At 38.2% G+C, this 288358-nt stretch overlaps 1 protein-coding gene across 1 annotated transcript; it reads right to left on the bottom strand.

Annotated features, from left to right (window-relative positions):
• Window positions 1-68460: 68460 nt before the first annotated feature.
• On the bottom strand, window positions 68461-240769 carry ZNF804A (zinc finger protein 804A). The gene is made up of 4 exons (XM_062002927.1): window positions 240656-240769; window positions 105624-105767; window positions 74140-74270; window positions 68461-71719 (listed from the first exon to the last, which is right to left on the bottom strand). The coding sequence occupies exons 1-4, from the start codon at window positions 240764-240766 to the stop codon at window positions 68461-68463; spliced, it is 3645 nt and encodes a 1214-aa protein (XP_061858911.1). The 5' UTR covers window positions 240767-240769.
• Between the last annotated feature and the right edge of the window lie 47589 nt (window positions 240770-288358).

Here is a 288358-nt window from a genome sequence, read left to right as displayed (position 1 = left end):
CCACAATGTGGACCTCAAAGCAAGACTGAGCATTTTAATGTCAGTCTATTAAGATACACATTGATTTTAGATTTTGTTATCCCCCTTACATAGCAGAGAGAATGAATAACTGCAACTGCTCTGGAAGGCAAATTCCCAGACTGATAAACATTAACTACTGCTAAAGCAGCACAGAAGCATGTACAGGATGACCAATTTAAGGCCCACTTGAATTCATTGTCATTTACCTGCCTTTCTCACGTATCACCTTCACTTTAGTTTATGTATCATAGATCTGCCTTCCAAAATGTTTGGTCTGCCTTACCAGACAATTTATGAAAGTTAGTTTGAAGAAAAAAAAATTAAAACATTATTAGCATACTGAAATATTAGTTTCCAATTCTATTTCAAGTCACGCTTACCAGCTAGGCTATTAACATTTTCAAACCTGACAAGGTACTCCTGCTTTTACAGAATACTAGGGTTGAACTAAAATTCTGCTAAGCATTCACCACTCACTCAGATATATGACTGATGTGTTTGATTTAGTATCTTCAGATAAAAACAGAGAGCAAAGTATTTTATTGTTGGTATAAGCATCACATCACTGACATTTTTTTATTACAGCCTTACATATTAAACCACGTAGAGGAGTTGACAGAGGAAGAGAATAATTGAAGTCTCGCTTATGACTGCGTAGACTTCTCTTTAAATTGTTACTCTACCTCTACCAGTAAAAAAAAACAAACAAAAACCCCCTAAAATACAAGTGTCCTCAGGTTTTCTATCTAAAAAGACTCCAAAGAACTAGGGTTAGAAGTTTAGAATCATTTGGGTTCGGAAGCCACTACTGGAGGGTCAGCACAGCAGTAGCAAGTGCCCTTCACATCCCCTTTCTGAACTGCGAGGCAAGCCCTTTCTTGCTATAAATTGTCACTAGGTATTTACCAGCCATTAACTTAAAAGTGGCTATAATTTCTCAGTGTGTAATTAGGTACGGTGACTAAACCTGATCAGGCATCAGCCTGTCAGCTGTCTCAGATTATGGATGCAAGGCACCTCTGCATCTCTCCCAGTCATGACAATTCATTAGTTCTGCTGTTGGAGAGCAGCTGTACTATTTGAGACATAATTTATTCAGATTCTCTCAAAATTATTGCTGAAATGTGGGAACATAAGTGATTTGATGATGCTATGTATTTACTGTCAGATAACACTATAGCTTGGATATGGGGTCAGAAATGATGGGAGATTGTTTCATGAGAATTATTGCCCTTTTTAAGGCAAAGCACAAAATGCTTTAACATCTCAGTTGTGTCTCATACTGTAATAAAACACCCCTAAACCCCATCTTACGAAGATTATTAAATTCTTACCTTTCCATATTAGTTTATTGAAATGTGTTTGACAGAAAGCACCTAATTTGGTCAAACTTCTAAGGGTCAGAAAGTATAAAATGAACTGCTTGATGACTAGAGTGAGACAAGTAAAATTCAAACAGAATTAAATGCTAAGCCAAAACTGATTAATCATGGATTTAGCAGTTTAACTCCTGCTCTGAGAAATAACATCAATGTACGTCTGAAGAGACTCAGAACAAATCCACAATATTCGGAAGACTCAGTGTAATTTGTATCTGTTTTTAACTCCAGTGACACTCACCCCTGTACCTGCCCATGCAAAACCAACTTGGAGTGAAAGAGGAGACTGCAGGCTTCTAACCAACTCACTCTGAATTTATTTCCTTATTTCACATCAATAATACACCGGAAGAGAATCCATACTCATCTGAACCCAAAGTTCAGGTTTTAAATTTAGTACATTGCATGTCACAGCCATGGTTCATCAGAAGGTTGCTTTGATTTCTATCATAGCACATACTTTGGGACCTGGTTCGGGCCCGGTAACTGAAGATGTTCAGTTACTTTGGATGACAGCTTCACCTATGGATTTCACTTAGATTTTCCCCCAGCTTTAAAATTCAAATACATCCACACCTTGAGTACACTGATGTTTTTCCAGCAGTGAAATGTCATAAACACTGACAACCTCTTCATGGTCTTAAATCCAATATCCTGTGGCCTCGCTGAGTTCCAGATTTTAATTTGCTATCCCAGTGCACAGTAATTTGTGGTTATCTATTTCATAGTCTTAAGCACATCTCAAGATGAAATTTTGGCAGGTTGTCATGTTTGTTAAGAACAGGTGCTCTGACTTTTTGCGGTTGGTTTTCTTCTATCTGCTCTTTGAAATTGGGCACTCTGTGATTGAATGTATAATCTCACACCATCTGACTATGTAGACCTTCTTATTCTCATTTTTATATATACATGCACAGACATTAATTTTAATCAGAGAAAGCTAAGCTGAAATACCAATAAAAGCAGAGTTGTGAGGCATGACACTTCATTTATGGATCTAGCTGAGAAGAATAATTCCTGAGCCAGCAGCCTGTCCATTACTACCTTCAGCTACTAGAGAATAAAACATCATATATGACAACCCACTCCTCACCAGTCCTGAGAAATTCTTACTGTCATTTCATTCTCTCATCCCTCATTTATCTATATAACAATACTAATTAAACCATGAAATCCAGGTAATTTTCAAGAAGAAACTCTGCAAGATCTCTTTTCAGCACACATGGGTATGTATGCATTTGTGTATTTTCTTTTGATTAATATTTTCAATGTCTAATGTGTAGCATTGTCATGGTTTGTCATGACAGCCTTTTCTAAGAAGGCGGAAGGGGCTGTAAAGATGGCTCCTGTAAGTAGTTGCTCAAAACTCTCCCCAGCACTAAGCCAGACCCACTTCTGGGGCTGAGCCAATTAGATGCCTCCACGATCACTTTTTAAGAAGTAGCCGGAAAAGGAGGCTTCTTCCTTCTTCTGTCCCTTCCTCTTCTGGCTGGTGGTGGTGCAAGGAGTAGGAAGAGTGAGAGAAACAACCATGCAGACTCCAAGGTCAGTGATGAAAGAGAGCAGGAGGTGTGCTGGAGCAGAGACTCCCCTGCATTCTACGGAGAGGACTGGTAAAGCTGAGATTTATTCTCATTTCTTTAAAGAGCCCACATCAGTGGTAGAGACTCATTTGATAATGATCCCATATTAGGGGCAGAGACTCATGTTGCTAAAGCTGGCCCTGGACCAGTGGCAGCGATTCACGTCATTAAAGGCCCTGAGCCAGGGACAGTGACTATGGCCATGTCCTGTGGGAGGGACTCAATCATGACACTACAGACCCCAAGCCAGGGCAGGGATTTTCTTCTTTAAATCTATGGCTGGAAGAGGTTGTGTCCCTAGGGAGAGACCCTTTATCACTATGGCCAGAGCAGGCCATGGCCTGAGTAAGAGACCCGATATCCACAGCTGTAACTGTGGGGAGGAACCCACGACAAAGCAGCTCATTAAACTTATGCCCAGAAGAGGCCTTGTCCAGAGAGAGGGACCCTACAACTGCAGGAACTGCAACCGTGGCAAAGAATCCACACCAGAGATATTAACTAAGGGCTACGTCCCATGTGAGAGACCCTGTATCTGCAGAAGCCACAGCTGCTGGGAACAACCCATACCAGAGATGTTTCTTAAGGACTGTGTCCTCATATCAGAGCAGGGGAAGAATGCCAGGAGTCATTCTCCTCTGAGAAGAGAGAAGCAGCAGATACCATCTGTGAGAGTCTGACCACATCCCCCATTCCCTGCCCCCGAGTCGTTGAGGGGGGAGAAGGTAGAGATACTGGGAGCAGTGAGCTGGGCCCGGGAAGAAAGGAGGGATGGGGGAGGGAGATCTTAAAGTGCTGGTTGTAATTTTCTCATCATCCTACTCCCTTTTTGCTTTTATTCCGTTCTGTTTCTTGTAGAATAAACTTTCCTACTTTCCTCTCTGAGTACTGGAGTCTATTTTGCCCAGAACCGTAATTGGCAGTGAGCCCTCCCTGCCCTTGTCTTAATCCTCAACAACGTTGCTCATCTTTTTACTCCCATTTTGCTGGGGCCTCTGCCATCCTAACGATGGTGGGAGTGAATGGGGGCTCCGAGCGAGAAGCTGTCGTGGTGCTGCTGTGCTAGTTGGGCCAAACTACGACAAGCATACGTGAAGTAAGGTTAGCTCCTCAGAACTCTGCTTATTGAAAAGCTTCCAAGCAAACGAATGCACCTATAACCTCAATTCAACTAAAAGACTGAACTAATTAATTCCATTTGACTACTTTATGTGGCAAAGGGCATTCTTATGGTTTGCCCACAAGCAGCTGGTCACACTTAATAACAGTTTCCTTTTCACAATACCGGAAGCTACTGTAGTATACCAAGTTTATTGACAGAAACAGGAAGCTAGTGCCTATCAGTAATTTACTTGGCCTGGTAACAAGAACAGAAGAAACAAATATTGATAGAGTCACAACAAAGTGAAGATTAATTAATTGAAAATACTAAATGGGTGGCTTTGGTAATATATACTATTAAAAATAAAGCAAAGAATGTATGCATCATGTAGAAAGAGGATAGAAACACATAGTAATGGCTTTGACAGGAACTGGTCACAGTTAAAATCCTTTCTTTCATGGCCACTCCTCTTTTGAAGCCCGTTCTGTACATTGCATATGGATGGGTGTAACCCACTAGCTCCCACGAAAAACAAGCACACAATAACACAGAAGGTGTTATCCCAGTAACCTGCATTTCTTGCCATTTCACATGGATGTCATATACAAAACATTATTGGCAGGACAGAACCAAACAAGTCTTTATTAACTCAAATCATGATTTGCATCATTTATGAAACATCTGAAATTCTATGCTGTATGTGTTTCAAGTCCTTGTCCAGGACTGTATTCATTATTTGTGTTTATTGTCTAAAAGACAGGGAGAACATCCAGCTTGTTCAAAATACACACATGCATTTGCACAACATAGCAAGTAGTGAAAAGACTCTCCCTACCTTTATCACATGTTACTTGTAAGAATATTTTGTATATTTCACCTAAATATTTCACTATTGTCTAGCTTGCAGTAAGACAACTTGCCATCTTTTACATTTATCAGAAAGGGCTGTTGTAACACCAGTTACATGCTGGAAAGTATTATTACAGAAAAGCACTGGAGAATAAATTGTTTATAGTGACAATGGATTTCTTGAGCTTTCCTCTTTGAGGAGTTGCATTGGCTGCTACCACCAGGTATTTTAGCACAGAGCTTTTTTCCACTCAAGCACTTTATTTCTGCAATGTTTAAATGTCAGACACTTGGCAGACACTTTATATTTGCCTCATTTCTTGTTGCTAGAATTGTCTTTGGTAATAAAAGAGAAACAAAAAGCCATTTTTTCCACTAGGATTATTTGTCATCTCTTTGGACTTTATGGACAACTTGTGAAAAATTCAGGCTCACGTGCCTGACTGACGTAGAGGTTGCTTCGCCGTAAAAATATAATTTCTTTGCACTGTCCATCAGGCTGAACAGATAATGAGGAGCTTGTGGTGAAACACTATGTGTTCATATGTGTACTGTAGTCAACATGTTAAGCATCTCTCTGGAGAATTACAGAGAGAAGTGATAATTCTAGGGAAAAGCTACTAACAGAACAAAGTCATAAAATGACACTTTAAAGAAACTTACTGGTTAATATTGTTTATAAATTGATGCTTGATCTTTTCCATTCAAGTGGTGCAATCTCAGCTTCCCACCTCATCTCTGCACATAAGAATAAGCCTTTTCAGGTGTAGGATGACCATGCCAGGGCTATGCCGGCAGCTGCCTGATGGCAAACATCAGCAAGCCTGCCCCCATGAAGTTTTCTACTACTCAATTAATGTGGCAAAAGCACATAATGCAGTGACTCTATCTAATATTAAGTTTTCATATATAGGGAATATTCCTTAATTTGAACTAGACATGGTGTAGACAGACCAACACATTTACAAAAATAAGTCAGCTAATATTAGGTGTTGTTGGTTATCTATTGGAAATTATTTTTCCCCCTTTTTAAAGAAATATCTGGAAGTTAAATGAAAAAAGCCATCTAAGTAGGGTAAACAAAAATGTTCCCTTTTTAAAAATCATTCTTTCTGTTAGAGCTACCATTGAAAGTTCCTTCCTGTCCTTGTCTCGCTACAGCAGTACTTGTAGCTTTTTCTACTCGTACCTAAATACCAAGGCTAAAAGAGTGCATGCAAGTCTCTAGATACATGTTAGTGAAGCAGCTCTGCTCCTCCTGAACAGTTCTGAAAAAGGCATCAAGACAGGTCTTTGCAGGATTGCAGAGTGTCGTGGTTTTGTCCAGCCAGTAATGAAGCTCCATGACAGTCTCTTGCTTACTGCTCTCCACTCACACCCACTCTCATTAGGATGATGGAGACACCAGTGAGATGGGAGGAAAAAAAAAGATAACCAAGGTTGTTTTAGATTGAGAGAAGGGCAGGGAGGGCTCGTTGCCCATTATGGTTTTGGGCAAAACAGACTCGAGGACTCGACTTAGAGAGGAAAGTAGGAAAGTTTATTCTACTACCTACAAGAATCAGAATGGAACAAAAAGCAAAAAGGGAGTAGGATGATGAGAAAATTACAACCAGCACTTTAAGATCTCCCTCTCCCATCTTTCCTTTCTTCCCAGGCCCAGCTCACTGTTCCCAATATCTCTACCTCCGCCCCTCTAAATGGCTTGGCAGGTGGCAGGGAATGGGGGATGTGGTCAGACTCTCACAGATGGTATCTGCTGCTTCTCTCTTCTCAGAGGAGAATGACTCCTGGCATTCTTCCCCTACTCTGATACTGGGTCCCTCCCACGGGGCACAGTCCTTAAGAAACATCTCTGATGTGGGTTTTTCCTCACAGTTGCAGCTTCTGCAGATACAGGGTCCCTCCCTCAGGACATAATTAACTTCTTTGGCTTAAGTTCTTCCCCACAGTTCCAGCTTCTGTGAATCTGGGGTCTCTCACATGGGACATGGCCTCCTCCGGCCACAGTCACTCCTCCTGATGTGGGGTCTTTAGCAAAATTCATTCAAAATTTTTCATTCTCTGCTCCAGCACACCTTCTCCTCTCTTCTCTCACTGACCTTGGAGTCTGCATGGTTACTTCTCTCTCTCTTTTCACTCCTTGCACCAACACCAGCCAGAAAAGAAGAAAGAGGAAAAGAAGGAAGAACCCTCCTGTTTTGGTTTCTTCTTAAAAAGTGATCTTGGAGGTGTATAATTGTCTCAGCCCCAGAAGTGGGTCTGGCTCAGATCTAAGGAGAGTTTCGAGTAACTTGCTAGGGGAGTCATCTTTACAGCCCCTTCTCCCTTACCAGAAACTGCTGTCATGTCAAACCACGACATAAAGTTAACACAATTCTTCTCCCTCTGCCTTGCCTCAACTATCTTTTTCTAACAACACATTATCTATCATTTCATAATAAATGTTTATGTTCATAGTATGATCACTGTAAAAACTCATCTCCAGATTTGTGTTCTTTGTCGTTTAATTCTCTATGCATTAAACTGAGATAACAGTACTTTCTTTCTCTGACCTTTTGTAAGTTTTCTCTGAAATCTATTCTAAATTTTACTAAGTGTGTACCGCCTGTTATTGTGTGTAAATTCAGTATCTATTAAAATAAAACTTTGATTTCAGCTGGGATCTTGAACAACTACAGAAGAAATAAAATATGCACATTTATTCCAACTGAAACGTCTGCAAGTTGTTACTTTTGAAGTATAACATTCTTCAGCTGTGAAGTTTTAAGATGAATAACAATATAAAAGATATTTTAATTCAGTGTTTTGTGATGCCACATCATCTTGAAGGCATCCAACATTAAATGTTGAAATCTCTCCCAGAATATAAGATATTACTTCTAGCAATCAAAGTAGTATTGATTAACTCATGCATTCTTTTTAAGCCCTTAAAAATTTTATAGGCTATGCAAGTTACTTTGAAAGACATCATCTTGAAGAGACTTGCTACATGATTAGCACCACTCCTCTAAAACAAAGCCTGTAGACCATGAATATTTAACATGTGACCTACTACTATACCAAGATTGATTTGCTAAAAAAAGTTATAAAAATAAACCACTATGAGTAGAAGCACCCTTCATGTAATTCACTGGCATTAAAAAAAAAAAAAAAGTAAATCAAAGGGCACATTAGAAATGAAAGCAAAGACTCCTGTCTATGCTTCAGGATACATAGCACCATTTCAGAGAATAGATGATCTTCAGGGATATACTGTTAAAGCTAATTTCCAGATGCCTTCCCTCCCTGACTATTTGAATGCAAATGTTAAGTATTAGTTTGTCCTGGGATCAGTTGGGGTATTGTCTTAACAGAAAAATCTTGACAATGGAACATCAAGGAAAGTGCAAGGATGATTGTAAACCTTGGATTAACCCATTGTCTTTAAGCACTTAGTTTTCGGAAGTAGTGTCATACAGACAGCCACCAGAATATGATCCACTATGATGAACTCTAATGAATTAAATGTTCTTTAGTATTGCCTTGTACTACTGACAAAACAAAGATAGCCTCAATAAAAGTGATGTAGTCCTAACTTCACCAGTAAGCAGGACTGGAAAAGTTACTATTTCTGAAAGTAGTCCTGCCCTATGCTGCTAAGCTAACTAAGAAAACCAATTTTTTGCCTCTTCTCTCGTGAAATAGTCATAATTTCTTTTTTCCTTTATTGGTCTTTTTTTTCACTTCGCCTGGATTCAATCTCTTCATGTATGAAAGACTTTTCAGATACGTCCACAGTGGTCAGAAGCACTGCACTAGTATAGTAGAGAAACATCTGCAGTGAAGCGAATTTATCTTTTTTTTAAAATTGTTTAATAAAAATAAATATTTTCCATAATTTTAAGGATTTAAAAAAAGATTAAAAGCAAGGGGGTGGATTTGCTGCAATATTTGCTATGACAATGCTAGCTTGTACCACATCATCTCCAAGTACAGAGTTTCATGATTCACGATTATTTACAACAGAACTTGAAAGTTACTTATCCTAAAAGGTGAAGCTTCACTGAAAAAGTTACCATTTTTGTTGCCAGGTAAGAAAAGTTTTGAGAAGAGATTAAAAGGATTTGAATTTCAAAAGACATTCTACTTCTTTTTGAGGCAGTACTTTTTGCCTTTGTATTATTTTTGGGAAACTGACTGAGTTTTGTTACAGGTCTATTTCAAATCAAAATTTATCTGCAATCCCCATTAGTTCAGAAATACATTAGAAAAGTTTCCTAAGATTACTTTTTTATATTTTAGTACAATATAGTTCATTGATGTAACAGTGGTGAATTTAATCTGGCTTTATACACTGCTTAGAGTCTTCAATGTAGATCTCCAAGAGGGTACTGAAATTCATAAATTGGGAAGAGTTGCACATAATCAAAACAGAAAAATACTTGGTACAGGTTCTATGGACATAGGAAAAAGTATTTCTGGAAAATACAAGCTAATGACATATAGAGGAAAAGGCATTATTCAACAAGACACATCTACACATTCTTGTTATTACTTAGTTAGAAAAATAATTGCAATCTCTATTATCTCTAGGTCCCTTATATAGCCAGACAAAACATAAAGATCAAACAACAATTAGGAAAAAAAAAACCTAGCACTACTACTACTAAAACCACTCTCTTTGTCACCAAAGGAAAGTAACTGAAAACATTTGTAGCTCCACATATCCCATCCTGCCTGGCCCTCCTGTCCGCTACCTGAGAAAACCCTTTGAGAAAGCCCACCAAGTTACTTGTGAATAATTTGTTTTATTCTCATAAAGAGAAGTGACCTTCTAACAATAATCACAAACTAGCCAGTAGATATCTGGAGTAAACAGTTCATTTTGTTTAACTGTGGCAGTCATCTTAAACAGATGTGGAACAATTAGAGGCAGAAAAAAAAAAAACAAAGAAGAAAGAAAATCACTCAAAGGATATGAAAGTGCCTTAGGTTTTAGATACTAATTCTTAGAAGTATTAGGAAAAGTAAACAACTCAACACAACAGATGAGAAATTAGTTAAAGTAATAAGGAAATTAGGGTAAAAAACCCCAGCTAGTACATTGGGAACACTGTGGACAGAGAGAGGTGGTCTATCTACTGAAAATGATAGAAGGAAGATGTTGTCAAAGTGCGCCAGAAAGTACCTATGGCTGACAGCTAATTAGATATTAGATATGACAGCAAAGAATGCTACTGAGATTTTACACTCTATTAATAAAGATTTAATTCTCTGGACAACCAGCTAATTAAAAGTCTTCCATTGACAACTCTTGAGCCCAAATTTACCATATTGCATAAATCCAATGCAAGCCAGACACAGACAAACTGGAAGCTTTCGGCAGGGAAAAAGTGTTGCCAACTATATGTGAAGAAATATTTCAGTAACATTAATTACGGGGTTGGATAAGATGACCTCCAGATGTCCCTTCAGTCTCAACCACTCTGTTATTCTGCAATTCTACAATAGTTCAGATGGTTGAAAAGACACAAATAATAGGCAGAAAATTAACAGTACAGGTGAGAGTGTACATTTCATGTGCTAGATAAACTATATTTTGTAATAGTGAGATGAATTGGAAAGAGAGGTAATATTTGTATAAGTGATTGCAATGCACAGAGAGGATGCTGTATCGGTTAGGGCAGTCTGGTACCAATGTGAGAGTTAACTGAGGCTTAATTGGCTGAAAAGTGTTGAACTGCAATTTTAAGATCCATTGTTCTTAGAAGATTTGAGGGAAAATTCAGAAAATTTTGACTTAGCATCACTTAGCAGATATCAATATGGTTTTACCAGGACCAAAGGACAGAAAATACACATTTTCTTCACGTCTAACCTCAGTTCGTAACTGACTCCCCTCTAATCACAGTGGTCTGTTCACAATGCAAATCACTTTAAATCAGAAACATCTCTTTCAAGAATTGACATAAGCACACAGTTGGGATCACACAAAATTCTCCTGGCAAGCTTAATAATTACTTTGTCTTCTTTCCATATCCTGTCCTTGTCTCTCTAGGTCAGGTGAGTAAAGGAATTAATCTGTTCAGGCAGCACTGAACACACTAAAGGAAAAGCAAAGCATTCCAATACTAAAATCTCAGTTTATTCCTAGTTTGCCTAGAGAGGGAACATCACCAATTTCTTGCATTTTAGGGAAAAGATAGAAAAGCAGAAGGTAACTTCATTAGCTCTTTTGTTATTTGACATACTAATAAGTATTTATCCTTCAAGGGATATCACTGTAAGAATTGTCTTGCCAATAGTTTGGGACATAAGTGGACTAGTTTCTAATCAGTTCTCAGAGATTTCTGTCTCACTTTGTACTGCATTTTAACTTTAATTTCTTCCCTATTAAATAATGTATATTTCTAAAACAAAAAAAATCACTGTAAGGAATAATATATGATGTATACTTTTATTCATATATGCATGTGTGTACAGACACACACCAAGAAAATTGACAGTCAAACAACAGAATTTAACATATTTCCATTAGCTTATAGATATGAACTAGAGCCCTGACAAATTACAAAAGCTAGTAACAATTCCAACTTCAAATTTAGGATTTGCTGTTGGAACATCCACGGGAAAGCATAGGAAGTTTTAATGAATTCCCATGCAAGGCATACAGCCAGTTTACGCGGTTAACAAGTGAGTTATCTGTAGAAAGAGGGTCTTCAGGCAATGTGGGCAGCAGCTGTGCATACATCTACATTCCTTGAAGAAGCCCTTCTTAATGACTACTAAATTCTTTCAAATAGATCCACTTAGATTTTGCTGGACTGTGAGGAAAAATTTGTGATCCATTGTGAGACATAAGAAATCTATATGTAAAACTAAAATGACAACCTTATTTATAATTATGGCTGCAGTATCATGTCAATATTAAGAAACTAATTTCTCACTCTGTTTCCCTCCTGCAATTTTTTGAGATTTAACTGATCATTCCTCAGCTGTAATTTTGAGCTCCAATGAACTGTTGTGGATGTTCCATTTAATGAAAAAAAAAAAAAAGGAAAAAAAAAGAACATGTGTGAGCTGAAGTCTCTCTTCTGTAGCTGAACAGTGCAACTGACTGAGGAGTGCTTGTAAAGTTAGAACACAAATGAGGACTTACTATTCTTGTTGGATAAAGCAAAGATATCAACACTAACTCTGCTTTTGTCCCAACTGAAAAGGCAGCATCATGAGCAGAAAGACAGAATCCGTGTATCTGTAGATGAGCACATTTTTGTATATATTTATATTTTATACATACACCTGCATGCATGCAAAATGCATATTTCAGCTATTCATCTTTCAAATTAGATTCTGCATCAGATGCAAACTTGGGAGGAGAAATAACATCTAGTCATATCTGCTATAACTGCTTTGCTACAAAAAAGCCGCATCATAAATGATCGTTGATTACTGGCTTTTGTATCTCAACCTGTGAAAAGAGTTTAGTTATTAGTGATCCAGATACTGTTACAATCAACTCGCACCAAATTACTACTGTAAAAAAATCCATTACATCCGTTGCTAATAGATAAGGCTTTGGTTAGAAGCACTGAAGTTGTTCTGTAGTGCCAGGTTACTTGGTTTCGTCCTAAAATCAAAATTGTTATATACCTATATTAATGCTATTTGATGATATAAGACTGAATCTTGCCTTAGAAAGACACTTACAATTATTCTGGTTATCACAGAAATAGTTTAAAAGCTATACTTTTATGTACTTGTAACAGAGCTTTACTAATTCCATTAACTGTTTGCCATACTTCTGCCATGTCAGCTATTTGTGTGTCTGTGTTAATGAAATGAATGCACTAGCTGGTTCCAAGGCCCTCTTCATTATACAGGATCAAGAAAACTTTCATAAAAGAGTGAAACAGCTGCAGGGAAATATAGATTTCCCTTCCTTCCTGTTTGTGATGTTCTGTAGAGATGCAGATATTGTGAAGACATCCAAAGCTCCAGCTAATTTTATTTTTCTGAGCAGGAAGCCTCCAGGTACTAATACACTGATTCCATCTACCACTATTTAAAATAATTTCTGTTGGTTTTTATCCCAAGAAAAGCATCAAATTCAACAAAACTAGTGTAATAGTATAGGATATAGTAGAATCACTGTTCTACTATAGTTTGAAAGTTTGAAAAAATGCAGGAAATATTTCATCAAGATGAAGCAAAAAATATGTTGGAATGGCATATACATTAATTCCCCTGTGGAGATGTAACAATTTCCAATCTGTAGTTTTGTCTTTTTTTCCCCCCCACAAAAAAGATTATATTTTGCTTTCCAAGGTCAGGTACTTGTATTCCTTGAAGTACAATAAAAAATGCCTACATTGCTTATAGTTCCTTAGTTATGGAAGGCTTGCAGCATTTTAAACATAGAGGATGTGTTCCACTTGCTCTCAGCAGAAAGCCTATTACCTTTCAAATTCCCTCAACATTGTAATTTAATTGCTGTGGAAACTCCACATGTGCCAGCTGCTTTTATTAATAAACACAAATCAAGATATCTAGTGTAAGTTATTGATATGCTATATTATCTCAGCTTTTCTGCAGAGGCCCTCATGAAAATAAGTTCAGTTTTGACAGTCTGACTTCCAGGCTTTTCCATTATAGCTCTCAGCAGGACGTAAGCACGTGTATATATGTTAAACTTAAAGTACATTTTCTTTAAGCAAATATAATTTCCCCAACACCAATCCATGCATGTCCATATTTTGAATTTTTAAATTGCAATAAATTTTGCCCCTTTTTCTGCAGTGAAAAGGCTACACATTTTCCAGAAGGCCGATAAAGATACTGATAAAGTATCTTAATTTACAAACAATATTATTCGTTTAGTGAATCTATTTCTACACCTATCAGAATTAACCTACTTCTGTTGCACATCTTCTACCACTGGCCACATGCTTGTTTGAAAACTATATTCATTTTGTAGGTAGGATACACAGCAGTTAATTCACAGTATGATGCACAGCAGCTGGCATGCATATCACAGCATGGCAATATGCTTACATTCATACATGCACACCACAACAATGGTGCATGAACAGGAGCTTAGAGACACTCTACACATTCCTGTCAGTTGGCTATATGAAGGGTTTCATACTCCTAATGACATCAGATCCTTCATCCTGAAAATTAGTGTCTTAGATGTCCAGAATAAACATTCCTGCAATTTTGAGTTTTTTAAAAACATTTCTAAGTACTTATAGCATCTATCTAAACAGTCCACATGCAGGATTAAGGCGTTAACCATATCTGTCAATGATATTTATGTGTCGTCAGCAGTACCTAGTCATTATGGTACCTAGCCATTATAGGTAAATGATTACTGGAAAAAACCTAAATCACTGTTAGAGCCAAAAATGTGCAATGTTGTAATTACGATTTGAATTTCAAATACAGAGTACAGAGAGCAATAAGTCTCTTTGGGACAACTTTTGTTAGTCTTATTGCCTTCAATTTTTGTGGGTTTTATTAGAAAATTGTATCTTCCATTATTTTTTATGACACCTTGACACACAGCAAATGGATGTCTACAGGCATAATATACAATGCTATGAATATATTTACATTTACTCTAAATATTTTAAGAGGAAAGGCCTGGATATAATTGCACGAGAGCTATTTCTGAGCTGGTGTATTTTTGCATTTTATTTGTGCATTCCACTGATGCTGAATTGCAGTGGAGAAATAAATCATCAGCACTTTTTTGACTGTATCTTTGGGCTCTTCCAGCTTGCTTGAAACATTTCAGATGATAAGAAAAATGATGTACCTGGTCTAACAAAAGACCTCTTAACCCTCCCGTCAGCATCTGAAGTACCATGGTGGTCCCCTGAGGAAGGAAGCGTTTTCCACAGGCAGCAGAAACTGTTGCTGGGGGAACAGCAGGCAGACCCAGTCAACAGCATCCCCACAACACCCAATCCCAGCACTCCTTGTCTTCCTCACATGATCCTCTTCCCACCAGTTGGCGGCACTTTTCCATTAACCCCCACATATAAACTTCATTCACATATAAACTTCATATAAACTTAATTCACCAAAGGCTACTCAGAACTGTGGATCATCATTTTGATATGTCAAAATAAACATTAGGCATGACAATTTTTGTCATCTTCTGGAAAGTAACTTCTGTGTAATATAATTTAAATGTCATCAACTCAAATGAGACATTAACAACTGGTATTAATTGGAGGACAAAAAATAAGGGTTTGGTGAAATACAGAGCAACAGCTTCTTTATCCCTATTCTCCAGACTGCAGTTTTTAAGTCACTGAAGGTAAAACAGATCCTTCTCTAGCTGGACACTCAAGAAGCTCTGTGGAAGCATTCTTTACACCAGTGCAGGCTGAAGAGGGTGGATGGGTAATTTATTCTCCAGAAACTGAACAACTAGGTACTTCTAGCATCTGAAGAGTAATAGAAGAAAGGGTTTGGGGGTTTGCCTGTTCTACTATCAACCTTTGGTTTTGGTGGGTTTAATAAAGGAGAGTTTTGTACCTAGGCTCTTAGACAAGATGATTTTTAACCATACCTCTTAATAGACACTGGTGGTGTTACCTCTTAAACTAAAATCTGATTGAAATAAAAAGTATTTGTGGCCAGGAATAGTTAATGTCCAGTTATAACAAAGAATGTTTTTTAAAAGAAGAATGTGTTTCTTCAAGACACTATTGCCCATCTGGGATTTCCCAACTGTTACACAGAAGAATCAGATGCACTGGCTACTGTGATAATCAAAGCATTCCACCAGAATATCCCCTTTGAACAGGAATCTTTACCTAGGAGAAATGACTGGCAATCTTCATGGCAGGTTTATTATTCACATTTCAGTTTTCTCATAGCAATATACCAGCCTTCTAATTAACAAACAAGCAAGCAATTCAGTTTCTCCAGCTTAAAACACAGATGTTAGTTACTACGGTCTGTTGGGAGACTTCCAGATATGCTTTGTTCTGCCAGTTTCCCCAATTTTTTTTCACAGATTTTAAAGGCTTTCTGTTCTTATTGTTTGATATTTTGGTGTAGGTTTTGTTGGAGGTAGTTTTACTTGTCATTTGTTTTTTTGGTGAGTTTTGTTGGTTTGTTTTTACATGTTGTAACTTAACTGTGCTCTGACTGGCTGTATTTACATTTATTTCTCTCATCTCCTCAGAGAAATATCAGATTTTTTTTTTTTGCCCCCATCCATGAATGAACAGATACTCTAATTTCTGATATGTCTGATTTCTTATTAGTACAACTCAGGGGATGCTCCATGATGCTATCCTCTCATCCCTCTGCCTTACCAAAGAGTAGAGTTAATATGGAAGGATATGCTTGCCATAGTTACATAGTAACTGTTAATGTTTCTTATTATTCCAGCTGTCCTTTTTGGATCAAGCGCCACAAATGTGTTGAAGGAAACACAATAATTTAGCTTCCACTAAGATCCAGGGCAGCACATGCATTCCCACACATAGTTAGCAACCCAGTCAGAACTTCAACATGGAATCTTGAACTGGATAACAAATAGATGTCTAACTCTACATCTCTTCAATCTTTTAGAAGTGTTTTGTGCCCAAAGCATACCTGCAGCATGTCTAAGATTTGATACAGCCTTCTCACACTTTGCATAGTCAAAATATGTGCATGTTAAGTCTAGAATATCCAACATACAGTGCAATGTGTGTCCTCTACATCAGATTTCTTTGACCTTCACTATCTATTACACATTAAGGTTTCTTTCTGGCATTCCCCTATAACATACATAATACACAATATCAGGTAATGGTTTATTTCAAAGTGTTTGGATCAGAAAACACACATGGATACATCAGGCAAGAGTCATCCAAATCACAGACTTACAAGTTACATAAGGAAGCAAATGTTGCATAGCTTAGATGCTAATGAGGTAACCCACTCCTCAGACACTCTGAAATACACACTTGAAGTAGATAAAGAATTATTATCCATGACTTTAATCAGGAAGTGCTTTTGATCATTAATGACTCAATACTTGCAGCAGTTAGTCACTTAGAGTCAGCATTCTCCAGGACTGTATTATTTCTATTATAAAGCACTTTATGGAGCAACAGTGGAAAATACTACATCATTCATATCTATGGATTTATCTCAAAAAAAACTTGCTATACAATAAGATTACCTCTTTTACAAACAACTAGCTACCGATACATTTTCAGTCTAATTTGCAAGGAAGATTCATGTTTGTTCTAATATTTCAGTTGTTACAAGGTGCAAGCAGGGAAGAAGTAACAAGAGAAATTTTGCAGCAAAGTTAAGCATATGAGTAATGAACATTTTGACAGCTACAAAAGTTGGTTTGACCACTTCCTTTCATTTAGACAGGTGAAAAATATGTCACCTAATTGGAAAATTGTATGATACATGACATTTTTACTTGCATTGGAATGAATGCAAGTTAGGCTGGGCTTATTGGATGGAGAATTAAAAAGGTTGCACACATAACTAATTAATACACCATGATCACAAAAAAAAAGGCATGGTGTAAACCATTCATTTTATCTGTACTAGCAGAGGTCACTTCACATGGATTTGGAAGGACAGTTGGATAGTGCATGTCTGATAGAAACTGCACTGTAAAATTAAAGCATTAATACACTTGGATATTTGTCACTGTCTTATTCTTAAGGACAAAAGATGGATCAATGTTGTAAGTCTGCCAAGCTGCCAGCTGGGCACAATTAGGTTTCCGATTTTATTATAAACTTATTTAACATGTATCATAGCCTATTACCACTGGGCAATTCAAGAATGACCTAGCCCAGAAAATCTTAGACAGTACATTAAAGCAGAACAGGCTTTGAATTATGTTTCCTTATATGAAATAGTGTTTCTCAACTCCAAATTTTATTTTATCCTCAGTGATTTAATAGCATATTACTTCAAAGGTATCCAAGTGTTTATCCAATTTTTGCACTGAAACTCTGGAAATGCCAGTTTTTCCATGGATATAGTGAAAGTGTAATATATCCAAAGTCTTGTGAGCACTTAATGTGGCTTGAGAAATTATGTCAAGGAAAAAAAGTATCCTAGAAAAAAATATATATTTTTACATCACTTAAGGGTTATTCAGTGCATGCTTTGTATTTCTGGCATTGAAGTTAAAGTTCCCCTCAAAAATTGTACTTTTCTCTGAAAGTGTTTAATATTGTTCCTAACATTTGCTGTGAGAATAAAGACATCTGAAAGCTGTTAAAGTTCATATTTAAATGTCCAGTTTAAGATATTTGGACTTCACAAAAAAATGGAATTATGTAATTATTTTAGTTGGAAAAGACCTTTAAGATCAAGTCCAACCACTAACCTCACACTACAAAGCCCATCACTTAACCATGTCCCTCAGCACTTTATCTGTGCATCTTTTAAATGTCTCCAAGGATGGTGACTCCACCACCTCCCTAGGCAGCCTGTGCCAGTGTATAACAAAGCTCTCAGGAAAAAAAATTCTTCCTGGTATCTAAGCTTGCCCTGGTGCAACTTGAGGCCATTTCCTCTTATCCTATCATTCATAACTGCAGAAAAGACTCCAACTCTCACGTAACTACAACCTCCTTTCAGGTAGTTATAGAGAGTGATCATGTCTCCCCTTTCAGCCTCCTCCAGGCTAAACAACCCCAGCTCCCTCAGTTGCTTCTCATCAGACTTGTTCTTCAGACCCTTCACCAGCTTCATTGCCCATCTCTGGACACCCTCCAGCACCTCAATGTCTTCCTAGTAGTGAGGGGGCCAAAACCGAACACAGTATTTGATATGCAGCCTCACCAGTGCCAAGTATAGGAGACCATTAACTTCCTTGGTCCAGTTAGTCACACTATGTCTGATACAAGCCAGGATGCCATTGGCCTTCTTGTCCACCTGGGCATACTGCTGGCTCATGTTCAGCCAGCTGTCTATTAACACCCCCCAGGTCCTTTTCCCCCAGACAGCTTTCCAGCCACATATCCCCAGGCCTGTAACATTGCCTGGGGTTGCTGTGGCCCAAGTGCAAGACCTGCCACTTGGCCTTGTTGAACCTCATGCCTCTGCCCATCAATCCAGCCTGTACAAGTCCCTCTGAAGGGCCTTCCTGTCCTCAAGCAGGTCTATACACTCACCCAGCTTGGTGTCATCAGCAAACTTACTGAGGGTGCACTCAATCCCCTCATATAGATCACTGATAAAGATATTAAGCAGAACAGACTGCAACACTGAGCTCTGCAAAATAATACTGGTGACCAGTTGCCAACTGGATTTAACTCCATTCCCTGCTACTCTCTGGGCTCGGCCATACAGCCAGCTTTCCAACTAACAACAATTATGTTCATCAAGCCCCAGGCAGACAGTTTCTCCAGGAAGATGCTGTGCAATACATCTAGATCTCCCCTCAGTTCCCAGAAGCCGTGCAAAGAGAACTATAGGTTAATGAAGGAAGCTTCACCACTTAGAGTCGTGAAACCTCTGAAGTAACTGTTTCTTAATCTTCAAGGAGATACAAGACTCTCCACATGGGTGCAACTGATCCTGGGATTCAGCCATTATGACCTTAACTTACACATTTCTGGTGCACATATATAAATAGCTGTTCCTCTGGACAGAACACTCCCATATGGATCTCACATTTACTGTTACTTTCTCTTCCTATAAATATCTTATTAACATCAAACAATTTTCCTTCAAGATTAAGTTGAAACAGTCATTTCCTTCACTTGCCCACTAAATAACAGAAACTAAGAAATATTGTCCATTTTACCTCAAAAAAATTCTCATAATATTCCAGTTTCATCTCCTACAATCTTCAGTATATTTTCATCCATTTATTACACAATGTGCATAATTTTCATAGTACTGTAGACTTTCAGGAGAGGAGGGAAAAAACCCAGAAACCAAACAATCTTAAAAAGAGCATTCTTAAAGCTCTTCTAACATGAGCTGAATTTTTCTATTGTATGTAACAAACTTTACCAGTGATTAAGAAGTTAAATGACATATTAAAACCAAACGGAAAGTAATACCTTAAAACTCAAAAGTAGCCAATTTTAATGGTTCCAGCTTCAAGTAAGTTGTTTGCACTTCTTAACCTCCATAGCTCTTGGTCTTTCATATACCTCAATGCTTTGTTTGGTTTATCATTTCTGCATCCAAATCTCTGATTTCATTCCCAGCTGTCAGACATAAAACAGCAGTCCCCTCCCCCCATTCCCTCCAAATATTTTATCAGTTGTCAAACTTTGCTACTGGGGAGCACGTGCACTGAACAGATGACAAGTTATTAGTCACATTACCAAACACAGTTCCCACCTTATTTAGCAATAAGCCTTTACAATTTCAGCTTGATACTAACTTGCTTGGTACTAGTGCTGTTTGCACGTGTTTCTACTACCATGAGTTTGGGAGGTATATGTGCAATATGCTTAACCACTAAGTAACTCCTTCAGAAGTCAATGCTTCAATCCTTCCTGCCAGAAGCTTGATTTAACAAGTCTAGCTGTATCCTGCACTATTTTATAAACAGGAACCATTCAGTGCCAGAACATTACCCTTGGGACAGAAAAATGACAATTTGCTCACAGTTGAAGAGCCCTGAGTTGAATCAATTTCATTTATTCATATCACTATAATTCATGCATTACTCAAGATTATGTGATTTTTACGAACTGGCAATCAAAAGGAACCCATAGATGCAGCATATATTCAATAGTTGGCCTTCCTTGTCTTCTGTGTCGCACAAAAGCAATCCTATCCAGACTACATAAGGGCATGTGTCAGTGTTTGTGAGTAGGTGGTTAAGAAAGGACGAGTGTGTAGACACAACAAGCATAGAAGGTAAATCAAAGGCATCTTCCATGCAGTTTCTAGAAAAATTTTGTTGTGTTAATCATGGCCTATGGAACAGACCTCTAGGGAATAACATGCCACTCTTACCTTCCCCAGACCCTATCATCTTACAACTCTTCCCTTATGGTTTTGTTCCCCTCTTTCATGGCTACCAACAGAGTGGATTCTGGTGAACATGCACCTACCTAAACACATATCACAGGGGCAATAAATATGGACTGTAGGTCCTGAACTACATTCAAGGTCTCCAAGATCTGGTATAATTAGACAAGTGTCAAGTCCAGACAATACAGGTTATTATCAAAATACACCAAACACTTTGTAGCTCTCATTATCCTCAAGACATCAAGACTGCACATATCTCCTTAACTGCTTTTAGCTAAAAATCCGTATAAGGAGATCACCTCAGGAACTACAGACATCAGCTATTCAATCCTTCATTGTGACAAAAGTCAAAGTGAACATTAGTCTTCTATAGAAGTAATGTGTTAAAACTTCCCTGCAGATTTAAACAGTTTCATTGCATTTCTGGACAGAACTGTTTTGCAGTAATAGCAAGTTTGATGAATAAGCCTGTGTCTAAGTTTAAGTTTCATCTGGTTCTATTTACTAGTCATAGAGTTGTCTTTATAAAATCATTTCAGTTGGAAGAGACCTTTACGATCACCAAGTCCAGCCTTTGTCTCAAGCCTATTAACCACTAGACCATTTCCCTAAATACAACATCCATCTCCTAAACACCTCCAGGGATAGTGACTCCACCACCTCCCTGGGCAGCCTGTTCCAATGTCTGACAACCCCTTCACTAAAGAAATTCCTCCTTATATCCATCCTGAACCTCCCCTGGCACAACTTGAGGTCATTTCCTTTCTCCCTAGTAACAAGCAATAGAAGCAGAGACTGACCCCCGCCTCGCTACAACTTCCTGTCAGGTAGTTGTAGAGAGCAGTAAGGTCTCCCCTTACCCTTCTTTTCTCCAGGTTAAACAGCTCCAGCTCCCTCAGCTGTTCTCATCTGAGACATGCTCCAAATCCTTTACTAGCTTGGTAGTCGACCTCTGTATCCTCTCCAGCACCTCCATGTCCTTCTTGTAGAGAGAGACCCAAAACTGGACACAGTGCTCGAGTTGGAGCCTCACCAAAGCTAAGTACAGGGGCACACACTAGCAACTCATGTTTTTGGGACTGATTCTGATGCACAGGCAGGCAAATGTGACCCACAGGACTGATGGAGAATGTGTACTTGAAATCCACGCTGGCTTCTCAGCACAGCAGTTACGGCACAGGAACCTGCGTGTCATCCTGCAGCTCACTCACTGGATACAGGGAACTCAAGAGGTTTTGTGACAGACACAAGTGAGTGTAAAAGGCAGCTTTACAATTCAAATGGATATGCTGCCAGAGAGAGCAACTTTTATGAGGAATTCAATTTCCTATCTTACCTTTCCCAACAGCTCGTTCTTCTCATAGCCGAAGTGCATTAAAGCAAAATTATCCTTGATGCCGCAGATGGTTCCATCTGATTGGACAGTAATAAGACTACTGATGGTGGAGAACACCAGGACTGCAGCAGAGTACAGACAGCCTGGGAAAGAACCTTCTCTTTCTGCCTGCTGCACACTGCTTTCCTGCACCACCACTTGGTCCTCCTCCAGAAGGTTTATTTGCAGCTTTCAACTGAGAGGAAAGCTGTCACTCTCTCTGCATCAACCTACAGCTCACTGCACCCTGAGGTTCTTTGGGATCTTTTTGTTTTAGCTAAAACAAACTTCAAAAACATCACAGAGAAAACAAAAGATAATCAATACAACTCATGGCAAGGGGATTTTCCCCCCACATGTGGTTTTTGTGCCAACTTTTTTTTTTTCAGTAAAAAAATTTGAAGACACTGATGTAAGCCCAAGGGCTGGGAAGGACCGTGGTTCTTTTACCTGAGGGAAAGCCAGTCTGGTTAGGAAGGAACTTGCTTCAAATCACAGGAAACTGTTGTGCCCTGTGAAGCACTGTGGTGGTTTAACCCTAGCTGGGTGCCAAGTGCCCACCAAATTGCAATATCGCTCCCCCTTGTAAACTGGACAAGGGAGAGAGAAATATAACAGAAGGTTTGTGAGCCGAGATAAGGACAGGGAGATCACTCAGCAATTAGCGTCACGGGCAAAACAGACTCAACTTGGTTTGATTTATTAATGAACTATCAGAATAGGGAGATGAGAAATAAAATTGAATCTTAAAACATCTTCCCCCACTCCTCCCTTTTCCCAGAATTCTCCTTCCCTCCCCACAGTGGTAACGGGGATGGGGATTACAGTCAGTTCATCACAGATTGACTTTGCTGCTGCTGCTGCTTCTCAGGGGGAGGCCTCCTCACACTTCCCACAGCTACAGTGCAGGGTTCCTCCCATGCGCAACAGTCCCTTACGAACTTCTCCAGCATGGGTCCTTCCCATGGGTTATAGTTCTTTATGAACTGCTCCAGCACGGGCCTCCCACGGGGGCAGCTCCTCAAACCCTGCCCCAATGTGGGTCATCCACAGGGAGAACAGTCCATCAGGTACTGACTGCTTCAGCCTGAGTCCCTCACAGGATCATAGCTCCTAACAGCAAACCTACTCTCGTGTGGGCTCCTCTCTCCTCACAGGCTCCCAGGTCCTGCCAGGAACATGCTCAAGGGTACTTCCCACAGTCTCACAGTCACAGCCTCCTTCAGGCATCCACCGGCTCTGGGTTCTTGACAAGGTGCAAGTAGATCTCTGCTTCCCAGTGGCCTCCATGGACTGCAGGGGCACAGCTGCCTCTCCATGGGCTGCACCACAGGTCATAGGGGAGTCTTTCTTTCAGGGCCTAAGCACCCTCCTCCCCTTCCTTCTCCACTGACCTTGGTGTCTGCAGAGATGTTTTCATATTCTCACTCCCTGTTGCTGCTGCACTTTAGCAACTGTGCAACAACTTCTTCCCCTTCTCCAATACATTATTCACAGAGGTTTTACCTCAGTCACTGATTGGCCAGGCCTGGGTCAGGTGCAGAGTCCATCTTAGAATTTACTGGCATTAGCTTTGTCAGCTACAGGGGAAGCTTCTAGTAGATCTTTGTTTAAAGAAGCCATCCCTGTAGCCCTTCCTGCTACCAAAAACCTGGCCCAGGCAAAACCACTGCAAGCATGGACAGTTGTCAGCAGAACAAAGTAAACATTTACAGACTCCTCTTTATCAGTTAGGATGAAATCATATGCCTGATGAAATAAGCTAGAAGCTGATATGCAAGGATTGTCTCTAGAAGAGTAATGTACTTTATGAACCCATATTTTCATATTTATTTGCATGTGTATATCTTCCCAGAATCCTATTGCTAGCACTCTTTCTGGGCACTCTGTTGCCTTTACATAATGAGGTGTATCTGTAAGGACTGAAATGTTAATTCTTTTGTATTAATGGCTTTTAGGGCATTGCTGCTGTCCTGCCACATCCTAGACCAGGCAGAGCTAACAAGAAGCATCTAACACCATCCCAACAGTGTTTCACAACAGTTGTAAGTTAGCACCTGGAAATAACAACAGTTTAGTTTCCAAGCAAAAAGCCCCACAGTATGCAAAAGCACAGCCTGTGCATTTAAAAGCTTTCTCTGAGGACTCTGTCCCTCCCTAAGAAAAACACTACATGCCTTGCTCATTTAGAAATGAGGGGACTGCAACCTGCTGACATTTTGTACTCAGCCCTCTGAAGATAAAGCTTATACACTTTCCTACTGAATCAGATTCAATGAAGTGGATGGAAAATTGAACTTGCACCTGGTAAGTTTAAAGTGCTTCAGGAGGGAAAACATTGTTTAAGATATCAGGTCTTTTGATTTTTTCCCCATATATAGACAAGTTGTTTTGTACTACTAAGGCATTAAACCCATTCCCTAGTAATTACTTAACTACACCTCCTTTGAATTTACTGCAAAATTCCAGATAAATCATATTTCACCAAAGAAAGAGAACTGTGTGACAGCACTTGCTGAATTGTCCCCAAATAACTGTTACCAGGTACATGTGCTGAATTCCAAGCAGAGACTTAAAAGTCTACGCACTTCAAGAGAGACAAGACACACTTGCCTTGGTTAGCACTTAGCAAAGCCACAGTACATTAGGTCAGCCCATTACTGTTCTTAAAAATAGAAACACTGGCCTCACAAATGGGACTCCTCATCCAGGTGAGCAAAGGAGGAATGACGACAAGAAGATCTAGCCATAATCTAGCAATCCTCAGCAAAGGGAGGGTTACAAATCAGGCCCAAAGTAAGTCTAAGAAATCCAAAGAATAAATCAAGAAGAGGACTACAAATGAAAAAAACTAAAACAGCTCAATATAAGGCCAGACCTTTAGGCTAGAGCTTAAATAAGATTGTGGGCTGCAGTTATGAGTAGAGGGCCAGGTAAATCTGGTCAGGGCAATTACAGCCTAGTGCTGCACTGAGGGCTGGCAACCAATTACCCTGGATTTTGTCCAACTCCCTTGTGAATCTGCTGATTCCTTCCCTCTTAAGAACCTGTTTTTGGCCAGTATCAGAGGCCTGTTAAAGGTTGGATAGGCTATTGGTGTTACTATGTGTGACTCTTCTCAAGCTAAGTGCTTTTCTTGTTATAGCTCTGTGTATTTGCATTCACTCTATTCCAATTCAGACAGAGAAGAAAGTACACCAGTGCATACTGGAGGCATAATCCATTTGCAGTTATGCATAGCATCTTCTTAAATAGCCACAAATGTATAATCTCAGCCTGCTACTGCACACCCGGCTATCACAATAATGCACAGGCAGGACTTTTGCCTCATGTTTAAGACTAGAGCTCTTCTATTAATGCCTTTGGAAGCAAAACTTCACCAAAAATACTACAGCAAGTGACAAATCCAGAGGCTGGAATTTCACAGCCACACTGTAGAAAGTAACTTGTATCTCTGGGCAATCTGTTGTCCCAAAACAGCTTGGAAGTTCACTTTTTGAAGCTCTATACAACTGTACTGTAGGATCTTCAAGTGTAGTAAACTATTCAGCTGTAGAAAGCAGAGGGATAAAATGCAATAATATTTCATGGAATGAAACAAATAACTTTGATACTTTGACTGACACAGAAAATAATATTTCTGCCACGCATCTTGGAATTATTAGTGAAAGGTTTTCATATATGCATTTACATTTCCCTACAGAAAACCAAACATTACCATGCAATGAATTAAGCCATTATATTCCTTCTTCTTCACCTCAAATGAGTCTAAACAGGAAAACAGTGAATTTGTTTAAAAAAAAAAAAAGAGAGATGAAGCAACTTTCTTCTTCATCAAAAGAAGGTTTTTACAAGGGTTCCTTTTCAGTGTTCATTTTAATAGTTTCGTTTTAAGAAGACAGTATTTCAGAAGAGAGAAGAAGATGTACCATTTCCTTTTGTTGTTATACATTAATGTATTCTCTAGCCTGTCAAACATCTAAAGTGTAAGCTGAGATTCCTAAAACCCTACAAGGCTTACTTATTTTTAAAAGTCTTATAGATTTTTTTTCTGAAGATATGAAGACTATGAAAATAGACATCAGAGAAAAGGGATCAGCCAATATTTCAGTCTAAAGAGTCACAAACCGTGTAAGCAAAAGGATGAAATAATATCAGTCTTCACCGTGGCAATGTTGAAATTACCATGTTGTCTAAATGCGGCAAAATTGGAGACACCTTCCAGATCACATGCTTTGGCCTACTGCGTCAGAAGAAAGGAAAATACTTCTAGCAAAAATAGAAAAATGACAATAGTTGTGCTATTGGGTTTTAAATTTGTGATGCATGTTTTTCAGCATATATTTAGTTTCAGAACTGCTTCATTTTCAGCTTTAATAACGTTTGCACCTGCTGTAGTGAACTGCAAATCATGTTCTCTGCTCACCAGGGAAGATCAACACAAATCGAATGGAAGTGCTCTGTTCATCTAAGAGAGGGTTTCTTTGAGGTACCTACATGACAGTGTGAGGGAGACACTAAAATAAATCATATATTGAAAAAGATATGATTATTGCCAAGCATTGATATAGGTTAACTACAAAACTGACTTGAATGCAATTAACATACTATATTACTGCAGGAGGAACAACCCCATTCAGCAGTACAGGCTGGGGGTGACCTGCAGGAGAGCAGCTCTGTGGAGAGGGACCTGGAAGTCCTAGTTGGTAATAAACTAAACATGAGCCACTAATGTGTTCTTGTGGCCAAGAAAGCCAGTGGCATTCTGGGGTGGAAATGTAGCCAGCATGTTCTCCTCCCCCTCTACTCTGTCCTGGTGAGGCCTCATCTGGAGTCCTGTGTCCAGTTCTGGGCTCCCCAGCTCAAGAGGGACAGAGAACTTCTGGAGAGAGTCCAGTGGAGGTCTACTGACATGATGAGGGGACTGGAACTAAACATATGTTTAGTTCCAATTAAACATAAGAAAAAAACACTTTACTGTAAAGGTGAAGGTGCTCTGGCACAGGCTGCCCAGGAAGGTTGTAGAGTCTCCTTCTCTGGACGTTTTCAAAACCTGCCTGAACATGTTCTGTGTGACCTGATTTAGGTGGACCTGCTTTAGCAGAGGGTTGGACTGGACGATCTCTAGAGGTCCCTTCCAACCCCTACCATTCTGTGATTTTCTGATAAAAGATTCAATCCAATCATTTCAGTGAATTATTTTTATCTCCCATGAACAAAACATTTAATTATTGAATATGTTATGCATTTGTATGATGATTTGATACTTTTTTAGAATGGACTCTATCAGTATCATCCACCTTCTGAGGGTTATGCTCTACTGCATGTACTGTAAGTACTGCAAACATTTCTAAAAGCTTGCACTGTAGACTACAACCATGACTACTTAGATTCTGTTTTACAAAGCACAACACATAGATTAAAATTTAAACTGTCGCTTATATAGGTATGTATTTGTGTGTGCACGCTTTGCACATTTGTGTATTGAAAGTGTTTGTCTGGAAACACTTTCCATGATAGTTTTGGCACGCTGGGAACTGGTATGGTTTGATGTAGGCTTAAAAAGTAACACTCAGTTATAGATGATGTGTTTGCATTTTCCAAAGGGAAGTGTTACAGCAAAGATTCCTATAACTAATCAGTGTTACCAAGACAGCCTCAGAGGCAACAACACAGCCCTTGCATCCTACCTTGCTGTACACTGTCTTTAAGCCATTTAACTAAACCATTTAACTGGTGTTGGTTACAAAGCAGCTATACAGATTGGGATGGTATTTCCCTCATCTGTTCATCAGCTAAGACAAACTATGTGATTTTATGAGTGCTCCTTCTCTATTTCTGTAGAAACAGAAAACTACATTTGATTCATTGCTGATTTTTTCAATGGGGGTAAATAATTTTATGTGGGTAAATCATGACTTTGGAAGAATGAATAGGTTTTAGGAAGCTACTCCAAAAGCTTTTTGGACTATGCTTGATGTGTTAGCACTAAAGCTGTGTAAGGAAGGCTTTTTATTTGCTTCAACTCTTGAATTAAAAAATGGAAAGCTTTAGAGGAGTGTTGAACTGCTGTGGCTTTCTTTGATGAAATAATAACAATTTTTCTCAGTTCAATCAGTGGGATCTATAGCAAAGCTCTTGGAAGAAAAGCAGTGAAGGGCAGGCAGTGGATTTTAACCTTGCCTTGAGCTATGTTTGCCTGACAGATTGTACAGGATATCCCTACAAGTGGATATTCCACTTTGTCCATGTCACATAAAAAGTTACAGAGGAGTGAGACTAATTCTCCAGTATGATATCTAGTACAATTCAAATGTATTCCTTCATGATTTGTTCCATAACTTTCAGAGGGACTGAGGCGAGTCTGACTGGCTAAGTAGTGTTCCAGATTCTCCTTCCTTCTCTTTTTGAAGATGAGTGTAACATTTGTTTAGTCACTGGGGAACATCTGCAATTGCCATGACCTTTCCGATGCTGAAGATCAGCTTCACAACAACGTCTCTGACCTACATCACCTTCAGACACATTCCATCTTTTATCCTGGGCTTATATAAATGCAGCTCACAGTAAGAGTAACGGTAATATAAAATGTTGCCAATTCAAGTATTTTATAATGGGAACCACATACAGTGATTCTCACTGTCTGAAAATAGGTTGTCATCTCTACCACAACCAGCTTCTCAAACATTTTCAACAGAAAGTACAGAAATGGAATATAATATTTCCTTTTTACTATTTGTTAAATTGTAACACTCTAAAAAAAATTTGTGATTTTCAGGAAGTTTTTAAAGATGAAACAACAACTAAAAAAGAAAACGAACATGAGCTTTACTTTCTCTCTCCAGTGTTACATTACAGATGACAAAATTAGGAAATGGGAATGCTTTCTCAGAACCTGATGTAAGATGTTGGGTTTTATAGATTTCCAAGATTTGGCCTATCCCACACAGAAATTAACACCCACTGTGGTCATTTCTGATTATGGAATCTTGTTTCTGAGGTTCTAAGTCATCAGGTAAATACAAGTGAGAATAATATTACTGCTTTAATAGATAGAATTAACAAGGAGGGGGCAGAGGAGGAAAGCTCTTACTGTTACAAGTAGAACCATCTTCATAACTACTGAGATATAATTGGGGGAAAAAATGTTTACTGAGTGAAATTATCAGCAATTTATGTGTAGCTATGGCAACTTTCACAAAGTATGAAAAGGAAAGATGAATAAAGTGGAAAAAGAAATTTCCAGGGAGATTTAGAACAAATAAAACAGAAATTTTCAAAAAACAAGTGCATTTCCTTTTGACAATGATCCTCTCAAAAGGAAATTAAAACTCTCCCAATGACTTGGGATTTTAGCCTACAATCAGTTTTTATAGCTGGAAACCTGTCAAGAAAAAATGAGTCCATTTTCTGTAGCAAAAGAGACAGAAGAGCTTCAACAAGAGATTTTTAACTGCTTACAAAACCAGGCTTTTGCCTCAGATTTAATCCTATAATCACACACAGTATGCAGACAGAAAATGTTACAGTATTTACTTGTAGTTGAATTGACTGAGAAAAGTGTTACTGTTAGATACTTGCCATATCTTAAGAAGCATTAAATCTGCTGGATGTGATGAAATCTGTTCCAAAGTGTTTATCAAACACTGTGAAAATCGGCCAGATTAGTAACACAGCGGTGTCATCATTTGTCTAGTCAAGGGTAAAAGGTTATTGGAAATAGAAGTAGAGAATATTTACTTCATCAAGTAATTTTAGAAAACTTTGACATATGATTCTGGAAACACCTAGAACATAGATGTTGTTCCTATACACTAATTCTTTTGAATACACTGTCAAAATTTTTGCATGGCTTTCAGCATGGTTTGGCCAAAGTCCCAAATGGTGCAGTCATTCCCATGACTTATGCTTTGAAACTATGGCCCTAAACATGAGCTCAGTCACACACCACAGTGAATGAATGGAGGAGAATGACCTGAACCCCCTGTTAGCACAGAGAGGGGGGATGGAGGGTGGTCCTCCAGCACAGGTAGCTGATAGGCATGGGAGGAGATGAAAGTCACTTTGTCACCAGCAAAGACGTGCAAATGGCACTTAGTCACTATGGAGGACTGGGAACAGTTCTTATAGTGCATTAGTATGTGTTGTAGCTGAGTCAGAGATACTTGGTCCAACATTCACACTACTTCAACTCAGTGTTCTCCAGTAAAACGTTGTGTCTTCTGACATCACTCAATATGCTGCATAGAGGCTGCTATTTTCTGCAGCTTATTATCTCCCATTTCCATGCTATAGCAGCATGTTGCTTCCAGGTATAGGCAGATTGTTTGGGAGTCTGTGCTACTTTGTATTTTAAGCAATTTAGTCAAAAAGATCATCTTTTTTTTCAACTTGTTTTGAAGTCGGTGGTGGCATTATTCAGTCATTGACATGTTAATGTTAAAATCAGGGATCTAGCAAAAGGAGAAAATTATGAAAGCATATGAGAAAGGTACATCTATTGTTTATTCTTTTTCTTTTTCTTTTTTTTTTTTTTTAAAGACTACATGAAGTACAAGTAAAAAACACGTAAGAAATAACTGGGCTTGTCAGGGGAAGAGGCCAGATAACTGCAGACCTTTGACAGGGAGACTGAATTTTTATTACTTATTTTAAAATAACGAAGGATTGAGCAGAAACGGTGTGTAAAATATAGAGATCTCATTTGTCTTTAATTTTAAAAAGGCACTTTAAAACATTGCTTTTTGACAACAGGAATATTTTTGTCCAGTGTTATCTACTATGTCGTAGATTGGGGGCCTTTTAAAAAGGTGTTGCATCTGTCTTGCAAAAGCAACAAGCATACATCTTTGGAAATCTGTGTTGTTAGTAACCTTAAAAGCCCATGCTTTATAGTAGATGCTTCATACTTGCATTCCTTCCAAACATCATGTGCTTGTGGAAAATGAGTAGGAAGAATTAAATAAATGTTCCTTCCTAATAGCAGCTCGAGAGGTAATTGTTTCATTAAATAGAGACCTCCGGGGCTGTTCAAAGCACAGTGTCTGTTTCACTTGGAAAACACATCACTGCTCCTCATCCTGCCAGCTCCACTGAAGAGGGACATCTCCCGCTCCCCGTTAATGCTCCTTATGGATTGCTCCTGAAAGCAATGTGCCACGTTGTGTTCATGGTACTGATGGTGAGTAGGCAGCGCAGCCCCCCATGAATGAGCTGGCATCACAGCTCATTGCCACATGGGCTGACAACAGAGAGCCCAGCTCTACAATTCCCAATAGGGCACAATGCAGTAGTGTTCATTAGATCTGCAATAGATTGGGCTTTGGAGAAATAGACCTGAGAAGCAGATTGGTAAACTGGTTTTAATCTAATCACATAGCCTGGCTGGAATCTAATGTAATGGCACCCGTGAATAACCTCTCTGGATAATATTCTATGATATGGAATGCAAATGGAGTTGGTAGCAAATAGGAAGGCCAGATCTGGAGAATTAGCAATGTCTTTGAAGACACAGAGATACTGGCTGTATTAAAAATGCATAATTTGGAGCATAAAATCTTCAGAAAAGATGGAGGAAACACATGCTGTTTTGAATTTGTGGGGATTTAATGCTATATAAAGTGTTTCCCCAACCAACACAAATGATAGCAGCAGTGATGCAATGACTATACTTCTGGCAAAAAGTGCTACCCGTGCTGTTGCTTCATTTAGGTATAACAGTATTTGATATATATTTGTGTATGTGTGGGAAAAGCTGAAAAAGAAAAACTAGTTAATCAATATAAAAATTAGTATGCTGAAAATCTAATTAAATAATCATCACCAGTTATTTTTTTGTAAAGGGAAATAATTTTCTTGTAGAACAAAAACAAAAAATCCACAGCACATGAATAGAATGCCTTACAGCTACATTGCCTTCTGGCTATGCAGAGTTCTTCCATTCTGTGGCACAGTTAATATTTCTTTTTAGAGACTGCAGTGTCTATATTCAATATTCATGTAATTAGGTCTTTTGATTGACTTCTCCCATCCTGGAACTGAAAGAGCAATTTTATGTCATAAATTCCAGTTGATTCGGTGGGTGGTGAAAAGGCAGCAATTTTTTCCTGTTCAGCTAGAAAGCTCAGGAGATGGCTCTCCTAAAAACATTTGGATTGTTCCACATTGTATTTTATGTTTGAGGTGCCCACTGCACTGCATCTTGGCAGGTACAAGGTCTTGGCTCCCAAAAGCTCTTTTATTCATCGCTGTTCCTTTACTTTGACATGTGAATATCAACAAATGTCAGCAAATCAAGGATGTTTGTGATGCTACCGCAGTCATGTAGAATGAGGGCTCCTAGTAAAAAAAAAAAAAAAACTACAAAAAACAGTTATATATGTTGAGACATACACTATGCTCTTTTCAAGCTGTGTCAGCTTGGCACCCATGAAGTCCTAGTGAACTACTCCAACCAACCCATGAGCAGGAATGTGCCATCCAAACAGATGGCTGCAACTGCAGGCAGCCAAAAGACCACAGGTTTTTTCATGATGTGGGCGTTGACAGCATTTCCAGACATAAATCCAAATGGCTGTCAGTTCTGAGCTTCTCATCTAAAGGGGCTATGTTAGCACTAATCTACCTCTGAAATAGATTACCCTTCAAAATAGAAAAATCTTCCCCTTAATTATAATTGGTTTACTCTTTCCACTTGCAGATCTTGCCTTTCCTGAGCAGTTATGTAGTGACTTTTGGATGCCTTTAGCTACAGTTCACCTCTGAGGTGAATTGTGAGGACCTCAATAATGAAAGATAGATTTGCACATGATTTGGAGGTTCGATGTTTAGTCCAATGCACAGGGCTAATTACAATCTAGCAACTGAGGCAACGGTATCAAAAAAAGCTTTGTGGCTTTATGTATGTTTATACACAAAATAAAATACTGGCACATACTTGTTCTGTGATTACAAACAAATGAGTTTATATTTGGTGTACTGCTGTTAAATACCGTCAATGTTGTGTAAGGTGTTTATGATCAGGAAGGTTCCTCATTGCCAACCAGGTCACAGTAGAATTACTACTCTGTTTTTTAAAGGATGATGCTGATATATGTAGTAAGAGCACATGACCTGTCAGTATTTAGTGAGAAACTGTCAAAACCATCTAAGCACAGCTTCAGGCACAGCTAGCCTACACAGAATATGTGAAAGCTTCCCGTCAACTCTTAATTAAATAGAGTGGTGAACGAAGTTTAAATAAGCTGATTTCACCTAAATCCACATACCAATAGCTGCTCTGGCATTGCTCAAAACAAATAAAAGTATTAAGAAAATTTAAAAATGCACGGAGGAAAAAGAGGACAATCCCTAGTATACCCCAAATACACAACTACAGTTGGATAGTATTTGCAATAAATCAGCAATAGAATGTTTCCATCAGCTTTAATTTGCACTTACTTTCTCTATTAGCTCACATTCAGCCTTAAATAGCCTTTGTTTATGCATTGCATCCTGTGGTACAGTAAACTGCCACAGCCTTCTGCATCGCAGACCTGATATGAGCTCTTGACAAAGCATGGTTGTTCCAGAGAAACAGTATCAGTTCAATGTGCATTAGAGAAATGTGCATGACAGCTCAGGATAGCTAGTTCCATCAGGTGAAATGAGTTTTCTTTGGATCATGATCCAATGGCAGCCCACAATAAAGTGTGTTATAAAGCCCTCTTAAGATCGATTAAATAAAGATGAAGACAAAAAAAACATATATTGCATTCTAATTTTCTTTTCAACAAAAGGACAAATTTGAGAAGGCCTAAAAATGCTTTATCCTTGTTGCACACATGGCTTCCGTCATCCACATGCCATAGCAATACTTGGCATTTAATTAGAAGATGGGAAGAGGCAAAGCCTTCTAAAAATTCATGTTGCTTTCCTTCCTTGGCTCCATCCCCTGTTAGTGAAGCCTCTCATACCTCTTGAGGATTACTAAATGTTTATCTTGAGGCACTGTTGAAGCATGGTGATGGTGCTTTGGTGTATTCCTTTGTTCCCAGATGAGTTCCAGGAAACACAAATGATTCCTGTACCTTGTCTACTCAAGACTAGAGTTATCCTTGTTTATTTGTCATGTTAACACAGTACTTTAAAAGCTTTATCAGTATATTTACAGATAAGACAGTCATTAACAACTGGCCTCCTGGGCTTTACCATGGAAAACAAGTCACTCAAGAACCCAGATGTTTCTGCCTGTCAGAAGGACAAGGACTTCATGAACTCCTTTCCTCATCTCTAGGAGCCCACCCAAGAGTCAGGCTTCTGCAGACAAAGCTTTAAACTGTCCAGAGGCACCACAGTTTTAAGAGCTATAGGGCTCTCATAAGCTTACTGAGGAAAAATACATTTTCTCCTGTGGATCTCAGAAACAATGTGTATGGGCTGCAATTTCAACATCAAAAAAGGAGGATCTTACTTAGATTATCATCAGCTGCGCATCAGGTATTCATTTGAAATTCTCCCATAATTGTAAAGGGCCCCTTGAGAAGAACAAATAAGCCCTGCCATGTTTCCTAATCTTGCTACACTACTTACACAGAGAAATGTTCACTCCTAATGATGACACAAAAGCTGCTGTAAGCTTTTCTTCTGCAGCGCCGCTGCTTATATCAGCTATTATTCAGATATTCCATCCTAATAGCAGAGAATCATTTTTGTGCTTTTCATTCTTTCTCCCAGAGGGCAGCAGATGTAATAACTTATTCCCTGTCTGGCACATTAAGGCTTGAAAAATTAATGCAGTGCTGCTGAGATTGCCACTTTACACTTTACTTAGAGTGCCAAAGCTTTGAATTTCAGTGAAAAAATATTAAGTAATAAAAAGCTTATTTTAAGTTTGTTAATGTACTTGTCTGTTTTAATGCCTTTTTGAGGTTTCCTCAAAATAAAAATTCCAGTGACACTAATCTTCCTGAATTTCTTTTTCTTCTAAGCTATTACTCTACTAATTGAGACCTCTCCTGTTTCACAATTATGATTTACCAACTAAAATTTTAACAATAATATCGACTGTATCATGTTTTAAAAACAATCAATTAAGAATATCAAATTAATGTGGATACTCTTACTTGCAATGTTTCATTGGACTGCTTACAATAACTTCCTGGTCACATCAACCCACAGCTTAGTCACATATTATTCTGTATGTGTAGCTTGTACTTTATACCCAGGCCTATCCATTCCTTCAAAAATATTGTCCACTTACATGAATTTTGTAAAAAAGAGCAGTATTTCAAACCAAATTTCATTTGTGTTTTATTGCTATGGCTCAAACTGTCCCCTTGGAAGCTGCTTGACAAGCAAATATTGCAGTTCCTACATGAAGCTTGCCTGGGGTTTTGATAACCACGCCACCAGGCTTGCAGCGTGAAATCAGAGCCTATCTAGTTGAAGATTTCATCACAGAGGGTCCAGAGGATGTTGCAGAGATAAATGTAATCCTTTGGAAAAGTACAGGGGATAGATTTATGTATGTAAGTATGTTTCCCTCTAAATTAGCACCATCTAGTCATTGACATCATACACCTTCAACAAGCATATCTCCAAACTGGCTACCTTGCAAATAATAAACAGACCTATATTAGGTGATTATAGTGAAAGAAAAAGGCAGAGAGTACTAGGGTGTGAGTTGAAGAAGGCTGAGAATGAAATCGGAGCTGGCAACTACTTCTCAAAGAATAATGCAGGACTTTTTCTGCCTTCTCCTAGATCTTCATAGTAAAAGAGATGAAATAAACCCTTTACCTATGAAGAAGTTAGTTCTTCATGTTAGAATTCTTATCCAAAGACTGGGTGGAAAGGCTTAAATTAAATATACTAGTTCAAAATATATTGGCAGTTATAGGGAAGGGAAGCACCAGACAAATTTCCTTTGCACTATAGAGCATTTGCTTATGCTACTGCTTTGCATATTCTATGTCTGCAAGCATGGGAGCCAGCATTAACCCCACATCATGTCAGGCTGCCCTTTCATGCCTACAGACAGCCATGTAGCTCTTTTTCTCCTCCTTAGAAATCCTCAAGTAATTTCAACATTGTCCTCCAATCTACTGTCTGGGCCCTAGAGAGGGCTGAGTGTTAAAGAACACAGACTACATATTTTCAGTCTCTACAAAAACTTATTCCTTTATTCCACAGAGAATGATCTCTTTTTCCTTAAAAGTTGACTTTGCTGATTCAGGCATCCTCATCTCAGCAGATTTCAGTTCAGAATTTGATCTATCAGCATCAAAGATATTCCTCTGTTCAGAGCATGCCTCAGTAATCAGACAATAAGCAGCAGAAAAGTTTCAAATGAGGCTAATGGTTCCCCAGGAGACCAAAGGCAATTAATAACATATTTTTCTGCACGGAGCAAAGCTAATGAAGCCTGATTTCCTACTTCAAGGCATTCATCTTCTACTGTGTCTGTAAACTGTCAACCTAGTTACCACTGTGAACCAAGCTCCTCTGCCTCAGGCCTCCCGTCTTACCTGTTGATCCCCCCTGACCTAACTCCTCTTGCAGCTTATGAGAACAACATATCTTCTTGTCAACAAGCTTCTCAGACAAACATCCACTTTCTTCTTGTTTCTGGCAGGAGCTCCATAAGGTCTGTGCTGCGTCTGTGCACTTTTATTCCATCTATCAATTGCAAGACAACACATGCTGTGGTTAGCCCAGAGCCACAGCATCAGGGGCCAGCAAACTTCTGCCAGGCAGAATGAGTAATGTTTGCACCTTCAGCAAAAGGTGCATGCCAAACTAGCAATTTTAATGAAAACCATAGGCATGTCACAGCTATGAGACCTCAGTTCAGGCAGAGTTGCCAAGTTTGGCTGAAACAAGCCAATAAATACGGAAGTTATCAGGAAATGTTGGACAAGTAAGACAGAAAGGGAAAGAAGAAATAGTCCAAGTGTAAAATTTTTTCTTTGAAAACCAGGTAACCAAAAGAACACAGAAGTCTTTCAACAATTGAACTGTGATCCTGACTCATTCATATAAATCAATCAGGGTCTGATAGGAACTACTGCAGTTGTCACACTGATCACCTATTTTTTCAAATAAAGATGTGGAAACTGTAATTTTATTAATACCTGGATCACAATGGCTGAGTCTCATTTTTAAAAACTGAATAATATTAAGCTAGAAGATGAACAGAAGATGATCAGATTTACAATAAACAGACTGATTAAAGTAATTTTTTCTCTCAAGTGTGCAATTCAACTGGATTATTCTCTACCACTTAGAGGAAACCTCTGACCATATCTATCCAGCTGCTCAAGGGGATTATCCTGCAGACTCTGATGTAACTTTGAACATACCATCTAGTCTATTGTCAGGAATATGAACATATAAGTACTTCCATTTAGAGTTGCTCATCAAACTTCTTAAGCCAAATTCTGACCCAACCTACAAAACAACATGCCTGCTGTTAGCTGAGATTTAGAACAAGACATACAAGACTGAATTGTCTAATATTTATATAACTACATAATGACACATCTTACATAAGCCTACCTCAGAAAGTTAACTCGTCTGAATCTTGCCTTCAGTCACATAATATTGTCAACAGTTTCAAGGGGGAACTGAGCAGACCTTGCAAAACACTCTTCAAGAAAAGAGTTTTCATATCCCCCAGCAGTGCTACCGGCTTGGGGAGAAGTGGTTGGAAAGCTGCCAGGCAGAGAGGGACCTGGGAGTGTTGGTTGACAGCAGCTGAACATGAGCCAGCAGTGTGCCCAGGAGGCCAAGAAGGTCAATGGCATCCTGGCCTGGATCAGGAACAGTGTTGTCAGCAAGAGGAGGGAGGTGATCATTCCCCTGTACTTGGCTTTGGTGAGGCTGCACTCAAATACTGTGTCCAGTTTTGGGCCCTTCTACAAGAAAGACGTGGAGGTGCTGGAGAGGATACAGAGGTGGGCTAGCAAGCTAGTAAAGCATTTGGAGCACGTCTCAGTTGAGGAATGGCTGAGGGATCTGGGGCTGTTTAGCCTGGAGAAAAAAAAGGCTCAAAGGAGACCTACAACTACCTGAAAGGAACTTGTAGTGAGGAGGGGTCTGTCTGTTCTCCCTAGTAACAAGCAATAGAAGCAGAGGAAATGGCCTCAAGTTGTGCCAGGGGAGGTTCAGGATGGATATGAGGAGGAATTTCTTTAGTGAAGGGGTTGTCAGGCATTGGAACAGGCTGCTCAGGGAGGTGGTGGAATCACTGCCCCAGAGGTGTTTAAGAGACGGGTGAATGTTATACTTAGGGAAATGGTCTAGTGGTTAATAGGGTTGGGACAAAGGCTGGACTTGGTGATATTAAAGGTCTCTTCCAGCCCAAACAATTGTATGATTCTACATTGCAGGGGGCAATTCAAGGAAACTGAACACTCTTTGTGAGATGCTGCCTACCTTCCAGCCAGTGTCTTTCTTTTAGCTCATGATATACTGTGATTGCTGCTGCTTGTAATAATGTCTGCATGACTTGTTTGCAGTTTTGTCTTCTTATTATGAACTCAAACTCTACAGCTGAAAAAAAAAGATCAAAGGAGTATAACATCACGAAGAGCATGGTAGCATTGAATTCATACTCCAGATTAAAAGAATTTTGACACCAGGGTTTTTATTTGTTTTTTGTGGTTTTTTTAGTTGTTTGGTCGAGGTTTTTTGTCATGTTTTTTTCCCCAGATACAAACTATCAGAAGAATATATATCAACTGTACTAATTCTGTTCTGGAAAGGGATAGAATAAATGTTCTTACTTTCTGTAATCCCTCCAGATATCCAGCATTTATTAAAAAAGACAAAGATTATTTTGTTAATTGGTGATCAGTTAAAACTGAGTAAACAGATTTTAGCATTCTGATCACTTCCACTTTTGCATTTACCTCTGTAAGTAGAGGGTGCTATGGAATTTGGCATAACTCATTCACAACATGAGATCTATCATTTGTACCACCTCTTTTTAAAAGGTGTACATGGAATCTAGTTATTTAACTTCTGTTATTTTAACTTACTACTAAAAGGAAGATGATGATGCCTTGGATTTAAACTATCTGATCACAGGAGCCACAAATCAATATGTTTCTTGAAGACGAATGGAAATACAAAGGGAGGGCAATTTGTCTGTCTATTCTAACTGTGAACTAGTTTTAAACTGAGGGGCAGAAAAAAACAGATGTAGTAAATGGCTTCACTGAAAAGCAACTTAATAGCACAGCAAAAACATGGACAAAGATTTAAAAGAAAAATGAGGTGACAGGAGAAAAAAAGAGAGATCACAAATTAACTCATTATTTAGTTTACCTCAGTCATGCCCTAGCTTCACCTCTATCTAGTGCAAAATTGTGCTCCATTATTGTCATTGACTAGTACCTCTTGTATTTGTAGAAAAGAAATGTTTATGAGAAGAGATTATTTCATTTTCAAGACAGAAAATTGCTGCAAAGGAATGTTACACATCTACAAAGCCAAGGAGAACTATTTCACAGCAGCACTGATGGAAAAGCTCTGAGTGAAGATTTACAAACCATGCATGAAACTATTTCAGACAGTTCTTAATCACTAGCTTAAAAATCAGCAGGCTCTCTGAATGTCACTGGTATCAAGGTGAATGTCACACATACTGCAATGGATTTTTTTTAATTGGCAATGCTTGAGATGAATATGAGAGATTTTGTAGGCTCTCAGAAAGGTTTAGAAAATATAGAAGTGATAGAGTGCTAATGCTGCCCTCATTGCAGATGTAACCTTTCACAACACAGTTACTGAAACATTGGAAAATTTGCAGAACGTTTTGCTTTAACAGGGGCAGGGTTGAGGGAGCTAAAAATTTCAGACAACCTTCTCCAAACTTTATTAAAAGAAGTCTCCAAAGATGGAGGCTGAGAAAATGCAAAGACAATTCAGTAAAAGGAGACTAAAGCAATTTGCAGTGTTCTAAGACCATATACTGGAGCTGTTTGTGACAGATTCCAAACAATCTCTATTTCATAGAATAGTTTAAGTCGGAAGGGACCTTTAAAGGTCACCTAGTCCAACTACTCTGCCATGGGCAGCAACATTTTCAGCTTGATCAGGTTGCCCCATCCAACCTGATCTTGAATGTTTCCAGAGATGGAACAACCATCACCTCTCCAGGCCACATCTTTCAGGCAGCAGGCTTCCCTAAGAAGAGAGCCTGTCCAGCATATTTGACCCTCTCTTCCTCTCGGGAGGAAGTCATCTACAACTATAATTTGTTTTTCCTTCCTTGTGGAGGTGTTTGTGATATGGAGGCTAGGCCTTCTGACACCTCTGGTTTAGGCAGACCATCATCCACTGATCGGCTTCCACATCCAAGCCTCGTACCTATTGTAGAGAGTTATCTGAGAAAGCAAGGTGGGCAAGGAGGGGGTTTGCCTGCCCAAACATGGACTTGCCTCAATTTACTTCTTTACCTCAAGCCTCTGCCTTCTGAGAGGGACGATACAGAATCCCCTTGATCTTCTGGTTTTTCTAGTGGCTATTACAGCTTCTGTCCAAGTGAGGGCAGTCTGTCCTTGTTCCACCAGTCTATCTCTGCCTGACTCCCTCATGCTCCTTAACCTTTCTACTTCTCAGACCTCTGTCACAAGGCTGAGCAAATCTTCTGCTTGGTCACACCTCACACAGCTGTTCCTGCTACTGCTGCCCACCTGACATGCATTTGCCAATAATCACACACTCAGAAAAGACATTGCTTATTTATTTTAGGTTTGCACAATCCTGGGTTCTCAGTGGTAATTCCACAAATCAAGCATACCCAACATGAGTTTCTACAATTGTCGGGTTTTGCCTAGCCAGGAAAAGTATAAAAAAAAAACCCCAACTCCTCCCCCTCCTGGCAGAACAGGGAGGGGATGGGAGAAAAGGGAAATGAGCCTGCATAGGTTGAAATAATAACAGTTTAATAGAACAAAACAATTTAAGAAGTAACAGTTATAACAATAAGTGGGGGAATTATACAAAGAGGACTGGTGAGCGACAGTCGCGCACCACCTGGGACCTGACCCGAGCGACCGCTCTGGACGAGCAGCCGAAAACTGTGAGCCCAGAAGAGAGCTCCTTCCAGCCAGTTCCCCACCTATATACTGGGCATGGTATTGAATATCCGGATGGTATGGAATATGGATGGTATGGAGGTCTGAGCGGCTGCATTTTTTCATAAGAGCTCTGTATGGGTTGCCACATCCATTTTGGGTGAGTGCATAGGACATGGCTTTCAGCTGGGTGGATACTATAGCTAAGATCCATCCAGGAGAGTGAGGACCACCAACCACAGTGACCTTTCGAGCCGACAAAGTGAGAGCACTCTTCCTGCACATCCTGCCCTCTCACTCTGCTGCCATGAATGGGTGTGAGGTGGCTGGAACTGCTCTGGCAATGCCCAGGCCTCGTCAGTGTCTCTTGGAAGAGCTGCCAGATCCTAGCAGCCTGGTGCTTTCCCATCTCAGGGAGAATCCTTGCCTTGTCAACACACAGCATACAGTACTGGTATTTTACACCAGCTAAGAACCTCAGCACTTCAGCCTTTCAAAACAAATCTTAAAATATTCCTGGCCCAGGCCCAGCTGGAATATCAGATTGTTTGCTCCAGTTACACCCCACAAAGCACAGTGAGTTGCACATGATCGGCTCCTACAGCAAACGGCTACCACAAGCTTAGTGTGGCCATTAGAATACCTGTTCAAAACAGATTGGCTTCAAAATGAAACAACCGCTTTTGTAATTACACCAGCTTTCCTTCAAGGACTTCTTAAATCATCTCTGTTTTTACAATTCTAAATGTGAAAACATTACCTCAAATACCAAAATGTGCACAATTCCTACTTAACATGTTTCAGAAGAGACTTAAACAGTTTTTGGAAAGAGTAACTAGTTGTATGCATACTCATTTGCAATGTGCAGAGCATTAGGATATAATTTATGTTTATTAGACTTTGTGGGGTGCAATAAATCATTGTTTTCATTTGTAGAGCATTATTACAGGAGTGATTTAACGGAACAAATCCCTCCTCATGGCCTATAGGAGTGAGAGGTTAATGGCATAATGAATTCCTATAAAACAAATAGTAGACTTTTGCCATCCTTCAGACAGCAGGTGGTAAATTAGCAGGTTATAAAGTGTGTATGCAATCTGCATTTGCAGGCCAATAAATAATATTCAGGGGCTAGTTTTACCTGCTCTAGCTGACAGTGCATTACTGAGGCTATATAGCTCCATAGTATCTAGAAAAGGTAGAGAGCACAAAAGGGAGCTGATTTTGCAGTAGCCTGACTTTTACCACTGATATATGTCAGATATTACCAGAGAAGCCCATCAAGAATATTATAGCAGTGCTCATAAATTCCACATTGCACTGTAATAAAGTCCTGCTTCTACATGTGGCTAGTACACATTCCTGTGGCCCCTTCAGCTTGTGACATTTACTCTGCCATCCTATTAATACTAGTGGCATTTCATTCTAGTAATGGAATAGCCGAGGGAAGAAACCCTTTAATATGCAGCACCACTCTGAAGGCCAAAAACACCCAAAACCTCTTCCTAAAATAATATACTAGCTCTCACTGTGAAAGTTAAACATATTATCAGTGTATTTCTGTGAATGGGCATTAATTATCCATTCAGTCTACAAGATTTGTATAATCTGTTGATGCTCTCCAACTACAAGAAATACTGATACATTGTAATGCAATTAAATCAAAGTTCTATTGAAAAGAAAGTACCTTTTTTTTAAGCTATGATTGTACTCTTTGCCCTAATCAGGCTCAGCTTTCCCTTTCCTTTCCACTATTGGCGAACAGCCTCTCAGTTAATTCCTTGTTGTTGTTATTAATGATTCTGTACTACAGAAGCCAAAACACAAGATTTGTGTAAGGAGTACTGTAGCGAATCCCAACACTGAAAGTAAATTCAGTAGGTTTGTTAAAGTTTGGTTTTGTTCTATATTTCCTGAGTCAAGAAGTAGTTCCTGACAGGTAGCTGGAGATTTGGGATAACATTTGAAATCCTTTCACCCTGAAGAGAATAGATCAGGTGTCTGAGGGTATAGGATGTGGCTCTCTTCAGCCTGAAAAGATTCCATGGTGACTTTTGAAAACCTCTGAGTCCCACGTACCTTGTAATGTAATCAGCCTCAGAGGCTTGTCTATATTGTGAAATAAAACTGCTAAACTAAGCCAAGTGGCACCAACCAAACAAGACTTTGGGTCTCCTCAGGGCCCTAGTGGTCCTAAAATTGCATTTTATACTTTTTTTCCTGAAAACTACCTGTAGCACAGTGCCTGAACAGCTGGCAGAGCAGTGCTTTTCTGGCACATGGAGATGGCAGAGAGAACCAAGGCTGTTGAGACAGTGCTGGGGACCAGCGGGAAGAACTGACACCACTGCCAGGCTTCCTGGGGACATTGCCTTCAACAGGTACCCCAAATTGCTCCCTAGAGTTATTGCAGACAGTGATACCAGCCAAGAGTCAAAACTACATTGTAACTAATTGCAAAGCCTCCTCTTAAACCCCTGTATTTTTACTTAATTTTACTAATTTTAGTAACTGATTTTATTACATTCAGGACATTCACTCAGATGCAAGAGGAAAAATTCGTATTAGCATTTTCCCTAATAACATTCTCATTTGTGAACTGATTAAAAGAAATAAAGCAAAACTTCAAGAAATAAAACCTCAAACAAACCAGATTAAAATTATCATATCAATCAGGCCCCAAATATGTTATTTCTTGGTTTCAGGAAAACTTATTAATAAAACTTTAAAAAAAGACCCAACAGTTATCCTACTTATTACAGCACTTGACTAAGGGTACGAAAAAACCCATTTCTTGAAGTTTCAGAACCCAACAAAAGTAAATAACACCAGCACAGCACTATCAATGTCATTAATTGATGTTCTAGTGGGAATAACAACTGCCCTGTGTAACAACTATATACAGATCAAGAAATACCTCTGTACCTCGTTTCTTTTCTTTTGATTTTGGTTAGATTTTTCCATCACTCCAGCCTCAGTTTAATGTTATGTTTAATGTTTATGCTTACAGAAGTTTAAGTAACCAAAATGGCTGTTTCCAGAATATGTAATGCTTATAAGATGATCGTGCTTTTAATGATGTGATATCTATCCAAGGAATTCAGAGGAACTGTTACCTTTCACTCTTTGGTCTTACGGTCAATTGATGCCTCATTGTTTCCATACCCACATCAGTGCAGATGCTGGAGTTAATAGTGTCTTTTTAAAGAGAACTTATCGTTTTTAATTAGACAACAGATGACTCAGCATATCAGGCCAGGGCTTTTATCAGGTGATAAAAAGGGACATTCAGGAGCCACAGATATGGCAGCCAGCATCACAAAATGCTTTACTTCTGGTTCTGTTTAAAAAACACACAGTTGTTGTGATTACTATAAAAAATAGAGTGGTATTTGTAGGTTGCAATGTTGCTTTTATCTTCAGCATTGCCTTTTCTACCAGTTCCATGCAACATATTTGCATATGTATCTTCTTTGAAATGGTTAGACTAACCTATCCTCTTGCATTTAGTTTATGCTTTTTAACACCTGTTTGAGATGTTTCTTTTTCTTTTTTTTTTTTCCCTTTTGTGGTTGAGTAGTCTTCACTTCTGTACAATGCTGAAAAAAAGTTTTACAGGAAAAAAACCCCTGAACAAAGACATATACCTCCTCACGATTTTTTAGATGTTGCCTACTTGTTGTAGATAATATGCTCCAAAACACTAAACAGAGCATACTGTTGACTGTTTATGGTATCACATAGATGTTAATATCATACTTCTGTTAGTCTGCTGATTGCAATTCTAAGCTCCTCCTGCATACCCATCATCCAGGCTGGAAATAATTTTGTGAAGAGCAGTGTAACTATACCAAATTTTGTAACTAAGGCTGCCATCTTAAAAATCTATCACAGAGCCTTTTAAACTAGAGCTGGGAGCTGAGGACAGGGAGCCATTTTGATGCTTCTGGCTGGAAACAGTGCCCTCACACACGTGCACTCAGTGGATAGACAAGGTTTCCCAAATCCCTCCCTTCACTCAGCCCCATCTGCTGTGATGGCAGGGTGCCCGCTCGCCTGAGGCAGTGCCAGTTTTACAGGGTGCCAAACAAAATGAGTTTAGATGGGCAGTTTGTGAGCAGTAGCTCTTCTATAGAAAGTCCCTCCTCTGTGAGATTATTAGCACGCAGGTGCCAAATGCCACTTTATACTTGATCACATCTGCTGGTACTTACATGCCAAGAGCAGAGCACCTAAATGGAGACTGTAACAAAGACAGGAATCTACAGTGATGCTTGCCAAAAGACTTCCTATGTGCAAACATAAAGCTGTGAGAACAACATAAGGTATCAAACTCCATGTTAAACTAGGCCACAACCTCAGAAGAGCCTGTTAAGGCTAATTCACAACTGATGATGACATCAGGAAAGAGAAAATCCACAAAGGAGAAGTCAAAAGCACAGTTTTGCACCTACCTGAAGGACTATAAAGCATCCTCCAACTCTGTTACTCCCATGTGTTTTCTGATATATTTGCAGTAGAAAAAATAAAGATGTTCTGTTAAAACCAATAAAAACACAAAAGTGCATAGAAAAAAATCAACTAAAGCCACCCTAGAAATTCCTTAGCCCACCTTCCATCAGCCTGTATAGATATGTATGCTTTATTAATCCTCTTAATGTGCCAACATGTTAAATATTTGGCTTCTCCAGGTCTCAAAAGCAGAAAAACATCACTTTCTTTTACTTATGAGACAGATTGCAAACGTTTAGACCATAAACCATAAGTATTTACTGATTTTTTTTCTTTTTCCCCTGCAGCTTCCTCGTTTTCTCACCTCACTTACTGATAAGCTTCTGACATTCTTCCCCACCCTCCCTTGATGACTATAGATCATAATGGATTATAATTAAACCTTTATTTCATTTATTGTTTGTACATCAAGAAAATGTTTCTGTTGCATTAGGAATCATATGCACACACACAGACTGAGAAACAGGCTCTTCCATAAAGGGCAAACATTCTCATCTAGCCCAGGCTCCGAAAGGTGTCCCAGGTGTTGCCCATCAGCTCATTATTCCCTCCTCTTGAGAGGGGAAAAAAGACTAAAACAGTAAAAGATTTCGCCTCTAATTTGCCATTTAATTAAAAGCTTGCAAGTCCAGGAAATTCTTCTCATGTTTGCATTAAGAACAATACACAAACATTTAATTATTATACTCCAGAACACCTAATCTCCTTTGGATACTTTGATTACAATAATCAATAAACTACTCCCAGTTCTTAGTCCCTCCCTCTCCCCTTTTTTTTCCTCTGTCTCTGTTCTATGACTCAGACCATGAGAATGGCCATGCTGAGTCATGGCACAGCTCACCCAGTCCCTGTCTACTCCAGTAGATGCCCAAGGGGGCTGTTTGAGTAAACGCAGATCAAGATGTTTCCTGCAGTGCCCCATTAGTAATTGGTGATTACATATATAAATCTTTCAGAGAGCTTAAATACTTATGCTTTTGACAGAAATTTTTGGTTTTTATTCAAATAGAGGAAGTATATTATTTTGTTAACACTTTATATTTCAAGAAGCAGCTGCCATGATAAAATTTCTTATTTTATGCTAGCTATCTGTAATACATTTACAACATTTACATCTTGTCTGAAAGACACATTACTCTACTTACAGTTTAGGTAGCAAGAACACACAGAGGCAGATAGAGCACATTATTCACTATTTTCTCACCTGTTATGAAATTTGCATCTCATGGAAAAAGAATCCTTCTCATGATGTTACTGCCAGAACACAGCAGGAGCTCCTCAAGCCGAACTTGAGAGCCTAGCAGGGGTGAATGTGGGTCCCAGGTGAGACTAGTTAGGAACAGACAGATGTGTCAGTGCCTCTCCTGGTCTTTTGACTACGCTTTCTGCTCTGCTGATATCAAATGCTGATATAATTTGTTCTGGGGAAATGTTTCTGTCATTTGCTGAGACTCCTGTAGCTTCACTGTCCTTTTCAGGAAATTGTCCTCAATGTTTTCCTGTGCTGATCCTGCGAATCCTTAAATATGTACACAATTTTTGCATATCCAAGTCATTCCTCTGATTCCCCGTATAGTTGTCTTTCTTTTTCACTCTGTAATTAGGTAATTTTTGCCCCCCAACCTCAGATACACCCATTCTGTCTCCAAAACAGCTTTACTCAGGCTCAGTTTTAAAACCCTTTTCCACAATCACATCTCATCCAAGTCAAGTGCTATTGAACTCAATGACAACATTAAAAAATATCTTTCTGGTTTTACCAGAAATTGAATAAAGCATACGTTCTTGGAACTGCTGAAACTCCTATTGCAACTAGCAAATGCATTGGTTCCTGGCATCCCAGCTGTAGTTAAGGAATGCTTAAATATAATTTACTTTTAAGCAAGTGTTGCAGTCCTATTGCTCTCAGAAAGACTTTAGCACATACTTAAATTTAAGGATAAGATTAAATATTTTCCCAAGTCAGTAACATATATTGCAACTGCTTTTAATTACAATAATTTGTAAATATGTCTTTTACACTGTACTATATATCACATATCTTGGATTGCCAACAGCTACTAATATTTTTCCACTTTCAGTATGCTGCTTATTTCATCAACCCAGGCTGTGCTGCTGCTGTTTTTATTCTCCAGAACAGCATGACTTTATGATTCTGTTCATTTCACACCTGGCAACACAGAAAATGCAGAGCTAATAGAGAGGAAATCCTTTAGCAATCAGTAAAGGACTAGAACTGCAGTGATGTGTGTTATTTTCTCAAGCAGCAATAAAACTCACATGAATTTTCAAGGGAGCTACAAGTCATTGTTTGCTACAGTGACATACCAGCATATGTTTGTGTTATCATTTAATAATATGGAAGATAGCACTCATCATAGCCATCATAGAGCAAAATCCCAGGAAGGCAGGTGCTGCAATACGAAGTAATTCCATGTGAAATACATGTAACGCATGCTGTTGATGTTAAAAATAGGTTTTACACAGACATATAGAAACACAAACATACATAGGCATACAAACACATGCTCTTCTGTGACTTAGGACAGTAAAAAAGTGCAGAGTATGCTTTTACCTAGAACAGGAATGAAAGTTTGAACTCTGAAAAATAACTGAAGTAATGATTTTGTAGAATGTTCTCTTTGGGATGTTTACTTGGTCACAATCTTCTACCTTAGTATTATCCAGTTATGACACATTTCTTCCTGAGAGTGGAAAAATAATCAGTATGCTTTCCAGTAAGTAATAATAGTAAAGAGACTATTCAAAATCCTACATCTGAACTAGCATGAAGCTTTCAATGTCTTCATCTAAACAGTGATTCACATTGTCATTTTTATTCGTCAACTATAAAAAAAATCTACAGTACGGACCACTTCTTGTTATCATGAATCCTCATCTGTGGATGGCAGAGGAAATAAGGAACCAGAGCATGAGCCACGCTTGAGTTCCTCAGTTGAATTTCTTCAAGATATTCAGAAGGAAATACCAGTAAATACATTCGAAACGTGCAGTGGGACAGAGGTCAGGTCTGGATTAATTCATAAGTTATTATCTGAAAACTGAAGACATGCAAGGAAGAAAAAATTCCCCAAGACAGAGGACATGAGGTAAGCGCATCACCACGATAGGGACTGTGGTGATCCAGATCTCATAAAAGACAAGGCAAAGGCAACCAAGACTTGAAAACTCTCCTTCAGTATTATTCTATGCACTCCTGACCTTATTTCAAAATAATTTTCTGAACCTTTTTTCCAAATAAATTCCTCTGCACATCGCACCATAAAAATATACTTCTAAAAATCTCTGGTGATTTTATACAGTTTATAGAAAATTATGTCATTTTACCAATGCAAGTCAACTTTCTTTCCCAATTTTTCATTTAATACTTTAATAAATTTTGAGACTGTAATGAAATAGGAGCTCTTACAATAAAATCTATGCTGAGAAATAGCTTCACAGTACATAAAACGTCACAGTAAAATAATATACAAAGAAGGGATTCAAATGCAGATTAATTATTTAATAAAGCATAGCTGATTAATAAACATTAAATAAAATTAAACATTAAACTAATTATGTTCCCAGGGATGTTTAATACATATTTATTAAGTTTTAATAAATAATTTGTGTTTAAAATTAATATCGACAAATAAATTCCCCAAAGCACCAAAATGGTCACACAAAAGGCATATGCAAGAATGTAAAACTTTTGGAAGAAAACCTTGCTATTTTAGTGGTATTTTGTAAGTAATCATTATCTCACTCCTTTGAGAAAGAGTCTTGCTTTAAAAACACTTTCCAAAAATGTCATGTGTAAAGAAAAAAGCATATACTCTAATGACTATATGCCTTATTTTTTTCAGGGAAGAGGAGGTCTGAGGGGCCTTATGGAAGGCAGGAAACAAATGTCATCTTTCTTTTTGTATAATTGTATACCCATGTGCTTTATCTAATCAAAATGAATACTTCAATTTGCTACGTATTTAGCTGGAGGAACAGAAGGCATATGGAAAAAAAAGCCCCAGGGGCAAATGATCTCACTCACCTGGAAAACAATGCGTGTGTTAATAGAGTAATTTGTTAATTAAATAATCTAAGATGTCCACCAAAGCCATTTATTTCTGAATTACCACTTCCTAGAGTTAAAAAAGATCCCAGGTAAAATGTAATTACAAACTATTTTTCCTCTATCTCAGTTGTTCCCGAGTGCAATCAATTTGACAAGTATCCCAAGAGTTACCTCAGCAGCAGATGGTCTCGAGCCCAATCAGCACAGCGTACCAAAAACAAAAAAGATAAAACAATTTCACGCCTGTCGCTAGAGCTCTGAGATACAGTGTTGTATTGAATTATCTTCAAATTAAGCTCCTTACTGGCAGTGGAATACAAAGCAGTGATGATTGCAGAAGACAAATAAATACTCATTTCTGAGACTCCAAATACAGTGATTTTTTGGGGGAGGAAGGGAGTAATGCTTAAAACGTGTTGTTTTTTCAGCTCGTGGTAGCAAACGTGAGCACATGGCCATAACAATTTATCCAGTGGCAGGTTCCCCTGATACCTGGGAATACTTTCCACTTCAACTATGTGGCAGCCCATTACAAAACTGATAGCTGATTAAAAAAAAAAAAACAGCAAAAACAAAATCTGAAAAGAAGAAAGAATTACCATGTTTCATATTGAGAATCCTAATAATTCTGTTCTGTTTAGTTTTTGTATTTTTAAAGGAACAAACACAAATGTCTACCTTGTACTTTGAGCAGTATTACTCCCAGGTTTATCCCCATGTGTAGAACTTTGTTCTCCAGCCTTCTTGAGGCAGGACCCCAAAACAATGAGAGCAACTGCTATTGTAGGGTGGTAGGGAATTGGGAGTTATTACAAGCCCAGTTCAATGTGCAAAATATAATGGGAAGATGGAGCTAATAGGTTACTAAGACAGTGGGGAACCGCATACTGCATGGTATGGTTGCTCTTACTCCTAATAAGAGAACTGGGGAAGCTGCAGGAACTGGCGCTGTTTAGTCTTGAGGAGACTGAGGGGAGATCTTACTAACATTTACAAATATCTAAAGGGTGGGTGTCAGGAGGCTGGGACATCCCTTTTTTCTATAGTAGATAGTAACAGGACAAGGGGTAATGGGATGAAGCTGGAACACAAAAAGTTCCACTTAAACATAAGAAAAAACTATTTCACTGTGAGGGTGAGGGAGCAGTGGCACAGGCTGCCCAGAGGGGTTGTGGAGTCTCCTTTCTTGGAGGTCTTCAAGACCTGCCTGGACATGTTCCTAGGTGACCTGATCTAGGTGAACCTGCTTCTGCAGGGAGGTTGGACTAGATAATTTCTAAAGGTCCCTTCCAACCCTACCATTCTATGATTCTATGATTCTAATAGATGAATGTGACCAAAACCATTGGCAGACAATCTTTGAACCATAAATAATTACAACAGAGTTTCCTTTTGGCGAGTTGCTAAGACACATTCTTAAGATTTCAAAAGCTCCATTGTCTAGTCCCCAGGAAATCAAGAAAAATCTATCCCAAAGAAAACTCACAGGGTTAATTAGTCTTAGGGATGTCTCAGACAAATGCATCAATGAAGACAGATTCTTACTGACAGGCTCACTTTGGTGCAAGCATTGCTTGTCAGATGTGAACTCTCTTAGAACAGGTGTTGGGCAGTGTTTTTTTACCAGTTTGTTTATAAAGGATTGTTCCTTTAATTAATTAAAGGTTGTTCATTTAATTAAACATATAAAATTCATGTTATAAACTTTTACAGTTGATTAAGAACAAGTTGTTCTTGTTGCATTAATACTCAATTTTCCCTACTTCAAGTTATATTTCTAAAAACATAGCTGTTTTCAGTGATTGAGTAATATAAATACATAGCTCCAGACATAAAAACCTAAATCTGTCTTTTTAAATTTCTGAATCGAATGAATGTTATGCATCAGTCAGAGAATATACTATGAACATGGATGCTCCTAAACACTAATCCACTGAAAAATCATTTTGCTGGAGTAAGCATTTAAAAGCAGAGTAATTAAAGCTGACATGCAAATAACACAGCAGGAAGGCTAGTACTCTAAACACAGCATGTAAGACATAATAGTCCAGGAAGACACATGCCAAATAATGCTATTTGGTATGCCAGATAATCAGTATTTCTACAAAAATGTGACAGAAGTCTCGGCACTGCAGTAACAAAATGCTTAACATCTAGGATTGAGAGTTCATGTTCTGGCTAGTACTGATACAGAGGTTTTACCTTTCCGTATTGGCCATTGTATCCTCAAATCTCAGTGATTCTAATATCTGTCCTCTCTTTCTATACCACTGTTGCATTTATTTTTGGCATTTGTCTTGCTTACAGCCACTGGAAAATTTTAATATTGGTTCACTGTGTAAGTCTGAAAATGTATTTCTTTACACAGGGGAGCTTTCTTTTTCCTAAACTTCCTGGATACTTTGTCCTATCTTTCTTGATTTTAAAGAAATAAAAGCTCAATACTTTGTGAACACAACCAAGCCTCATTGATCTACTGCAACATTCAGATATGGAAGTGACTCAAGAATCCCACTAACTCACCGCCTTCTCTTTATCAAAACTGCTGAAATTGGTTTCCTCTTTTCCTGCATCCTGCCTAAAGGATGATGACTTTGCTTCAGACTATGCCCTACAGTAACTAAAGACAAATTCTTCACCACTCCATGTCACAACCTCTGTCAACTTGGACATTTTTTTTTAAGTTTCTTCTGACCAGAGAGAATTACTTTGTGCATAACTGTCATATCAAAATAACATGCTGAAGGTTTCCCAGTGCATTTCCCTAAGGCAGACTGATATGCAAGGAGGAAATATTTTTACATCTTTCTCTGAATTTTTATAAAACATTGTCTGCTCATTAAATACTACAAAATAATTAACTAAGAAGCATGTTTCCGTGAGGGTCTGTGAGTCTGGCTGCATGCACCTCCCTGCCCCATGCAAGGCCACATCTGTCTAATACAGTCTGTATAAGCTGATGAAATGTATTTACCAATTGATTAAATATATTTAGTCCATATCTAGGGTTATTAGAGAAGACTAAAGGTATTAGAATCATATAATGGTAGGGGTTGGAAGGGAGCTTTAGAGATTATCTAGTCCAACCCCCCTGCAGAAGCAGGTTCACCTAGATCAGGTCGCATAGGAACATGTCCAGGTGGGTCTTGAAGACCTCCAAGGAAGGAGACTCCACAACCCCTCTGGGCAGCCTGTGCCAGGGCTCCCTCACCCTCACGGTAAAATAGTTTTTTTCTATGTTTAAGTGGAACTTTTTGTGTTCCAGCTTCATCCCATTACCCCTTGTCCTGTTGCTAGCTACTACAGAAAAAAGGGATGTCCCAACCTCTTGACACCCACCATTTAGATATTTTAAAATGTTAATAAGATCTCCCCTCAGTCTCCTCTTCTCCAGACTAAACAGCCCCAGTTCCCGCTGCTTTTCCTTGTATGAAAGATGTTCCACTCACCTGATCATCTTGGTGGCCCTGTGCTGGACTCTCTCCAGACGTTCTCTGTCCTTCTTTAGCTGAGGAGCCCAGAACTGGACACAGGACTCCAGATGAGGCCTCACCAGGGCAGAGTAGAGGGGGAGCAGAACCTCCTTTGACCTGCTGGCCACACTCTTCTTGATGCATCCCAGGATGCCATTGGCCTTCTTAGCCACAAGGGTACATTGCTGGTTCATATTTAGTTTATTATCAATCAGGACTCCCAGGTCTTCCTCTGCAGAGCTGCTCTTTAACAGTTCGACCCCCAGCCTGTACTGGTGCATGGGTTTGTTCCTTCCCAGATGTAGGACTCTGCACTTGCCCTTGTTGAACCTCTCTTGAGGTTCCTCTCTGCCTAACTCTCAAGCCAGTCGAGATTCCACTGGGGTATTGATGAGATGAGAATGCTAATTCGGTGCTTTTCCTCAGTGAGGACATTATGGGAATCTTTGCAATTCAGTTTTGGTTTTGGGAATAAACCCACCATCTGCTATATTACTCCTACCTACTACTGCCTGCTTATGCCAAGGTTAATCAATTTTAAATGATGATCCATTGATTGAAATTGATGTAAAAAATGGGTTTCCAAATTTAAACCCATGAACATATTTTATCTCATTTAGCATTCCATTATTTCCACACAAGTCAAAAAGTAGATGAAGCCTTGTCATATAGGTCACCATGTATCTAGAAAGAAGACTTAGCAATTTACTTTACAGTCCTGACTGATATGTAAACTATAAGCCGTTTACTATAGGTGCCCACTATAGGTGGATGTATTTCCAGTTAATGGCACCAAGATCCCAAAGCAGCCTCATTAAGTTTATGAGACGATTTTTTAAGGAAAATGCTATCTAGCAGAGGACTGAATTATTACACTGTAACTCCAAATAGCTTGGAGGAAACACAAGAAATATTACATAAAATGTTTGTTACTAATTTGCTTGTACAGAGCTTTGTTAGACTTCATCCATGCACAGGTCTTTGGCACCAAGTGAATGAAATTTCTGGGCATTATTTCAACAGGAAGGTTTTCATCTTTATTCTTTTACTAGTATCGTCTCTGCACTATGAAATTCACAATGGAAAGCTGATTTTAAGTGAAATAATTCAAATGAAGTTATGCTCCTGGCTACATATTCTTTAATGGGATGGGATTTTATCTCATAAGCTGCCATGATCAACTGCTGCTTTCCTGGTGGTTCCTCCATTGCATCACTAGGATGAAGACATAAAATATTTGCAGACTATTGTAAGTGGAGGGAGGGAAGAACAAAAATAAACTTCCAAAAGTTCAAAAAAGCAGGATGTGAACAGCATGTTACTGTAGGAATAATCCTCTGTAGTACATGAAATCTAAATTCAGGCAAGTGTCATCAAAGATCTGGAAAACAGAAGTGCAACTGAGAAAGGACAAGAAAAATGAGACTATCCTCTCATTCATAGATTGACTGCCATCTCACAGCAAGGTATTCAAGAGTAAGTGGCCACCTATCCTGCTTTTTTATCAGTATCCATTTGTTAGAGATCATACACTTAAAATGTTTTTGTAGATATCATATCCTTGATTTCTGGAGCTCACAATTTCACCTGCAAACAACTGAATAACAGGCAATGAAGATAAACTAATACTGGTAGGATATACCCTCTGGTAGTGAGTTGTCTATTTGTAATTGAAAACCATTGATTAAAGTATTCTAAATGAAAACATTAGCTTATAGTGCAGTCTCTTTGCAGATGAGAATTAACAGTTGTGACAATGATCACTCTTCTGACTCTCAAAAAACAATTAAGGTTGCTGCGAGGGAAAACGTAAGCTATGACAGAGCAGAACTGATGAAGGGTAGAAGGCAATGGGCATGAAAAGCCTGTTCAGAACTCATCAACTCTACAGCTTGCACAAGCTGACAAGAAGCTGTCTATATCCTATATCTGCAGGTTGTCGCAGAAATATAATGACACGTATCACCTCTGAGCTAGGCATCTACATACAGCTAGAACATATTTGTCTGTTCTCAAGGTAAATATTTAATCGTTTTATAACTTTTCTGGATAAAGCTTGTTTCCAGCTATCTGTATTTTAAATCTTCGACTTTAAACTAATTAGGTACTGACAGAAAAAAATATTTAGTTAAACTCAAATTTACTACTTGCTATTCAGAAGCTTCCTGGTATGTACCATTCCTCTGGCAACCAAGTGTACTCCCATCCATCCCATCACACAGCATCAACCTGGGACAGTAAGATAAAGTGAAGTTATGTATCTCATAATTCAACATACTTTCACATTCTTACAATATGACCTGATAGAAATGCATTTACAGTTTCAGTTGTCATTTTTCAATCTGAAAGAAATTTCTACACAACGGTGACCTATTGCATATATTTACAAAAACACTGGTCATCGTGCTCACTCTAAAAAGAAATATGTCTTCAAAAATGTGCAATTGCTTTCTTATTTTGTACTCAACAATTTGAGACAAAAAAATAAAGTTGTTTGAGCTACTAAAAATGAGTAACTGATTTTAGATATATGTCTACATTGCCTGTTCAGGAGCAAAATCCAACATAGGATCTCTGAAAATCGGGTCAACCTGTCCTTTCCTGCACCACACCTACAAAAACACAGACTGAAAATGACCTATGGGTTACGGACTTCTGTCCCCTACACCAATATCCTTACACATAAATAAATCAAGCTTCGTTTAAAAAAACCCAAAACCAATGATTGCATTTTTAGAACTACTGACTTAGCACGATACTGGTTTTATTGCAGCTTTTGTTTGGTTTCTGGTTTTGTGTATTTTTTGTGGTGTGAGGTTTTGTGGTGGTTTTTTTTGGTGGTTTGGTGTGGGGGTTATTTTGGTTTTTTTTGTTGTTGTTGTTGTTTGGGGTTGTGGTTTTTTTTGAAAGTAGATCACATATTTAAATACCTATTTCTGCACATTATAAAGTCTTTGACATTTTGATCGCCTCTCACCAATAAAGGTCCAGGGGTGTCTTGAGGAGTTACACAATACTGGATTGTAGCCAATTGCAGATGTAATACTACCTTGCACAGACCCAGTTTACACCAACACACATTTCCCAAGCACTAACCAGGCACACTTTTGCATTTGGAACAATCTGAGGAATATTCCTTCCCTATTTGCTCACACCCGCCCTCCCTGGGCCAGTACAGCCCAGCCTTGCTGCTGGGTCAGCTGGTTTCAGCATCTAGAAACCTTTGCAAGCTCCTTTTGTATCTCAGTGAAAGGAAACGCTCTGCTTGTGAATTCTGCCAGTAAATTAGCTGTAAGGTAGTCTCTCTTGTTTTGTTTTGGTGGGTTTTTTTGCACCCAAAACAGAATTTGGGGTCAATCTGGGACAACTCGTTGTATTTTCTAATTTCTACTGAACAAGCCCAGACATAACTTAAGAACTGGATTTTTGCATGCTCATTTTCTCATGAGTATATCCATACCTCTCATATATACAGAGTGATCTGTTGTTTGATTTTTATTATTCTTCTAGGTTGTTTTCCCACTTTAATTTATCTTGCTTCACTTAGAAAAAAAAATTGCCTGACTGTAAGATAGGATGAGATATCTGTATACAGAACAGACATCTATTGATGATTAGTAAGACTGGAACAGGCTCTTACTTTCAAAAACTGTAAAAAATGCTTTTAAATGTCTTCAGAATACATATTAGATCAAAGTCAAGCACTTTCTATAATAAGTGTATAGCCAAAATGATGGCTAAATCATTTAAACACTAACTGAAACACTAGAGAAATACATGGTCCTGGATCACTCTTCAAGTCCCATTAAATGAGAAGCGCTTTCTCATGTGCATCATTTCCCTCTATGCACTTTATTACTAGGACCCAGATTCTCAAAATTTGATTTAAAGTTGGATTAGTGGCACTAGTGAACATTGTTGCTCCAAACCTCTGCAATGTTTATGGCCCTTGGCCAGCATTTATGGTGTCATTAGAATCTAGGACCAAACTGTGCTGCTGCAGAATGCCTCCCTGTTGCTTCAATTACAAGTGTTATTGTCTGTACTTGTTTCAGAAATTATTTCAATTTGTGTAAAAATATACACTAATGATCTACATCATAAATTTTTGGTGAAATAATTTAATAAGTGTGATTTTTTTAGTATTAAAAGTACTGTATCTTTCCCTCTTTCTAGCTGAAAACCTCACTAAGCTTAGAAGTTAATAAACCATATTTCAACTCCTGATCAATTGTATTAGAATATAAATGTAGCTACCATATCAGAAGGCAATTGCAATTGTTCTAGTCTCCTAAAGGAAGCTGAGAGAAATTATTTCTGTCCTAAGTCATACACCATGTTTGTAACAGAGACAAAATCAAATCTATGATAAATTCTGCCTTCAAGTATATTCTGCCCCACACAATATCATAGCCATTTTAGGGTCCTGTGTATGTTATAATGTGAATATCTAGGGCTTTCAGAGAGAAACATATATTCCTTTCTAACCCCAAAACGTAACTAGAATGCCACATAGAGCAAGCCTCAGACATATGCCAAGAGTAAGTAGGAAAGGTTTTCTATCTCTTCCTCTGTGTTTTGCAATGCAAAATAAATCCCCAGAAGGAAAGGTGTATTTTTAATCTTCCTTTTTGACAGCTCAGGTAGCAACTGACAGCTTTAAAACACACTAATCTGACAAGGAGCATCACAAGACACAAAGCTGAGAGGAAACAAGAATTGTGTTTAAACTCTCAAAGAAGAAAAAATTTCTGGATTTTTTTTTTTCCTGAAAAAAAATGTCTCTTGGGATTAATAGTCCTTCTCTTATTGCACAGCAGGGCAAATATATTCAAAATTCTGGATGACTTGAAAGGCAAAGAGTTATTACTGACTCTAAAATCAGTTCTTCATGACAAACACCAAAAGACAGCTCTCGAAATCTTCCCTGCATGCAAGAGAATAACTGTGCAAGTTACTGCAGAAGACTTGCAATTCAAACAATAGAGCCAGCATTTTTAAAATCATCAAATTCAGTTACTCTAAGAAAATCTACTGTGGGAAGATTTTCCAGGAAAATATTAGATGAGATCCCATTTAGGGTTATTAGTACACAAATATGGTATACTTCATATGATAATACTCTAAGGAAGGAGCTGAGTCCATGAGGCTGACAATCAGTGTGATATATTTGTGGAAAGATAAAACTTGGAATTGTGCTTATATAGACTCGAAAGGAGTATCCACAAACATTTAATGGCTTCAGAAATTCCCACTAGGAAGCTGTCAAAGGTAGGCCTAGTTCCAAGGATTGCTCTGAATATCCTAAATTCAAAATTTGGCTTGAGATTTCTGAGCTAAATCTTCATAGAACCAAAAACTTACTGACACGGCCTAGTTCAGGCTACAAATATATTTTCAAATATATACACAGACATATAGATCTACCAGGTACAAATGTTGTAGGAATGGATATGCAGATTTCAAGTTAAACTAGTACCTACTTATTACTACTTTAATAGAATGCTGAAAAGCAAGAGGTTCCCATCCTAATATTGTGTACTTGCCATCACATAGTAAGAGAGTTGCACATCACATACGCAAATCATTAATTCAGTTCTTGGGTAAGATGTATATAATAATTCTGTGAAGGTAAAAGAGGAATAATTTAATGGGACAAGCAAAAATTATTTTAAGATGAATTATCCCAGAATGAACACAAATGTTTCTAACTAAATCACAATGTAAAATAATTAGTCTAACACAATGTTAACCTGAAACGGTCTGCATCTATTGTAGGTACATGGAACTATAGGAAAAATGGAACATACACAAAACATGAGTACCTCGAGTCATCTGGTACCTTGGTATGTTCATTTCTGATGACCAGAAGCAATCCACTGCAGAATACTCCTCACTGGGAGAACACCAGCAGGACATGGCACTACCCAGCTGAGTGAGCACTCACTGACACAAAGATTTCAATGGCACCAGTTTGAAAAACAAAATTTCAGTCAGCATTGAGTCTTCCATTATTATCTGTTTCTAAGAAGGAAATAAATTCCATCTTATATTTTATTTAAAAACATATGAAATTAAGCTGCTTAAATTAGCTGACACACAGAGGCTACAGGCAATTTGCAATGTTTCTGTGCAAGTCTATTGAAGTTTGAGTCTATAATGGCTCATTTCCTTTCCTCACTATTTTTGCCACCTCTGCAACACACCACTGACATCTCCATGCACTGTTCTTCCTCTATGGTTGTGACACTGCATATTCTTTCTTCTGCTCTCAAATCTCAGAAGCCAATCTCTATCCCATCATGTCACCTAAACCTACTGAGTGAAACAGCACCTAACTAAGCAATCTCAAACTCTTTTCTGTCTTAACGTTCAGGCTCAGATAATTACCACTACAAAGATGAATTTTGCCTCCCTATAAATTTAGGCCAGGATGGTAACTCTGAAGTGCAACCTTACTGCTTATCCGCACTAGGGCCATCCTTGAAGAGTATTGAGAAATCCCAATAATCTGAGCACTTGGCATTATGGCTTTAGGACTCAATATGGATCTATTTTAAAGATTATTTAAAATACCTTACCTTTTTTATTTCCGCTGTTATTAAACTTAGTGGATTTGTTTACAGAAGTGTGTACCACATGTGTAGTACTGTTCCATAATAGTTGGCTTTAGAGACAGCCTCTTTCTATCCTAGACAACATTAAACAATTTATTTCCTGTGGTAGGGGAATGTGCTCTTGGGCAAGAGCTCTCCATTAATATGAATTATTAACAGTATGTATATACATGCATTATGGATTTAAAAGATTAAAGGAAAGCTTGCATGTTATTCTATGGGGCTTTCTCCATCTACAAGGTCACTGAATTTCAGACAGCTGAACGGTTACAGACAAGGAATCCCAGATGACCATTAGGATTTTGCTTTCCTGTTGCTAAAATAATATATAAAAAAAAATCTGTCTGGTTAGCAATATCTGCTTAATCCTCCACTGCCTCTTTCCATTGTAGGGTTTTGTCATAAACCAGCTGACAGCTCCCCAAACGTCAGTGCTCCCTGGAAAGGGGTCTACAGCGTTGTCATCAAAATGCATTCAGTTTTACTTAAAAATATCTTACAAAGAAGGATATTTTTGTAACTGCAGCACTTGAGAAAATTGTGTCATATTTAGATGTTCCTGCTGACGCATCTGCTTGCGATGTGTCAAATCACATCTATCTGCTATGTTAAGCTTTGTAACCCTGTGTGATAATGAAAAACGATGGGAAGAAGCAGCTTTGATACCGTATACCACACTGTGACATAGCAGCAGAACGTGTCCAAAACATTTAAGGCTCAAATACAACTCTTAGACATGTAGTTGCATGTGGTTTCCATTCATGTTTCTGTAGTTTTGCTCTCTGTGAAAATCACTCTCATAGGTGTTTGTTCCTCTAACCTTTCCAGATAATTTGTCTCCGAGCTACTGCAAGATTCATACATCCCACTGCTCATGCTAATGCCACACAATGCTGTGTCAGGAAATCTCATTGCTTGGTATCCAGGGGTTCAAAAGTAAAAGTACTCCCAAGGAGAACTGAATAAAAGGAGGTAGGGGAGTTCTAGAGATTAATTATCACTCCTCTCTGCAGGCTCGGATAGAAGTTTATTAAAGCTCTCTTTAAAAATCCTGGCAGCAGTGCCCTCTTCCACCTGGCCACCCTTCCATCTCTGTGTTGCCATTCATCTTAATGAATATTGTGAGGTTCAGTCTCCTCCTCTCCCCCTTTTTTTCCTCCAAAAGTACCTGCATGTTTTCCTCTAAACACACTATTTTCCTTCAAGACATTCTTCAGAGTAGTAATTCCTGCTACCCCTTTGCATACCACTCTATGCCCCAAACAGCACTGTCTCAATAATCTGCTGCCCAAAATACAGTCATGCTGAACTGGTTTATATAGATATTGTACATTTAATGGTATTTTATACTGCATGTGAAGTACTAGTATTATTATTGCTCTTATACTTCATTACCAGTTTCTTACTTTTGACAGTTCTCTTGTGATAGCTTTGTGATCGACATTCTTTATCACATCCCAACACTTAGCTTTACTATACTTTTTACAACCTTAATAATATTTTGCCTTTTTTTGCTATCCAATAATATATTTATCCCCCACATTGCTTTGTGAAAAATAAATCACAAAATGCCCTACATTAAGCTTCCTCTTTCAGCTTCAAGACAGCCCTAGTCCTATCACATGAACAGAGTACTGGTCAACCTTTGGCATGGTTGGGCAACTGTTCCTGTATCCAACAGACTAGAGGAAACCCAGTAGCAGACTTGAGTTTTTCTACTACCTAAACATAAAGGTGGCACAGAGCTGTTGGCCATGCACAGAAGTAATGCACTTGCACTCCACAGGTCATACATGCTCCCATGTGCTATTGCTGGCCCAATCACCTTGCACCTCCTCACGCAGAAACTGGACTGACAGCAACATGAGAGTTCACATTGCCAAAAGTCTGCACTGCAGAGAACTCAACAGATCTAGAGCTGATAGGCATCTAGTGAGACAATAAAGCACCTTGGTATTTTAAATGCCTTGCTCACTTAAATTCCTTTGCACTAGTGTTTCTACTCATGTGCTGCTTTTAGAGAGGCTGTAATTTATTCTGAAGTAGGTAAGACATGAAAAATAAATACCTAGTGACTGTGGCACTCCTTCCTCTTATGGTAACACCTCTGTTGGGAAGAACGTGGCTAATCCTTCAACATGTTCCTCTGCACCCAGTTCTGGGTAGTGCTAGAAGAAAATACCTTCTTTTTTATTGCTTTTGCTTCTGAAGAATCCCAAATTAACAGAAGGCAAGCAAACAGTGCAGCTGCAGGCTGCAATGTGCTTATTTTGCACACTGAAGGTTTATTCTAGTGAATAATTTCTCCAGAGACAAAAGAGACTTTATTAAAAGCAAATTATATGCAGATCTTCTCTCACTATGCTGTCTTTTTTGACACTGATGGATTGACAGACCAGCTAGCAAAAGGCACATTGAGGAAAACAGCATCAGTAATTTAAGTGGTAAAAAGCTAAAAAATACAGCCAGCCAATAAAAAGTAGGTGAAATAACTTCAAGCAACTTCCCTCCACCTAGAGGGAAAAAGATTGGTTTATTATACATTAATGACTTTTTTTCTTATTATCATATGTCAACATTCCTCCCTTCAATGGTTTCTTCTCTTCTACTATGAACCAGTAACCTTGTATGCACATGCCAACAAATACCTGCACACCTGTGTATGCATAAACACTAAAATTCAGGTAAACTTCTATTTCCAGTTACATTTCCACAGTAAAAAGTATTATTTAGGCACTGGAAGATTCAGGTGTCCTCCTTTCAGCACGTCTTACAGTGACTGTCTCCTCTTAATTTCAACAGGTATTATTAACATGACAGCAGAGATTGCATCTTACTGTCATTTTTGTCAGCATTCTAGTGACATAAAAGCCCTGTATAAAGACTCTGCTAAATACATGGTTTTGGGACAGATTGACTAGGCTGTTAAATCTTAGTTATACTGCAGGAGAAAATTTGGACCTCAGCTGGGTTTCACTTTCTCTGTATTCATGATAGTGCAAATATACTAATTTAAATGGATCTCTGATTTCTTACAATATAAAAAGAGGGTCTTGGCCTTTTGAAGTAAAACTTCCTCTGTTTTAGCTTAATTTTTCGTCTAGATTTCATCAGACTAAATCAAGGTAAGAGTACATTAGAAATACAAGATGTTTCTTTAGAACACATAGGATTGTGAATGTGCAATACTTGCTGTTTCTCATCCGTAAGGCACACAGGTACTACCTACAGTTGACTTCAAAATACATATTTTAAAAATATTTTCCTTCTTTTGAGGGATTAAAAAAAAAGAAAATAATCTTTCTTGAAAAATGACATTGGTAGCATGGAAAAGCCACTGCTGATTTAACTGTAACTTTAATTCACATAAATAATACTATATGTATCGTGGACTCACATTTCAAGCTTACTTCATTATTATGTTTTTCTCTACATGGATTTGCACAATATGATCTTATTTTACCTAAATATTGTACAAATGTAGTCCTACTTACTAAAACTTCTAAATGAGCCTATATAGCTAGAATCTCTAACATTTTCTTTAACCGTTTTTTCTTTGATATCAGAATAGGAGATGCATGTACGTGTTTCAAAACACCGATTATATATAATAGAATTTTTAAAGATATAGCTTTGTAGCCATTAATTATCCAAATACCCTTACAATAAAGAAGGTAAAAAATTGATTTAGAAAAAGCTTAACTTTACTGGATTGCGCTTCTCATTATACCTTATAAAATTGTTATTCAACTGAAAGCAGCAAGTATTAGGGAGTTTTCATAAATAAAGAGCCCTGATGCCCCAGTTCAAAATAAATCTTCAGTAATATTAATGGCAAAGCTTCCTTAGACTTCTGTGGTTTCAGAATTTCACCTACAGGTCAAAATACAGACTCAGGGTAGAAATTCTGTGAACCTTTTATAAAAGCCATAAAATAAAACAGAAGCTTGAAGGTAAAATAGAATTCTTCAAGTTGGTACACTATTTTTTGCATCCAGAAGTAAAAAAAACCCAAAAAACCAGACTGGTTCATATTCACAAACAGAGATTCCAATAAACTCTGGTAATCTTATTCACAGACAAACAGAGGAAACTTTGTAGTGTTCATGAAGAGAAGGAAAGACATAAAATAAACTACAAACCCATGCCTACTGTAAACATTAAATCAAAATGATCTATAAAATAAACCACACATTTAGTAAGCCATGTTAATTCAGATATATCAAATTATACAGTAAAAATATCTTTACTTTCAACTGAGTTAATATAGCTTTGTAAGATTTTACAACTGTTAAACATATTGCATAAATACTTGTACTGCTACATATAGACAAGTCTTTAGGCAATGTACAGTAATGGTAATCAGCAAATGAATGTATGGAGATTACAACACGTAGACTTTGAGCATCATGGTAACATACCCAGTAGATTCAAATTTTCCACCCTGGTAACAAACAAAAAACTGTCTTCATAATACATTCCCACGATCATAATGTATGGCCTTTGTCTGACAAAGTTAACAAAATCCTCAACAACACAAGCAATTCTCGATTGGTACAAATGAATGAAATTTCACCAAAGTCAGAAGTTGTACCTTGCTTTATGCCAATTAAGAGTCTGGCTAAGTATCCTTACACTTGTATTTTAAATGCAGCATATCATATAAATATTATCAACGTGCAAAATGAGTATTTTGAGAAAAATGCACAGTCATAGAAAAGGATCTTGACAGAAAAAAATTTAGCCATGGTGTATATTGTGTAAGAAACATATTATCACATATAGTAATATATTAAAGAGAAATTATTGTCCCAGTGGACTTTTAAAGCTTAGTGTGAACACCATACCCAATGTTTTAAGCCTGCAACAATTTACTAACAACTTAAAAGTTAACATTGCAAGTAAAGCAGACTTTGCTTAATAATGATTTCATTGTTGCTCGATTAGACCAAACGATAAAAATATTCTCACTCAATAATGCTCTGTAAAGGTCTTTCTGTTATGAATGTCCACAATCAACAGTTTCTACATCTGTGACTACACATCACTCATTCCTGTAGAACTAGAAATCTGGTGATTTCTCCCCAACAGTTAAAAGCTTCCTCAGCTTCTGATTTGTGAAGAAAATCTAATAAACAAATTGATTCGTTAAATGTACTGGTAGCATTAAAAAAAATTCGATGTACTTACAGACGAGAGAAAAGAATCTGATTACTCCAAACTGCCCGTAACAGCGTGAGACAATTAATGTTCCTTAATGTCCCAAAGCACCTCTAGACTGTGTCTCTATGGCTCACCTGAGAAATGGAACATCTCCAAGAAAGTCATAGTCTGGACAGATTGCAACTTTCCAAGGATGAAAAAAAGGATACTCTTATCTCAGTGGAACCTTTCAAGCATTTCTCTGCACAGCTGTTCTGGGAAATCACTTTAAGAAAAATCTATAACCTCATTTTGGTTTAGGTCTGAAGATTAAATTCTTGCAATTCAGGTGTATCACTTTACTGTGTACACTAGGAAGTCAGACAGGCAGACTATCCAGGAACATAGACAGACTAGGTATCTGTATATTTGAAAATTCAAGACTAAATTAATTAGATTTAACAAATTTGATGGAATTTATTTAGAATGATTAAAAGATCAATTATTTAGCAATTGCAACAATTTTTACTGCCAAGTTAGTGAAGAAAAACACACATTTGATCTAAAATAACAGATAAAACATAAAAAAAGAAATACCCTTATAAACTTACTCAAAATTATATATTTAATAATAAAACAGAAAGTCAAAAGAGTATTTTATTAGGTCATTTAATTTAGCGTGTTCAATTTTAAATTAACTTGTGATTTATTTTTATATTGGTTTTGCTTTTACATAAGAAGTCACATATACAAACAGTTCTAGCACAAAAGGCAATACCATATTAGAAAATTATTACATTTGATGGTTGTTAGTCTTTCGCTGTAAGTAGTTTATACACTATTGAAAAGCAATTACAGAAGACAATAAATAACTGTCTTTAAACTGTTCAACAACTTAAAAAAATCAAAAAAAAGAAATTGGAAGAAGAAAAGCGATGTTCAAAGCTGTTTGGAAATTTTGTTGAAAAAATATGGACTTTTAAGTTGATAGAATCTTTCAATGGATGCTGCAACTGAAAATCTAAGATTGGATATGTTTATTCTCCCGACAGATAAAAATATATGGATATGATCATGTGCAATCATAATTGTCCTATGTGATTTCTTTTTTGCAAGTGTAGTGTTAGATAATAGATGAATCTTGGTTTTGATAAGACATCAGAATCCAGGGGAACATCTGTGCTGACTACTGCAGTGGAGGGCAAAAATAGAAAAGCCAGTACAAGTCAGCTAAAATGAGGGACAAAAAAGCTAGCATATACCTTTCACCTTCAGACAGAGATTTCCATGCTTAAAGTCCACCTAGCACCTGCATCTTACAGGAGGTAGTGGAGATTTTGTAGGTGTACCATTGGAAAAAAGGCTTGTAAAGCCCCTGACATGCTTTTTCAGGTAGTAGATAAACAGATATAGGCATTTGCCTAAAATGATAACTAGAGAAAATATACCTTTTTTATGGCATTGCAGGTGTTCAGCAACATCCTGCTAAATGCCACAGCCTCAAGCAGCAGATGCAAGCTGCCCTCCAGAACATGACTGCTCATCTGCTGCTACTTATCAACTTTTTGTTTATTGACATAGTTTAGCCCTTTGTGACTGCATAACATGGGAAATTCACATCCCGTGAGTAGCTGACACTGTAATCATAGTGGCAAGGTACTGTTTGCTATAATTTTAATGTAATATTATAATAAAACTTGTTATATTGATATAGGTAAGTTCTAACCCTATAGATGTAGAAAATAATTCGTACATATATATGTTTTAGGATATAGTATTACTTTTCGAATGCATGATGTCTTCAGCTATCAATATGCCATATATATTAATAACATTCCAAATTTACTATTCTTTCAGTTCAACCGCATATACTCTTATTATACTATATAAAAAGGTGAAAAGAAGTAAGTAATTGGAGAGCTAGCACCTACCTTTAATTATGGAGGGCCTACTTCTAGCACTAATGTCATGCTGACAATCCTTAGCTTCACTCTTTTGTTAACACTTCATTTTTACCCAGAGATGGTTCCATCTTAGAACCACTTCTGATTTTATTCTGGACCATCGCAGTTGTGGGCCTGATATATCTCATACTATAGCAAACAAGATTTCCTAGGCTAAAGCTGGGTGAGGTTTGGCAGCAACTGAAAGGTTGCAGACGTAGGGAGAATTCTCTGAAATACAGTTAGAAATGGTGGCAGTATAGTAGTAGTAGTATTAATTTCTAATCTATGTTATTCTATTTCTTTACCAAAATGCTGCAGGAAAGAGGAGGGTAAAGTGAGGTAAGAATTTGAATCAAACCCTGACGAGTTCCCCATGTGAAGCTGTTCCTGACTTCCCCTTCATGCTCATGTGTTTTTACCGTCTTTACGTATTGCACAGACAATGAAGATCTTCACTCTGACAGGTCTGTGTCCCACCGAGGGCTGTGTGCAATCAGAGAAAGTATGCATGGTGGAACCAAGACCTTTCCTGTGCTCCACTTTTTCGCTATAAGTAATATTCTCCTTCAAGTCAAACTGCTGTTGATTTTTTCCTTTTATGCCTCTCTACTGTTGATATTATTTTTGTTACATCGCGGTTTTGTGCTTTAGTATAAAAGGGATTAGCTCCAACAAGTAGGCAAAATTTGTCACTGCGACATCAAACTGCTAACACAAACAGATCTATTACCCTTTCTCTCTTGCTCAGTAAGACAGCTGCCCTCAAGGTATCAGCTTCTCTGCCTCCCTGATAAATCACTAACATGTAGGAAACCTCATAATCCCAACATAGCAGGGGTAGAGGATGCCATTCAGCTGCAGAAGAACATGGAAGAACAACATCCATGAGGCTTATAATGAAAGATTTTTTATATACTTAAGTAGTTAACAAAAATTTATTGCAAGAGATAGTTTGTCACTAGATTTACAGTTTCAGAGAACATAGTACAAAACATAGTGCATCAGCTTTGTCTAAACATTAAATAGGTGCAAATACACAAAGATAAAAAACAAAAAGTGAATACTTTACAACATAAGTTATAGAACTATAAATATATTGTATATACATTATGCGTATTCTAAGACACAATTTTCACTATATATAGAGTTCATATTAGTATTAGAATATTCAGTGCTTTAGTTACAGTATAGGTCTGAACTTTACATGAATCTTTGCATCATTATACTTACAGTAAATATTTCCCAAGGAATGAGAGGTTTTAACTAGTTTATTTCACAGAACCATTTTGCAAAGCTGAGGAGACTGTAGAAATAGCAGGACTGTTCAGCTGAAGGCTCCTTTTCTCACTTGTCCTAAAAGAGGGGCTGCAGGGGGATGACAGCTGGGTGTGGGGACAGCAGGGATGGGAAGACGGTATGTGGCAAAGGGGGAAATGCCAGCTGGGTCGGGTGCAGGACTGAGGGTGGTAGCAGTGGCAAATGTGGTGGGGCGACAAAAGCTGCGTGGCCCCCAGGGCAAAGCCTTGGTCCTACTGGTAGATGAGGTAAAGGTGCTCTTGAAAGCGCTGGGACCTGTGAGAGGAACTGCTGGTGGGGCTGGAGAACCTTTAACGTACTGGCGGCAGCATGCTGCTGGAGGATGGTGTGATGTATGGTGGTAACGGAGGTAGAACACAGTGGCGGCTGCAAGGGTAAGGGCTGCAGAGGAGAATTCGGGGGTTGGATTGCTACAGGAGGGAGGGTGAACTTCACTTTGTTGGCCAGTATGTTTTGTGGCATGATCTGTTGATATGTTTCAGATGAGAGATCTTTGAATTTTTCATGGTTCTCTGGAGAGAATATCAATGTCTGGTCGGGCAGAGTGAAGGGGGCTATTAACTGCTCAGTAGTTAAAAAGTTATGACTGTTGACACGTGCTTCTTTGAATGGCAAGGGTGGTGGGCTGCTAAATATGCCAGGATTACACTGTACCCATTCACTGGTCAGCTCATTTATCTTCTCGTGAGCTAGAGGCTCAGCCAATTCATAATGGCAAAGATAGGATTTAGGAGGAGCTTGTTCCAAATGTCTGTTGGGGAGGGGAATTTTGTAATGAGCTTGATTTTCACGACCACTGACATTTTCAATTTTCTTTTCATCTTGCAGAATATCCTGCATGCCAGCAGCTGCTGGAGCACTGTGTTCAGGAACAGAGGCAGCAGAATCTATGATGACATCAGGACAGGTACTCAGAGCGCTCTCCATTTCTGTGCAAGGTGTCAGTTTGTAATCTCGCATGTGAGAGCTATCAGTTTCTAGAGATGACTTGCTTTCCTCCAGCTGCACTGCTTCATTTGTATCTTTCGCGTGATCAGCTTTGGTATCCATATTGGTTTCCTCTAGACTGTCTTGGGTCAAGAAGTCCCCCAGAATATTTAATGCAGAATTTGCAGAATTTTCTTTGGAAGGTCTGGAGGTCTCACTTCTGGTGTTCCTGTCAAGGAATATGTGATGGATTCTAGTTTTCCTTCTCCTGTTTTTCCCTTTTGCCTTGTGATGTGTACTTAAAGTACGTGCTTGCCTTAAATACTCCTCTGCTGATAACATCTGTCCATATGAACTTTCATCTGATGAAGAGGAATAGGAATGCTGTCTCCGCTTGCAGTGGGATTTTTCAGGTTCCTCTGTCAAAACGGTGTAACCTCTCTTCATGGACTGGTTTTGACTTGGGTTCTTCTCCTCACTGCACTGTCCTAAACATTTATGCTCTGGGCTACAGTTTGAACTCCTGACTTTCCAGCTACTACATGTTTTAAAGTACCTCAAGCTGTGCTTCCTGGAACTTCGGCCCAGCTCCTTTGTCTGTTTGCGAGAGCTTGCTTTGCTCTTTCTCTGCAGTTGTTTACAACCATGGTGCTGGCTGCTACTTTTTGTACTCCAAACCTCACACCAGCCTCTGTCCCTGTGTATGTGACCTGATGCAGATATGACTTTCCTATCACCATTTTCAGTGTCAAGTTTTTTATGAGATTGCTGTATCTCACCTGTAGCTAGCCAGTTATTCCCAACATCATGCCTGCACTTCTCTGGATTATTTTGGAGGTGCTGATATTTACTTTCATCTCTGTAACTAATCTCTCTTTCAGTCACTGAGGACATCTCCATTTCTGCCTCTGTTGTGTCCCCACAGTGATAATGACGACAATGACATAATTTTCTTCTCCTTTTCCTTTTTCTACTTTTGTGAAGCCATTTTTCTTGGCTTTCTTTGATCCAAACTTTGTTATATTTCTCATCGATCACAGTGTTTTGTCGTAAGTGATTTTTAGAAATGTGATATTTTTCTATTTTTCTAATCCCGAATGACTCATCCAAGGACACTTTACTTTGATTTTTTGCAAGATCACAATTTCTGATGAGGGAAACGTCACTTATAAGGGGTAATGTACAGTTGCACAGATTTTCATTCATTTTTGTTTCATAATCGCTACACTCTGAAGTTGGTTTATTTGTCAAATCTGACACTAAGCTATGGTTGGATTCAGTTTTATGGTGCAAATGAGGTATGTTTGGCTGATGCTTGGGCTTTTCTTGGCTGTCACTTGCTCTTGATGACTTGAAATCAAAATATAAAGGATTACAGCTATAAGAAATTGATGGACCTGTACTTGTGTAAATTAGCATTTCTGATGGCCACTGAAGAATATTTGATCCATGTTTGCTAAGAACAGGAACAAAGGGTTCACAAGGTCTCTTGCGCATGTCCGATTTGCTTTGTGGAGCTCCACTACTACCTTCTTCAGGTGGTGAAGTAACTATTGCATCTGCCCCCGGCTTTTTTATTTCAGTTTCAGTTGTGGATGAATCACTGTTCCCATGTGTATCATTTTCCTCCTCAACACCCTGCAGAGATGAACAATTCTCCACAACTGCCAGTTTGTAGACACTGCAGTCCAGGGGCAGAACCTCAGCACTGTCTGTCACTACGGGCAGTGTTTGGTCTGGTAAGTCTGCTGCACTTACATCAATGCTAGAGTCATCCATGTCCAAGGACACCAATTGCTTTAAATGGGGCACAGAAGGAGTTAATACTGAACTCTCTAACAGCCTTTCTTCACTGGCCAGCTTTTTGGATTCTTGAGCTTCAGGAGCTTCTGCTGTGTCTAAGCATTTTTCCACCAGCGGTTGAAAACACTCATTTTTTTGCTCAGAGCAGAGGACTATTTCTGGCACTGAAGGAGACTGAAGGTTACATGCTCCTGGAAAAAATCTACTTCTTCTGCTAAATCCATGCTCCATAGATGTTTCATCATTATATTCATAGAAAACGGCAGCCGAAGACTCCAGTTTGATGGCTGCTTTCTTAGGAAAAGCAAAAGAAAACCCAACTCTGTGTCCTTGAGCTCCTTGAACTTGATCACACTTGTTAGCATTGTATTTGTTGCTACATGCATTTCCAGGAGCGGAAGAAATAATGGAAGCGACATCTTTGCAATTATGTGCATTGTGCATTAATGTACAGCCAAAATCCTCTTTGCTGGCAGAATCTCTGGCAGCACTTTGTGAGATATCACTGCAATGATCTCGCACAGTCACTGTAGTAGATTTGAACATAGGGCCACTTCCAGGAGCACTAGGAAGGGAAATAAAACTCTGAGTCAGTACCTTTCTCAAAACTGCAGACAGAAATATGGATTTACATTGGTAGCTAAGAATTTTTTTTTGAGAAAATAGGAAGAATCTGTACATACATGGATTCAGAATAGAAAAAAAAAAAGATCATATTTTAATATAAGATCAATTGACTAGCATAGAAAAAAAAAAAAAAAGGAGTAAGTATTGTGCCCCTAGCTCCTTCATGGGTGTTATCAGCTGAAGGACTAATATTCCTACACAGCAGTTCACTTTTCCTACACATACAGTCTGGCCCTAATAAAAGAATGTCTATGTCCCTGGAAATCTTGCTTCTCCTCTTAGTAGATCATCACACTTACAAGGTTATTATTACAAATAGAAGAGGTTTTACATTCCTTTGTGCTACAAAATATATTAAAACAAAGGACACCTCATGGACCACTTTCCTCTTAGTCATCATCCTAGTGACTGCTACTCTGCCCATGGGCAATCATCCAACAGCTTCCATCCTATTTGTGTTCACAGACCAAACCTTCACAATCTCAGCAATTTCTTTCATGGAAAAATAACACTGGGGCGAGTATTTCAGCTGACAGTAGCGCAGTAAGTGATTCATCCCTCTTAAGAAAAAATTTATCACTGTCTGCATCAGTTCTTCATTTCATGTCCTCCTTCCCATCTGTTCTGTTTGACTTAATAGGAAGCAAAGAGAAGAGAAAAAACTGATTAAACTGCCAGTTTTTCAGGATCCACAGGAATTTCTCAGCATTAGGAGTAATGGACCTATGGAGGGTTTTTGCATGTTTTTATTGTTCGTTTATTTTAACCAAATTATTCCATGTTACCATACAGAACAATACTAGATGACAGGTCATTGGGAAAACTTGCAAGTGGCGTTTAGAACTCCAAAAAGTGCTGAGATAAAGAATGATGAACTATTTCTGTATTTTCTACCACATCTATTGAGTCTAGAAATTAAGGTAAATGTTTTATGAGAATAGAATTCCTCGTGAGAATTCCTGTCTTGTTCAGTTCTTTTTAAATTTAAAATATGTATTAAAAACCTCACATATCCTTTCTTTAACAGAATAAAAGATGATGGCAACAAAACTAATCTAGAAAATACTATTTCAAAATAGTCCTGTGCACCTGTTTATAACACACTTCTAAGGATGCAAAGTGGTAGTAAACATCAATTCTTAAATGGAGAAATAAAGCTCAGAGATAAATTCTCATTCAGGAACTGGAAGAAGACTACTTTAAAAACTCAAAAGAAACCATAACCAAAAGAGAAACAACAAAACCCTGCAAAATCTGTCTTTCACTACCATGGAAAAAAGTAAACAGTAAGTTTTTCTTTCATCCTGAAATTTCCTCTTATCTCCTGAAATATGCTAAATTCAGGTTTTGGAGTCCATTTAGGGGGAATAATACCTAATATCCTCAAGTATGAAATTTGGACAGTTAAAACATCAATGGAGGAGAAAGAGACTCTACATGAGATATCAGGAAAAGATTAAAAGAATAAAATTAGGAGTCATGTTGCTCATGTCAAACAGACCTCACAACATTCATGTCCCATCCACCTAGCTTGGACAGACTTTGTTTCAGCATGCTGTCCACCATCCAAACTAAGAAAGGGACTATTACTGAACAAGAACTACAACTTGGTTGGACTTTTCTGTTAGTTTGAATAGTGAGACGAAGGCTGGAAAAGAAAACATTTGTCTTTGAGCATCTATTTTTTTTCCTTTCTCCCCCTGAGATTCCACCATGAAAAGTTAGTACATACATGTTCAGTGGCTTGGCAGTGTCAAAACTGTGTCCTAATAAAGTGAGACTACAGTCATAACAACAGTATGCCAGATGCAATACTAAAAGATATGAGTAGACAGGAGGGGCTTTTGCAGAGGGAGGTAAACTCTCTGTCGAGCTGGGAAAAGGAGCACTTACCTTCTAATATAAAAAAAATCCAGTTACTGAAATTTAAAACTAGATTTCTGGATGCTTTCCCAGACAAGTAATTTGAAAACTAAATCACAGAGATCTGTTACAACCTAGAAAGACAGACTGTATTCCTCACCTCCTCAATGAAATAGTGTCAGCCTGCAAAAGCATGACCTAGTTCACTTAGCTTTCAAACAATGTGCCTTGTTTTATGAAATATATATGAAAGACATTTTTTTTAAACTAAAAATACATGTCATTTTAGCTCCACTGAAAAGGCAATGTTAAATATTCATTTCTACACATAGTGTGGATCAAATTACTGTACACATATTGTTTTAAAAAATGCCATAAAAACGTGTGTGTGGAGCTTGAGCTGAGGGACTCCAACATCCCTGCAAACCAGAGGACCAGCTAACAGTGGAGGACTTATTTTAAAGTATTTTTATGTTACATCAGCAATGCACTTACCATGTTGTCTCTTTCCTTAGCTCAGCTAACTTGTGCAAACGTTGAAGGGCTTTTTCCTGTTTCCTTTCATCTTTCCGTGACTTAGATGCTACGTTTCGAGCAAACTCCCTCTGTTTCAGTTCCTTCAGTCTCTGCAAGAAATAGTCATATAATGCACACAAAAAAACCCAGGAATGATAAATGTTTATAATGACAGATACTTTTGGGTAAGCACTCATGACATGAATTATTTTGAACCTAACTGAAGTGACCCATTCAATGAATTTATACATTTCAGGTGAATAACCAAAATACAGAGAACCTAGAGACAAGTTAGTAAGGTTAGAGATAATGTAGACAATTTTACTGTAGCTTTTGTGACTAATGAAGACCGGCCTCAGTAGGATGAGGGAATGTTCAACCAGAATTTTGCTCTTGACTTTTCCCAGAAACCTTTCCCACAGCCTCATTACTCTTTGAGGTGGTAATAAAAAACAATGAGACCACCTAGGTATTTTTCTACCAAGCTCCTCTGCAGTCTGTCCATGCCCTAGTTGGTATTTTAAATCTCAGGTTTTTCTGCCCAAGATGTTGGACATAGCATTTGTCATCACCGAAATGCATGCGGTGCCTGTCAGCCCTTTCCTCCAATCTACCAAGGTCCCTCTGGACCTGCCCTGCAATGTTGTCAGTGTAGCATCCTCTGAAAAGCTCCTCAGAGCATGCCATCCTTCCATCCAGGTCATTAATAAAGACGTTAAACGTTCCTGCCCCAGAAGCTATCGTCAAGGGATGTCATGGTCAGACAAGTCTTGCATTTTGAAATGAGAAGAAATACCCTTTGAAAGAGTGTATTCCCCACTCTTGCTGCACTCTGATACCACAGAAGCAGACCTTGAGGTTCAATCCAGTATCTCATCTGATTTCATTTCTAGCCTGCATCTTTGGGGGAAATTAAAATGCACATCTCTGATTCTCCACAGGAAAAGGGAACTTTGTTTACGTTATATCACACAAAGACAATATATAATCCTTCATGTCAGCAAAATACATTCCTATAAGTCCCAAACCCCATGGGTGTATTGCTCAGTTGCTCAGTATGTCCCCAATATGGCTCACAACCTAAATGACATGATCTTAACAAGATCACAATCCAATAATTCTGAGGAGTAACTTGCCAGAGCTTTAGTGTTTGAGGGCTAACAGTGGCCATGAACAGGCACCACATGGATTTGTGTAAGCAACAATACTTAACTTCAAATTGTTTGAGGAGTACTGAGAGTTCTTTTTTACCACTACTAGGCACTTTTGGATACATATGTAATGGAGTTTGCAGACCTCTATAAACATTGATCTCCTGCTCCTGCTCAATGTTTTTATTTTGCCTTTTTTGTGGTTTCTTTTCCTATTTACAGAAAAATGTTCCTCACATAACATCATTAATTTACACATTGAAATAGTCTTTGACATTTTGGGTGATACGAATGCTGCTTTGGTAGCCCATTTACTGCCAAGAAACATATTTGTAGAAACAAGCTGAGAAAGCAAAAGAATGCTTGCAGAAAAATGAGCACTACTCTATTCAATTTTTGCATTATTTTTCCAATAACTGAAAAACTTTGAAGACATCCTTGATACATACAGAGAAATAATTTGAAAGGTAATCACTTCTTCTGTCATTTTCAGATTGAGCTATCAAAAATTACTTTATTGTACTAATACAATATAAAGTTATAAATTCACTCAAAACTGGATGTATGGTAACTTTTTTCCAAGAAGAATGGCTTTAAATGTGAAGTGTCTTTGTAGAACATTGTTTAACCCTGTTTTCCTAAAATAGTATGTTACTGACCCTGCTTCCCATCAGCTACTCATGAAACCTGAAGTATTCCATTTCATAGGTGACTTCTGAGTACACAGAATACCAGAGAAGAGATGAAGTTTGCTCATTCCAATCCCCATCCTCCAGCCCTTGGCATTTAAAGACAGGATTTCATTCCATTTTGTAGAGCTCAATAATTCTTCAGGTTGTTTTTTTGGGTTTTTTTTTTCCCCTCCAATGCACAAAGAAGTATGTGACAAAGTGAGAGAAGAGAGATAAAAGGGTACTTTTTTCACAAAGTTAAAAAGGAGGAGTTGAGGTGTATACAAATCCATAATCACTTTCCAGCAGCAGCACTTTACTGTAATTACTGTGATGATGATAATTACTGGTACGATTCTGACCCCTTTTCTCTCACAGCTGAAAGTTAGCAGGACAGCATGCCTGCCATCAGGACTGCTAAGGTAACACAACTCCGTGTTCCAGGGTGCAAGTAGGGTCCTGCTTACAGCGAATACAGACAACGCTGTCAAATTAAGTTTTACATGATCTTGGAGTCATAGAAGATACATTTCATGCCTATCATTGCCAAACAAACATCATTCTACTGATCTGAGACCCTCATCAGCCCTATCATTCATTACATATTTATAGCATATACCAGATCTGGTACAGAGGAACCATTCACAATTTTTAAGTAATTAATTTGTTCCACTCAACTGCTACAAATAGGTGTTGACATGTAAGACGGAGGAGTCTGACAGAAGTTTTGTGTGCACAGGCTTCATGTCCGACTGTCTGCTCTTCATTTCGGGAGAACTATTTGTTCCAGAGCTCCCCTTCTGTCAGATCTCCTGTCAAACAGACCACTCTTGTACAGAAAACTGGTCTTAGCATAATATGAAACAGTTACACAGTGTTGGGTTTTCTTTTTGGTGAGAGATTGGTGTCTCAGTCTTTTTTATGGAGAGCTTTAACAATCTGTAAGGATTATACCTATGTGACTCCTGTGGACTTTATTTGGTAAATACATATGTATAATCGGAACATGTCTCAGTTGTAAACCATAAAACTGGTACAAGTTTTCCATTTGTCTTTAGTTAGCTATCTGATAAACCCACATTCCCTTACTGCACTCAGTTATGCTAGTGATTGCTAGCGCTGCAATTATACATCTCTATATTTGTATTCTGTTGGTTTTGATTGTTATGCAAATGAAAACAAGATTTACTCAATTGCATATAAATTGCCATTAGTCCACACATTCTGAGGATCACAAGGTGCCCATAAAACTTGTACAAAATAAATGGCAGCAAAAACCCCACAAGTGTTCCTATTCCTAAAAAGCATCTTTTTCTTAATATTTTTATGTCTTTTTATGTGTCAGAGCTAATCACCTATGCCAACTTCAATAGTTGGTTTAATGCCTGTTATGTTTGTTTGTTTCTATAGATCGGTAAGCAAATAATTAGCGGGCAGTATACAGTATTTAAATATTATTCCCTTCTGTATTTTGCCCTGCTTATGAATCAGTTCAAAATATGTAAGTCTTCCAAAGCAGAGTTCAGCACATGATTCACAATGAATAATTTAAGGGAGTGGAGCATCTCCTTTATGATGAAAGGCTGAGGGAGCTGGGGTTCTTTAGCCTGGAGAAGAGGTGACTAAGAGGTGATCTCATTTAATTTTACAAATATGTAAAGGGTAGGTGTCAGGAGGATGGAGCCAAGCTGTTCTCAATGATGTCCATTGATTTGACAAGGGGCGACTGGTACAAGCTAGAACATAAAAGGTTCCAAAGAAACATAAGGAAAAACGTCTTCACTGTGAGGGTGATGAAGCACTGGAACAGGCTGCCCAGATGGGTTGTTGAATCTCCTTCTCTGAAGACATTCAAAACCTACCTGGATGAGTTCCTGTGTGACCTACTCAAGGTGGTCCTGCTTTAGCAGGAGGGTTGGACTAGATGGTCTTTCAAAGTTCCTTCCAACCCTTAAGATTCTGTAATTTCTCAAAGAGATCTAAGTGCCTATTCCTCCTCCTGATACACAATATTGCTGATTTGCATGTGCATAGACTACTGTTGGTTGTAAATGGCTTCTCCCAGCCTGGAGCAATGGGAAGTCTCACCCTAATTCTCTAATGTTGCAATGGGATCCTGCAATTGGGCTGGTTTCACTCAGGCAGAACCTAGATTATTTTAACAAATCTAACTGTAACACAAGGCCTGAAGCATCTATTTCTAACAAACTCAGCTGGGAATCTTACTGCACACTCACTAAATCATGCTGAGCTGAGGTATGCAAGTCCAGACAAACAGGAAGATCTTACCAGCTACTATCTACCCACATATGGATGAAGCTATAGACGAGAAGACCATATGAGATCCAAACTGTCTGTATTTCACTTATAGGCATACAGCTCAAATATCCCCAGGCTTGCAGTGGAAGATAACTGTCAAAAAAATCAAAGAAATACTAAGTGGACTTCCAATGGTACCTCATTTCTGGTTACTTCACCATCATTTCTTCATTGACTGCATTAGACAGTTCATGTCAGGATTCTGCTTTCAAAAAGTTCATGCTGAGTTTCCTAATTCTCCCCTGCATTTTATGAAACAGGAACCACAAGTAGATCTTGCTGCTGGAAACAGGGGCCTGAAGACCTCCATTGTCCACTTCTTAAATCACTATTACAAGCCTTCTGCCAACTTGTAAAGTGGTTGCTAGAGTTATTTTAACTTAAGTGCTTTTAACAATAGCACTTCAAAGTAACAGGTCTTCAAAACATGGAGAAGATGCTAATTAATAAATACGCCCAGGATAGTGAAAGCACGTAAAGGCTGAATGGTAAAACACAATATATCTGAATACTATGATACATGGTGATCAAAGGAGGGGGAAAAAATAACCCCCCAAAAACCCTCAGACTCAAATAATTTGAAACATATAATTGAATGTTACCAGAACTGGCTCTGAAGAAAATCAGTGAAACTTTTAACAAAGTTTATGAAACCAAAGGGGAAATCATAATGTTGCTTTCTGCAGCATTAATACCTCCCATAAAAAAACAGCCATTCCCCTTAGCACAAAGGCATCATCTAAGAACTGCTTATTCAGAGAGGATCTCATAAACTACCCATACAAAGCTTATCTCCCAGTCTCGGAACAAGTTTAATGGGGTCAAGAACCAATGGCAACAGCTTTTATAATAACAGAAGTTGGAAAGAGGCCTATCAAGGGAATTCGGGGCAGTGAAATTCAGATATTATTATGTCAATCAGCTTTTGACCTTAGATTAACAATTAAATTACATGGATTTTTATGATGCTGATAATATGTAGACCATAAATTAATTTTCTGATCAATAGAAGTGTAAAATTACAGAACTTAAGAGCCATGACATCAAATTTTGCTGCTTGTCCTTTTATTTTGTTGGGAAAAATGACCATATTCCCAGCAGTCACAGAATCATGAAATCATGCGGTTGCCCACTTTTAAAAAGAACTCATCAAAGTAAAACTTCTATTTCTTGCTCTCTAACTACGAAATACCCAAAGCTGCATCCCAAATAGGATAAGTAGGTTGCTAAAGCCCTTTATATATCGCGCACTAAAATATCAAATGTTTGTGTTATACCTTGAAATGTCTATCATAGTTCTTTTTCAAGTTAGTTGGTCCTGAGAGATCAGATACAGTGCACAACTAATGTGGGAACATTTGAGAAAGCAGACAAGTGACCAGGGAAAATGACCAGCCATAATTCATCCCAATAGCTTTATATTACATTACAAGAACTGACACTTTGCAGTGTCTATACTCCACACACATTGGAAATACAGCTGTTGCTTAACTGGCATGAGGACTTTGACACTGTAAAGGGTGAGGATAAAAGCAGGAACTGGTGAAGCATTAAATTGTTAAATTGCACATGTCAGAAGAGGGAGGATTAGGAGACTGTAGTGCTGCAGCCACGGGCATCAGAGTCAATTTTGGTGAAGGATCCACCAGACTGGGACAGCAAGGCACAAGTCTGCTTCTCCTTCACCCTCCCAGCCAGCAACAGCAGCATTTGGATGGGATCATGAAGACATGGGATATTCAGTCCTACATGTGCATCCTAAATTCAGCATGAGCTTCCCCTGCTCCTATGCTGCCTATCCTCCATTTTAACCCCAAAAGTTGCTGGAAGTACATTGCAGATCCCTCTTGTCCCTCAAAAATTTGCTGATTCTCTAAACATGAAGAAATTAAATATTTATTCCCTCAAAATCTGTATATGATATAAACTATATTTTTAATTGTTAATCAATGTGGGATTTTTTCTTGTATTCAATTTATTTCTTTTAAAAAATCTGATTACTGCTTAATACATGGATTAAATATGAGTATTTCTCAGCTCTCAGTGATTATTTTAGAATTTATTTCCCTTTCTTGGAACACTATGTCTGCTGCTGATATACCCCTTGCTAAATGAGATAGTTTATTGCTTGTTTATGTGAATTATGGTATGACAAACAGAGTGACAACATGCTCATTACATAAACACTTGTCACACCAAACTAGATTAGTATCTTTTTGCAAAGAGGATTGAGTTTAATCAGTTATAAATAATAACTGAATAAATCAGAGCTCCTGTAACACCTGTAAACACTCAAATAGGAAATGAAATATGCCATTTAAAGCAGAAAACACTGCTTACTGAGATGTAAAATATATGTATTTTCCTGATGGTTTTGGTGGTTTGTGGAGGCATGTATATTTTACTGGCCTGCACCTGGAGATCCCTTTCAACAGCACAACATGGCAGCATATTTTCACTTGCACTCTGGTCTGCAACTCTACATACTTTTCATGACCATATCTTTTCCATTATATAATTAAAAAAAAAAAATTCTTCCTTTCTAAAGATGATAGAAAAAATTAAAGCTCCAAGAAAAAGAATACCAGGAATTTACCCTGTTAGTGCTACAGGCCTTCTGTAGCAGAAATTAAATAAGGCATGCTATTTTTACAGAAAGGACAAATTTTGTGATTTCTCAGTGAAATTAATAATTTGATCATTCAAATAAGAAGGCTAAGGAAGACATCAATAGACTTTTTTTTTTTTTTTTCATGCTGCCAGCATGGAATTAATTGCTACAATATGTTCCTGAAATAGAAGAGGAACAGGGGAAAATTTTTACAACAGCCTACAACCACTTTACAGGAAGTGGCACAGCAGATGGTGTCACTTCTTGCTAGTTATGGGGGAAAAAATGTCCTGGTAGGATGGTAGGGCACTGGAACATGTTCCCCTAAAGAGAGTCTGTGAAAAATCCAGCTCTTCAGAAATTGAAGATATGGCTGAAAAAAGCTTCATCCTAGTCGATGATCTCGGTGAGTAGGAAGCCAGTGACACCTTCCAACCATCATTTTTACAATTTCTGTCTTACACAGTGAGTGATCACATCTCTTAATTTTATCATGGACTACATTGGCCACTCACTGTTTTTAAGAATGGTTTAGTAAATAACATTGGTCTCTTGCTGGTTTATCAGTAACTTTCAGTTTGTTGCAAGTTATAAGCTACTTCTAACTGTCTCTGCCTATAGCTTTATGCCTCACTTCAAGAAATTTAAACCTTTTCTTAAAAACTGAGAGCTCCACAAATTTGCATCAGAATCACATTTTATATGATTAGATATTAAGCCCTGCAGATGACAAAGAACATTCAGGTTGTGAATAATTCCTTTCCTCTCCTGTTTCTACCATGAATTGCAGCCATATCCTCTCAATGTTTTTTTTTAATGTTAGAAGAAATCTAACACGCACAGATATATACATATATAGATAGATATGATTTTAAAATGTCAAGTCCTTGGAGCCCACAATACTGGTGAATAGGTAGATTCAGTTGAAGTTAAGCTGCTTTTTTTCCAGCACTTTGGGGATTAATTAAGAGGAAGGGAAGGTTGGGATTGTTTTACCTACCTATCATGGGCACAAAGGAATGAGGATGATAAGAAGATTAGATTCTTTACATTTCAGGATATTTTTATTAATTTTAAATGAATTAATGTAATGTAAATGTTCACAAACAACTATAACTTCCTCATGAGCACACTTCAGTAATTTGCAGTCATTCAGTTGATTGTGTAGTCTGAACGAGCTTTTACATTCAGATCCTACAAATATGTGCTATGTTATAAAACTGACAATTCCGACAGGTCTGTAATACAACTGAAATTATTTTATCATGAAATAGAATTAGTTTTTGAGACTACTTCATACCTGTCTATGAAGCATCTTTCTCATAAAGTGTCTCAAGTTCAGTTAGATTTTCCTATACAAGTTTGTGGGGGAAAAAAAAATTAAAACTTGAACTTAAAATGCAAATCAAAGCCAAATGGAAATGTTATGACTTTCAAAATCATAAGGAAAATCAGGACGTTAACTATTTTGCAAAACTGCACTCACAATATACATGAAAACCAGATAGCTTTGATGAAGATCTTACTAATTACTCTTGATTGGTGACTGCAGAAGAGAAACACTGAAATAATATGAGGAAATATTAATCTGCCTTAACTCTCCATTCTTTTTAAGACTTTTCCTTCAGAAACTATCTGCCAGAAACAAACATATACTTCATTATATGGCAGGACTACGGGTAATAAACAAAATCTGGAACACCAAAAGTTCACTTAGGGAAAAAATTCTTTACTGTAAGGGTGAGGGAGCCCTAGCACAGGCTGCCCAGGAAGGGTGTGGAGTCTCCTTCTCTGGAGGTTTTCAAAACCTGCCTGGATGTATTCCTGTGTGACCCGATCTAGATGGACCTGCTTGAGCAAGGGGATTGGACTAGATAATATCTCTAAAGGTACCTTTCAATCCCTACTATTCTATGATTCTGTGATTCTATGATTCTATGTTTTCTCAAGTTGCCTAAATGGCAGCAGCATTGCCACAGTGCAAATCATTGTTTTAAGCCTGCAGAATTGCTGAGTGTTGCATAGTGAATATTTCACTGTGATAGCTACTAGCCACATGTATAACAACAGCCTTATCTTATTGCAAGCTGGAGGGTATTTTTGTTAGCTTCAGCAAAAATCAGCCAAATGCTTCATAAATATTAAGGCCAAGACTAAAGAAAACAGCATAGAAATACAGAATTAGCATTTTGCCTATCAAATTAATTTTATCAGATAATGAAAAGAACATAAAGCTGACACATACTTGTGCATCTGGAAAGTGGTTACATATGCTAGTCTCTAATTTAACGGTATTTATTTTAATGACTCTAGGCCTAATTCTTCTTCTCTCGAAGTCAACAGAGAAAGTTCTGCTGAGCGTGGGGAGACCAGGTATTTTTAATTCACCATGGAAATTTTCATCAACACTTAAGGAAGCTTCTTCAGTCCAAAGATTAAAGATCACGTCACTTCTTTACCTTTACACTCACTCCCACATCATTCAGGATCCTAATTAAAAAAACCCAAACATATGCAATATTTAAAATCCTTTAAAAGAAATGAGTATTCCTAGCACTGTTAGGGAAAAGAGCAGTGCTGTAGTGAAAAGGGCTTGACTCCAAGCTTCTGGGAAGACACAGGTAGCTAGCTGTAAGTGTGGGGCTGCCCTCAGAGGCCACAGCTTCTCTTCACTGCTCTGAAAGGACAAGCCGATATGGATCATTTCAGAAAACATGTGCCACTGCCTGGTCCCACAACATTATCAGCCACCTTCCTTTTCCTCTAGCAATGAATTTTAAGCATCCAGAATTCTCTTTCTGAGCATAGCACATTCAATATTGCGAAGTTCTTCTGCAATCAAAATATTCATTTGGTGGGGCACTGCCTCGTGATATTTTCAGTCACTGAGTGCTAAATGTTGAAGACCACCTTATTCTCTGGCCAGTTACAATGTCCTACACAAAAATAACAAGAGGTCCTCAATATCTCATCTAAACTCTATCCAGAAAGCTTCAAGCTATTGCAAAAATCACCATTTGAACAGCATTCGTTTTCCATAAATCATTTCATAAGAGCAACAACTTCCTCACCAAGAACACCTTTCAGAGAAAGGTTACCTCTACACCTCTTTGGAGAAGGTGTATTGGATTTCCCTTCAGAAAGACATTCTAGTGGGAGATGATAAGGCCACAAAATGGATTGCTTCATCAAAACACAAGTGTTGGATGGCTTAGCTGTTAAAACTGTCTTTTGCTTATTTTGGAGGCTGTTTTGCTATTTTCTGCATGAATATCACACTTGGCAGTTTTGAGATCTTTGAGACTTTATCGAATAACTCTTCACTCCAGTGCCCTCCAATAACTACTGGTACCTATTGTGACCCATCAGGTTTTCACTTTGGTAAAAATGTTTTATTGGGTCTACAGAACTAAAATTCTCTGTAGGATCACACTGCTATTATGATTATTTGTATTTCTTTACCAAAAGAGGACACAACATCCTTTTCTAAAAGTACATTAAAAATTGAAAGCAGGAAACTTTAGTCTATGTTTTCAGCCTCTTTAGTCACTTACATTTTAGGAAAGACGGCCATGGGCACAAAAAAGAATCTACCAAATCTTAAATCTTCCCAGTCTTTACAATGACTGAAAAGGAAGAATTAATATTTACATTCAAGTTCCCTGAAGTACATGTTCCATAATCTTTGAAGGATATTCTAATAACTCTGATGGGCTGAAGGAGATACACGAATTCCCTCAAAGTGAGCTTTTTATTTTAATTCCTTATGTCATACCTAAATCACAATCACTCTCTCATATCAGTTTTATATTTGATCACTGAGCCATTCAAAGCCTCGGTTCGCAAATTGCTACTCAGCAGCAGGATCTGGTCCTCACCAGAGATTTTTCCAGGACCATGACAAACCTCCTCAAAGAATATATCAATTTTGACCAATGAAAATTGAAATAAGAATAAGCCTTTAAAAATCTCTCAGCCACAGCTGTCACAGACAAAATCTGTTATCATTAATTCAACGTTTAATGTTATTCACACAGACTCCTCTGAGAAAAACACAAGATTAAAAAAAAAAATATTAAACATGAAGACTGCATCTTGCAAGGCAGAACAAATTAACATCGTAATTTGACTTATGCTTTCATTTTCAACTACGCAAATGAAATGTGTTGTAAAATAACTTTGATAACATCCCACTGAGGTCACCATGAGTAGATGCTGATAGCAAGCGATTATGAGAGCACATGTCTCTCTCTATGTGTGTCTTCCACTGCATCATCAGTTTTGCAGACTGAATTATTAGCAACTGTAGAGCAATGATGTACGTGTCACCGCACCTTGTTAATAAAATATGAAGTTATCAGTAAACCACAGCTTGGAGGCTGCTGAGGGAAATCGGGATTGTAACACAGACAAGCATGAGGTCATAGCAGAGGTCTTGAAAGTGGAAGGAATGAGATGATCCCAGGGCTATAAACCACTCACCAGCATTCAACTACTGATTGCTAAAGAAATACAACTTGAAAATATGCATAAAAGAGAGTTTAGGGATAAAACTAAAATGAAGAAGCATCCATATATGTCAAACACACTATATCTAGTAAATTCCACTACAGCATGCAATTGAGAACCACTGGAGCACATATTTTTGTTAGTAAATACAATAAAATTACCTCAAACAGACCTCAGAGTGAGGAAAAACAAACCATCAAACTTCACCCTTTTCCTGGCAAAAAGGAGGAAGAAAACCAATACCAACATCACACCCCTCTAGATGAGGAACTCATCTTGCTGACATTGTAATGGTACCCTTCTTTTCTTTTTGGGAGGATCATAACACCAAAAAAGGATCAGACAATAGAAAGTTTGCATAGATATGTATCACTGTCAGGAATGAGATCTTGTCATTGGATAATTTGGACTGTAAAACTCTGCATCATTGTAACTGGTCTAATAATAATTCCTTCAGTAGGATGTTAGAACTTCAAGTAAACTAACAATAAATCCTCGGCTTTGCAAATCACATGTGTTTCTTTCACCCACATAAGTGCAAAAGGTATTCGATCAGGTGCCTCAGCCTTGAGAACTGGCTGACCATATGACAGGGCTGGTAATTGTTACTAGAGGTCCAGCTTTCTGTTTTAATGTAACCCAGAAGCAATTCACAGCAATATTTCTCTGCTTCAGTCAGATGGGAACCTTTCAGGAGATAATTTGCCCTTGATTAAGAATCACTAGGAAATTAATAAAAACAATAATTAACTAATAACATAAAACTCATTGCTGAATGGAAATGTACCCAAATCTCAGTCCACATTCTCAAAGGCAGAAAGCATGGAAAATGGAAAGATGACAACCTTTCATACTTTATCTTTCCAACAACAGCCAGAATAGAAAGACATCCACTCTCATGATATAGGTTCTGATTAACCAGTGAGCATCACATAAGGAAATCAGCACAGAGCGCTAACTACAGCCCTGAACTCTGAACTGGTACATGCTTTGATGAAAAGAATTAAAAGAAGCCTATAAAAAGCTATCTATCTGACACATAAATAACAGGGGCAATTAAATAGATGGACTTTCTGTTTATCTTGGCAGAGGATAGATTTAAGATGTCTATACTTATCATGAAAGCATTGCTGGATAAAAAATTGTCACACAAAATGGAAGCTTTATCATTTCAAGGTCAATATAACTGTATTTTTACAAAGTTTTTTTAAAAAAAACTGCCTTACTCTCTTTCCTCACAGCAAACTCAAACTAACAATATCACTCTGCAAGAACTACCAGTGAGTTATGAAACCCTTGGCCACTCTTCTTACAAAGATTAGAAAGAAAAATCTTATTCTAAGAACTCCCAGCCCTGCAAACAAACCTCTTATCATCTTCAAGCACTGCACAATGAGTAAGTATTTGCAGACCACATTCTCTACTTTTGCACAAGATTTACAAAATTCAGTTGAAACGGGTATCTTTTCAGGTCTTTCATTTGCTAAGAGAATCCTTTGGTTGATTTCTTGTTCTGATTCACCAAAGTTGATTTTTCAGTTTTGTTGACTACATAAATCTCTTTCTTTCTTGAAAATCTCACAGGCATTTTTAATGAAAAACAGATGAAAACCTTTCCCCAAATTCAGGTTCATATTTCTTTACATGTGTCTTTTCCTATGGATAGCTATAAAAAGTACAGATGCAAAGCATAACATTTTCTTCTATCTTGCAAAAAAAATTCACTATTTTCTAGAAACCTAGATATTTCAGGTACCTGCTCTCACTCCTTAAAGTAGGCTGGTCTTAAAATGTTACTTACTGCTTCAAGATTTCTTATCAGGATGTTGTGGTGCCCACCAGGCTGGTGTAGGAAATAAATTTGTATGACACGTGTCTTTCCCTGCCACATCCTCTCCTTTTGCTAAATTCCCATGGAAGATGCTTAGAGAAGTTTAGAAGAACACAGCTATACACAAGCAACATTCTTTTCCCCTCCGTAGATCTTAGATATATTGTTGGAATTCTCTTTTTTAATGTCATCAAAATGACTCATCCTTTATTGAAATCTTGAATCTGTTCATCAAATTGTCATCCCCTCCCAAAAATGTTTCTTATCTGCTTGTGTGGGATGCAATTGTGTAGGTATAGAAAGTCTCAGAGAAGTTCTCAAGTTCTAAATTTTTCAAGTTCTAAAGCTTGAAAGTTTCCAAAAAAAAAAAAAAAAAAAGTAATGCTTTTACCTCTAACACAAATAGATACACATTAAAATGTCTTCTAGTCCCAGTAAAAAACATGCAGTTCAGAAGAGAATAACATTAGTGCTGCTGTGCCATACAAATGTTGAAAGAACTGTCCTTGCCAGTGTGCCACAGACCTAGGCTACATGAGCATGTGAACACATGGTACACCAGTTGGTGAGGGCATTTGTAATTAAAGGAAAGCATGGTCAAACAAGCTTCAAATAAAGACAATCAGGAGAAGCATACACTATTTTTGGCTCTGACTCAGGTTTATTGTACAGCCCGAGACAAAACAGCCTGTCCTTCTAACTCTGCCTGTAAGTCTAACTTTTTAGTGTAAGCAGTTGCCACAAAAAAGATTGCACAGTAACAATCCATCATACTGGATCTGATTTATGATTTCAGAATAATTAGAAGGGGTTGCAATCCACATGACCCATTTCACGTTATTTTGTCTTAATATAGAGACAAAGAGTTTAACAAAGTCATAGATCATTGCAAACATATAGCAGGAGAATGGTTCACAGTTTCATCATTCAAAACATTTCCTCACATGGCACATAAACATGGGACTTCTTTCAGGATCATTTGCCAATTCACTGCTCTGTAAAAACAGCACCAGAGCTTCATTTATGTACCCAAATCTGTACTTGGACTCAGCGAGACCTTCCTGAAATTTGAGGAATTGTGTGCCTGGATAAGCTGCTAGCAGACAACTAAAGCTCTTTCTTGATCACACTACCCAAATTACAGTAACTTGGATTAAATGAAATAGCTTGCTAAAATATCGCTGACAATGGAACTAAAGTAATAACTATTTAGCTTTAATAAGTTATTGTAGCAGTTATCATGTTTTCTTTTCTCCTCAAATCCTACTAGCGTATAGTACCTTAAAGCATAGGGATAAATTGAATGTAGCTATGCCTTAAACTAACATCTTGTGCTGGGGTTTTAACACTTTTTTTTTTCTCTAAAAATTAAGAAAGATAATCACATCCTTGGTGAAAAATTGCAAATTACCATCTTTGCAGAAGAAAACCAGCTTTTACAGTGATAGCCTTCCAAAGAGCCTCCTAATGATTGAGCTGAAAAACGGATACTAAATACAAAATGCAAGGACTATATAAGGAATTTTAGATCAGTTTTGTACCCGTTGCATTAAAATATCAGTATTTTGTAGCATTAAAACTTCAAGCTTTGATATGCTTTTATTCAATGGGCAAAATGCACTGAAGTGTTGGAATAAAATTTCTGAAGACCTATGTTTGCATACCTGGCTTTCTGCCAGAAATTCAGAGCCCTCCCTGAAACACTGTATACACAGATGCACCTAATACAAGTGTAAGGTGGGTCTAGTCACTAAACACATGCAGCTTTAAGCAATGAAAGTCTTCTCACTACTGAAAGCAGATCTAGTGTTTAACAAAAGGTAATAAAGAGTTCTGATACAGTTGTACATAACAGTCTCATGGCCTTACAAGTAGATCAATTAGCACAGCTTAGACTTGTGTTCCTCTTTGAGCAGGTGTGGAACAAATCTCATGTGCCTACAAAGAGTATATGTATGTCACTTTGATGCTGCAAACTCTCTCTTCTGCCTTGGGCAATATCACTAACAATAAATCACACTGTTTGAAATTTCTACTGACCCTCAAGACACCAGCTGGCAACCTGTATGCAGCACATCTGCAATCTGTGTCCAGATTTCTGCTTACTGCCAAGGAAAGTGCCATCTCTCTCACTTTGGATGCTTTCTCCAGCCACTGACATATTACAGAAGAGTTAAACACTATCCATTAGTAGCAAACAAATTGCACATAGAATGTAAAATTTATGAAAGACCAAGTCATGTTACTTTTACTGGCAATTTACATTTAAATTAGTTGGTCCCTCCTCTTGTACAACTCCTCAATTATTTCTGGTCTTTTTTAATGGCTCTCTAAATTTGGCTTGTGATGGAAACATCTTCCATTTTCTCTCATTCTTAGACCTAAATGTAATGGGAAAACCTGGGACAACAATTATTATTTTCTAAGAACTGGTCTTTCTAGTCCCTGCTTTTTGAGGAGACAAGGATTGTCAGCTTGGATTTTCCAGACTCAGCCCAATTGGTACATGAAAATTGAACTGTAATTATTTCTCATTTTGATAGTTTTGCTTTTTATTCTTGAAGACTGTGAACACAGCAAAACCATTAATTACACCATCTTAACAGAGGTTATTACACTGCAGAGCCAACGACCTGAAAAGGAATGGTTTATTGGCCTCTCAAAGTTATGGTGTGTTCCCTACATTATTGTAGTTACATCATCTTTCAGGTCAGAGGGAAAAATACTTTTAAAAGTCAGATTCTTGAGCATGTCAGAGTAGTCATCAGAAAAGAATACCAACACCAAAATATATCAAACTCTCCCAAATATTCTTCCGCTGCATTTTCAGAAAGTGGAAGCAAAAGCATTGCCTTTCACTTGTATTCTCTTCAGCATGAGCTGATCAGTGCCAGAGTAATCACACCATTCATCTGTTGACATGCAACTCAAACATAGGAACTACTGATTTCTGGTGACTCAAGTACTTAAATATAGAGAACAGTATTTTCCCTTACCCTAAGTCTATCTTTCTGATAGCAATGAATTCTACAGTTTACCTAATAGTATAGTGTTCATCAATGAAACACAACTGCCCTTGACTTAGATGGTGGCAGTTTCCTGGTGGTGAACACCAATTACACCAAACAGCAAGGACAGGAAGAGAAGACTACTATCATCAGCTGACACTACAGGGCAGACTAGTCTAACCAAACCTAATTACCTGCCTGGATTTTGGCCAGTACACGACTGGAGTTACCACTCTTGCTCCTAAAAAAGCAGCCTGGGAACTTCAATTATCGTGGTGGTCAAGGTTTCAATTTTATATCTCGAAGGCAGCAACTCCAGCAACACAATTATATTGCTCTGATACTGACTCAAAGGAAGAAGTGCCACTCGTTGAAGTACCATCATGTCCCTTAGCACATAAATGTTAATTAGGGATCTTTTTCCAGAAATTATGAGATGCTCTAGTCCTGCACAGTGTGAGATTTGATGAGATGAGAGCACTGGATGGTACAGTTAATAAATCAGTTTACTGTACAACCTCATTTCTTTAATGAGGAGAGAATACCTGAGCCTTAGCAAAGCAAGAGCCCTGGGCACACATTTTCAAAACAAAATGCTGAATTTAATTCTTTTGTGTTCTCTCTGAAACAGGGAATGCTGACCTACTGCTAGTCATTATAGAGAATGCACTCCTGTCAGGAGGCAATACTAAGTGTAAACTTTGATGTCAGAATTAAAAACATACAGAAGAGATGAGTGGCAAGGCCATTACGGGAGAATAACCAGTAGAGGTATAGTTTTCATGAGGGAATAATTTCTAAAAGCTGACAAGAGCTGTCAAGGTGTCAGGCCAAGAGAAGAGCCAGTGCAATTAACACATACTAGTCTTCAATCTACTGGGAGGGAAAAAAGTTGGATTTATTTTGGACAACTACAATTTAATAAATGGAAATGTCAGTTCCTATATAGAGCACCCATTAAAGCCTACTAAAGTTCAAAATCTCTTACAGTATCTGTCATGGTAAGCAACACACTACTATTTTATATTTCAAGCACTTTTATTGTCAATGACAGCAGTTACATATGTACAAAAAAATATTTTCCTTAGCAATGTACCAAGCAGTTCACTTTGAAAAAAATATCTATGTTCTAAGAATTAAAGAGTATTTTAGACTTTTATTAGGACCACTGTGCAATTTGTTAATTTATTTTTTATTTTCCAAAGCACACACAAGAATGAGTGCTTGAGGTGAAGTGCTCAGGAGAGAGTGATGTACCACTTCTTTACATCCTCCAGCTATGCATGATCCCTGCCTGAGGAGCGAGAGGCACCTATTGAGGGGGCCTGTCGCTGCAGAGAGCCAAGCAGCCTCCTGCATGTCTGCAGCCACTTCCCACAGGAAGATAAGCTCTACCTCAATAAGTGCAGAAGCAGTCAGGGTATCAACCCCCTCCCTGACCTCACCAGCTGTCCCTGTTTCCCTCACTTCCACTCCCCATTAAATTCAGACCTTTCACAGCATGCAGAGCCATTAAATTTCCTGTGTGGCTCACCCCATGAGCTCAGAAATGCACTTCTGCTTTTCTTTCCTTCTACTTAAAAGTCAGAACAAGAACTGGGCTTGCTTTACCTTCAGAATCACCCACATTATGCAGTGGATCAAGAAAAAAGTATGTACACTACTTGAACCTGTTATTTTCTGTTGTCTGCTTAAGATCAAATATCTCCAATTCAGATGACAACTTGAGGGATGTGCAAAGGAGTCAGTCCCCTCCATGCATACGCACATAGGAAGGCACAGAAGCCCCTTTGCAGCAGCGCATTTCCATTGTACAATGAGCAGGCAGAGAAGCTGTCCTCAAAGGTGGATGTAAATCTTGAATTTTATCTTTTCATTCACTTTAGGAGAATAAAAATCTCCTAAACCTAGCACTTTTTAATACACAATCTTTTCTCCTTTCTACTGATAACAAAAATGATATGACATTATTTTTGCCCTGCTGATCTTGCTAATTGAGGCAGAGAGATGAGTCATTAGCTATTTTGCCTTCCCTTTGTTCATAGCCAGGCAGATGTGCAGAGCTAAAGCAAGATACCTGAACAGTGCTTGAAAAGAAAATCTGCTACCCGCAGAGTCATTTGGAAAAGAACACAGCTACCATTTAAGACATTATCTACAGTTATTTAAGTAAAGTAACCCCTACCTCAGCATCCTATGCGAGGTTATTCAACACTTACCATTTAAAGGCTGCCTAGCTCTCATCATTGCCAATCCTATCGCTCAGCTGTTATGAGAGCTTTGCTTGGACAGCCCCTTCACCTCACTCTGATGATTTTTTTTTTCTTTAAGGAGAAAAAAAAGGATACTAAAATAGGCTTGGATACAGTATATGCCTTGCAGGAATTTTGGCATGGGGTAGATGGACATCTGGTTCAGGCCTGACCTACTTCTATGCATCTGAACACAAAAATGTAGTTGTAAATATTTCCTGTAGAGTACTTCTTTTAGCTGTTTACCCCCAGTGATTTTGCCTGCCCACCAGAAACCTTCTTTGCTCTTTGAGATCCAGATTGATCTCAGTTATATTGAGTCTAGGCATTTGAAGAGTTGGCAGTGTTGGTCACTAAGGAGTAACTCAGAGTAGAACTTTCACTGTGCAAAACAAACACCAAGTGCTCAATGAAGAGGCTACAGCCCTTTTATACAAAGCAGATGTGAGGCAGGTAGATTATAATAGTTTACCTTAGATGGTGTTTTTAATACCTTTCACGTTATACAATACAGAATTTTAACCAGCCTTAGACAGCACGCTGATGCCAGGAAAATACACTAACTGGGTAATATTCCTTAGAAATGTAAATCATGTAACTACTGGCAGAAATAGGGGAAGAAAAGGAAGTAACCCACATCAGTAGCAGGTGTTTTACTCACATCCAAACAAAGGAAAAAAGAAAGTTTCATTAAGCAAGAAATGAGTCTTGAGATGGTATAGAAGGAAACTTTCCTGCCTAGGGTAGAGACATGGGATTGCAAAGAGAGACTAGACAGAAGGAGAGGTGTCACCAAACTCTGTCTTACAAATAGAAGAAAAGGAGAACCATTCATGCTAGCTTAATATTAGTTTAGCATAAGAGAGTAAAAACAACTAAGTTTGATAACCATCATTTTAATCCTTCATGGACTTATTTTACTTATTTTCAAAGTGTCTCATTTGTGAGTTCATTTTCAAATCAATGTAGCCTTCCATCTTGTATCATATCTAGTGACAGGAATACCATGCTTTTTGTCCATGAGACAAAGACTACAGATAACCTCAACTATCCTTAAATGAGTGCCCTGCTCCTGCAAAGCTCACAGTACTTGGTGTGCCTACATGAAAGCCTCCTTTGGCTAGGGGCACAGTTACTTTTCTTGCAGTCAGTAGAGGGACAATAACATAGTTGAGGCAGATGCACAGTGGCAAAGAGAAGATTTGATCCTTAAGGGAGTCTGTGACAATGATCCGTAACCTCTAGTACTGCTGTAACCCTTCACTTCCATGCTATCACTGTGAGTCTCTTGCTTTGTTTCTAGCTCTCATTACAAGCAATTTGTAGGCAGATATATCCCTCCGTAGTTATAAAGCATGTAACACATGATCCTATTCCAGATATGAACATACAGATGCCAGTGCAAGCAAGCACTTAACAGCTATACAAATATATAGATATGTAAAAGCTGGTTAAAAAAAATAGCATTAAAGAAGGTAGTGGTTACAGCTGCAGACCTAACTTTTTATGTTCTCTCTTGGTATTATTGGGCACATCAGGACTGCTTGTAAGACAATAGTAGTAAGTAATATCAGAGAAGCTAGGCACTTTAAAAGTAGTAGCATTAATAATGAATTAATTTGAATGAATACTATTTATTATTTACATTACTGTACATCATGGGTCTTTTGTCTCTAACTTAAGAAAAGATGCAACATGCTGTTGGAACAGACAATTTAACAAAAGAGAAGGATGCCTGCAGGAGAAAGGCACAGTCATGTAGACTGATTGTATTTATATGGTCTTCTGCAGATGGAATATCGTAAAAAAATAAATAATTCAACCAAAAGATATCAGCACCTTCAATCATTTGATGTTGAACCACTATTCTTTTGCCAAACATGGAGAGTTGGGAAGAAATTGAAAGGTCCTTTACAGAATAATTCAGGTTTGTCACAAGGATATTTGTCACGAACAAGCACAGGTGAAAGCATAGTGAGAAACTAGGAGGTATTATTGGAATAACAGTGTATGATATCCTTAAGATGAAAGAAAAGGCTCAGCAATACTGAAGGCAGGGATACACTTCTAGCTTTCCTTTCCATTCCCTTTTGAAATCTTAAACAAAGGCTACTGTTTGTTTGCCAACAGAGGTCAAAACAGACTCGGTCACCAAACCGCTCACCTGATTTTTTTCCTTCAAATGGTCACAGGGCCCTCATTAAAATCTTATTTCATTAATTTGCAGTGTGAGGGTGGGGAAAGTTTAAATCACGAAGTCACTTGGACCTTTACTGGACAGCTGTAGGCATAGCACTAATTAAAAAAACAAGTCTGAACAAAAGCCAACCAGCTAACTACTACAGCTTAAGCCCAAAATCCAACTACAGACACAGAGAGGCTCCCCAGCTAAACTGTTCCAAGATTGCATTAATAAGGAATTAACTTGAATGAATATTATTTATTATTTACATTACAGTAGATCACAGGTCTTTTGGCTCTAATTTAAGAAAATATGCAACATGCTGCTGGAGTAGACAATTCAACAAATGAGAAGGATGTCTGCAAGAGAAAGGTACAAACTATGGAAGCGATAGTAGGTTTCCCTGAAGTGCTGGCTCTTAGTCAGTAGGAAAAAAGTATTAAAAGAAAGCATATAGGAAAAAAAGTAGTAAAATTTGTGGTCATATTTTATACTTTGCTGAAAACTCCTAGAGCAGTTTAGGAACTTGAAGACATTTCATAGAATCATAGAATGGTAGGTGTTAGAAGGGACCTTAGAGATCATCTAGTCCAACCCCCTGCTAAAGCAGGTCCACCTAGATCAGGTCACACAGGAACATGTCCAGGTGGATCTTGAAGACCTCCAAGGAAGACTTCCATTTCTGTATAACCTGCTATTGAGCTGCAATTAAAATACATACAGTAATTATTGTTTCTACAGTAGCATTAGTCTGCCTAAGGAAACCACAGTGCTAGTTAACTGCTTAAGGCATAGAGCCTTTCTTTAGACATACTGTGAGTTAAATCCTAGGTCTGCAGAGTTCCTGACATCCTACTGCACGCAGCGTGCTAACTGAGCAAGAGTCAGCACCTCAGGGAAACCTACTGTCTCTTCCATAGTTTGTCTCCTCACATCTCTTCACAAAAGAAAATGCTGATTGCAACTGCATGTTTCATCAACAGGTCAGAACTGCCACTAAAAAAAGAACAAGCTTTTTCTGAAATGAAGGATTGACTTTCCATATAACAGCAAAGACTGTCATAATTACCCTAGGACTTACTGTGTCTTGTACTGAAAAGCTTGCATCATTCTTCCCAATGAAGAATGAACTCTCGCATGTAAACCAGCATGCACAAGCTGTAGGGCACAAAAGATAAATCAAGCAGAGCTGCTAAGGAAAAAAAAAAAAATATCCTGAGCCTATTTTTTTAATTGCAAAAGAGACTTTTCCAGTATCAGGCATGGAGTACCAACCCTTCACATGCACCACTTCATTTTTTTAGCAAATTAAATAATGTTAATGTCATAAAAAACTATTCACCTTGAGATACCAGAATGTAATATATATTGCTAGCAAAATATTAGTTCCTCCTTCACTTATTATTTATTACTTACATTTAATCTACATTCTATTTGATTACTTTCAGGACAGCAGTGGAACTGCATTTGGACTTTCTGAAAATTACACAAAGGGTATTCTGTTGATTGATTTGAACTTCACAACCATAATAACACTTAAATTAACTTCAGGAGATTGATTCTGTTAAAGAATGAATGAAAATTAAAAATAATATTTTCCTCCAGGTCATTGCTTACCTGATCTATAGCCTAATACAACAAAGCATTTAATAGGTGAACTAGCTGATCTTCAAGTTTGTATAATACAAGTTTTTAATAATTTCTCCCACTCAAAACACTGTGTGCCAGAAGACACATTATAATATGCATAATGCCTCAGAAATCATGTACTTGAACACTATATTATTCCCCATCTTCAAATTCTAATTAGTGTGTCCATTCTTATTGCAGCACTGAAAAGAAAAAAGAGGGTTTTTTTGCAGAAATGTTAGCGAAACAGCAGAAACCTCATAAGTGCTGACATGGTAAAGCAAAGTTTAAAAGTAGCCTCAAGTTCAGCTAACTTACATGTAGAAAGTTTATAAAACTGAATTCAAAAGACAAAGCTAGATTGAAATTTATGAGTACAATTTTAAAAAAGAGTCATACAGCAACAAAAATGTAAGCCAGAAAGAAAAACATGCAGGAAGTCCAGAGTAAACCATGTTTCCTTTTGTCCCTTATTCTTCCCTTCCTCTCTGTGTTGGTGCTACATGTTTTTTCGTTCTACTGAAGTAATTTGCTCTATATAGATTCAGAAAATAATAATAAATCAGCAATGGGTGGTTGAATTAAATTTCTTTTTTTTCTTTTTTGCATGGCAATAGAACAGCGGTGATTTACCAGTTTTTCAGACTGACCTAGATATTGAAAAAAACAGAAATGAGAAAGCTGTAATAATTCAAAACATTTGAAAAAAGAACAAACTGAGTATAAATACCAGGTTTCTAAACTCAGGAAGGATGCAGCTAGGTAAGGCTACTCCTATGTTCAAGAATAGTCTACTTGTGGAATCAGAAGTGTCCATTCATGGAGCTAATATTATCTTCGCAGACTATTAGTGGGATTGATACATACTTCTCTACTGTAATTATGCTTATTCTAAACCTACTTTTTCAGACAAAATAAGTCAGTTATTTAATCAAATATTACTATAGAACACAATTTCCCAAATATGAAAACAAGAAAATGTTACATAGTATCTTTTCTGTTATAATTACTGTCATGGTTTAATCCCAGATGGCACCTAAGTACCATGCAGCCACTCACTCACTCCCTGCCCTCCGGGAGGAGAGGCAAAAAGGAGGTAAAACTCATGGCTTGAGATAAGAACACCTTAATAACTGAAATAAGGTAAAAAACAAAAACAAAAAAAAAAACCCAAAACCCACAATGATGATTTAATAATCATAAAAAAGTAAATTTTTTTTAAAAGGTAAAAAATAAACCCCAAGAAAGCAAAAGTGATGCACAGAGCAATTTCTCACCACCCATTAACCAATGCCCAGCCAGTCCCTGAGAAGCAAACTGGCCCTCCCAGTGTATCTACTGGGTATAATATTCTATGATGTGGAATAGCCCTGTGGCTTGTTCAGGTCAGCTGTCCTGATCGTCCTCCCTCCCAGCTTCTTGTGTACCTCCTCACTGGCAGAGCATGGGAAACTGAAAAGTCCTTCACTTAGGACAAGTGCTACTCAGCAACAACCAAAACCTGAGTGTGTTATCAGCATTATTCTTACACTAAATCCAAACCACAGCACTGTATCAGGTACTAAGAAGAAAACTGACTCTGTCCCAGCTGAAACCAGGACAATTACTAAGGCAGGAATGGAGTGATATGTCTTTTTTGGTAATGAGGAAACAGAATGTTCTTTGACAAAAAAATTGGATTTGGCAGTATTAATATTTTACTCATGAATATCTCCATCTAACCTGTCAGTACAAGTTCTGAGCTAAATAATGCCTAAATACTTTGTTACAGTGCTAATCAATGAAGAAGCCAATTTCACGGTTTAAATTTTATAGGTAAAATAAAAACTGGAAAGAAAATACGTTTTTTTCCTTTAATCCAGAAAACAGTGTTTGAAGTTTCTTCCTAGATATACTGAAATATTAATAAAGATCGGAATTCAACTATTTCATTTTAAAATGCATTCTGTAAAGCAGAATAAAAACTACCACTTGCAGCCTTCCAATTCAGATGCATTACTAACAGACCAGCAAAACTCTCCAAGCAGCTTTGTGCCCTAATGCAAGGGGACTATATTTCCCCTTTTTCTGAATCTTTTCAGTTACCACTCCCCACACTTCACTCTATCTACACCAAAATCTACCTCAAATCACCCTTCAAGGTTGACAGAAGTGACCCCAGAAACAGCATTCTGGGCATCCTACCATCCAGAAACAGGCTCTCCTTGTAAACTTCTCTCCAGCCCTTCCTCTGGACACATCCTTACACTGAAAAGGAGCAGAGATCCTCACTCTGTTGCCCTCCTCCTTCAAAGTCCTGTCATGTTGCAGCATGTTGCTGCCTTTCTCTTCATAGTGACAGCAAAAAGTTGTTTGTTCATTATTTTAAAAGGAGTTGAGAATGGAAGCAAAAAGTCTAATGAAATACTCTGCTATAATTAATAGACCTGGTGATGACCCTTATTTGCATTACTATAACTGCTTTAAACTTTAAAGGAAGCTTTTTACTATAAAAATCAACCTATCAAACCCCCATCCAACCACAGAAGAACATTAAGTAATGCAGTATTAATGGGAGGAAAAACAGAAATACAATGATAGAACAGTGTGCTGTCTGTCAGAGGAGGAGGTCATTTCATGATTCTAAGTTCATTACAAATACATACATATATTTGAACACACAGCTGAACATTTGTTCATGTTCCTTTAATATTTAAAAAGGCTATAAAGGTGACTATCTTTTCCTGGGGAATAAAAATAAATATAGTAAAAGATGCCAAGGTACATTTTGAGAAAGCAGTAAGGAAGAGCTATACAAGATCAATTCAATTTAAATCCTCAGCTATGCTTGCTTAACATTAAGGAAGCTAAAACTGCCTGCCTCTAGGAATAGACCAAGATGTTGCCCTCTTCTGAGAAACAAGCTGAAGGAAGGAATATAAAATTTCACCATTCCAGAAAAGTCAGCTGCTAGAATCCTATGTGATATTAAAAAGAAAATAAAATATTGAAATGTACTGAAAATAATCCTTTTCACTTGCACAGAATGGCAAAAAACTGACATTGTAAGTGCATCCCTGTGTCCCACAAGACTCATCCAACAGCACATGCCAGGGCCACGCTTTCCCCACTAGGGCACAAGGCAGCTGGTATAGCACTTGCTGTCCATACAGGCATTATATGCATCCAGGACCAGCCTAGGAGGTGTCTGAAGACATTACTTATTTATCACTCTCAGGGATTTTCATGGCTCTAAATTCTTACCATGGCCTTTGAGTCTGCTTTGCAATCTTAAGCAATCCTCTTGGCTGGGCTAAGTGTGCAGCAAGGTCCAGCAAAATTCAGAAACATGTCAGGCTGCAGCGAGCTATACTGGAGCTGCCGACCAGTGGAAGGCAACAGGACTCAGCTAGGGCAGCCGACCTTGGTCTCTGCCTCTATGTCTCATCAAGCACAGCCTGGCAAACCTGGACTCACATCATGAAATGAGCACTGTCTTGCTTTGCATTGCTCCTTGTGATCCCCTTCATCATTACTCTATCAGGTAAGCAACCTCAGCTTTTCTACAGGAAGGGCTATGTTTTCTTGAGAAACAGAAGTCTTAATATTCTCATTTTATGAAATCTCTTATTGGTGATCATCCCCAAAAATCTGACCACCTATGTATGTTTTGCTTATGAAGCAAATCTTCAGAATATTTTTGAAGTTCTTAAGGTTTTACTATGTAGAACAATAAAGCTCTTTATTGACATACTGCTCTAGTAGACGTCACTTTTTCTAAGAATCATTATTTCTGTATTTCCAAGGTTGTATACAACATACTGCCTCTGTCTTGGTCTGATTCCAGGGGAATCCAGTCTGCAAAAAGCATGTCGAAAAAGTAAAAAATATAAAACAAAATGCTGTTGGCTCCTCATAAACGGTTAATTTCTTCCACTTTGTAATTCTTTGTAATGCAACTTTGTAATGTCGCATTTCCCTTCAAATAGATATAAGCTCTTTGGTTTATGCCAGAAGCTACAGCTGGCCTGTGAGATCAGCCACAGTGCCCTGAGTCCACCTATCCGTGACTGGCAGATGCATGGCAGTGCACCTGCTGTGGGCATTAACCAAGCAGAGGAGCTGGGATCTGTTCCTTTTTAAGAGGGAATAACTCTACAGTGAGATTTTTTTCAAAAATCGGTAATCAAGAATACAAGGATTTCCTGCTTCATTTTTAAATTGCAGTCAAACAACTAACGATATCCAATTATCTTTGCAGAGATACTGGCATCCTCAAATGTGCTACACTGCTTTTATTTTATATCTTATATGCTTCATACCTCAGAGGAGGTAGAGCTTTAGTAAAATCACAGTTTTATTACTATTGGTATGTCTAAGCACACTCTTCCACTTCTGTATTTCTTTTTCTTCACCCCTTTTATATGAAATACTTATTCAAACACATAAAGATGTTCAAGTTTGGACTTGTAATTGGCTACAGACTAATAGTCTCTAACCTATTTGGGATTGATCTCCTAACAAATCTGCAAAGATGAAAAACATGTAGAGAGTACAAAAATGTAGACAGGAGAAATTTGTGTCTGTAAGAGGAAAAGCCAACACCTACTAATTTAGCCTTTCTGCATAGTTTGTGTTTTAGTACTGTCATACAATTTAAAATACATTTTTAGAGCAAAGAGGCACAGTTTCATCCAGGGAAACATAGTTTGAGAAATGACCTCTGATTCTGTGGGGAAAAAATGCTACTTATAATTTACTTAATTGATTTTATTTGCATATGTAGATGCAAATACATTAGGGCTATTTTATTTTTCATCACAGCTTTTGGTTGTTGTTGTCATTCAATATTAGGAAGAACATTCCTGGGAGGGCAAACAGTACCAAGCTCAGACATGCTGCTGTGATATTTGGTCATTAATCAGAAGTTCTGAGATGGAGAAGACTTTCAAATACAGGAATAAACCCACTTTGTTCTTGTAGTGACAGAAGTGTCTTGAGAAATGAGTGATGTAGGGGACCTAGCTGTGTCATCCAGCCTTCTTCATTGACAAGCCAAAAGCTCACCAACTCTAAACGGTTACAAGACAAAGGCCATTCAGAGCCTTAGATTTAATGCTCAGCCACATTTATCAAAACCATAACACTTTGAAGAACACAGGCAGGAGGTTTTTTTACCCTGCATTAATAGAGCACGTCAGAGAGCTCCCTGTGCACTTCCAAATACAAAAGAAATGCCACATAAAATACTGAGGTTTTTAAAGTCCTGGCATGAGTCTCAAAAGCTGCATTCCATGATTTTAAACCACCATCATTGAAGAGCAATTCTCTTATTACTATATTAAGTAATAGCACCTCTGCCTTAGTTACATTTCTCTCTGTATTGAGACCAGAACTGTTCTGTTTTTAAAGAAAGCTGCATTATGTTTTGTTTCTTCTTTTTTTGGTCTAGGCTTTCAAAGCAAACAAAAGAGTTCATTTTTCTCCATTACCACTGACTGCTTGTAAGTTGCTTTTCCAGAAGTATTTCATAAAGGCTACAGATATTGCTCTCCAAACTATATTGTCAAAGCTAAGCACAAGAAAACAGTAATAGAGACAATTGGAAAGCCTGAGGCACTGATCTGAACTCCTTTAGGTCCTAGGAAATAAAATTAGTTTTGTCCTATCCGTTCTTTCTTTACCGGTCAGAACGATGTCATACTATGTCAAAGCAGGTATTCAGACGCTGTAAGACACAATAAATCAAAACACAGCCAACCGTTGACAGTACAGGGCCCCCTATCCAATGGATGATAAAAGCCAAATAATCATAAAATCTAATATTTTAATTCTGTACATTTTCTATCCTAGCAACTTCTGGATAAAAAAAAAAAAAAAGGAAATCTTCTGCAACATAAGTGAGGTACAGAAGGTGTTACAGACGTTTTCTCTGGTAACTGAATGCTCAATTAGGATAAACACAGTGTTTCAGAAAAACTGGGATGAACTGTGGTTTAGGCAGAGCTTTCATCCATTTGATCACATAGAAACCACTGTCAGGTGCTGGGATTATAGAAACCAATAGTTGTTTACAACTACTCATCTATCATGGGAAAGTTCTTCTAGTGAGTGCTTCCCCGTACCTGTCCATTATTAGTAAAAAGGTGTGATAGACGACAGCAAGTCAGAGAAAAATATGAAGGAAAATCCAGGCAGATTATCTGTTCCTCTCACTACTGAACTGCTGGAAAACTTTTGTCACTAAGGTAGGAAGTTTCTAGACAAAATCAGAGCATTCAACAGTAGCATCTGCAAATAGCTCTAGCACATTTAATAAAATCGGGTTACTTTAAAAAACCATGTGGTATGAAATGCCTTGAAAATTGAGTAAATCTGACTGAATCTGCACTGCGCCATATGGTGCTTTGCCCCTTTTTCACCTGAAATACAGGAAATGGAATGGTTTCTCTTTATAATAGAAGTAGAAACCACCACAAAAACCGGTACAGAAGAGTTGAACTTGACTTAACACTTTAATCTCAGGAATCATCAGCTGTATTTGCCAGTAATATTACAGAAATTTTGCCCTGTTATGGGTTTGTAAGGAGCCATTCCTGGTAACAGGGAAGGAGCTGTAATGGTGGCTCTTGTAAGAAGCTGTCTGAAACTTTCCCCAGCTTGAAGTCAGATCCACTTCTGGGGCTGAGCCAATTGAGCTCCTCAGTAATGACTTTTTAAGAAGAAGCCTGAAGAGGAGGGTTTGTTCTTCCTTTCTGAGAGGCGGTGGAAAGAGTGGGATGACAAAGAAGAGGTCATTGAGGGAAGAGAGGAGGAGGTATGCAAGAGCAGAGACTCCCCGCCCTGCATTCTGTGGTGAGATGGCAGCCATCCTGCAACCTGTGGAGAGGAGTGGTGGAGCTGAGATTTGCCAGCAGTTCATAGAGGACATCATGCTAGGGGTGGTGACTGTGACCGGAGGGGCTGTGAATTTGTGGGAAGGCGGCATTGTAGCAGAAGAGAGGAATTCCACGCTGGAGGAGTTTGTGAGGAGCTGCAGCCCTTGGGAAGGACTCACACCAAGGTGGTTCACTAAGGACTGTAACCCACGGGAGGGACCTGTCATTGGAGAAGGGGAAGAATGTAAGGAGTCTTCTCAGAGTCCTCCTCTGAGAAGAAATCAGCAGCAGAGTGGTCCATGATGGACTGACCACAACCCCCATTCCCTGTCTCCCTGCAATGCTGAGGGAGAAGGAGGTAGAGATATCAGGAGCAGGGAACTGAAGCTGGGAAAAAGGAAGAGGTGGGGAAAGGAGACTTAAAGTGCTGATCATATTTTTCTCATCATCCTGCTCTGCTTTTTTTTCCTTTACTTTTTATCTGTTCTCTTTCCAGTTAGTAGATTAAACTGTTCTTATTTTCTTCCCTAAGTCAAGTCACCAAGTCTGTTTTGCCTGAAACCATTAACTGGCAGTGACTCCCCCTGCCCCACCCTTGTCTCAATCCACAAGGCCATTGGGTATTTTTCCTCTGTCTTGTTGGGGCCTCCACCATAACAAGAAAGGTGGGGTGTATGGGGTGGAAGGTGAGCAAGAGGCTGCATGATGCTTCGTTGTTGGCTTGGCCTGAGCCACGACATACCCAAACAAACATCCATACACTTTTTTTCATCTGCAAAACTAAAACTTTTTGTCTGGTTTCCTACCAGGGAGATTAGATTTGTGGTTGTCTTGAAAAGGAAGAGAATGGCTTCCTGTGTTTCAGCAATCACATCTACAAAGCCACAGACAAACATGGACACATAGGTGCCCTACACAAAAGATGGAGAGGCAGGCTTTGCAGTGCACTGCCTGATGTTGGTGCACTGCCCACCACCTCTGGTCTAAAGCCATCAGATAACAAGATTAACTGTTGATCACAGGAAGGAAGCGCCTGTTTAGTCTCACACTTGACAGTTTCAAAATCAATTTTTCATCAATAGTGAATAGAGGAACAGACACTGCATCCTTCTTGTAAGTGGTTCAGAGCACTTAGGAATTAATAGAAATTCTAAGAGAGCTCAAGTGGGGAAGACTTTGCCCATCACATCTTTTTTCCTGCCTTCCATCAATGAGGTGCTGTTGTGCAAACATAATACCTGAAGAATCAGTTCCAGCTGTATTTTAACTAAAAATATTTGCAACTCATAATAAATATCCATAGGATGCAGTGAAGCTGCCTGCTAATTTCTTATCTTTCCCTCCAGCTTCTCCCAGATTGCTCCTGCTGCTGAGGTCCCCATCTCCATAGTTCTCAAAACTAATACTCATGCTGACAGTGTAAATTGTGGGCTAAATAAAAATACCAGTGAGAGAGGGATGTGTTTCAGTGAGAAGCGCTGAAGAAAAGCAAATCATTGACTTACATAATACAGGTGTAAAACACAAGTAGCAACTCCTCTGTTCATCCTGAGGAGAATTACAGGACAAGGGGAGATTCAACTGGAATGAAAAGCAATCAACCCAGATCCACATGCATATGATTTCACCAGATTAAATAAAACCCAAATCAATAAACAGAATAATTAGCAGCCATATGGGCCAAGCAGAAATTTTCTGAACCGTTACTATATTTCTTTATATTATTGTTACGTCTCTCTTTGGTGAAGTAAAAATGTATATTTTTCCTCTGAATTATGTAGTCCTGACCCCTCTGGAAACCAAAATGTTGCATTGGGATGCATTGCCTCTCCTCTTATGTGCCAGCATTGCTTTTACATTACCAAAGTAACACAAATAACTGGGAGATGTGGTGATAAAATGTGGTGGTAAAAATGCAAATACCAATGTTTTCAAGCTAGCACATGTCCTCTTGTAAGCTGAGCCATAGACTTTTCATTACCACAGTTGTTTTTATAGTCAATGCATTTAAGCAACATCATAGACCATTTCAGAACTCTTATCTGCATTAAAGTTTACTAAAGAGCACCAGGTTTCTAAACCACATCTGTTACAACAAATGCTTCCCAGTAAGTCATCTTCTTAGGTATACCAGAGTATTATTTCACATGCAAAATTAAACTGATAGTAAGGATATTATACATTTACACTTTTAATCATATCTTTCATCATTCTCTGTTCCTCTTCAGAATTTAACCGTTCCCATTTCCCTTTCTTTCCATCTCAGAATTTTGACTATAAAATTATCATGTTAAGATTTGTTTCCAAGAAAACAGTGTATTTTGTTTCCCAGGACCTGAAATATGGGGACAACTCAGCTATGATTTCCAAGTCTACCTGAAGGACATCTTATTTATTTACTCCACCTGAAACTAAGTTGAAGTAGTGAGAATATTCCTCTTACCTGTTTATGAGCATGATCATAAGAGTTTATATGATTGTCAAACTCCTGGTGTTTATAGTACTGCTTGTCACAGAGTTCACAGTAGAAGTTGGCTTTAAGATCTTCCAGAGCTTTTGCTATCGTGTTTTTCTTTTCAGCATAATCCTGGAGAGGGGTGGGAAAAAGTAATTTTAGTTTTGCCTTTGATGCTGCAAATGGATTTTATGCTCTGCAGTTAATCATATTTGTAAACATTTACACTTCCATAACTAAAAGCTTTCATGTATTTACTGGGTTACACTGCACATATTTACTGTATCTGCTGCAAGACTAAGGATTTGCACACTTCAATTTGCTATACAGTTGCCAGTTCCTCATAGGAGTTCTGTCAGAGGCTAGAAGGATTTCCTGAGGTTGTGTCTAGATACAAATATTTATCATTCTGGAGGCTACTTCTGAGTTCATAGAATCAAAGAATCATAGAATGGTAGGGGTTGGAAGGGACCTTTAGAGATCATCTAGTCCAACCCCCCTGCAGAAGCAGGTTCACCTAGATCAGGTCGCATAGGAACATGTCCAGGCGGGTCTTGAAGATCTCCAGGGAAGGAGACTCCACAACCCCTCTGGGCAGCCTGTTCCACTGTTCCCTCACCCTCACAGTGAAATAGTTTTTTCTTATGTTTAAATGGAACTTTTTGTGTTCCAGCTTCATCCCATTACCCCTTGTCCTGTTACTATCTACTATAGAAAAGAGGGATGTCCCAACCTCCTGACACTCACCATTTAGATATTTATAAATGTTAATAAGATCACCAGAGTTAACTTCAATCAAGACTTGCTGCTCCAGATCTGCTATGTAATAATCCCCAAGCAGAGTAAGCATGAAGATACAACTCCAGTAACTTAGGTATGAGGCTTTTACAACAAAGTAAGCTTATTAAAAATAAAACAAAATCAAAGAAATCCTTCTGAATCTTCTTGGAGGCATGTATACATGCCTTTTCATGAAGGTATGAAAACATAAGGAATATTTTCATAGCTGGGATGTAATGAACACCTTCCACAGTTTTGTTATTTATCATCCCATACTAGAAGGACACATACATCTCCATTTACCATACATTAGCAAAAGCATGACAAATAACGGTACTTATCATTTATGAGCAAATTATATACAAGTAATATATTATTATTATTACATTTCCTAAATACATTGAGAAAAACATGGTTTGTTCTAAAAAAGCATGGAAATGGTCTGTCATCTCAAATTAGTTTAAAACCAGTTAAACACTGAACATTGTGTAAATGCCGTGCAATGACTCCTGCTTTTGACAAATCTGTCTGAGGCAGAATCACACCCTGAAATCCCCAATGCAATAAATATTGTTTAAGAAAATACACTCCTTTTATTTGTTTCACAAAATTTCATCACTGTGAGCTCCTTGGAACTCATCCTAAATCCCCTTGTTTCTTCCTTCTTCGGATAGATAAAATATGATCTAATAATCAGAACACCCAAAACTGAATTAATTTGGGGAAAAAAGTACCAATTTGCTAGCAGTTTTCACAGCTTAAAGATTCACATATTTCAGTATATTTTAGGAGTTAAAAATGGGAATATTTTCATAAAAATAGTTTTATTAAATAGAGGAATAATAGTCCTATAGTTAGAATTATGTACACAAATTACTTAAAATAGTACTTTAAATATAATTCAGTATGATTAGACGGCTAGCAAATGTTGTTAATTCATACCCAAACTGAGGCACTCCCTCATCAAAATGTATTCCATTAAAATAATTGCGAAAGTAATTTGAGAGTGCTTTGAATACTGGCTGAGACGTAAGGAACTCATACCTTTCTAACACATTTCTAAAATGACGAAAACATGAAATGAAACAAAATCTATTTCATTTAAAACAAAAGTGAGTTAGCATTTTATCTCTAGAAATAGGAGTAATTTACACTTCAAAACATATTTATACTGTACGGAAACCAAGCCTGGAAATGCTGCATTTACTTCTTGGTATGAAGTAGTAGGAAACTACAGAGTTTGAACTATTTTGATAATTACCAAGATGCCTATGTTTAGGAAAGCAGTGGAGACAGCATACCACAGAATCACAGAATCTCAAGGGCTGGAAGGGAGCTCGAAAGATCATCTAGTCCAACCCTCCTGCCACAGCAGGATCACCTAGACAATCAAGACTCTTATGAGATATACTCCCTTAAACACTTCAAAAGTAATTGTAGTAGTCTACAAGGAGATGCCACCTAATTTTGTTTTTTTAAAATGAAAGGAACAAAATTCTGGAATTGGGGAAATTATCAGAACTCTGAAATATTAGTTATGATATATAGTCAATGTGATGGATTCTAAGACAATATTAGTGAATCTGATAATAATTTTTCTGTATATAAAGATCTCACAACATATTGTTGGTTAACGCTCAAGCAAAATTTTGCAAGATGTACTGATGTAGCATAATACTCTGAATAAAGTTACTTAACCTCATTGGTGTTCCCCTTGACATGGAACACCATCCTGATTATATAGCAGGACCTAACCTGAATGCAATTACACTTGACATCTCCATGCATCTCAATGGAGCAGAGACATTGGAGCCCCGTGAACAACTTTACTGCAAAGTAAAAAAAAAAAAAATCTCATAATGGTCTTGGAGTTTCTACTTTTAAGTTTATTCATCCAAGGTTCTTTCGGGTGTAGGGTTCATTTCATATTACAACATTACAAGACAGTTTCAGAGGCAGGTAAAGAATTTCATCACATAAATGAAATTAGATGCAAATAAGTAGACAGACTATGAATAACAGAGTTCAATCATGCACAGGGGAGGGAAAAATGGAACTTTTAAATTTCAAAATCTTTTAAAATTCAAAATTGAGATCTTTAAAAACTAGAAGTATTTGACTTCAGGAGCATATGAATGCTTATATTGGATAAGGTCACATTTCTGAATTCATGTAAGACTCTATTCTGTACAGGTATGGAAATTGACACTTACCTAAGGACTCCTCTCTTGGCTTTACTTTGAAGCTACATTCTGCTACTTTTATTTGTTGTCATACATGGAAGAGGTCATAAACACACATTTTTTTTATTCCCTTTGTATGAGCCATTCATAATTATGTACATGCTCCGGCACACTGTCTCTCAGGTACATGCATCTCTGAACCACACAGTTCTAGTTTATTCAGGCATTATTTATATAGAGGTCACTCATTACTGTTACTTGTTCTTTTCAGCCTCAGAAAGAAGACACGATAACACAATGCACCATGGTGCCATATAGTACTTATATAAATGTTCTCTGTTTTCTTCCTTATTCCTTTTTGTAGTAAGTCTTAACACATGAAGTTTTAAAAATCACCAGAGCACTAAGCCAGTACTTCCATAGAACTCTTATCACCTGTATCCTTTACTGCTGTATAATATTCTGCCAGCAGGAGATGTTTCTATCCAACTACTAAGCTTCTCTTGACTTCAGAAACCTCATGTTTCTTCAGTGGCAGCAATGGCTGTTAATAAATCTTGTGTCTGAGATAGCCACTTTGAGATCCAAGTATGGGCAATATCATTAACTATTAATTGTTGGCAGTGAAGCATCTGTCTCCAACAGGAATATATTAGTCATAAAAATTTCTAAAGCGATAGCAGCAGAAGCATTTATTTTCACAAAATTTTGCACTGTATTGCACTTCAAACAATCATGAAACATTAAGAAATGGTTGTTTCTTCATGTTAGCTTCTCAGACTAACAAGATGAGACTTATAAATTTTATTTTTCAGCTGATGGGGAAAGATATTGAATCATCTCTCCAAATGTTTTTGTCTGTCAAGTCTTTTCTAAGACTTCAGCTCAGTGTATTGCACACGTGCACAAAAAAAACACCCTTATAAAACCCCTAATGGAGGAGTCTCAGGAGATTTCCTGAGGCTGTAGTATCCCCTGGGATGAGTCAGGATTGAGGATAAATTGGTAGAATTGTATTTCTCCCCAGAAGAGAAAGCTCTCATGAGCCCTTTCAATTCTGATGGGGGATAACTCCCCAAAAACCGACTAAAATATTTACGGTCCCCAAACCTTTATAGTACGGGGCAAAAGTCTGCAGACAGAAGTGACCTGGAAACTTACTGGAGAGAAAATTTCCTGGAGTACAGGAGCAGCCAAAACCTCACTTAAACTGGTTAACTATGATCAGTTTAATTCAAGATTTGAAAACTGTCCTAGAGGTTTTAAAGGAACTTGAAATTATAAATCAGCTTGGTAATGAAACTAAGAACTGAGCCTAGTTCACTTAGTTTCATTATTTTTTTCCTGAAAGGCTTAATTATCAGAAAGCCTACAGCTATGATACACTGTAGCTATTTTACATAATTTATATGAAAGATCTCTAATAAATAATCACAACTATCAACTGGCTTTATTTCTCTAAATCTATGTTCTCCATCCTCCTAAGCCTTAAGTCTGGGCAAACACTATTGCAAATGTCTGACAAATTGAATGAAGAGTGAGCTTCATCCACAGAAGGACTACCTTTAACTACCTGGACCAGATTTTCTGCTCTCACTACATGAGAGGAAAAAAAGGAAAGCTACAGAAACACTAAACACTTTATACAGATAACTTTGCAGAATTGAAAAGATGTCTCAATCTAGCAGATATTTTTATGGAATGCACTACAGACTTTTACTGTCTGCAGAAAGGTGAGCTAGAAAAAAACAGTAGGAGTGTGAAATTATATCATCTACTCCATGGTGATTGCCAGTGTGAACATTCTTACTTTACAAGAAATGTGAGCTCCTTTTATTGCAGTAGGCTATTCTGCATTTACTGTAGCCTTAAAAGGGTCAGGTCTGCAGTCACTGTAAAGTAAAATGTATTACAGAAATAAACCCCTTTTTCAGGATAATTTACTGGTATAGTCATCCCAGAGACAATTAGACTGCTCTGATCTGATCCTCTGGATTAGACCACATTACACCTGACAGATGTTCCAGGGTAACCTTGTTTCACAAAAAATACATATAGCATTTGTTTTCTCTGTCCCAATCACTAAAAAAAACCCAGCAAAATTGTATTTTGAGCACTGTCAAAAAACCCGAGCTGTACTTCTGATTTAAAAAAATTACTCTATATATTAGCTGTATTTATAGGAAAGGATCTATGCTGTTACCAAAAATAGAGAAAAACATACTGGGGGAAAAATTAGTCATAGCTTCTTTATGGTCAATTAACTGTGATACCCATGGAAAGAGTTAGCAAAGGCCTCCTTAATTTACAGTGTGTTATAAAGACAATATGAAGAAGCATATTTCGCTGAATGTAGTGCACAATTTACTATCATTTCCTCTGGTATCCATCTCAATAATACTTGGTACATATAATTTTTTAATTGTCTTTGCATATCACTTTTTTCTCTCATGTAAGCAACCTGTACATCACCCATTGATGAAGGAATAAATTAAAAATACAATTAACAGTATTAATGCAGTCTACTACCAAACCTAATATTTTATAAGCTTCTTGTCCTTATCAAGGCAGTGAGACCAAAGCAAAAGGTGATTAGATGCACTGATCAAAGTACTGCTCTTAAACCTATTTCCAAGTAGTGTATTGCAAGTTTCAGTTTCATATCAAGCCTACAAGGACGCTGGCTGTGAAAAGAAATAGCAAGAATTTTGTCATATCTTTTTTATTACCTTACCTGAAACTTTCCCATTAGCTGTGAAATGTGGTAACAATCTAAAACTCACAAGGCCATGAACATCTGATGCTACTTCTTTGATTCCTTGCTCCCTTCTGACATTCTCCTTTCATGCAAAGGACTTTTCACAAGGAATGACCCTGTTGTTTCACTGCACTGGATGAGGACGAGCCCAAGGAAGTAGTATCCTGAAGACCCCTACATGGAATCTTTACGTTTACTTTCTCTTCAAAATTATGGGCAGACAACAAATACCAATCAGATCACATTACACAAAAAAAGCTAATCAGTATTCTGCTATGTGCGTACTTGAAAATGCTATTGAAGATATGCAAATAATTATAAAATTGGTTTCTCAGCTTCCTAATAAACACACAGACAGTATTTCACATTTAAATAAACACCCTAGCATTAAGATAAATAACACAGTGAAATTAGAAAGAAATAGTACAATTTATTCCAATTTGTGCTGTTTGTGTCCTAAGGCCATTCTCATTTTTTTTTTAAACACCAGATTTGTTAACCATGTACCTACTTATGCAAACAGCTGAATTCCACACCTCTTGCACTAAATGGAGTGAGATGGTTGTACACATGGATAGAGATAGATTCAGTGGAGAGTAAACAATGCAGAACAGTGTCCTGCAATGTTAAGACTGAATTAACTTGAAAGGAAGCTTATGATGAGACAGCAATTTGTTATCAGATTTGTCTGCCTCGTTAACTTCCTTAAAGCACTTGCACATATCTTAACTGAGACATGGAAAATCACTTGATTGCGTTTTTTGCCATTAAACCTAAACGTTGTGTATAGATCTGTAGAATTATTTATTTATTCTAGTGCTTTAAAACCCACTTCCAGGCAGAGCATGCATTGTAAGGTGAGAGTGCTGGCTAAAAATCTTTGCTTGTATACTTGTATTAAGAAGGAACTCTTACCGATGCTTATAAGAAAGCACTGGTCCGGTTACAATGGAGAAAAATGTATCCACTTAGTTTCTACCACTAATCTTTTGATGTCTATACAAGGTAGAACTGAAGAAGGCTTTGAAAGAATGTTTAACTCTTGGTAATATCTTCCTTATTGAATGTTCACCACTGTTTAATGATAAGCAAGAGAAGACAGAGATGGGTATTAATCTTTTTTACTCCTCTATGTTTTAAATAGTCCAGTCACATACTTTAATTAGAGCAGAATTTTGATTTAAAAACATCCCAGGGTTGATTTTTGGCATTTAATTTCCTCATTGCAGGCATGCAGACATCTAAAGATTTTCACAGCTACTTAACTTAATTTCATTGACAGGTAAGTGTCTAATGTAATTAGACTCTTTGGGAAAATCAAGCTTTTCTATTTGATCCTTCCAGCGACACGCTAAACTAAATGAAGTGCCTTTTAATCCTGCAGAACTTGCAGCCCTGGAGATGGACTGAAAAAACCCCTCTTGAGCATGAAAACTGAGGACTGGAACAAATGTCACTGTTCATGCCTGGCAGCCCTCAATCCAAAGGGAGCATGACCATGTCTTGCCAAGGCCATTTTAGGAACCAAGACAGGGCAAAGGGTAAGGCAAGAGGAGTTGATTTATTTCATCTCAAGTTGACTGCCAATTGACCAGCTGCTATTAATTTGTCTTTAAAAGTTGCTCTAGAGCTCTTCAAGCTTTGACAAGCATGCAATTAGTTTTTAATCTTGTAAAAATTCTCAGTAAAAGTTGGCTGGGGCAGCGGGGAAATAGAAAGTTGGACCCTCTTCTATCAATATACTTAGCTTTGAGAATGTGATTGATCTATGTGATAACTGACACATGAAGTCTGCATACCTATGTTTTCAGGATGAGAGTTCTTTGTGAATACTGAGTTTAGTTTTTCTAGGTTTGGCTCCTATGTTCAACTATTCTTTTTTTCTGGCAAGATTTTTATCATGATCCTCTATATAGTGGGTTTTTTTCCTAAGATTTCAAAGCAGTCTTTTTCCTGTATTTTCTCTTTTCTGCCTCTCCTTTTACTTTTAAAAGTTTGTGTTTTCTTAAAGAAAGCAAAAGAGAATACAATCACCTTTGAATTCAAATAAAAGTACTTCTGTCCAATTTTGTTGCTCTCAACAACACAACTTCTCCATGACAAGTTAAAATTGCACACTGTTGTACTTTGAAAAAACTCTGAAACTTTGTTATTTAAATATAAATCAATATCTCAAAAACATGAGCATTATATTTGCCATGTTGAGGAAGTTTCAAACCCTATTTGATAGGTCCACTGAGTATTCACAGTCAATATGTTTGTTAGGAGCAGTGTGTTGCTGATTGGTGCATGCTATCTACAAAAGTAAAGTGCTCCTGGAAATTCCCCCAGTAGGCTCAGCGATTTTTCTTTACAGACTCTTTTACTGATTATATTTTACTATGGCTTTCCAGACCATTAAACCTTTTCATGCAAATTTACTATCTTTTTATAGGTTTAGAGACCCATCATGACCTGCCTTAGGTTATCTGCTTTTAAGTTAAATGCCATGAGCACTTGAACACTCAGCCATTTAAGAAGAAACCTTAGAACTGGGCAAGGTCTGAAATACACCTTGGCAGGTTTGTGTCTGTTTGCCCCAGAAGACCTGAGAGCAGGTAGGAAACTTCTAGCTGCAAACTCAAAAAAATGATCTATTCTGGTATGTAGCTGACAGTCAGTATCAGCTTACCCACTGGAAATAACTATCTACGCAGATATTTGATTATTAAATGGATACACTCTGTAAAGGTGGATGTATGTACATTTAATTTTAGGAGTTGTTTGTTAAAAAAACCTACCACAATAACATCAAAATCTGAAAAACCACCAGGAATGATGCTTCTGAGCTCCTTTAATTGTCTAATTATGAATATGCATGAGCTTAAGATTTGCATTATGATGCAATAAATATTTATTTTCCTATTATTAATCCTCAGTGTTGCCATAGTCACAAAAAGACTTCATCTAAACATATGCAAAAAGAGAAAAGGTGGAGGGAGAGTGAGAGGTATGTGTGTGGAGTGTGGTGTAGAAAGAATTATTATTTAACTAGAGATCTATAATGCAAAGAAATATTTTTTCTCAGAAGTCCCAAAGAAGTCTCTCCTATCATGAAAGGAAATTAAGTTTAAATCTGAGAAAATTCCTTCTAAAAAAAGTCCTAAAATTTCCTTCTAATTTTGGGTTGATTTGACAATCTCCACAAGGAATAATGGGATGTGATGAAGAAGATCAGTTTAAGTGAAAAAAAAAGTCACACTACCTAGGCAAAGAGAAATTAGGCTGCACCAACAGCACTTTGCAAACACACAAATTGGTGTTGAAGATATTTCTGAGATTGCTTTGCTGCCATAACATGAGAAGAGTGCTACAGGAGCCCTGATTTACCTTGGCAGATCTACACTAGCTAAATGATGAGTGACCTTATTGCAGTCCTAAACCCAGACATAGCATCCTCAAGATGAGATGGTCCTTGTCTTTGTTGTCTCTGAAAAGATAATAAAAAACATTGCAAACTTCTGAAGAAGCCTAGGTTTTATGGGAAAATAAAGGTAAAAAGGTAAAAAAAAGAAACAAGATTGGAGTAAGTCACTAGAGCACCAGTCTATATACTATATACAGTAACTGACAACCCACGGCAAATATCTTTTTTCCAATGATTTTTAAAGAGCTTTTCTTACTTCATTATTTGTGTGAGAAACAAATGAAGCAGTTATCATTGCTATAACTCTTTTGTATACAAAAAGTTATTTGAATAGATGCAACTGACAAGAATAGCTACTTTATGTGACTGATAATAAGTTCTGAAGACTTTGGGCCATAAAGCTGGATAGTTGATAGTCAATAATTTCAATAAAAGGCAAAGACAGTGAAAGCCTAATAAAAATGCCATTTAAGGCTCATAAGTGCATAAAAGACTGATTTAAACTCCACCTCCTGGCCAAAGGGAAGAAGAAAAGATATCTGTTGATTTGATAGTTTCACTCTTGTATTGGAAAATGGGGAGAAAACGAAAGGTGTTGGTGCAGCCATGTGTCAAGATATACTGTTGGGCAAACACTTCTGAAGTTGAGAGTGTCAGATATTGAAAAGTTATGAGAAAGCATTTTTATTGATCTCTTCACTTTCTACCTTCCCAGCCAAGTGTTCAATAACAGCCAGCCCTGCAACGAGGACAGTCAAAGTCAAATGTCATATGGCCAGTATCTGTACAAGAGCTGATGGAAAATACCTAAAAATGACTGGCCATTACCTCCAATCACATTTTCAAGGAGACTCTGAAAACAGCATCAGGACTGCAGTTGTGCTCTCTACCACTTTGCTGTTAGCAGTGTTATGCGAGTAGCACCTTTCACTGTGAGATGAACACACAAAGATTAAGCATTTACCCAGCATTGCCCATAGTCATTAACTGTGTTTGAAGAGATGCAGAGAAAATAAGACATGTCCACAAAAAAGTCAAAGCTTCCTCAAAAATATCATACTGAAACACACACATTCACATAAATGATACATTTAGATTGATCCTTAGTGACACTATTCCATTTTCTCCTTTTTCAGTCTTATTTTCTGTGTAGCAAATTCTCAAAAATCCTTGAAGTTGATCAAAAAATGCAGAGAATGACATATTATCATGCCATCTGGTAAAGAAATGAAGTTTAAAATATATTTTCAATATATAATTACAAAAGCTCAGGACTGGACTGAAGACCAAGATCTGACGAAGTTTGAGGGACTATTTCTGCCAATCTGTCACACCCTACAGCACTCACAGCAACTATCAGAGAGGGAGATGCTAAACCACAAAGCCTATGTAAGCAGTGCTAATACACTCGTCTCTGCTCTTCCTAATAACAAGGACAATGCAAAACCTATCAGGTCCAGTTTGAAACTCTGTCATGAAAAATATTCCACCTACATTAGTGATCATTTCTATTAGAGCAGGGCCTATAGGTTCCCATTGAATTAGACTCTGAAAAGAATGTAAAAGACAGTTTTAGAGTCCCCAGAAGCTGAAGTGGTACCTTAAAGATACCTCTTCCTTAAAAGCAAGGCTTCTTTTCTACGCCAGCACACTTGTTTGCAGGAGCATGCACTTATTTAGACCAGCAAACTGATTTAGGTTAAAAATACTTTTCAGGGAAAAAAAAATGTTTAATTAAAAGCTGAATAAGTGCATGTATTCAATTTAAGCAGTATTCAGCTCAATCACTACCATCCTCAAACAAACAAGGTGGCTGCATGAGATGTGCAACATGTGAGAGACGTGGCCAAAATCAACCTACTACAGGGGAATCAAAGCTAATAGCAAAAGCATAAGGTCCAAAAGAAAGTAGTACAACCACCAAAACTAAAAACAAAGCTTCCCAATGTTGTGTACTCTGATAAATGTGCTCTTTTGGGTTTCTGTAAAACTGTAAGTCCAAAGATCTTTCCTTTCATGAAGAAGTTGCTATATGGTTGTAAACTGCTCATCAATTACAGAAGTACTGTAGCTGTGACGATGAAGGATCCCTCAATACAACTAGAAAAAAAAGACTTGAAGGGAGAAATAATGGCACAACACACTAGATATAGACATACATTGAAGTGACGCCAGCATTAGTGATGAGTACAAGGTATTCAGTAAAAGAAACAGATTTCTTGTGTACAACTACTGATTTTTTTCCAAAGGCTTCATATTCTTGGGCTATTCAATTCTTTCTTAGCCCCAAGCCATCCCTGTCCAGAGAAAAGTTTTTCCTTTATAGTTGAAAGTATTTCCAGCTGCTTTGAAGAAACAAACAGCAGACAAATGCCCCATGCCACAGAAACTGCTGGATGCACAACAGGTTTTCCCAGCAGGAATCATCAGTAGAATGTTTGAAAAATTAGCATTTCTGAACCCACTAATCATTTTTGTTAAAAGGGAACAGTATCTGCAACGTTGCTGATACAGGAGTCAAATGAACAGGATTTCAGCTTAGCTTTAGCTAATAGTAAACCAACAAAATTTAATATCGACACCATACAGATACTTAAAAAAGAAACTAAAACTGACATTCTGGATACAGAGCTTAGCAAGGAGTACTTTTAAAAAAAATCAATCTTTAAGTATCATAGAACAGGAAAAAGAAAAAAAGACATATATATTCCGAAAATCTGAAAGTCTTTGCATCTTGGACTTTGTTGTTCAACAAAGTAGAGCTGAGCCTGCAACTGCAGCAGCAGTCTGACTTCCTCCGGACTTTCAAGTGTGGAACCTATAACATTTATGAACAATATCTTCACACTGTGGTCCATTTTCCTCTTCTCTTAGATCCTCCAAAATTGTACAATACAGAAACCCTCTGCTAATTTAGACTGAAATGCATTTTCCATTTCATGTATTCATGAACATTAACGTGGGCACATGGTAGCATAAAGCTAACTTTGGAAAAGAAACTCAAACTATGCTACTCAAAGTGCACACCTGTAGTAACTGAAATGGATTTGGGAAACTATCAGACCAGCTGCAATTTTACAAATAAATGACTCATCAAGAAATGTGAAGTGGGCTAAAAATGGTGTTAGAAAAAAATGTCAGCACAGTGGAGAGACTTATCCTGAGGTCTAAACTCAAGGCAGTTTTAATACTGACCTTACCAGAAAGGAATGTCAGGATGACCTTTTCTGCTTTTGGCTATTCTGCCAAATGCTGGGAAAAAAGAAGAGCACAAAAGTGATGAGAGGTGGTAATGCTGGTACCAGCAGATCTTATGTTCTGCTCTTCCACCAATGCTGCCTCTCACAGCAAAGACATAGAGAGGTCTTTTGGATCAATACACCTGTGAGACTTTAAAATATATTAACGTAGCAAGAACCTATCACACACAAAAAAAACCCCAAGACATCCAAACATCTTCTTTCTTAAAAAAGTGCTAATGATTACAAAGAAACACTATTATTATATATTTAATATACATATTCTGAGCATCGAGTAAAAAGAAATATTTATTTCTGTTAACTGAATTCCATCATATAGTAACATATTTCACAATGACTAAGTTAAAGTCTTTTAACCACTCCAGACAAGGGACTTCTTTCTTCTAAACAGAGTAGAAGGGTACTCAGCAAAGAATGCTCACATTGAAATTTTATGTTGAGATGCTGTCAGGAGATGTTAAAAGAAGACAAAATACTTAGGTGTTCCTTCCAATTTAATCCACAATGGATAAGGTTTTATATATGCATAATTTAATGGCTTCATTTTCAGTGTGCTGCCTTTCAGTGAGACCTCAACTGGCTTCAGAGCTGGGCAGAGAGGAACCTCATGAGGTTTAACAAGGACAAGTGCAGAGTCCTGCATCTGGGAAGGAACAACCCCATGCACCAGTACAGGCTGGGGATTGACCTGCTGGAGAGTAGCTCTTCAGAGAGAGAGCTGGCAATTCTGGTTTATAATAAACTAAACATGAGCCAGCAATGTGCCCTCATGGCCAAGAAGGCCAATGGCATCCTGGAATGCATCAAGAAGAGTGTGGCCAGCAGGTCGAAGGAGGTTCTGCTCCCCCTGGTGAGGCCTCATCTGGAGTCCTGTGTCCAGTTCTGGGCTCTCCAGCACAAGAGGGACAGGGAACTTCTGGAGAGAGTCCAGCACAGGGCCACCAAGATGATCAGGGGACTGGAACATCTTCCTTGTGAGGAAAGGCTATGGGATCGAGAACTGTTCAGCCTGGAGGAGATTGAAGGGGGATCTCATTAATACTTACAGGAATATAAAAAGTGTATGGTAAGAGAATAGGGCATCGCTTTTTTTCTGTAGTGTCCAGTGATAGGACTAAGGGTAATGGACAAAAGCTGGAATACAAAATGTTCCACTTCAACATAAGGAGGTACTGTGAGAGTGAGGGACCCCTGGCAAAGGCTGCCCAGGGAGGTTGTGGAGTCTCCTTCTCTGGAGGTTTTCAAAAACTGCCTGGACATCTTCCATTCTAGGTGCACCTGCTTTAGCAGGGGGGTTGGATTAGATGAGTTTTAGAAGTCTCTTTCAACCCCTACCATTCTGTAATTTTAAGCATTTTTTAGTCAAAGTTTTTGGTGTATATTTTGATTTCTCGGCATAAATTTCATAAGCCAATATTATACTTATATATTATATACATACATTTGTATAAAAATGAAGTAGAGATTAACTTTAGATAAACATTTTCACTGATGAAAATAAACAGCTTTTCAATCAGTTTTATCTAAAGGAGCATATTAAATCAAGTAATGACAATGTCCCTGAATATAATAAGATTGCACTGGAAGAAAAGGAGCTCAGTGAGCTCTCATATTATGACTCAGCAATTGTTCTGTGATGTCTTTAATTTGTTACAAGCTAAATCCTCTTAAAAGTGCCCCCTGGAATCCAAAAGGTCAGATAGGAAAGTGGCAGAAAATCAATACTTCAGCTTCTGTCATTCTCCACAAGCTATATAGCTCTTTCTAAGCTAAATTGCTTCTTTCTAATCTTTCTGATATTTGGCTGCTTGATTTTTTGCTTATGTAACCTTTTTTTAAAAAGAAAAATTAAAAAAGAGCAAGAATTGTTTTCCTGAAAAGAAAGTTGCTACTTTTAGCACTAAAAATCAGAACAAAGCTGGTACTTGCTCGGGGTTTGTTCAGATGCTGTTGTTATCAAAGCTGCATTTTCACACAGACACTGTCCAAAGCCATGACAAAACCAATTGACTACACTCCTATATCAGCTAGAACACCTTTCAGGTGGGTTAGTCCAAAATTTGAAAGACAGATTAATACCACTCGATTTGATTTTCTTTTAGCTCTTTAAAAATTACAGTTCCTCTGTTTACATGTTTATAAGGGTTAATATAAAAATGCACTGAAATAAAAATGTCAAAAGGCTTTAGATCAAGCTTTTAAAATGGTTTTCTTGCCTACTGCATTTTTAATTATGAATAAATACCAGCACTAATAATCAATACATGCAATGTGGAGGAAAACATTAATTTTTCAAGAAAGGGACTTTAACACGAAGCAAAGAAAAGGTCATTCCAATCTAAACCAGATTAAAAGTAAAATAAATTAAACATCCCTTTAACTTTGCTATGCGAATTTAATAGGTGCTGCAGCTGTTAGCAATCTTCTCTTAGAAAAAAAAATATCCTGAACAATAATTATAGAGAAAAGTAGAGATTTTAGCAGACAGAGAATGACAATTTGTGTCCTTGAAAAGAAAACTGAAAATACATAGGAAAGAATCAATGTTCAGCAGTACTCTGGTTTTATTTGGAGGCTTTCCTTGAGAATGTGAGACAAGGCTGTTGATTATATAATATTTTTTTTTTTTGCATCTTTACTTTGTAAAAATATTTTTAAAACATTTTTTTCAGGATTTAGCTTTTGTCACATTAAAGTTGGATTTTAGACCTCAGTAATCAGAAGTGAATAAATAATGAAAATTGAAAAGTTGTAATGCTGGCCATCACTTTGGATTTTTAAAATAACTGTTAAATATTTTCAGACAAGGTAGTGAAGTACTTATTTTTGCCTTTATTAAAAGAAAACCTTTCTTAGACCAACTTGATACAGCACCTATCTGCATCGAAACATAAACCTTAAGCAACTGCAACTAGATCGAGCCCACAATACCAACATATCATCAGTTATAAAAGATTCTCCAGGACCAACAATGCTCCCCAACACAAGCTCCAGCTAAGCAACTACCAACATCTCCTGGCCTCCAGGTCACCCCCAAACAGCTTTCCAACAGGAATGAAAGGTGAAATCCCTAACTGATATAAAGCACACAAACTATCATATACAGTGGCACAACATGACATGGATAAGATATGTATTTTCCCTGGCTGATTTCCTTTCAGAGTTATCAAGTATATAAAACCATCCCAGGACTCGTTAGGAGAACAACTTATACAAGGCTGACTGAATCCAACACTTTAAGAGGTTATCATTGATGGTATATATACACATATATTCTCTATGTAATACACTATTTATATTTTGGAAATATCATATCAAAGGACATGGATCTAAAATTTTTGCTGTGAATAATAGTTTGTGGAAAAGTGGTATGAAGAAGTAAAAGTTTTTACTGTTTCCTCCTTCTTGAGCCCAAGTGCTCAACTTCTGCTTTAAATGGCAATTCAGTTGCTGATCATAGGGCTTTTAATGTTGGCCTGGCACACTTAATTGTAAAGGCAATGAGAAGATAACAATTTAATAGAAATTCATTGACCTTTTAAAAAGCTTTCCTACACCATTTTCTCTCACAAAATGGTAACATATTTACTAGCATGAACTTTTACTGTTTCCATTAACAAAAAAAAAATTCCTGCTTATTTGATTCTAGTAATAATATTCTTTATGATGTAACTATAATCCAACCAAATAATTATGAAATACAGTACTTTTAAATGCAATTCAAAATTAATAGACTCACAGAAAGGACTAGAAGGCAAAATAGTTCAACAGTATGCAAGTGAAAATGAAAACTCTTTTAACATATATTTAAACGGGTGTTTGTATTGTCTCAAAGCTCCCCGACTCTAGTATTGCTTGTTTCAATCTTTAGTCTGTGTAGTTTTTATTCAAAAGGATAGGCAGAGAAGAGCTGACTCCCAACAGATCTCATCCTACACCCAAATAACCAACCCCAAACAACCCATCCACTACACTCAAGGGTCTAACAATTAATGAAATAATATCACCTGCAAACAATTAGGTCACCACTTACGACAAGATATCATAACTAGCCACGTTAATGGGATTACAGAAGTTTCTACCAGGGGCAGGGAGCCAAGTAAGTCATGCTGGGAGAAGTTCCCAGCAGAAAGACAGGACCTGGTCCATTCCCGCAGGTGCACAGCTGGTGTCCACAGCACACAATCATTGACCTTAAAAAAACCTTTTTTTTTCCCATCCTTATTTTTAATCCATATCAGAAGTTCAAGCATATGACCCCAACACATTCTCCAGTTTTAGGCAGCAGGAATCACATAGTAACATTCTTGAAGAAAGACTTTAATAACAGTTACTCTCTAATAATTCATGGCATTTCCCACCTCAGTTCAAAAACTCTCTTATACATAAAAGTTTCACTCTGTGTTATGTTTTTGGTTTAGTTTTGTTTGCTGTCTCTGGAACATTAAAATAATGTTTCCAAAAATCTCTGATTATATAACACAATAGAGTTAAAATGATTAAGTTTCAGACTTTCAAGCCTAGTTGCTTCTCCAAAGGTGACACATGTAAATGATTCTCTCTATATATTTGTACCTCTGGTTTTTTTTCATTTCAGTGGTCCTCAGTCGAGTTCTGGTGAATTTTTTAACATCTGATCATAGCACATATGTGTCATTTATTAGTGCCAGAGGAGACCTTATAACTTTCCTTCAGCTCTCACATGTATTAACATACAGCACAGTAAATCTACCACTACATAGGAGGACCAGAAGGTAGCGACATCTTATTGCACTTATTATTTTTTCCAGCAGGAAGGGAGTAGCCCTTAATCTACTGCTGAATATATTGACTTTCTGTGAACAGAAAGGTTACATCAGTATCATCAGTTGGTAGGATCAATGGAAAGGTGAAGAAGTCAAACAATTCCACCTAAATAAAAGAGGACCACACTAAGGCCACTGTAAACTCAGACAACACTGACTTGATTAAATAGCACGGAGAAGAAAACGTGATGTGTTTGGCTAACATTTAACATCATTAATTGATCTAAAACTGTACTTTTCAGATTTTATTATCAACATAACTACTTAGAAACAAACATCATCACGAAAAGAGGTGTGTAGGATCTCTCCAGTGCTATGTAATTAAAAGCAAACATGGATCACTTGACTGTGGAACCCAGAATCTCTGTCAAATACAACTTTTATTGAACAATAAATTAAATTGCAAATTTGCTTATTATTTTAAGATTAAAGCATGCTGTATTACACACAGAGAGCAACATCCTCAGAATGCAAGTGGAAAGTATTCATTACAAAAGCAGTCATGCTTCAATGACAGCAATTATCATCTCACACTTGTTAAATGCCATACAAAATGACTTGCTTCAGATGATTTTATTTCAGCCCACCTGACCAGAATTAAACTAATGATATACTGCAAAAGCTACACTCACACAACCGCCAACACCACCAATTGATTACTGTGTATTCTTTTTAAGGGGTTTTGTAGAAAAACATCAGGGTGAATACAAATAGCATATTTTATTTTATCTTTATTTAAATATAAATAATCTATGCTCGCATTATCATGGAAAAGTAGTTTTATAGCTTTCATTGCAACTGATGTGGCCTAGCATCATTTTAAAGACTCAAATTTCAGATTGAGTTTACGCCAGGTTTATAATATTGAATTAAATATATTAACAACTGCTGATGAAAATCTTTGGGATGAGAAGATTTTCTTATCTAAAATGTATAAATAACAACATTATCAGTACCTATAAAACAGTTGGAACCTGGGAACTTAAAATATCATCAAGCCTCCACTACAGGCTTACAAAAAGCCTCTTCCAGAAGCAGGGGAGAAGAGTCTGAGGATTGGCATGCTCAAGGTAGACAGAAAAAGTGACAGCTCCAAGCATGCTACAGATCTCTTAAAAAAAAGACAAGAGAAAACAATGTGTGAATGAAAGGCTGATCAGCTGCCAAAAACCCACCTTCAGAACAGTAGTTACCTTCCAACTAGTTAAAGCAGAAAAACAATCCATCTTCCTAGAGCTTGTACATCACTGGGCTCTCAGGTAGCTTTTCTGAAATGCAAACAATTTGAATGAAGGAGGCGTTCTGACAATCTTTCTTCCCTCATTTCACATACATTTCTAAAGCCTACTGAAGCTGACTCTTCCCTATCATTTATATCCAGGACACAGGCAAGAAGGAAGAGCTATTCTCTCAGCTGCTACCTATTTCAATTGTTTGGCAGAGCACAGGTTTTTGTCCATTTTGAATAGCAAAGTAAAGCTTTTCAATAGAAGAGAAAAGACTGAATTAGGGGAATAAAAGTGCTGATGAACCACAGACACTGACAACACTTTCTTTAGCATATTGTAACAAGTTTGCTCAATACTGATAAAATACATAATTTTTAAAATAAAACCAAAAAAACCACCCTCGAATCTCTGTATCAGCAAGATTACAAAATTTTTATAATGTTTGCATTTTCTTCTCAGCTCTATATGTATGAAATACTATTTAGGAGTTTACATAACATTTATGTTGAGAAGTAAGTTCTTCTAAATGGCACCGTCTAACCTGAAAAGTCAGACCTTTCAGGTAAGGTTTTCTCCTTGAAGGTAAATACAGACATTATTGCCATTAAAAAAAAAAAAAAATCTGTGGCTTATTTCTTAGTCTACGTATGAAGAAAACATCTTAAGCAAAATATTAGATTTCTAAAAGACTGTCCAGCCCTAATATAAACAGCCAACAATAAAATAAAATAAAATAAATTTTGGCAAACAATACTCCACCATAAAATGATGGTCATAAAACCAGGTTTTAAGCAAGTGAATTTACTCTTAACATGAATTTAGCTTTCTCAAAGCAACCTTAAGACTCAATATACAGCCTCTTTTGTTGCTTAAGGTGTAATATTACATATTTGGGGAAAAGAGCTGCAGTTTTGAGATCTTTAAGATTACATACAAATATAGCAACAGGCTCTAACTCAGTCAAGAGTAACAACTGATTTGTTTCAGCAGATTTCCCCCATAGGACTGTGGAACTCAACAGTCTATTTTAAAAGATGTGATTGTGTTGAACTGCTGATATTTCTCTGAAATATTTCTGAAAGGGAATTTTGTGTTTCACAAAAGAATTGAATGCTTGTATTACTACATTACCAATATTTCTCTCACAAAACTTGTTAACTTTATTGTAAGAAAGTAAATCCAGTCAATAAATGGCAGAGCTTGACAATCCCTGCCTCCACAGCTTTCCTTGGTCTGGAAATTCAAATTAATAATCATCTGGCTGAAAATTTAACTCTTCCAGTTTTTTTCCCCTCTGCTCCCATGACACATCTTTTATACCTTAGCTGCAAGGAGATTTGATATTAGACCACAATACTGCTAGAAATTGGTGCAGCAAGCAATTTAGATCTGATCATGCTGATGTCCCACTCTATTTGATACATTTGACCTCAGTAAGAAACAAACTGTAGACCTCTGTCTTTAACAATGGCATTGATGAAATAAAGAGGATCTGCCTACTCCAAAATGTGTTGGGGTTGAGCAGTGTGATGGAGGCTGAAACGCATAATCAGCTTTAGCCTATTTTCCTCACACAACACTCATGCTCCAGAAACAACTGCTCACCCGTGGTCATTTATTCAATATTTGTATTTCTAACCAAAGCTTAGAGAGACCGAGCAAGCACCTTGAAAGCTAAATTCAAATGAATGATTTGCTAAAAAAACACTTTTTTCTCCAAAGCAAATATGTTTTGTGACTATCAGATTACAGCTAACACACAGTAAAAAATGAGACTATAAAATTAACTAGCAAAAAAAAATAGGCAGTTTGCTATCCACTTTCTTTCCCAACATTTCTAAGAAGCACCATCACAAATAATAGAGGCACACAGAAGTGCAAGAGATCTCATATTTGAGTATACTGTCCTGGCTGAGAGTCAGAGCAGCACTGAAAGCCAACAGGCCTATCAACGCATAGATTCCTAAAAGAATTAGAAAGGCATTGAGGAACCCAGAGACAGATATCCCTCATGCACTCATCCACCAATGCACTCACCTCATTCTTTTCTGAACTAGTGGCTCAAAAGTGAATTATCACTTTTTCTCAATACTAATAAAGCTACACCTTTCTTGGCAGTATTGCAATGTCTATTGTTTCCCAAACAACTTCCAACTCCACTGCTTCAGACATGCCCTTCTACTCTGCCCTTATTTCACAGAAACAAATCGTAACTCTGCTGGCTTTAACAGTTTATGCCAATTCCCTCATACAAGCTGAAAGACCAACAGAAATGCAGTTTGTGTCTAATGAAAAGAAAGGTTACATATCTTCAAAACACTGAATTTCCTTTTCTTTGCTTCTAAAGAAGATGAGCAATTTATTTCAGTTATTTGCTTCTGTATAATTATAATGTACACATGACTTTTGTATTAGGCTGAAGTTTCATATCAGTTGAGAGATAAAATTTGATCTCTGACAGCTAATCACAGAAGCTGCAAATCAGCTTTCTGAAATGGATACCATATGGCAAAAGCTAACATTTATAGAGTGTCTATTTTATAGTGTGTCTTCAATTTTATAAGAAAAGTCTGCTACTTCGGTCATTGTAATCACGCAAAAATGGAAGGGGTTGGAAAGGACTTCTAGAAATCATCTAAATCCAACCACCTGCTAAAGCAGGTTCATCTCAATCAGGCTGCACAGGAACATGTTCAGGTGGGTTTTGAAAACCTCCAGAGGAGACTCCACAACCTCCCTGGGCAGCCTGTGCCAGGGCTCCCTCAACCTCACAGTAAAGAAGTTTCTCATGTTCAAGTTGAACTGTTTGTGTTCCAGCTTGTGTGCATTATCCCTTGCCCTAGTACTAGGCATTACAGAAAAAGACTGGCCCCATCCACTTGCCACCCAAACTTTAGGTACCTATGTATGTTGATAAGAGTCTTCCCCAGTCTTCACTTCTCCAAGCTAAACAGACCCAGCTTCCACAGCCTTTCCTCGTAATAGAGATGTTCCAGTCCCCTGATCATCTTGGTAGCCTTCCACTGGACTCTCTCCTGAAGTTCCCTGTCCCTCTTGAGCTGAGGAGCCCAGAACTGGACACAGGACTCCAGATGAGGCCTCACCAGGGCAGAGTAGAGGGGGGAGCAGAACCTCCCTTGACCTGCTGGACAAACTCTCCTTGATGCATCCCAGGATGCCATTGGCCTTCTTGGCCATGAGGGCACATTGCTGGCTCATGTTTAGTTTATTATCAGCCAGGACCCCAGGTCCTGTTCTCCCCAGCTGCTCTCCAGCAGGTCATTTCCCAACCTGTACTAGTGCATGGAGTTGTTCCAGGCTGCACCTCTCACTTGTGATACAATTGTAACGTATTGTAACATATTACATTGTATTGTACCGTGTTGTAATAACAACAGTAATTTAGATCTATATTGATGTAAAAGCACAAGGCTAGTAAGGTCTATCCCATTGCAATCAGAACTGCACAAATATGCAGAAAAGGATCATTTGCCTTGAAGAAAGAGATCTGTAGTGACAGAATTTCCAGTGAACAAATGACATGAATCTTGAGGTGCTGATTAATAGTGAAGTAACCAGTCAGAATACTTTTTCAAGAAACAGGAGATACAATCAACTAATACACAATTTCTAATCACATTTTTAAAACCTAGATAAAGACCTAACTGTAGAAGAGGTCTGCCACACCATAACATTAGTGACAGCTCCCTTTTTTCAAGAGCTCAGAGAACTTGTAAAGAATCTGGAGGCGGCCTCAGAATAAGGGATTGTTACAGCTGTTCTTACATCATTGCTCAGAACATCGTGCAGCTGTTCTTTCATCACCACTCACATCAGAGAACAAAAGGAGAATATTGTATAGCAGAAATGCAGGTACTGTGGCCAGCTACTAGCAGCCACCATTGCCTCCTGCATTTAATCAAATGTTTTTCTAACAGGTTGTGGGTTTGTTGTTTGGGGTTTTGGGGTTTAGTTTGTTTTTAAAATGTGAATATCTAAAATAAAATAGCAGTTATGGGCTGATAACCAATTTATATTCTGTTTTTCCATGGTCCCCAAACACTTCCTAGAACCAAAATACACAAGCAAACTAGATTTTTTCCCGTGGAGCATTCTCAAAAGTCACAAATTTGGAATTTGTCTTGAATTTGTTTCATCCTCAGGGGAAAAAAAAAAAAAAGACATTCTAGCTTAGTTTCTGCAGACAATGACTGAGTTTGGAAACTCTCTTTCTGTCCAATTTAAATAGCTATCGTCAGACATAAAAGGTAATTATTAAATTATAATTTTTTCATCACAAGATAAGATTTTCTTTTTCACAGATTGCGTTTGGCACTACCTTGCACACAAATTTATTACACACATCAGCATAGCAAAAAACCCAAACCACCCAGGAGTCCTTCAATACATGTGGGTAGGATGGATCACATTCAGTCTTCCAAAAGGCAGTCACAAAAAAGCTTACAAAATCAGGACTGAAGACTCCAGTCTACCCTCACAGAACATGCATGTGTTAGTGGATTAAGTATGCTTTCCCTTTAGTGTTTAGGATTCTGAAACCATCTGCAAAGTATCTTTATGACAATACTTTAAGAATATCTTCATAAAGATAATTGAAAAAGGCTTTCATTCCTGAAACTCTGAAGAACCTGAATTATATACCTACTTCTCATCTCTATATCCACTCTGCTAACTTCCACCTAATACTGCCTCTGAAACACAGAAAAGCAAGTTCCCAATAGAGTTTTTAGGATAAGCTTTTCCATTTAGCTGTAGGAGATGATCTGGCATCCATAGAAAGAAGTAGTAATGTTATCCTTTTTCCATGCCATGTTCAGTTCAGAGGAATCTGGACAATAAGCCCAGAGTATTTAAAACACAAAGATATGGCCCTGCTCTGCTTAACATTTGTAAGAGTACAGTCAAGAGTAAATGAGGTACAATCAGAATACAGGCTACACAAAAAAATAAACAATAGAAGAAGGACACATTTGTCACTGAATTGACTATAAAGTTAAGGTTTGAATGTTGTAGCTTTGTTAGGAAGAACTAGAGAAAAATAAAACCTGATTTCAGTTAGTGGGTAACTGTTTAATTCTGGTTTTGCGGCTTGAGGGTGTGTGTTGCCAAATATCTTATTTGCTTTGAATAAGAACATGATTTTTCTGAATACAAACACTTGCTTGCATTAATTATGGTAGTGTATCACAGTTGGGAATGTATCCAGAATATTTTGTTTAGATGAGTGGGTATATTAATAATTTTTATCCATTATGTGTCAACTGGTTTTAAATAGAGATGCACAAAATTAAATCAGATTCATAGAAAGTTAAAATTCTTCTATATAAAAAGGCATGTGTGTTGATACAAATTTCTTTGGGGGAAAGTACAGATAATTACAGGAGTTCTACTATAAAGTCTTATGGGAAAAATGAATGCTTTTGGTCCAAAGAATTGCACAAGAAAGTGATGCAAGGTACAGAGAGAAAGAAGCAGGTATTTCTTACTCTAAGAGATCCCTGATTTTTAATGTTCTCCCAGACCAATCTACTACCTGGCAAGTAGTGAGACATGAAATAAATGATGGTGAAGCTACAGTAGCTAAATATTTCCCCCCTTGGACAGAACAGTGTAAGTGAATTTCCTATTGCTCTTGTAACTCTAATAACATCCCATTATAGCAGTGTCAATGAATTCAATATATGCTTCAATTCTTCCAAACAAACACTTAACAAATCTACAGATATATCGAGAGCATGCCATGCCAGCAGCTTCCATGGCCAAATGGAAGGGATGTGTACTATACAGGTACTTTTGACAGATGAAAACTAAATTATCTTCAATAAGTTATCATCAGAAGAGGCTATGCTGCACATATTTTTCACTCAGATCTTTTACCAAAAAGTACACATGTAAATAAATTATATCATGATATTGCAAGAATTGCCAGTAAAAGGGAAAAAAACCCCTAATGAATGCTAACCTCCAGTCACATTTTTCCAGTTTTCTTATCTCCATAAAATTAGATTTAATAAAAAGGGAGCAAGTTTATATTTTTTCTCACTTTTTAAAATACATAGTGGAACTTGCAGTGATTTCTACAGACTGTGAAAATATATTCAACAAATTGTTTTTCTATTTACAGCTTATTTTTTTGCATTTTTCTTATCTGGAAACGTAACAGACAAGAAAGACGGACTGTCTTCCAGTTCTTAACCAAAAGTGAATTTGAATGGCAAGTACTGACAAAAATTACAGAAAACAAGTTATTATATATAATACATCTGGAAAACCTAGTGATTGTACAAGTCATTAAAAGGCCTTCAAAGCTCTGGAGAAATACAAATGTAGTGTCATCAGTTATTATTTGCTGAAGTCACTACATTCCAAATGATGAAGGATGCCATTGGTAGGTTCTGCATCAACAGCCTTACATTATGCTCTGTGCAGAACAAGAAAAAAAACCACTTCCGTATTGAAGAAAGAGACAATGCAAATAAAGTAATTATGACTTTATAGTGTTCAGAGAAATTAGGGGTTTTTTCCTCATTCTTCATTTTTTATGGGAAAACACACAATTTGAGGTAAGTTTACTTAAACAAATAGCTGAGAGTTTGGGGGTTTTTTCTTCTTTTTTTTTCCCCCTGAGTTTATGTTTTGGAAATTATCCCATCGCTGGCTATTTTATGTAGTTACTGCTCCAAGTTACTGTTTGATCCTAGAATCCCATTTCAGCCTTTTCACCAACAATTCTCTAGTATGAGAACCAAGAATCAAATTGTTCCTCATACAAATACAAACCTGAACTAACTTCAGCTGAGTTTCTCTAGCTCTACTCCAATGGGAAATTACATTTGGACATCTGACTCTAAGTATTTTATAGACAATGGTTTTGGTTATAGCTGTTCATTTAAATCAGATTCCCCAAAAGAAAAGCAGTGCCAATAATATGATTAGAGCTACAAAGTCATGTCAATATGCATTGTACAGAATTATTTGAAGATTTCAATAAAATCACCTCCAAACTACGTAGAGAAGCAGCTGGCTGCATTTCTACTAACAGATTCTATAGTCAACATATGATTAATTTACTCCATGGAAAAAAGTAGCCTTTTAGAATACCTTGAAAAAACATCCCTCTGCCTTTCTTTCACTCACTGCAAAATATTAAGCAATTAAGCCAGTTGCTATATTTGGTGTGTCTAAACTTCACAATTTGATAGCATAATGATTTTAATACCTACTTTAAAAGTAACATAGTGACAAGTTGACACTCGAGGGTTGCATCCTGCAGTTTGATTTTTCCAGAATTCTTTTGTTATGTCTCAGGAATAGTAATATGATTAGGAATAATTTCTTGATAGTGTTTTTTTTTTTAACCTTTTTCCTCCTTTTTTTTTCTTTCCTATTATAAACACTGCATATCTACTAAGTACAGGTTCTCTGGTAGGTATAAAAGGTTAATTCTTGTACAAAGATGCTTTATAAAGGCATCACCAGGTAGTCATATCCTCTGTAAAAATATGAACAGTAATGCAGGTTCAGAATACCAGTATTAGAATATTTCAGTGCTATAATATCAATAAGGATCTCAGAAAGCACTTGCAGAATCATTAGCATCAGAGTCTGTCTCCATTTACAACTGCAAAAATCCACATCACAGAAGGAAAGAATTATCATGTTCCTTTGCCCTCAGAGAAAAATGAAGCAAAATACTCTTACGTGCTTTCACCATCATGAAAGCTAAAGTCCACGGAATACTTCAGAGTATTCAGTCTCATATGAGATATTGTGTTTTGCTGCAGCCTTCAAATACTTATTTTATATATTATTTTTCATTTTGATATTTCATACCCTACTTTTTCGAGTTCTTGTGAATTTGAAACAGCCATTTATTTTGAAACCAGCTCTCAAAATTCTGTATGTGCACTGAAAATAACTTTAATTGGAAGTGCAGTCTTCAGAGAATTTGGATTTAGTACATTTCGGTAATCTGCAGCTAAGTTTACATACAGTGTTTCACTGCTGCATTTTTAGATGAGAAAGAATGGATGTAATAAATTCCACATTTTAAGAGTGACCATAAAAAACAGAGAATCATTAAACGGTATTACCAACAGTAGATTTACCTATCTATCTATTTATTAAATAAGTTGAGGAAGTTGAGTAATTTGGAGTCACTAAGCACCATTTAACAAAATGTGCAGTTTGCTATGCTTTTAGATAATTTATATTTATGATTAAGAAGATTAATCTATTCATCTGTTTTTCAAGACAGATAAATTTTCATTGAATTTATAATGCCAAACTTCCTCATGTGCAAGATCACTACAATTTCAAGATTGTATCATTAAAAATGTAGTAAAATCTGAAGGAATACAAATGACATGCATTGAAAGCATCTTTCCATCACCCTGACTGTCATAATCCTTAATGAAGTTAAAAATGTAGCTGAGCAATCCTTGGTTATGTAGAAGAAATAGTTTATGGAAAACATCTTAATGATCTTTAACTACAGAATATATATCAGCATCTTTCTGTATCTAGGCTTGAAAAATTATGTCTTTGGTAATGCCAGAAGTTTTCTACAAGATACAGTAAAGTGATAAAAAGTAGTTAGAAATTACTTTTTTGCCATTTTTGTGTTCTAATAATGATTAACCAGGGCTTTTTTATACGCAGTATGTAATGTGAGAAATTAGTAAAACTCATATTCTTTCAAATTACATTGGGTAAAGTACAGTCTCCAAAAAGTAGCATTTGCCAGTTGCACATGATGAAACAGCCCTTCAGTTTAAATGATCTGCTTTCTCACATATTTTTTCCATTTTCAAATATTCTTAATGCTATTTCATTGCTGTATTGAAAATAATCAGGCAGGCTTTAATTACTGCCTTTAAACTGTGTCATAATGAGCTACTGTGGAAAACATTTAAATGGTTCTCTGTATTGAGAAAAACACTTTATAAATAAGTTGCCTAAGCCTACAGATGAATCTGTACTTTTGATTTTCTACAGTGTCTATGAGATGACAGGACCTACAATACACCCACACATTTCTGGACTAGTAGTTGGTAGCCAGACAAAATATTTTAGAGCACTGAATACATTAGATTGTCTATTTATAGACAGCTAAATTCATCCACATTTTTCATTTTCACTTTGGAAGTTAGTTAAAAATATTTCTGGCACCACACAAAGCTCTTCTTGACCTACCAAAACTAAAAAATTTGGAAGAAAACATTTGCCTCAAAAAAAAGAATTATTGTACAATGTCCTGAAACTCCTTGCAACTAGGGTTATTCCCTTTTAATAGCTTGCTGAGCCTATATGACTTCTTGCTGAGACTCTTGTAAAGCCTCCACTGAGAAAATGCCCAGCCCTGCCAGGGAAAAATGTCTTGATACCTTATTTTAAGATTTTGTTTGAACATACTCTCCACTTACCTTTTACAAGAAATATATTTATGCCCATATACAGTACACCTTTGCAAGTGAACATTCCAGACACTTTCTGTCTTTTATTTTGTATAATATTTAACTTGGCTTGTGAACGTAATAATAATCACCTCCAATAACATACTTTTGAGTTTAAAACAGGAGTTATGAGACATTTAGATTGCTCAATGGATTTGCTCAGTAGAGATTTGACTGACTGGCACAAAGTTGCCTCTCACACCAGTGCTTTTTTCCTCAGGTAGAAGGCAGATGCTCATCTCGATTGCATGGAAGAATAGCTTTCCACCTATCCTTCAGCACTCCATAACATTTGGGTCAGGTAATATCTAAATCCTCATTTTTTAACTCAATGGCAATTTTCAAAGGCTGCCTATTCAGTCATTTGCAGGCTACATTTATCAGCTCAAATTAATTTTGTGATAGTATAAATAATTCAACCAAACACTTGAATGGTAGTTCAATCAAGAAAGTAGCATTTCTGTGTGTCATTACACTGTTGAGACTAAATAGGAAACAGTTACATATCCTGTAATCTCAGAAATCACTGAGACATACTTTTTGTCTTGAAAAAAAGTACAGTGTATAAAGCCTTCCCATTTCAAACACAAGAAAAGTAGATATAGAAGTATTTAAAGATATGATTTTTTAACTCAAAGATGAAGACATTTATTTCTGTCTTCAACCAGGAACACACTTATCTATCTACTGCAACTGCATTATAGCCTAATTGTAAGCCCTCTAGAGCGAAGGATGAAGCAGTCATTTACTCTTTTAATGCTCAGAAGCATTAAGATAGAATAAAAACAGAAGAGATATATTGTGAGACACTCAAAACACATAGCTAAAAGCAATGATTGGAGGTGCAAAGAAGATGCAAAGCCCTGCAATTGATGCAAAATGTTCCAGATATCCAGATTACAAATTAGAGCTTGGAAATGATACAATGGCTAAATTTCATCTAGGTAACCTACCTGCAGCACTCTGAATTAATTGCAACCTATTCAGACTCACATCATTCTACTTAAAAGCATGAGACTGTGGTGATGGTAGAAGTATAACATCAGACTGCTAACAAATGCAATATCCCTGGGACTGATTCCTGCAAGCTGTTGGGCACTACTCTTGGTGAGATTATTCATGGGGTAATACTATTTACCTATTTGCAAGGTCAAATCCATTCTTCCAGCTTTAAGAATAGTCTATGTCTAAAAAGAAATGTAATAGCAACACAATTGAAAATGCTGTAGCTGTAAAGTCTAATTATTATTTCAAAATATTCCAAAAAGAAATCTATTTTGCCTTGGATAGCAAGTAGATTGCAGTTCATCTCATAGCTATGGTGAACAATTTTAGTATATCTGGTTGTCACTGTCTGTCAAATCAGCAGAAAAATTGTCTCTGTATAAGTAAAAGAAATTACCATACAGAAGAAATAAATTATTACAAGTAAAAGGTCCACCAATTAATTTACTTCCATTAAAAAAATCCTGTTTGTCTGAGTACAGCACAGAGAAATGGTTGTGAGTCATGGAAGCTTAAGCTTCCTCTGCTTGCAGACTACAGTAAAAAAACACCCAAAATATATAAAAAGCAATCAACAAGAAGTAAAGTTTCCACACTTTTCATACACATTTATTTTCACCTGTGTGTTGATAAGTTTGAAACTACACCACAATGTACAACTCCAGAGCAGCATGATGGAAAGCCTTTTGTTTGTACTACCTTAGTACAGACTAATAAGGAGAAAGGAAAGCACTGCATTGCAACATTTCTTGTTCTGCTGTTATGTCTTTAATTTCAAGGATTTAGAATTATGCAGGAATTAAAAAAGCCATCATCATAAAAGACTGGGCGCTTCCCCCAAGCTTGGATTACTTAAAATACGCAAGGGAGGAAATTGTGTTTGGCTTGCTGCAGAAAGCTGATTAATTTGTTAAGAATTCAGGACTTAAAACTCAACTTCACAAAGAAACTGGATGGATAAAAAGAAGAATACTTACAGAGTTTATTAAATAGTTTAATTATAATGCTATGCCAAGTAAGTAATCATATTAGCCATTTAAAAAAAAAAAAAAGATCTAGACGACAATTTCAAATTATTACTCTCTTAGGGTGAGTCTTAGGGTGAGAAAATATATCATTTTTCATACGCCATTTTCCTTAAAAAGTTTCTAATAGGCTTATAGATAAAGTATACATGTATATGGAGTCATATTTAAATATTTCACATGAAGCACTTGCAGACAAGATCAACCTAAGCTGACAGCTATGCTTTAATTGTTTAGGAACTCTGTAGGAGGAAAAGACTATTCACAGAACAAATGCAGCCTCACATTTCATAACATCTTTCAAACTGCAGTTATCTTCCAAGACTAAAGCTTCTTCAGTAAAACAATACTACTGTGGTAGTTTGCTTTACGTATATGAATTTGGGTCATTGACTGGAGAGTCTCTAAAAGTTACAGACAATAGTTGGGGAACAGAAAAAAAAATAACATCACTCAGTTCCTTCCCTTTATTAAGTAGGAAACTCACAGCAACACCCCCAGAATATGTCTGGAAAGCCCTTTCTTTCCTCCATCAGTGTGAGTGTAGAAGGAAAAAAAGGCTTGGATGGGATAGAGAATTTATCTTGTGCTACATCAAAACCAAAGCGATCCATACAACAATAACATGAGAGATACTGTGATGGTTTAAAAATTCTCAGGCACAAAAGAAATAAAAGGTAGAAGAGGCAAATAGGCAGACAAAAAGGAATTACAGAATGGAATAACTAATAGCAGGAGCACAGCAAAACAGAGGACGCTGTAGTTCAAAAGGAAGAAGCAGCATCGAAATAGCAAAGGGGTTCTCAGGATAAGGACCACCACCCATTCAGTGTATACCAACAGTCACCACAATGTAACATCCTGTATTCTGTGCTGAAGTTCCCACAAGCTGGCTTTTTTTTTTTAATTTTCTTCCTCCTTCTCTCATATAAAAGTTGAAAGAACAAAGATCTTAAATTCTTCATAAATAGAAAATGAAGGCATCTTTTCTGTTAACTTCATTCTATTTCGATTAGTCTCACTAATTGACCCAGCTTCCCTGCTTTTCTTTCTAACAAAATTAATACAGAGAAACTTTCCTGAGCTGAGTTAATGCCTGGGAAATTAGTATATTTAATAGGAACAGTTCAGTGAGTTTAGAAAGTCTCTAGATAATTGCCTTCAGCAAATGCTTCTCAGTCTTTTCTCCAGAGTCTTTAACATTAAAACCATAATTCTCTATTTTGATTTGTAAAACAGTATGTTCCTTTATTTCCACAGTTTCCAGGCACACATACACAATCACCATATTCTACTGAAACAGATCCCAAAATTATAACCCAAAATGGTGAGCACTTGTCTAAGGACTAAAGCCAAGGCTCAGGTGGACAAAACCCAGGTGAAGGTCAATGCATCCACTCAGACTGAGCTGGCTAGTAGAGAAGCTTCGGTCCAGGTGGTGTGCAGGGAGTGTTTAGACTGCTTAGGGACCTATGCTTCTGAGGCAAAAATGTGTCATAAGTGCCCTCAAGTTCAGGAACTGGAGCGCTTGGTGAAAGAGCTACAGGAACCAGTGAGTAGGCTCTGTAGTATTAGAGGGGAAGAAGTGGAGAAAGATGGAGGCTTCCACAATCAGGTGCAAGCCTCCAGTGAATACAATAAGTCATGGACCCTAGTTACAAAAAAAAAAAAGAAAGACAAAGGCTCATCTCCAAAGCCCTCCTTCCAGAGTGCCCACTACAAATAAGTATGAGGCACTGGCGACAAGGGACTTTGACAAGCAAGCTCCAAGAAGGGAAAACCCACTAAACAACCCATCAGCTGCTCCACTTGCAGTAGGTAATGGACACCATAGGAAGAGGCGATGGGTTCTTGTTGTGGGTGACTCGCTGCTAAGAGGCACTGAGAGACCCATCTGTGGAGCAGGCAGGGAGTCAAGAGAGGTGTGCTGCCTGCCTGGGGACAAGATCAGGGACATGACCGAGAGAGTGCCACGGCTCGTCAGGGATGCAGGCTACTACCCCCTACTTGTGTTCCATGTAGGTATGAATGATGTCATGAGGCATGACATCTCCAGGATCCAGATGGATTTTAAATCCTTGGGAGAGCAGGTAAAAGGTAGAGGGGCTCAGGTTATTTTCTCCTCTGTCCTGTTCACTAGAGATAAAGGAGGAGTTTCCAATGGAAAAATCAGCCAAGTGAATTCCTTCCTGAGAGGCTGTTGCCAGCAGGAAGGCTTTGGGTACTTTGACAATGGATCCTTCCTTGGGGACTACAGCTTCATAGGATGGGATGGGATTCATCTCTCCCATAAAGGCACTGGATTATTTGGGAGTAGACTAGCAAATTTAATAAAGAGGTCTTTAAACTAAGGGACTTGGGGGTGGGGGGAGAAGCAAAACAGAACAGAGTGTCCCCTCTAGCTGGGAAACAGGGCAGGATAGGGAATGCAATGATAAGTGCCCTTCATCTGCACACTGGACTGAGATATGGAAGGCTGATCACCCTGAGGAAGACCCAAACCTGGCAGGAACCTCCTGCACCCGCCCAGGGAAACCTGTGTGTTTGAGTAAGCCCCTGCGCTGCCTCTACACCAATGCACACAGCCTGGGGAATAAGCAGGAGGAACTGGAGATGTGGGTGCAGATGAGGGGCTACGACCTCATTGCAGTCACAGAGACGTGGTGGGACAGCTGCCATGGCTGGAGCACAGCCATGGAGGGTTATGTATTGTTCAGGAAAAACAGACTGACAAGGCGTGGAGGTGGAGGGGCTCTCTATGTGAGGGAGCAATTAATGTGTACTGAACTATGCCTGGGTGGGGATGAGGAGCGGGTTGAGTGCTTAGGGGTAAAAACTAATGGCCAGGGCAAGGCAGGTGATATTGTTGTAGGAGTTTGCTACAGGTCATCTGATCAGGAGGAGGAAGTGGATGAGGCTTCTACAAACAGCTGAGAGCTGCCTCAAGATCACAGTCCCTGGTCCTCATGGGGAACTTCAGTCTCCGTGATATTTGCTGGCAAAGCCACACAGCCAAGAGCACACAGTCCAGGAGATTCCTATATATTGTTGATGACAACATCCTGTCACGGGTGAGGCAACATGGATTCACCAAGGGGAAATCCTGTTTGACCAACCTGATAGCCTTCTATGAGTGCATAACCAGCTGGCTAGATGAGGGGAGAGCAGTGGATGTCATCTTCAGTGGATGTCATCTTCCTTGACTTCAGCAAGGCTTTTGACACTGTCTCCCATAACATCCTCATCAGAAAGCTCAGGCAGTGTGGCTTGGATGAGTGGACAGTGAGGTGGATCGAGAGCTGGCTGAAAGACAGAGCCCAGAGGGTGGTGATCAATGGCACAGAATCAAATTGGAGGCCTGTGGCCAGTGGAGTTCCACAGGGATCGGTTCTGAGGCCAGTCTTGTTCTATGTTTTCATCAACGACCTGGATGAGGGGACAGAGTGTATCCTCAGCAAGTTCCCTGATGACACCAAACTGGGAGGACTGGCTGATTCCCCAGAAGGCTGTGCTGCCATTCAGTGGGATCTTGACTGTCTTGAGAGCTGGGCAGAGAGGAACCTCATGAGGTTCGACAAGGACAAGTGAGTGCAGAGTCCTGAATCTGGGAAGGAACAACCCCATGCACCAGTACAGGCTGGGGGTCGAACTGCTGAAGAGCAGCTCTGCACAGAGAGACCTGGGAGTCATGATTGATAATAAGCTAAACATGAGCCAGCAATGTGCCCTCGTGGCCAAGAAGGCCAATGGCATCCTGGGGTGCATCAAGAAAAGTGTGGCCAGCAGGTCAAGGGAGGTTCTTCTCCCTCCTACTCTGCCCTGGTGAGGCCTCATCTGGAGTACTGTGTCCAGGTCTGGGCTCCTCAGCTCAAGAAGGACAGGGAAGTGCTGGAGAGAGTCCAGCACAGGGCCACCAAGATGATCAGGGGACAGGAACATCTTTCAAATGAGGAAAGGCTGCAGGAACTGGGGCTATTTAGTCTGGAGAAGAGGAGATTGAGAGGAGATCTTATTAACAACAGGACAAAGGGTAATGGGATGAAGCTGGAACACAAAAAGTTCCACTTAAACATAAGAAAAACCTATTTCACTGTGAGGGTGACAGAGCAGTGGAACAGGCTGCCCAGGAGGGTTATGGAGTCTCTTTCCTTGGAGGTCTTCAAGACCCACCTGGACATGTTCCTACGCAACCTGATCTAGGTGAACCTGCTTCTGCAGGGGGGGTGGACTAGATGATCTCTAAAAGTCCCTTCCAACCCCTACCATTCTATGATTCTATGATAACCCTGAGTAAAAAAACTTTGATAACTGGATTTTTAATATATTAGAGTACTTAATTCATTTTACAAACACCTGCAGTATTCTTTTTTGTATGTTGTACTTTTACACACTAAAACTCATCATTTAGCATGGTTATAATTTATTGCTGATTATAACCCTTGATAAATCAAGTTAGAACATTACATTGTTTTGACAAAAGCAAATGCCTTTCTTTTTTGTATGAACATCCCCATACCTCTGTTGTGTTTAATTTTGAAAACACTTTTGAAAACACTTTTCTGAAAAACTGTAGGCTGTTTTAATCCATACCATCTTGTAGAATATTTCCTTATTTGACTGACAAATTTTCTGTACCTAAAACCCAGAAAAATATCACTGCCTTACATTCATCATTGCATCTTAAAAACATCTGAATTTGATTAGATTAACGTCATACTGCAATTATATAAAACTTTGAATTTTCTAACTATCTTAATTTATTTGGAGACACATTTCTAGATGCTGTTTCATAATGAAGTCTTTAGTAAGGATTATAACAGCTTCATACGTATTATATCTAATTTGTATGTCAATAATGTATATTGACATTGAAAAGTATTTTCTGCAAACTCCAAAGTAAAGTGCATGTATCCATTTTTTCTTGCTCACAATTGTAAATTCAGTGGCGTTTATACACTTTTTTGAAAATCCTCTACTTATCTCCCAAAGAAACTAAAGGAGAGAAGAATAATCATATCAAAACAGATTAAATATACCTTTGGTTAATATCTTGTTAACAATACTAATAGATCGAGTTCATTAAAACCACTTCATGAAAGATGCTGGAAAAATAATCATTTCCTTAAAAAAATTCTTTCTCCTGATGTCTCTTTTTTTTTTTTAGTAAATTTATTCAAAGAATTTTACTCCCTTCAATTTTAATATTTCACCTGCTATAATTGCAGATCTAAATAAAGACATGCTTTGTTTTTTCTTTAATCATGCTCTTGGCCTCAATGGTATTGTGTCATAATGAATTATCCATGACTTGAATCTCCTTCTCTCAGTTTCAGATGCCCCGTCCTTCAGTTTCAATAGCTGCTCATTCATTGCTGTATCCAAACAACTGTAACATTGCTGTAACTTGGGGAGGGCGGGGGGGAGGGTGGTGGTCTGGTAGGGATGAGAGAGTAGGAGCCCTCATTATTTATGGGGAAGTGAACAGACTGTTTTGTCCCCCTACTTTTAATTAAAACAACACCAAAGACTTTTCACATATAAAATTACTTTCAGACTTTTTTTACCTTGCACACATCTTTAACAGACTCAAAAACTGTTAGTGAAAGCCTTGTAGAGAAACCAGGACTAAAAGAAAAATTAGAATATCTACATAAATGTGCAATGGTATCAAACAGTACACAATTAGAAAGTTAGTATTGAAGTTTTTACAGTATTTCACACACTACAGTACATTTTTAAATCAGCATAATTTTAACATCTAGTATGTTTCTGCTCATCTTAAGATAATGATTGTTTTCAATAAAATTGTATTACCTTTTTGCATTTCCTATTTCCTTTGTTTATTTATTCTCAGAAATAAATTCATGAAGTTATAAAAATGTTTTCGACTTCACAAACCTCCACAAGGACATCTAGATAAGATACTGACTTCAGATTAATTGATTTACCCTGGATGGGTTTTACCATGTAATTTTTATTTATTTAGACCTAAGAATCTGCATGTAAATAGATTAGTAGGGAAAGAGGAAAATAAAAATATAAAATAAATATGAAGCAAAATCAATTCTTCAAAATTTTTTATCCCAGTAATTACAATGTGTTTAAGTAAGCTCTATTTATACCTCCTTAAGACCTAAGCCAACTTCAAAAATTCTTTTTATCTTTACCATTTTTGCATAAAGCATTAATAAAACCTCATTGAGATCACAATGAGAAATGATTTGTCCAAAGTGGGATTTAGGTGATTTTTCCAGTGGAGAACATCACCTCACTCATAATGAAAGTTCTCCAGTTGAATACAGTTGGACTTCCCATACAAACTTGTGGGCAAGACAAATGTATCAAAATTTCTTGCAATATTGCACAGCAAGCTCTTCATCAGTAATGGCTGATGGAAATACAAAAGTTTTGCTTCTATTCTTTGCTCTCTTGTCAAAATCTGAATTCTCAAAAGAACAGAAATTAAATGATTACAGGAAGCTCAAATAAATAACCACTATAAAAGACAACACTTCTTTTAACTAATCAGTCCTTAAGAAGAAAACCCAAAGATTTACACAAGGGGAAGAAATTTTTAAAAAAATCTAGAACTCAGTAGAAAAGTTTGTTAAATTGTATCTCCAGATACATTAATTGCATATTAATATCTTCTAGGCTTTGTTTAATTTGTTTGTGATAGTAGAGGCTGCAAGAATAAAATTACTTTATCATTCTGCTTAAGAAAAAAATAAAAAATCAGAAAGTTCGCATTTCTGGGAAGTACAATGTGCCATCATTTGACTGTGCAAGCTGCTGTACATGTACATTAACTGGCACATCCAAAGAACACAGCAGGTCAATCAAGCAAAGAGAAATATAGAACTAGGAAAAAATAAAAAGATGAAGATGTTGTTTCATCTATCATCCTTACATGTCTTCCATCTTCACATATCACAGTCCTCATTCTTACCTTTCCACATACTTCTTTCTACCTGTAATCTTGATATCAGATGCCATTCAAATGCATTGCTCACAGTTCACCGTCTGAACCAGAATTGTTTTTTGCCAGTAATTAATCATCTTCATTATTTTTAGAAGAAAACTGGAATACATCATGTTCTAGGAAAAAATGCACTGTTTAGAAAGGAGAGCCTTTGTCTTAGTACAAAATAAACCAGTGTCAGTTTTCAAGTTACCTCATTCAACATTGTAAGCAGTAAAAAAAAAAAAACCACTATTATACTATTAATAATAACTTATTCATTTTTCTTCTAGACTGCAAAATAGCCACCTAGGTTTTTCTAGCTTTTTATCAATACTTTGTACCAAATCAGTGTCCTACAGAACTTCATTACATCAGCCAAAATTGTAATATCATAAAAATGATATTAAGCTAATTTGACAGGGTCTGTTTTCCATAAACCCATACTGATTAGCAATAATTATATTACTCTTGTTTAATTCTTTATTAATTGAGTAATTTAGGAACCATTCCATTATTTTGCCTGAGATCAATGTCAGGCTGACAGACTTATCATTATTTGGGTCGTCCCATTTAGCCTTCTATTGGTACAACATTAGATTTCTTCACACTGCCTGGAACTTCCCCAATATTCTATGACTTACTAAAAATCAACAGTAACGACTCAGAAAATTACTCAAGCGGATTTTTTAAAACTCTGAGAGACTTGTAATTCAAACCTGTTGACTGCAAAATGCAGGCTCTAACTTATATACACAGCAGCTTCAAAGCTAGCTCAGCAACAGCAGCTAATAGGTTACATTCTTATGTTCATCCTACTTGCGGTTTCTGCGATAAGCAAGCTCCCTCACATTTTCCCATCTTGTTTTTCTCCGAAGTTGTTTACCACCTTTAGCCGAAAACAGTCCGACCTTGAGGGAACAGAAAGTGGCCTGCTTTCTACGTGACAGCAACTGCTTTAACCATGGCTCTGACTCTGGTCTTGATTGTGCATCAAATCCATATAACTAGAGCCCAGGCTGCCTTGCCCCAACGAGCCTAACATTATACCCCGGGATCCATGTCCATGCTCCCTCATTTTTTCTCCACATGTTGTAATGAAGTTTTCTTGTGCTCTTTTGCTTTCTTTTCCAAATACAGAATACCAATACTTACCCAGCATTTCTCACATTTCTATATTATTTTTTCAAGCTCTTCTATTTTTAATTTCTATGAAATTAATTTCTACTTAATTTTTTTCCATTTTCCTTACTAATGATGTAATCATACTTTAAATTATGTTTACTTATTTACATAATAATTTTCAATTTAATATTCCAGTACAATTGAAAAAAAATATTTTACCATATTGATTACACCTAACCATTTATTTTGGGTTGTCTTTATATTCATATAAAATACATGTGATATATAACACATATTTATGTGTATTTTATGTGTATATATATGAATGTATACAAACAGAAATTCATCAGCAGCTTTCTACAACTTCTAGATTCAGATCTTAAACATCAAGTTGCCCTTCCATTTTTCTTGGTTAATTTATTTTAGCCAATCTCCCTTGCTCTCAGTGAGTCCTCTTTTTAATCAGAAGTGTCACAATTATTCTCAAAAGCTATCCTCTTCAGTACACCAAGCACAAATACATACTCTCTCACACACACACACACATACATTTTTCTAAAGTCATTCTTGCAGCTCAGAATTTAGCTAACTCATGTTCTTTTTTACTGTGGTTAATTATTCCCTTTGGTACTTAAGCCATCATTAATTTTGTCTTCATCCATGAAGCTGAGGCTTAATACAGAATTTTCCCAAAATCGGATTTTGTAGAAGAAAATTAATCATCTACATTTATGTACATTAGATTATATCATTTTTAAAGAAATTCAAACAGCACTGTTAGAAAGCAGCGTGGCTCCAGTAACATCATACAAATTGAAGGCTCCCACAATACTGATTTTTCTTCCTACACATTAAGGAAGCCTTTCAGGGAGCTGGCCACATTGCTCTCTGCTGGTGGCCTACTGCACATGGTAAATTAAATCTCCATTTTGCAAATTACATATTAGAAAGTGGAGCTGTGAGTTATTCAGGAGAATTACTTCATAAATTATTACCAGCACAGAAAATTTCCACATATTTGAGTCAACCACTTCTCCTCTTCTTCCCTCTCAGTGCTATTTAAATATGTTTTCAGCCTTTCTATCATCTGAATTTTCCCATTAGGCTATATTATTAGCAACCTGTTCAAATTTATTGTAAATGAGGGATTTTATTACGTTTTATTTATTGCAGCCACTTAACATTTGCATAAAGGCAAAGCATTCCTTCTTTTCATCTTCTTTGATGTATTGATTAATGTTGTTTTCCAGTATCTTGATTTTGTGCTAAATAAATGGTTTTTTCTCCCTTTGCATCTGTTCATTTCATTTCGCCTATGGCCACATTCTCAATTCTAACAGACAAGCTCCTCTTATAATAACAAGTAAATCTCCTTCCACTAGAGACCAGGCCCAATTCTACTGTAGATTTACTTAAGTGAATAATTCACCAGAATGTCAAGATAAGCCCAGGGAAGACAGAAGTTTAGGAAAGGAACAGTTAACAGTTTTGAATGTGACTAACCAAGCAGATCACGAAATACTTGAATAACACAACATAGACAAGGAACAACTGACGTAAAAAAGAAATGTGTTTAATGTGAAAAAATCCAATGATCAGTTAGTCATATGTGATGCAAATCAAAAGAGGAAATTGAAGTTTGATGGAAAGGAGATTTATTATATTTTTTAGACTTTTTTTTTAAGATGATAGGATAGTTGCTTATAACTTGTTTTATTAAAAAAAAGGGAAAAGCTAGTGAATATCTAAGGACGTGTGAGTCTGGAAGGTGGTCAAGGGGGACAAGGTAGTAGATTAATTAATTAAATAAACAGATTAATTAAAAAAAAAAAATTTTTGCTTATGTCTGCATCAGTAAATCATGTGGTACAACAGGTGCATATCTCAGGAGGCATTGCTTTGGGTTAGAAGTACTCTTCTTCCACTGCAAAAGGATACATGGTGCATCAGAGTAGAGTAGGATGCACCTAAAGAAAGGTCACCTGAAAACTGCTTTGCTATGTGAACAAACACGTGGCAAGAGGAGATGACCCAGAGAACAAAAACCACTCCTAATTGATGTCAAAATGCTTGGTAAGCTGATCATGCTAAAAGCTTGATACGCACTGTGGCATGCTGCCAAAATATTCCAAACCTGCTGTGGATGGAAGTATTAAACACCATGACAACAGTGTTAGCTTAAATCAATCTATACTTCATAGATTTGAATTATATGAAGCCTTTGAAAACAATAATATGCGTTTAAAGAAATGTCGACATTTTCAGTCCTCTCTTAAGTCTTCTGTTTCGACAGTGCAGTCAAGTGAATGATTGGTATTTGTAAGCAGACTATTCAAATGCCACAAAGAAAGTTTCAGTGCCAGAAAAGACATCAGTTGTACAAGACGAATTGAGACAAATAAATCCAGAACTGCTCCTGGTAAACAGTGCTCCTAATGAATATCTTAAATGCTTCCCTATACTACCTTCCCCATCAACAGAGAAACACCTTAAGGATATCCATTCCATCTATTTCAAAGACTGCTTCTTTAAGATTAGAAAAATATACATTGATTGGAAAAGAAATAGCTTAATTTTTCTTTAATACCTTCACAAAATAAAGTTTGTGATGTATGCAGAGACCAATGGATAAAGACAGGTTCTCCACAAATGTCAGCTTGTATTACACGACTGTCTGTTATGCAAAATCCTTGCTTATTAGGAACCACCTCTGAATACTCTTCATCACGTTATCTGCTTCTGCTAAGATTTTGTACTTCTCACCAACTGCATCAATTGAAGCATTGAATTTTTTCATGGAACATTACACCTTTAGTATTGGATATTGCCAGAGAGATTCCACCTCATAACATTTTTTAAAAGCAAATGCCTTTTACACTTTACTTCTTTTCCTTGTTAATTTTTTCTTAATTTTCTACAGCTCCTTCAAGAACTATAATAGAGCTACATAGGATTTTGGCATTTTTTTCATAATGCTAAATCATAGTGTCCTAGAAACAGAGTTATCAAAATACCATGAAAGCAACAACTACCATTCTTGCTCTTTCATATGGAGAGCTTGGCATATCAGTAGAAAACAACACACATAAAGGCCATGCAAGAAATTGTAGACATAGACACAACTGTATTAAAGGACCAATCCCACTGATAGCAAAACCATAACCCCAAACACTATTAGTGTAGTTGCTTCAACCTGTCTCCAGATATTAAAAGTGCTGGGTAAGCATTTTGGTACCACAAAACTCCATGTAGTATGAAGATAACAAGGCATATGAAGGAAACAAAGCTATCTCATCACACCATATCTTATCAAACCAAAGATAAACCAATTTGCATACTTCAGAAAAAAGTTATGACACACTTTAAGTCATCATATATTCAATCATGAATTTATCAAACAATTGTAAATTTAGAATATAGCTGGCATAATTTACTGACATAAAACCTAAGGTGGGAAAACTGTATTATAAAAAAAAAAAAAACTCCTGGGAATCAGAGGCGTTTATAATTAACATATAGAGAGAATTAAGACTTTAAGGTGCTGCAAAAATTATTTTTCTTCTTATATTACTTTGTTGAGTGCTAGCTAAGGGTGCGCTTTGCTTTTCAATAGTCATTTGCAGAACATTAAGTTTACTTTATAGTTTGTTTGAGAAGCTGATCTTTAAAACAACAACAAAAAAAATCACTTTAATCCTGGATAGCAGTTCCTACATACACCAAGAGGAAAAAAAACCCACTAATTCATATACTGAAAAGATTTTCATTACAGCCATTGCAAAAATGCTCTTGTTTTTTTCCCTGTAAATAAACAGTCTGAGATTCAACAATTACTTAACTGCAGAAACAGTCTGTTTAGCCTCTAGGCTATACAGATGTATTTAAAATGTTTCCTTCTTTCTGGACTCAATAGGTTCTGTACATAGCTTAAATTCTGCTATTTTCATATAAAAATTATGTTATCTAAAAATTATGATTTATCATGAATATTTTTATTTTTGCCTTTTCAGCTGCAAAATATTTATTAGTCTTTATACCCTGCTATTGAGAGGGTCTGTACAAGCATAAAAGCCACATATGTTCTTTGTTCACTTCTGCTTTAATCCTGCCACCTTCACACATGTAATCACTACCTTATTCAGCAGAGGTATAATCAGAACTACTCAGTAAAAAATGAAGTCCAAATTTAATAGTTTTCCTTTATAAAAATATGTATAACTATATATATTACAGAATATGAAACACGGCATTAAGATACATAAATTCTTTATATTTTCCAACAGTAATTAGGGGGTAATTGTTTTAAAAACGTGAATGATATGGAGAGGCTGAACAGGAAGCCTCATTTTTCTAACAGAGGAATCAGTCACCAACTAACAACATTAGCATTAGACCCGTTTAAGACCACAAAAAAGTGAGGTAGTTCACCACACAAGGTGTAGTTAAACCATAAGCCTTCCTGAGAAAGTTTAAATCCCAACAGTTATGTATATACAAATTACTATTATTGTTATTGTCCATAAACAATGAATAACAGCACATTGCAAAGCTTTTTCTGATGTGTCAAAGACATGTCTTCACCAAAAAGACAGTGTAACAAAGATGAAGAGCTCTCCTTCTTTTCTGATACCAGTATAGCATATATCACCTGGGTCTTAGAAATAGGTGATCAGTGACTGTCAAGACACACAAAATTCTCTCACTTCAAACAGAAATGAGTCTTCGCTAACATCCACAAACATAGCTGATAAATTGCAACATTGATCAGAAAATAAAATGACTCAGACTTCTGCAAACAATTATTACTATCAATAAATTAAGAAATTCTGAATTTCAGCTAAATGCTAGGCTGAGACCAGTGCCAGAAATGCCAGAAACCAGTACGAAAATGGGTTAACATGCACTCAAGTATTCACATAATTGCATCATACATTATATCTCATAAGCTCTGCTTTGAACTAAGCTGTGTCCCAGTATAGCAAGGAGCAACTTTTGCTTGGTAACAGGGTGTGTAGGTTGCAGTGAAGACTCAGTAAAGAGTTCTTGGACTTTGCCCCAGCTCTTGGGGCCAATCTGGCGCCTTTGCCATCACTATTTAGGGACGGGAATTTGAAGTTCTGGCAGGAAGGTGTAAGAGTGGTACAAGATGGAGGCAAGCACGCGGACCTCAATCAGAGAAAGAGGGAGGAAGATAGAGCACCAGACCAGAGACCCTTCTGCAAGCCATGGTGAGAACGGAGGCTGTACCCCTGCAACCCATGGAGGGCAATGGCAGGACTGGGAGCCACCAGCAGCTCTGTGTGAGTGCACCCAGATGGGCGAGAGACTGTGTGAGGAGGCGGCCATGGCCCAGGCCGTGCTGGAGAGCCTACGGGCCACAGAGCAGACCCACATGAGAGGCAGAAAGGAGCTGCAGCCTTTGGAATAAACGCACGTTGGAGCAGCCCGTGCAGGGCTGCCATGTGTGTGAGGTACCCCATGGGCATGCAGGGAGGACTGGTGTAGAGCCCACCTGCCCTGGGGAGAGACAAATGACAGAATCTGTCAGGAATAGACTGACTGAAACCCCTACTCCCTGTGCCCCTGGGCCGTTCAACTGGGAAGGAGATAAAAACACCTGGATCAGGACTCTGATCCCGGGAAGAGGGGAGGAGTGGGGAGAAAGTGATCTTAAGGGGCTGGTTGGACTCTTCATCATTGTACCACTCTGTGTCATTTTATGTTGGCTGTGTTTTGGGGTTTTATAGTTTTGCTTTTAGTTGATGTTGCATTAAATTATTTTCTGTTTTCTTCCCCAAGCCCAATAGCCTGGTTTTGTCCTGGACCTTAAGTGGCAATTAAGCTCTCCCTGCCCTTTGGCAATCCTCAGGTCTTTGGTACTTGATTCTAATTGTGGTCTTTTGTTCCCTGATGGGCCTAAAACAGGACAAGCTGATATAGAGTTATGGTTGCATTAAAAAATACTTTTATTTAAAAAGTTGAAGTTGAAAAATAATTCACTTTGATATAAAAATGGTAGCCAAAATTTTACCTGCTCATTCTAAAAAAAAAAAAAAAGTATTCTTCATTTCCAAGTATACTTGATTCTTCCAATGATTTATTTTAGAAAATGATTTTTAATCAAGCTCTTTCTTCCATATCAGTAGTGAACTTCACCTTTATAGAGTGCTACTAAAACCTCTCCTCCTTCATTGTTCACATACAAAAGCTGTATGGGACTTTAACTAATGGGATTTAGTTAATACATTTCCATGTACCTGCTACATAGTCTGAATAGAGTTCAGTGTGGGAATGAAACCACCAGTGAATATGGCAAGCCTCATAGAAAACTCATTTACAATAAATCTGGCCTCCCCTTTTAACTGTTACAAGCTTGACAGCCTGCAAATGTGTTATTCCTTTGCATCACATGTTCCTTTTTCTGCCAGTTCTATATTTAGCAAAGCTTCTATTACAATCACATTTGACTTCCACAGGTACTGAAACTTTCACATTCCTCCAGCTTAATATTGCCTGATTCAAAAAGAAAATTTCTACATTACAGTTTTCCTCCAAAACCAAATAAGTTTCTTACCCTTCCCATTTCTGAGACCTATTCTGCAGTTAAAGAAAAAATTAGACAGCAACAGCAATCTGAATTTATCCCTTTTCAGTGCAGATGGCTAAAATGAGAGGCTGCAACATTCATTGAAAGGACATGAAGTGGAGCTGAAACCATTTTCAGTTTGTAGATGGCTGAAGTTAATTGAGATGAATCTAACCCACTGTCTGCACAGCCATACATCCATAACAATACATCAGACATGTTTGTGAGTTAATTTTGGCTCATTTTATTACTGAGAAGCAAACAGAACTAAGTTAGACTTCTAAATGTAAAAGAAAATCTAATTCAAAGATTTATAGATAATAATAATCTCAGTTCCACTTCTGAACTCTGGATTTATTCAGAACAGCACAAAACACCAAAGTTAATAAGCATGAACTATCATGGTCTTACAAAATGCAGCTCCATGGCTTCTTCTGGAGACAGAGATGGGTTTGACTGAATATATGCTTTGTTGCTCCTCTTTTCCTAAATAATGTGATGAGTATTATAACAAATCCTTTTTCAAACAGACTAGTGTCAGACCAGTACTTTGATAACTGAACCTGGCAACTTAGGAACTCTTAGCTAACCACCAAAATGGTAACTCCAACTGAACCTAAGCAAAATACAAAAGGGGACGCAACCAGAACTGGCATGACATTGCAAGGAGAAGAAAATACTATCTAAAATGAAATCTTCTAAGATCCAAAGTTAAAAAAAAAATTGCCATTGGTTTTGTGTTATTATCTGTTGCATCTCTGATGACTTTGGAGAAGGTAAATAAAAATTTGATGTGATGTCTTTTGATTTTTCATTAACCTATAGAGATATCTGTCATTAACTAAATACCCTGTAGTGGAACTTTTTCCTTTATAACTGCCATACAAGACTTTCAGCTTAGTGACACACTTGGACAGGTTTTCTGTCTTTGCTTTTCTTCATCCTCTTTGAGAACCATACTAATTAAGGCAGCCCAAGTGCTTCCAGCTTTTTTGAGAAACTGAGTTTTGAAAGCATTGGCCACACAGGTGCTAACATTTCCTTACATTCCCTAACCCTGAAGAGTTAAGAGTTTTCTTGCAGTATATGGCTTTTATTCCTAGCACAGATCTGAAAAAGCCCAATGTCTCAGTCTCACCCAGTTCTGTGATGTAAATTGACAATCAGGGTGAAGAAAGGAAGATACTCAGTGGGGAGTGCTCTTCACAAAGTCCTTCACTTCTCATCATCTTCCTGAAAGCAGCTGGTGAATATCCAACTGCCATCTTCCAACACAGCAGCAAGATAGCACAGGGACAAGGCCATGCTCAAGGTCTTCATTATCCTCAGTAAGGCAGGATTTGGCCTCAAGTGAGGATGTGCTACATAGCCCCTGCAGACTTGGAATTATTTTTTTTTAGTGAAAGGCAAAATAAGGCATCTTCATGAAATTGTTTGAAGTGGATTGACATTTTTCAGTTGAGGATTGTTGTTAGTTTCACAGCAGGCCTAATTTTTAAATTTAATTTTCTAGCACATATAAAAAGGAAAGCATCCTAGGGGGATAACAACTTTTAGCAATCAATTGATTGCATATAGCTTCTGTTTTTTCAGGTACAATCTCTGTAAGGAGGTTGTAAAATAGAAAAATCATAGCCTTCAGATGTACGAATTATCTGAGTTTGCAAGAAAACTGATGTCAGGATTATTTGCTCCTATGTTTTAGAATTTTTTCCTTCATAATAAATATGTTGCAGTAAACAAAGCATGCGATGGTTTAATCCTTGTTTAGGTGCCAGGTGCTCACCAAGACATTCTATCACTCCTTCTCCTAAAGTGGACAGTGGAGAGAGAAATATAAAGAGCTCAAGAGTCAAGTTAAGGACGGGGAGATCACTCAGCAATTACCATTGTGGGCAAAAGAGACTCAACTTGGTGAGAACTGGTTTGATTAATTAACAAACAAAAACAGAGTAGGAAGATGAGGAATAAAAACCAAATCTTAAAACAGCTTCCTCGTTACCTCTCTTCTTCCCAGGACTCTAGCTCCTCCCTCTCCAGCAGTGCAGGAGGACAGGGAACGGGGATTATGGTCAGTTCATCACAGATGGTCTTTGGTCCTGCTGCCTCTCAGGAGGAAGACACTTCATGCTTTCCACTGCTACAGTGTGGCATCACTCCTACAGGAGACAGTCCTCCACAAACTTTTCCAAAGTGGGTCTTTCCCACGGGCTGTAGTTCTTCACAAATCGCCGCAGTGGGGGTCATCCACGGGGAACACAGTCCTTCAGGAATTAACTGCTCCAGTGTGGGTCCTGCACAGCATCACAAGTCCTCCCAGCAAACCTGGTCTAGTGTGGACTCTTCTGTCCATGGATTACTAGGTCCTGCCAGAAAATTGCTCCAGTATGGGCTTCCCATGGAATTACAACCTCCTTCAGGCATCCACCCGCTCTGGCATGGCTGTGAGGGGATCTCTGCTCCACCGTGGACCTCCATGGACTACAGAAGGACAATCTGTCTAACCCTGGTCTTCACTACAGGTTGCAGGAGAAACTCTGCTCTGGGTACCTCTTCTCTCTCCTTCTCCATTAACCGTGGTGTCTACAGAGATGTTGGTCTCACATTCTCACTCCCTTCTGCTGCTGCAGTTTAGCATCTGTGCAGCAACTTTTTCACCTTCTAAAATATGTTAATCACAGAGGTGTTACCTCAATCACTGGTTGGTCTGGCTTGGGTCAGCAGAAGGTACATCTTAAGAGTCGACTGGCACTGGCTCTGTCAGATACGGGGGAAGTTTCTGGCAATGTTTTTAAAGAAGCCACCCTTGTAGCCCTCCACTACCAAAACCTGGCCACACAAAACCACTACAAAGCAACAAATGACTGTCAAGTCAGAATGCATCATCAGTTTTGTACTGTCACTCTCTGAGTTTTGTCAGGGTTTGGGGGCTTTTTTTGTTTGGATTTTTTTGTCTCTGTGCACAGTTCTGAGGAACACTTGTTTGTAATTTTACTGAAGGAAAATCTCTACTCAGTCAACTGTAATAGTTTAAAATCATATTAATACTATAGCATTGAATACATCCCTGAACCAAGACTTTTTCAGTTTTCATTCAGTCCCCTACTTCTCAATCTCTTTCTAAACACATATATTTGTTATACACAAAGAGTAGCACAAAGAGGAAAAGATACTATTAAAAATTAACAGCAATGTATAATAAAACTCTGTATCGTATTTTTTCGTAAGAAATACAGCCTCTCAGGTAGAATAGGATTTTCTGAAACCCATCTTCAGGTTTGTTTTTACATTGAAGCATATCCTGTTTTAGGCCCATCAGGGAACAAAAGACCACGATTAGCATCAAGTACCAAAGACCTGAGGATTGCCAAAGGGCAGGGAGAGCTTAATTGCCACTTAAGGTCCAGGACAAAACAGACCAGGCTACTTGGCTTGGGGAAGAAAACAGAAAATAATTTAATGCAACATCAACTAAAACATAACCATAAAACCCCAAAAACCAACATAAAACAACACAGAGTGGTACAACGATGAAGAGTCCAACCAGCCCTTTAAGGCCACCTTCTCCCCACCCCTCCCCTCTTCCCGGGATCAGAGTCCTGATCCAGGTGTTTTTATCTCCTTCCCAGTTGAACGGCCCAGGGGCACAGGGAATGGGGGTTTCAGTCAGTCTATTCCTGACAGCTTCTGTCATTTGTCCCTCCTCAGGGCAGGTGGGCTCCTCACCAGTCCTCCCTGGCATGTCCGTGGGGTACCTCACACACACGGCAGCCCTGCACGGGCTGCTCCAATGTGCGTTTATTCCAAAGGCTGCAGCTCTTTTCTGCCTCTCCTGTGGGTCTGCTGTGCAGCCCGCAGGCTCTCCAGCACGGTCTGCACCATGGCCACCTCCTCACACAGTCTCTCGTCTGTCCAGGTACACTCACATGGAGCTGCTGATGGCTCCCAGTCCTCCATGGGTTGCAGGGGTACAGCCTGCATTCTTGCCACAGCTTGCAGAAGAGTCTCTGGTCTGGTGCTTCTTCTTCCTTCTCTAACTGTGGGGTCCATGTGGTCACCTCCATTTTGTATCACTCTTATACCCCCTAAATAGTGATGGCAGAGGTGCCAGATTGGCCCAGCAGGGCCAGAGGTGGGTCCGAACCCAGAAGCCGGGGGAGAGCCCAAAAACTCTTTACTAGGTCTTCACTGCAACCCGCTCCCCCTGTTACCAAGCAAAAAAACCCTGCTCTGTGGTAAACCATGACAAAGCAATATGATTTAGAGAGAAAAGATAAATTAAATGAATAAAATAAATTATTATTAACATATCATGTAGTTGTTAAATATACCATGTTCTGCGCAATATATGATATTTGGCCGTTAGAAAAAAACCACTGTTTTCTAAATGTAGGTGTGTTACACTGCCAAAAACTTTACAGTGGTGAAAAATCAAGTTTTCATTTATGCAAAGATGATGCAGTCATACAATCCTCATGACTTTTGCATAAACAGATACCTGCTGTATGCCACAGATACCATGACAATCAATGGTTTAGCAATACAGTTTTTGAAATGTCTTTCAAGAAAAATTAATATTCATAAAATTATTATTGTGAACCATATCAGCCTGAAAGACAGACCTTATCTGAAATTTGTATTTATATGTACAGTGGCTTATGCAATATAGGTGATATACAATCTACAATTGTATACAATTGTAGACAATATATATGTACGCAATATATAATTGTATGACTAAGTTCACACAATTTAGAATCACATTGTAAATATGGGATTTGGAAGTTGATAAGGAGATTCATAGAGACTATTCCTCTTTATCTCCTATTATTTGTTTCTATCACAAATCAAATGATAGGATATATTCTTATTACCTTTGTACCTGTTGCTCTTAACCAGGCTTATAAGTAAAACAATAGAAGATATCTGTCATACTTTCACGTGAACTGAACTCAGTAAGAAGTCTTAAAGTTGCTCCATCAGTACTCATGATACAAGACTACTGTAAGACTTCTAGATCAAAACAATACATGCATAGGAAGATCTCAGCCCAGACTCTAATCTCAATCAATCACTGCAATAAGACTATGTTATTACAAATATATTACATCTTTTTTTTTTTTTTTAATTACTTCATCACAAATACACGACCTAAGAGATGAACTTACATTTAAAAACTCAAGGCTCTGGACTGTTTGAGCTTAATAAGGACAAAATAATCAGTTGCAGATGCTTTCACTTAACATTCAGAAAGGTCCCATGGGACAGCAAGATTTAATTTTATGGTCATTTGCCATTTTAATGATGTGCTTGTTATAATGCAGAACATCTCTATCTTACTTGTCTGGTTATGGAAAACAAACTAAACTGAATTTGGAACAGATTTAGCTGCACTATTGCTACTTTGTATCATTAACAAATATTATGTCCTTGGAATATGAATTAATAACATATATTTGTTTTTAGAAGAAAAAAACTATAAATGCTGCTTAAATAGGGAAGGTTTAAGTCTATAAGTTGCTCTTATTTACATTTTCTTTGCTTCTGGTCTTGAGTTTCATGCAACGTAAACCTTCTTCTACATCTTAAATTTTTATTTTCTAAAGCATTTCTATTTGGGATATGATATGATATGATATGATATGATATGATATGATATGATATGATATGATATAAAAATGTTCAGAGAGTTCGTATGATTTGGCTGAAAGAGCATAAACAATTTCATTTTCAGTAACATTTAAAAAAAAAAAAAGTTAAGCTTTTTACTTACTGTTAGCTATAAGGAAACCTGTGGATCTTAAGTAGCTCTAAAAGAAGCCATAATAAGAGAATTATAATTCATTTGCACAGTACATTACAGGTCAGACTCTCTACAGTCTTTACATACAAAAACCTTCATGTCTACCGAACATGGTAATGTAATCAAAATTAATGAGACAAAAAGATCCCTTGGAAAGGTCAAAGACACATTCATGGCCTGTTTTCTGTTCCCTTGCAGAATAAATATAAGATTAGATTTTTATTGTAATGTTTGTAACAGGCTGATACTATAGACAAAAGGACTTTTGTGAGAAGAAGGGAAAAACTGTCATACAAAGGAAAGTATTTTTTATTAAGGATTAAATAATTCTTGTTGTATAATAACATTTCATTTCAATCAAAATAGTGCTGCTTCACAATATTTTGCCTAGGAAGAAATTAACACAGGAAAGGAAAGGATAATCTATGTGTATAAAATGTCCATTTCCTTCAGGTTTCAAGAGTCAATCCAGAATTACTCCTCTGACTGGAATCTAGCCAAAGAAATGCAAAGACCACATCAGTTTATTACCAGAAGCACCAATATTAAAACATATGATTATTACATTTAAAATTTATACTATTTAAAAATAATTATGTCATTCTAAGTACCTTGTATTCTTGTTTTGTTTAACTTTTTACAAAGAAGATATTTCATGGATAGGAAAAATAATAACTAACACTTCCAGGAAACGTAAAATGAATTCTGACTTTTCTGTGTCCTTCTGTGTTAGAAATCAACTTTTAAGATTGAGAGCATAAAGCCATTACAGAGTAGTTAGAAAATCTAGAGTAAATAGAAGGGTGGCCATGTTCTCTAAACACTTTGTAGGTTTTAGGAACTTGATGCCACCAAAAAAAATGATCAAGTGCATTTTAGTAGACAAAAGACGTTCCAAGAGACATGCCCAAGTACATAGACCAAGCCAGCAAGGATAGTACAGCACCAAAGTCGATTCTTAGGTCTCAGTTTCAAAGGAATGACTGAAGCAAATACTTCATGTAAGACCTTCTCTTCCCAGTGAGATAAAGGTGGTACAGCTATTACCCTTTGCAGGTGTTTCCATATTACTTATATAGAGCATCTTGTGAGAAACCATGGCATGCTGCCTCTGAAGTCCAATCTAACAATACAAATAGAAAGTATTTACATATTAATTACAACAGAGAGCATCCCATTTCCTACAATGAGGAATTGCCTCAAATCTACATTACTTTGGCACAAGAAGCAGAAGCTGTGATATCAACATGATTTGAATTTGGGACAAAAAGCAAAGAGAGTGGCAGGCAAATCCCAAAACAGAGTTATCTCCACCAGCAGTCTAGGGCTTGCATGCTTCCCTCCTTGCTTCCATTTAACTTGAACATTAATGTTCCTATTTTTGTACTGGAATTAAATTTTAATTTATCTGATCCTAGGTAGCAAGATTTTTATATAATCCTGTCTTTCTACCTAACATCTCTATCCCATTTGCGTTAAAAGTACAGCTTGGCTTTTCATCAGCAGCTTTGAACAGACAAACTCCTGGTAAAAAGTGGTAGCAAGTATTATTTACTCTACTACAAGATGTTGTTGCTCCTGAGTTCTCTTTTCACTAGACCTGACAGTAGGCACAACAGAGACTATTTAAACATTGCCATCTGTCTCCTTGGCACTTCATATAAACTGATTTGCTGCCACTTTGATGGTAAATTAGAATTTCCCACCAGATAAATTAAGCCAGAGGCTGCTGACAGGTTGCCCTATCTCCCCGAATGCCTTCTTTCCTAAAGTCTTTCTCTGTTATAGAACAATCTGAGCTTGTTAAGAACAAGCTTCTACATAACACAGATTAAATTGCAGGAATTATCAATAACAGCATAGTATATGGTCTAAAAAAAATACTTTTATAAAAGACTTTCAAAGGTGCATTAAATTTATTAGAATACTTCTAGTACATCTTAGGCATTCTCATGAGAAATGCTCACCAAAAGGTTAATGTAATGCCTGGGAGCAGAAGACAGACATGGTGATTGGATATATGAACTCAGAGTAGTCAGAAACAGTTAAGTGAAGACCATTCCACAATTGCTGCTAAAATGGCAATACTGTGTTTCAGCACTTTCTCTTAAGCCTATCTCTCTTCCAAGATAAATCACTGCAGCATGTTAAGAAAGTTATAGTCCCAGTTTCTCACTACTGATTACACTCTTGTCTGAGACATTCTAATTCTTTATTCCACCTTCAATTTTTGTAGCTCGAGAGGTATCAGTCTACTTGACACCTGAGCTCAGAAGAGAACAGCAGAGCTTCCACTTCAGTGTTGGAGGGAGGATATGAGTCAGTGCCTTGAGGGACCAGAAAACATTGAGGATACTTTTTTGTTGTTGTTGTTGCTGCAAGGTGAGCCACCAAAGATCATCCTAAAGGTCTATCCAGTTTAATATAAAGAAAAACATATTTCCCAACACCTTTGAGTACACAATATATTTCCCATTATTCTTCCAAACACCAAAGCCAGACTTTCCAAGTAAAATGTATTACTTAAAAAAATAAGTCCATTCAACTTCAAACAAAATACAGTGTAACATTCCAAGTTACTTCAGAGGGTTGTAGATTATGTTCAGGACAAGTGATCAAGAATCCATTTCAAAAAAAATAAACCATTCAGAACAAATAGACAAAATGGCACATGGGAAGAATAGGGATACACTCTCCAGTGAAGTCCCTTGGAATAGTAGTGCCAGAGCAATATGACAGAATCCACATGCTGAACTTCATTCATGCACAAATGAACTACAAAATAACATTTATTAAGTAGTACTAAGCTACTTCAGGAGAAAATAGGATACACCACCAATTTCTATCCCAATGCTGAGATAAACGAAAGGGAAGGATCAATTTTAATACTATTTTAAAAGTTTCTGTTCCTGACAAAACACATAAATGAAAACTCCATACCCTTTGATTGAAATACTCTTTCCAGTCTTTTAAAACATTTTAATGACTATCTAATATTTCCTACATCAAAAGTCTCAGGTATATAAAAGTCTAATAGTTAATTCTGCTTTTGAACATTAAAAAAGACAGGGACATAACTTAGCATCTTTTTATTTAACTGATCCTCAATGGATAATTCAGGGCACGTACAGATTTTCTCGGTGAGCTGAAAATTTTTAAAAATTACAAATTTTTCATCTGATTTCTCCCTGATACAGAGGATGCTCAGACAGGTAAAAGCATTCTGCAGATGTAGCTGCCTGATACTAGGCAGGTAAGCAACCCTGTGTAAGTAAAAAAAAAACAAAACAAAACCACAAATCGAAAACCAAACACAAATCCACTGTTAAGTTTGTGGAATGTGGGCTGTCAGAAAGGCAGTTGTCTCCAAAAAGCACCTCTCCCCTAACAGATACTCACTGCAGCAATCAGTGCAAGTATGAACTGATGTTTACATTAAACCAAAGATTATAATACTAACAGTTTTACAGGGCAAATAGCCTGTGAAGTTAAATTGCCCTGGGCTATTATTTAAATAAGCTTATTCCTGTTCTGAAACAGTTAGTAGCCCCTCTGGAAGATGTTGAAGTTGTAGATTTATTTGGACACTAGAGACCATCTAGTTCAATATTTATTTAAGCTTATTTGATACACTATACAATAAAACTTTTATTCAACAAACCAGTACAGTATAGAATTTATTTTCCAGTGTATGCTACTCATCATTCAGATCAGAAACTTAAAGAGGTTGCCAAATGATTTCACTCAGACAGAAGCTGCTACAATACAGCCTGGCTAGTGCTTGAAGGAAGGGAGGACAACTCTCACTTACATCCTTTAGGGCATAAGCAGCATTTGCCACTTACCTAGATTTCCTTGTCCCGGTCACAGAGCATTCTTTATGCTTTCCCCCTGACAAAAAACTTTTTCCCAGATAAAAATAAACAAAACAAAACAATTACAGGGCTCACATTTTGGGGTTTATATTCCAAGTTTCTATCACCAAATTATATAAACATATTGCTTGTGAAGATTAATTGTTTGACACTAGGGAGGAGTTAAAAAATTAGTAACTATAAACTATTATCTCTATACTTTAAGTACCAGGAGATCTAAGTCATTAACTGAACTAATTAAACATAGAAAAACAGTGCTTTTCAAAGACAAATACAAAATAAGTTTAACTTTCTGACAGACATATTCCAACCTTCATCAAGTCTAAACCCTGGACACTTTAATTCCTCTGCAGTTGCTATGGTACAGCTTAGCATTATCCACAAGAATCTCTGTCAGGAAACACATGACTCCGGAAACATATTAAGCTCCTCTGCATCATGGCTTAAAATCACACAAGAAAATACAGGCGAAGTACCTCCATCTATTTTTACAAAACTTGCTTTCTCCTGGTTTACAGCATTTGTAAACTGAAAACATTCAATGTTCCTCATAAGACTCAGTGTTTTCATAGTATTAGGGGCAAATTTGCATGTGAATCTGAACTGAAGCAATCAGATAATTAGGAACCCTGGATTTGTCTTACAGTAAGTTGGATTTCAGTCAGTCTCTAACACTCAAAAGAAATCAAGAAATCAGAGAGATGCTAAGAGAGCCAGGAAACAACTCTAAAGTGAAAAGAGAAAAATGAAGAGGTGAAACTTCCCCACAACCTTTTTAAGAAACTTCAAGATAAAGTGAAAACAATCTTTATTGTAATAAATTATTATTTTCTTTCCCTGTTTCAATGAGGATAAAATCTTTTTATCTATAATTGAAGTTAAATAACAATATTCGAATCAGTATGATTTCAACAGTTTGTAATGACTTTCAATTGAATGAATATGATTATTTCCATCTTCATTGCTTTTTGTTTTTTTAAATATGCCTGCATTGTCCATTTTTCACTATATCTTTATCATCCACAACTGGCAAAAGTACTTCATTGTTATTAAATGTTATGCATTTATAAATACATATTTTAAAAATTGAAGTTTTTATTAAGAAAAAGGTATAGGAATACAGCTATGAAAAATGTTTTTCAGCTATGAAAACCAGGGATTCACAACAACATAGAGCACTAAGTATCCCAGAGGTTTAAGAATGGCAATCTGACTGCTAATTCACTATTTTAAAGTTAATTACTATCTGAAACCTGAACATGATATTTGTTCTAGGAGCAGAACCACGTGCTTCTAATTTCTCAATAATTACTGATGAATCAAAAAATCACCCAACATAACCTGTTTACCATATATGGTAGAAGCAATTAAAATATTAATTCAGTGAGTCGAGCTATCCCATGGTTCTATTTTGGTAAGTTTACTTCCTCAACTGGACACTTCCATCTTACAAATCTACAAAGTTTAGTGCCATGAAAATTCATGCCAATTAAAACGAATTAATATATCCTATTCTTTTCACCTACAAATGTCCTGTGTCCCACAGTGATTCTGTCTCAATTAGGGACTCTGAGAAGGTAACAACTCAATAATACAGTGAGTGTATGAATAACCAGAAGAAACAACAGTATTTTACTGTGACATTACTTTTTACTAAGATGCTTTCATACACTTGCTATTCTCAAACAGTATTGTTATTCACAGCCATTAATGATCATATTTTCTTGATTTTTTTTTTAAGATAGCTTAATAAAATCACAAAAGTCTCTCATTCTCATTCTTCATTTCTTAAAAATTACGCAACCGTCCCATGTTATTTTCCCGCTGCCAGCTACATGCATCATGTCCATCACTGGAAAGAAGTTTCATGTAATTCAGGGGTTTGCATCTAGCTAAGCAAAACCTCTTCGATAAGCTAGCCAAAATGGGATGTGGGGAAGTATTTGCCATAGTAAATGTGAACCACAGAAGGTCACTAAGGTTCAGAGAGCACTTATAACTAAGTCGCATCTGCTTTGAGCATATTTTAGTGTCCACAGAATTCCCTCCTTCATCTGCTGCTGCATATCCTTCTTGAATGATCCAGTAATATTGCATTTGTTTTAAGTTGACATCCCTTGTCTTCATCCCTGGCTGTCCTATGAGCATTAACATCCCTCATCTGGGACAAAATTTAATGCCTCACATTATGATTAAAAGAAATTGTTACAACAAACATGAGAAATAGTGAATATTTGTGGTTTAAATCCATTTAACTTTTTTTTTCCAGTCTAAATGGAAGGTTCTGAATATTTATTTTCTAAAAACAAACTAACCTCAGAACAAAATGATGCTTCCCAAAGTTAAAGTTCTGATTCAGATATATTACCATGTAGTACGTGCAGAAATAGTGGGATTATTTAATGGACTCTGTGGAGTAATATCCAAGCTAAGTTCTCTTAAATTGCATTACACTTATTACTGCATTCCCCTTGTAATCAGGATAAAGAGTGATTGAGGGCAAAATTTCCACAAGGAAAATTTCCTTTTCAGACTGGGAAGCAAAATCACATGGGAGGAAAAAAATCTTACTCTATCCCCCAATAAATAAATAAACAAAAAAAACCCCAAAAATCCTATCTGACTTTTCCTAACAGTAATGTTAACTTATTTAATAAGGCTCTGTCATTAGCTTTCAGAACCACCTGGAACCTGGAAACAAAGTTTAGTATCTTGCCTGCCGTCAGATTTATTATTACAAAAAACACAGCTCATTTCTACATGTCATAGCAGGGTTTTTATATTCAGAGTCTCTCTAGCCTATTTTGTCCTGCATGTTGTTCAATACATGTGACATCCTTGCAAAATCTTTTCTAAGCCACAGTGGATCATTGTAGATAATGTCTTTAGATACAATTACATCCCATAGAAAACAGGAGCAGGCAGATACCTGTCAGCTCCATAATACCATCCAGAAACAAGACATAGGTGGAAAGTGGGATCTGCTACCTTCATTAGATTAGAAACAGAAATAGTTAGGATGTAAAGATTTAGATGAAATTACTTTCTTGGATTGAAACCAATTTGTTTCAATAGGATGATGCTGAGGAAATAAACAAGATTTTATTTCAGTAAATGCAAATATTCCACGTGACCACTGGAATCCAGATAGGAAGACATAGTTCTGCTTACTTAAGCAGAGCTAGACATAGACTAGCAGTAATGCATTCACCTTAACACAATAGGAGAAAAGAACTATGGGTTTCAGAAACATTAACTTGGCAAAAGTTGTGAAGATAAATTTTAAAAACATGTTTATCCCTAATTTTATCTACTTTACATATTACTTCCCAAATACCTTTCAGCTATGCATTAATTTAGAATAAAGCCTCTTAATATACCTTTTTTTTTTTAATTATAACAAACAGTGTGCCTCTACTAGACTCCCCCATCTCTATTTTCATCATGTAGTTAAAGGAATAAAGGTTAATTGCTGCATTTTTATTCTCTGGTTGTATTAGAACATTAGCTGCCTGGTGAACTAATGTCCATGTAGTGGCTGGATTTTATGACTCACTATACAGTTATTATTAGAAGCACACGTGAAGAAGTCACTGATGACCATCAGAGTCATTAGCATTCTACACTAGCTGCAACAAATTAAAAATGCAGAAACTTTAAAAGATCTCACAGAAAGAGTGAGACAACAACAGAATAAGCCTCCCCTGAATTTCCATCAGCAATTTTTTATCTGACCTGCAGCTACTCATGTCTGCTCTGAAACCCAGAGCAGTAGGGTCTGTTCCAAGTGACTCAATGCTTGAACTCATAACCTCTTCTTAGAGGATTTGCAGCTGAAAGACAGCACCATACCAATGCAATAGTACTGCTTTTGGGACCTGACCTTAAATTTCAGCACTTAAACACTTCATAATTTAAAACTCCATATGGTACACCAACTCCTCATACTTTTCATCACTTTGTCACATGATCCAAATGTAACACGTTTGCAATACGTAAAGACTGAATATACTTTGATCATTTCTGGTACTGACTCTTAAATAGTAAATGAAATAATACAACAAATTAATATTCTGTTGAAATGGCTTTGTGAGGAGCTGCTTTGCTTGGTAACGGAGGGAGGGAGTTGCAGTGCAGGCCCAGTAAAGAGTTCTCAGACTTTCCCCTGGCTCTGAGGCTTGGAGCCAACTCTAGCCCAGTCAGGCCAACCTGGTGCCTCTGCCATCACTATTTAAGGATGGGAATTCCAAGTGCGTGGAAAGAGATGGAAGGGTAGGGCAAGGTGGAGACAACCATGAGGACCACACAGTCAGGAAAGGATAGAAGGAATGATGCTGGACCAGAGACATCCTTGTAGCCCGTGATGAGAAGCGGAGATCCCATGACAGAGGGGTGAGAGCTGGAGACTGCAGGTCAGAGGGAGCAGGCAGTTTAGACCCCAGCCTAGAGAAGATGAACTGGGGTTGCAGTGCCGCATCCAAGCAGCCCGTGCAGGGCTGCCTGGTGTGTGGGAGATCCTGAGATGGAGCAAGGGAGGATTGGCAAGGAGCCCTTCTCCTCAGAGTGTGATAAGTGGCAAGAGACATCAGGAAAGGACTGACTGAACCCCCTATTCCCTGCACCCACCACTGCTTGTAGGGGGAGAAGGTAATAACACTGGTCTCAGGGCTCTGAGCCTGGGAAGAGAGAAGGGGTGGGGGAAAGGTGATCTCAAAGGGCTGGTTGTACTTCCATCATTAGCCTTTTTGGATTATTTTTTATATTTCTGTTTGTGATGTTTTAGTTGGAAGTAGATTAAATTAAGTTTTGTTTTTTACCCAAGCTGAGCAGCCTTGTCTGTTTTGTCCTGGACAATAAGCAGCAGTTATGCCTCCCTGTCCTTCAGGAGTTCCAGGGTCTGTGGTACTTAAGTCTAATTGTGATCTTTTGTCCCTGGATGCGCCTAAACCACGACATCTGTGCTTGTCTGATTCAACACAAAACTATTGATATTTTTGGACAAATTTTGCTCTCAATTAAACCTATTACCTTGCTGATATTGCTGATGCTGAAAAACATGCCCCACCAACACATCTGAACCCTCTGTCATAACTGTTTGGTGAGAAGTCTTGCAGATGAACATTTTTCTCCTCTTCCCATCACCATCACCTGTTGGCTGGTTTTTTCAATGCAGCATCATGACTTTTACAAAACTGTGAGAGGTCAAGAGCAGCTGACACACTGCCTATTCAGTTCAGTGTCTAGAGACATGGCTTTCCTTCCTGAAGTAAAATAAGTATGTGCTGTACCCTGAAATTATTAATACCTACACCCACGATTGTCTTGATTGAGTTTTGATGTTGAGACAATTTATTCATACAATATATACCTCTGATTTAATGAATGGCATGTGATTCTGTAAAAAGTATCTTCTGTGTAACACCTAAATGGGTTAGAAAGGTTGATATGGCATTTTATAGCACACAGGAAGATAACAGAAAACAAAAATGCTATTCTGAAAAGCAGAAATGTCAATACATCTCTAAAGACATAAAATGACACAAAACTAAATGTTACCAACTGCTGAGTCTAAAGGCTTCTTGAAGTTAATAGATTAAATTTAAAAAAAAAAAAAAAACACAAATCATCTTTTAAAAGCATAACAATCTACTTAATGAAACCTTATCAAATACTTTTTACACACATAATTTTCTAGAAATAGTGTTCATTTCCTTTTTACTACATCAATTTCAAAGAGTCCAAAAACAGAGGGGTCCACAAATGCTGATCAGTAATCATTCATTAACATTTTATAGCAATTAGTATATAAGCTTACATATCTTTTGGCAAATTATAAGTCATTCAATGGGACTTAATTTTTTTTGGAAGAACATTTTGTAGAATGAATCATGACTTTATATTTCACTTCATAAATAGGGATGCATATGTGTATATATGCAGACACACACATAGTCACCTCCATACTGTGTCACACTAGGTATAAACATATATGTATTTCTAGAGATTACATATCAACAACACTTTGTGGGAGTACACATCTGTAGACAGACAGGTTTGAAAATACCAGACATTCAAAAGAAATGACGCCATTCAGCTTGACTGATGCAATCCTCAAAGCTTCAAGAGGAGGACAGGGTTATTCTGGAAAATGGAAAGGAAGGTGGAGAGAGTGGTACAGTTTCCCTCAGGTACTAGGATGCAGAAATTAAAAATATGTGTTTAGAGGAACCACTTAAAAAAAAATCATCACCACCCTCTAGTTAGCCCAAGCGAAAATACAGATTCAATGTAAAATGAGGAGACCTGTTAACATCCTGAATTCCCTCACACTAGATTTCAAACTTAGTCCATTAAAAAGCATTTGCAAACATATGAAGTCACATGGGAAATAAGAGTGTCTCTATCAACACCAGTAACCCACAGCTGTGATAATAGAGTTATCCTTACCACTCTACTGATTTCTGAATTATCAGCATTACATCTTTGTTGCCGCTACCGGCAACATCACCAGGCCACCTGCACGGATCACTCAGCTCACTGACCGCTGAGGGGACAAGATCACTGCATACAGATGATGTTTTATTCCAGCTTATTGCTTGCACCATGCACTTTTATCTGCTAACACAAGCATCTCCTTTCACTCCACCCCATGCCTGCCTCTTCTTTACTCTCTGCCTCTCACGTCACAGGCCAAGATCTTCCGGGCACCTACAACACATCTTCAGCTCCTGAGGTTTTCCACCTGATGTTTTTAAGCTAACATGATGAAGGGCTAACATCTGTAGACAATAGTATAGCTCAAGCTGTAAATCTACAAACTGTAGGTCAAACTGTAACTCAAGCTGTAAAACTACAAGGAAATGTAAAACAGTTGCTTATATTCCCAAACAGTTGACAAAATCCCACTGGGAGCAGAAGCACAGCAATTAGCTTTCTGTGAAAGCTGTTGTACACCTTTATTATTAGTTTAGTCCTGCATCTTTAAGTTGCCAAACTATCCCTGGAAAAAAGTCAGGAGAGGAGCTCCATATAGGTACCCAACAGGCAGGAGTGCAGCAACCAGAAGACTGGATTTACAAAGGGAATTATAATGCTGCAGAGTCTCGAAGCCCTGGGCCACATTACGATGCCAACTTTGAACCATGCTTTCCCAAGAAAAGTTATGCCCTGGTTACTGACATTTTTTCTTCACATTGGATGCATCTAGGCAGTCAGCAACACCAGCTTTGTGGGTTTTGGGGATTTTTTTTTTGAGAAAAAGTGAGTGAAACACAGGCATAAACAGGATAATGAACACAGTCTTGATTCTTTCAATGTAGGTACAAAATATGAAGGTACAAAATATGTTCCACTGTAGTGTAACTATGGTGCTGTACTGACTATACTCCTAGCAGACATCCAGGAAATGTGGAAGGCAATTTGGCCCCCTTACTTTATGACTTCAAGTTAATCAAACAAAAATCTCAGCCAAAGGAAACAGCCCAGTGAAGAAAGCTCATATAGCTCCCATTGGAAGAGATTGACTAGAAATTCACATTTACTTGCTCATTTCAAAGCTCCAATAATGAACATGGGTATGTTTATCATACCACAACAGAAATGAAAGCAGAAAGGAGGGGGAAAAGAGAGATAAATGATGAAGGCAATGTCTCTGCCTGATGTTACTAGTCATTATAATGGAAAATGATGGCAAAATATTTGAAAGACAAATCCATCCAAGATATTTAATTCAATTTTTCATTATATTGGACATTAGAGACAATTTCACTTCTGCAAGACAAATATGGTACATGATAGTATTTTCAAAGGCAGAAAAAATCTGAAGGGATACGAATGTGTACAAACACAGATGTCTGTGCAGATTCCAGCACAGAAAGGGTATTTTGATCTCTCCTATTTCCTATCAACAGCCACGATGCTGAACAGCTCCAGAGAGCAATAATTTTCTTTCTCTTTCTAGAAATGCATGTTGAGATGGCTCACTAAAGCAGGGAAAGACTTTTAAAAAACCTAATCAAAATGATCTTTTGCTTCTGCATGCTAATTCTGTCAATACCCTGGGACAATGATGCTGGCAGAATTCCAGGCTAATTGTCAATTCTATGGACAACGTTCTCATCTAGTAAATATTTTTAACTTAGAATTTTATGTTAGTGAAAATGCTTCCTGTAAATGCACCTTCCAAGTGTTCAACTTGTACAGCCAATGAACAAATTGTAATGGATTATGAAGCAAGGCCAGCAGTCATTCAGCACTGTTTGTATAGCTCCTTCCATAAAGGAAGGGAAGTCAGAAGGGACTATACATACACAGCTACCTCTCTACAAAGAATATAATGAAATCTTACTTCAAAAATTTCTAATCAGAGATATTGCACACAGATGTAAATAAATGTTGTTAAGATTAATGCTTTTTTATTTACAGATATGAGACAATTATTAGCTTTAATAGACATCTGCCTTCCAAGTCAATAACTTTCACCAAAAAGAAACCAGAGGCATATTATTAACAATGAAAAAAAGTTTGAAGATAAATATTTCCAAATATGGCATAAATAGAATAAATTAGTTATCTCTGGGAAAAGAAAAAAAAACAAGGAATCAACTAAAAAAAAGAGTTTAAAAAAAAAAAAATCACAAACCTGAAGTGCAGACCAAGCACAGTCATACATAAGTCTCTGAGTTATGTGGATAGATTTCTCAAAAAAATCTCTGAACTCTTTGCAAGTACGTGCATAGGTTTACAAAAGTAATTTAAGATACAAATTGTAGGTTATACTGCAGCCACCACTGTTTTCCATGGAGAAGATGAGCCCTACTTCTTCACAATCTTTCAGTCCACAGAGGTTTTTACTTAGATCACAGGTAGTACTTTTGAAAGATATCACAGACTCAGTGTTTGAATCTGTACATTAAACAAATCCTGCATGACCTCCAACAGATCAAAGCACTATGGTTTTAAATATCAAAATTACTCTTGTTTGTCATTATGATGTGGAGATGCCCAGAAATTCATTATTAGTGCAGACTTCAATAATCTCAAAGTGACTAATGTAATCCAAATATCTATTCCATCTTTCCTAGTATTTAGACTTCAGCACCTGCACAGTTTCCTCATGTACTGGACACATTCCTGTTAAGCTCCAATTAATTCTGCAAGTATTACAATGTACTGGCTATGTGTAACTCCAGTCACACACACATACATGTTTATTACATAAACACCAGGCTGGGAAATTCCAGCACAGCCATAACAATTCCTAAGAATGGGATCATGGTCATTCTCTACCTTCTAATGTGGCTGCAACACCTGGGGATGGCATAGACTCATATATTAAAAACCAAATCAACATCTGTTTTCCAAGACTCTTTTAAGCTTTCCAATTCCTGTAGGGTCAGGAGATCTTCCACATCTACTCACCAAAGCAGTGGATTAGCAACTGTAACACAATTATTAATATTCAGATTAACTGAAAATAAAACTATACTTTTTTTTTCTCCTGCCAAAGATCTCTTGTAATAACACAAGCAACTCTTCCCTATAAATTCATCTTTCATTGGTCTCTCTTCTAGCTCTGAGCTATGCCAGCTGGTATGCTGACAGCAGTGAGCTGTTGAATTAGATAACATGTTTTTAATAAGTCAGTCTAGTAGTGCAGTTTTGAATGGCTTCACAATGCACAGATGTCTAAATTGCCTGTAGAGTAATATCAATACTAAGTGGTAAAAATAGGGACCTACAGACTCACAGAATCACAAAAGCACATAATTACAGAATGGTAGGGGTTGGAAGGGACCTTTAGAGATTATCTAGTCCAACCCCCTGTTAAAGCAGGTCCACCTAGATCAGGTCACACGGGAATGTGACCAGGCAGGTTTTGAAAACTTCTAGAGAAGGAGACTCCAAAACCTCCCTGGGCAGTCTGTGCCAGTGCTCTGTCACTCTTATAGTAAAGAAGTTTTTCCTTAAGTGGAACTTTTAGTGTTCCAGATTTTGTCCATTACCCCTTGTCATAGAGAACTGTGAAGAAAGATTTCATTATATTCTTTGTAGAAAAGTAGCTGTGTATGTCACTAGACACTACAGGAAAAAGCGTTGCCTCATCGTCTTGACAGACATCTTTTAAGTCCATGTAAGTATTATCAATAATACTTACATGAGGTCTCCCCTCAGTCTCCTCCAAACTGAAAAGCCCCAGATCCTGCAACCTTTCCTCATAAGGAAGATGCTCCAATCCCCTGATCATCTTGGTGGCACTGCACTGGCCTCTCTCCAGAAGTTCCCTGTCCATCTTGAGCTGGGGTACCCAGAACTGGACATAGGACTCCAGATGACGCCTCACCAGGGCAGAGTAGAGGGGGAGAACCTCCCTTGACCTGCTGGCCACACTCTTCTTGATGCATCCCAGGATGCCATTGGCCTTCTTGGCCACGAGGGCACGTTGCTGGCTCGTGTTTAGTTTGTCATCAACCAGAACTCCCACGTCTCTCTCTGCAGAGCTGCTCTTCAGCAGTTCGACTCCTAGTCTGTACTGGTGCATGAGGTTGTTCCTCCCCAGATGTAGGAATCTGCACTTGTCCTTGTTAAACTTCATGAGGTTCCTCTCTGCCCAACTCTCAAGCTGGTCAAGATCCTGCTGAATGGCAGCACAGCCTTCTGGGGAATCAGCCAGTCCTCCCAGTTTGGTGTCATCAGCCAACTTGCTGAGGGTACACTCTGTCCCCTTATCCAGGTCGTTGATGAAGATGCTGAATAATACACCCCAAAACTGACTCCTGTGAAACCACACTGGCCACAGGCCTCCAACATGACTCAGCTTTGTTAATCACCACCTTCTGGGCCCTGTCATTCAGCCAGTTGTCAATCCACCTCACCAGCCACTCATCCAAGCCAGAGTTCCTGAGCTTTCCTAAGAGGATGTAATGGGAGACAGTATCAAAGACCTTGCTGAAGTCAAGGTAGATGACATCCACAGCTCCCCCATCATTTAACAAGCCAGTTACACTCACATAGAAGGCTATCAGGTTGATCAAAAAGGATTTCCTCTTGCTGAATCTGTGTTGAGTCCCTCCGATAACCATCTTTTCCTTCATGTTTTTTGAGATAGCATCCAGGATGAGTTGTTCCATCACCTTTCCAGGGATGGAGGTGAGGCTGATTGGCCTATAGTTTTCTGAGTCATTTTCCTTGCTTTTTTTAAAGACTACAGTGATATTGGCCTTCCTCCAGTCCTCAGACACAATTGATTGAAAATGAGGGAGAGTGGCTTACCAATAACATCAGTCAGCTCCCTTAGCACTCATGGGTGCACCCCATCAGATCCTATAGATTTATGGGTGTTAAGCTTGCCCCAACAGCTTAAGTCTCTAACATCATCCTCATCCACCAAAGGAAAGTCTTCTGTTCTCCAGACTATCCTATTATTCTGCAGGGAGTGGGCTTCCTGAGGGCTGGCCTTAGCAAAGAAGACTGAGGCAAAGAAGTAATTCCATCTTCTCCGCATCCTCTGTCATCAGGACACCCTCCTTGTTCATCAGTGGGCTCACATTCTCCCTAATCTTCCTTTTGTTGCTGATGTATTTAAAAAATCTCTTATTCTCCTTTACGTCCCTTGCCAGCTTTAATTCCAAAAGGGCTTTGGTCTTCCTGGTTTTGTCTCTGCATACTCTGGAAACGTTCCTATACTCTTCCCAAGCAGCCAGGCCCTTTTTCTACCTTACATATATTTCTTTCTTCTCCTTGAATAGTTCCAGTCGTTCTTTTTTCATCCATGTAGGCCTCTTGCCTCCTTTTCCTGATTTTCTACTTGTGGGGATACACTGATCTTGCGATTGGAGTAAGTGGTGCTTGGATTAAATGCAGTAGCAAGTTTCTCTGGATTGGTGCAAGAGGATCCTCCCTCATTAGACACTCCCTCAGGGCAGTCATCCTTCTGCTTCTCATCCTGGTGTGTGGCTGAGGAGCATTCATCAGTGCATTTCCTGCCCTGAGCTGTTGATACCACCCTGCTGGTAGGGGTGGCACATACTTTGCCATTTCGCATCCTGTCCCTCGAGTCCTTCAGTTTAAAGCCTTCTTACTCAAGTTGTCCAGCCTATTTCAGTGCCCTTGTACAGGGTTTCTTTTTCATTGTGCAGGGGTTCTTCTCTGTTGCGCGAAACGGGAGTGACCAGACACCAATATGATGTGCATCAGCTCCATTTTATTATCACATAATCATCACTTATATACCTTTTCCAAATGCTGTATACGTGCTACAATTCATGGCAAGTAGTTAATACTTAGCATCACACGCTATGCATAAGGCCTCAAAGTTTCACTTTTGTAACAACTTAAACACCAACCTCATTCTGTTAAAAACACCGTCCTTATTGTACTTAAAACATCAGCCTTATTGTGCTTAAAATATCACCCCATCTGTTCGGCCTTCAGTTAGTTTTCTCTCACACTACGGTTATGCTTACCTTACATTTACTTAACTTTATACTATTGTTAGTTACATATGTTACAATTTGTTAGTCAAGTGCAAGCAATCATACAATGCTAAATTGAATGCTCTATTCAGTCTTCTAACAATGCTTAGTTTAATGCTCTGTCCTATCTTCTTGCTTTAACCCTGTTTCTGTTACAATCTGCAGTTTTGGTTTCCCCCTTGCCCAAGCTTGCTATCACATAGGCATTCCTTTCCTTTTCTTTTCTGCTACCGCTAACTCCATAACATTCATTATAGCCCAGGCCCCAACACCCTTGTGAGACAGATGTATTCCATCCTGCCCTGTCAAATTACAGTCATCGAAGAAGTCTCATTGTCATAAAAGCTGAAACCTTACGATCCTATTGAGCCCACAAGTGACAAATACACATTTTCTCAGCATAGCTATCAGCTTTTAATTACAGTTTTAAATAGTCCTACATAAAATTGCACAATTGTATAGCATTAGGAATTATTTTAGACAAATTACAAGTTAATAGGAATAAAGCATCTACCTGAACTCAGAGCTGAGTTGAATGCACAAAGAGACAGATAATCCCTATCTAGTGGTGAATAAGGAGAATTTATGCTACAAAAGAGAAAGTTTTTAAACTTCTTGCTCAAGCTTTTACTGATCCAAATAAAAGAATCCATGAAGTTGTAACCATGTGGCACCAGGTAAGTTCAGGAGTCTCACATGCTCCAGGATGCCTCTACAAGAGTCCTACTAGTATGACAAAAAGATCTAAGGAGGAGAGGCTCTTGGCTAAATGGAGGATTTTATTGCTGCTAGGGCAACAGTTGCTTGCAGATATTCAAGGATACTTCAGAATCGACTGAACTATTTCTCACGACTCAGAAAAAAAAGAAGCTCCAGGACCTCTGCAGGACTGGCATGGCTTCATCACACCCCAAAGCAATGGGTCTTGGCCACTCCATCTGGCAGCCCTTGTGCAGACTTGTTGGCACACACACAGAGTAAATCTGGGTCAAAAGCCTTTCCTGAAAGTAACTGGAGGTGCTGCAAATAACATAGATGCTCTCAAAACACAACAGCATATAAAAATTATTTTTAAAACAGTCAAGAAAAGCATTTTGACATTTTCCTTGCAGCTTTTCATAAAGTTTTCATTATTTTTTTTCAGAAAGGGTGCTAGTTATATTCTTTTTATGAGTAAAAATTTAATATGGATTTATAGAAAGATGCACTTCCAAGGAAGACAAGGTTACTTTTAAAGTTGTAAGTGCAATGTGTTATAAAAAGAAACCAAACATCTGTTTAAAAAATAAAAGAATCAATGAAAATCCAATAAAGGAAAACACCTTATTTTCAGAAGCCAAGAAAATATGTATGACTTGGAAATGAATGAAGTATTTATTCACTGAAGTGAGCTTCTTTTATAGCACAGTCCTTAAAAGAAATGTAAATCTTAACAAACAAAACACACACCAAAATACAGCAAACTAAATCTTCAGATTAATCCATTAAATCTACATAATTATTTGCAGTTCAACAGCATTTAACAAAAACTAACATGTTTCCAGTAACTGAGCAAGTTTCTAGAATTTGCTAACTTGTACAAGCAATGTCATTTGAATAATTAAAAAAAAATAAAATCGAGCCATATTAGGTGTCATATAGCATGCATTTAGATTACCTACTAGCTCGTCATATCTTCTAACTACAAGAAGAATCATATCCACAAAGCCACACCTCTCTGCATTTTTCTTTGTTCTCTTAGCTTCACCAAGTTGCACAATTCTTAAAGCGTTCCTGCATATGAGCTGTGCAAGCAATCCTAATCTCCCTATGTCAGATGGCACCAGAGGAGAACTCAAAGTTCTCTGCAAGTGGCGTTACTTCCCAGCCATTCAGTACGATACACTTTGTTAAATGTACTCTTATTTCCTTAAACCTGACTCTACCTTTATTCTCCACTGATTCGGTATATTGGGCTGCTCTTGTTTTCTGTTGACTACAGTGAACAGAGCACTGAGTACACTCTAACATGTGGTCTTAATAGTAAATGGGAAAATCCTTATGATTTTCCATGAGAGGAGATCTTGGGATCGTGGTGGTCACCAGGCCAGCAACATGCACTGAGGGCAAAGGCAGCCAGCAGCATCCTGGGCTGCCTTAGACTGAACATTGCCTGCAGGTCAAGAAAGGAGCACACGAGGTTCCAGCAAACCTCACCATTCCTGTGATTCACTTCAGGATTGATCAGCTTACAATGGAACCCTTTTTTTTCCAAATTCCATACCATAGCTGTAAACTCTCAAATGATTTTATCTATTCTTAACTAATAGTTAAGTAATTTAAATAAAAATGTAGTCCATAAGCTTCTGTAAGGGGAAAATTCAGTTCTGATTTACAGTCTATGATATGTGGATGTTAAGTAAGTACAACAGACAGCTTTTGCCTCAGGTGACAGACTGAAAACAGAGAACACAAAGATACTTATACAGAAAACATGAGAGAAAAAAATGATAGAGTATTGAATTCTTTGGTTAGAAGACAAATTATTATCTTCCTAGATTTGATGGAAGGATTAAAACTGAAGGAGGTTATTTGGCTTGGAACTGTAAGTTCCTCAAGAAAATGTACTTCACAGTATATAAAAATACCCTAAGGTATTCAATACAACCCACCTGGAGCCAATTTCAAGTGTATCAAAACAATTTCAAAGGATTACAAAAACCCAAGGACTATGACCTACTGCCGTTGTCGAAGAATTTCAGTATTGTGTGCTGATAGAGTTTAGACTGTAATAAAACTCAGCCAAAAGCTTAAAATATATCTAACTTTAAAACATTTAATGTATGTTCAAAATACCACATGTACCAATTTGAGTAAATATCACAAATTTAAAATAAATTTTATATCAAGTAATGAAGTAAACGAGGTCAGTCAAGACATATATTTATTTCCCTCAAACTGTTAAATCTTAAGACCAGCTCCTAAGAGACTTTGAAATGGAAGAAGGGGAAGATGAAGGAATAAACCATGGCTGAGAGAGTAATAATGAAAAGAAAGTAACAACTTATATTTTCTGTACCTAATGAAAACCGAAATGGAGAATAAATGTAACTTCACAGCAACACAGACCTATTGATCAAACAAAAATATCGCTGAGCTGGTCTAAAGAACTGTCTCAGAAATGTGCTAGAACAGCACGGAAGCTCTTAAAACTTGCAAACAAAAGACAAATAAATCATTTTTTAAGAGAAGATGATCTGGGGGAAATAATGGCTTACTAAATCACAATCCTTATATTTGTCTCACAATGATGGTTCTTAGCTCTAAAGGTATCTAAATTCAAATATCATTAGGAAGCATTTGTCCTGTACGATATTTCCTCTCCCTCTTGGATAAGATTTAGAAGATGTGACTTTGAAGAGGCTAAGAACTTTACATATGGTAATTAGTAAATTTGACATTTATCAAACTTTATCAAAAAGATCACTGAAAGTTTACATCACCATCCTTTGCTGCTACAGTTCACCTAAACCTCACTTAGGTTTTACTCTAAGCTGTAAAATCATTCCGGTGTATACACAAACATAAAATACAACTTAAAATACAAATGAAAAACAAATCCATAGGAATTATCCACAGCAGTAAAAATGGACATTCTACGTGCAACTAGAGGGAAAAAAGAATTTTTAAGAGTTTACCTCTATAAATGATGCAATGTTATTAAGTGTGTTAGAATAAGAACCCTCATAGATATTTTCAAGCTGAGCTCCAAAGTCACCGTTGCAAATTGCCATGGATACTAGCTCCAGAAATGTGACATAGATGAGGAGAAAGAACTCTCAAAGAATGAAACAATCTTTAGTCTGTTGTCAAAGTCTGCCTAGTCTTTAGAAATGCAGATGTGGTGACAAGACGATACCGCATTCATTTTTGTTCTGGCTTATCGCCTACTTCTAAAGCACACTGTCTAGCAGTTCCACATTATAAATAATTCAGGGAAAGCTAAGTCTCAAAGCCCTTGTGTTTTGAGTTCAAAATAGTCAAGTTCAAAAATAGATTTGCGTTTTAATACTGCTGAGTCCTTACACATAATCACACATACATCCCCACATATTCTGACAGTTCTGCTGGCAAAGAACATGTGTGTCGCTAGCTACAGATAAACATTACAGAAACACTTTTAAATGTGTCCAATAAAATCTAAAGAATGTTAATTGTAGTTACAACTTTGAGCTATTTTTAAATTAATTATATTTCCTCTTGAATTTTTTCCACAGATATTTAAAAAATCTCTCAACATTATAATCTAGTGTACATTTCTATTCAAATCTCTTCCAGGGTAGTAAATGTAACAGAAAACACTCAAGCTTACAAAACTGAACTATATATATACACTATATACTATAACTCCTAAAACTTATCACAGATAAGTTACAGTAACATTTGTAATTTGAAGGAGATAGATGAGCAAGAAACATTATGGTAATAACTGTTTCTGGGCAAGAGGAGTGCGGTCATCCAAACTAAAAAATCATGTCCAACATTTTCATGAATAAAAGACAAACTCTGAATCTTGTTTTCAGAGAATCTAACATGGAAAAAAAGTACTTCTTTATTCCCACAGTGCTCCCAAATTTCAAGTATTAATGAGATGTGAAAAATTTAACCAGAATAAATAGTTAAATTACTTGCAATTAATAAAGCAATAACAAAAGTCCATTTATTTTGCAGGACTTGGATGATATATTTATCACTGCACATAGTTGATATTTCTACTTAACATTCAGTGTGCTACTCAAAACATGTAATTAGATACCAGCACTATAATTTGCAGATATCCTTACTTCATTGAGCACAAAGAAATTAATTGCCCTTTTCTAAAGAGGATAAAAACTTTACATATAGGTCTTTGAGCAACTCTCAGAATGACAATAATGTTACCAAGATAGTACACTATTACACAAAATGATACTAGTGATAAACTTTCCACTTCACACTAATAGTTAATCAGAAGACTGCCAATACAATCAAGTAGTCTCTCATAGTCAGCCATAGCCAAAGTCTTTCAAAAATAAACTAAAACCAACAAACATATTCAGAACATAGAACTATTTTTTTACATTAGCAATACTCTGACTCCTACAACATAGTATGAACTCTGCACTCTTCAGAAACTGAACTTAAAGAGTGACTGACTAGGCAAAATCCTCTGGCAGGTAGATCTCCTACAGCAAAACTGAGGTTTTACTTGAAGCATACCAGAATATGGGATTCATGCAAATTTTAAAAAATAAAGTAAAAATGCCCCTCCCTGTGGCTCCCTATATTTCACACTAACCCATTACACATCATTCATACTGTCTTATGGTTGAGTGTGATAAAGTTACCTTCAAGTTTGACATCATTGTGGAAGCTTGATTTCAGGATATGACATACACTGACTCTTGGAGGAGCTATCTCTCCATCGAGTCTCCTTTCCTTCTGGTTATTTCAGGCACTTCTCGGTTTGCAAGGTAAAGTGCAAGGGTTAGCAGTTTCTCCTGGGCTGCAGTGGATCACTTGGAATAGTCACCTGAGAAATAACAGACTCCAGTGCTTACAGTTTTTTCTGCATTGCCCGTGAGGTTTTCCTTATATTTCTTGAGTCCCCTACAGAATTCATCTACTTCCTAGAATCACAGAAGAACCCTGCCATGGTAGTTCCAGAAGAATCATGCTGTAGTAGTCTCTCCAGTCTTTGTGCAGTCTCCCTTTTTTAGACATGTACACAGTTCACTCTAATTTTACTTGAATGATCATAACATCTGACCCCCCCAAACAGTAAAATATCATGGCAAACACACTACAGCTTTAAACTGAAATCAAACTTTATTTGAAATAGAAATCTATTTCTGAGTCACAAAGGATAAAGCAATTTTAATTAGTCCATCATACACCAAGTATTGAAGAAAATAACTATTTGGGGGAGAGTGATAGTGGCAAACTATAGCTAGATACTGAAGGCTATACAGAGCTTGTGAGATGCTTAATATGTATACGTACATTTGCAAAGAAAGTCAACTGATCTCTACATGACATAGTGACAGATACCAATGGTTACATTAGGACTTCTGCTATGGTCCAGATTAAAATTATATTATTTGTCTCACAAGGACCAACATGGCAGTAACTAGTTGTTATTTCTTTTTCTAAGATGTGTAATTTAGCTTTACTTTATATTGCTAATCCTGACTCTGGTTCTGTCTCTGGGTGCATCTATTCAATAATTATTGAGTCCTAATAGCAATGCACAACTTGTCTTCTTGATTTTGCCAAAACAATGCAAGAATTAACAAACTCCACTCACCTTTGCCTGTCTCACCACCAAGACTCTTGCCAGCAGGTATTTCGCTACATAGTCACATCCAAGGTGCCACAAACTGCTGTTGTCTCTGCTCACACAATATATCATGAAACGTGAGTCTTCAGATCATCTTTACTCTTCCTCATGTAGAAGATCTGAACCTAAATCCCCTAGTCTCAATGCTTCATAAAGAATCAGTCGAGCATTCCTCTGGCTCATTGGGATCCTGCTCTGAGAAACTTCACTCTGACTATTTATGAAACTGAAGGCTTCAGGATCACAAGTGACAGGCAAACATATGAGAAGGCACTGCAAAATTAGTGTCTGCAATGCAGTTTGTAATGCTAACCACCTTTTCCCTGGGATTTAATCTTTGTGCCTCCATTCCTGTCTGTAAGTGGAAAATTACAATCATACCTCCCAATCACACTGTAAAATCGACACTTTGCAGAACACATCACTGAACTGCCAGGCTGTGTAAGAATATAGTAAGTTCTAGTTCCTTTACAAAGGAACTAGACAAAGTGATTCCTTACTCCAAAATAAGTTATTGCTGTCTATGAGCAGAAGTATCAAGGTCTCCTGGCCAAGTTCACAGCCTGCCAGCACAATTCCTCTCAAGAAGAATCATTATTCAACCCAGCTAAGGACGTATTGACTTAAACAGCTCTGACAATTATTTTATCACTTCATATCACATAAGGAAATCTTTTCAAATACAGATTTGTGGTGGCAGGAAGGTTGCTAAATGGACATTTTCCATCTTGCCAGTTTGCTGTAGTGAGCTGAGACTGCAAATGTAGCTCTGCAAAGTAAAAAAAAAAGCCTTACGCAGCACTTATTAATATTGTAAGTTATACTTTCATTCTCACTCTTTTAAAGCTTAAGCTTTATTTTTTTGAAGGTTATAAACACTGTCACACTAAGCTATAGGAAAATGCTAAAGATTAACCTCACTTTATTCCAGTGACTTATAGACTCTAAATAATTTGTTTCCAATAGCCAGGGACAGCAGCATAAACATGAATATGGACAAGATAATTTGAAAGGAGAAAAGTCTTTCGCAAGAAATGAGAGCTGAACACACTGGAGAGGAAAAAAAACCTAACAAACTACAGAACTCCAGCTAGAAATCTCCATTTCCATATAGCATGACACTTTCTTTTGGAAAAATTATTTTCCAAAGGATGAGTCTTGAGCAATAAGCATTCTGTCACTCCTGATATATATTTAGGTTCTGTATATGTGAATCTAGCTGAATGTCAAGTAAGCAAACCAGTTAGCCAACTGAAAATTAGCAAAGTATCTAGTAGGAAAAGCCGGTTGCAAACTATCACTTAGTTCCCCCAGCATTTTACATTTTTTTCCATCACTCACAACTTCATAAAGCCTCACTCTCAGAAATACTCAGACACATTTTTTCCTGCAAATGTTTAGGACAGAGAAAATCTCATGGAAAGCTGCAGCAGAAATGGTTTTAATAGCTGTATAGAACTATATTTGCAAATAAAGCTAAGAGAAAATAATTTTGTCTGTATAAAAATAATGATTAGATTTCTTTCACTGGAAGTCACAAAAAAAAATCAAGCCAAAGCAACCCCCCAAAAAAGCACATTTCATGTATGTTTCTTACACCCTCATTGACATCAGCAACTAAGTCTTCTTTTACAGTCCATACATATAGATGGTAAGATCAACGGAAGAGATTTTTATTTGAAAAAGAACACTAAAAGGAAAACAAAAATAGTGAGGAAGAATTCAATTAATATCTTAGCACTGAAGTCCCACAACAAAGCAACATACTGCTTAAGAGCTTATTGAAGAATGACTTCTTGCAATCCTGCCTCACTGATGTCTCTGAGCAGGGGGTGGAAAGAAACATTTCTTCACAAGCATGCTTCAGTTGAAGGCTCACAGCCTTAAACAAGACATCTGAGCCTGCCATGCAGAGATGTTGGAGGTTACCTCAGGTATGTCTAGCCTGGAAGGTACAGTCAATGTTTCAGGCTTATTTGTCTTAGATTTGAAAGCCACGTTCTCACTCAACAGAGGGGGCTAACCATAGAAGAGGAGGCTGATGAAAAGGACTCAGGTTTGTAGGAGAATGTCTTCTGTGATAAAGGCAGAATAGATTTTCCTGTGCCTCCAGAGCTGAGGGAAGAAAAAGGCTTTGGTATTTCTGGATAACAGTAAAGGCTGTTCTGCAAATCTGATTCTGCTAACTTCCCCTTTTGAGGTAATTGAGTACAGTTAATTCTCTTGGCACAAAAATGGGAGAGCAAGAAATTAGCCTTTACAGCTCATGGCTTAACTTGAACACATTCTTTTAATTTACCAAAGTTAAGAACTTTACAAGCAGACTTTGGTTTTATATCCAAGTTACTGCTGTAAAATTTGCTCAGTCCCTGTAATCAAGTTTCTTTCACCTTCTTTTTTCTGAAAACAAAGCAATGAGATGTGGAAAACATCCTAGCAGACAGCTTTTCAGTCACTACTGTGGCAGCAGAGTGTGGCATCTAATGGTTTCTAGCCCTTACTCAGCACTGAGATGCTGTGTGATTCAGAGATAATATCGACAGTGCTTTGAGAGTATTGAAGGGCACCACAGCATCTCTTCTTGCAAAATTGATATTCGTTAGTTTTAGCGTGCTCATAATTGGTCAAAGCAGAGGTGATTGTTGGGTGGATTCATCACTGATCTATGTCCAGTTAAACACATCTCAGTGAAATTCAGTAAAACCGACATTTGGTGCCAGTAAAGCAGAGAGAGGTCAGAAGCTGTGAATTCTCTAAATTTACAAGGTATAAAGGCGAGATCAGGTAATGTTGATAAATCTCAAGGGCTGCCACATAACCCCAGTCAGATGTCACAAGCTATAAATTTATGGAGATGGCGAGTAGCTGCACTGTCAAGAGTTACTTCTGCTGCAGTTTCAACTCCCTGCAGAAACAGCAGGGCTGAGCAGATCTTCATGGTCAGGCAGCAGTGCAGCTCATACCTGGGATATAGCTCTACAGGTATCTTCTGAAAAGCTGCAGTGCATTCAAACACAGGGTGATAGTCCTGAGGATGCTACAAGTCTCACCACGGTAAAAGGCAAGATATCTCTCAAACAAAATAGAAGCACTGACTTGTGAAGTCCTGTTGCAATTACTTGCCATGTACACAATAAAATCATTGATTCAGTGCTTTGCAGAAGTTCTCACAGGATAACAGTTATTCCCCTTCACATTCTTTCTGTCTTTTTAAACCACATTTTCCCGTGCAACTTTATTTTAAAAAAGGAGGAAATTAATTACATCTGATGTAATTAGAAATTTAAAATCCTTTAATTCACTTCCCTCAGATGCAAAGCTTTAGAATATATTAAGAAGATATTAGGTCTAATACTTTCCTCAGAAGCCTGAGAGACTAATTTATTTTGATGGAAGGCACATAGCCTCTGAAAGCAAATATAGCCATTAACTCCTTTAATCCCTCCCTGTCACAAATGATCTATTTTGTTATTTAACTACTGAATCGTTAACATGTTGAGTAAAAAAGGCTCCAATATACTCAAACCCAGGGATGTTAAGAGATGCAGACTAAAAGCCTGCCTTGCCCTAATGTGGCCCTCATAATGTGGCAGGCAGCAGGAAAGCACGTTACAGTGTTTACAGTCCTGCCTGGAAATTCTTCCATAGTCTGCCTGAGCACTGTCCCAACAGACTGAACTCTTCTCTGGCATAAATGTTGGTATAGATCTTCAATTCACCAAGAGAAATTGAGTTCAAAGTATTAAAAAGAAAAAGGCTTGAAACATTTAATTGACCATGAGTCTCCTGAATTATGTCCTACAGAAAGAAAAAAAAGGGTACGTTGCAATACAAAGAATTTCTTTTTCAGTTATAAGAACATTAACTCACTTGACAAAACAAGTAGCTAATATATGGATAATCTTATACCATGTTGCTAACGTAAATTACATACCAGCTTAGCAAGTTAACACACTGAACAAGTCAAATTTCTGATCCTCCAGTGCAGCACTTAGAGGAAGGCACTCATAAGATTTTACATCATGGAGTTTCACACCAGACCCATCCCCTGCACATTCTGGCTACATTAGGTGGTTTAGCCTAACAGTTATATACAGTCAATGGTCACAGTCCGTTCTCCTAATCTAGCAGATTAAAAATACATCCCAATGATTAAAGAAGCGTAATTGTTCGTCTAATGTATAAAGACGAAATATTGGTACATCTGTAAAGTTATCTTTGGAAAGAACTGTAATACTCCCATACCCAAGCACTAAATGTCAAAGTAGCAGTTGCCATGTGCTGAAATGGGTCAAACCCTCAGTAAATATTTATTTCACAAGTCACCTACAAAATGCCTTTAATGATTTTCTCTCTGGAGCTTTAACATGAAAGATTGGCAAGCGTGTTTTTGTTTTTTTTTTTTTTTTTAAAGCAATGCAAAGTAGCCAAAGCAGCCTAAAGAGGATGAAAATATGCAAGTGCGAAAGGACACTTTTAGAAGCCTGAAGATTACGGGCTTGTTATGTTGCAGAATAGTTAACACACTTGAACTTAAGCAGGGGATAATTTCTTCCAGATGAGGAAGCAAGGTGGACAGAGGACTCATGATTAATAATTATCCTAATCTACTTTAACATTCCTGCACTGAGGTTTTTAAATGAATGGGATTTAGCAGCAAAGCAGGATAATTTGAGCCTATGAGCAAGAGGATGACGGTGAAGAGGTTTTCGCTACATGCACTCAGTAAGGGCTGTCTCATTAAAGCTCAGAGTCCTCTTTCCATCAAGTCTCCATCAAGCCGTTAAGAGATTTGCTGGAATCCATCTGCACGGCAGAAACGCCTAGGCTCTGAACCATTTGGTAAAACACTAGAGGATGTTTTTTAAAAGTTACATCTATTCCACAATGTCCAACACTAGCTAGACACTACTAGTAGGTTACTTTGAAAAGGCTGTAAAACTTGAACTGGTTTCAAAAGGAGTCAGAAAAACAGATGACATTCACTTAGAGAAAAAAAAAGCAAGGCCTTTTGGGGGGGACAAGCTTGAGGAGCACTCTCCCAACTAATAAACACAAGAAGCCAAAGAACAAGATGTATAGGAAAAGTGAGATGTACAGCAGATATCCTCTTTTGGGATCCTCCATCATTGTCTGTCCAGAAGGCAGCACACTACAGAATGGAATCAGGAGTACGTGTTTTGTGGCCTCAATTTCCAAGGTGAATTACACATTACACTCTATTCTATTACCTTATTTGTAATCATTCAACATAAACAACATTGCTGCAGCACAGTAACCACCAGAGCCAATATACTGGCAGCAGCTTGAACCAATAACTCAGAAAACACTGGCAGTCTGTTTTGTCAGGTTGAGTGGTAACACAGTCACCTTCACATAGCTTGTGAACACATCTCAAGAAAATTTTAACAAAGATCTGTATTGGTATTCAAAAGGAAAAAATAAGAATGCCCTGAGAGACACAAGCACTCGTGTATGCCATGAGCAGTGCAATCCCGTGACAGATGTAGCAGCAGTCCCCTTAGGTACACCTACTGTAGAAAAGGTCTGTCAACCTAAAGCACATAGAGCTACTGAAAAATAATTTGTCCCAGCTGGTTATAGCTGGGGGAAGGGAGTCAAATTAGAAAAATCATGCCATGTTAAGAGAAAATGGGAAGAAATTAAAAATTACAAGAGTGGCATCTTTCCAAAAGATTTTAAGTAATATTTGAAAATAATCCAAGTAAAAAATATTTATTAGAAAAGAGATCCATTTTTATAAAATAAATCCATGAGAATGATTATTTTGACGGTTTTGTACTTAAATGACAGTAAACCCCAATGACTTTGCTTTTGCAGCTGTAATGCAAGCAAGAGTCACATGTCTCAGTGAAGAAGCATCTCATCAAATGAGTTAGATTACAGCAACACTTTCTGTGATTTGGATAACAAAAAATATTTGTGAAAAACTTAGACATGACTTTTTTGATGGACTCCCTACACTACACTTTCTACTTTCTTATCTACATATAAAAAAACCTATCACTAAACCAGAAGTCTATATGTAAAGTACAAGAAACTAAAATATCTAAATATCCTAAGCATATATACGTCATGAAATCCTACCAAATCAAAACTCTAAAAGATATGCTGTAAGCATGTTTTCCTTTTGAGACCTCTTACAATCATTCCTATCAACATTGACATCTTGGTATTTAACATTTACAAAAGCTGATGAGCTTTTCAAATTCTTCAGGCTCTGCACAATCACCTGCCACAAAAACCAGCCTGCAAATACCTGACATAATTAGTATCTAGAAAGATCTCCATAATTCATTGTGTGAAATCCAGAATAAATACAGAAACACAACACAGGGTCAAGTCAAAACATGTTATTTATGTGGAAGTCTTCATGCTTGTCCTCTCTTACTTTGTAAAAAGATGTTTCTAACATAATCAGAATGTTAGAGGCAGCACTAGCAGAGTAAAATAAGGAGTAGTGAATACTGAGACAGGAAATTAGGTTTAAAAATGGTCTGGAAATGTGGGTATTATACCTTTATCATAAGAGAAAAAAAGCAACATGGAAAATAAAGTGGTCATTCTGTCTGCAAAAGTAGCAAACAATGAGTAGCAAAATTATGTCAGAGATTTTTCAGGGGTAAGAACTCCTCAATTAGTTTGTTGGTTTGGTTTTTGGTTTTTTTTTTCTGTGAAGTTGCACAGAAGAACAGGGACTGGCTTTCTCCCTGTGAATAGAAAACAGATTTTTTGATATTGTACTAATTACTATGCTCAAAGGAAATAACAAGGTATGTTTACAATAGTAAAAAAAATCTCCGTCACAAAAATAGTTTAGGTTGACACTCATACACAGACTGCTACATAGATCAGGTCCCTACAATAAGTTAAAACATATGTAAATATGCAGTATTTGCCGCAATCACAGCTAGTAAAAAAACCTTGCTTGCCATCAAATTAAGTTTTCTGTCATGAATTAAAATTCACTAACATATTGTGGTTGCCAAATACAGACTCCTAACTAAAAGGATGAGCATCCATTAAAATGAGTTTGGACTAAAAAGTCTGTAAAAATAGCTTCAAGTGTTTTTCATATAGGATGTTTCCTTTTATGCATGTTTTGATTGCATTGATGTCCTGGTTTGGACTAGGAAAGAGTTAACTCGTATCAGGAATTAGGAAGGAGTACAGCCTGGGCAGCTGACCTAGGCTAGCCAGCAGGTATTCCATACCATCCTGACGTTTTTCCCAGTATGTAGGTGGAGAACTGGCTCGAAGGAGCTGTCTTCTGGACTCGCAGTTTTTGGCTGCCAGTCAGGAGCCATCAGTCAGTTGGGTCAAGTCCCAGATGGTGAGCAACTGAGCAACAGAGTGGACTAAAAACAAACTTCTTGTGTACATTTCTGATACCAGTTAAATTGTCGGTCACAATGTTGGTTTACATGCTCACATGGTGCTATTATATGATTTCTTATAACTATGTATTCCCTATGACAGTGTTTATCATCTGTGAAAAAAGGATGAAGGCCATCATTCTGATATACTGGGTGACAGTGGCTTATAAGATGGTTGTATTACTAGTTGTGAAGTTAGGTCGGCACTTGTACATGGCTTTGTTGTCATTTTCACACCTTGGGCACTTCCTGTCAGAACTCAGTAATGGTAATGACACTCAATTCATGGGAAAAATGGAGGGGTATAACTTCTCTCTGGAAAAATGCTGCTCCACTTTCCAGTGAGCAGCCCTCCAGACAAGATAGAAGGGTTGATTTCTATTTTGATCCCATTGTGGGGACTTCTGCTTTTTTTCCCCCAAAAAGTAAACGATGACTGCCATGACCAGTATCAGGGGGGCCCTGCCTCCAACCAAGAGGAGGAGAGGGACAAGTGGATTTATTGGACTGGCACATCAAATCCACAGGAGTCCAAGCTTATAGTGGACACTGGCACACAATGCACGCTGGTGCCATCAAGCTATAATGGGACAGAATCCATTCGTACTTCTGGAGTAACAGGGGGGATATTAACAGCTATCTTTATTAGAAGCTGAAGTGAGCCTAACTGGGAATGAGTGGCACAAACACCTCCTTGTGACAAGTCCAGAAGCTCCCTGCATACTGGGCATAAACTACCTCAAGAGAGGGTATTTTAGGACCCAAAAGGGTTCTGGTGAGCTTTCAGTGTGTCTCTAGTGGAGAAAGAGGAAACTGAACAATTGTCCAGCATGCCCAGCCTCTCAGAGAACCCTTCTGTTGTGCCATTGCTGATAGTTGAAGAGCAACAGGTACCTATTGTGACCACAACAGCACACCAGTGGCAATGCTGCACCAGCAGATTCTGTGATTCCCATTCATAAATTGATTTGTCACGTGGAGACTCAAGGGATGACCAGCAAAACTCAGTCATCTTTTAAGAGCCCCATACGCCTGTATGGCCAGTGCAAAAGCCTAGTGAAGAGTGGAGACTGACAGTAGACTACTGTGGCTTAAATGAAGTCACATCGCCATTGAGTGCTGCTGTGCTGGACATGCTGGAACTCCAATAAAAAAACAGAATCCAAGGCAGCCAAATGGTATGCCACCATTGATATTGCCAATGCATTCTTCTCTATCCCTTTGGCAGTAGAGTGCAGGTCACAGTTCACTTTCTCTTGGAAAGGGGTTCAGTACACCTGGGATTGACTGTCCCAGGGTTGAAAACACAGCCCTACCCTCTGCCATGGACTGATCCAGGCCACACAGGAGAGGGGTGAGGCCTCAGAACACCTGCAGTACATTGATGATATCATTGTGTGGGGCAACTCAGCAGAAAATAATTCAAATCCTTCTGAAGGCCAGTTTTGCCATTAAATGAACTAAGGGTAGAGGACCTGTGCAGGACATACAGACCTTAGAACTAAAACAGCAGGATAGACGTTGTCATATCCCAGTAGAGGTGGTCAACAAAATCACAGCCATGTCTCCACCAACTCACAAATAGGAAACACAAGCTGTTGTAGGTGTTGTGGGTTTTTCGAGAATGCACATTCCAAATTACAGTATGATTGTGAACTGTCTCTACCATGTGACACATGAAAAATTATTTTGAATGGGGTTCTGAAGGGCAACAAAGTTTTGAACAAATTAAACAGGAAATTGTTCATGCAATGGCACTTGGAACAGGCCAGACAGGACCAGATGTTAAAAATGTGCTGCTCTACACCACAGCCCTACTTGTGGAGTCTTTGGCAGAAAGCACTTGGGGAGACTCGAGGCTGACCCCTTGGGCTCTGGAGTCAGGGACATAGAGGGTCTGAGGCCTGACACACTCCGAGAAGGAGAAACCGGCAGCATATGAAGAAGTTCGAGCTGCCTCAGAAATGATTGGCATGGTAACATAACTTCTCCTAGTACCCTGACTGTCAGTGCTAGGCTGGATGTTCAAAGGATGCGCCTCCCCCATGCAACTGATGCTACACTGATCACACAACAAGCTCACGTGGGAAATTCTAGCCACCCTGGAGTTCTGGAAGTGATCACAAACTGGCTAGAGTGCAAAAATTGTGAAATACCACCAGAGAAGATATTGAGAAATGCTGAAGAGGCCCCACTGCATGATGAGCTGCCAGAAGACAAGAAGCGATATGCCCTGTTCACTGATGGATCCTGTCTCATTGTGGGAAAGCATCAGAGGTGGAAGGCAGCTGTGTGGAGCCCTCTAGGCAAAGCTTCAGAAGCTGCAGAAGGGGAGGGTGAATCGAGTCAGTTTGCAGTGGTAAAAGGCATCCAGTTTAGACAGTGATGAATGAGGAAAAAATGGGCAAGGATCTACCTCTACACTCGTTCGCTCATGGCAGCAAGTGCTCTTTGGGGATGGCTACAGCAACAAGGACAGAACAACTGGCAACAACAGGGTAAACCCATCTGGGCTGCTCCAGTATGGCAAGACATCACTGCCGGGCTGGAGAAACTAGTTGTGAAAGTGCATGACGTAGGTGCCCACATACCCAACAGCTGGGCCATGGAAGAACATCAGCATAGCCAGCAAGTAGACAAGGCTGCCAAAATTGGAGTGGCTCACGTAGATTTGGATTGGCAACACAAGGAAGAGTTATTTTTAGCTCGATGGGCACATGACAACTCATCAAGGAAGAGATGCCACCTATAGATGAGCTCGTGATCAAGGGGTGGACTTAACCTTGGCCACCATTGCACAAGTTGTCCATGAATGTGAGACATGCTACAATCAAACAAGCCAAACGGTGGAAACCCACATGGTATGAAGGGCAATGGCAGAAACATAAATGTGGAGAGGCCTGGCAGATTGACTCCATCACACTGCTACAGACTCACCAAGGCAAACGCCATGTGCTCACAGTGGTGGAGGTGACCTCAGGATGGTTGGAAGCATATCCTGTGCCTTATACTACTGCCCAGAACACCATGCAGGGCCTTGAAAAGAAAATCCTCTGGTGACATGGCGCTCCAGAAAGAATTGAGTCAGACAATGGGACACACTTCCGAAAGAACCTCATAGATCCCTGAGCCAAAGAGCATGGCATTGAGTGGGTCTATCATATCCCCTACCATGCACCAGCCTCTGGAAAAATTGAACAATACAATGGATTATTGAAGACCACACTGAGAGCAATGGAGGGCGAGACCCTCAAACATTGGGACAGGCATTTAGAAAGGGCCACCTGGTAAATCAGGATCTGTCAACCGAGCTCGCCCTGCCCAATCAGAACTTTAACATACTGTAGAAGGGGATAAAGCCCCTGTAGTGCACATAAAGATATGTTAGGGAAGGCAGTCTGGGTGAGTCCTACTCCAGGTAAAGGCAAAACCATCCGTGGGATTATTTTTGCTCAGGGACCTGGGTGCACTTGGTGGGTGATGAGCAAGGATGGGGAAGTTCAGTCTGTACCTCAAGGAAGTTTGGTTTTGGGTAAGAATAACCTGTGAATTAAATTATATGATGATAGTTGTTGAATAACCTTGCTGTTGTATGTCACCACTACCACAGTTGCTCCATGCCATATCACTAACATTGCAGGAAGAACCACCCAGATCACTGGAGGATGGACTTAAATTAGCAAAACATAGGATGGTGAAAAGTGAACCAGAGCTCAGTGAATTCCTCAAGATCAACACCTTAAATTTACACATTGTGAGTGTAAGACATCAAATATACCAGCTACAAACTCCTGATACTGCATGCAATGACCTACCTCACACATACTCCATCTCTCCTGCTGTGAAAGATTCATGATGAATGAAGACCTGAAGTTACAGACTAAGCGACAGAGGGATGGCCCATAACCTGAGGGAATTATATACTTCTATGTGTGTCCATATTTTCAGGGAGAGGAAGTGTGGTGGTAGATGATTACAAAGTGTAAACCCAAGCATGATGTAGATAGGATAGAGTAAGGAGTGGTATGTCCTAGTTTGGGCTAGTATAGACTTAACTGCTATGAGGAAGTAGGCTCACCAGCAGGTATTCCATACCATACTGATGTCATGCCCAGTACATATAGGTGGGGAGCTGGCTGAGAGGAGCTCTCTTCTGGGGTCACAGTTGTCTGCAGCTGGTCTGGAGCAGTCAGTCAGGTAACAGTTGGTGAGAAACTGCATCATTATCCTGGTTTAGGCCCATCAAGGAACAAAAGACAACGATTAGCCTCAAATACCAAAGACCTGAGGATTGCCAAAGGGCAGGGAGAGCTTAATTGCCACCTAAGGTCCAGGACAAAACAGACCAGGCTACTCAGATTGTGGAAGAAAATAGAAAATAATTTAATGCAACACCAACTAAAACATAACCATAAAACCCCTAAACATAACTAAAATAAAACAACACAGAGTAGTACAACAATGAGGAGTCCAACCAGCCCTTTAAGAACATCTCCTGCCCTCTTCCCGGGCTCAGAGCCTTGATCCAGGTGTTTTTACCTCCTCCCCCCATGATGGCCCAGGGGGGCAGGGAGTGGGGGTTTCAGTCAGTCTATTCCCAATAGGTTCTGCCATTTGACCCTTCTCAGGGCAGGTGGGCTCTGCACCAGTCCTCCCTGCAAGTCTGTGGGGTACCTCACACACACTGCAGCCCTGCATGGGCTGCTCTGACGTGCATTCATCCCAAAAGCTGCAGCTCCTCTCTGCCTCTTGTGTGGGTCTGCTCTGTGGCCCGCAGACTCTCCATGGCTGCCTCCTCACACAGTCTCTTGCCTGTCTAGGTACACTCACATGGAGCTGCTGATAGGTCTCAGTCCTGCCATGGCCCTGCATGGGTTGCAGGGGTACAGCTGCATCCTCACCACGGCTTGCAGAGGGGTCTCTGGTCTGGTGCTCCTCCTTCCTTCCTCCTTCTCTGACTGTGGGATCCTCATAGTCCCCTCCATCTTGTACCACTCTTACACCTCCTGCCAGCACTTCAGATTCCCGTCCCTAAATAGTGATCGCAGAGGCGCCAGATTGGCCCAGCTGGGCCGGAGGTGGGTCTGAACCCAGGAGCTGGGGGAGAGTCCACAAACTCTTTACTGGGACTTCACTGCAACCCGCTCCCCCTGTTACCAAGCAAAAGCTGCTCCTTGCTAAACCATGACAATCATGCACCAGTCCCTATGTACATGCCCTCATTTATTGTTATAACGGTTCCTCCTTAACTTGTTTTTTTCAATTAAACTGTTCTTATTTCAACCTATGCAGGTTATTTTCCCTTTCTCCAATCCCTTTCCCATCCCGCTGGAACAGGGAGGAGTCATGGGGTTTTTTGACTCTTCTGGGCTGGGCCAAATCACAATTGAAAATGTACCTTAAAAAAAAAATTCAGAGCAATTTAAAATTTGCATCTACAAAATTTGCTGTATCAGCAACTTATTTTCAGACTAGTTTTAATAATTTGGCATTTCATAAAATAAATTCACCAATTTAATTTAAATTTTAGAAAACTATAAAGATTTCTATATTGTAAAACTTTATAAACACTCTTAAAGAACATTCAGATTTTTCGCTTTATTGTCATTTTGTATAATTGTTCTTAACTGTTTAGCCTTGCAGAATGGGGCAAACTCCTCACAACTACAGAAAAAACTGCATTGTCAAGCAAACTAATAGTTTTGAGACATAGATTTGTTACCAAAAAATGACTTGGGGGGTTTTGTTTTTCTGTTTTTGTAGGAAGTTCCTTAATATGATCTCCAAACAAGCATATATTGAAATTAAAATTAAAAAAAAAAAGATAACTTTGTAATTTACTCCAGTCAACTTCCATATGACTAATGCAACACCAAAAACTATGCTGGAGCCTCTAAAACTGACTTGTTAATTAATTTGAACAAACTGCATATGCTGGCAAAATCTTCACGTGTAGGGAGCCAAGGCAAAAAGGAAGTAATATTAAAGTTGTACACAAATTGAGAACTGAGAAGTGTTTTTCAAGAACCAAGCATTGAGAGAGAATTCAGTGTTATGTTTCTTTTAAATGGCTTTTCTATAGTGCTTAATGCTCATACATTAACTCCCATATCATTTCTCAGAGGTATTCGATTAGTACCAGTTTGCTGACCAGAAGTAAAACCAAAACCAACAGGAAAAAAACAAAATACAACACATGAACAAAACCCCACAAATCAGTAAACAAAACAAAAAAAGGCCATTGGTTATTTCAGAACTCAAACAGATGCTTAAGCATTGATATTCATTTTTTACCCTTTGGCAGCATAATCTCATGGCAGTCATAACTACTGCATTTTGTATGTATTTATATAGTACATCATATTCCTACAGAAATGTTTGTTGCCCTTCTTAATTATAAATTGTTTGCTTTTATGCATAGGCACCAGCACTGCAGTCATTGAATTCTTGCTGCAGTCATTCACAATCCATGTCACCAAAACCAGAATTCTCTCTAACATGATATAATTACTGAAATGAACAGCCGAAGATCCATGCTGTACATGAACGACATGCTGTATGTAAATAGACCTCAGTACTACACTTCCAATTCTTTTGTGAAACTCCTTGCTGAAACTAAGAATTCAGCATTAAAAACAAATAAACAAAATGTCATTGCCAAATATAAATTATACTGAAAGGTTTGGTCTTTCGCACTGTTTAACAGACTCTCTGGAATGAAATCTGCAAGAAATTCACATATCAAGAACAAGATGTTCAAAATACTGTCTCTGAATTTTTAATTAAAAATCCATCTCAGTAATCCCAAGTATCTGCAGGGATTTTCTTTATGATTTTGCATATCATGAAGTGACACAGAGAAGGTGAACAGGAAATGACTATTTAGTTTCTTCCACTATGAAAATTTAATAAGCATGTAATAAAATTGTAAGCCTGAAGCAGCTGTTTTGAGACCATATGCAAGTATGTTGCAAGGCTGTTTGTCACAGAATTTTGAGTACTACAAGTGACATAGGTTTAGAACAGATAGATAATAAAGGGCCTGGGAGGCAGAAAATAAATCAGCTGGGGATACTGAAGGAAGATTAATTACGCTCTGAAAGGAAGAGTTAGATTGAGATCACACATCCAAAGAGAACATTGTGGAGACTCAGAAGATCTTCATGGCAAGTAACAAATACTAAATTCAGAATGTATGCACTGAAACCAACACGGCTACCAAAAAAAAACAGCAGTGAAGGCAGAACCATCTGAATCACCATTGTTTCCCAAGTAAATGTACTCATCCTAAAGCTAATCCAAGCCGAATCCAGATTGTTGGAAAAAACCTCCCAGCATCTTTCCTAAACTAAGCTATGTGTAAACAATGCTTAAACACCTGCCTGGTAAGGACAGCAGTAGGCAGTGATAAAACAGAAATGTTTGGAGATTTCAATTCTTCAAATCAAAAGCCTTCTCCCTGAACTCTGTATATGTAGCTACTGACATTCCTCAGCAAATGAATCCTCCAGGATGAATCAATTCTAATATCTAGGCCTCCCAGAAAAAGATATAAGCTCAAAAATTTGAGTCTTAGGCCTGTTATGCCATTCATTCTTCATAGTTTTGGGGTTTTCTAACATCTGAAGAGTTTGTTGAGTTACTCTTGTTCTGTTTAGAGCAGGCTGGAATCAAACCCTGAAATCTGTCTTTTTCCAAGCATCTCCATTACATACAGCAATCTGAAGTGTAAAAACACCTTGATGAATGCAGTCCTTCATAAAGGCATGTATTCTCTGTACACATAATTACAGAACTTGACATGGAACTCCCACTAAGACAACAAGGTCACCTCCCCATTGAAGGATACCAGACATGAACATCTGTCACTTAAACAAATGTCACCAAGTATATCAAACTGAGGACTTGGCTTATCCACACAAATTAAAAAAAAAAAAAAAAAAAAAAATCAGATTTATGGGGTGACATCTGTTTGAGTGACAGATGCCTGTGCCACAAGAGTGCTAAACAGTGTTTCATTGAGAGAGTAATTACCTCCAAAAGACTTTACCCAATAGAATAAACTAAGGGTTCTTCCTTTTATGATAAGCACTTTTCATACTTTGAAAATCCCATTTATCAGGGATTGAAGTTGCAAAGTTTAAAAGAGCTGCATATATTCAAGTCAAGCAGACTAAAACATTTAGAGATACCGTGTTATTTGTGCCTAAGCCTAAATCCTGGTGTTTGGATCTCGTTATTTTCGTTTGATCACGAGACTGCAAACAAGTCATGCCAATTTGTAAAACATTTAGCATAATTTGTTTTAAAATTAAACACTGTTATAGGTGTGTAGAGTTTGGTTGTATTTATTTTTACTGCTGAATGCTACACTAATCTGCAGTTGAATTTATCATTGTATTCAATTAGCTATTATTAGGTGATCATCTCAAGCAGAACAGGACAACCCCAAACTAACAAGGAGTCTTTATCTACAAATGGCACAGATTAAAACTGTGAAAACATAGCTTTATAATTTAATAATTAATACTTTTCAGCTTGTTTCAATAGAACTTCAATGCATGTTGGGGAGGCTTTTCACTATTGGTAGGATGCTGTAATCCCTGTAAAATATCAAGGATTTTGCTCTTCATTAAACTATCTGGATGGCTTGAATAAGAGTCTACCACAACCTGTTGTTTCAACATCTTGACTATCATATAGTATTTTTATATCACAGATATGCAAATGTCATCATTTTGTGTGGAGCTGTTCCTGGTAATGAGGAAGGGGCTGTAAAGATGGCTCATGTAAAAAGTTGCTTGAAATTCTCCCCAGCTCTGAGCCAGACCCACTTCTGTGGCTGAGCCAGTTAGGCATCTCCATGATCAGATTTTAAGAAGCAGCCAGAAGAGGAGGTGTCTTCCTGTTCCTTCTAGTTCTGCCCCTTCCTCTTTTCCAGCTGGTGGTGGTGCAAGGAGTTGGGACACAGAGTCAACCATACAGACTCCAAGGTCAGTGAGGGAAAAGAGGTGGAAGTGTGCTGGAGCTGAGACTCCCCTGCATCCTGTGGAGAGGACTCACAAAGCAGAGATTTGTTTTTACTTTGTAAAAGACCCCGAGCCAGGAGCAGTGACTATGCCCAGAGGAGGCTGTGTCCTATGTGAGGGATCTCATATTCACAGAAGCTGTAGCTTTTGGGAAGATCCCACACCAGAGAAGTTTAAGGACTGTGTCCTGTGGGAGGGACCTCATATCAGAGCAGGGGAAGAATATGAGGAGTTGTCCTCCTCTGAGAATAAAAGTGGCAGAGACCATCTGTGAGAGACTGACCAGATTCCCCATTCCCTACCCGCCTGTGCCGTTGAGCAGGGAGGAGGTAGAGATGTCGTCAGCAGTGAGGTGGGCCCAGGAAGAAAGGAGGAATGGGAGAGGGAGATCTTAAAGTGTTGGTTGTATTTTTGTCAATCATCCTGCTCTTTTTGCTTTTTGTCTGTTCTGTTTCTTGTAGGTAGTAGAATAAAGTTTCCTACTTTCCTCTCTGAGTACTGGAGTCTATTTTGCTCAGAACCATAATTGGCAATTTGCTCTCCCTGCCCTTGTCTCAATCCACAACATCCTTGGTTATCGTTTTCCCTTCCATCTCTCTAGGGGCCTCTGCCATCCTATAGAGTGTGGGGGTGAATGGGGGGCAGTGAAGCAGGAGAGTAATATGGTGCTTCATTGCTGGCTGGGCAACACCACAACAGCAAGTAAATTTTGTATTCTCTTATTGAAACAATTGTTTTTAAAAAGCCACAGTCTGAGAACAAAGGGAAGATTCATCAACATAGAAACTAAAGCTCTCTATGCAAAGTACCTATGTAATAGTTAAGTTAAATTCATTCTTTCCCTTAGGAGATAGAGCAGAGCTATTAGTTCCATTTAAACATAAGAAAAAACTATTTTACTGTGAGAGTGACAGAGCTCTGGCTCAGGCTGTCCAGGGAGATTGTGGTGTCTCCTTCTCTGGAGGTTTTCAAAACCGGCCTGGACACGTTCCTATGCAACCTGATCTAGGTGAACCTGCTTTAACAGAGGGGTTGGACTAGATGATCTCTAAAGGTCCCTTCCAACTCCTACCATCCTATGATTCTATGACTTTTCCATCAAACTTGAGTCTTCTGGCAGAAAATGAACTATGAAATATCTATGAGATAATCCAAACTATAATCTTTCATCTCTCTTGTACTGATCTGGAATGCTTACAAAAGGAATTGAAGCATTTGATTAATTTAGCAAAATATTGAAAATCACACCAGCACCTTCCAGCCCTGTCCTGAGGGAGGTCTCTGTGGAAAAACAGTGCTGCCACCAGACAACTCTATCATCACTGTTTGTTACATCACACACCAGATGGATTACCTGCAAAGGAGCTGCAGGTCCACATACATTACTGCAAAACTAGTTTACACAGATTTTAGCAGTTGTTTTGAAACTTTGCATAAAACATTCATATTTTGAAAACATCAAAATACGTAATTCCTGCTCTGAATAGCCTCAAAGCTATATTTTTTAAAAACTCATGCAGAGAAAGGGAAGAAAGTGAAATTTCAAACTCCTCTGGTGTCTGAGTGAAAAAAAAAAAAATACTGAGACGTACCTTTGACCAACATAATTTGCAAAATCTCTCCAGCTCTACAACTTCACAGAAATCTAATTGATTTACCACAATTTACCACAATTCCTAATCCCAAGGAATGCTGGGTGTTTTCATAACAGCTCCTGGGACCACCCAGTGGTCTCACCTGCAATAGAAAGGTAAGGCAACGTCTCTAAAAAACAGGACTGGCAAAGGAACCTCTGCTGCCCAGTAGCTTTGCAATTAGGGAGAGCCTGAGAGAGGAAAGAGGGAGATGGGAACAAAAAGATGACGAATTTGCAAAGACTAGGGTGAATGGCAATTGTTGCCTAGGGGGAGCAACCTGACCTCTGGCAGAGAGCTGGTGCCAGGAGGTGGAAGCAGTAAGGAGTAGTAAATAAGTTACAGAAATTGAGCCCTCTGCTCAGGCTCCACAGGAGAGAGTCCTCCCTGACAGTATTTTCTCCAAAGTAAATTTAGTGCTACAACACGAGGGAAATGAGTTTAAAGGAAAACCAATGACAGCTGTCTATATCTCAGCTTGTTTCCACTCAAAAAGGTTTCTTTTTTTAGATGCTTACTATTTAAGTCTTGTTTTTTAGGATAACTTTAGCACATTTATTCTTACTTTGCAAATCACTTTTAAAAGCTTTTAAATAAAAATTATTAGGGAAAAAAATGCTTCATGCTTATCAGTATATTTATGTGCCAATTTTTTTGTGGTAGATGTTTAAAATGTGACAGAGGTCATCCTTCAGATTACAGCTACATCTTCTGGTTAACCAAAAATACCTACAGAACTTTCCAATTCTTCAGTTATTTTACTGTGTATTTAATATCCTTAAAAAGATACATAACAACTAAGAAAAACATTATCACTGAAGTATGATGTTTAGTATATAGAGCAGATTGGATAAGACTAGCTTTATAAGTCAATAAATAGTTTTGGTCCTATTCCACTAATCTTTATATTGATGTGCCACAAACAGCTTGCTTTCCAAACATGGAAGACAAACCAAAAATGTCAATAAATAAAAAAATATTTTTATCTTCATTTTTTTTCTGCAGATAACTGAAGCTAGGTACATTCTAGGATTTTTGATAGATGTTAAGACAATTAGTGGCTAATTTTGTTTGAGAGTTCCCTGTTCAAGGTCAAAGATGAATTCAGGAGCTGCATCCAGATCTTCTGCATTCAGGTTAAGTCACTAAGCCTCAGAAATCAAAGCCATTGAAGCATCAAGTAGTCTTACATTGCCAAAAGCCCTAGAAGCTGTAAAAACATTAGCATGTTCTTTTATTCCGGGCTTTTACAACACAGTCCCCATATGTGTCATGTTAAAAAAGTGGTATCAGAAGAATGGTATCAGAATAAAACTTGATCATATGTCTTAATGATTAAGTACAGCAGTTAAATTCAAAGACATAAATAAAGAATAAAGGACCTGATAAGAAGTTGAATAGCACCTTATCTTGAACTCAGCATTACAACTATTACAGATGTTTTTGATGTTCATGAGGCTATCATTAACTTAGCAACAACATAGAAAAAAGCCTCTTTCTTAATCCCCAGCTTTCAATCATAACCTTAAAGACTAAGCTGACATATGTCTAAAAGATTTAATTATTCATGTAGCACTAAAACATTTGAAAGAGCTTCAAAATGAAAGATATTTCAGTATAAATACTTCACTGTAAAAATGTAAGAATAACTTCAATTAACTTCTTGGCTTCTCAGATAAATCAGTCCAAACTACTGTGGTTAGAAAAGTTAACTACTTTAAGTATGTTGTTGCTGAAAGTTACTTAAATAATATTTTTTCCCCAAATATTGCTCTGCCTTTTTCATTGTTTAAACATTATTTCTTTTTTTTCTCAGTTACACATTTCATATTCTTTCTCAATAACTTATACTTCAAGGTATTTAAAATCACTAGTGTATAAAAATGAAGGCAATCAGATTATTTTTCAAGAATTCAAGACAATTAAATTCAGATAATCTAATGGGTTTCAAAAAGGTGTATTTCACATTAATGATTTTGTTTATTTATACTGACTCAACACATCTCAAATACCGTGTGACTTGGTAATACTGTATGTCACAAAAATAAATTTATCAGATCAAAACTTCACAAGTGAGACTTAAAAAAATTTCACTTTAGCATGTCAATATACCCTAAACCAGACAGGCCACAGCTGTATTGTGCCAGAGAGCATTCTGTCTCCACCATTTGCCAGCTGATAGCATCACACAGTGAACTTTTAGCACTGAGACCAAGACTGGCTGGACCGACCATATGTGAGCTTGAGGTATGTGCCTTCTCCCTGTGCATCCTTCTGCCTTGGCCAACAACCACATTCACACAATGACACACATTAACTGGCTCATCTAGCAAACATCTTACTGTTCATTTCACAGAGAAATGAATACTTTTATCCTTACAAAAATTGTGTCATTTCTCCTCTTTCTTTCTGTGCACCGTTCCTCCTCTTTTTTCCGTATAAGACACTCAGTTTTGTTTTGTGATGCGAATTCCATGAGATTCAACCCTATATTGCTTCTTATGTTCTTTGCATATAAAGCTCAACCTGGGGAAAGTCACTGCTTAGTACTGGGTTTAGTCTTTTACGGAATGAACTGTTATGTGGAGATCTCTCTTCTAACTTTTCACAGTTGTCACAAAATACCACACAAAGTAGTTTCGCATGTTTAACTCTGTGGAATGCTAAAAGTCTTTCCCAACTTAAAAAGAGCTTGTTAGGAGTTGTAACTAGTTAATATTCAGAAAGGTTTCTGTCCTGGTTTTGGCTAGGATAGAGTTAACTTTGATGAGGAAGTAGGAAGGGGCACAGCATGGGCAGCTGACCTGGGCTGGCCAACAGGTATTCGATACCATACTGACATCATGCCCAGCACCTAGAAGCAGGGAGCTAGTCGGGGGCGGGGCTTGGGGAGCACAGGCGGGGCTGCCTGTCGGAGAGGGGGTCGCGTAGGGTCCCGGGTGGTGAGCAGCCGCGGCAGCGCCATTCCTTTTGTATATTCCCCTCGTGTACTGTTAAAACTGTTCCTTTTTCCCCCCTGAACCTGTTCATTCTTATTGTTGTTCTATTAAACCGCTCTTATTTCAACCTACGCGGGTTTTCTCCTTTTTCTCTGGTTCCCCTTCCCACTCCACCGGGAGGGGAGGAGTGAGCGAGCACCCTCGTGGCTCTTTGTTCCCAGCTGGGCAAAACCACGACATATTTGGCGCCCAACGTGGGGCCCGCAGGGTTGAAATAAGACACAGTAGGCTGAAACCATTGTCACAATGTTGATGTATTTGCTTAACTGCGGTTGGCCCATAATTTGTCATATGCACTATGTATTCTCTCTGATAGTGTTTATGTCCTTTGGAAAAGGGACGAAAGCACTCGTTCTGATATACTGGTTGTTACTGGCTTATGGTATGGTTGTATCACTGGGTATGGAGCTAGGCCAATACTTGTACATGACTGGGTTGGCATTTCTGCAACTTGGACATTTATTTTCAGAAGGTACTGACAGTAATGACACTCAGTTCATGGGAAAAATGGAGGGACGTAATTTTTCCATTTTTTCCATCCTCCCTTACTGATTCAAGTTAACTGCAATAGCTTTTGACAATTCCGAACGCACTTGGGATGTCCCAGCCATTGTGGTTTTATTGCTCTGTCCTCTAGGTAGGGTGTTTTTCTTGGGTAGAATTGTGAAATGTGTTTTCCAGACTGTTATGAGTTTGGGCAGCTATGGAGGGATTGATATACAGAAGAATATGAACAGGTATTGGAAGAGTTTTTTACTTGTACAGATTAGGAATGCCACCCTAGCAACCACTGTGGCTATTCAAACTGAGGCAACTGATGCTGTTGCTGCCCTAACTCCAACAGCAGACACTGATCCTGAATCAGAGGATCAACCTGTGGCAGTGTCAGTTGCTCCTGTCCAGAAAAAGAAACACATAAAAAAATCAGTTCGCCTTATGAGGGATGAAGATGAAACAGTGTCATCACGGGAACGGGAGGAAGAGTCAGAGCCAGAGATAATCACCCGATCCTTGTCCCTGAGCGAAATGCGAGAAGTGCGAAAAGATTACAGTCGCCACCCAAGCGAGCACCTTGTTGCCTGGCTGCTCCGATGCTGGGAGAATGGGGCCCACAGCTTGGACTTGGAGGGCAGGGAAGCCAGGCAGCTGGGCTCTCTGTCCCGGGATGGCGGCATTGACAAGGTGATTGGAAGGAAGACAGAAGTCCTCAGCCTCTGGAGAAGACTTTTGTCTGGTGTGAGGGAAAGATACCCCTTCAAAGAAGATATCATATGCCACCCAGGCAAGTGGACCACAACGGACAAAGGTATCCAGTACCTGAGGGAGTTAGCTGTGCGGGAAATGATTCATAATGAGCAGTTACCAACAGACCCAGATGAGGTCCAGTGCACACAGTCTATGTGGCGAAGATTTCTGCAGAGTGTACCATCATTTTATGCTAATTCATTGGCAGTCATCTCCTGGAAAGAAGGTGAGGGGAAAACAGTGGGGGAAATGGGTGTTCAACTTCGGCAATATGAAGAAAGTCTGTCTTCCTCCCTACAGGCTGTTGTCTCGGCTGTAGATAAAATGTCACAAGAGTTCCGCCAGTTCAAAGAAGATATGTCCCACCCCCCACCTGCCCGAGTCCATACTTCAGCTGTTAGGAGTAGATGTCCCTCTGTTCAAGAGAGGGAATATAGAGGGCAGACACCACGAGGTGCTTTGTGGTCTTACCTGCGGGACCAGGGAGAACAAGTGGCATGGGCAACCTACTTCGGCCTTAAGGGCACGGGCACGGCAGCTACGGGGAAAAACCGCTACAAGGAGCAATTTCTCCTGGAAAGATGCTGCTCCAGTTTCCAGTGAGCAACTCCCTAGACAGAATAGAAGGGTTGATCTCTATTCTAGTCCCCTCGAGGGGACTTCTAGCTCTTTTCTACAAAAAGCATCCAATGACTGCCATGGCCAGTACTAGGGAGGCCCTGCCTCTAGCTAGGTGGAGGAGAGGGACAACCGAGTTTATTGGACAGTGTGGATCCGATGGCCTGGCACATCAAACCCACAAGAGTACAAGGCTTTAGTGGATACTGGAGCACAGTGCACTCTGATGCCATCAAGTTGTAAAGGGACAGAATCTGTTTGTATTTCTGGAGTGACAGGGGGATCTCAACAGCTAACCTTGTTAGAAGCTGAAGTGAGTTTAACTGGAGATGAGTGGCACAAACAGTCCATTGTAACAGACCCAGAAGCTCCATGTATCCTGGGCATAGACTACCTTAAGAGAGGGTATTTTAAGGACCCAAAAGGGTACCGGTGGGCCTTTGGTGTGGCTGCAGTGGAGACAGAGGAAATTGAACAACTATCCAGCATGCCTGGCCTTTCAGAGGACCCTTCTGTTGTGGGTTTGCTGAAGGTTGAGGAGCAACAGGTACCAATTGCAACCACAACAGTGCACCGGCGGCAATATCGCACCAGCAGAGATTCAGTGATTCCCATTCATAAGTTGATTCACCAACTGGAGAGCCAAGGGGTGATCAGCAAAACTCACTCACCCTTTAACAGTCCCATATGGCCAGTGTGAAAGTCTGCTGGAAAGTGGAGACTGACAGTAGACTATCGTGGCCTGAATGAAGTCACGCCGCCGCTGAGCGCAGCTGTGCCGGACATGCTGGAACTCCAATATGAACTGGAGTCCAAGGCAGCCAAATGGTATGCCACCATTGATATTGCCAATGCATTCTTCTCAATTCCTTTGGCAGTAGAGTGCAGGTTCCAGTTCGCTTTCACTTGGAGAGGGGTTCAGTATACCTGGAATCGACTGCCCCAGGGGTGGAAACACAGCCCCACCATCTGCCATGGACTGATCCAGGCCACGCTGGAGAAGGGCGAGGCCCCAGAACACCTGCAATACATTGATGACATTGTTGTGTGGGGTGACTCAGCAGAGGAAGTTCTTGAGAAGGGAAAGAAGATAATTCAAATTCTTCTGAAGGCTGGTTTTGCCATTAAACGAAGTAAGGTCAGAGGGCCTGTGCAGGAGATCCAGTTTTTAGGAATAAAATGGCAGGATGGACGTCGCCATATCCCAATAGATGTGATCAACAAAATTGCAGCCATGTCTCCCCCAACTAGCAAAAAGGAAACACAAGCTTTCCTAGGTGTTGTGGGTTTTTGGAGGATGCATATTCCAAATTACAGTATGATTGTGCACCCTCTCTACCACGTAACACGGAAGAAAAATGATTTTGAATGGGGTCCTGAACAGCAACAAAGTTTTGAACAAATTAAACAGGAGATAGTTCATGTAATGGCACTTGGGCCAGTCCGGACAGAAATGGCACAAACCTCTTATTTCTGTGTGTCTTGATAGTCCATGTACATGGCCAAGGATTTGACCCTAGACAAACACAAAAAAGTGAATGCTGTGATACACACTGATGAAAGCCAAACCTCCCAAAAAAACCAAACCCAAAATGTCTAAGAAACCTTCCTCATTGGGGAAAAAAAAACCCAAAGAAAATTTAAAAAAAAAACTCAAGAAAAAAACCCCTGGAATTCTGGCAATGAAGTCAGGTCAATGAATACAGATTGAATATATACAAATATAGAAAAAATAAGCTGCTGAGTTTACACAGAGTATCCAAAGTTCTAAGATTGCCTTCTATGTATTAAAAAAAAAATTCAAAGGATCCACACAGATGTAGTTTCAGCCACTTCCACAGTCCAGTGGTTACAAAGTTTAATTCCATCAGGAGGATAGCATGGTTTATAACAAAAAGGATCTCAGTAAAGAAGCTGATAAATCAATCACAATAAAATTAATTCACAAAAGTAAAGTTTTCCTGCTTTGGAAATTCCCAAATTCATCTATATGGCATACGGGAAAGACAAATTTAAGTCTGCTCCAGAAAATGTCACTTTAGAACTTACTGGCCTTATCAGATTTCTCCTTTCTGGAGTCCACTCCTCGGTTGGGGTTGCAAGCATATAGCACACCTCATGGCACCACTGTACTTTTGCCATGGTCTTTCAAGGAAACTAAGAAAAAGTCAAGTTTCCAGAAGATATTTAATTATGTCAATTATTTTTTAAAATAAATAGCAACTAGAACGTTACTTTGCAGGTCACTGATCGGAGGCAATGGAAAACAAGCATGGGAAGATAATCCTATAGGTCAGCCAATACTAAAATCTTAAGTGTTAGGAAGAAGAGATGTTGGGGTGAAAAAAGCAAGTATCAAGAGTTTGGTCGACCACTTGTAGAAAACAACTTTGTTTAATATACTTAGGGCCACTCTCAGGAAGAAACAACTAAGCATTGCTGCACCAAGTGTGCCAGGAGATGCGATTAATGAGGTCATTGCATACCAAAGAACTCCTGGCAGGAACTCAGGCTGAGGTTCCCGGCAGGCAAACTCAAGATCTCACAGAAGCTGCAGGAGTTGGATGAGTCAGATCTTCATGCAAATGTCCCAAGTGGTGGAAAAAAGGGAAAAAAAGGAAAAACTCTGCAATGTGAAAGCCACCCTGCTTGTGTGACTAGCTACATTAAATTTTAATAGCTAGTGCCACAGGACATTTTAGTTGTATTCTTTAAAGTGGCCATGAAGAGCAACATCTGTTTCCTAAAAGTGCAGTCCAGCTCTTCACTATAGCTCTCTATTACTAGGTCACATATTACTATGCAGACAGTCAATATCCATACCTGATATTAAGGGACTGGTAAAAGAAGGAGACTTGTGAGATAAGACTTGCCTAATACCAAACAAAGTAAGAAAAGGATACAAAACGAAGACATGTGGGAAGTTATTAGATGTTTAAAAAAATTTCTTGGTTACAAAAATAATACGCTTTCTTCCATACCACAGTAGTCCTCTTAATTTACTAGTCTTATAATTGATATCCTTTATCCAGAAGTTTTTAATTCCAACCCTTCCTACAATGACAATGTCCAAATCTAATCAGTGCAATTAACTGACAAGGGAAAACACCAAATTTTCTTGAAATAAACCCTAGGTTTTTATTATCAATGCATTTGTGTCACAGACCTTCTCTACTTCCTTGAAAAAGCAAACAAATTAACATCGAGAAATAAAGTGTTTCCCTGCTTACTCAGGATGAGAAGAAACAACCCTCCTGGACACAAACAAAACCAAGCATAGCATCTGTGGAGGTATTATTGGCACATAGTCAGAATATGAAGCACTGACTGGCAATGCAGAGCAGATAAGCCTAAATTCTGTTCACATAAAACTGGAATTCATCTTCAGATGTCACGAAAAATAATCTTACAATAAAAGCTATATCTTGTGACACAAAATTACAATCATTAGGTGAGTTACCCTACTATGAAACAATTTTAATACATTATGTTTAGCTCCTGGAAATTGTCTTTGTAGATAGTCTCCTAGTAAAATATTTTTGGCAATAAAGTAATTTACCAAGAACCAATTTGCTTTGGTCCTCTACCTATTTTATTTTTGCCTTGACAATGTATTTTAAAGGCAGTAAAGCAGAAAGCAGTAAAAGAAGCAATAATGAAGGAAGAGACACACAAAGCAATCCTTAATGGATTGTCAGCTCATGAAGGCAATTCACAAGCTGGAGCAAAATTAGTTCTATGCAGAAAAGAAATCAATACTCATTGTAGCATCCTTCCTGCTTCACTGCAATTTATCAGCTAAGTAGAATTCTGTCATATCTCATAGTCCTCAGAAAACTCCCTACTCTCAGAAACAATATTTATTCTCCATGGGTTTCAACCTAGATGAATCAGATACATGTATAGCACCCATTTGCTGACTCCTAGAAGAGAAAAAACAAGACAGCTTCTTCAGCAGCCAAGACCAAAGAAGCTCCTCTACAACATGAGATGGAGAATCACACACACAAGACATCCCTGGAGTGCTGTCTATTACTTTTATTGCTGATAATGTCTGTTTAGTTACCTGATAGGTATTGAGACAAGTAAATAAATATACCAGAACATTTCTTATTTAACCTAAAACTGTGTGTTCAAACTACCTGAAGTTTGCATCATGCAGTGTGTTTTAAAGACAAGCAGTAAAGACATGAAAAAATTTCTTAACAAGGAATAGCAAATAAGCAAGAGATCATCCATATATTTACATTTATGAATACAAACATTTTGGAAGTTGTACAGAACAGTACAATTTTCCCTGGATAGAACTCACAGTAGTCTAAATCTAACCTTGAAATAAGTAACTACTTCCTGATTCTCGAGTTCTAAAATTTGTCCTCACTTATTCATGAGACCAATTCATTAACATGAAAATTTTCTAATGCAGTTGAAATTCAGAGGCGTACAGTCCTGAAAGCCTATTAATGTGTACGGAATAAATAAGACTACAGAATCAAGCGACATGAAGGTCACAAGCTCACCACTTACCTAATGGAGCATATTTATGCATTTCAGATTATCCAAAGTCTTTTAATGAAACATAATGGCTTTAAAGAAGATAACCTCCCCACTCAAGCTATGTACACATGAACTCATTGCTGTAAGAATCAGCCTTTTAAATGTAACCATCATCTCTGACAGGATGAGAGGACTGACAGAAATTGAGAGACATAGACCAGGATTTAGTGGGCAGAAATCTTTCAGTGGAGAACAATGATGTTGAACCACCTCCTTTTTCCACAAGGTAGAGTGGAATGTGATTGGAAATCCTGTACGTCTGTTTTGAGATTAGTTTTGAATTGTTCAGAGGTCAACCTATGAGTTTCAATTGGTAACTTGGAATCTAAACAGGAAAATTGACTCTGGGATGTTTTGGATGGCCTGTTCTCTCCTCATCCCTTTCTCCAAACTTATGGCCAATATTTAAGATATTTTTGGCACAACTACAAGTATAGTTTCCATTTCATTGCTAGCTGAATAGGAAGAAACAGCATGAAAAATAAAGCTGAACTGAAATACTACTGGGAATACATAGTTCTATTTCATCAGACTCTTCCATGCACACAAAACACCCTGGGTACTCATCAGACATTAAAACACAGGCAATAATGTCATCATCAGCCCTCGAAGACCTGCTCAGTTCCCTGAAAAGTTAACACATTGTTCCCTCTGAAAAAAAAAAAAAAACCCTTAAAATTATCACACAAAACCAGTCATTTAATACTTCCAAATACTGGCTTTAAAACTCCAAATTTGAAAGCTCCAACCTTTATTTTAAACATCCATTATAAACAGTATAACAGAAACACACTTTTGATTGTGTATTTTCAGTGATGCACAGGAAATTCCAGAAAATATTACAAAAATCCCAAATTGTGTTCAGAAAACATTTTGATGACAATTTTCTTCTCCTCTTTTTTATTAGCAATAACAGTACTAAAACCATGAAACAGAAGTCAAGAGTAACAGTGAAGCTACATGTTTTAAAGACTTTCCTCTGAGCAAATAGGCATTTTTAAGAGTAGACCAGTTTTTCTTAGGATATATTGCATCCAGCTCTCAAAGAAAACAGGTATTTTGGTCAGAAGACTTTAAAAACTGTTATAATAGAACAAATAAGGAAAAAATATAAATCTTGGGAAAATGCTGTCTACTATTCTAGTAATCTTGGCCATTTCTTTTTCTATAAGTCCTCACAGTGGTTGAAATGGAAGTAATCAGAGTGAAATATTAATTCATGTGGGTAAAAGACTAAAATCCAGGTCTAATCAGCCAACATTTCTCAAACAGAAACAAGCCTACCACAAGATTTTCTGTTGAGCTTCTGTCAGCTGAGGATATCTGAAGGTTGTGCTGCATCATATATAACATATGTTAACATCAGGAAAGCAACAGAAATTCAATGGTTTGTGAAATGGAACATGAGAACATATGAATTATATTGCCTCCTAAAAAATCCAGTAGATTAACATCTTTTCCTAAGTTAGCAATATTTATTATATAACACTTTACTATGCACACAATTCCAGAGAGTCTGTTTAGCAAAATAGTTAAACCTAACACACACAAATCTAATAATCTAGTGGAGAGGGAAAAAAAAAATGACTGAGTATTATCATAAAGATACTAGTAACTGCTGAGCTATATTGCAAGAAGAAAGCTATGAAAATATCTGGACAGCCCAAGACACAGATCTGCTAATTTTTATCAAAGGAAAAAGTAAAATAAGTAAAAATGATAGTAAAGCAATAGTAAACATTGAGTTTCAAAAATAGATACTGATGATTCTCTAACAAAACCCTCCAAAAAATAAAGGAAGTTTATAGAAGGACTTGCTGGAGCTTTGGATTTATTTTGAAGATGCTTATCTTAAGAGTAATGTAACAAAAGTATTTAATAAGAACATTATTTTACTGATTTAAAGAGTAGGTTTTGTTTTGTTCTTAGAAACAACTGACCTTGAAATATCTCTGTATACCTTAAGTTTCTCCAGGTTCCTCCAGTTCCAGAGTACTCAGAGGGCAGTGAGAGCTGGGTAGCAGGCTTCCTTCAGAGCTGTGCTCAGTAACAACTGCCTGTGAACTTATTTTGATGAACTTATTTTTCATTATTTGGCATTTCCCATCTACTGCTGTTAAATCATCACACAAAAAATGTAAACAATTAATTGGTAGATTAAGGAAACAAAAGACTTTCCCTTCCCTGGTTTTAAAGCAGGGGGGAAGATTTCCTCCCAGCAGTACTATAACATATTTTTTAAGGACTTAACACGTACAAATATAGTGGTCTTGCCTGGTCCAGGTTTTTGGTAGTGGGATGGCTAAAGAGATGGCTTCTTTAAACTAAAAGCTGTCAGAAGCTTCCCCTGTAGCTGACAGGGCTAAAGCTAGTCAATTCTAAGATGGACCCCACAGCTGACCCAGGCCTGAATGAGTGATGGTTTAGGCCCATCAAAGGACAAAAGACCATGATTAGACTCAAGTACCAAAGACCTGAAAATTGCCAAAGGGCAGGAAGGGCTTAATTGATGCTTACAGTCCTGGAAAAAACACACAAGGCTACTGGGCTTGGGTGAGAAAACAGAAAATAATTTAATCCATCAGCAACTAAAACATAACCATAAAACCTCAAAACATCACAAACACAAAACAACAGAGTGGTACAACGATGAATAGTACAACCAACCCTTTAAAGACCACCTTCTCCCGGCTCCTCCCCTCTTCCTGGGCTCAGAGCCCTGATCCCCCTGTCTTTATCTCCTCTCCCACTGAATGGCCCAGGGGGCTGGGAATAGAGGTTTCAATCAGTCTATTCTTGATAGTTTCTGCTGTTTGCCTTTCCTCAGGGCAGGCAGGCTCTGAACCAGACACACACAGACACACACAGACACACACAGACACACACAGACACACACAGACACACACAGACACACACAGACACACACAGACACAAGCCCTGCACAGGCCACTGTGACCCAAAGGCTGCAGCTCCTCTCATGTGGGTCTGCTCTGCAGCCCACAGGTTCTCCAGCGCAGCTTGCACCATGGCTGCCTCCTCACACAGTCTCATACGGAGCTGCTGGTGGCTCTCAGTCCTGCCATTGCACTCCATGGTTTGCAGGGGCACAGCCTGCATTCTCGCCATGGGTTGCAGAGGGGTCTCTGGTCTGTCACTCCTCCTTCTCTAACTGTGGGGTCCACATAGTCACCTCTTGTACCACTCTTACATCTCCTCCCCAGCACTTCAAATTCCTATCCTTAAATAGTGATCACAGAGGTGGCAGATTGGCCCAATCAGGCCAGAGGTGGATCTGAAGCCAAGAGCCAGGGTAAAGTCCGAGAACTCTTTACCAGGTCTTCACTGCAGCTTGCATCCTCCTGTTACCAAGCAAAAGCAGCTCCTTGCTAAACTATGACAACACCTTGGAGAAGGGGAAGAAGTTGTTGCACAGTTCCTAAACTGTAGCAGCAACAGGAAGTGGCAATATGAAAACATACCAAGGTCAGTGGAGAAGGAAGGGGAGGAGGGTGCTTAGGCCTTGAAAGAAAGACTCCCCTGTGACCTGTGGTGCAGCCCATGGTGAGGCAGCTGTGCCCCTGCAGTCCATGGAGGCCATCGGGGAGCAGAGATCCACTCACAGCCCAGGGAGAGTCCCACACCGGAGTGGGTGGATGCCTGAAGGAGGCTGTGACTCTGTGGGAAGCTCACCCTGGAGCGAGTTCCTGGCAGGAGAAGCAGCAGCAGCAAAGTCCATCTGTAATGAACTGACTGCAACCCCCATCCCCTGCACCACTGGGGGAGAAGGAAGGAGAGTTTTGGGAAGAGGAAGTGGTGGGAGGACGTGTTTTAAGATTTGGTTTTATGTCTCTGTTATTATTCCTTTAGTAAATCAAACCTTTGTCTCCCCAAGTTGAGTCTGTTTGGCCCATGACGCTAATTGCGGAGTGATCTCCCTGTTCTTATCTTGACTCACCAGCCTCGTTATATTTTCCTCTCCCCTGTCCAGTTTAGGAGGTGCAGTGATATTACTGTTTGGTGGGCATCTGGCACCCAGCTAGGGCTAAACCACCACAACAAAAACAAAAGAGCTTGATATGAAGGTAGGCCTATAAAGCTATATATATTTGTGCAAACAGTGCAGGTCCATGTGCCTGAACTATGTTGTTGAATGTTAAAAGTTGAGGAAGAAGCCTGTAGATGTTTAAGAATGGACAAATACACACCCCTGTATACGTTTTGCATGCACACAAGCACACATATGGTACATACAGATTAATTACAATCAATGGCCAATATATGTTGTCACTAGACTGAAAAATTAAGCTTAAATTCTCTCCATAATTTCTTCAGGAAGAAAATGGAAATGGATAACCTATTCCTACTTTTTATAAGATTTTAGTCTCTCAAAGAATAATTTTATATTTTAAAACAATTATTAGATAGAACTAGCTGCATCACCAACTAGTACCCAATTATGTTATATACTTTAAAGTAAAATACTTATTCCATCTTCAACAAAAATTCTTATAAAAGCACTATACATCCTCAATACTTGAAGACCAAAATCTATTTAATATGCCAGTCTAATACATAGGTTCTCAGATAGGCATGTAAGCTGACATTTAAAAACAACTTCCATCTTGCAAAAAAAATTCTAAGATCTACAACAAATAAGTTGGGTCTCTTAACAATTAGCTTATCTATATTACTAATTTTTTTAATTTTTGCACTACATATTTATCAATAATGTTAGAATTCTTTCAATTTTATCACTCAAAAGATACCAGTACTGCTTCTTCAGACACTCCAAGCATACTTAACTTTACATGATTTTTAGATTCATGCTCATTTTCACTTGACTTATTTCTTTCCACTGTATGACCAAATCTATCAGATGAGAAATTGCAGATAATTGTGAGGTGTCCAAAAGGAATTAGCACAGCTTCTAACAGAATCATCACCTTAGTGGGATTTGTCACATAATATTTTCAATTAGCTCATTAGAGCTACAGAGGATAACAATTACTTTAAACTATAAGGATCCAAACCTGAATCAGTGATTAGGTACATAATGAACTCTCTCAATTCACATGTAAATCCCAAATAGCATGCTCAAGAGCCTTTACCTGTTTAAACCAGAAAACAGATGTTGTGAAATACTTCACCTAAGCCTTTTTGCACTTCTCATGCTATTATTAAGTAATTAAAATAACAAAGTCTTTCCTGTATTAAGGCATCTAGTACACTATGAAGAACTGCAATGTCCTATTGAGGTTGTTTTCTTGGGAAACAACATCTTTACTTCATCAAAATCTGCTGTAAAAAAAAAAATCAAAATAATTCGTCAATTTCAAATAAACAAACATCAGTTAGGCTGGCAGAATATTAACACTACTTTAAAAGGAAAAAAAAAATATACACAATACTCTTTAATACCCTGGATTGCTCTTAGTGAGGTTTAGCACGATGAAGAGCAAGAGGAATGGAAGGAGTCTCGGGATAGCTCTTGATCCTACAAACATTAACCATTTACCCAGTTTCTACCAAATTTGCTCTAAACATTGAATAGTACAAAAGCCCTCAGCTGTCACCAAGAGCAGGATTTTGCATTCATGAAAGAAATACGAACCCCTGGGGAGGTCAAATCTAGCCTGTAATGCCTGTCACCCCATTCTAAGCACAGGTTATAGTGAGAAAATTACCTTTTTTACAGCAGGAATCCACAGAGGAAGGAAAAGGGAGAACTTAAAACACAGAAGTGTTATCAGTAGATAAGCAGACATGGCTAATTTGCTATGTGCATATTCATAATATAATTTTTAAAACACGTACAAGAACACTAGAAACAGAGATGCTGACAGGAGCATCAGTTGGTAACACATTTCTTTAACCTTTTTTCCTCTTCATACACATCAACCCAAACAGTTATCAATTGCCACTTAATCCAAATCAGAAGATGCATACAAGAGAGTTTGTCTCAAAAGAAACCACACAAAGACAGGTAAAAATCAATTGTCTGTCTCTTCGAGAATGCCAAATACTTGTGACATGAGACTGAAGCTCAAAATCTATGCTTGCTAACGACTGCCTCAGTGTGGTGTATGCTTTAACAGACAGTATCCGGGTTACAAAGAAAAACTGATCCTCTTTTATACTTTTCTTATATTCCTCCATTCTTTTGTATATTCCTTTAAATGTCTAGATAACTAATAAGTAATAGTGTGCTAACCAAAGATTGTTACATGTCAGATTTTCCCTGTACTGGAAAAGAAAAACAACTACCAGAACATACATTTATTTCTCAATTCAACTGTTCATTAATTTTACCTTAGCTTTGTCATGTCAGATACAGTGCCAGCTTTACATCCCTGCCCATTCTCTCAAAGTATTGGGAAAAGCCAACTTACACAAAAGAATAAAAAAGATTAAAAACAGAAAGTTCAGAGGAAAAAAATAAACACTGCAGTGGAAAAGGGAACATGAGTCTACAGCAAAGTCACAGAGTTAAAGCAACATCTAACACCCGTCAGAAAGACATCTGAGCCAGTGATGAGCTAGGAACTAAAAGCCTCCCATTCAACAGCATTCTATTTTACATGGAGCCTTCTACTTTAAATAAGAGATTAAATCAAATATGCTAAAATACACTATAAAATAATCAGTCTAGTCTGCTCTAAATTACAGCATCAATAACAACAACAATAAAAAAATCAAGTACAGTGGAATTTAAATTTCTCATTAACTGAAGTGTGAGCCCACCATCACATTGCATTTAATGCCAGCCAGCTAAGCTGTCGGGGCTGTTCTCAGGTGTGGTTCCCTCTCCCAGGAAAGCATCTCTGGCTAAATCTACGACCAGACATTTGCCTCCCTTCTCCCTTAAAGCAATATATTTAATTCTTGGCAGGTTACAGCAAGCTCTTTCCTGGCACCTTCACAGTTTTCTCTGTTGAACTAACTAGTATGCCTTCAACAGCCCTAAAGAATACAGTGTCCTTTTTCTATTCCAATGGAAAACTAACAATGATCAGAAAGTATACAAATGGTTGTAAGTTTTCAGTCCCCAACTTGCTGATGATAGTTAACAGTGTATGTTTTTGTGGTCAGGTTTAGGTAGCTTGGCTACAGGAGTGGCTTCTGTGAAGAACTGCCAGAAGCTTCCCCTGTATCTAACAGAGCCAGTGCCAGTCAGCTCTCAGATGAACCTGCCACTGACCAAGGCAGAGCCCATTAGCAATGAAGGTAACACCTCTGTGATTATCATATTTGAGAAGTGGAAAAGTTGCTTTGCAGGTGCTAAACTGCAGCAGAAGAGAGTGAGAATGAGAACAACATCTCTGCAGACACCAAGGTCAGTGCAGAAGGAGAGGGAGGAGGTGCGTAGGCACTGGAGGAGAGATTCCTCGGTGACCTGTGATGCAGTTAGCTTATCTCCTGGAGCCCATGGAGGACCCCACACCAGAGCAGGTGGATGTCTGAAGAAGGTTGTGACACCATGTGAAGTACACACTGCAGCAAGTTCCTGGCAAGACTTGGGAACCTGTGGACAGAGCCCGTATCGGACCAAGTTTACTGGCAGGACTTGTGACTTCATGGGGGACGCATTCTGGAGCAGGCTTTTCCTGAAGGACTGTTCTCCCTATGGATGAGACTCATGTGGGCACAGTTTGTGAAAAACTGCAGCCCGTGGAAGGACCCATATTGGAGAAATTCATGGAGGACTGTCTCATGTTTGGGGAACTCCATGCTGTAACACAGGAAGTCTGAGGAATCCTCTCCCTGAGAGGAAGCAGCAGCAGAGACCATTTGTGGCAAACTGACTGTAACACCCATTCCCCATCTCCCTGCACTGCTGGCAGGAAGGAGATAGAAACCCATGAAGAAGAGAGGGGTGAGGGGAGATATTTTAAGATGCAGTTTTGGTTACTCATTTCCCTACTCCATTTTTTAATAAATCAAACAAGTTCTCTCAAAACTGAGTCTGTCTTGCCCATGACAGTAATTCAAGTGATCTCCCTGTACTTATCTTGATTTGCAAGCCTTTTGTTGTATTTGCCTGTCCAGAAAACAGGGGTAGAGAGGGGAGAGGGGTAGAGCAGCTTTGGTAGGCACCTGACACATAGCCAGGGTCAAACCACCATACAGTCAACTCCACAAATCCATTTTCACCTGCCTCATCATATCTGACTAGCCAATACTACTAATAATTATTTTATTTTGCACTTGTTTCTAATGAAAAGTTTCACAGTACTCAGAGCCTTCCTAAGAACTCATTGATAATCTGCAAAAAAAATAACATTTAAAGTATATAAGATATGAACATAAAATTAGAGTAATTATGGATATAAATCAGAAAAATCTTTCCCATCACCCAGAAAAAACCCACCTCTCTTACAATTTCATCACATGAGCTAGTTGGCCATAGTAAAGATGAAGACTACAGCTCATGGACCAGAACCCTCAGACTCATATCTTCAGTCTTACTCTGATTCTCAGTGTGATGGTTTTTGCCCAGCCAGCAACAAAGCACCATGACAGTCTCTTGTTCATTACCCTCATCCTTGTTAGGATGGCGGAGGCCCCAGCAGGATGGGAGGAAAAAAAAAAACAAAACAACAAACAATAACCAAGGATGTTGTGGATTGAGACAAGGGCAGAGAGGGCTCGCTGCCAATTATGGTTCCGGGCAGAACAGACTCCAGTACTTGACTTAGAGAGGAAAGTAGGAAAGTTTATTCTACTACCTACAAGAAACAGAACAGACAAAAAGCAAAAAGAGAACAGGATGATTGACAAAAATACAGCCAGCACTTTAAGATCTCCCTCTCCCATTCCTCCTTTCTTCTTGGGCCCAGCTCACTGCTCTGACATCTCTACCTCCTCCCCGCTCAACAGCACACGGGGGTAGGGAATGGGGAATCTGGTCAGTCTCTCACAGATGGTCTCTGCCACTTTTATTCTCAGAGGACAACTCCTCATGTTCTTCCCTGCTCTGATATGAGGTCCCTCCCACAGGACACAGTCCTTAAACTTCTCTGGTGTGGGATCTTCCCAAAAGCTACAGCTTCTGTGAATATGAGATCCCTCACACAGGACACGCCCTCCTCTGGGCATAGTCACTGCTCCTGGCTCGGGGTCTTTTACAAAGTACAAACAAATCTCTGCTTTGTGATTCCTCTCCATAGAATGCAGGGGAGTCTTAGCTCCAGCACACTTCCTCCTCTCTTCCCATACTAACCTGGGAGTTCACATAGTTGTTTCTCTCTCTTCCAACTCCTTGCACCACCACCAGCTGGAAAAGAAGGAAAGACAGAGCAAGAAGGAACAGGAAGAACCCTCCTCTTCTGGCTTCTTAAAAAATGATCATGGAGGTGCCCAATTGGCTCAGCCCCAGAAGCAGGTCTGGCTCAGAGCTGGGGAGAGGTTCGAGCAACTTCTTAAAGGAGCCATCTTTACAGCCCTTTCCCCATTACCAGAAACTGCTCTGCACTACACCATGATTGCTCAGAAATCAATCCTCTACTTTATTCCCTTAGATACTCTGTAAATTAAAAATGGCCCTGCAGATTCCATCCAAAATGGACATACAATATATGTTCACACATGTTTATGTATGCTGAACCTGCATGCTACCAGATGGCTGCTGGAGCTCGTCTGGGTTAGATCAGACAAAAAAGGATACGGGAAATGGATTTTATGCTGGATTTGTGCTGTTTTTAAGTCAGACAGCAGCAACTCTAGTTTAACACAGACAGACTATATGCATCTCAGTGTAAAGTCACTGGCCAAAGCTACCCTTTCACATAGAAACAACAGTGAAATCTGTGCTACATCCAAAATTTTTTCTAGGTTTGGCAGCAAACTCAAAAGGTGCATAAACTAGGAGAAGATAACTGTGCCATAGAGCACACAACATTGAAGTTCTGTTTGCTGTTTATTTGCCCAAAGTTGACTAATACTTACAGTCTCCTTGACTGTTAATGTCTATCATCCGGTCCAGTATTAATCTCCACTGCGCTCCAAAAAAAATTGCATTTAAATCGACACATCAACACTCAAAGGTGTATGTATGGTTATTGATTCTCTAGAGACTACAGAAAATCTTTGTATGAGGAGCACTGTGCCTACACATTAACTACTTAGTAATAAAAGACAGGAAGGTAAAACACAGGCATCTATTTTAAACTTCTGTGTCCAGATGAGTAGAGCTATGCTCACACAGCAGGCTTCCTGGAATACTCACTTTAAACTTGCTAAGTAGACTTCTAAGATTACATTACTTCCAGGAAAGTCTCTCTAAAATGTCAATAAGGTATAAGTGTAAAATATTCACTCTTATCTTAACAATAATTGATGATTAAATTATTCTATCCTTAGTTGACCACAGAAAAAAAACCAAAAAAACTCCACTATGACTTTTATCTAACTCCCAAGGGAATATATGATGATAAAAGTTGCAAAAACAGATTTTTGGAAAGTGATTACCTTCTTGACTAAAATTACCCTGCCTGAGAAAGCCCTAGATAAAATAATCTATCCTATAATTACTGAGAGATCTTGGGGGAGGAAAAAAAATAAAAAAGTTGTAATTGTAAACCTACTTACATAAATGCTCCACACTTTAAACTCCACAAGTTGATTTTCAAGTAAAAGCCTGTACCAATTGTAGCAGGGAAAAAAAAAAGAAAAACAAACAAACAAAGGCAGCCATGGGAGAGGCCTGAAAACAGTGGAACTGGCCAAACCAAAAGAAAATCCTGGGCAGAAGGGGAGAGCAGGGCTCACTCAGACAAGCTTCCCTCCTCCCACAGTGAAGAAGGAAAATTCTCTGCTTTTTCAGCCCAATCAGACAAAAATAAGGGAGCTTATGAGCTCTCACACTGTTGACTGTTTTCCTGAGTAAATAACTTACACAATGTAATCGACATTCCTGTCAAGTTTTGGTTGTTTGAGGTGCTGTGAGTAGTTTGCAGTTGGTTTGAGGGGTTTTTTTTTTGGGTGGGGAGGGTGGGGGGGTCACAGAGGCAAGACTGAGGGAGTAGGAGGAGGTTGGGGTTTTGTTATTACTGTTTCTTCCTTATGAGGAAAGGCTATGGGAACTGGGGCTATTTAGTCTAGAAAAGAGGAGACTGAGGTGAGATCTCATTAATGTTTACAAATATCTAAATGGTGGAAGTCAGGAGGTCTGGGCATCCCTTTTTTCTATGGTATCTAACATCAAGACAAGGGGTAATGGGATGAAGTTGTAACACAAAAAGTTCCACTTAAATATAAGAAAAAAAACTATTTCACTGTGAGGGTGAGGGAGCAGTGGCACAGGCTGCCCAGGGAGGTTGTGAAGTCTCCTTCCTTGGAGGTCTTCAAGACCCGCCTGCACATGTTCCTATGCAACCTGATCTAAGTGAACCTGCTTCTGCAGGGGGGTTGGACTAGATGATCTCTAAAGGTCCCTTCCAACCCTACTATTCTATGATTCTCCTCATACCACTAAATATCACCAAGACCTATGTTCCCATGGAAGTACAGATGTGAGTATCTGGGACAGGAAACGAGTCAAGCGTTTAGGTCCAAACTGCTAGGGAACAAGAACATTTTCCCTTTCAACTCTAACACTGAAACCACAGTTTTGATGCAAAGTACAACACTAATGATTTCATCCCAGCTTTGCAGCTTTTAAATCATCACAAAAAATGGCAAATTTCTCCACCTTTTGCTTTTCATACTGAACTGTCTGCTTGTGTACTCTATTGCTCTTCCATAAGGCCAAAAAGACACAACTATTTAGCAGCACTTACAGAACAAGAAAAATATGTATCTCTTTGCCATATACCTGCTGTTGAAACTACAGCCATCAGGCTGCTGAAGATGTACCAAGAGCTACTGGTCAGGTACTGGGAAATCCCACTCAAATAAATTCCTAGTATTTAAAAGGTAATAGAAATGCAAACATGCAAAGAAAATTAAGCTTGTGTCTGTTGCTTATATATATATATATATATATATATATATATATATATATATCTCTCCTGTGTGTTTCATCTATCTATATGCCCTAAAACTGGTACTCAAGAAAATGAAAGTCCAGTCAATTGTTAAAGGTGAATATTCAGAATTCTCTCGAAGTATTGAGAATAAAAAATTAGAAAAAAAATTCCTCATAAAATACTTGCATCTTTGATATGAAATAGAGAAGAGCAGGAGAGAAGAGGGCAGCAGGGAAGAGTATTTATTATACGTTTCTTCCACAGTAAGATCATAAAAAAATATAAAGCTGCAAACTTAATTAGTTTTTCTCTAATTATCTCCTCTACCACTTCCCTCCCCCCTTTTTTTTTTCCAAACAGAATATCAAACAGATGTATTCAAGATACAGACTAAAGTTTCTTTATTTCAATTACAGGACTTTTCTAGCTGAATTGCAAGAAAATGCAATACAGAAGTACAAAAAATTACTCTACTTTTAATAAACCACTTAGTGGCAAAGAAAATTAGATCAGCTCAAGGTTTCTCCAATGTCATGCAACAAAGATGCTGCAGCATCCTCCTGCCCTGCCTGAGAGTCATCTGATTCATGTTCCCACCTGCCAGGATATAGCTAATGGCTATTTCCAGGCTTTGGCTTCTCACTCCCGTACCCCACTGTGCTGAACTGCTCTTGCCCTTATGCTTTCTTTGAGTAAGAGCCAACTAATCTTGCTCAGATGTACCTGGCAAAAGCAAGTCCACTCATGAGTCTTTTTCTATCAAAATCTCAAACTAGCACAGAAAGGAGTGGGGGATGTGTAGCACCAAATCTCAGGTTTCCAGGACACCTAAACCAATTGGCAGAAAATGGGATGAGTGATCACACTTTTACCAAAATATTCTGAAGTATACAACATTACCTGCAGCTTTGCACTGGAAACGTGCATTTATACCCCACACAGTATTTACTGAAACCAAAAAGAATTGAGTTGTTTCGGTTTGTTTTCCTTCTTTTTAAAGAATGAGCAAGACCTGCAATTACAGTCCATGTGAAAATCTTAAAACTCGGTATGTTCTCCCCCCCGTCTACATAAAGGACTGTTTCTAGCTATCCCACTATGAATATTCAAGTTTCATTTATTTCAAAATTAGCTTCATCATGCTTCTTTACAACTGAGAAATAACCTTTCTTTTTTTCTCAATATTAACTATAAAAATAATATTATAAAGCCAATGAAACAAGAGGTAAGACAAAGAAGTTAGTTGGTAGGGATTTTAAAAAGTTAACTACGTGCCCATCTATTTTACTCAATTTTTATTGAGCAACTTCTAGGTGGGCAAAGCGCCAGCTGAACAGAAGGACCCAGTGCAGGCAGGTAGCAGTCACCCCATTTAGGACTATTATGTCCAGTTGTTAAAGGGAACTGTCAGCTCAGGTTATACATCAGTAACAACAGGAAAATGCATCACTACCAACCTAGCTACCTTGTAATTTAAAGTACGGATAAGTGAAAATACAAGTGACCTGCTTGTATCTCATTCCATAAGAAAATGGTATCATTCAAACTCTGTGCAAAATATTACTATACCCAAAACATGCTTGGCCACTTATTGTTCCCCTTTGAAAAAGCCATGACTCTGCAGAGACATTAGTCTTCCTTAATTTCCCAAATAAAAATCTCTTAATGCATGAAAACATGAATATTCTAGCAACTATTATAGCCTTTTACACATATCTCAGCATTTTTTCTGCGATTGCAAACAATAATGTCCCAGAAGTTCATGTAGTGCACATTTAATCATTTACTGTAAACATTTGCACATATTTTACATAATCAGGGAAATAGTCAACACTGTAAGGAAGGAGCTCCAACATTAAATTTAACAGGCATTTTGCCTACAGTGTTTGATGAGAAACCTTTGCTACTCAGGTTACCAAAGTGAGAAGTTGATTCTCGGAAACAAAAGTGTGATTCAGAGGAGGTAACACTCACTCCTTTGGCAATATAAGATGCTCCACAGACAAGAGAAGTCTGGGCTATGTCCCACTGTAGAGGAGTGCTTTAACACCAGCACAAGAAAGAGAAAGTACAATCAAACATTTCAGATGTCCCAAGTTGTCAACTGGGAGTCCCCATCCCAGAGAGACAGACCACAACTGTCTCAATTTTTTTTTTAATTTTATTTTTAAGCTCAATCAGCTTCTTTTCATGCCCTTTCAGATGTTGGATCTAAGCAAGGTGGTTAAAGACATCTGAACAGAAGCACTAATTTATTTCAATGCAGTGGCCTTGAAACAATTGCTGAAGAAATCCCTGAGAGCAGCTGTGCTGCATTGGTACTGAGAGACCCTTCTGCATGTGAAGGACAGCAGCTGGTTGGACTTAATTAGGGAACTTCTACAACAAATTCTGCCTGGTGTCAGTTGAAAAAATATTTAAGGTTTTAACCATCCTTAAGTAACTTCCCTAAATATTGTGCCTTGTTTTTCTGGCCTGGTTCATACACTCCTAATTTGAAAAAGATTAAGAATTTCAGTGAGAGAATCAATTATTTGGTTTTGTGAACTTAGCTCAATAAATTGAAAGGATAAACTACATGCAGATGCAATCATTGAGAGAACTGGAGGAGGAGGCAGGAGGTCACAAGAGTTTAGCCCCCCCATAGATGCCAGAAAGACACAACCCTTGTCTCAATCTTAGTTCTTGGGTTTTGACTTCAGTGATATCACCACTGAGTTTAATGATGAGTAAACCAATTAATTTCAAAGGACACATGAATATTTTGGTGGAGAAAAGAAAACCTAACAGCAAATATAAATTAACTTAAATAATAGTATAGGTTTCCATAAACAAAGCACCAAGTTCTCCCATATTTTCATTTCTTACCAAAAAAAAGAACCAACCAAACCTGCCTCTAGAAAACGTTGCTTCGCAAGTGGACACATGAGTATATGTGCTTGCATTAGTACTTTAGTGCCCAAAGCATGAGCCTCTGGACATCCCACAGGCTTTCATTTACTGTGTTTTGATTCATACCATGAAAAAGTCCTGGAATACACAAGTGAAACTGGAAGATGTACTCCAGGACTCAATTCACACACTCCAACTGCTAATGGCCTTTCAGTCCACTGGAGCTAATCAGAGCTAGCAGAGATTAAAAGCCCTCAAGTCTACCCATTGCACACACTGGAGGTTTGATGCCCTTGCTCCACAGACCTGCTTCCCTTGTGCCTCCTTACTTGGTAAAACAGACATTGCCAACACCACAGGGAAGAAATGTTGTGGGCATCTGTGCAAGAGGGAATGTTTGCACACAAGCACATAGAAAAAAATGAAATATTTTATTCCTCTCTTGCTTTATCACCTCTTGCACTACAAAGGAAACAGCATAATTAATATCTAATTGTGCTTTCATATTATAAAGTTGATTCTGGAAATAGCTCAGTCTACGTTATAGTTAGACATATGTCCATGTCTACATTATAAAGAGATTTCTCAAGAATATGAAACTGAAGTGATGCAGTCAGTGTAAACAAACATGTTCCACAAGTAGATGGGGGACTTGACTTCAAACCTGATTTATTCCAAATGCCTAGACCCAACACATGTGTTTCAAACCTGTTCAAAGGTCATTGTTTTAGACCCTTACTGATGGCTTAACATATATTTTGGTAGACCCACAGAGACGAGTTCATTTTCTCCAAAAGGAATGTAGTTCACCTGTCCCAGCACTGACATTCAAACCACACCAAAGCGAGGTAAGGAGGGAAACATGCATACCTTCAAAACTACAGTATCTCTCTGAAATTAATTATAATGCAGGTTCTACCAAAAATAATTTCACAGAAGTTAAGCCACCTTGGTGCAGCTCTTATAGCTCAAATGGACTACTCCAGCTTCTCACAAGGTTGTATGTGTCAGCTGTCCTCACTCCTGTCCTTTAAGCAGTAGAAGATGGTTCAAATTAGCTTAGCCTGGAAGGAAAGAAAGCTAAGCTGAATTGATTTACTTGTCATTTCTCAGGCTAAAAGCATGCTCAGATAACACAGGGTAACATTTCTAAGACAAGGATATGCAATTGTTCCTACATCTTCATGACTGACTCAAACATTCTCCAATTATTGCTATAGGAGGTATAAGTAGCTCTCTTCTGGTTCCCGCTTACTGACATGGATCAGGAAAGGCCACATGGAGAAGAGTTTAAATTCAGGCAACCTTCAGGCTATTCAAAAGGTCAAACACAAACAAAGAATACAAAGGCATGCATATATTAAACAGAATATACACGTGATTTGGTGATTTGCCCAGTTAAAGCAGACTATTACAAGATCTCATTCATGGTATATTCTATTACAGAATCAAAGAATAGTAGGGGTTGGAAGGGACCTCTAAAGATCATCTAAGTCCAACACCCCTGCTAAAGCAGGTCCTCCTAGATCGGGTCACTAAAGAATGTGTCCAGGTGGGTTTTGAAAACCTCCAGAGAATGAGACTCCACACCCTCCCTGAGCAGCCTGTGACAGGGCTCCATCACTCTCACAGTGAAATAGTTTTCTTTACGATTAAATGGAAATTTTAGTGTTCCAGCTTTTGTCCTTTACCCCTTGTCCTATCACTGGACACTACAGAAAGAAGTGTCACTCCATCCTCTTGACATGCACCTTTTAAGTATTTGTAAGTATTACTCAGGTCTCTCCTCAGTCTCTTCTTCTCCAGCCTGAACAGCTCCAGTTCCTGCAGTCTTTCCTCATAAGGAAGATGCTCCAGTCCCTTTATCATCTTGATGGCCCTGCGCTGGACTCTCTCCAGCACTTCCCTGTCCCTCTTGAGCTGGAGAGTCCAGAACTGGACACAGGACTCCAGATGAGGCCTCACCAGGGCACAGTAGAGGGGCAGAAGAACCTTCCTCAACCTGCTGGCCACACTCTTCTTGATGTGTCCCAGAATGCCATTGGCCTTCTTGGCCACAAGGGCACATTGCTGGCTCATGTTCAGCTTATTATCAATCAGGACTCCACAAAGATGCTCTCCAGCAGGTCGCCTCCAGCCTGTACTGGTGCATGGAGTTGTTCCTCCCGAGGTACAGGACTCTGCATTTGTTCTTGTTGAACCTCATGAGGTTCCTCTCTGCCCAACTCTCAAGCCGGTCAAGATCCCACTGAATGGCAGCACAGCCTTCTGGGGAATCAGCTAGTCCTCCCAGTTTGGGGTCATCAGCCAACTTTTGTTGAGAGTACACTCTGTCCCCTCATCCAGGTTGTTGATGAACAAGATTGGCCCCAGAACTGATCCCTGTGGAACTCCACTGGCCACAGGCCTCCAACTAGATTCTGCACCATTCATCAACACCCTCTGGGCTCTGTTATTCTGCCAGCTCTCGATCCACCTCACTGTCCACTCATCCAAGCCACACTGCTTGAGCTTTCTGATGAGGATGTAACTGGAGACAGTGTCAAAAGCCTTAATGAAGTCAAGGTAGATGACATTCGATGCTCTCCCCTCATCTAGCCATCCAGTCATACTTTCATAGAAGGCTATCAGGTTGGTCAAGCAGAACTTCCCCTTGGTGAATCCATGCTGAGTCCCGTGGATAACCATCTTTTTCTTCATGTGTTTTGAGATGGCATCCAGCATGAGTTCACCTTTCCAGCAATATTAGTGTAAAAGCAAGACATGTCTCTATTTTAAAAGCTGTCACTTACTGAGAAGTTGTAATATGTTGTTTCAAACACTGTAAATGAGTGAAATAAATGCTTCAGGAAGAATGAGATGAGAACCACTGATACATATCTTGGCCTCAATATGCAAGACTTACTAAGTCTAATAATAAAAAACAATGTTTCCAAGACTAACAGCAAAAGCTTGGCAGTGAGAGGATTGACTGCATGTATGAATTTACCATGGGATTAATTTAATTTACCTCTGAAATGCAGACAACATTAAAGGAAACAGAAAATCTATTGCCTATGTTAGGAAATCAGTGCTCATTTAGAAACATAAACTTCTGAATTCCTTCTAGTCAGGCTTTATGAGGATTTTTCTGACTTGTAACCACGCACAGGAGCAAATGTATTACAAGCAGTGAACATAGAGTACCATAAACCAGTTTTACCATTCTCTCATTTGCTGTATCTAAATACAGAAATTGTCATGTTTTTCCAATCAGCTAAATGCCAGCTGCAATATCATTAAATCTGTAGCAGACCTGACGAATACCCAGGCAAAGCAATTAAGACTGCATTAGAAACTTGATTCATTTCTTTACTTCTAACAAAAAAAAAGTCAAAACAAAAGCTCAGAATATGAATTCTTATTTTCTGATTGACCAATGGCAGTTAATCTATTTACAAAATGGCATCTGGTTTTGAGAAATAACTTGTAAAGGCTGGAAATATGAAACAGAACAAAGATGAAATTTTATTTAAAAAAAAACAGCAGAATGGAGTTACAGACAGAAAGGAAAAATATGCAATAAAGAGCACATGAGAAAAGTGAAGTAGGAGCATGAGACAGACGTTGCAAAGGACAGAGACTATATCACAGAATTGCATTTAGCAAATCATCTTTAGCAAGTAATCTAGTTGTAGGCAGCCCTAGCTCCTTCAAATGACAGGTATAAAAGAAATTGAACAGGAGAACAGGAAAGGGCAGCAAAACAAAAAACCTAAAGTTTGTTTAATTTTTTGAAGTCTTGGCAACGTCAAGGAATCACTAAATCTGTTTATTTTCTTGAGGTATTTCTCAAATGCAGAACTTTGTCATGAAGATGATTGCTCACCAGACAGTCCTGGCATCCCAGGACTTTTAATTTTTTTAAGTGTTCAAGAACTCATATTAGCTTGTCAACATTGCATTTGAAAGTTTTATGATGTGTTCTCTATTAATTTCAAAGGTTGATACTCTAACTGGAATCAACACTAGGTAGCAGTGCCACCCCAGCTGGCAAGTTAGCATCATATTCCAAGCATCCTGCTCCCCAGCACAGAGGAAGGGACAAAAGAAAACAACACATTTGCCCCAAAGCAAAGTAACATGAAATCTCAGCAAGTTACATCCTGCACTTCCCCGCAGTGAAAGGGAACTGACATTTAAGAGCTAATCACATTATGAAAAAGTTGACAACAAGAAGTATTTCTGCAGCCTGGCAGTCTACAGCATCCCTGGGAAACAGATGATACAACAGCAGTATCATTCTTGAGATTAAATTAACATTTTTTCTCATTTTTTACTTGCAACAAAACATAACTTAGAGATATTGGTGACTACCATTTGTCTGCTGTGAGGCTCAACTTCATCCAATTTCTGTTTGCCATTTTAAAAATTCAGTCTACAAAGAAATGATGTAAAAACCTGAAGTCATGGCAGATGGTAAGCAATGGGAATGCCATTTTAGTCAGCATGGTAAAATGGATAAAATAAAATTGAAAAGCTATATAAGAATCAACAGTAAAATCTAAGTTCAACACAATGCAGGTATTTCCAAATATTTGCACTAAAAGGAGCAATCATTTTGGTTTTTTTTTTCTCTCCAAAAGAAAGCCTCAGTGTATTTAGGTCATCCCACTAACCAGAAAAAGCATGGAAGAAGAGTCAGCTGAAGTGGAGTGGGAGGTCATGGAGCAACAACAGAAAATGGAAGTCCCTATTGAGATGAGTTTCGCACAGATCAGGATAATAGCACAATGTTAACAAAGCTAGGTAGATTTTCTACTGAAAGGCAAAAAAACAGAAGGGAAATGAGGCAAAGATTAACAGACAAAGAGATCAGAAGTAAAATTTATGTCTCCAACTGTGGAAATGCTTCATATTTATTTCTGTTCTTTCACAAGTGAAAGAACAAATATATATGCACACATATAAAAGTTTGAACAATTAATAGTGCAGGTGGAAATAAATCTGCCAGCTCCTTGCAAGGACCACATTATTCTTAGAAATACAAATAAGTCTGTCTTACATGTGTTACAATCAGGGATTTATCTAAACACCTTCCCCAGAAGTTGAAAATTAGATCTGCTACATAGAAGGCAGCACATAAGTCGTAGCATACCCAAAGACTCCAGAAAACTTTTACCCACAACCAAATGCTGCATTTGTGACAAGGAACTTGAGGAGATGGGGAGGGAATTAGAAAAGTGATTAGAACAGGACGAAGTGAGTGGTCCCAATGATGCTAGTGAGATTATGTATAGAATAAGCACATGCCACTATAAACACAAACTGCGTGACACACCACCAAATATCTATACATCAAGGAACCAGTAGCAACATCCATGGACTTCCTCTATGTTCAGCTTTTATATGGACTGCTGGGAACCATTTTGATAGATTTATGTTGAAACACTGGAGTAAATTAAAAAAAACCCCACATCATAATCAAGACTAGAAGAATTGATGTGTGAATAAAGAGGAAAACAGCTAAGCATGCCAAGCTTGGAAAAGATGCAAGTAATGAGGATTCTTACAGCTTACAAATATCTAAAAAGATGTAACCATTGAGGAGGGTCAATAATTAGCCAGGATAAAATGGGCTCAAGTTCAAATAACACAAAATAATAATAGTACCAGGAAACACCTCCTGACAAAAGTGCAACAACCATTATTTTAAAGCATAGAGCATCTTATATAGCTGTGCACAGTCATCTTACATGGAGTGAGTTGTAATCTATACTTCCATGAAACAATAGACATGATCCTCCTAGATGGCTAGGGACGAGGGGGTCAACCAAAGAGACTTTTATTGTTCTTTCTTTGATGTGAATGATGATGCCTTCAATTCTGAACCAAACTGCAAAAAGGTTCATATGGAAACATAACTATACTGAGTATTTATGGCTATTCATTAAAAGTAAAATTTTACAGCACCTACAGCTAATAAACATGCTATTTCTAAACCTCTGAAGTGATCTTATGATTCTTATAGACCATATGGTTTCGTAGAATGGTAGGGGTTAGAAGGGACCTTTAGTGTCTTTATACTCCAATGAGCTCCTTGAAGCCTTTTTGCATGTCAGCTGTGACAAAGAAGGTATATTGGGGTACAAGACAGGTTGAGGATGAGGGGGATGGGTCATGGGGAAGACCTGCAGTGGACTCTGTGCCCATTGTGGTTGGTTATGATGCTGCTGTGAGCCACCCATCACCCCAACCCCCACAGGCCTGCCATTGCAAAATTTGAATAAGTATTTCCTCAGTTTAAGCCTTCTTTCCCAGTACCCAAACCAGTAGTCAAAAGTTGGTGTTAATTGACAATGAATTAAATTAAGCAAAATTCCCCATGTTGGGACTGTCTTTCCAGCAAGAGGAGCAGGTGCTTTTCAAGAGGTCAGTATCTCATTTACTAAGACCCTATTCACTTGCTAGCACCACTAAGCTTGATTAAAGCCTTCTGTGTCATGGGAAAGTCACAGCTGCTCTAAGAAGTACACCCAGGTAAACAAGAAATATTATTGAATAATACAAAACGTCACTGATTTCTTGCAATGTCAGCCTTACTCTTTAGGGGAATGATGGAAGAATCTCTGAAGAAGAGGTGCACTAAGTAATTCTCCTTTATAGGTCACTGAGATACTAATATTATTTTACTTCTTTTCACACTGTTCCTATAGAGTTATGTCATGAGACAGAAGTACAGTCACATTAAGCCCATTGTAATCCTGCCATTTGGTTGAAAATGTGACCTATTAGTAATTAATCTTAGAACTGGAAGTAATAATACCACTCTCCACTTCGCCAATAGCACTGCTTATCCTGCATTTATAGGTCATACATGGACCTTTGACAGGGGAGAGAGAACCAAGGAAATGTGTTAGCTACTGCAAAAGTGAGATAGAAGCTACTGACTTTGTACCCTGTAATTCACTAAGAGCTTTTTCTTCATTTTTTTTTTTTTCTGCAGTTTAACACATATTAATAGACAAGTGGTCCATTTTTTTTCTATTGATGCCCATGTGAGACTCATTAATGTTAATTGGATTTATGAATATCTGTTGAAAAGAGAAGAAACTGTAAGATTTCACATTTGCAGGGAAACAATCAAAGGAACAATTTCTTCTGTGTCTCACTGATGAAGAGATGAGGAAATAACAGATGAATCACTCTACAATATAATTCAAAATTCTTAAAATAGAAGAGATGAAAACACTGATTTCTGTATGGGTCATTCATGTAAGGGACTCTTTCTAAGAATCCAATTTGAACCTTCAAGTGTAGTCCTGCATCTAATAACCTAACTCTGATAATAAATCATGGTCTCCAAATTATAATTGTACAGATTTGTTGCCGTAATTCAATTTGGCAGGTGTAAAATACAAATGTAATTTCCTCTTTTCCCAACCCCAAGAGTCTTCAAAGAGACACTGAACTTGAGCCATTTGATAATTTATTCCATATTGTAGCTTTCACATTTCCTATGCGTCAAACCTCTGATAGATTTTTTTAGAAGGCAATTATGCGTGGGTCCAGTTACTCTGCTAACTGATTTGAAATGAAATCCAACATTCATCTCTTGGCTACAATGTGGTCAGCATTAGCCATTTCCTGGTCTGCAGCAACCAGAACAATTGAAGGAAAGCTCAACATTTCTGCTACATGTAATGGAAATAAGGAAGAACATACACAGTCTTCACATGGACAGATTTGCTCTATGGAGACTTCTCCAAAGTTAGTCTTCTGCTCAGTTCCACTCAATTAATTGGAAACTGTCTGCATGAAATAGCCTTCTCTTACCAACAAAGACAGATTCAGGCACCTGCCTTCTCTCATAACCAGATTTGCTTTATGTAAACTGTAAGATATTAGTATGATGCCTCACCACTACGTTAAACAATAGATCTGAATATGCAGACTGTATATTAAAAGCATAATATGGAGAACTATTTAAGATAATATATACATATAATATTCAATAATAGTTTAGATTCTACATTTATATCTAATCATATACGTGCACGAAAACTCAAAATCAACCTATAAGCATACCATACCCACTGTATGAAAGGCTGCGAAATACCTGAACAATTTCCTGGAAGTACTCAAACTTATATGGAACAATACAACAATAAACAATATGGAATTATACTGTCCATCCTATAGTGCTAGAGTTCTATGGGCTGAAGAAAATAAGCTTTCTGGCTTGTTCTTTATTTTTCCCTCTTCACAACAATCTGCATCTTCAGTAATGCAGGAGCGCAGAACACAATGCTTTTGGAAAATGCTCAACTTGAGTTTTTCTTGCCTCTGCATAATGCTGTTCTAATGACAATAAATCAATTCCTCTATTGGCAGCACTCCTGAGTACCTTTTAAAAGCCTTTCCAAAATTAAGATCATATACTCCAGCTTTTTCTTAATATGAAAAGTGTAATCAATAAAATACTGCTGATCACGCACAAGATGTGCAAGAGCTAAAGATGAATTAGTTTTGGACAGGTTCAAGCCCATCATCTTTCTTCATTACAAGTTGGATCACCGACTATGAATTGCATGACTCAGCTCAGGAATCTCTAAAATGAAATCGTAAGTAGGTTCAATAGTTGCATTTATTTGTTACTCAGAGCTGAAATGCACTGTATATCAGAACTCTGACAGATTAGGAGATCCCCAGAGAAAGTCAGTGGAGACAGCACCCCTGCCAGCCAGCAATCATCTGGGACAAGGTGAGCCACAAGCACCCAGTGGTCCCAAATGATGCATAAGGAGGACATCACAGCAATGATATGCTTTGCTCCCCAAGGAATCTTGTTACAGAAGATGAAATTAAAAGCTGCTCTCCTACAGATCAAACATGGAATTTTAACATTGGCTGAGGATGGAAAGAACACTTAGTCCTACACCTTGCTTTAAAAGCACTGCCAAGTGTATCAAGGCTGTTCAGATAACTTCTGAGCAACTCCAAAGACAAAGATTCCATAGTGTCACTGGCAACCTCTTCCAGTGTTTGACCTCCCTCAATTTTTTTTTCTTTTTCCTTGGACCTGATAATATTTCCGATGTCCCAGCTTGTGACCATTGCCTCCCACCACACACCTCCAGAAGGAGTAGGAGCATAAATTCTCCAAGTTTGTCCAATTTCTCAAAGTAAGAACATGAACAAGACCGATACAGTCACCACAAATATGCTGACATTGACAGACAAACCTTTGTCCCCGAGCTAGTTATTCTCAGTCTCCAGTTACATATTATCATTACTCACCATAATTGTTTGCTATTGTTCAGTAACATTTGCTTTCTCTGGATGAAATAGATTGGATATTTTTGTTTCCTTTGCATACCTAGATGCAGTTTCCCCTTCAATACAAGCACATTGGAAAACTCTGCTTTTCTTTTTTTAGTTTGGTTATTTATGAAGGAGGTCCACTCTGGGCACACTCTATCATCACCTGCAGTTGCCAGCCTAATACTACAGCTACTGGGTTTCAGTGGAGTTTTTCTAATTACATTGCCTTATCACTTCCATACCCATGAGCACTCAAAAGTGTTTCATTAAAAAAACTGTCAAGTATTTTGACATCCTGTTGGTTAGCAAGCTTCTGCCTCTGCTCAACAGGCCATTAGTATTACAAGTCTATAACCCTTTGGAAGTGCTCCTTCAAAAACTTTCCATCTCCTTCTAGTTCTTAATTCTACCTACTAGTTCAGTTCCATTCACTGTTTGCCAAACAAACACGTATCAGGTAATTTAGTGTCTCATTTGCACAGCAGAAGGACAAGCAAATATTATCTTTATTTTTCTCTCTCATAAGAGAAAAGTTTCATTAGCACTATCAGAAAATCAGCCCTCCTATTAGAAAAATCAATGAAAAGGACCAGAAACTTCCAAATTTATTCAGCACTATATTCCACTGCTAACCTGAGAGTATTCTAAAACATGAACTAACTGTATTTTAGGAATAAATAACAAAATATATTTTGCTTTTTAAAAAGTCTACAAAAAACCCTGTTTTTTTTTACATAAACAGTTTACTGTTCATGTGAAAGATCATGTTTTTTATATAATTAATCTAATTAATTTTAAGTCTCCAGAGCCTCACATTTAAAAAAAAAATCTAAACTTTCATGAGTTTGGGGTTTTGTGACAATAAAGAATATTTTGTAAAAATACAATACTTTTAAAAAAACTTCTAGAGACTATAGTCTAGTGTGCTATGTTGCAAGCATATAAGAAGCCCAACAACTCTGTTATAAAGTTATGTATACCAGTTCTTTGTTGTTTTTTTTTTTTTAATTGAAGAAACTACACCAGATGATTAAGTAGTCAATAATTAACATCCAGATAAACATCTTCTTGTAGTGTTAACAGAAGGGCAGCAAAAATAAGTTTTCCAGTAATTAAGTGAGTAAGTTATCCTTGGTATTTCCTACAAGTTTTCTGCTTTCCTCGGTATTAATATTTGGAGGTATAAAAGGAAATTATTCAGACATACCAAAAGTGCTAACACCAAAAAAAACCCCATAAGGTAAAAGTTTCTTACTTTTACCAATTAATTAAATTCTGTTAGTCCAGAGAAGTTTATTATTGTAGCCACAAGCACATTTCAAAAAAACCCTACCTTTTCCAAAGGCCATAACAGCTTTATCACAGTGTGGAAAGGCAAAGTGCTGTCCCACACCCAGTACCCGTATGCTGCTCAGGTCACTTCCCTATCCATACCTCCCTAGCACCCCTCATGGCTACCCCCTGCTACTGCCCAGCATGACCAGCAATTAACCAAGAAATCAATTCAGCATGAAATTAGAGGACTGCATGTCTTTTTCACCAAACATGGAGAAGCAGTGAAGCTGAAAAGGGCAGAAAAAACCCCGCAAACTGGGAACAGTCTAAGATCTACATGCTAAGCCTGGGACAGCCAGGTTTAGAGATGGGTAAGGCTCTGACTGAACATTTCTGTCTGCACCATTCTCTTTCAGATAAAGCCAACTGGTTCCAATAGAGCAAGACCAAACATCTTATACAATTAAACATCTCTAAGCAAACTTCCCTAAATAATTCTATGTTTAAAAAATGACTATTTTTTAAAAAAATGAAATAAGAAGGATTTTACTTTATAAATACAGCCTCAGATTATTTCATGGACTGCTCAGCTAGATCCCTGAATGTGTCAATCCTATACAGACACAAGAGTGTTCCTTAAGCTTTAACTTCAGATATTTTCTCAAAATCCATTTTATGCAGTAACTGATATGCTATTCTATAAGGAGTACTGTGGTCTCCTGTTATTAACACTTCCAGCAGAAATTAAACACTTAGAATCTGCAGCTATTTCAACAGATACCCTAAAAGAGTAATTAGATTCTGCCACTTAAATTAAATTGTAAGTGTACTTACTGGAAAAAAAAAAAAAAAAAAAAAAAAAAGAAATCCACATGCTTTATGGATACCGACACACAAAAAACTTATTTTTTTTTTTTATTATTACAGTCTTACAGGTGCCAGACACATTGATTCGTATTTGCTGTGGAAATACGTTATTGGTAAGCTGAAAAAGAAGCAGTTGTCCTAGTCCAGAAACTTCTTCCTATAAGGTGAAAAGGCAAATTTTACCAGACATTTTGCACTACAATATTTTAAAGAAAGCAACCTCACCAGGGCTAGGCCAATGTAAGTAATATGGCTATATGCTAACAGTGAGAAATCTAGAAGCATGAATATTTAAGTTGAACTTGGTCCCAGAGGAGGTAGCCTGATTACCTGCTATTTGAGGAAAGAAGTCTCTCTAAAAACATCATTTTTGACAGAAACAAACCAAAACTTTACAGAAACACAAATCAGCATGGTCAGACAAAAAGCCTGACAAGTCCTAAATCATTTGTACAAACCAAGAATATCAATGAGATACTGAAAAAAAAAAATCCTCAGTTCCTCAAACCAAGTCTAAACATTTTCTAAGACATTTCAAGAAATGTAAGTCAAAACCTTGTTCTTAATTGTATGCAATGCCACACAGGACACCTGGAGACCACTCTCCAGGCCTTACTTGAAGATTTGCTCTTAGAGCTGTGGGGAAAGAATTTGCATCTCCTTCATAACAATGCTATCTGTTTAACTACCACCGTTTAAAAACCTATATTGAAAATATTCACAAATTTACTATCTGAACAATTATTTTTTAAATAGGGCTCCACAGAAATTTGTGTTTGCACACAACTCGGTTCAGAACAAACGCCCTCTGCTAAGGGAAAACAAAACGCTTTGCCCAATCTGTACTCCTGCCATGGCTAGTCCTCAGAGGAAGGGAATCATACACATTTTTACAAAACAAATTAATTGCATTATGAGTTTAAAACTCCATTTTCCTTATAACTTCAGGCAGTTTATCTTTGTTGAAAAAAATAAGGTTAAACATGACAAATATTGTCCCTCCTTGTGAATAAATGTTGTTTTGTTTACTTTGAGGGTTTTTAAACAACATTAAGTCACAGCTCATCATGTAACAGTCTCTCAAGAGCAATGGAGAAAAAGTGTTTGTTCTCACTCTGAAAATGCGTGGAAAAATAAAAATGTCTGATTAGTATTTGTTTATAAGCGATTGGCCAGATACAGCTAAATTAGGAAGGTTCTTTCCCTTCCCTCTGTTACATTTGAATCATAAGTGAGCAAACAACTACTCACTTTCCTCTAACACCACCAGCCAGTGTTAAAGAATCTATGCTATAAATAAGGCCACTATCATTATTAACTGTATTAAGATATTAAAGAACAGAAAATGCTCTGGATTGATTCTGCAGGATTATCTCGCAGTCCTCCACCACATCTCAAGATGCATCTATTCAATAGCTTTGACTTTTGCAGAGAATAATTACTCCTGTTGGCGTGCCTAAGTGCCATTCAAAAAAGGACATATTGTAATTGTCACCAGTTAGGGGCATTTCAGATCTTGCAGCTACTTTGTCCTACTCGAAAACACAGTGTGCTAAATTAAAAGGCCACTACTCAGTGTCCTCTAGATGTGCTCCTCACTAGTTTTGGGTGTTTTTTTCCAGTACTGAATCCCTGCTGATAGGAAGGTCAGAAAACCCATATGTTCCAACAGCATACAGGAAAGTTGAGACCTTTTAGAATTGCATCCTGCACCTTGAGAGGGTTCTGTAAGCTTAATGAATCCTAAAATGTGTAGTTTTGAAAACAGAGAAGCCAACTTGCTGTTTTCTTGTTAGCAAGGTGTTAAAACAATGTTAGGAATGCTGTTTCCCAGTTTGAGCAACATGTTAAAATTAATGTTATGTATATTTTAGCTAAGAGATTGCTACAGATATTTGCAGCAGAAAATAATCAAGGCAAAAGCTCTCCTCAGACTTACTCTTTAAAGCCTTGATCTGACAAAACTAAACAAGTACACTAATTTAACCATGGTAATAGCCTAATTACATTCCACAGAATACTGATGTGTTTGAAGCCTACCATGCATTTAAGCTTTTCCAGTACAAAAGTCTGCCTCAGTAGTACTTTTGAAACAGAAGCTGTCCCAGTTTAAATCTGCTGGATTCCAGCTCCTACTGGTTTTTTTTTTGGACTAGACAATGCACTCTGTCTGATGGATATGGAAGTGCAGCATCTCGCTGCATGAGATTCGTGACCTCTCAGATTCACTTGCATCACCAAAGCAAATTATGATAGCCCCCTCATCACTCAGTTCACTAAAATGACTCTGTTGATGATGCTTTGACTCAGTACTGTTATTGATAGCTTTACAAATACATTTTAAAAAAGTAAAGAGTTACTTCCACTCACATAAACGAACTCTAGAAGTAGAATCCAGACATGATTTTATTGTTACTTCCATTTTACCAAATTATTTTTTTGTCTTGTGTGGTTGGTTTTCAATCATGATTTAAGTAAGACTGAATAACTATTCAAATTAAATTAGGTATATTTTTGTTGTTGTTTTAACATTTTAATGAGTTAGGGGCGTTCAGTTTCCCATATAGAAAAGATGTGAACATTTTCAAGTTCCAAACTCAGGTCATGAGCACACTGAAACCCCAAAGATATTAGCAGATCTATGGGGAAAAAAAATAAATATTCAAGTAAGAGGTGATATTTCTCCCTTAACCAATATAACTCCAGCCTAAAAACTCTTCCCTACAACTCTTCCCAACTCTTCCTCTGCAATGCTGAAGATGAAAAACAAGACATTGCAATAGTTTCACTAAATTCTGCATGTATAAGACATGATTTAAAAATTAGTCTCATTTACTGGCAATATACAATGTGGAAAACAGAGTTGCAGGACCTGGTTTTACCAGTATTTAAAATAAACTTATGGTAAGTATTGGTTATTTTACATATGTATTAGATGGCTTGAAATGAGGAGACATTTCCACCTGATCATTCAGAAATACAACAGTTTCAATACTCTTCATCAGACAAAGATGCTTTACAGATAGTTTATTGCTTTCTTACTGTAGTAAGGTATAGATATTTATAATGAAAATTATCATAAAATAGATTTTATGTCCACCACAACATATTTACTTTAGCTGATCTGGAAATACAAAAATATTCTACAAAGTGTAAAATAACTAAAGACAACAGACAGTCTGAACAACAGGTGGCATTTTCACAGAAGACACTAGCATACCACTATTTGAAATCTATGGAGTTTTTAGGCAAGTGTAACTAAGCCCTAGGACTTTTTTAATAAGTTGTGAGTATTTCTGTAGTTACATTTATATACAGAGAAAGACACATACAGAGGCATATAAATAAAAATTCAAAGTAGTTTTGTTCAGTAAACCTAAGAGGCAAGATAACTCATGGTACAAACAACTGGATTAATAAGAGATGGTCTAAATGGACATCCAACAGCATTTTAGAGAGAGCTGTACCTCCACTGTATTTTGAAGGTCAACATACACTCTTTGCACCCATGTCCAAGCTGACTGGGAAAGATCAAGCTGTACTACATAGTAGCCACCTTAAGTTCCTGTGATCTTCATCTCTACAAGGCTTATCACAGTGAGTTAAGAGTTTGATTACACTTTTAGAAGAGTTATGCCTACATCCTTTGGAGCTGTGGACCATTATTTCAATTCTACTCCAAAATCCCTTGTGTATAGAGGTTGTTTTACATAGTAATAGAATTCAAAGTTCAATAAATTTGAAGCTATAGTCCTTTAACCCACTACTTACCAGGAAATTTTAATTTTACCTACTCTCTATCAGTATCAACAAGACATTTAAAGTTAGAATTACAGCAGCAAATATGAATGTCTAAACTTGCCACTAACCTACTTGGGCACATAATATGACTTTACTCATCAACACCAACAAAGCAAATGTATTTGTCCAATGAAAATAAGTAAACGAGTCCTATACGGCCAATTCTTCATTACTGTTAAGTCCTGATGAAAGATACAGAACCAAGGCTGTGCTGCCATTCAAGATCTCAAATGGCTTGAGAATTGGGCAGAGAGGATCCTCATGAGGTTCAACAAGGACAAGTGCAGAGTCTTACACCTGGGGAGGAACAACCTCATGCACCAGTACAGGCTGGCAGTTGACCTGCTAGAGAGCAGCTCTGCACAGAGAGACCTGGTCGATAAACTAACCATGAGCCAGCAGTGTGCCCCCATGGCCAAGAAGGCCAATGGCATCCTGGGATGCATCAAGAAGAGTGTGGCCAGCAGGGCAAGGGAGGTTCTGCTCCCCCTCTACTCTGCCCTGGTGAGGCCTCATCTGGAGTCCTGTGTCCAGTTCTGGGCTCCTCAGCTCAAGGGACAGAGAGGTTCTGGAGAGAGTCCAGCACAGGGCCACCAAGATGATCAGGGGACTGGAGCATCTTCCTTATGAGGAACAGCTGCAGTAACTGGGGCTGTTTAGTCTAGAAAAGAGGAGACTGCAGGGGGGATGTCACCAACATTTACATATATCTAAATGGTGGATGTCAGGAGGTTGGGACATCACTTTTTTCTGTTATGTCCAGTGATAGGACTAGGGGTAATGTAAAGAAATTTGAACACAAAAAGTTCCACTTAAACATAAGAAAAAAACTATTTTACTGTGAGGGTGAAGGAGCCCTGGCACAGGCTGCCCAGGGAGAGTGTGGAGTCTCCTTCTCTGGAGGTTTTCAAAACACACCTGGATGTATTCCTGTGTGACCTGACCTAGGTGGACTTATTTTTAGCATGAGGGTTAGACTAGATGATCTGTGCTTCATTCCCTCTGTGCTTTTTACGTCTCTCCAAGCTCAGGTTTTCCCCCTACATCTTCCCTCAAGGAACAGAACTGTGGCCTTCTCTTCCTTCTTCTACTTTGTATCTTCACTGACCCACTTTTCTATTTCTCCCAACTCAAAGCCCTGCACTCAGTAGGCATTATGGGTAGATAAGACTTAGAGAAAGGTGATGTTTGAGAACTAGAAAGAAGAAACACTGTTATTCCACCTTTTTTACCAAAAAGTAACTCTCTGATGCTCTCCACTGAGGAAGATTTTTTTGGAAGGCCACAGCTTTGTGCTTCATGTTCCCTTCTAGGTGAGCAAGGGTCTCTAGCTCTTTCTTCCTGTTACTTTCCAGGAGCTTTAAAACAAAACATAAAGTTTAAAATGACCAATTCTGTGTGAAACAGGATGCAGGTAGAGGATGAACACATAAGGATCACCTGCAGGGACAAACAGTCAGGGAAAACTCTCTGTTATCTCTCTTTGAGAGTATGGAAAAAAAAGGATGAGTTTCAGGTGAATACCAGGTCACTCCTCATTGGACAGCAGCCAAAAGCTCCCAGGACCTTCCTCTCCTGAAGTCTAACCAGCTCTGGGTTTGAAGATACACTGCCTGATATTATCTTGAAATCACAACTTCATCTTTTGGCTAAGACCAGTATTTTCCTACTTGAGGTGAAATTCTGCTGTGGCAAATATAGTCATCTTTCTTTCTAGATAGAGCATGGTGGCAGAACTCTTTAAGAGAAGCAAAGCTTAATGACTTACCCTAAGTTTTGTAGAGAAGTGATTCTATGCTGTACAAGCAGAGACTGTTTTCAGGTTCTCCTCAGTTTACAAGGAAGCAGTGATTTTAGAAAGCTTGGAGCATAGGTGAAGACAGACTGAAAGTTTTATAGCAAAATGGGAAGCTATGTCTGAGCCAGGTATGCTCTAGAATACCTCTGGTTTTGAGATTCATAAATTGCTGTTTCTCAATCTTATTCTAGGATGGAAGACACCAAGAGCAGATTAAAAGATAACATTCTTATCAAAACTTCTAAAGATAATATTTTACTTGGCAATAGTAAACATTTTTATTCAAGTTTGAAAGCCTATTTACATAAAAGTATCTAATAATCTGAAACAATGTAACATTTTCCCAGTTTCCCAGGGAAGCTGGCTAAAATGTATTTCAGTGCTTCCAAACTATTAGTCTGAACTATCCAATCACTCCATATCACAACCCAATGGTATCTTTACTGCCTTTACAGGAAAAAAATAAAGTCACTCAAACATAAATTAAAGTCTCGATGTCTGTATATATACCACTTATTTCAAAATGAAGGACTTGTTTTGCTGTCCACAAAGTCAACATGAAGAACTCTCCCTTTTTAATCCAGTACAAACTTCGACAGTTATGCTGCTCATTGTCCACAACAAAAGCTTTTAAAGGTAAGGCTTCTTCTGGCAAATCCTCCACCAATACCATCTTTTCTCCCCTCTCATCTATTCTGTCTTACTCAAGAGCAGGGTTGAATTTATTTCCAGAGTAAGAGTGTTTCAAATCTATACAATAGATTTATTTGAACTTTAAGTTAACATCAGTCCTCCCCAATATAAACGGTCATTTACTAGTAAATAAAGTGTATCAGGAATGTTGAGAATTCAAGGTTGCTAAAAACAAAAATAAAACCTACAGATGCAAGACTAAAATGCCATTGAAGCAGAGTCAGTTACAAATCACAAGATAATACACAGTCCAAAAGTTGCATCAGAGTATTCTCAGTCCTGCCAAATACATCTTCTCTGAAATTGCTTAGTAGAAAGAAGGCAACGTGTCCTATAATTATTTGAAGTATACCAAATATTTCTTCTGTAGGTCTTGGTTTTGCAACTGTAACAGTGAAATATTACTCACATATTGCCATCTCATGGATACTATAAATATTTATTTAAAATGCTAAGAATGCAATCTCTAGCAGAAAAAAATATGCAGAATCCCCAGCAAATGAAATTGTGGTAAGATTTACAACATAAAAGCAGGAACTTTACATTTGAAACAGTCCAAAAATCTGCCTCAGATTCTCTCGTAGTAGTTACTATTTTTATGACTTGGCTCAGACTTGCTTTAATCTCTTTATTTAGGGAGAAATTGCAAGCTTGCCAACTCTAGCAAATGTTAAGTACTTTAGTAAATTCCCCATCAATATAGGTCGTGCATTCGAGGGAAGAATAACGTGGTGAGTAAGTTCTGCTCCATCTCCTCCAAAGGGGATTTTGGAATAAGATGGTGATGGGAGAGAGGGATAAACAACATGGCTAAGCCACTCTTTCAGCTCCATCCTACTCTCCAGACATCTGTCCACACTTTGTTGTGCTGTGATTGAGATGCTACGTGATGAAGCTCAGCCAGCCTGCTGTTATCCCGCATCCCTTTTACATGAACAGGCAGTAAAGCACATGTATTGCCAATACTAATGCATCATAACTCTCCCCTTAAAGTTCAGTAATAGTAGCAAAGCAAGTCCAAACAACTCAGTAAAAACCGTAGGAAACCCAATAGAGGTAAAGGTACCAAATTACAGCATGCATATACAGGAAGAGAGTTAATAGACTATGCAGACTTCCCGGAGTGTCTGGCCAAAGTGCCTAAACCTATCAATTCCTTTCAAATCCAGAGTTTTTCTTTAAAAAAACTTGGCAGCCAACAAACAAAACCGCATAGCATTTCTAAAGCTATTCCCGAACAAATGAATCTCTGTACCCAAACAGCTCGGACCTCAAGAAAACAAGTTTCGTGTCTTTTTTTCACTTTATCAGGCAGGACGTCCAGCTGTCCTCGGCACCGGGAGTGATGGAGTCTGTCACCTGGCCACCAAGACGGAGCCGTCTTCGCCCTAGTGATGCCCACCAGCCGCCTCAGCACAGGGACTGTCGCCTCTTCCCGACCTCACCCTGGGCTGAGGGCGGGGGAAGCCCCAGAGCCCTGCAGCTGCCCTCCGAGAACGGTGTCCGGTCTTTCCCTTCACAGCCTCTCCCCAGCCAGCATCCACGTTAGCCGATGAGAAAGGACGTGCAAGCACCTAGCCCACCTCTGCACAGCCTGCCCCAGGGAAGGCGGAGAGGCAGGGCCAGCCCCCGGCAGGGAGGGGAGCCCGGAGCGCGGGAGCCGAGGGCACCGCAACCCCGCGGCGAAGGCACCATCGACCGCGCAGAACACTGGCCAGCACCCCGTCTGCCCGCATCGCCAGCGGTGCACACGCAGCGGTTTCCAGCCAGCCGGAGAACGCTGCTGCGAAAAGGAGGGAAGGAGCGTAAAGAAGGGAGGCAAGAGAAGAAGCCATTACCAGAGTTTTGTTCCCGTTCTTGCTGAGGGGGCCTCGGAAAACTCCCTTGATGTTCCGAAAGTGCCCGTTGCTGAGGTGCGCGGAGCTGATAACAATGTAGTAGCACTCCATGGGGCCGGGGCCGCCTCCCCGCCAGCGGCGGGGCGCTTGGGCCGGCCTCGCCTGTGCGGGGAGGGCCGCGGCCGCGCGGCATGCGCGGCGGGCCGAGGCGCGGCGCGCGCGCAGCCCCTCAGGCTCGACGCGGCGCTGGCTGCCGCGGGAGGCGCGGCGGCGCGGAGCCGACTGAGCCGCCGCTGCTAGCAGGCATAGTGTTATTATAGCGAGCAGCCTTGCCGGTCGGCTGCACTGAGCCAATGGCAGGGAGCCACTGGGCTGATACCGAGAGCTGTCAGAGGAGGACATCTGTCACACGCCGCCTTCTTCACCACCCACAGGCCTCACGCCCCGCTGCCCCCGCCGCGGACGGGCCCACCACCCCCCGCCGGGGCGGGAACGGGACGGGCGGGCGGCAGGTAAAGGGAGAAGGGGCGGGGTGGGGCGGAAGGCAGACCGATCACCCCGACCGCGGCGAGCGCTGGAGCCCCACGCGCGGGGTGTCCCCCTGGAAGGGCTCCCCTTTTCTTTCAGGTGGGGGGGCACCACCGCGGGCACAAGAGTGTGTCTCCTCCGGGATTTAGAGGGAGCAGAGAGAAATACCGGGGGTGCGCCGCCCCCAGCCCAAAGCTCCTGCCCCTCCTCCGAGCAGCCACCGCGCCCTTTTGGGGTTTTTTATTACCTACACATGTATTTTAGTGCATAACTCTGAGGGCACCTGAACCGGCCGAGCTCGTGAGGAGACACTGGAATCGATAACCGCATCCCCCACCACTTTCGGCTTTTCTGGCCCGTGACGGCGTAATTGCAAATTGGTCATTTCTCATCCCCACTTAGAGCTGGCTCCATCCCGCCCTGCGCCTGGCTGCCGCCGGTGCGGCAGCCCCTTGCACCGCCGCAGCCCACCCCGCGGCATGACGCCCGGCGATTTCGACAACCGGGAACGTGCTGAAACTTTTGGGTCACGGCCTGTTATCGGGGTAATGGGAAGAGCCGCGGGGAGAGGCTTAGGCTGCGTCTCTCCCTGCAGAGTGCCTGCCGCCGCTGACCGACCCTCCCACGGCTACTCACGTCTCTCCCGGCGCGGCGCGACCCGGACCGGGGTAAGCTGCGGAGGCGGCTCTGCCCGCCGTGTGTGGCAGTGCCTCGGCGGCTGCTGAGAAAACGACAAAAAATATGGTTTGATAGTGGCTCTGGCGCTGCGTCCGCGATCCTCACCCTCAGCCATAACGTACCTATAATGTAGTGTACTCGCTCCATGTTATGAAGCCCCTGTCAAACTATGGATTAAAAACCACTAGGTACATCAGCGTGAGGTTATTATAATATAGCCCGTACTCCACTTCCAACATAACTTTCTTTTTGCAGCACACATATCAGAACTCGCTCCTAAAACCAGAATTTAAGACATTGGTTCAATAAAGATGCTCAAGTCCTTCTTTTACCTCCACACCACCCAAGATACCTATGACTTGCAGCTTTATCACATAAGATTTAAAACACTCTTAGGTGGCTCATCTTCCAGCCTACTTTGCCTTTAATCTGAATTGCAAAAATCAAGATTTATGGGGTGAAATTCCAGTGCCAGGGAACACCTTAGAAAATAAGCCCAGAACCATGATGTAACACATCTGAAAATGTCTCTTAGTCAGCATTTAGTGCTGGCAGCATAATTCCACCATCCTATCATCTTATCCTTCAAAATAAAGGAACTGCTTCCAGGAAATTGGGGTTGGGTAAACAACTTCTCTGACAGAAATTCTTATCTTTGTTGTTTGTATCCTTGGTGAAGGAAGCCTCAGTTTATGAGAGATGCCTTCCTCCTATAAGTATTTTCTATCGTTACTTCCCTTCATTCACAGTGAATAGTAAATGCTGACAGCTGCCACTCATTCTTCAGCATTTTCAGTACTTAGGCAGGAGTCACAAAAATGGCAAAAGTGGAAAGTTTTGACAGCTGAGACACAGGTGAGAGATCAGAATTTGCGGTTGCTTGTTACAGCCCAAAAAAGAGAGTAGAATATACATGCACATAATAACACTATTTTTCTGCCTATTAGGATGTATGTGTACATCTAGAAACAACCAGCAAGTTTGTTAAAGTGTAAAAATGTTGATATTATAAACGTTGGATAGATTTAGCAACACAGCACATTTAAGGCCCAGTTCCTGTTCCAGACAGGATCATGGGTTAGGGTTTTTTTTCAGAAATGTCAGAAGTTTAGGTAGGATAGTGTAATGAAAAGGCATACAATTATGCAACTGCTTTCTGGGAATTGATACATTCCAACTCTGACTAGAAGAACAAATTTTTTCCACCTTTTAAATGTAATGTTATCATTATGTCAAGACCCTTTTGCCTGGGAGTAAAACTTCACAATCTACCCCACACATTCACCATTTCAAAGAATTAAAGCTTTTTTGCTCTAAAATCCTGGCTCTGACCGTCTCATTACATGTTGCTGACAAGTGTCATTACACCTACTGCAACCACACATTGGCCCTTTCAGAGTTGTACAGCTGCTCTCTGGCCTTTCAGAGGCATTGCAGACACTGCTTGCACACTCTTCTTAGAGTCCAAGGACTTGGGAAATATTGTAGCAACAGAGAAATGATCTACTACAGTAGCTCAAGTTTGAAAGGATCAACATGTTTGGTACCAAATGATAGTGCCTGAACAACTTTAGAAGCTGCTATAGCTCCTGTTAATGAAGATCATGGTCCTCCTCTATTAAAGGATAAAAAAAACCCAAACAGCTAAAGAGCACTTGATTTCTACAAAACACTCTATAAAGAAATGGCAAGTTGTGCTAAATAGCACCTAACAAGCAAAATATAATTTTTCTACTCTTACTCTGAGTGGCCTCAGAGTGCTTCTCTGATAATTTGCTATCACCAGTTTTCCTTATGTGTCTTCCTTTAATCCTTCACTGTACTTTTCCAGCCTCATTCTGTTTCTTTGTTGTGATCACACAGGCTCAAGATGGTACTCCCTTCCCAAATATACTCTTTTTTTAGCTTAATAAATTATTCATTTCATCAGTCCTTAACTGCGTGGCTCCTATATACCATCAGTCTTACCTATATCCATCTGTGTCCTGTTCCCCTGGGTATCTGGGTTTTTGATGTGTGTATGCTGCTATTTATTAAAATACCTGCTATAAAATAATAACCAGTGCTGCATGCTTTTATTCTCCCTGGTATTCTCTATTTGGAAAAATCTTCAAGTAGTTGTGCCTACAAAAACTGTAAATATCAACCCAAGAAATAGGATCTGGGAGACTTTCTGGAAAACCTCTGAACTAGAAGCCAGCAAACAAATTATATTAATCCACATACCTTGTATTGCTTTTCTCTCTGTGACAATACTCAGTATTCTGAATTTTAATAATATTCATCATTCAAGAAATAGTCTTGACATAAACCAGAAAAAATATTCATCAGTATAAACAATCTGCATGTTGATTAACAGCCTTTAAAGCATGGTACGGTGTATGTGTTACGAAGTGAATAATAGATCCTGAGCAATCATTCACTTACTGCTGAAACATATCCATCAAGGACAGAAAGAAGTATCTCTGTTGTAAGTCACAAGAAACTCAATTCAGCTCCCACAGCAATTCATACCGAATTTAATAAAATTCAGTGTATCCTAAGAATATCTTTCTGTAAGTAATCCACTGAGACACCCCTTTTTACCCTTTTTAATCTCATACATTTTCAGCCTTCTTTTATTGCTCTTTTTTTTTTTTTTTTTTTGCTTTTCACTTAGCTTTAGATGTTTTTCCCCATTTCAGATGTCTGTCATCCTTGCATTAAGCAGAAGGAAAAATGGGAGTGTGCTATGTACCTTTTAATGGCCATTATGGAGTAATACACACTCTACACTGTATTACAACTGCATTCATTCATCAGCTGTGGGGGTGGTAAAGCTAGGAGGAAAGAGACTAGCTAGTTCCTCAGTACATCCTTCACTGTATGTGAAGAGTATCAGAGGGGTTTCCCTATTTCAATGCCTGAGCTAAATGGAATCACAAAAGCTAAAGAAAAGCAATAGTGACTTAAAGCATCAAATGCATTTAAATCGTGGGCTGTACCCTGCAGCCCTCAACAATCAGAGTGAGAGGATTGTGAAAGCTTAAACTAATATTTCTGCTTGATCAAAAAAGTAGCAACCATTTTTTTTTTTTTTTCATTTTATTTCCTTTTAAGCCCTCCAAAGCACATAATTTTATACCACAGCTCTTGCAGAACAGCTCCAGGGAGCAACAGTCCGGTGAGAATTACCCCCTCCCCCTTTTCATGTATCCATAGCACTTATATCTAACCCTGAACAAATTTATGTGAGTAACAGAGGCAAACACTTTTCCACTCCTTCTTTTCCGTATTACCAATATTATCACTGTCCTCTTTAGGATCTTATTGGGAAAAAAAAAAAAAAAACCCTTTCTGTTTTCATTGAATCTAAACCGCTATTCTCTGTGTCTTCCCTTCTTAATGTTTATGTGGCAGAATTTCCCCAGCAGCTTATGCATGCTCCTTCTTTTCTCTAATCTCTCTCTAATAAAACAAACCAACAAAAATTACAAATGATGCTCTGGATATCAGGTGACATCAACAAGTAACTGATGTACCAAAACAGCATTAACAGAAGACTTTTACAAGAGACAGAAAACATCTGACGGTCCAGGAACTATTGCCCATTTGAAACACTGAAAATGCTGTTCAGTCCTCTGTGTTAAACACTGTCTTACAAGCAAATCCTCCATCACACACGCTTGAAGAGTGTCTCTTTGTGAAAAGCAAATGCAGTCAGCAATGGGTAAATGAGCCCCAAGAACAATCTGTGAAGGAAGTTTCCCAACATCCACTCAACCCAAACATCCAAGTCAAAACCAATCACAACAAATGAAATTAAATGCTGAAAAATCATATTATGAAAATTGAGTTGTATGATCTCACCAAAGGCAATATCTCCATTTTTCACAACTGACTGCTCTACACAAGCCTCTTCAGTTTCAATTCTGTAACAATCTAGCACAACACTGCAAGGAACAATCTTTCAGGGACAGCATGGAAAAAGTACAAAAAACAGACCGCTCCATACATTTTAAAAAATAATTAAAAAAGCAGTAAAATCACAGAACATACCAAAGAACAGTACATGTTGATATTTAGGATAGCAGATATGTTGTGGCCTTTTATCCAAAGCGGATTATTTTCTTTGCCAAATTCCACACAGCTTTTCCCAGAGTTAAAAGATCTGGAGTCTAAGGAACTCATCAGAAGTCTTCCATGGTCAATAGGAAACCTCACCTACAGCGAGCTTGTTTACTGAAGTATCAGGTATTTTCATTGGAAGAAGTCCTGAAGTTCCCCTCAGGACTTGACATTAGCTCCAAGCTTTTCCACTGGGTGGTGGTAATGAGATCAAGAAGTTGAGGAGAACTGATAATAAAAGAACTGGGAACACAACAAGTATTTTCACTCATGTATTCACTCTTTCTGTCTATATATACGTGCATTTTTTGTGTGTATGAACATGTATGCCTACCTATGTGGGATGTAAAAATGTATATGTTCATTAGTCTTTATGCTACAGTAATTAAAGGATGAATAAATAATTTCTAAAAGTCATTCAAAGCATGAAAGAAAAAAAGTAAAACATTTTAGGAAGAGGGCTAGTGTACTAACTCTAAAATTCATCTTTAAACACCCTTTTCTGCTTTAGCATGCAGTTCAACAGTTTTCTCAAAGCAAAAGCTGAAGACAACTGGGGAGACTGATGACAGGTCAGAAAATGACATTATATTATTCCTAAATTAGCCAATACAAATTAGAGACCCACTGGGGAAAAAAACTAGGTATTAATATTTTAATATATTTAATTGAGTTCTATATATGACACACTTATATGGCTTCTTCTTTCATGGGATCTGTAATCGTCACAGAAAAGAATGGTAATGAAATTAAAAATTATGTGTTTACTTTCCCAATGTTACACATTTCATTAAGATCCAGTTTTCAGAATGAGAATGTTTGGCACCATATGAAAATCAGCCCCCTTTACAATATTTATGGTTACAACCTCCTGATTTAAGACATTATAAATCACATCAGGCATTAATTGGTTTGCTTTCACAGGACACTTGTTCCAACAATGCCAAAATACAGCAGAATATTAAGTACATGCTGGGGAAGGATATTTCTAATATTGTGTAATATGATGTATTGCCATGTGTAATTTAGATGGTACTGCTCTACGCCACAGTTTATATAAGGAGCAGATAACAGTAATGTACATAAAAAATCAGAGTTTTTTAATCCCTCAGCGGCAGTGAGATGGGTGATGATAATTAAAGGCAGTCCCATCTTTATTTCGTGGATCCTGAGCATTGCCACACAGGACATGCGTTGTCAGTGGTTTTGCAAAGCTTGCTTGGGAAAATAACACAGAGTTTGTCAGAGCCTTATGACATCTCCATTGGTTTAGTGTTCTGCACCACAGCTTCATCTGATTTTATCTGAATAGACTCTTATGGTTAATTTACTTTTTTTACTATACAGCTTAAAATGGCTGTAGAACTCCTTGCAGGAATATGTATGAGCTGCATGATACATCATCATTATAATTTTAAAACCTCTCAGTTTTTATGACTTATGATTTAAATACAGGTAGGTACATGCAGTTCAGTAATAGTCTTGAAGTACCCATTATGGTCCTCCTGAGTGGTTCTTAGCACTATCAACTTGCTGTGTGAAAGGCCCTGTTTACTCATTAGAACAATTATTGGGGTTTTTTCCATAATAACTAATGACTTACCAATCTGTCTGCTGTAGCAGAAGAATATAATTACAAATAGGCATGTTGAAAATACTATCAAAAGAATTTAATTCAACTTTCAAAATATTAATAATTCATGTGCTTAATTAAAGATAGCCATATCAAAATAGCCTTGAGCATATTATAGATTACTAGCCTGGAAAAAAATATTGTAAGAAACAAAGTCAGTATTGTTCTAAAAATAGAGAAGATTTCCAAAGCCCAGCAGATCAGTTTTGGCATTTTGACAATTAAAAAATGTCTACATAATCGACTTAATTAAGTAAAAACTTACTCATTAGCTCAAGCTATATAAATCACGCTAAGGTTTATCTAAAAGTACATTTTCTTCAGTATCTGTAAAACCTGTGTAATTAAAAAACAAGGCAGAAGACTATTAATAGAAATATCAAGACAACTGCCATGAATAAGCTGAAAATCTATGCCCAAGCAGCAACACGAGCAGTTAGTTGGTTTTTTTCATCCAATTTTTAGATTGGCTTGGAGTTATATTGCTCATCCATTGCTGAACCCTGAATTAACAGTCCTTGTCTTCAAGATGGGAGGATGAAGTATTGTTACTTTTAATGACTACACATTAATTTAATTAATAGCCATTCTAACTTCATTTATTTATGGAGCAGAAAAAGGTTTATGTAGCTTCAACATTTTTCTGCTCTACAGCTATGTAGACCAACAGTCCCTGGTGGTAAGCACATGGATAGGGCCACCAAAAATAAACCTTCTCCAGTTTTAAAAGACCGTCTTCCACTTCTTTCTGCGCATAATCATGCCTCAGTGTATGTATATGTATATTTAGAACCTTAATTTTCCACTTTTATTATTACTATGTACACTTGAATGTCATTTGATATACTTTCATACCTGAATGTTATACTTTTTCCACACAAATATGAATTTAACACAGGATCTCTATTATCTGTATCTACAAACGCTCAAAATAATGCATATTTGTTTTTACAGCATTTCAACACTGACAACTCCTAAATATATTGCATTACCCTTGAACTAACATTAACATTGGCATTCCTATTAGAACCAATGATCCTAGAGAATTTGCAATGCAAGAGGAAAAGAAAGTATGAAATGTTTTAAAAGTCAAAACAAAAATAAAACTCATCTGTTCCCTGGGAACCAGTGTACTGTATCCTTTTTAGAGGAAAATGCATTTACTGCAAAGCAAAAACACTGAAACAAAATAAAAGATGAAGAAGAAAAAAAAAACCCAACCATCTTCACTCCAATTCTCACAACTCTAGAAGTAAGATGCATTTAAACCTGCTGATCTGGAGTTTGTTTGAAAACAAAGGAAAAAAAATCCTCAAACCCAAACAAACAAAGAAAATGCCCTACAACAAAACCCTCCACTTCTTCAGATGCAGATCTTGAGATTTGTACCTTGTATTTATTAAGACTATGCCTCATAGGCTCAGCCACTGCCAAGACAGTCCGCCACCACTTTACATTGTCAAACCTTGCCACTTTTAAATGTCTTTACTGCTATACTTTTGACAGCTTGAAATCCCCATCAATTATGAGACCTAACACTGAAATGAAATGCTCGTCAAACTTTTCTCTTCCTCTTTACAAGTACTCGTGCATTACTTCAAGACACTGAAGTCCCTGTATTCCTGTATCTTCTGCTGGTAAATTATATTGTAATTAATTTAGGTTCAAAAATTAAAGTGACTTCTTGAGCTGCTTAGTGATTTTTTTACTTCTTCTCTAAAATCCACCCCCCTCACTTTCCAGAGCAGATAATTCTCTTATAAAAGTATTTTTATATCCAAATGACCAAAAGCGTAATCTTCTTGCAGGCAGATTATATTTAAAGATCAATGCTTAAAGACAGCCATTTAACTTCTTTGGAGTTTATTCATCTCCATTACGTCCTCCACGTGATTTTCAGAAAGAAAAACATGTGTTGGTATTATAATAACATCATAAAGGTTGAAAAGCAATTGTAACAAAATTATTTCATTGAGACACTTTGAGAATAAAAATAACATTCAGGGAATGCCACTGCAAAATGAGATGGAAATATAAACATTCAGGACACACGTCTACCTCTACGTTGCTGCTCCTTGAAAGTCTCCTTCATCCATCTTGCTTTATGCTCGTGCTGGTTCTCCGGTAAGGGCTGACATCGATACTCCAGTCTGCCCTTGAGATCTCCCTTCAGGGCTGGAGAGTCCATACTATCTTTCATATCGGCATTACAGACTCCTCACATCCACAATTTGTTTTTCCCATTGCTTAATTTTCAGTACAGTCAATTCTTTAACTGTAACTGATGCTTCATTTTGCAAAATACGTTTTCTTATCATTTCTCATCTGCAGTTGACTCACCCTTCATATGAAGATCTAATGAGAAAGCTGAGAGAAAACTAAATACTATTTGTATGAATTTATTAGCAGGGAGCCAATTTTTGCTCAATATTGCAACAGCATATTTTGGATTTAACAGAACCTCTCTCAAATTGAAGGCTAGCAGCAAAGAAAGTGGATTTTGGACTAAGCATTTTCTGATCTCATGAAAACAGCAGAAGGAAACCAACTCCAATGATCAAAATTGGATCATAAATATGAAAAACTGTGTTTCTGGTCTTTAAATTGCTACTGTACAAAGTGATAAGAGACATCATATAGGACCTTATCAGGATTTAATTTCTAAACAGAAATGAGAAAGGAATGTGCAAACCCCCTCTTATGTGATCTAACATTGGATTTCAGTACATGATAAAAATATCTTAACCACAGGCATATACCTAAGGAAGATAAAATTCCACCTCTTCTTCCTGAAGACACTTTCTATATACAAATCCATTTAAAAATAGCCTATTTCTGGTTTGCTGTGCATGACTATCTTCTTCAGGAAATGCTTTTTGGCAAAATCTGCTCACAGTTACTATATCTTTTCGTGCTTCTGTAATGATATCTTGTAAAACGCTCTTAGTATATGAGATTTATGAATGAAACCTGTCATTGATAATTTTTTTTTGTCATTTAATTCTTAACTGTAGACTAACTGTATCATAAAGGATCTGCACTACAAGGTACCACCACTACATGAAATATCTCTGGTTTATATGTATTTGCATTTTTTACGTACATCTGTTAGACATCATTCTGCAACTTCTCCTAAATTACATTTTAAAAATCCCTCACATTTTATTGTATTTCAAAGCTCTACCAACTACTAGGTTATTTCTAGATTAACTCAGATTTTGAGAGGGTTCACTGTGAGCTATGCTGACTTTTTCATCAGGAAAATGAGTAAATATATATACTTTTCCTATTGCAATATATTTACTGCAGAGAGAAGACAAAAAGCATTTACTAACACAGCTGGCATGTTCAGCAGACATATATGGCCTCAGTACCGGAGACAAGCAGCACTCTGAATTTGTGAGTATTTCCTTCACTTTGTAATGGGCAGCATTTTTAAGATAAGTGGCAGTAGGCAAATGAGGACTTCCTTCCTCAGCTTCATCTTTTTTATGCTCTGCAGATTTTGCAGTTTCACCTCCTAGTGTTTCTAACCTAATCAAATTCTGAGACTAAAATCTAAAATAATTGTTACAATAGTCAGAATGGAATAATTTCCTACTGTAATGTGTGTTCTTCCTGTTTTACAGCACTTATAGTACCATTGAAACAATTAGTTTTCTGTTGTCATGTGTCAGGTAAATTTAAAGAGATTAACTATTAAGAAAATGCAATAAAATATATATTTCTGAACACATTAAAACTGTGTCTATTCCTGTCTTGTTTTATCAATTTCCAAGTCCCGCCTACCATGCTTCAAAAAAAATGTCACAAAGAGCATTTATAGTATATAGTCATCACATCACTTCATAAAATTGTCTCAGAGAAGGGGTTGGGTTTTTTTTTTCCTCTCTCCACATCTATTGGATGATGAAGCAAATAGGATTTCCCACATTATCTACAGTATGTCTTTTGCATCAGCATGATATGTGACTCTGCGAAGCATAGTATATATCTTGGTTGGGTGCCAGGTCTACTTGGGAAGCCAGACTTGCAACCAGCTCTTTATGCCACAACCAGAATCATCTGACCTCATGGAAATACAGAGCAGACTATATGGTTAAATACACTTTGGCATGAAAAAACTTCAGCTAAAAAAGTTTCAGCAAAGTCTGGCCTTTCCTTGGACATACTTCAAGACTTACTGTAATGTTACATTCCAATAATAGTAACCCTCAAAATGAATAAGTAAATATTTAAATTTTACAGATATCACCCTAAGGAAAATTTTTAGTTAAACATAAATGGCATGATTACCTAATGGGCATAAGCAAAATGTTAGGAGAGCAGAGTGTTTGGATAAAACAGCTACGATTAATTTTTCATTTAATTTTTTTCCTCAAGTATAACATGATTCTGGAGATCATACTTAGTGAACATATTCATGGTTCCAGGCCCACACAATATTTTAATTCCATAAGGTGTGTGGGAGGCTTTTTTAAATCCACATAATTTTGCATTATTTTTTTTTACATGTTAAATTATTATCATCAGATGGAGGGGAAATTAAACATTCTGAATATGTTAAAAGCCTCGGTCTTCTTGACTCCTATTACCAACTGCTAACTACTGCTAAAATTCATCCATTTTTGGAACTCGAACAACCTTGATAACATCAGATGAAGACAAAATAAAAATAGAACTTTGGCAAAGTCTGTGAATTGAATTCCGGTATTTCAGAACACCATGTAAAGCTCTTGATTGCCTCTGCAAACACACTACATTAATACTGAAGCTAACTAATTTCCTAACTTTCCTAAGAGCAGTCAGAACTATAGTCATGCTGGAAAAGAGAGGAAATAAATAAAAGAGGATTCTTAAGCATTGGCCAGGCTGCCCAGGAAGGTGGTAGAGTCGCCATCCCTAGAGATATGTTGAGAGATATTGTTTAGTTTAGTGATGGGTCTGGTAGTATGAGGTTAGGGGTTGGACTTGATGATCGTCAAGGTCTTTTCCAATTGTAATGATTCTGTGATTTTGTGAAAATACAGGCCATGTAAGTAGCTGTGATTTGTTTTTTTACTGATGGATAACAAGGAAGACTATAAGATGACAAGAAAGGTTTTATGAAAATTATTCCTAAACAAACTTATCTCTAGTTTTTGTTTCTTTTTGGCATGTTATGTATACTAAATTCCCTCTTCCTTTTTATGAGGATGGTAAAAGCAGTTTTCTTCATCGCCTTAACTATTTGTCTTTTAAGATGATGTAAATTAAAGCACATCCCTATCTTTTCTTTCTTCATATGTGTCTTCATTTTGACATATAGTCCTGTTTACAGCATTTGTGTTTTATAACTATTCAGACATGAAATAATAAAGATGCTTAATGAGCAGCAAGCTTGGTTTTTGCTGTCTGAGTCCTGTTTACATGACATAACCATGTATCTGATGCATTGAGGAGAGGTCCCTAGAGCACAGCCCTATGCAGCAGGGGAAATTCTGGGTTGTTGCCTGTCTTGACCTTACATGTCTCTGCAAGATGTGTTGATATATACAAGATAGCAACTGTGTTTTCACAATCCCTCCAGCAGTATTCAGAGTGAATGTATTCTGCACAGACCTTCAGTAGGATGATGTGACTCCCATCACCTTCACATCACAAAGCACAAGGCTGAAAAATCTCGGCTTCAAAATATGCCTCACTGAGCTAAAAAGCCCTCCACTCCAAGTATTCCAGCTGTGTCTTCAGTGACTGCATCTGTCTGCTTGCTCCTCTGCAGCGCACTGATAAAGTCTCAGCTAGACCATGATCTCCTAAAGATGCTCCGATGAGGCAAGTATGTAGGTGCTCTATAACATGACAAGGTGCAGTGTTGCAGGGGTGATAAATTTAACAGAAAAATCATAATATATAGTATTTATATATGACCACTGTTTCCCCTTTTCACGGGTGAAGAGTTGCCTGAAGTCAGGCAAACAGAGAAGACTGCAGGAGGTGCTTGTTTCCAGACCAAGCTGGATGGTGAGAGAAGCAATATCCCTTGAAAGACTCATGCTGGGACAGTGCTACGGGCTCCAGTCAGCGAGCAGCACTGCCCAAAGCAGCACAAGCGTCTACATCACACAACCAAGGTGGCCTGTCCTGCCCATTAAAGTCCAGCTGAAAAACAACCACAGAGATGTCTGGGCTCCCCTCGTGTCCTGATTGGCTCTTCTGTGACTGCCATACCCTGACAGCAGCCACACAACTTGCTGTCCCATCAAAGCTCCTCAATTGCATTCTTTATGTGTAAATGTGTTAAAAACACTGAACATCAAGAATATCAATGACAACAGCAGGGAAAAGCAGATGTAATTTATACGTATTATATACATATGTAGATATAATGAAAATTGTTCTGGTATGTCTTATGTAAAATCCTTTCCCACCCAAAGTCCTATCAGGTTGAGGAAAGCATGTACATGATGACAACAAGAAGATCCATCACTCAGATAAACCAAAATTATTTCTGCTGCTGTGAAAAACTGGTCAGATATACAAAGACACATTTGTTATTCCTTCCTCCCTCCTCCTTGGTTATTTTTGCCGATCTATCCTCTCTCCACTAGGTATGGATGTAGTGAAGCCATCCTACTGATAAAGGGAGCAATGCAACTGCTTTCTGAGGCCACTGAAAGCAAAGGAGTGCAGGACAAAAAACAGGAGTAGCTGGAGCTCTGTATAGAGACCATAAAGGTATGGGTACTGGTGCATGCATAAGGCAGACCAGTCTTATGACAATGCGTCCAGCACACAGTTACAGTCGAAGATGCTACAGAAAACCGAACATGGACACAACTGAGTAAAGCCTCTTGTCCTGGGCCCTGAAGGAACACAAGTGAAATTATATGTAAGACCCCTCAGAAGCTAAAAAAGAGGCGAGAATGACAGATCATTTCAACAATCAAAAATGCATCTGAATTCCAATCAGATATAACACAGGCTCTTGGCCAGTAGCATAGTTTTGATTTTCCTGATTAAATTTCTACAGCATGTTAATTTTACAATGTCAGTCTCATATCTTGAGAGGACTCCCTTATAGAACAGTTGTTCAGTCCAGCTATAAATCAGTAAAAATACCAACAGAAATCAAATTCATACCTCAGTTTACATATTTCTAAAAACATAATTTGTTCATGAGCACTGTCATTTGGGGTACTTCACTATTAGGTTCTATTTGTTAGAGTTCTATATAAGTCTTTTTGCTACAAGATGAGAATAGATATTTTTTAAATGAATGGAATACTTTAAACTTTAAAAACCACTAAAGACCCTAGAATAATTCTGTTTCAGATTAAAACAAAACAAAAAAAAAAGATGCAAATGTCAGGTGATCTCACTGCAGTCATAAATATCTGGAAGTTGTGTAATTATTTAATGCTTTCCTCTGTTCGTAAGCCTCTTACAGCTGAAGCGCATTCTCCAGAGATCACTGGCTTACTATGTACCTAAGGAAATCAGACTGCAGTTGAATTATGGTAAATATATTTTATTCCCCCTAGGAGTGTGTAGGTGAAAGTGTTGAAGTTCAAATGGAAGCTAAATTAAAAATAATAAAAAAGTTATTTCACCTCTAATATATATAGCAAAGTACTTAAACAGCTTTGCAGGAACATATCGTCTCAACTGGCACAGGAAACAAAGTATATAGAGCCTATATGTTTATTTTTGTTACTGATTTTAAGTCCATTTTCGCATCTTGTCATTGAACAATCATCTTCCATTCAATAGCCACATATTCTCTGAAGTTCTTTAAATTTTAGATTTTAAAAATAAAATAAAATATGGAATATGCAGCATTTATTGATATCCATCTGTATCATGTATTACCACACAAAGGATAAGGCACAACTGACCAATAGATGAGGTCTTTCCATTGGAACTGGGTAAAACATACAACACTTTGGCTACAGCTGTTACTTTACCTTCGCCAATTTATTTTCACCATAAATTTGATATAGTTCCCAGATATGGACGGTTTTGGTCTTTGAAATTTTTATTGTCCTATAAGGTCTTATAGGAATCAAACTTAATTTCTTTTCAATATTCATTTTGAGTATTACACTAGGAACAGTTTTGATGTTGATGATTTTGCCTTCAGCAACGCTGCAATTTAAGGATCCATAAAAAAGTTGAGGCCATACTTCTGGAAAGGGCTCTCAAATTTAAGTGCACACCACTCAATTGTCCTAATGAGCTCAACAAGACCACCAATCTGCATCAATGAAGGTAAGTCTTAAAACTTCAAAAAGAGGTTTGCTGAAACAGAGATACATAAAGTAAATCTATTGGTAATAAACAGAATCAGAAACTGGAGAGCTGAATGGCTTTACTGACTGCTTTAAAAATCAAGATTAAATCAGAGATTGTCTAGGAGCAAGGATACCTGCTTCATTGATGGAGTATAGTATATCAGAAAGCAATGAAATCAAAGGTCTCAAAAGGTATTTTTGTTTTAATTGCAGTCAGTATGAGCTATTGACCAATGACAGTAGTTAGACGGTGAGAAAGAAGTGTCACTGTTGTGTAACAAAAAATGACCCAGCAAAGATTACACTGGGAATACACTGTAGCAGGAAGACAGCTAAGCAACAGCATCAGTTACTTAGGGATTCTGTCATGCCTCCTGCCCACAATATAAACAAACCCATCCACTGTATTTTCAAAAATGAGCTATCTGCTAATGATATCACAGTAGTTACAAACTTTGTTAAAGTTTTCAGCTTAGTTATTAAGATATTCCACCAAGCCTTGCTAAGCACTAACCTTACGACAAAGGGCTGCTCTGTGGCTCTGTAACAGGACATCCAGCATTCTTGCTGCTCTCTAACAAGAGAGCTTAGATAAGAAAAGCTCCATTCAAGCAGTTGAAATGTTGGAAAGCACCAACATGAGTCTCCTTCCAGTTCAGATGCTTTTGTAGGCCACAGATGATGACATATTATTTCTTATGGTCTTTGTTGGCATCCTACAAGTCCATAAAAAGCCTCTTGTTCAAGCATGCTGCCACACATTTGTTGCATTCTCCTACTCTTGAAATTCCTCAGGACTACACTATTTTTATACTAGAATGGAGCCTCCATTATTCAGCTAAGATAAACATATATATATATATATATATATACACTTTCACATATATATTATACATACACATATATAGATACCTATTTTAGAACTGTCAACCTCAGGGAAAGCATAAAATATTACTGCTTTTTTAATCTATCATTGGATTGCAATGTATAATTTTATAAAGTACATTATGATTATCATAACTAAAAAGTTATAGACTGGAGAAAATTAGGCATATAAAAAGCATAGTCATTCACTCTTAGGGAAGAACTCTCATTTTATACCACACAACAGATCCGAAATAGTACTGGACCCCTGCAAACATAGGCAGGAAAAGAGCAAAGCACTTTTGACGGGCATGAGGATAAGCTACTGCACAAAGAGCTCCCTGCTCAAGCTGGTAATTTCCCCTGCTATGTTTCCTGTGATTGATTTTCACAAGTAGGAGTAAAACAGAATCATGCAAGCTGTAACTCTGTCTAAAACATAAATCTTTGAATTCTATTGACAAAATGAGTCAAACAGCATCACCAGGACCAAAATGCAGCTGAGGTCTTCGTCCCTAAGAGAGAATCTACTCGGGAATGGTGCTCTTAAAGAAAAGCAGTTACTGTTGTCAAAATGGGTTTTTAATGGTGAATAGTGCCAGGCTGAGTGTGCTGCTACAGCTTCAATGACATGGTAATGCCGTATCAACTTCAACCCCACAAGGTTCTGGAACAATAGCTCTTCTTTATACTGTACTGAAAACAAACAAATGGAAAAGGAAAGGAAAATGGCTTACAAGCATATCTGAAAGAGAAATTTAATGGGTGAAATTCACCATTCCTTTCTCTTTCACTGCTTATTGCCAATTCTTTGTTCACATCTTACTCAGGGCTACCTTTTACCTACCATAAATGACCTTGGTCTTTAAACACTATGAATAAGCCATTTTTAACTGTCACTTTACTATTCTTTGCTGAGTTATTTTAATGAAGAATCTTCTTACTTATCAGAAGACTATTTTTCATACAAAATTAAAGTCTATTCAGCACTTCAAAGTATCAGAATGTCTCTATGTGTGAAGAGCAAGGCATTGTTCTGTGAACCACTCTTTGGTTTTACTAGATGGCAATAGCTTTCACAACTCTCCCATAGGTTTCTTATAAATAAGTAAAACCCCTCCAAGATCATCTCTTGGTGTTTAAATATAGGAAGTTTGCTAATAGTAAATAGTTGCACTTAACAAGGACTGGGTTAAGAATATCCCAATGGTCATCTAAACATGATATTTCATTCCAAGTTCTCAGTGCTATTGTAATAATTGTCATTGCCATTATAGAGATATAAATATCTTTAGAAGTAAATGTCTTTAGAAGTAAACATGTTCCAAGACACTACATTTGTGATATGTGGTCTTATTGGGATAACATAAAATCTAAAGAAAGCTAAAAATTAAAATCAATTTGCCACAGACCTAGAAAGTCACACAATGGCAATGCAGAAACAGACATATATTTTCCCCTCCTTTTTCCATTATATCCTATTGTAATTCCTTTCTTTGCTTCTTCTAACATATATATCCCAATCCACAGTGTCTGTATTTTCATCCCTTGCTGGTCTCCACATTGCAAAAGTAGAGGAACTACAGATAACATTATCTGATTAAAATGGGGAGAAACAAAGAGAAGGTTAAATAAGTTTTGTTTGTTGCATATCCAGGTAAACACTTGAAAAAAAGGCAGCTGTAAAAGTCAAACCCATATGTACAGTTTTTCCAGGCAATTTGTTCTCCAATCTGCCTTCATTCTTTTCCAGTAATTTCACTGAAAAATTCATGTGCATCCAGAATAAATGATCAGTAGTTACAAATAAAGTATGGAGTCAGACGAGACACTTTTTTTCCAGAATTAGTGACACATAAAGGAGACACAGAAGCACTTCAAGCAATCGAGTCTACAACTTCCAACTTGGAAATTTGCAACTCAAATCTTTCTTCTCCTTTCACTGCAAGAGAAACTAATGAAAACATGGAAATCTTTTACCCACAGGTTTCCTTCTCTTCTCTTGAGCAGGGAAATATAAATAAGGGGGAACTCTGAAACAGCATGTAAGAGGTCTGACATATAGAAAGTTGCTATATAGGTCCATATACAGGAAGCCCTGCTGTATAGCTCTTGGGATCAACTGGTGAATTTGGATTTTTTCTTTCTCTTAACAAAACAGGGTCACAATTGGCAGTTAGACTAAACTCATCCACTCATACAGAGCCTTAGGCCTGCAGATCAACTAAGCTATAAGCTGACTGATGGACTAGTTTCTGTGAAACTCATTTTTCTGCTTGAGGGATTCTGTATTTCTGTACAGTTACCTTTTGTCTCTATCTTTTGTTTTCTCAGTCTGATCAGGGCTGACTTTGTTAAAAGAAACATCTTTGATTTGCAATAGAAGAATGTTCAGTAATAATGTATAAAGCGAGTCTTACAAAGCTTTCACTTTGACTACAATCTCTAATATCAGAAGTTACAGCAATTTCCTTTTCCTATTCCTATTCCTTTTCTTCTCACTACAGAAGTCCATCTGTTACAGTGAAATTCTGCTGCAGGATTATTCAGGAAGAGAGAGGAGTTCTCCAGGGAGAGTTTCCTTCTTACTGGCAGCCGCTCCACCATCTGAGACTTGCAGTTGCCCAACCTTTGCAAGACCTCATTTCTCCTGGTATTGCAAATACCCAGTATTATACACGAGGTAACTCCTCTCCCCCTCACCATCCTTTTTTTTTTTTCACTCTTTGCTTGTCCAGAGTAGATCTCAAGTAACAATAGATATTGCAGGCATCTCCAATGCCAGAATTTTGTGTTTACCCAGTGCAGTGCTCTGATATCATCTGGGAGTACTGCTCCTCTGCAAAGCACTTCAGGAGTCAACGCAAATGGAAAAAACGAGTTTTTTAGTAACGATTGATAGCTTCTGCTTTATATTTGCATCAAAACCACATATACTATATTTCATGTTGAAGATAACAGTTTTTTCTTCTGCTCAATGAATGTATCATAACAAATCAGCTGTAAACCTTCACAGCCAGCAGATGTAAATATACTTTCTCTCCGATTGAGCTGTATCTGTGTGCCATGAAAGTACAACCTGTTCTCCTCCCATATCTCACAAATCTTGAAAATAAAGTGATATCATCTGGTTTGGAACAAATAAAAACAGCATTCATTTTTCCTCAGATAAATGTAACTTGTACATTGCTAATAACATTTTCCCACTTTTTTTTATCCTGTTGTCCAGCACATAAGCATATCCTATTTCTCAGCATAGAATCTCAAATATGATATGGATAACATAGGAAGGAAGAGGTATTCATCACTATCTACCAGTGGTAATGAGCTAAGGAGAAGAGTCTAAGTGATTAAAAGCATCACAAATCAAGCTAGGTTAAAGCAAAAAACCCAACCACCTGAAGTCCCATCTCAGATCAAATTCTCTTCATCACAAGGGTTTTGTCTACCATGTGTATACCCACATGCATCCTCAGGAGCAAAAACGTTCTGTTCTTCCCTTTCTGTTGCTGCTTACTGGATTAAAGTCAGAAACATTGTAACAGCTCCTCACAACCAGTCTGAATCTAAGACAGGGAGCAGCCAACACTTGGCATTGCATTGTACAGCTGTTAGTGCACCCTGAGAACAGAAGTGGAAGAATGAATCAACCATTTCAGAATTGTACTATATTTTGACCATTAGAAGAACAAAAGTAAAGGAGATAGTGCCAATTAATGTGTTCTTCCTTTTTCTGCTCTACAAGGTTGGCCTGCTAGCTCGAATCCAGCATACACAGGTTGTCCTATGATATAGTTTTCACACCACAATTTGTTTAAAGCATTTTTTCTTGCTCTTCAATATCAACTGCATTTGTAAAGGACATTACAGCTCAGGGAAGAGGGAAAATAAGAATAGGTCCACGACAGCAAAGACAGCAGTCAAATAACAGTATTCTCATAAACAATAAGTTTTATCTTTCTTACTGAGGGTGATTTGTACTGAGTTGTACTGTAGGTATTCAAAGGAACTTGAAGAAAGGGAGGACAAAATATTTCTTCTTCATCTCAGAAAAAGACAAAAGATGTCTCTGACTTCAAGGGATCAGTGTGGGTTGCAGAATGACTACTATTCACCCAGTCCCAGCTCTGAAACAGAAAGCACTAAAATACCCATTTTATTCCTCCCCAGCTACATGACCTGGAAGCTGGAACGTGTCAAAAGCTGTGATCTCTCCTTATCTTTTTCCAGGCACAGCTAAGGCTGTCAGTAACCCTCAAAGCAAGTAGAGGCCAGTAGACCTTAAGCAGGTTTCAAGATAAGCCACCAGCTTGGTGGCAAGAGAGGATTAAATACTAAGTTCCTCTGGCTCCAAGTGTATCATTAGGATGACTCATACTGAGGAAGAAATGTGGTTTCTGGTGACTCACATGATGGCTGGTTTGGAGCTTAAACTCTGTGTTCAATGCTTAGCCTGCAATCCCTTAAATAATCTTTTAATATGAAGTTTAGCTCATACGCAGGGCCAGTAGAGCTCCCTTTGCTAAAAATAATTGAAAATGGAGTGTAAAAAGCCACTCCAATGAATTGCCATGAACAATAAAGAGAAAATATTCTTCTTGAGGTGATGTTTGTTCATTTTATATTTCTAGAGCATATCAGAAGTCCTGCTAACCAAAGTCAGCACAATTCAGTCAGAACACAAAAAGGCTTTTCAGAAATCATAGAATCATAGAATGGTAGGGGTTGGAAGGGACCTTTAGAGATCATCTAGTCCAACCCCCCTGCAGAAGCAGGTTCACTTAGATCAGGTCGCATAGGAATGTGTCCAGGCGGGTCTTGAAGACCTCCAAGGAAGGAGACTCCACAACCCCTCTGGGCAGCCTGTTCCACTGCTCCCTCATCCTCACAGTGAAATAATTTTTTCATATGTTTAAGTGGAACTTTTTGTGTTACAACTTCATACCACTTGTCCTGTTGCTAGCTACTATAGAAAAAAGGGATGTCCCAACCTCCTGACACCCACCCTTTAGATATTTGTAAATGTTAATAAGATCTCCCCTCGGTCTCCTCTTCTCTTTGTAAGCATGCAGCATCTCCACATATGTGGAGATAACAAATATTCTGACCTAGGCTCAGTGAGAAAACCTCTTCATGCAACACAGACAGCTTCAAAAATGTATGGAATATGACATTTTAATTATAGATCACATGCAGATAGATCATGAGAGGTCTCTCTGAAGAACAGGGAAACAAAATTTAAGGGAAAGATAGTCTTGTTTCTAATTTTCTATATCCTCTGACGGTAGAGTGAGAAATGGGAACAGAGAGCAGACCAAATGACAGACCAATTAAAGTAATTCTTCTGGCCAGCATGATGCTGGCACCAAGCCTAGATCTCCTGCTCCTCGTATGTTCTTTGTCTCCTATGGCACATCCAGGCAAAAGCATTTCCTTGCATCTCCATTAAGCCAGCTCAGGGCTGCAGCCTGCATGTGTGGTCTTCAAGTTTGGCGTTTATTTCAGCACCTTGCTGAAGTCCAAATCATCCTTCTCTGTGCCCAAAAAAGAGATTTTGATGCAAAGGAACTATGTCAGAAGATGCATGCCGCAGTTGATCCCAAAAGAATCCTCAAATGCAACGTTAGATTTGGTAAGATTTTGTAGCCACAACTGACCTTAGATATAGCAGCTGTCAATCCACAGGGGCTGTTAGACCACATCAGATTAAAAGTTTAGGCTTTTCAATACTTCATTTTTCTGTGTACTTCAGTCAAATTTTCAATCCATATGAGTTTTGATTCTAACAGTAAATGGTTTCATTTGTTGTCTTACAGATATTTCAGTTCTGAATCACTCCTGATCAGTCCACTTAATTCCATCAATAAAAACCTAATAAATGAATTTTAATTTTGCAGTAATGAATACCACTGGTAGCTTAGTCTGAAGTAGCCTTTAATTAAAGCAATTTAGCCTCAGTACTGGTCACAGATGAACGATACCCTGAACCACTCACATTTTATGCTTGAGATCCTGTAGCTCAAGCCTTCAGACCAAGCCATGTAAGGAGAAAGAAATTGTATTTGTGGATTCAAGTGGGAAACTCATTGCAAAGGTTTGTGTATGTTACCTTTCTCCAGACTACAACAAAAGCCAGAGAATATTAATGAATATAGCAAGGTTTTAGGACATCTCTGTGGAAGATGACAGTATTAGCATAGAATTATAGAATCATTTCAACTGGAGGAGACTTTTAAGCAGTAGTGTTGGACTCTTGTTTTTCTATGTCTCTTCTTTGTCCTACCCATTATTCCCTATGGCTGAGGGGCTTTTTCTTCTCATTATCATGTAACACTAAAGAGTTCATTAATCTATGACTTGCCAAAAGTTCCAGAAGGATTTCTTTAGCAGCAAAAATACTCCACCTATTTGGGTTATTTGTTTTAGGGTTATTAGTTTTTGGTTTTGTTTCTTTACACAGTTTGTATTTTTTCAAGTAAGGTTTGGGGATCTGAAAAAAAAAATCCAAAAACTCAATTCTCTATTGCAGACACCAGCACAGATTTAAGAAATGTTATAAGGAAAAAAAAAAGGTATCTGTTCCCTGAATATTTTCCTGGTTTCAACTGTTTCTCAGAAGGGATAGTGTTTTCAAACAGGTTTTGATTTTTTTTCCTGTCCTTTCTTGAGAGTTCTCCCTGTATTAGACAATGTCACTGTTCATCATTGTTCTCTTTTAAGATCCAAAATTTTTTGTTACCTCGTCTTCAGAGTGGTTAATTTCTCCTTTTTTTATTACCTGTTTTAAAGATATTTAACTAATATTGCACTGAAAAAGAAGAGCGCAGATTGCAGTGGTGGTCTGGGCAGCCTTCAGCAGCCTAAACAATTGACTGTTCTAAGACAACTTAAATGCTGCCAGCACAAATGCTCCATAAGTCTGGGAGAAGGCAGATGCTGCCATTTTATTAATATCATGTCTAAATGAGGCTTGTCATTAAATCCAGAAAAACAAGGGTTGGTACTACATAAAAAATTAAAAGACCAAGTATTTGGGGGAAAGGTTTTTACAATGAAAGCAGAGCTGCTGTAAATGCAAAGTCTCAAGCTGCAGTTAGTAAATAAAACTGCAGTTAGTCTGAATACAACATGGAGAAAAATCTTAATATTTTCCTCAAAGATGCATCATACCAAAATTTTCTTGACTGATGCCATATTTAACCAATGTTAAGTGATTAGACTGTAAAATATCTCATCAATTAATTTTGAGCCATTTCTTAGCCAGAGAAAAGCAATGCTGAGCTATAATAACAGAAATCATGTTTTAAAACTGAATTAAATACTGTAGACATTTAAATTTCATAGTATAAGAACAGAAACATTAACATCCACCAAAGTGCTAAATTTTTCAAATTAATATTCCCATCACAACTTTGTTACAGTCAATAACGAGCAAGACACTCGCACACATAAAGTAAGATATGAGTGAGAAAGAGTATGCAAATATGGGTTTTTTTTAATTCACAGAATGACAAAAAAATAATTTACCTCTACAGTAAAGAAAATGTGTGCTGTATAAAAGGAATGCCTTTGCATTCATTGACACACTCTGGAAAAGTATACTCAGAGGTTATGGAATAACCATGTCTATTAGATTTCTAGATTTGAGAAGATAGTCATCTATCTGGATTTGTCTAAGAACAGGGTAATCTCTAGGGTATGGGCTAGACAATGCATCTCCTCCAATTTTAGGATGCTAAATTACTTGGACCTCTTGCCCTCTTGTTATTTCTACTGACAGGGTCCTGCCATGGAAAAATTGTAGAACGAGTAACTGAACACATTACTCAACTTTTTTCATCTGTAGGTTTTATGAATTTATAAAACTGGCATGAACATTTTAGGAAATACTAGAAAATAATAGTGAATTTTCTAATATTAACAGATATTTTAAGAATTTGTCCCTTGGTTCAATATCTTTACTTCTCCAAGTTTTCTAGACTAGGACATTGCCAAGCAGCCAGCAGCTTTCTTCTGTGTTAGTATAAGTATTTTGATCTGCCCCATAATCAAATTAACTTGCTGTAAATCCCTTTCCCTAGAGACTCAATCGTCATTACCTTATGCTCTAAACTTGACACATTTCAGCAACAAAATTGTTAAGTCAGTTTATTTCCTGAGGACAGTTGTGGGCATCTACTTCAAAAATTTTAGAACTTTAACAAATGTATATGTGGGAAAGATCACTAAAATTGTGGCATTTATTCCTTTTCTTAGGGTATCAGCTTATGTCTATATACAACAGGTAATTTTTTGTGAATTCTCAGCCTCAGTTTCAAGGGCTAAAAATGACACGTATTATCAATATCTTTCAAATCCTGGCATATTTGAGCTGTTACATTGCTGGGTACTATTCTTCAGAAAGTCACTGAAAGGTCTATCTAGTTTCAGTCATGGTCAGGGACTGCTTCAAGACCATTGTAGCCTCCCTGCCTAAACACTCCCAGCAGCTCTATGTACTGTTAATATAGCACTGGGCTTCCAGTCCAGAGTCTTAGCGGCTTGGAAAGTGTCACTCTTTGGTATTTACAAAGCCATTCTGCAAAAGAGTGGCATGCACTCAACCCTGACTGCAACCTAGAGCAATAACCGGGGTAGGCAAACAGCCTGTGAGACCTTCAAGGTTTTAACTACCCCAGCATGACTTTGACATCTGTCACTGAGGTTTACAGCAACAGCTACCAGAAGACAAAGTTAATGTTAGCCTTGGTGGCCTTAACTCTAAAAAAGTCCACAAAGTAGTAAAGAAATTTGTACAGAAATGTTAGGAGAAGTACAAAGATCATTTTAGGCCAAAATACACCTTATATTTTGGAATATAGATGTGTAATGTACAATGTATATACATATGTATATATAAAACATACATATAGAACATATACACACATTTTAGCTGGCTTTGGAGAGAACAGGAAGGAAAAGGAATTGGAAAGAAAAGGAATTAGAAGACAGTTCTTCCTTTAGTAAATGAATCTTCCCAATAAACTTTGCTCTGTAATACTAATGTCACTAAACTTTATGTACTCCTTCAGAGGTAAGGTAACTACAGGTACATAAGAAAAAAGACGTAGAAAATGGTTTTCTTCTGACTTACCTGCAGCTATCATGGCATGAGACTTTTTTCCCCAACTAAAAAGTTTTATGATTAATAATATTTAGACTTTTTTTTTTTTAACTCTATAATCTTTGGGTTTAGGTGGCAACACGGGGTTATTCCACAGATTATTCCATAGTACATTTCTGGGTCATTACTTGGCCTCAGATGATGGCATAGACAGACTAGGTTCCTGAAACTTCCCCAGGTAGAAGTACCCTAGTTCCTATACTGCCCCAAACACCCTCAATGTCTCACTGCTGCACAAAACTCTCTTTCAATTCCTATTTGCTGAGGAGAGGAGAGGAGAGGAGAGGAGAGGAGAGGAGAGGAGAGGAGAGGAGAGGAGAGGAGAGGAGAGGAGAGGAGAGGAGAGGAGAGGAGAGGAGAGGAGAGGAGAGGAGAGGAGAGGAGAGGATACATGGCATCTTTTTCAGCATCTGTACCTTCTCAGAGGTAGAATTGGGGATTTTTTTTTCTTCCTGACAAGCTTAAGATTCTGGAGCTGTAGCGGTGGTACTGAGAACATGAGAATTTTACTGATTTCCCTAACTTCCACTTCAGAAAGTAGGTTGAATGCTCAGGACAGACAATTAAGAGCTACAGCTACTGTGGCTAAAGCTGTTTTATAACCAGTAAGACGGCTAGCTGCTGTTGATATACCAGGCATCTTTGGTAAAGGACCCAGAACTTTCCAGATATAAGGGAGAAAAGAATCTCACATCAACCTATACTGACTCAATTGCACTTGTAGTAATAGATATTGTCCTTCTCGCTTTATTTTCTGAATATCCTTCTCATTTTCTCCTGGACTGAAATAAATTATATTTTAGTTCTTTTCTTGTAGCTATTCAGTGTTTTGAATCCTGATATAAAGGGGAGTATCATCATGCACCATTGTTAGAGGAATAATGGGAGTAGTTCCAACAGTGTGCAGCTTACTTGTGATAGTTTTATACAAATGCACTGGTGAGAGCACATTGCATAGTCAAGAAAGGAAGAAATCCCTTATTGAGAAGTATTCCATTGAAGAACTTAATGAAATATCACACTCTCAGTGAAGACTCAGCCAAATGATTTTTTTTACTAAAAATACCTCAAATAGTTATTATCTATTTACCAAGATGCTTATTCCCCATTACCAGAAACATTAGGTGCCCTTTAGTTGCTCACCCTTCCCACCCTCCACAGACTTAAACGTCGTTGTATTTCCATATATGAAAGCTCTAGTTTGTAGTATCCTGGCATTCTCTGAAATTAAAATTTCAGTAAGGGAAAATTCATATTTATATATAATGCACTCCAGTGAGAATCTAAGTATTTTGTATTTTCATACCTGATATAGGCAGATTATTGCTTTATGATCCAGTTACTCTCAAAGTTGATGACACCACCCCTTCACACCACCTAATTACCCCTCACTTTCCCTTATTGAAAGCCCAGCTCTGCACACTTTCCAACTTCTCCAGTTGTTTCTGTAGCTATTGGCAGGGTGAAGTGTTATGCACTCCATCCAGTATTACACTTCAGTGTGGGAAGCAATTGTTTTGTGGGCAGTATACCCATCAGAGAGCATTCTCCAGAACTCTACTAACAAGCAGAATGAATTTTTAACAGAGAGTACACTAGAGAAACATTGCAGCAATATAAGACACTTCACTCCCAAGTCACATGTCCATGTTCTTTTTATTACACATCTGTGTAAAAATCAGTGACTGTTTTTTTGGTAAATACTTCTGGTTTGTTGCTTCCCATGGTTTTGAGACATGTCCAAAGTGGTATATTTGATGTATGTCTCCAGGGCCTTTCATAATCAGGAATTTAAAAGGAAAATGTGACCAGAAACTGTGAAAAATACTCTTGGAGGCAACAATTTCCATGTTACAGACCAGATGAAGCTAACAGACTGACAGTAGTTTTCACATTATACACTAGGACAGAATTTGTAATGTTTTTTCAGCATTCTATAATTTAGATGCTTGCTTTGCTGAACCAAATAGACCCAACAGTTTCTCATACCAACAGAAGAGGGTGTCTATCCCTTGTGCTTTGCAAAAAATCGGCAAAACAGTGATCATCTGAACTGCATGTTTTCTTTATAGCACAGTTTTTTGTAAAAAAGAAAAGTTTAAAAGGGGAAGGTATAGACACTATATAGGCAGAAATATCTTGCCTATTTCTGCATTGTGGAGCTTTTTTTTTTCTCAATGCAAGACTTAAGGAGGCCAAATTAGTATTGAAATATCCAAGATTGCTTGAATCACTTTGACATCCTCTGTATTACACTTCAGACTTCTTGCATTTATATATTTATCTGGTTTTGCACTTAGGCAGACCTTCTTATTAAGGAGAATGGTAGATGTCAAACTGAAGCTTTCTACTTTAAAAAAAAAACCCCTTTAACATTTATATTATCTATGCTATAAAATAAAAACTCAAATTACTGTCACAAAATCTAATGGGATCACATCATTTAAATTCACCAAAAAACTAAGGTCGTACCACTCATCCAATAATGGCTTTAAGTATGAACATTAAAAAATAAAACAGAAAGAAATGGGGCAGTAAAGCATTATGAGGAGAAACGTGGATTATTTTCTTTTTTTCCTACCTAGAAGATACAAGTGACAATAGGGCACACATGAAATGTGCTCACCATGGGAATAACTTCAAGGACTTTGTCATTGGTCTTAGCAGAAGGAAATTATAGTAATGACTAATAGAAAAAAATCTACAAAAAAAACCCCCTCGGTAAGTAAGAGCTGCCTTTATGTCCCAGCTTCCTTTTAGGCTAAGAAGATTAAGAAAAAAATACCCATGGATAAGGAAAAAGAAAGCAAAGAGGAAAAAACAGTCCCTTCTAAATGACTCGGTCAAGGGCAACATCCTTTTACAAATTTTTCTTGCAGAAATGCTGATTTTGCACTCCAAGACAAGTGATACTCATCAATACTAGTGAATGCATAAAATATTCAGGCTGTGTCCATCTGCTCCAGTCTATGCATTAGGACCATCTGAAGCACCATACCTCTGGAACATCACTTCTGCATCAGTCTGGCAAATTATCAGCTACTGCCCTCTAAGCCCAGCATCCCCAAACCCTTCAAGGTCAAGAAATCTAGTATTGCATTTGATATTCTCATTTTAATAACCATGAGAAGTGCATAGGTTCTCCCCAGGTAGTACTCCAATTCAAAGCTGTCAGCTCTGTGCTAGCACTTACTCACAGCAAAGAGTAGTGTCACGTTGCTTGTAAATGATGAAAGATTGCCTAATTCTTCCCTAGTTCATTCACATACATCTGCAAATGCAATATATGGATGACAAGTGACAGAGAATCAAAAATTCTAAAGTAATAGTTCATCCTGCAGGAAACAGATCTTCACCTGTGTGTCTTCAGGGCTCAAGGTATACTCTCCAGAGTACAGAAATAAATCAGAATTATCAACATCTTGGCAGAAATAAGATTCAACAGAAATAATAGCTTTCATCTTTTCTTACCTTAGAAGCAACAATAATATTGTCACATACCTTTCCCAAATAGTTACAGTTCTTCCTTTATGAAGACACATAAAAGCTCATTCCATTTTAAACATATTTTATTAATGAGTTATTCCAGTGAAGAACTTGATAATATCTACTTCTTCCTGTGCTTTCAAAGGAAGAGCTATCAAGCTGTTATGCAAAGCAATCTTAGCCAATACATTTCCAAGGTTTTGGGGTTGTTTTCCTGTGTTTCATCAGGCAACATATATCTTTTTGTTTCCACTAAGTTGGAAAAGAAACCAAATACTTCAAGGACACTGATTTTTAAAAACTTTGAAAAATAAATGACAACACATAAATTGTACCTAAATAAAAGAATATGACTATGCAGATAAAGCAGATAGTTTTCAAAATGTAATAATAAAAAAATGCCAAGCCTTTATTTTCCAGAAAAAAAATAAACCCCAGTTCCTAATTATGTTGGCTCATTTTTAGATGGAAAGCATTTTGTATAATGTGGTGGACTATAAGCAAATATAATAAGGGAAATTTTTCAGATGACAATAGCCCTTTTCCTATTCATGAAATAACTGAGACATTAGTAAATCAACACTAGAAGAAAGAAAAAAATCTTACAGCAGCTGGGATACTTCTGTATTTTGATAAAGTGTTATATTTTTCATAATCTACATGTTTCTTTTGTACAATACTGAATTCTGTAGATACTCTGACTAATGCATTAATATATCTGAGGAATTGACCAAAATATCTTAAAAAGGGGGGTGGATGGAAAAGGAGGAGATCACTCAGTCTTAAAAACAGATTTCTCCTGAGCCATATTTACTTTCTGCATTAATTTTTGGGAGTTGTGTTACAATCAGTCCACAAAAAGCATTTTGAATGCAAGAAGGCTCATATATTTCAAATATTACATCTACCAATAATATATAAACAATATAAACTACTAAACTCACCCGACTGGGCCAGTGCAAAACTTAATCTGCCAATGAACTTCAATGTATGCCTACTTTTATCTCTATAAGGATTTCATGCTACACTTTAGGCTTCAGTAGGTTTTAAGAGTTATGGTTTTCTGGACCACTGTTTCTTTAGCTCTCTGGTAATGACCCACATCTGTTTATCACCATCATCATCGACTAAGAAAAGCCTTTCAGATTCTCAATACTTAAAAACTATGTGGGCTGTTTATTCTGGTTTTTAATGTGGCCTACCATGATTGTTTGGTTTCAGTGCCTCACTGGCTGCCTAATTTCATGTCTATGGCTTTCAATAGACACAGCATCACCAAATACAGTAACAGCATTTCTTGAAAACACACTTCATCATTTATAATTAATTTACTTTGGAATTTTTAAAATTTATTTTGCAAAGCTCATCTTCAGACTTCTCTTTTTCTGTGATATTGTAGTGGGTCTGGGATGGTAGTGATTTTCCACAGCAGCTCCTGCAGTGCTGGGCTTACTGTTGATATCAATATTATGACTACCGCTTGCATAGCATCAGGGCTGTCCCTCCAGCATTCCTTCCCCCACCTTCACCAATAGCTGTGGGTGGGCATGATCTTGGGAGGGACTATGGCCAGGACAGCTGACCCAGGCTGACCAAGGAGATATTCCATACCATATGACGTCAGCTCAGGAATATAAACTGGGGGAGAGGAGCAGGAAGGGGAGGCGAGATTCATTTCTAGCCTTCCCAAAGCAACCACTACACGTACTGCAGCCCTGCTTCTCGGGAGGTGGCCGGACATCGCTGCTGATGGGAAGTAGAGAGTAACAGCTTTATCTGCTCTTGCTTTGCTTCCCACGCACGCGGCTTTGCTGCTTATTTATTAAACTGCTTTTATCTCAACCCACGAGACTCCCATCTTATTTTCTCCCCTTCCCTGACTTGCTGAGGAGGTGGGGGATAAAGAGGTGTGGTGGGCACCTGGCATCCAGCCAGGCTCAAACTACCACAGATATTCATAACTTTGCTTTGAAGACAAAAGTTCATGTGCCTTGCAGCCTACAAAGAACCGATTGTATCAAAATAGTCTGAAAAGCTATGCACTTTTTCATTAGAGAGTTTGTACTTTTGTATTGAGAAATTACCAGGACTAATTAAAATCAGTATTTTGCTGATCCTTATCCATAGACTTCCTATGCTTACTCAAATACTCATGTCTTTCTGTCAAAGCTGTTCTTCTGATACAGTTATAGGCTACATCGGATAGATCTGCACTGATCCATCAGACAAATTTACAGTCTATTTTGACCAACAGAAGTAATACTGTCTTTGTTAGACAGACACACAATAAAAATCAAATACTGACAGGAATCTAAATAACTGTGCTTCATCTTTAAATATTTCTGTTTATTAAGAAATGGTGTAGAGAGAGAGTGCCATGAACTCCAAGCCAATAAAACCCTCATGTGGTCTTATCAGTCTGGGACTAGGAAAAACATAACTACATCATGCAGTATCTCATGTAAAATAATTAGGTCTGCTGCAACTGATTTGATTTGGTGCATTGCAACTGAAACCAGACATACATCTTCCAGACTTGAGCTGACAGTGAACAGACTTGGATAGAAGTCAGCACGCTCTGTCAGTGCAAAGTGACATCACTTATCTGTCGGGTGGATGTACTGTGCAGTGTTGAAGTATAAATAAGGCTTAGAATGTTATGTTAAAAGGAATGTAGCTCCTTAACTAGTTAACTTTCTTTACAGAGGCAACCAGACTTAGAAATTCAAATTGTTGAAGAGGTAAATGTGAAGGCCCTGCCTGGAGTTCTGATCTTTCAGCTTCTGAATACAGTCTAGTTTATAGTATAGGAAGTTTCAGACAGAAGAAAATTAATAACTATGTCAACAAAGAAATAATGGATACATTACAAATATCTAGTAATAGAAAACATTAGTCACCAGAACTGAAATGCAAGTCACATAAGTCATTCTTGGCAGGAATAACAGTCAAATACAGAGAATTACACTGAGCTGGATGGTGTAAGGGAAAAAAAAAAAAGATCTGGGGGAAGGCTCTTCAGATGAAAGAAGAAACTTCAAAGAAAAAACTTCTTCTGCCTATTAGGCCTAGGATAAATCATGGCATGAATATAAGACAAGTCATTTGTTTCACATTTCAACAAGATCAGGATGATCTCAGAATGATCTCAGAAAAAAAAAGCAGGTGAAATACTGGAAATACAGGATAAATGGAAAAATATCACAAGTGGAGGATGAAAAAAATGTGGAACATGATAAATCTAATAATCTAGGCATAAAATTATAGATTCAGTAGGGAGTCTTTTTAACAAAAGATCAAAATCATCGATAGTTTCATGTGTAGAGCCCAAGAACATAAACACTTATATTTAGATGGGAAGAGAGATAAGAGAATTATCTGGATCATTTATCTATGGCTGTTCAACTGATAGCTTTACTATGTCAGAACAGTTTTTCAGCTCAAGGGATGTAAGTTTGCATCCTACCAAGCAGAACTTAACCATGATGAATGCTACACCAAGTGCTGCATGTTTGTATTGCAAGTGTCCCTGGGTGCTAAAATCACAAAATAATTTTACATTATCTGTTGAGATTTTATCTTGCATAAGACAATTAAACTGAAATATAAAAGGTAAACTGGCCAAAGTAGATGTTGGTATGTTAAAAGTGTTACACTGAAACATACACTGAAACAAAAGGAAGTAAGAGGCTTGTATGGATGAACAAGGAGCTACTGGAACAACTCAAGCAGAAGAAAGAAGTCTCTGGAAGACGGAAAAAAACCCAACCTGATCACTTGGCAAGAGTATAGGAATGTTGCCAGAACATGTAGGGATGAAACTATGAAGGTCACAGCCCTCTTGGAATTAAATATGGCAAGGGATTTTAAGGAAAACAAGAGCTTCTTCAAGTACATCCACAGCAAAAGGAAGACAAGAGGGAATGTGAGCCTGCTGCTGAATGAGGAGAGCATCCTGGTGACAGAGGATGCAGAGGAAGTGGAGCTACTGAATACCTTCATTGCATCAGTGTTTACAGCCAAGGCCAGTCCTCAGGAAGTCCAGTCTGGGGGACAGTGAGATAGTCTAGAGAATGTAAGATCTTCCCTTGGAGAAGGATTGGGCTAGAGACTTATTAGGCAAGCTGGACACCCGTAAATCCATAGGTCCTGATAGGATGGACCCATGAGTGCTGGGGGTGCTGGCTGATGGTATTTCTAAGCCACTTTCCATCATTTTTGAATGATCATGGAGCACAAGTGAGATGCCTGAGGACTGGAGAAAGGCCAATGTCACTCCAGTCTTTCAAAAAGGCAAGAAAGACCCTGGAAACAACAGGCCAGTCAGCCTCACCTCCATCCTTGGAAAAGTGATAGAACAGCTCATCCTGGATGCCATCTCAAAACACATGAAGGAAAAGATGATTATCAGGGGGACTCAACATGGATTCACCAAGGGGAAATCCTGCTTGACCAACCTGATAGACTTCTATGTGAGTATAACTAGCTGGCTAGATGATGGGGAAGCAGTGGATGTCATCTACCTTGTCTTCAGTAAGACCTTTGACATTATCTCCCATTACATCCTCATAGAAAAGCTCAGGCAGTGTGGTTTGGATGAGTGGATGGTGAGGTGGATCAAGAACTGTCCGAATGACAGAGACCAGAGGGTGGTGATCAACAGCACAGAAATAAGTTGGAGGCCTGTGGTCAGTGGAGTTCCACAGGGATTGGTTCTGGGACCAGTCTTGTTCAAGGTCTTCATCAATGGCCTGGATGAAAGGACAGTGTACCCTCAGCAAGTTTGCTGATGACACCAAACTGGGAGGACTGGCTGATTCCCCAGAAGGCTGTGCTGCCATTCAGTGGGATCTTGACCCGCTTGAGAGTTGGGCAGAGGGGAATCTCATGAGGACAAGTGCAGAGTCCTGCACCTTGGGAGGAACAACCCCATGTACCAGTACCGGCTGGGGATTGACCTGCTGGAGAGCAGCTCTGCAGAGAGGGACCTGGGAGTTCTGTTGGACAGCAAACTAAACATGAGCCAGCCATGTGCCCTCATAGCCAAGAAGGCCAATGACATCCTGGGATACATCAAGAAGAGTGTGGCCAGCAGGTTCTCCCTCTCTACGCTGCCCTGGTGAGGCCTCATCTGGAGTCCTGTGTCCAGTTCTGGGCTCCTCAGCTCAAGAGGGACAGGGAAGTGCTGGAGAGAGTTCAGTGCAGGGCCACCAAGATGGTCAGGGACTAGAGCATCTTTCTTATGAGGACAGGCTGAGAGACTTGGGCTTATTTAAACTGGAGAAGACTAAGGGGGGGTCCTCATTAACACTTAAGTACCGAAAGGATGGATGTCAGGAGGATGGGGTGACAATTTTTTCCTGTAGTGTCCAGTGACAGAACATAAGCTGGAACACAAAAAGTTCCATTTAAAGATAAAATATTTCACTGTGAGAGTAATAGAATACTAGCACAGGTTGCCCAGGGGTTGTGGAGTCTCCTTCTCTGGAGGTTTTCAAAACCCACCTGGAGATGTTCCTGCATGACCTGGTCGAGGTGAACCTGCTTTAGCAGGGGAATTGGACTAGATGATCTCTAAAGTTCCCTTCCAACCCCTACCACTCTACAATTTTGTGATGTATAACTTTACTAAAAATATTGATCACTGGTTTTCAGAAGAAAGTCAAGTATCAATTTATCAAGTCAAGTGTTCTGTAAACCACAAGTAAACCATAGGTATGATGAGTTTTTTTGAGGGAAGAGGGTTTTGAAATATTTCAATAATAATAACAATGACAACAACAACAATAATTGAAATATTTTTAATAAGGCATTAAGTATTAGACAAAACCCAGTGTTTCTGGTATTTAATCAGAGCACATATATTGAGGCCAGTTTCATTCCAGAAAGTCTTCCCAAAAAGAAGCAGGGAGAAAACAGGAAGGTATGAAGTTATCAAACAAAATTGTATTGGAAGACAATATTGAGGTTCCTCCAAATTATTGGTTGTCAGAGCTTTCTTTTCATATTTTCCAATGTGAGCAAAGTAAAATAAATGTTGTTACTGGCATTTGCACTGCTGTTGCCCTCGACCAACCCAGATGAAGTGCCCTTAAATAACAAAAGGAACATATATTTGCATAAAATTTCAGAGGTATAAAGTAGTTTTGATTTATATATGGATGATCCAGTGGCAGATTAAACAAACGGTAATTTTTTCAGTCACACTAAGAAGGTAGTTTTAGTAGCTATTATATATTTATTATTAAGCTCTGTAAAAGACTTGAATAGTGCAGATTTGAAATGTAGGTAGATAACAAAACTAGCCATGCATATTTGTTTTGTCTTGAATATAAATTGTCATCTAAAGCTCATGAAAAATGTGACAGATTTGCACATTGATATTCAACTGCTGTACTTCATAAAGACTTTTTTTGTGGAATGAAAGTACATACACTTGTGTGTTTTTTCTACTCAAATATACAATGATGCCTAGTGTATATCTTCATTATGAAAAATTAAACAGTTTAAAGCTAAAAAAAGAAATACCCGGATTTAACTGAAATAACAAATTAGGCTGGCTGAGCTGCACATCTCAAGTAATCTTTCCCTTCCCCTAGCCTGAATAAGCAGTCATGACAGTTTTGCTACAGTGGCATTCATAACTGGCTTCAGGCACTAAGATTTTTGATCACTACAGCTGATGTGGTAGATTTAACCTGAGATATGTTAAGTTAAAATAAACAGAGTGTGATGGAGCTGACAAAATGGACACCTGGAAAAAATACTAAAATTATGATAAAAAAGGATAATAATCAATCAATACAAACCTTCAAAAAGACTGTTGTTTTCTTTAAAAAGAGTGTATTGATAGAGTGTATTTTAGCTTTACTGGCTAAACTAATTTACTAGTGTTGAAACAGAGTTTCAGTATTTGTAATCACATTTAGCTATGACTGATGCCCTTCGAATCCAGCCATTTCTATCAATGTTTTGTCTGTACAGTGTATAAAACTAAAACTCAAAAATACATTACTGAAATAGTCAGAATTGCTTGGAAATTTCTATAACAAATAAGATCTTAACTCTGCTCCCTTTCAAGTCAGTGTAAAGTCTTCCTAAATGCAACTAGGGAAAGAAGTAGTGCTTGGTTCGTTTCTATCAGTTCTGTTAATGTTGCCAGCAAGGTAAAATTTTCAATTGCATCATCAGTGTAGGCAGGGGGATTGCCAACAAATTCAGTTACATGACTCTACAAGTTATGAAGGAACCTGAATTTGTCTTTGCAAGAAGTGGGATACAAATGTGGGAACATTGGCTGCATTTGGGCTTTACTCATACACTGTTGACAATTTCTGTATTTTGTCTGCTTAAACCTTGTGTTTCACCAAGCTTATGTTAAGCTTAGAATTTGTGTAGATAGCAGAAATCTCATTCCAGAGGATTCTAGGTTAGAAATAACTCACTACAGTTCCCAAGTTAAGAGTCTTAAGATGAGAATCACTTGGGAAGTTCTTGTAGTGAGATTATAATTGTCACACTTTCAGAGTTTCGGTGGGTTTGGTGAAAAAACTGTCTGCAAAAAGTGTCATATCTATAAAAACCGTTAATGAGGGATAATATATACTGCAGTATGGACAAATCAGGACCATCTGATGCTTTTCTATTTGATCTGCATTTTCCTAGCTCAAGGCGGTGTTTTGTTACTGGTATTGATGACTCAGAGATCAGATGTATTGAGAAAACTGTATGCTCATGAGGTCAAAGGCAGGAGATGTAAGTAGAAAAAAATAAGTAAATAAATATGAAAACAATATTCAAAGAGACACAGTTACAATCACAAATACTTTTCCATTAAGGCTTCTTTTATTCCAGTTATCCATGTTGTTGATGAATCAAAGCTGTGAATAAAGATCAGTTAGGAAGGATGCTACAGATGAACAGTATCAGCCCAGGAACACAATGTTAATAATTTGCAAATGCAATTTATTTCATATTAAAATTTAATCAGATTATTCTGTTTCTAATACTTTATGCTAACAACTTGGGCTCATTGTCCCTCCCATAATATTATTAACACTGTCATAATGCTACTTGATTTATATATTAAGCAGTAGTTGAAAGACAGACACATTAGAGATGAAATCATCTCAAGAATTTTAAGAGAACTGAACATTTTCCTGTTACTTTTCTAATCAGATCTTTTACAACTGAAATCTTAGAGCTAAAGTACAAATGATAGATTCTTTAGTTGCTTGTTTCATTTGTTATAGTAAAGGAAGCAATAAAAATAGTGGGTTAATCCATGTACATGCTATCTTTCAATATTTGTCTGAATATATTTGACATTACCTCTGTAATATTGGATAAAGTTTGGTCTTATGAGTGTTTAAGAAAGAAAAGAACTTCCCGTCATGCAGTCCCATGAGGTTCTCCAGAGCCATATCTCCAGTCTCACAAGGAAGGTCAGAGTGGACAGGGACTGGGCTTTAGCAAAGCAAGTGAGTGGTAAAAGGAGAGAAACTGATGGAAGGTGAGTTTCTGGAATAAAAAACACCAAGCATTGTTTTACTTCTCAAATGTTGACACAGGGCAGTCAGCCATCATACAAACTTTGGATCTTGTGTAAGACAGATAAACATATTAAGAAAGGATTCTAACAGTGTTGGAATTCCCAAGCCACATGTCTTCTGCACAAACCCTCTGACCCATATCCCATATGACAGCAGCAGGGTTTGAGGCCAAAACAAGCACCCAGTAATTACAACAGGCTCCACACCCAAAGGAAATATATTCTTCCAGTCAGATTAAAATGGAAACAAGAATTGCTGGCCAACACCACACCTGAGTGTTCACAAGTAATACGTGGATGTCCACATCTGTGTATTGATCTGTAAGTGTGTATTGGGTCTGAGATAGCAGTGATTTTCCACAGTAGCCCTTCTGGTGCTGTGCCTTCTGTTGGTAACTAAAAATGTGTATTGATAGCACATCAGTGTTTTGGCTACTGCTCACACAGTATCAAGGTTGTCTATCAAAAATTTCTTCCACCTCTTTTCACCAGTAGCTGTGTGTGGGCAGGATCTTAGGAGGGGCCACGGCCAGGACAGCTGACCCAGGCTGACCAAGGAGACATTCCATACCATATGACGTCAGCTCAGCAATATTAAACTCAGCAAGAGGAGCATGAAGGGGGAGGCATTTGTCATTCACTACTGCCTTCCTAAGCAACAGGTACAGGTATTGAAGCCCTGCTTCTCAGGAAGTGGCCAGACATTGCTGCTGGTGGGAAGTAGAGAGTAACACCTTTATTTGCTTTGCTTCTCATGCACATGGATATCATGGTTTAACAAGGAGTCACTTTTGCTTGGCAACAGGTGGAGGGGGTTGCAGTGAAGACCTGGTAAAGAGTTCTTGGACTTTCCCCTTACTCTTGGGTTCAGACCCATCTCCAGCCTGATTGGGCCAATCTGGCTCCTCTGTGATCACTATTTAAGGATGGGAATTTGAAGTGCTGGGGAGGAGGTGTAGGGGTGGTATAAGATGGAGGTGACCATGTGGACCCCACAGTCAGAGAAGGAGGAAGGAAGGAGGAGTGTCAGACCAGAGACCCCTCTGCAAGCCATGGTGAGAATGCAGCTGTACCCCTGCAACCCATGGAGGGCAATGGCAGGACTGAGAGCCACCAGAACCTCTGGGTGAGTGTGCCCAGACGGGCAAGAGACTGTGTGAGGAAGCAGCCATGGTGCAGGACATGGTGGAAAGCCTGCAGGCCACAGAGCAGACCCACAAGAGAGGTGAAGAGGAGCTCCAGCCTTTGGGTCAGAGCGGCCCGTGCAGGGCTGTTGTGTGTGTGAGGTACCCCATAGAGGTACAGGGAGGACTGGTTTAGAGCCTGTCTGCCCAGAGGAAAGGCAAACAGCAGAAATCATTGAGAATAGACTGACTGAAATCCCCATTCCCTGCCCCCTAAGCTGTTCAGCGGGGGAGGAGATAAAGACATTGGGATCAGGGCTCTGAGTCCGGGAAGAGGGGAGCAGTAGAGAGAAGGTGGTCTTAAAGGGCTAGTTGTACTCTTCATCGTTGTACCATTCTATGTTGTTTTGTTTGTTATGTTTTGGGGTTTTATGATTATGCTTCAGTTGGTGTTGGATTAGTATTTTCTGTTTTCTTCCCCAAGCCGAGTAGCCTGGGCTGTTTTGTCCTGGACCATAAGCGGCAATTAAGCTCTCCCTGCCCTTTGGCAATTCTCAGATGTTTGGTACTTGAGGCTAATCGTGGTCTTTTGTTCCCCGATAGGCCTAAACCTGTTTTCATCTCAACCCACAAGGCTTCCATCTTATTTTCTACCCTCCCTGGCTTGCTAAGGAGGGGGGTGATAGAGCAGCATGATGGACACCTGGCATCCAACCAAGGTCAAACCACCACAGACTGCCAAGGACTTTTTCCAGATTCAATAGCTGTTCTTTCCAATCTGACTTTGTGCCACCCAAGCCCCAAAGCTGTAATGACACTTGGCAGCTTACTCTCCCTGACCTAACTGGACATCTTTACCATGAGAGTGGTAAGGCATTGGCATAAGTTGCACACAGAGTCTGTGAATGTCCCATCCCTGCAAGTGTTCAAGGCCAGGCTGGATGGGGCTTAGAGCAAACTGGTCTAGAGGAAATTGTTCCTGTCCATGACAGGGGGTTGAAACCAGAGAATCTTTAAGTTCTCTTCCAACCCAAACCACTCTATTGACTTTATGATCATCAGGAGTACAAATGGACCACAGCTCCATTAACGCTTCCACCAAGCTCCTCTGATTTTGAGCAAGAGCAGTCACTGGCAGGAGAGGATTCCTCGTCAAAAACTCCAAGGAAAATTTTCAAGATCAGTGTCTGTATTTCTAGTAGGAATGGATCTGTGTGTCTCAGAATCAAATTGATCTTCAGTGTAGATTAAACTGTCCTCTACAGATTACCATGGGTCAATGTTACCACTGTAGTTTGCAACGGAGTTGTAGGACTCCATCGATGTTAATCACTCAATTGCCAATTCTAAAGACACTGGAAACCTTTAAAAACAATAAGAAATACTACATTCATCTTTGCAACAACTTATCTTCTTCTCTGGCCTTAACCACCGAAATGTCTGAAATGTCTCCCACATTGTATATGGAAATATTACTACCATGTGTAGCTTCAGCAGAGAGAAGATTTAGGTTTCTTTTGGTTGAAGGCACTAACCTACTTCAGTGTCAACAAACAGTCACGTCAGACCTGAGCTATGGGATAACACCACATCTCTTCATTGTAAAAAAACTCCGATTGCAAATGAGAGGGGGAAAAAAACAGATTAATTACCCAATTAATAACTCAGAACAACTCTGGTAAATTACATTTGTGCATGTGTTGTGATGTGTAAGTGAAGAATCACTCCTAGCATTGCTGGCACATCTCTTCCTGAATATTCTGGAGCATAAGCCAGGACAAGAGCACAGCAATGAGAGACATCTCTCCCCATGCCTTAACCATTTGTAATAAGTCATCTATAAAATAAGATGGTCTAGGAGAATGAAATCAGATGGCATTTAGATATCCCTTATATTGATAGATGAAGATAAGACGTTATTAAATGGCCTAACAAATATTTAACACAGCCAGCTGTTTTGATGGCATCCTCAGTCAAGGCCACTGCTACCTGTCCTTCAGAATCAGCTTTCACCAAAAGCATTTGATTCCAGTGTTATAATTTGCTCATATTCAGTCCTAACTCAAAAGGCATTAAAACAAAACACTTCAGAAGAGAAAAAGAAAAAAAACAAAGAGGAAAACTTTAAACACTAAGAATCACAGCTATAGTCATGGTAACTTCCTTTCTACCACCAAGGAAATAAACATTTCTGCCTTCTTTCTCGCTTTTACTGAATCAAGGGCCAGTTCACTCACTTTGCCTTTGATTTTATGTGCCTTTAAAAGCAAGCTCATTTCCCTCCACTGATACTACATGCTTTCACTATATAATCACATGACTGTAATTCAGCTTTGGGAGGGGTAAAGCTGTTCATTCCCTAAAGGCACCATATAGCTCTGGCAGTGTGAACACTCTCTGTTGCATCTGCCTCCACAGAGGCTGCTACTCTAGATTAAAAAGAGTATATTCAGCCTTCTAGTTCAGGGTATTCATTTTCCATGTATGCCACTGAACACCAAGATTTTTATTTCCCCACACAGGATGTTGTTACAGTCTCTGTACACAGAGAAGGATGTTTCGACACCTATCCCCTTCCAGTTCAAATTTTCGTCTCCAGACCTCAAAGCATCTGCAAGGGACATCACTGATATTTTCCCCCTATTCTACTTACTAGAAAAGCTGTTGTCCAAGTAGGAAATTGATCCATTCAACAGTTTAAAAGTTGAGCTGGAAACACAGTTCATACCTTGATAGAAACAATACTCTACCCACATTTCAACAGAGATGATGTAGGGAATTTTCCCTGTGCCCCTTTCATCACACTATGAATTCAGTGGGCATCCAACGGATGAATTTGGTTAGTGGCTCCGGCCTAACCCTTTCACTTCAGTGGAGCTTCATTGACTGAAGAAATTCCATGAAGGCAGCATATTATAAAAACATGGGTGTCATTAAAAGTAAGTAGGTTTGTCTGAGAGTAAGCACATATTTCATGACAGCACAGCACTGTTTAAAGAACAATTTTTTCTTTACTCTCTTTCAAAGGAATGGTATTATTTGTTCCATAATGTAGCTCAAAATACCTCTTTAAAATCCATAAGATATTATGGAAACTGACATGTTCATGATTAATAGCTTCTCCTTGCAATTAATTTCTGTTTTATTCTACAAGTGGAGCACACAGTGGCAAGCTTTATGCAAAAGCAAGTTTAGAGTAGGCACTTTTAAAAAGCAGATTGTTGTCTTGTACAGCTCTGAAGGAACTGTAAGTCTACGTTCTAAATATGGATAGATGGGATTAAAAAAACCCACAAACACAACATCCAAACAACTGCAATGTATAAGGAACATTTATGAAGGATACATACTATATGTAGTGAAATAGGTGAGTGGCATCCCTGCTTTCCAACACAAAATAATAGAAGAAACAATGTCAGGTTTCGGACTTACATTCACAACTTTGAATATTTTTTTAACAAATATTGGTTTCAGGTCATATTCAGTTAAACACTTTAAAACAGTAATTAAATGGCTGTTTTATAGAAAAAAAATCCAAAACATTTATCCTCAAGAGCCATATTTTAATAACTAGAATAGAGAAACCATACCTTGAATTTTTACCAGAAGCCTCCTGAAACATACATTCTAAGGAGAAATGCTAAGACCAATATTAGAGTGTTTCCTACAGCATATAAACCAGCTTTATTTACCCAGGTTGCCAAATTCTAAGATGGACTTCAGCACAACTTCAGAAGCTTACTGGCATGGGTATCCAAAGTAACTATTTTTAAAGATTTCTTTATTTTGATGGTCAAGTGCTCATTATTTTCATTAATCTTGTGGTTAATAACATTATCAATCTTTATCAAGGCTTAGTATTACTGCAGCAATAAGATATTCTCAATCTTTATTATTAATTTTAAAGTGATAATGAGATTTCTAACAAGCTACATGGATGAGAAGAGAAACTCCCTGAAAAGTCCTACTCTGAAAAGGTCATTCTTATCAGGAACTCTTCTATATACTTAAAACTGATTGTGGCATTCAGCAAGTTACACTTTTCATCTAAATTATACAACACCTGTAGGAAGCCATTCTGAAAGCTTTTTTCACAGCATGAGATAAAACATAAGTGGTACATGGATGAATATTTGAAATGGCAAATTTACTAGACATCTGAACATTCAGCCAAAATTTGTTTCAAAAAGAAAACAGCTGGCTAAACTCAAGGTAGGTCAAAAAAAGTAGACTTTGTTACTAGACAAATAAACTTCAAGAAATGTATCAACTGTAGTATTTTCAAGGATACCTCTCTGTACACTGATAAACCACTCTGTTTACAGACTTTTGTCCTATTTGCAGCTTATTTTTGCTTATACATAGAAATGTGTGGTGCTTTGGATACTGACCTCCTCTAAACCAGGTCCTGCACTAGTTATTACTACTTACGTGCCTCTAGGAATAAGGTCACACATCCACACAAGTTTTATAACTAACTCAGCAGCCTATGTGACTATGCAAGCCAGGTATGATGCAGTATTCACCAGAGGACAGCTTCCACATGAACAACTGATATCTCTTTGAACAACTCAGGCTTCTAAAGGCAGATATGGTCCAGTGAGACACTGCAACTAATACAAGTGCAGTGGAAGCAAGTGACCATACCCTAACAGCAGTTGTATCTAAGACCATGGGACTTGCTTCATGGAAACAAAATATCGAGAATTGGGCCACTAGAAACCAAGACTCCATTTCAAACAGCATGCTCTGTATAAGGGAGTAGAGTGTACCCTCAGAGCATTCCCTGATAACAACAAACTGGGAGGACTGACTTGACTGATTCCCCAGAAGGCTGTGCTGCCATTCAGCAGGATTTGGACAGGCCTAGGAGCTGGGCAGAGAGGAGCAGCATGAGGTTCAAAAAGGATAAGTGCAGAGTCCTGCATCTGGGAAGGAACAACCCTATGCACCAGTACAGGCTGGGGATTGACCTGCTGGAGAGCAGCTCTGCGGAGAGAGACCTGGGAGTCCTGGTTGATAATAAACTAAACATGAGCCAGCAATGTGGCCTCGTGGCCAAGAAGGCCAATGGCATTCTGGGATGCATCAAGAAGAGTGTAGCCAGTAGGCCAAGGGAGGTTCTGCTCCCCCTCTACTCTGCCCTGGTGAGGCCTCATCTGGAGTCCTGTGTCCAGTTCTGGGCTCCTCAGCTCAAGAGGGGCAGGGAAGACCTGGAGAGAGTCCAGCACAGGGCCACCAATATGATCAGGGGACTGGAACATCTTTCATGCAAGGAAAGGCTGCAGGAACTGGGGCTGTTCAGTCTAGAAAAGAGGAGACTGAGGGGGGATCTCATTAATATTTACAAATATCTAAAGGATGGGTGTCAGGAGCTTGGGACATCCTTTTTTTTTATTGTATCTAGCAACAGGACAAGAGGTAATGGGATGAAGTTGGAACACAAAAAGTTTCATTTAAACATAAAAAAACCACTATTTTACTGTGGGGGTGACGGAGCAGTGGCACAGGCTGCCCAGAGGGGTTGTGGAGTCTCCTTCCTTGGAGGTCTCCAAGACCCACCTGGACACATTCCTATGCAACCTGATCTAGGTGAACCTACTTCTGCAGGGGAGTTGGACTAGATGATCTCTAAAGGTCCTTTCCAACCCTATCATTCCATGATTCTATGATTCAATGAAGTCATTTCAATTTCTCTCAGGCATTGAGCAAGTCCCATGAGTCAGAAAGGAGAAACAATTAGACCAAGGAGAATAGTCACATAATTTACAGCATTTCTTGGAGGCTTTGAGATGTGACAGTAGAGAATAAATATCTGGGAAATGGAATCTTCTCTATCCGCTTAATGGAAAATTTGGCTGGAAATAGAAGTTTTCTTAAAAAATAAGGGATATGGCTCATATAACTAAAGAAGTAAAATCAAAAGACTTCTGTAATAGAATAAGTGTTATTGAAGTTATGTACACAGCATTGTTAACTCAGATATAGTCTTAGATATTTGCCATAATAAAACTAAATTAAATTGCTTTTCACAGTGGAAGTGATCATCTGGATAAACTGGATGGGATCATTTGGCTAAGAAAAAAGAAATCTAATATTCATTATTAATAGTTCAATTTCTTTTACATTAGGTGTTTAACTAAAGTAATACCACTAGAAAATCCCACCACTAAAAAACCTAAAATAGTAAAAAAAAAAATAAATACAACAAATCCAAACTAAAAACAACTGCCACAAGTGACATGTGTATACAAACACAAAATCATACTCCGTGCCAGTTTATGTTTTGTTATCTCAAGGGAGAAAAATAATATATATAGACATTCTTTATCTTAAAATCTCACTAAGCAAGCACAAGAGATTTCTACAGCATTTTAACATTTCTGTCATTTGCATTGACTTCCTTTATAAGTTCCTATGAGAAAATGCAGAGATAACAGATCAAGTGGTGGTCTTGTTCAAACTACTCTAGTGCAGGTAAGGAAAGATTATTAGACATATTTGGTTTTGAAGGAAATAATAGTATATGAAATTTTAAAATATCTTAGCTTGTAAAAGGCAGAACTCTAAGTATTCTACTCAGACTTTTAAGAAGTTATTTGATAAAAATATATCACAATAAAGCCCAATACACTATAATTAAATTAATTTCAATTTATACCTGTCTAGAAAAAAAAAAAACCCATGAAATAAAAAGGTTGACTTACCCAAATGAATAAACAACTATAAACTACAAAATAAAGTCACTTTTTGAATTAAAAAAAGAATTTTATAACCTCCAATTATTTAATTTTTATGTCAACTACCATATTGCATTCTGTCCTAACAACATTTTCCTTTTCCATTTTTGCTTATAATACTTTTATGCAACATACATTATCAGTAAATAGTTACCTGGATCAGATAAATACAAAGTATTGGCAATTTTTCAAGTGTAATATTAGAAATTATTTTACTTTCCTCAGTGTAAGAAATGGAGACCAGAAGTAGCTCTACATTTTGTTTTCTTTTTAAGTTATAAATACTAGTTAGAAGTTATGTTTTAAAGGACAAAAGCCACATATCATTAAACAGGCAAATATATTAATTCATTTAGACAAAAAATCAGTTTCGTACTAAAGGTTCAGCTGTGGAAAAGGAAAGCCACAAAGAATTTTTCTTTATTTTTCAAACTGATGTTATATTGTTTAAGTTAAAAACCATTTAAATAAAAGTTGTGTTGTATGTTGAATGCATACATTGAATTTTCCTGCATTAATGCATATGAGTACTTCCGTATTTCATCTCTGATAGAGAATGGAGCTATAGGAGGCAAAATAACCTGGAGGAGGAGAGCTTGAGGTATTCATGGCACAACCTGGAGGAGAAGATACTGAGAGGCTTCTTCGAAGTCCCATACCCGTAAGATTTCTTATAAAAGCTTGGAGAACTAAAACTGTCATGCATTTCAAATGTTTTACTTCCATATTGTCTTCTTCCAAAACAGGTGTCACGTGTATTTTAAGGATGTTTTGGTACTTTGCCAGTGATATCTTAATGATGCTCAATAGCAAAATCTTCAAAGGACCTGAGTGTTTTTGCCAGATCTAATCCGCATCCTATTTATCAGCACAAATTTTGTTACTGGTCCAATGTCTTACTGGATCAAATCCCTCAGAGCAGTTGATAATTCCATTGCAAAGAAATAAACAAAACAAGAGCAACTCACACACACAAGAAAACAACCCTTATCCTATTTTCTGTGACTTTCCTGCTCTACCAGCTGTCTGCTTCTCCTGATGTTTAGTGCTTAACAACACAGAGTGACAGCACTACCTCATTGCCATTCACTTGCTATGCCCCTGAATTTTCTACTCCTATCAGCAGTGTCACTGGTCTACCTGCACAGCTTTCCCAGTAGAAAGAATATATCACACAGCTAGAAGAAGCAATGTTGTATCTTATTGTCAGATTATTCCATCTTTACCCTAAAATAGGTCAACCATCCCTAGTGTGACTACATTGAACTTTCAGTAGCTTCCACTTTTCTTTTCTCTTTGTTGTTCAAACAAGAACACAAGCATGTCCCCTGCTTAAATTACTGCTTCCTAGTTCCACTGAAGTCGTCAGATCCAGGTTTCTGGGTTGTATTTTTGTTCAGACCACACAGGTTCTCCAAAACTGTCACTCAACTGACAGTGCTGCTTTGACTCAAGACAGATCTACTAAGCCACTGCATCTGAAAATTTATTACTGCAATAGCTGGCTGTTCCTTAATTATTCTTTTCAATGACTCTCTTGCCAGAAGCCTTAAACAAACTGTAAAGCCTAGCTGCAGAGAAAATGCTCTGGACAGTGGCTCACTATCTCACTGTTCCCTTGTCCCAGGTATCTAACTGTAAATATAGGGACAGCAGCCTGCAAACAGCAAGACTTAGCAACTATTAACATGTACTTCCTGAGTGCCTCTAAAACATAGAAAATTAAAAATGGAAGTCTATATACTGCTACCATATGGCCAGAAAGCTAATGAGCTTCTTCCTTGTACTGATGCAGAAGGGGTGAGCCAAGCAGCCAAAACAGGGAAAATACTCATTAACCATCTTCTCTTCCAACAAGAAAAACTTTATTATTAAAATATTTATACTCAGAGGCTAATTTCTTAGAAAATTAGCATCTTCTAGCAAAGATTTGCCCCATCATGTCAGGTATAGCTCAAAATAAATTATTAAAATGTATAAGAGATAAGATTGTACAGTAAGAGCTGACTGAGGATGATAACACACCTCAGCTCACAATTCTCATGGTTTATGGGAATTTATTTTGATTCACTACAGGCTTCAGAAGTTTTATTTTGTAGATAGCATTTCTGCCCTATTTGGAGTAAAGTGTAACTAGCAGTAGGAGTATTTGGAAGAAGATTATTCATTTAAACAGTTTACTAAAATTTTGGTACGATATGACCAACGAAACAGAGAACATTATCACAGTGTATGTGGCTCTCTAGTTATTGAAAATGTACAAGCAATGATTGCAACAGGTTGGTGTGTTCTTAGCAGGTCATAAAAAGAAGCTGCCATTGTACACAATAGTTATGGCAGTATCTAAACATCTTATTATCAACATGATGAAAAGGTTTGGGATGAGATGTTTGTCAAGGCCAAAATGATTCAGTATTCTTAGAACAGGCCTCAAATTCTCTTTGTTATTCTTCTAACAAGTCAGCACAGAATTTCCAATGCTGAGGTATCATCCTAGGATCCCCACAAGCATAACAAGTCTGTAAGGCACAGGGTAGTATCATGCTGAACAGTCAC

The sequence above is a fragment of the Colius striatus genome, chromosome 9 (assembly GCF_028858725.1).
Source record: "Colius striatus isolate bColStr4 chromosome 9, bColStr4.1.hap1, whole genome shotgun sequence".
NCBI lineage: Eukaryota > Metazoa > Chordata > Aves > Coliiformes > Coliidae > Colius > Colius striatus.
The sequence above is the reverse complement of the archived record's forward strand: the minus strand, read 5'-3'. Positions and strand labels throughout refer to the sequence as shown.

Excerpts from the sequence above, each read along its gene's own strand:
- ZNF804A (XM_062002927.1), bottom strand. The coding sequence starts at position 240,766 with ATGGAGTGCTACTACATTGTTATCAGCTCCGCGCACCTCAGCAACGGG. Across the intron at positions 105,768-240,655 it reads AGAACGGGAACAAAACTCTG|GATTATGCTGAAAAGAAAAA; the intron begins GTAATGGCTTCT and ends ACCCCTCTCCAG. Across the intron at positions 71,720-74,139 it reads CTAAGGAAAGAGACAACATG|TGCTCCTGGAAGTGGCCCTA; the intron begins GTAAGTGCATTG and ends TTCCCTTCCTAG.